A 288,358-nucleotide genomic window follows, 5' to 3' on the forward strand; every position below is an offset into this window, starting at 1 on the left:
AGATATAACACAAATCAAGCTTCAGTACTATCAAGCAAAAAGCTGATGGAAATCAGAATCAGTCATCCAGATATTTTCCAGGAGGCCTAATATGCATGGAAAATGTCAAGTCACTGAAATAATTTGCAGAAGCTTAGTTCCATGATGATTCTGTTTGATAAGAATGGCTATTAATGCTACCTCAATGAGCCTTTTTATGCCCTGCCTGACTTATGGGTGATTTCCATAAAAATCACTGAAGTGAAAATGATAAACTAGCAGGAGGAAGAGATATTTCCCTAAAACCAGCTGTGTCTGTGTTATGGTTTTGGACATGCTCAGTTGACTTATTTCTCCATTACATTTAGCACATTGACCCTGGTTTTCCGGCTATCACTATCAGCCTCTTAGCCTTCTAATTATGCTGACAAAGAACCTGAATACTGATTAATATCAGAATAGGCAATTGAAGATTGCACTGTAGGATGTGGTGTTAAGAGGAAGAAATGTTGCATAATTTTTATTCCTGTAATAATTTATTCCTGTAATAATTTGGGGGAATTCACCTGATATTTTGACCTTGCACTAATTAAAAAAACAAACACCACGTCTGATTCACTAAGGATATCCAAAACATGTTCCAGCCTGCCTCTGTTTTCCGCTCTTATGTTTCAAGCTCCATGCTGAGACCAAGGAGTAAAAATTACTTCATCATTCTGAGTTTCAACTGGTCCTGTGGTGCAAAACCAACAAATTATTTAGATGCTTCTTCCTCAGTTCATATAACTTCCTGCAAGAAGTTAATATGAAAATATTTTAAAATCCCAATGCCCTATTAGAGGAATCTGAAAAGCCATTACATGATATTTTCCCTCTAGAGACGAGAATCCAAGAAGGTAAGAAGTCTTTAAGATGAAAGAATGAACTGCGTACAAACTCCACAGAGCTACAGTGTTTATGCATGTCTGTATGTGCACACAAATGTTTAAAGAACTAATTTACTGTGGTGAGACTTACTATATCACAGCTAAACCATACGTTTGTTCAGGCAATGGAGCCATTTAGATAATTCTTTCACATGCAGGAGTTTAGCTACAGAGATGAAATCAATGCAACAGAGCCCTTTGCTTTATAGGCCTTTTCTTACTTCTTAGGTTCTTGTCTAGGGAGATTCTCAGTCATCCAGGCCATGGTTGTCCCAATGGTGCTTTTTCAAAAGGCAACTGGACTTTCTTTGTTTTTTTTTTCTTGAAAACATTTCATTTCTCATCTAAGAAGCTTTTCATTTTTTTACTGAAGAAGCTTCTTGGATGAGAAGCAAAACATCTTCAAGGAAAAACAAAGAAAATCCAGTTGCCTTTGAAAAAGCACCACTGGGACAGTTCTTAGATTCTTCTTAGGAAACATTTAACAATTGAGGAGTGCCCACAGGGGGTGATAAAATCTAGCTAGTAAACACCTAGTAGCATATATGATCTTAGAACAAAGGTAATTGAATCGAAATTCTGTGGAACTGACTTCTCTTCCCTGAACATTTTTCTTACAGTAGAAGCTTACAAATCAGACAGAAATTAATCCCACACTCTCTCGAAAAGAGGAGGGGGGAGAGAGGGAGGGAGGAGAATTTAATAGCTTCCTCTTCCTGTGTAATTTGTGCAGGTGCAGTCTGAGCTTCATAGAGTGCAACAGTGTTATTTCAAAAAATATAAAAAAGAAATGAAAAATGATTTTTCCCCCTTCTCATTATTTTCTGATTTCTAATGAGGAAAGTTATCAGGAAGAGTCCGAGATGGATTCCCTTATTACATTTTAAATTGGCAATGTGAAATAGATGAACCTTTCTTCCCATCAAGAATTTAAAAAACAAAGACATACCTTTCAACATTCATTTCACTTGGTAGTTCTCTGGTATTATTAAACAGAAAGATTGTTTAGATTTCTTCATCATTTAAAAAACAAAGATTTGGCTAGTATACAATGAAAACCACAAACATTTCCATGTTTACTGGAGAGCATGCTAATAAATGGAATAAAAATAATGGAACAATCAATTAAAAGCCAGATAATTGATCCATTAAAAATTATACATCTCCCCATGGCACAATATATTTGTCAGAGTAATCAGGTCTGCTAATTAATTATTGAGAAACCATGATTTTTATGATTTTTTTAATGTATGGATAAAACAATCAAGACAATCCCTTTGCTCCTTTTTATATGCATATGTGCTATACTATTGGCACTTACATCATTATTCCTGCTAGTAGTATCAGCATATACATTTGGTAGTTAATCTAAAGCAAAGCATAACCTCATATAGAACGACAGGAGGGAGAACATTTATAGATCTAACAAAGCATCTTTTTTATTTTTATGAAAAAATATAAAATTCTATATGTTTACATTACAAAAACATAGACAAAAATGCACAATGGGCATTAAAAAGGGGAAAAGCAAGTACATATAATAATATCGCATTTACTATGGATTCCAGTATCAATTACAAAATGATTCTAGAAATGGAATTAGTGAGAAGATCCTCTTGGCAACAAGTTAATTAATTATCAAAAAGTTACTTGCACATTACTAATCAAGTGTTTTGCATATAAAAATTGGAACTCTAAAATTTCCTGCCATTTAACCTCTCCAGGTTGTATTCAATACTATTTTACCACTACCTTATAACTATTGTAGTTTTTTTATTATTCAGGGGAAAAACAATTAAAAGGTCACTCTTAAGAAACCATGTGCAAAGGATATGTAAAGGCCTTGTTAATTAAAAAAAATTTACAAAGGAAAACATATTCCAGATCTTTGAGCATTGCATAAGTATGCAACAGTGCAATCTAGAAAAAGGCAGCAGGTTGAAATTTGTCTAAACTGAAGATTTCAAGGACCTTATAATCTTGCTCTGCTTAGTAAACATTTCCTTTTGCTGTTTAAATCTGGCAGAATTATAGCAAAAATAGAATATCACAATGATTATATTCTTATTAATATGGCTTGTTTAGGTAAATAACTTTGGGCAGGACAGATATGAAAGGTCCACGTTTCTCCTAATTTAGGAATGCCTAAACACCAGTGATTGTCCCTCCAATCTCCAACAGTCTTTCTGTTATAATTCATGGCAAGATTGCACTATACTTTATTGAAGGTTTACTTTTGGAAATATCAAACATTTCCATTCCATAGGGTAGTGTTATGCCTAAAATGTAACAAATCCATAGCCCAGATAATATGATACAAACAGGGAAATTATCTCTCCCATTTTTTCTTTTTCTGAAAAAAAATCTTGCTATTATTTACAAGAAAAATTATCTAACCCAATTTAGCTATTTATCTAAACCATACCTTATCAGCATTGCCACAAGCTGGAAGGAAACTATGATTCCCCTCCCCCCAAATAAACATTCATCCTAATGTCTTTTTTTCAGACTTTCAATTTCCCTTTTGAAAAAGTCAGAAGCATATGTTGGAAGTAAAATCAGGTTTCCCTTCCAAGTTTTCTATTTCCAACCTTTGAGAGAACAAAATGATCAGTTCTGTGACTTGTGGGATGTGTTCCTGGGATCTAGAGATCCACAGATTAAGTATATTCAGTTTACCTAACAGATTATCTTGGTTGATAATCAATTTCAATTTACACTCATACAAATTTTTCTTTTTAAAAAAATACCCTTCTGAGGGCTCCTGGTGCTTTATTCCTTTTTTTATTTTTGCCTATATCACTAAAAGAGAACAGCATTGCAGAATTCTTGAGTGTAAAAGGAATTGAATCTCTATCAGGTCATGAACCTCAGTAAAGACTTTTTCTAACTAAGTTCCTTTGAGATAGATAGACTGTTAGATTTCCAGTGCAAATATTTTTTCTATGCAGTTAAGACTGACATATTTTTTGTTGGAAGTGAAGGATCAATATTTAATTCTAGTTCAAGCAAGTTCAGACTGTTGAATGAAAATGCCTACCTGAAGGTAATCCTATAAAAACAAAAAGCAATAGGATCTTCATCAAGATGCATTTCTGGATATCAACCCATCAGTGGTAGGATTTGAATGCACACCTGACAGCTTTATACATAAATCCTAAAAGCAAAGAAGGCTGAGCAACTTCATGTTGTAGAGGAGAAAAAGGCAAATGAGTATTATGACCCCATAGTATTAAACCCTAAAACTTTAAAGATTGAACTTTAGCAGCATTTTCCTTGCTTACAAATACCACAAAATAGTTTAATTCAATCAGTAAAAATATTGGAATGATGAAAATGATTCATTAGTCCTATTTTTCAAGCTGATGCTGCTTCCGTCTTCTTTCCCTGACAGGGAAGAACTGATTCTTCTCACAGCAGCTCTGATGGTAGGATGTCTGTATGCAGGAACAAGCAGGCATTGCCCTTAAATCCATATTTACTTTTGCGTTTTGAAAAACTGTCTTTACTCAATTTACTACAGTGAGGGATTGATTCAGTCAAATATTCACAGTCCATTTCCCTTATCCCAAAGTCTTGTATATGAATTCCAGAGACAAAATGGAACATACAAAGAGAAAAGGAGTAAGGAAGGGGGAAACCGAGAAAAAAAATCCATATCTGGATGGTTATATAATTTATAGGACTATAATCCCAGAGCAGATTTACAAAATTCAAACTACAATTTAAATGTTCCTGAGTTAAGCAGTGGCTTGAGATGTGTTATGAAGAAGAGACTTAGAAAGTGACCTCTATGTGCTATTTCCCAGACAAAATTCTCAGGATGTTTCTGAACTTGGCAGATTTTTTTTTGTGTAGAAACAATTCCAAAGAAATCTACAACAATGTGGGTACTGTACTAGGACACCTACATCTTTCTTTGCATGTCATGAAGATCTCGTCTGGGCAAACAGATAAACATATGGGAGAACCAGGCTTGAACCAGGCTAAGAGTTCAAACTTAGGGTGATAATATTTTATATAATCTATACCCTTAATAAAATGATTAAAATAATGATTAAAATTTATTTTAAAATAAAATATAGTCATGGCTTTGTGGACTTCCAGGCATAGCTCAGTTATTGTTATCTGCATTCTAAAATTTGTAGCAGAAAAACCATTCCATCAAATGATATGCTGCTGTGTGAACTTTCTGATACAGGTATCTTAATAGTAACAGCCATAATATTCAAGTTTCCTTATAATGTATCAAAGACTCAATTTGTGAAATATTAAGCATCATGTTTCTGTTTTTAAATATTATCTGACTGCAAAAAACTTTATTTAATTCAAGTCAATAGGATATAATTTTTGAAGGATGGTGTCCATTTTCAGTTGTTCATTAGGTGTACATTATAAGTAGTCAAAGGTCAAAAGTACATGCATCAAAGAAATAGGATTGTATTTCCATTGACAGAATAATGTCCATTTTAATGATACTCATTTAAATTTGTTAATGACTGGCTGAAAGACTGCTAAGAACTGATGCACTATAACTCATTAACTTGAAGGAAGAAAAGAAGGGTAATATCTCGGTAGGCAAAATCAGAACTAAGGACAATTAGGAAACATATGATAATAGGACGGGCCAGCATTTTGTAGAGAAAGCCTCAATTCTCCACCATTAACAAGACACATGGAATAAAAAAGGCTACTTATATCATCTCTAGATAGAAGAGTCTTGTAATGCAAGAAAAACATCCACTGTTCCTCCTGCCTGACATTTTCATTTTGTGAGGGTTATGCTACAAACAATTGCAGCCACGAAGGTACAAATAATCTTTAGTAGATCTCTTGAAACTTCCAATAATGTTATTTATTACCTGAAAAAGAGTTGTAGCCTAAATTGTTTTGTGTCTACCTTCCCCCACCCCATTTTTTCTCTAGTAGCCCACCATCTAACAAAATGTAATGTGAAAGGCATCTGACAAGCATTCCTTGTTTGCTGAGTTCTTGATCATAAAAGCAGCCCTCATCCTTTATCTCCCCCAATCATGTTTTTAAACGAGCTTGGCATTTTGCCAAGTGCTGGCAGCTATAGGAAAGAAAAGGTAATCTTCCCACAGGCATTTGATTTGTTATTAGGGTTCCTCCATTTCAAGTTGTGACCATCTATGTGCCTTTCATCTATATATCTCTTTGAACATCAATTGGCAATTCTTTTAAAAAAATTCCCCCATGAAGAAATCTTCCTTCATCTTGAGATAGATTTGGAATGGAAGACATTTTCCTACTATCCTCTAGACACTTATTTCAAAAATTCATAACTGCTCTTAATTTTTCTATTTCTTTTAAGAGATGCGATAATGTTTGAAATAATATAGAAGCAAGTTTTGGCTCAAGCTTTCAGTCCTTCTAACTTCTAGTTCAAATAAAAGGTCAGTATCAGCTTTTGAAGTATTATTTCACCACACATTATTAACTTGTGCCTTTCTGTACTCTTCCAGTAAATTGGACAAAGCAGTGGGGAAAAGGTAGGGGTTTTTAGGAAAAAATGATGAATGTGGCACCATAAAAAGGACTATTACTCATACTTTGAATGTTCTTTTTCCTCCTTCTGGAAAAAACTGGGATAATATCTGATTATTCTGAATTAAAATTGGTACAATCAAACTGTGAACTTATTTTTCAATTAATATGTTGATTACATACATTCAATTTGCAGTTACTGTCACTGATTATAATGATGCTCCCACATTACATGACCTAGGATTTGAAATATAAAATGATGCATGATTTGATGTATGACTCCATCTTTGAATTTGTGGTTAATATGGGTTAATGTGAGGGATTAGCTGTTTAGGTACCTCTCAGGGCAGTATCATCCTCAAAGTTTCTATTCAGCACTGCATTTAGTCAGTGAATCAAATCTGGAACAATTTCTGTCACTGGAACACTTGTGAGGTTGACCATCACACAAATAAATTTACTGACCAAAAGAATAGAACAAGTTTGCCTTACAAAGGCAAATCATATACGTTTATATCTTTTATTAGCCAATTCATGCAAATTGATCAGTAATAAATTACTGAACATAACACTGAATCCAGAGGGGAAGGAACCAATGCTTCATAATTATATCCATTAAAAAATTATTGAATATTTTAATCTTTTAAAAGGAAGTAGTATAGGGTAAATTGTGAATACAATACGTTAGGAAAGATCTGTGGCATTTGCTTAAAATAATTAAAATGCAAAGAATAAGTTTCCTGGAGCTACAAAAACTACTGTATAAATTTTATGCTTAAAAGTTGCACATTTGAGTTACTGTGCACACTGATGATTTCAGGAGGGACAGGAAACAAAGTAGGGTCTTTTGTCCACCAGTAATTTCCTAGAAATCTTATGAAGCTACTTCTGGCTTTTATGCTCTCTCTTGCACTAGAAATTATTCAAACATTTTCAAGCATAATAAATATTAACTATTCTCCCTCAAGAAACATGGGTTACTTTCCCAATAATGACTTATATTGCCTTCCAGATGCATCCATTATTTTATTTATTTATTTGATTTATATGCTGCCCATGTCATCTGGACATCATTGGATCTCATTGGAGTGACTTATTAGAATCATGGACTCATTGGAATCATGGACTGATCACATTAATGAAGGCTGTGTGATGTAGAAGTGACCAATGAGGAAATGGCTACAGATTCCTCAGGAAGCTGAGTTCTGAAGTCAGTATTTAATATTCTGCTAATTTCCAATATATCTTTGCTGTAATAAAACAGCATTAAAACACAAATAATTAATGTGAAAAATACAATGTTCTGCAAATACAAGCAATTGTATTTTCAGATATTGTATTAAAGATGGGCTAATCTCATATCAACAAAAACAAATTAAAGTATACACATACATACATATATATATACACGCACACATACACACCTGAATGTTCATCAAGGAATGCGTATATAATAATATCTATAGCTTAGTTGCTGTACAGCAGCAGCATTTTAAAAAATATACAAAACAAGAAATAGTTTTGTCAAGAGATAATCTAATATTGCGCTTCATTATTCTTCCATCAATGCTTGAAGCAAACCTCAGGAAACTCTACCTTTTAGTACAAATTATCAAATGAGTAGAAAATATTCCTATTCCTAGTCCTTAGAAATATTAATATTAATAGTTATCATTGTCAGTTTTTTTAAAAAGGTCTATGTTGTTTATTTTTTATTGTTGAAGCAGGCTAACTTAATTATAACCATGTATACAGCATATATCTATTTCCGCTGTTCATAGATATTAATTTTACTTCAAAATGAAGCCACAAAGAAGTAGAGTGTAACACTGATTATAAATTTATGACTGAGACCAATGTTCCTCTGTTGCATTATAAAAACCACAGCTTTCTGTGTCATTTTAAATAAATGTCAGGTGTAAATTTTAAATGTGCAAGGTTGCTCACTTTTAAAAAGTGATAGTCATTTTAAAAAAAATTACAGTGGCACCATCCCATTTACCAGCTGGACCTTCATTTCTTGAAGGCTGTTCATTATCTTCTTCTGGTGCCCAACAAGTGTGATTCCAAGATGCCTCAAATCCCTGTATGAAGAAAGCATATGTTGATTCTAAAGGCTGATACCCTGGGATGTTGGATGAACTTGATCAACCCATATGTTGATCTGTTTTGAATATCCATGTTTTCAAATTATATCACTTAAATCAGTTCATTAAATTATAAGCATTGTTTTAAAATCTGTCTTTTCTCCTTTAACTATCAGAGGATGCCAGGATTTCTTGCTATTTCTGAGGCAATATCAAATGGGAAAGCTTTTCTTGAACTGAAGAAATGTGAGAAAATGATTATGGAAAAGAGAGATTAAATTATTTTTCTACTAAGCCATTTATCCTCATCCCACCCTGAAAAATCAAATGAAAATATTTTTGCTGTTAAGAAATATTTATAGTCACACAGACAGATATAAACAATCCAGTAAAAAAATAGTTTTTAATTCTCTTTGTTTTTTCCCTGTGTAGAAAAGAAGGATGAAATGGGCCATCACTGCCCATTTTAGTGTAGTTTCTGGTGCTACTCTTCCCCAGGGAATAGAACAGTGATCCTTCCTATAGGTAATCGAGTTATGATAGTTCACTTAGTGACTGTTCAAAGTTACAACATCCCCACAAAAAATACTTTGACCTGGTCCCAAACTTATGTACTTTGCAGCATCACAGTGGTTGTTCGCACTTAAACAACTGCAACATGCTCTTTTGATGCCATGCTGAAAGCCCTACACTGCCCACACTTGCCTTCTGTGCAGCCTTGGGTGTTGGAGTCTTGGTCTAGCTAGGCAGAGAAGCCCTGAGTTGGTGTCTCCCCTTCCCTGCTGAGCCCCAGTCTCTCTCACAAGTGATACGGCCCTGCCCTGCCACTTGTTGGAGGGCCAAAACTGTCTGTCTTTCACAAATTGCATCATCGTTGAGCTGGAGAGCTTGGTGCGACAGTCCCCTGCTTCCCTCACTTGCTCTTCTTAAGAAGAACATCTTGAGTTACAAAGATAAAGATGGAGCTGAAAAACAGGTTTGTTGCAATTTTAAAGGAGTGCTTTTGACAAGCAAGGGGAGCAGGGCCGTGGTATACCAAGCTCCAAGCGGTACAATGTATGAAATTCAGGCAGGTTCAGCACCAGCAAGTGGCAGGGCATGCCCCACCCACTTATGAGAAAGGTTGGGGTTCAGCAGTGAAGGGGAGTAACCAGCTTCTCTGCCTGGATGGACAAGGGCTTTGGCACCCAAGGCTGCATAGAAAGTGAGTGTGGGCAGCGTGGGACTCCGAAATGTGGTGCCAAAAGTAAGTTAGTGGTTGATGACTGGGTGGAGAGGAAAAGCCCAAGAAGCTTGAGAACCCAAGGGGTGGGAAGAAGAGCATGGGATCTCTCAGTGGGTTACGGGAGGCCTTGGGTGTCAGAAGCACTAGTCCCCCCATGGCCTTCCCCACTCTGAGAGACTCATGCACTTAATGACCCACACATACAATTAGCAAATGTGTGAGTGATAGCGGGGAGTTTCCAAGTTCATTTTACATGATTCATTCTATTTTATTCATAACTTGTATAAGAAGAACAAGGCATGCATAGGTATTCCTATTTTCTTTTCCTGTGCCTTGAGGAATTGGATTGCTTATTTCAACAGATAGATTAACTGCACCTACTCCATCAAAGCCTACATTTGCTTAATTTAGGAGACACATAAAAATATAATCTAGTCAAAAAAGCAGGACGGGTAGCATTTCAAGATAAAGGAAATGTTGGAAACTGCAGCGTCTGAGGAAGCATGCAAATTTTTGTGAGTGTCAGGTTTTGGTTTGTAGCTCCCTCCCTGGTTATTTAAACCATATAATTTAGACAGAATAGTAGTCTTATTGTTATAGGGCAGATTTTTATGGAAAAAAGATCATATCCCTGGGGCTGGCCAATTACATGCATGGGCTAGTATTGACTGAAAAAGACAAACATAATTTCTAGGACTTCTTCATTTATTCTTCTGAGAATTTTATAAGGAAGATATGAATTGCATATATAGAAACTATAATAGTATTAGAACTATTTTTAGTGGGAAATCAGTACCACTGAAGTATTTTCTTTAGATAATTTTCTTTTCAGCTTGTTATTGTAAAAGTTATTATTTCATTGCATGTATGTATGCTTGGTATATGTCTGAAAAATAACGCTTGCCTTCTACAGAATGAAGAAAATAATCTGTCCATCTATTACTCATTTGCAATCTCTACTTTGATTGAAGAGTGGCATATAGCTTTTTAAATACACGTTTGTGTATATGTGTGTATCTAGATGTGTACACACTGTCACATACATACATCCACATATATTGCTTCTTCATAACAACCATAATTGATAGTATCAAGGCCAGCTAAAAATTGCCCAGCAGTATCTTTTAGTTATCTGACAACCAAAAAAGACTAGCTAAACAGAGTATGAACATCAGAGCAGAATTAAAAGGGAGAGATTTGAAGTGGAAAACTTGTGGATATATGTATTGTTAATCCAACTTTTTCCTTCTTTTCCTGAATGTTATCATTTATTGACATTCTAGTGTAGAGATATTAAAAAGAGTATTATAGATTGCTTAAGGAATACTTAATCTATCATAGAAATAGGTTTTGAACACATTTAATATTAACACTATATACACTTAAATAATGTGAAAAGTAATATAATCCCATTAAATCAATGGATATCCTGCCTCATTTACCAGAGTTACTAATTGTGTTTACTGAAACATATTCTGTTTGAGTTACCACTACAGAACCATATTTTGCTTGAATAAGGCTCAAAAAGTGCAGATTCTGTTTCTTTCCCCAGGAAAATTTATTGTATTTTATTGTCATACTGTTGACACTATGGTCAAGTCCTGGTACAAAAAAATGGTAAAGAAAACTGATGTTGCTTCACATCATTATTATACTTTTAAAAGGTAGTCAGTGTGACTAAAAACTATACATACTTAAAAATGTTTATTTTCATAACTTGTAATCTGCACTTCAAGCATATTCGAAAAGCATGGAGGTCTTGTACCTGAAAGGATAGCCTTTGATATGTTCAGGAATGCACAGAGTATATGAGACGGCTTAGTTAGTTAAGTTTTCAGTTCTTGTGAGAAGACATAAAGCGTTCATCTGCTCTTGTTGTTTATCCTTTCCAAAAGAAGCATGGCATGATAATTGATTTTCAAATATATACATGTCAGCAGATGAAGAATAAGGTTAAAAAGCAAGAGCCGGTGAATTCCTGATATTTTTTTTCATAAAGGGACTTTGTTTTTATTAAAAACAAACATTTATTTTAAAAGAAAAATAAAACAATTACAATGTAACACAACACAGCACTCACACATATTTGTAAATTTTCAGAGCCGTCCACTGGATGAAAAGCAACAAGGTATCCTGAGATTGAGTATGTATCTTTCAAAAGGGAGATATGATGAAGTCCACCTTTTGTTGTTAGCCATTAAAGTCCAGTCAAGTATGCAATTTAAGAGGCCAGTTTCATTACTTAGCTATTCTTGAGGGTTGTTCTGGCACTCAAAATCATCAGAAATTGTCCATAAAGTTAGAAATAGTTGCTCTTTTTTCTTTGAGAACAGGACGAGAATCCAGATGGAAGTAGGGGTAGAAAACAGGATCCATCTCTTGCTAGAATTAGAACTACATGGCAACAATAATATTGGAACATACTGGTTGTCAGGTCATTGAAAGAGGATCTGGAACAGAGCACAGGACTTGGGACAACTGCTATGGGATCCATTTAAAAAAAAGTTACTTTTGAGAATGTGCCTTTGAAAAAGACCTTGCTAGCTAGCAAGCTTATTAATGATAATTGAAAGAAAGCCACCAAGATTTTCAGATTGAGGATAATTTAAAACAACTCCAAAAAATCATTGTGTATTTCTTTGAAGGAATCTTAAGTTTGCCATTCACACTTAAGAGTTTGCCACTCAAGTGCCATACAAGCTTAAAAATCTTGGCATTATCTTTCTCACTTAAATTGAATAGCTTGCCTTCACCAAGACTGAGATCTTCATTTCTAATAATTAGACTATTATTCTATGTAAGCTTCTTGCCCGGGCTCAAATTTCAAGATAAAAGTCCTGGGAAACCAGCACAACCAAATAATGAATTTTAAACAATGGTGAATGGCGAAATCTATTTTCAAGTTCTGAGTTTTGATTTTATTTGAACTCCCCAAGTCCCAGCTCTGGAACAATATGAATACTCAATCCTAGTAAGTATGTTACAACATATATAAATTGATACATTTTCCATGTTTCTTTCTTCTTCTAAATAGTTAACCACAACCTTTTGTTTTCTGGGAAACTGAAAGTTACTTTGGGTTTAGAATAAAGATGCATATTTTCCATCCAAACATGTTCTCAGGATTTCAGTTCTCAGCTGTTATAAATAATTTGAAACTTTTAAAGGCCCCATGCTTTTTCTTGAAGCTTCATGTATCCTTAACAACATTCAGAGTAAATTGTTACAATTTCATTTGTTCTAGGAAATATTTGAGAAATTCAACAACAGATTCAGTTTAACAGGATGATTTCAAATGGAGGTTAATCAACCATTTGGAAGGTTTTTTTTTGGTTTTTTTAAACTGGATCTTCATTGTAACCAAGGATTTAGAGTTAATGGCCTATTGGCTTAATGTACTTTTCCAACTCTATGATTCTATGACAAATAGATCTATATAACCTATTGGTTTCTTCATAGAAACTGACTAATTCAGAAGATGTTGCAATTATATGAAATGAAACAATTACTCATTTATTAATAAGATTGAGTTTGTATTGTAAATTTGTTTTGTTGCAATAGTTGGGGGGCTTGTTTGCAAATTTACATTTACAATAAAGATTGACTTATCAATTGATAGAAAGTAATGTATTTTTCAGAGTATAAGATGCACCGGAGTATAAAATGCACAAGGATTTCAAAGAGGCAAATTTAAAAAAAAGTTTTTGCACTCTGCAGATCTGCCAAAAATGCCCCCCCCTTTTTTGAAAAAGGGGCCTGTTTTCATAAAAAAAAGGGCATGCTTAGCCTTTAGGAGGCTTGTAGAGTGCTCCTGGTGGCTGGGTGGTGGTGGTGGTGGTCTTTCAGTATCTATACATAAAAATGTGTTTTACACATACACATATGGATCAAAAAGTATAAAAATACAAAAATATAGAAACTATATTAATCAAGTAGTTGAATGTTTGTCTGTATCAAATAATCCAATCAGGCTTCAAATACATACTCATAGCCAATTTACTTGTAAAATATAAACTGTGATTCAGAAGGTATATAAATGAGCTTTGATTTCTCTGTTTTATCTTATATTTTAATGTTTCAAGTGGATCTCATGGATTTTCCCAGCAATAAAAATTAAAGCATATTTTAAAAATTGAAATACAAGAATTATAGCTGATGAATTCTAAAAGTGAAAATATTTATACGATAGGAATAATGGATGGAACAAATTAAAGATAGTTAGTAATAATAAATCATCTAGGAATATTTTCATGGTTTGTTTTTAAAGTGGATGGATGGTTGGATTAATATAAGATACCAGATATTCTGAACTGCTACACAATCTGACGAGGTAAAAAAATCTTTTACAATGAACTAGTCTTCAAAATGAATAAAAGGAGGAAGACATTGCTTTCAAATCTTTCCAAAATTAAAAGTATCATAGAGTTGGAATGGGACATTTTGGCCATTAGGTCCAATCCTATTCACAATGTAGGAATCAATTGTCAGAAATATACACATTTTTACACAAAAGTTGAGCAAGAAGTGCATGCCTTTGGTCATCTTTGACTTTGGCATCCAAGAAGCTTAACCAAAAGTGGGTCCTGGTTTATATATGCAGCAGGCTGCTGAAATAGAAGAGTCTATAATATTTCAAGTGGAAGAGGGTAACTTTGGTGACTATAAAACTGGATCAAGAAGATGTAAAGCATCCCTTTTCTGTGAAATGCTTATACTCCATTTTCAGGGAACTTAAGACAGGAACATTAAAAATGTGAACCTTTATGGCAGTCCGAAGAAGGATCATCTGAATGCTTTATCATTTAGGAGTTTGTCAGAACCAGAACTTTAATGTAAGGTAGCATAACAAATCCCTTTCATTCTTATGGCTTTATGGACAGAAGAGTTTGAGATGGATTAGCAGAATGATGCAAACTCAATATTTTATCCATGAAGTTTCCAAACAATATTTGTTTTATTATATAACTAGCGTAGAAAATAAATAAAGAAAAAATGTTTTTCAGTAAATTCTGGGATATTTATGGTGAGTCTATAGAAACAGATGATACGAATATGGAAAAAGAGAAATCTGGAATCTTCTTTCTATAACTACTCAGCCCAACCCAGTCCAAATCTTATCTTAATTTTCTGCTTGAGTGACATCAACAATATAATTTCTATTAGAACACATCTATACAGTACAAATGTATTCAGTAAGAATTCTGAAATTATAGTTTTGTTGAGTACATCAAAAACTTCTTTCTAAAGATCCTAAGGCCTGCACACTGAAAACTATAGGTCTCAGAATTCTGGGATTTGTAAACACAATTTCAAAGGCACTGGGTTGGAGAAAAGCAGAATGTGGAAGAAATAAACCTTCAGCCTCTATAACACATAATCTACAGCTTAATGATATATTTTGTTAAATATTCATTTAAACAGTTACCTTTTCTGCATGATTCTTACTCTGATCTCATAGAAAATTATACTTGTATGAACTCCTTTACAATCATTATGTATGTATGTATGTATGTATGTATGTATGTATGTATGTATGTATGTATATGTGTGTGTGTGTATGTGTATACACACACACACACACACACGTATATATATATACACACACACATGCCATGGAACCTGAAATCAACTGGATTAAATCTTAAATAAAGTATTAAAACATGAGGATGAAAACTTCATTAAAAACAGCAGAGAACATTATTTGACATGTTTAACTCAATTAAGGGATAGTATATTCCATCTAGTTTTAAGCACTTCTACTTGTAAATCTATTTTTTTAAAAGCCAAAATCCCTTTAAAATTTGATAAATGTTGTGTACTTGTGTTAATTTGTACAATATGACAAGTAAAAAAATGAAATTATTTCTGGGGCATAATGTTTTAAAAATAATATTTTATATAATCAAAGGGGAAATATGACATCCACAATCAAAAGTATAATAAATGCTAAATAAATTAATAATTAGTATAATAATTGCTAAGGCACAAATTAATGTCCATATTATTTAACATAAGTGCAAATACCCAATTATTTATATTTCATCAGATTGAAACAGAAAGATACTTGTAAACATACAGGACATACCTGAATTAAATTATTATGCAGATTGATACATATATAACAGACAAAAGAATATCAGGGAAATCTAAATTTATAACACCAGTGCAGGATTTCTGAAAATTCAACCTATTTTTTCTTATTTCCTTTTCACAGTTAAGACATTTTCTACAAGTAGATTCTGTTTCTATGTTTGATGCTTTATAAACCCTAGCAGTACTATATCTTAATTGTTAAAATTGACTACTGTTATTAGACATAAAGTCAGAACTGGATCTGAGATTATCCAATAAAATAGACTCTAGAAACAAATGGAAAATATTGAGAAAGCTGATGCGGGATCAGGGAAGATGAAGTATTCAAGCACAGCCAGGGAGCTATGACACATTCATCATATTCCACAGTTTAAAATATAAGCAGGGAGATGTTTTGTGTCCTAATTTTCATTCTGCTGCTGAGAAGAAGTCCTCTGATGTTAAATCAAACAAATAAATAAATAAAGCAAACCATATACTTTTAACTGAACAGCAGATTGTTGAAGATCTCCCGTAGAGCCAGGATTAATTTGCATCCTTGAGCAGTAAGAAGAGAGAATGTTGTGCTTAAAAGGGTTGTGTGTGCAGACCAACAATACAATGCAAATCATTTTTTTTAACAAGCAACCTAACATAGATGACATTTACAAGCTTTTTTTTTTAGTTTGGAAGCCAGAGAAGCCAGAGGAAATGAAAGCATTTATTAAATTTCATTATAATTGTAGGGAGGTGGGGGAAAGGAACACTTTCACAATTTATTTTTTTGTAAAAACAAACAAACAAAGAAACCAATAAACCAACCGTGAGTTCCTTTTCCTACACCTCATTGTTATTTTGGCAATCTTTTAAAAGAAAGGATTCCATATCTTGCTATGCATCAGTCAAGACCTCTGACCTTCCTGCATTTTAATCAAGGTTTTGTCAGTTTGGAGCAGGGCAAAAATGTAATCTTCCTGCTACTGTCATTCTCAAATGAAAATCAGGAATGTTCTTCTGGTTTTGAACTCTTCTGTCAGCGATGCTCATTGCAATAGGTTTTCCTATTGGACTCTTTTCTGATTTCAGAGAGATCGCAAGAGGAAACGAGGCTTTATTTTTTAAGTCTGGAATGTGTCAAGTCTCTGAGTTAGGTAGAGATATGTGAAAGCCTCTTCACTTGCAGAGGACTACCTATATTTCTGTGTCCTTGTAAAGGAGAAATATATCCCATCTTAACATAAGCTTGCCTCATATCATTGCACAAAGACATAGGAAATATTCATTCTGCTCACATTTTAATCTGAATTTATGTAGTCTGAATTTCCTAAATCAAGACATAGACTGGAACTTATATAAGCTGAAATTTCTCCGTTATAATGTAAGTTAAAAATATACAAAAATGTGTATGTTACAAAAATGCAATAAGTTTGAAAAATATCTTTAAATATAAATATATATGTACACACACACATACATACATATACAATTTTTCAAAATGTTAAAAGAAAAATCACTTGGAAAAAAATTAAGATTGGAAAATATGATAACGTGAGTGAAAGAGTCACAATAACTCTATTGAGCAGTGTAGCAAACCTAGAGAAAATAATAGTGATTGGATCTGCTCCAAAATTATTAGATTTTCTGCACAGGAACCTGTTGCCATATCCTGGATAATAGTGAAGTGGGATTATTCCTCTGCAATTTTTTCTGAGATGTTTGCAGTCAAGACTTTTTTTCCCTTGAAAATCCTTACACCATGTACAGTTAGGATGAAAGTACCTTTATTATATGAAAAGCAGGACACACCTTATGCCAAAATTGGCATGCTGTTGAAATGATCAAAGTCACATGATCAATTATTAGTGCAAAGTTGCTAATGATATCTTTTCAACAATTGTGATACCTACAAATCAATGTTATGCTATCATTTATATAGGATATAAATGTTTTTTCCCTAGAATCAAGTTGCAATTTAAAAAAAAATCTTAAATGCTTCCAGTTGTTTTCTACCTTTACTCTTAACTGACTTCCAACCCAAAGTGCTCTCCCTTATATCAGTGGAAATGATCAGGAATTCTACTCACTCCAGTGTCACCTGAGCCACAGCATCCATGGAACTGTATCCATTTTCCATGAAAATCTCTGTATACCGTCCCATTTTGATGGCTTCCAGCCATTCACCTACAGATCTGTAGACACCATTTCCAAGTGGGCTGTGTTCCCCTAATAAATTTGAAATTCTAAAAGAGAAACCAAGGTATACATTAACATAATCTTTAAAAAAAGTTGGGTGTACATGGAGGAAGATCAGCAAAAAGAGTTGTCTAGTAACCCTGCAAGTGCCCAATATTAGTTTTTGTTCCTAATTGTATCAAAGCTTTACTTTATAGACAGCTATATAAATATTCTACAGGTTGATTTTAAGAGGCATCATTTCCTTTTCCTGATTTTTAAACCCACATTTTAAAAATCTAATTTATTTATTTAAATTTATTGACTACTTTTTAAAAAAGCCTAGAGCATAAAAATAACAAGAAATATTAAGTCAACAGGCAGCCCAGAGTAAAATACTCTGCTACAAAAACCCACAAAACAAAGAAAGGTGACAAATATAAACTCCAGGCTTAGGGCATTTTTATTATTTCATATCTTTAATTTATTTTTTGGGGGGGGAGGTAGTGGTATTCTTTCTCAAAAGAATTAACCCATTAACATTATAATATGGTGATAGTGTAACATTAGCAGCTGAATTTCATAACTGGCTAAGATACAGACAACATGAAAAGTGAGTGGTGTGATTTACTCACAATCTTCCCAATTTAGCCTATCAAAAACTTTGCAAAGGGACAGTGAGGATCTATTAAACAGGCAGAGAACTAAATCAGTCTTACATTCATAATTTATATAAGGAGTTTTTTGGTTTTTATATTTTGTGTGTTTCTTTTCAAAGCTGTGGAAGCAGATGCTACTACATTGAGTCTACTGCCATTGATCCTATAATCTTCTAGAATTCTTAAAATTCAGAAAGTTTATAAATGTAATAAATAAATAAAATAAAATAATACAGTGCATTCTATTTGATGGTTACAGTTGATGCTGATACTGACATAAATTGTTATGAATTTCTAATCTCATTTATTTAAATAATATCATCACTTTGGATTTGTGGCCAGAATTGTCAATTTTCTAAAGAACTTATACTAACTGGCAAAATTCGGGTGATAAAATTCATTGGAGAACAATTATTAGATGATACAGCCAAAGAAAGAAAGAAAGAAAGAAAATATCATAGAGAATATATGTATATCCTGCACATTAAAAATATTTTGCCTTTAAAAAAAAAGCTTAGAAACAGGTGTGGTAGATTTTTTCACTTGGTATTTTTTCAATTATTGTCAAAATATATTACAATAAATGTTTTTCCCCTTATAAATTATAGGGATTGGATTTTCAATTACTCTTAAAATAGGCCAATTTTGTACATATGCCACATTTGAAAAAGTAAAAACAATAAATTCTTTTGTCCCAAAGGTGCTTTTCCAACAGGAAAAGAAAGAAGAAAAGAAAAATCAGAAAGTCCAGTTGCCTCTTGGAAAAGCACCTTTGGGACAACCATGATCTGAATGACTGAGAATCTCCATAGACAATAGATTCTTTTAAATAAATTTGTTTTCAAAAAGCTAAATACACTTTTTAAAAGTAGTGAAATATTTATCTGTTTAGTTTAACTTTCATTTCATTTTCAAGGCAGAAAAAATGCTGTTGAAATTTGCCTTATTACTGCCTTGAGATCCTAGGAGCCTATAACTAGTTCAGGTTTTCTAAATTCTCCATTTCTGTTTCAGAACAATACAACATGAATCAACTAAGGGGTAGCTACTTGTATACCACCTCTTTCCAAATTAGAAAAATAGTTTGTATTTTGACAATAATCAAAAACGGAGAGACCTAGCATCAATGATAGAAATATAACATGGCATGAATTTGATTTTATACCTGCTTGATGTGTTCACCAACGTTTTCAGGCTACTGGGATTCCGAATGAGCTTTTCCAGTATGCAGACTATTTCATCAAATTTGGGCCTGCTATTTCGGTCCTTCTGCCAGCAATCTAACATTAGCTGATAGAGAGCAGCTGGGCAGTCCATGGGACTTGGCAAACGATAACCTTCTTCAACAGCCTTAATCACCTAAGGAAAAAACCAATCAAACTCCCGAATGTTCTTCTTTAATAAAAATTATTGTAATCAAAATTCTCCTGAAAATATACAGGGATTTCTATTGTTAAAACATTCAGACCATTTTTCTGCTGATAACTCTACAAAAATAATGATATGAAAGCTATCTATTTGGAAAACTATCCATATTATTTACAATTTCATGCAAGGAGGATAGAATATATTTTTTATTATATTCTTGACTCCTGATCATGAATAGGGCTACTAGAATCCAGCAAAACAGAAAAAAGTTGACACAGCCAGCCCTGGCATTGGTCATATCAAGAACTACAAAATTTTTAGCTCAGTTTCGGATAAATAAGACTTCCCAAACCATTGACATTTTGTAAATAAATTTATGGAATTGAAATGCTCACAACTATACATTACATTAAAGAGTAGTGGCCATAACTTCCAGTAGTGACCATAACTTCCAGTTGTTTTTTAAGTGTGAGGGAATGTAATTAAAATTGCATAATGGCAGAAAACTTTTCTACAAGAAAGAAAAATTGATCACAATCATTACCACATGTTGGGGAGCATGTGCATGCACAGGGGAAAAATGCATGGGCAGCGCCTGTGCATGTGGGACAGTGAGGTGGGGCGCATGTGCAGAGTGTGCATGCGCATTGCATTTTGAAGGTTTGGGCACGCGTTCTCATGCTTTGGACACTCAGTCCGGAAAAGGTTAGCCATCACTGGTATAAGGTCTCCTGCTAAACTAATGAGAGGTTTAGTTACTTATGAAAAATAATCAGAGGCTGTATGAATCTTAACTGGCTTAACTGGAAGCTCTTTTACTAATTAATAATTCACTCAGAATAATGACTAAAATTGGAATTTGAACACTATCACTAATTCATACTACCCATTTGTTAATATCTAATCTGATTGTGGTGATGAAGAAACATGCAATTATAGTTATGATACAAAATGATGACAAATCTAATACACAGTTATACAGAATGTATGTATTGCCCTCATTCATGTAAATCTAGGCAGCGCAACACTGTTAACTCCCTTTTCCCGGAAGAATCTCTATGATTAGCAATATGCATGGTCCCTAAAGATTAAGCTGTGGGAGTCTGTCAATTTTTCTTAACTGAGTAATAAAAAAGTATTTATTCCATGGCAGTCCTTCATCCCTAAAAATAATACTGATGGACCTTGAATTAAGAAGTATTCATGGGATGATAGTATCTCTTCCAAGGGAATTTGTCTTGGCCTTATTGTTTTACTTTATTGCAAATTGGAATGCAATACTGAAATGGAAGGCTTGGCAACAAAAGAGATTAAAATGACAAAGTGTTTTCCATTTAAAAAAAATACAGCTGTTGCTTTGCTGGGCTAGCTCAGATGTGTGAAATCTTCATAAATATTTGCAACTTCCTGCATATTGATCTCCTATGTAGTCAACCTGTGAGTTTCTAAAATATATATTCAAATAATATGTGATCACTGTATGCATATTATTTACCATCTAATTAGTTAAAAAGTAAATTCCAATAGAGATATGGATGAGTAAACATCTCCCCAAGGTCTATATCTATGGATATCAAGACATTGCATGTGAAGTAAATGTACTGTGAAAGACCAAACAGACAAAGACAGTCAGGGTCTGAGGCAGTGACGTGCAGTCAGGGGAGGCAGGGCCTCACCACTGTCATCATGAACAGAAAAAAAAAAATTAAAAGGAAAAGTGCTGAGGTAGTTGCTGCCAGAGTCACAGTGGATGACTCTGCTTAGTGCTTAACTGTTTAAAAAAGCCTCTAAAAAAAGTGCCCTCTGCAGGAAGAGGCGAGAGAACCACGTGCCTCATGTAGTCTATCTTTATGATCACTTGAGCAGAATTAAGCAAGGGTTAGAAGGCGAAAAATTCCTTACATAGATGAGGCACGTGGTTCTCTCGCCTCCTCCTGCAGAGGGCACTTTTTTAGAGGCTTTTTTAAAACAGTTAAGCAGAGTCATCCATTGGAGACTCTGGCAGCAGCTAATCCAGCCTGACCTTGCCTTTTTCTTTTTACCTTTTTTACATTTTCACCATGGCAGACAAGAGAAGAGTTGAAATCCTCTGTGAAACAGCTGGAAAAGGTATGTGGGTCGGAGGGATGGGGGAGGAATTCAAAATTATTGTAATTTGTAAGTAATTGTAATTTGTATTATTATAAGTGTGTGTGTGTGTGTGTGTGTGTGTTTTATCCGCCTCTGCTGGCACACGGGCTGGCACTTTATTTTTTATTTTTTAAAGCCCTGCTGCCACGCCGGCCATAGAGTGGGATGGGGCCCACTCTATGGCCGGCGCAGTGCCGGGACTTTAAAGCCATGCCACCGCCCCGGGATTTTAAAGCCATGCTGCCTCACCCGCCATAGAGCGGGACGTGTCCCGCTCTATGGCTGGCACAGCGCTGGGAAGCGCCAGCACTGAAAGACACAGGGTGGAAAACATAGGTTGGCTTTTGCCCGCTTGCCTCACCAGCCATAAACCTCACTGCACGACGCTGGTCTGAGGACACTACAATTCTAAATACAAAGGATTGAGATTAAAAATAAACTGAACAAAACAAACAAACAAACAAACATTCTGTCTCCACAGTTATTATTCCCAGGAAAAATAAAATATTGTATAAATAAAAACTGCTCAAAAACATTATACACTCCATGTCAGATTTGATAAGTATCTGAATCCGGGGTGGATTCCTGCCACAAATCTACAGTGCCATTTAGAACCGGTTCCAGCTCCCGCCTCCCACCCATCTGCACATCATCAAGATGAAGAGCGAGAGGAGGAATTCTGGAAGTTGAAGTCCACAAGTCTTAAAGCTATCAAGTTTGAACACACCTGGGTTTTTTTTTCTAAAGAGTTAGGAGTGCAAGGGACTTGTAACTTGACATCTTTAAGACTTGCACACTTCAATGCCAGAGTTCCTGAGCCAACATGACTGGAGGAGGAATTCTGGGAGTTGAAGTCCACAAGTCTTAAAGCTGTCAAGTTGAACACCCCTGGGTTTTTTTTTTCTAAAGGGTTAGGGATGCAAGGGTCTTGTAACTTGACAGCTTTAAGACTTGCGTGCTTCAAATGCCAGTTTCTGAACCAACATTTTGGTTGCTAAGCAAGAGCGTTGTTAAGTGAATTTCTCCACATTTTACAAATTGGCCATGCCCACCCAGTCACATGACTGCCAAGCCACTCCCACTCAGTCACATGACTGCCAAGCTACTCCCACCCATTCACATGGCCAGCAAGCCACTCCCATAAAGCAGGCCAACCCTATAGAAGAGGTTCTAAAAAATTTTGAAACCCACCACTAATCTGAATGAAATGGTCTTTGGATGACTCCTTATCCAGCAGCAAGATTTTGAAGTTGTCCTGCAGCAACAACAACAGCAGCAGCAAGACTATAAGAACTTTTCCAACTTCAACACCACAATTATTCAAGGTGTTGGTTATTACCTTTAAAGCCCTACATGGCTTAGGACCAGCGTACCTGCGAGACCACCTACTGTCACATACCTCCCAACGGCCGATAAGATCACACAGATTGGGCCTCCTTCAGATGCCATCAGCCGGACAGTGTCGGCTGGCGGGACCCCGGAGGAGAGCCTTCTCTGTGGCTGCTCCGATCCTTTGGAATCAGCTACCCCCAGAGGTCTGGACCTTACCCACTCTCATGGCCTTCAGGAAAGCTGTTAAAACCTGGCTGTTCCGGCGGGCCTGGGGCTGTTGACCTTATTGTTAAGGTCCAGCCCCGATTAGAACAAATGCGTGTTGTGAATTTTAAACTATTCTTTTTATTTTTATTTTCTTTTTTCTCCCTTCTTTGTAAGCCGCCCGGAGTCCTTCGGGATTGGGCGGCCCATAAATTAAATAAATAAATAAATAAATAAATAAATAAATAAATAAATAAATAAATAAATATTCTCAAAAGAGCACCATTCCAGGAAAGGGTTAGAAATATTAAATAGTAGAATCAACTATCCAAGCTTGGTCAGAGTGTTGGGAACAGATCTTTGTTTTTCTACAGGGAGATACCAGTAGTGCGTCAAGGCAGTTCCCTGTGGGTTCAAGTAGTGATGACAGCCCAGATTTGGATTGGGAGCTGTTCCATATTCTGTACTACTAAGGCCTGTCTACTTGCATTATGATTTGATTCTGACAGCTGATGCTCCAAGCCAGTTTTGGTCACGTTTTGTTTGATAGCCCAGTGGTTCAGAATATGTTAATCTTATGTTTACCACTCAGAATTTCAAATTGAAACAACCCCAAAATCAGCTGCTGTGCCTGACACAAGAACCTTATCTTTTCATTCATTAGTCTTACTTCTCTTCTCTATTTCACTCATTTGAACATTCCATACTATTCTCAGAATGGACTCTTTGGACATTACTTGTAACTGTATATTTAGGCCTTTAAAATTAAAAAAAGAAAATAATTAATATGTGTGACATCCTGATTTGAAGGTTTTCACAAAGAGAAGGAAAAGGAAATATTTACATCTTGATTGGTCATCTCCCAGTAGGGTCTCTCTCCATAGGACACTACTTCCCACATCACAATCCCATAGCTCCAGACATCACTAGCAGACGTAAATTTGCGGAAAGCTATAGCTTCAGGAGCTGTCCATCGGATTGGGATTTTCCCTCCCTAGAAATAATATATATATATTATATTTAATTAGGTTCAAATAATTCAGTTAAGTTTTCTTGATGTGTCAACAATTTTCTAGAGAAAATGAGTAGACAAGCATTTTCTAAAGTTTGGAAGATCTCCTTCTACATTATTACATCCTTTGCATACCTTCAGATATATTAATTGTGGTAGTAAAGGCCTACCGTATTTTTTTGGAGTATAAGATGCACCTTTTTGCCTCAGAAAAGAGGCTGAAAATCTGGGTGTGTCTTATACACTGAATACCATATTTTCTGCCTCCTGAAGCCCCGCTTCTTCATCAAAATGGCCGCGCATCGCCTTATGGAGGCTTTTAGAGAGCTCCTGGGGGCTGGGGAGGGCAGAAATGAGTGAAAAACAGCCAATTTTCTGCCCCTCCAGCCCCTAGCAGCACTCTATAAGCTTCCTAAAGGCTATGCATGCAATTTTTTTGGACAAAAACCGGGCTGTTTTTTGCTCATTTTTGCCCCCCCCCATCCCCCTAGGAGCACTCTGCAAGCCCCTCAAAGGTTATTCATGGCTTTAAAAAAACGGGCTCATTTTCGCAAAAAATAGGCCATTTTGGGGAGGTTTGCACAGTGCAAAAACTTTTTTTTTCTTTCAGAACGCTCTTTAGAGTGATTGATGAGAATTATATTGATCAAGTACTGTGCCAGCAGAAACAAAGTCTTAGGTGCTGCAGATTGTCAGCAATTTCCTTCTCCAGCACATGGATTAATAAACCTGGAAACCTCCCCCCCTCTCTCCACACACACACACACACACACCACACACACACACACACGTACCTACCTACTTTCTCTCTCTCTTTCTCTACATACCTACCCACCTACTCTCTCTCTCCCTACCTATCTACTGTATTTCTCTCTCTCTACCCCTCTACCTACCTACTCTCTCTCTCCCTACCTATCTACTGTATTTCTCTCTCTCTCTATTTCTCTCTCTCTACCTCTCTACCTACCTACTCTCTTTCTACCTACCTATCTACTGTATTTCTCCCATCTACCTAACTACTCACTCTTCCTTACCTACCTACTGTATTTCTCTCTCTTGCTCTCTATCCCTCTATCTACCTACCTACTTTTTTAAAAAAAAATGCCTCTTTAAAACCTTGGTGTGTCTTATACTCTGAAAAATACGGTTTTTGAATTTAATTTGTATAACAAGATGCAGTTGGGTCATAATAGTTGGTGAAGGAAAATACAAACAAGCATGCAGTCAACACAGTTCCCGGGTTGTTACATTTAAAAAATACACACAAAACATCTCATATCACAGACTTGAGGTCAAAGTGTACCATGGGCCTGCAAACAAAATCTGTCATGATATCCAAATTCTGAATTCAAATTGTAAGGAAAAAAGGATATGTTAAAGTTCAAGCTCATAATTATTTCTGTGTATGCTCAGTCTAGAAAGAAATATTGGCACATAATTCAACTATTGTTTAATAAGACATGATAAAAATAGGAAAATATTAACAAATGGCTGCTCTCAGTGAGAACATAAATCATGGCTGAGAATTTATTTACTGACATTCATTGATGAGATGGTATCAGATACAGTACTGGGACATCACCCTATTGTTCCTATTCTAAGTGGATTTTTTTTTAACCTTTAAATTTTAAGTAGCATTAGACCTTAATCAGTCTCATTCATAGACAGCAATTGATAAGTTTGTGCATTGAAAGACAATTTATTTAGCATATAGTATTCAATGCACTAAATAGAATATATGGATAACTAGTAAAATATATAAAAGGAACACATGATACTGTGGTACATGTATGATGAAAATATATAGTCAATTTTGTAACGTATATGGAATTCAAGAAGTTATATACAAATTACAGGTCACATTTTGAAATACATTGGTCCTCCAACTAACAAACACTGTACTTAATTGGATAAATAGTGTAGATATTAATATATAAGAGACAATGCTCAGCATAAAGGTCTATAGAATCATATCTATATATTATGATTGCTAGAAGGCATGATAGAAAGACAGGCAATAGTTTATATGGGCGCTAATTAATGCAAATTACTCACGCAATGGAGCTATTCTTGTTGTGAAGATTTTACAAAACCTAATATGTTCTTGCTGATCTATATTTTGTTTCTGTATTTATCCTAGAATATACTTCTGTTTGACAAAGCTATGAGATTGGTTGTTGGTAGCTCTGATTCAGGACCATTCTCCAAACTTTAGAGCAACCAACACCTACACAAATTGACTGAAGTATTCCCCAAGTTAGTCGCCCTACTTTGCTTCTGCAATAAATAAATACATGTTCACAAGAAACTTACTCTTGTTGTGTAAGCAGCTTCAGGATCATCTTCAAGAATTCGAGAAAGTCCAAAATCTGACACTTTACACATTAAATTACTATTGATTAGGATATTTCTGGCAGCCAAGTCTCTATGTACATATCCCATGTCAGACAAATACTTCATCCCAGATGCTATTCCTCGGAGCATACCAACCAATTGAATTACAGTAAAGTGTCCATCATTCTTCTGTAAAAAGTACAGAATTACAAGTAGAGAATATAAAAGCAAAGTTTAATTTACTATAAATAACCAGGAAGTTTTGAAGTAAATATGTGAATGAGAAAAATCCTGTACTGCTATGTTCCATAATAAATATGTTGAAATTTAAAACTGTTCAAGATTGCTTTTACTAAATTAAACAACTCCCGTGGAGTTCTGTTTCCACCGGCACTTCAGAACTAGGTTCCATATTGTGAACCAGCATTGTCAATAACAGGCTTGAAAACTGAGACTGCAATTAAAGAAAATAATTGATAAAAAAGACAATTAACTCTGACTGAATGACTGCTAATGATTGTTAGATGCCAATATCATGTAGTCATAAACATTTTCTGTACTATAGCACTTCAGTTTCTTCCCTTATATATGTCAACATACTATATAGAACTGGGATGGCAAACCTATGGCATGCGTGCCACAGGTGGCACATGGAGCCATTTGTCAGGGAGCGCAAGGCGTTGCCCTATCAGCTGGCCAGCACGCATGGACGCACTGGCCAGCTGACTTCAGCCTTTTTTAAAGGCATTTTTTGCCCTCCCCAGGCTCCAGAGGCTTTATAGGAGCCTGGGGAGGGCGAAAAGAGCCTTCCCGCCCACCCCCAAGACCCTCCGGAGGCTTCAAAAGCTTTCCTGAAGGAGGGGCGGGGGAGGCTGTTTTTGCCCTCCCCAGACTTCTATAAAGCCTCTGGTGCCTGGGGTGGGTGAAAAAAGCATGCAAAAGGGGGGGAGCACCTCTCATGTACAAATGCACACAGGGGGTAGTCGCACGTTGCATTATGAGTGTGGCATGACTATGCATGACCCCCCCCCCCCTGCGCTCCCCTCTTATGGCACGCGAGCCAAAAAAAGTTTCACCATCGCTGGTATAGAAGATATTACTGAATGTAAAAAACCAGGGCTATCACTGGGGGAAAAAAAACATCTTAGAAGGCAATACTGAATTACTCAATTGCTAAGAAAACTGCATAATGATCACATCCACAAAATCAGTAGGATTTGAGGTTAACCTGAAAAATATTTTTGTTTAAGAAACCACATTTCTTCAGAAATAAGAATTGTGAAATGGGAGATTAATACCTGACATGCATATACATTTAAAGCTCACCTTTAAAAATGTATCCAAGGATCCATTTTCCATATATTCAGTTACAATCATGACTGGTTTACCTGGATAAAGTAGATTAAAAGCCCATCATCTATAGCTACTGGATGGCAAAAACTCACAGAACTATAATACAGGCAGTCCCTGTATTATCAATTGAAATGGTTAGAAATCAGGATGGCCATTAAGTTAACTTTCTCACTTAATAACCCCCTATCCCTGCTCTCCACACTATAATCATTAAATAAATGTGTGGTTCATGAAGTGGAACACTGGATGCCTCAGGAATGGAGATTCCCTTGTAAACCTGGTGTAGGCACAAGTACACCTGGCCTCCCGGGCTCTTCCTCATCTCTCTGAGATACTCCATGCTCCTCCCTCTTCCCATTCCTTGAGGTCCTCACAGGACACATTTTGAAGATGTCCAGAATTCAGGAGGTTGGGATAGGGAAGGAGAATAGGCTGTTCCATTGCTGGGCCACATGGCACAATCCCACAAGCAAACTGAGAGCTTTACCAGCGTTATTTTTCACTCTGTTTTTTCCCCCCTTGCTAATGTTAGTCATAGTTCTATCAGTGTTAGCTTCACTAGTGTTAGTGAAGTTAGAAAAAAAAGAGGCTATGTTAAGGCTATTCTTAGGTAAGGTGACCAGATTTTCAGATTGGTAAAGAGGGACACCATTGACCGGGGGCAGGGGCTTGATTAAAAATGTTATATTTTGTCAAAAGATCACACAAGGCGATTATATGACTCCAGGACACTGAAAGCATCATAAATATGAATCTGTTGCCAAACATCAAAATTTTGATCACGTGACCATGAGGATGCTTCAATGGTCGTTAAGTGTGAAAAATGGTCGCTAAGTGTGAAAAATGGTCATCAGTCCCTTTTTTCAATGCCATTGTAACTTTGGTCACTAAATGAACTGTTTGAAAGCTAAAGCTAGCTTGCATTACGCTAGCTTACATTTTCAAGAGAGAGAAGCTAAACTCCTTATTAGAATTGAAATAGAAATGAGTAGAGTAGAGTAGAGTACAGTAGAGTAGAGTAGAATAGAATAGTTTATTAGCCAAGTGTGATTGGACACACAAGGAATTTGTCTTCGGTGTACATAAAAAAAATAGAATACATTCATCAAGAATCATAAGCTACAACACTTAGTGATAGTCTCTCTCTCTCTCTCTCTCTCTCTCTCTCTCTCTCTCTCTCTCTCCTTCTCTGGATTCAATGGGGTTCAGAAAATCCCCCCTCCCCACACACTCCCTCTTTCTCTCTCTCTCTCTCTTCCCTCCTCTGGATTCAATGGGGTTTAGGAAATCCTCCCTCCTCACACACTCCCTCTTTCTCTCTCTCTCTGTCTCTCTTTCCTCTGGATTCAATGGGTTTTAGGAAATCCCCCCTCCTCACACACTCCCTCTTTCTCTCTCTCTTCCCTCCTCTGGATTCAATCGGGTTTAGGAAATCCCCCCTCCTCACACACTCCCTCTTTCTCTCTCTCTTCCCTCCTCTGGATTCAATGGGGTTTAGGAAATCCCCCCTCCTCACACACTCCCTCTCTCTCTCTCTCTTCCCTCCTCTGGAGTCAATGGGGTTTAGGAAATCCCCCCTCCTCACACACTCCTTCAGCCTCTTTCTCCCCTCTTTCTGGATTTGCTCCAAAGTTTTTAAAATTACCTCTTCTGTAGAGACCAGGTTATCAGCCACGTGAGACACATGCTGTGTTTCTATCAGTAATCCCCTCCTCAAACAACAACACAGAGAAGCAGCAGTCCAAGGCGGGGGAGGGGAGGGGCTGAGCTTGGACAGCCTTGGAGGCAGCTGCTAGCTAGCTCCGAGAGAGGAAGAGAGAGGGAGGCAGGGAGGGGCTGCTCAAAGCAACAGAAAAAGAAAAAATCTGTGAGGGAAGTCCGCAGTCTCCACATGGAGTAAGTCTTCTCCTCCCTCAGCCATTGGCAACAGCTCCCAGGGACGCACGGGTGGGAATGAGCTCGTCTCGAAGAAGAATATACACTCCCAGTTGCTAGGAGAGCCTCGGAGGCTGGAGGCTTTTTCGCAACTTTAAAAAAAATCGGGAGTTTTTAAAAAAAAAACAGGATGCAGGAAAAATTGTGAAATAGCGTGACTATCCCGCCAAAAGCAGGCCATCTGGTCACCTTATTCTTAGGTCTACAAGCTTTAGCTTTGCGGGCATAACACAAGCAAAGCTAATGATGGCAAAGCTATGGCTAGCATTAGCAAGGAAAAGAAACCTTGAGAACTGTGCCAGCATTATTTTTAGCTAAGAAAACGATGTTTGCTTGTGCTTGTGCCATGTGACTCAGCAAAAGAACATCCTGTTCCTCTTCCCCTATCCTGATTTCCTAGGCTCTGGAGACTTTGAAAGTTATATGAGTTATTGTTGACTAAGGCAGGACCCCATGAGTTGACAAAGCAGGCAGGGGAGGATAGGAAGCATAGGCAGGGAGTGCATTGAATGCCCTATAGTCATTCGTAAACTTGAATGACCCTGTGGGCACTATAGTAGCTGTAATTTAAAACTGAGCCATAAATATTTTAGGGGATGTCTGCTGTAATTTCAAATGTTCACTAAATGATCCATCCTAAGTAAAGGACTATCTGTATGTATAAAAATATACTTGCAAACATATGTATGACACCCATACTCATTTGGAAAGTGTAATTTGCTGCTATTTCCTAATGACATTTTTTTTTCAATCCACATTTATCCCACTATAACAATAAATCCCTGACTTACCAGATTTTAGTTTTATTCGGTTTTGGCTACAATAGACAAAATTTGCTTATGTAGCAAATGCTTCGGTGCAATTGTAAAGTCTCACTTATCATTTATGCATGCAAAAATATATAAAACAAGCCACGCATAAAATTCCATTTAATTTAACTGACATTCTATTAAAACCTATTTTCCCCATTTGCCTAATAAATTGATGGTTTAAATGGTTGTATCTAAACTGTCCATTTTAACTCACACCTGCAAATACTTTTTTGTAATTCATATATTTACTAATAGACGAGTTAATACGAAAACATCACATTCTCTCTCTATAAGTACAATAAGTAATAAAAAGTAATTTGAAATGTATATACCCACAACATTTTAGAAACAAAAGATATCAAAATTTCTTCACAAAAAGAAAAATAAATGTTCATGTACGCATGTACGCAATCAATGCAACCAATAATGCACATTGAGATGTCATATTCTGCCTTTAAAGTAACATTTCTGTCACTTTAGTATATATAACATTAAAAAGCACTTGAGGTGATTGTAATTAAAAAATAGCACATAGAAAGAAGGAATGAAGTTTGAAATGGGCTTTATACATTCTCAATCTGCTCAGTTCAAAGAACTGCTGAATTACCTTCCAGGAGTCAATCCACACAATTTCATTGTTAGCAATTTATGTCAGACCTAAGTATGCTACTTTTGACCTCGATCTGTAGTTCCAATAGTTGCCACCACCACCACTACATGCAGTCATGTGACTGCTTTTTGGGTTCTTGGCAACTGTACTGCATTTATGGTCGTTTGTAGCGTGCTGTAATCAGGTGACCATGTGTTATGACTTTTTACTGAAAATTGTCATTTACATCATTTTCTAGCAAAAAAGTCCCATAGTGAACAATGGGTTCACATAATGGCTGCCACAAAAAAGACTGAAAAATCTGCAATAGTCACATGATGACCCACTTAATAATTATCAGGACTTATGGCTATAATTGCAGGTTCAATTATAGTAAGTCAAAGACTATCTATATTAAAATTGTGTAGGTCTAGGACATTACAAGTTTAAATAACTATCTGATGAAATTTATAAGCAATACCTTTTTCCATATTTTTAGAATAATTTACAAAAGTGCTTTAGAATATGAAACATCTGCCTGCAGCTTTTAAAAACATTTGCATCTTTCCTGGGATTTCACAGATGTCCTTTTTTGCTGTCATTTTATTCTAGGAAATTATATGATTATCTTTGCATCTCCACACAGACAATGAAATCCTTTGGAATCAAGATTGAGCTCCTTGCCAACAAGAACAAATATCTTTTTCTAATCTTATTTGGTTAATATTTTTGACCATACAACTCTAATGATAATTATCTCCAATTACTACATGTAACCATTGTTTAGTTTGGCAAGAATAACTGATCTATCAATATTATTTGTGCTCTCAAGATTCTTTGCTTTTTCCAAATTTTGATTTATGACTGTGGGTTAGATAAAATTTTTTACCGGTTTTTCATCTCATCCTCACACTCCTGTTTAGTTGCTTTGGCTGGAAGCCAGCTTCTTGTGCAGCCATGTTGCCATGCTGCCGCCCCTACTTTGATTCAGAGGACAATCTCTGACCTGCGAGAAACCTGTTGCCTCTCCATAGGTCTGATGCCCCCCCCCCCTCCAGGAGGGGTCTGATCTAAAAAGATCTCAGAATTGGTTTGTCAGACAGGGTTCATGTGATACTCTACAGAGCTCACATCCCCCACGTCTGTCCAGCTGGAGAACTTCCGGTTGACTTCATTTTCACAACTATCTTAAAAGGATTCAGTTGAACCACATGCTGTTAGAAATGGGAGGTTCAAGATGAATTTTGTTTTTAGCAGCCACCACCAAGTATTTATTAGGTTGTTTAATTCACCACCAGACCCTTATTATGAAGTCAAGGTTACAAATTTCTGCTATTTCTACTTGCTTTCCTATTGAAATTCAGATTTTCTAGAAAATTTTCAATCAGTGAAAAAGACAGATTAACAGATCAACACAGTTGGAAGGGACCTTGCAGGTCATCTAGTCCAACCCCCTGCCCAAGCAAGAGACCCACACCATTTCTGACAAATGGCAGTACAATCTCTTCTTGAAAGTCTCCAGTGATGAAGCTCTCTCAACTTCCAAAGGCAAGCTGTTCCATTGGTTGATTGTTCTCACTGTCAGAAAAGTTATTCTTATTTTTAGGTTGAATCCCTCCTTGATTCGTTTTCATCCATTTGTGATTACTAAACACATTGTGCTGAAGCTCATATTTCTTAAGGCCAACATTGTAACCTGACATAGCATGTACCTCTGCTGCTGTATGATATCATTGGATGTAAGATTAAGACCAGGAAAATATTCAGTGCAATGTATAAGAATCTAAGGGAAGTTATATAATATGTTAAGAAAAACATCATATTGTGTGTTTTTTGGAGGCAATATTATATTTCTTACAATTTCTTATTTCTTTCCATCCTAAGCTTTCTGTTTAAGAACAGAGAAGGAGGCTGCTATTTGGATAAAAAACAGAACACTCCCTGGCCAGATCCTAACCTAAAAATAAAGGAGGGAGGAATGCATGCATGGATTAGTCTTTGCATAAAAAAACCAATATTTTATTCTGACTTCCAAGTCAGTTTGATTATCCTCAAGCAATACAATATGAATAATGCTTGAGAAGACATAATGAATGATTCAATGACTTACTAACTTGTTCATTATAGATATTACAGTTAGATATAGTAACATTATTGGAATTTAATGCCATCAAGATATTACTTTATATAGTTTGTAAAGCAAAGATAATGAAACATTCATTAGCATTAGGTACATACTCTTTGTTACCACGCCTTCCAGGTGTATAATGTTGGCATGATCAAACTGCCCCATTATGCTTGCTTCTCCCAAGAAATCCCGCCTTTGTTTCTCAGTGTAGCCCACTTTCAGGGTTTTAATGGCCACTGGCAACTCACATTTCCCAGGAAGTTTCATGCGCCCACTGCATACTTCACCAAATTCACCTACAAAAAAATCGCCCCTCAATTAAAAGAATTAAAACTAAAATGTGATAATGCCTGATGACTTTTGCACATAAATCTAAAATATTTATTAATATTTCAGGATTTTTTTTCAAAGAGAAGGACTGATACTCATTGACTGCATTTTTATTCCAAGTCAACCATAATTTTTGAAGATGACTGAGCTCCAAGAAACGATCCAAGTTATCCAAGGAACTTTGTCATTAAATGAAGACTTGAGTCAGATTTCTATTTATGAATAGGAACACTATTGCTCCTGACAGATGATCACATTTTTATTTTATTTTAAATTAATATTGTTTAATCATCATCATACATAAAGCTCTTTAGTGAATCATTTTATCTACAGGAAACTTAATTTTGCTTTCATAAATAATTTTACTAGTGACGGATATAAAATATAATTTATTTTCAATTCATTTATTGGAAATCTATTTGCATTGAATATTTGTTAATGCAGTCCAACAATCATCCTAATACATGTAAAGAGAGATGAACAGCAATTAGATTTTCTTACCAGCTCCAATAACTCTCTCAATTGATATGTATGACACTTCTATTTCTTTGGCAAATTCATGAACAGCTTGATTAGGGTCTTCATAGGTATGTGGATCAATATAGGTCTTTACTCCTGGTAGTTTAACTGTGTATAAAATTACTTATTACATTTTTCTTTACAATATGCAAGGAAATTAAAATGAAACAGTAACTTTCAAAAGCATAATATATGAGTATTTCATATCACTGTCAGAAAGGAATATTTCTGAGTACCACCACAAACCCATTACTTAAAAAAAACAGATGGTCTAAAAAATTTAATCAATAATTTAAGTCAATTGAGTTTAAAGCGAATTAGATGACTGAAATATATTACAATTAATTAGGCCATTCTATTTTATTAGGGAATGTTTTTCATAAAAACTACAGGTATCAGGTTGTACTTAAGAAAAACATTTGTTTTCTCCTCCTTTTTTATTTATAGAGGGACCTATTGACTTTGGAGATAAACCCTACTATACTTCTTGATTCAGAAATTGGTTATTAGTCTTCCATGTACTGAAAAAAATCTGTAATACATTAACATATATTTCAAATATATATTTCAGTAATAACTTAAATTGTAATAAATTATAAATTGATATCAAGCCATAAATTGGAATTATTATTTGCAGTATATCTGTAATAATAGAAATAAATCTACTTATTAGATACTTACCGTATTTCCCCGAAAATACGACAGGGTCTTATTTTCTTTTTACTTACAAAATATGGTCTTGGGGCTTATTATAGGAGAGAGCTTATTGTTTTGTCATTGCCGGGCAGTTGCTCCCTTGTGAACTGGCTCCCGAAGAGCCAGGCACAGCCTCAGGGGCAAAGCAGCCATGAAGTGACCAAGCTCACGAGCAACCCCCCGGCAAACCCACTCTCCAGCCGGGCAGAGCACCATTCACTGACCTAGGGGGTATCCCTAAGGCTCCAAGACATGTGGTGCTCTGCTCGCTCCCCAGCTCCCACAGTTTGGCACATTAGGGATACCCCTTAGGTCAGTGCATGGAGCTCTGCCTGGCTGGAGAAGGGGGCTGCACAAGCGCCTGTTCCGCCCCAAGCAGGCATGCCTCCTAGCCTCAACATGTCTGGGCCCAGCTCTCCTTGCAGCAGCAGCAGCTGCCACCACGCTCCAAGCATAAAGTCTTCTCTGTTTCCAAACTCCAAAACTCGGCTGCCGAGTCTTCCAGCAGCAGCCACTCTAGGAGTGTGCTCTATGGTTGTGGGCTGGCTGCTAGAAGACTCTCTGTCCGCTTACAGGGAGTTCCAGCAGCCAGCCCACAACCATAGAGCGCACTCCTAGAATGGCCGCTGCTGGAAGACTCGGCAGCCGAGTTTTGGAGTTTGGAACCGGAGAAGACGTTATGCTTGGAGTGCCACGGCGGCTGCTGCAGGGATAGCTGGGCCCGGACATGTTGAGGCTAGAAGGCATGCCTGCTGGGGGCGGAACAGGCACTCATGCAACCCCCTTCTCCAGCCAGGCAGAGCTCCATGCACTGACCTAGGGGGTATCCCTAATGTGCCAAGCCGCAGGAGTTGGGGAGCAGGCAGAGCGCCACATGGCTTGATGCTTTAGGGATACCCCCTAGGTCAGTGAATAGTGCTCTGCCGGCTGGAGAAGGGGGTTGCACATCAGCGTGGTCACCTCATAGCTGCTTCACCCCTGAGCTGTGCCTGGCTCTTCGGTAGCCAGTTTGTAAGGGAACAGCCGCCAGGCAACTCCCCCCTCGGCCAGGCAGAATGCCACTCCCCAACCTAGCGGTATCCCGAAGGCACCAAGCAATGTGAGCGCCTTTCTCTCCCGGCTCCTGTGGCTTGGCACCTTCAGGATACCGCTATGTCGGTGAGCGGTGCTCTGCCTCGCCGTGGGGGAGGGGTGTCCAGGGGGTTTATTTTCAGGGGTGGGCTTATATTTTTGCCCACATGAAAAATGTGGCAAGGCTTTAGTTTCAGGACAGATCGTATTTTCGGGGAAACACGGTAGGTAATGGGACAGATTTTTATCAGCAGTTCAGTATTTTTTGTACCCATTTGAGAAAGACAAACAATACAGAAAAAAGAACCCAACAAATCAAACACACCAGGAGTTCTGAAGAATGGGGATATGATGCTGGTTCTCTCTCCATTCCTACACTGGAGCATGTGAAGCAGAGATTTACTATACTGGATGCTCAGGATATCTATTCTTCTGCCATCTCCATAAATTGTGTCACATAAATATTAAGCTGTATACTGTGCATTGTAAAGACCAGCAACAAAGCAAAACAAAACAGCTTTTGCAAGATTGTTATTTAGCACACTCAATGAATTTTACTTACTATGGCCATTATGAAAGTGCATTTTTTCTTCTTCAGGATCTTGTTTAGCTTTGCTATAGCCACACCGCCTGTTATGAAAAACTTATCATTAAAAAAATGTAAGGAGAAAAAAATATACATATGTACATGCATAAATATATCTATATAGACTATAGCACAGAAATATGCCATTATTACTTTAATAAATAGAGCAGTAATGGTAGCTATGAAATGAAATGCATAGAAAGTTCACTTAAAAGTTCGTAAGAAGAGAGTTGTAGAAATTAGCACTTCAGAGTACAGTGATAAAAGTATTTCCTCACTAAAACAAAGGTTTCATTAAACTTTATATTGCAGGATCCAATCTGGGTCAGTCACCGGGACCAGATGTTTTGTCTTCCGAGCTTTTGCACTAGTGCTGGAGTCCATTTTCAGGGAACTTCTCTGTAGCAAAGTGTGTGCTATTCTGTGTGTGGTATTTATTTATATGGTGCCTGTTGTATGTGGCTTTTTAGATGCTGATGGGAGTGTGTTGAACATTACATTGTCATAGATCTGGCTGGCCAGGAAACATGTTCTAAAGTGTCTGGCTAGATAAAAGTTGGAGGGACAGAGAAGGATTGAAAGGTACAAGAATATTTTTTTTTCTTCTTACCTTCCGCTGAGAAGGAAACCAATTACAATAGCCAAAAGAATCACTCCCACAGTAACAGATACAGCAATTATAGGGATCTGACGCTGATCGCTAGATGCAACTACTGCTGAGAGGAGAAACAAAAAGGGATATGATGATTAGAATTGCTGCCAAGACTCAGAGGGGCTTCAACTTAGAAGCTAATGGAGAAAGATTCAACTCCAGATTCTTTAATATAGACTTAAAGAAAATATGATGATCAAACACAGCCCTGTACTCCTGGGAGAACATGTAGCTACTTTAAGGAGTTTTTAATAGGGCAGATATATAAGCATTCTCACACATTACAAAGAATGCTTTGTCTATCAAATTAAAAGCACTTACAACTCCAATATTTAGTTATTAATATTTAATTCTGTTTATCTGTTATACAGATCATCCACAAATTTAATTCCAAGTTATTTACAACTGAAGTTACAACTGCACTGAAAAAATAGCCTACGACTAGTCTTGATCTTATGTCTGTAATAGCGTCCCCATAACCATGTGATTAAAATTTGGGCATTTGGTAACTGACATGTATTTATAATGTTTGCAGTATCCTGGGATCATGTGATTGCCACTTGCGATCTTCTCAGCTGGCTTCCAATAAGGAAAGTCAATAAGGGAAGTCAAGTTCATTTAACAACTTCAGTGATTTGCTTAACAACCATGATAAAAAAAGATAATAAAATCAGGTGAAACTCACTTAATAACTAAATAACTGCTTTGCAGTAGAAATTCTGGGCTTAGTTGTGGTTAGTCAAGGACGGCCTGTATTGAGTTTATTGACAGCACTGAACTTGTGAAAGATATTGTGATGACATTTCATTATATTTTTTCCTTTTGAGTCTCAAATGAGACTGAATGGAAAACTCGCCAATTTGAAAAAAAACCTTTTCCAAAAAATCAGCTGAAATCATTTCTCAGTCTCGTCCTCAGATGTATTGATTTATAATTCCTACAATACCCAACCATCCAAGTAGACACTATATTTCAATGCATCTGACAATATGAGTCTGGGAAGATTTTTCTCTTGAAGTGTATAATTATTTTCTAGATTTAGTGATATGTACAATACTAGATTATGCCACATTCCAAAAAGTAGAAAGGGCAAGACAAAAACTACATGCTACTTAATGTAATGTTAATATAAATATGGTTATACCCAGGATATTTAATTGTGTTTCAAAATTCTATCACTATAAGATGTACAAGATGGCATGGAAGATTCATAGCACATTGAATGCAAGAGTATATGAAGAATCCCAGGTTGCTCAACCCTAATTTAGGGTACAGTTAATATATAGGGAATTAATCCCTGAAACTTCAAAATCTGAAATAATTTCAAAAGTTTCAAATACATTTAGATCTGTTTTCTTCACTTATATAGTAAATCAAGATAGGATATTGTTAGTATTTGGATAGAAAATCACCAGGAAATATTTTAGCTGTAGGTTATAGCATTTAAAAAAATTCTGAAGAAGACAACTGCAAACTGCTTCCAGATCGGTACCAGGGAAATTACAGGGATGCTTCCATGAAATCAACAACTTATCTTATTTTTATTCCAATTAAGATCATCTCACAAAATGGATCTTTATGCCTCCGAAACATGAGGCAGAAAAAGAAAAGACAAAAACAGGAGAAAAAAGTTCAAGTACTAACTTCTAGTTCTAATTAGAATTAGAATTCTAATCCCAAACAGGTGTATTAGAAACACTTCAGAACAGGAAAAAGAAAATGGAGCTAGTTTCCAGAAAAGCTATTTGAGAGATCATCCACAATATTTTCTTTTGGATTTTCTTATACCATATTTTTTGGAGTATAAGACGCATCTTTTTCATCAAAAAAGAGGCTGAAAATCTGAGTGCGTCTTATACAGCATTTTTGCCTCCTGAAGCCCCACCCCTTCACCAAAATGGCTGTACATACCCTTATGGAGGCTTGCAGAGAGCTCCTGGAGGCTGGGGAGTGCAGAAATGAGCGAAAATCAGGCCGTTTTTTGCCCCCCCCCCAGCCCCAGCAGCATTCTGTAAGCCTCCATAAGGCTATGTATGCAACTTTTTTGACAAAAAGTATTTTTGTCAAATGTTTTCGTTTTTGCAAAAAACAGGCCATTTTTGCTCATTTTTGCCCCCCCTCTGCAAGCCCCCCCCCAAGGCTATTCATGCCTTGTTTTGAAAAGAAAAAGGGCCAGTTTTCATGAAAAATGGGCCATTGGGGGAGGTTTGCAGAGTGCAAAAACTTTTTTTTCCATTTGGAAAGCTCTTTTAATTGATTGAGGAGAATTACATTGATCAAGTGCTGTGCCAGCAGAAACACCTACCCATCTACTGTATCTCTCTCTCTCTCTCTCTCTCTCTCTCTCTCTCTCTCTCTCTCTCTCTCTCTCTCTCTCTCTCTCTCTCTCTCCATCTACCTACCTACCTATCTCTCTCTCCCTACCTACCATATATATGTATGTATATATGTATGTATGTATGTATGTATGTGTATGCGTGTATGTATATATATATGTGTGTGTGTGTTATATTTGTGCTGATAAATAAATAAAGGGAGACTAGTATAGATCTATTTCAAGCTATTTAGCTCTCATCAGCTAGCCATATCCTTACTGGGATTCGAACCTGTGCTATATTTGGGGCATACCAGGGGTTGTGACACTATACACACACACACACACACACACACACACACACACATCCTATCTATCTATCTATCTATCTATCTATCTATCTATCTATCTATCTATCTATCTTCTATCTATCTATCTGCTGGTCTTGTTGTATTCGGGTCTTTTCCTGTGAAAGATTGAGATTGTCTTGACAACGTTTCGACAAGGTCTCACTCACCATCTTTAGGCTGGGTTTTGGGCTTAAAGCCTGGTCGGAGCTGCTGTCTTTCTATAAATCTTGGTGGGGGGGTGGAGGTGGAGTGCTGACGTTGTTTCAGTAAGTGGAATGATTGGTTGTGTGGTTGTATCATGATTGGTAGATTGGAGCTGATTGGTGCTGGCTGTGTGTCCATTGTTGTTTCGTGTTGTAACAGCCTGGGTGGTGGGTGGAGTTCGTTTGTTGATTAGAGCTGGTTTCCAGATGTCTGGTAGGCGGGAGATATCTTCACATTTATTCATATTGTGGGGGTGTTTCTCTATTTGATAGCTTCCATAATTATTCTCTTGTTGAAGTGTTCAATTTTGGAGATTAACCTGGTTCCTTCAAAATTAATTTCATGTTCTGTAGCTTTAAGGTGCTGGAAAACGGAGGAAGTTTTTTTTAAAAATTTTTCTTACTGCGTTCTGCGATGCGTGCATTTATTCTCCTGTTCGTTTGTCCTATGTATGTTGCAGGGCAGATTTTGCATGGTATTTCGTAGACTCTTTGGTTTTCTAGCCGGATTTTGTCTTTGGGGTTTCTTAAAATGTTGGCTATTTTTTTGGTCAGTGTTGAAGGCTGTCTTGATATTGTGTTTGTGGAGAATTTTGCTGATTTTATTTGTGGTGCCTTTGATGTAAGGGAGGAGGGCCATGCCGTTGTCCTGTTCTGTGTCTCGTTTTTTGGGGGAGTCTCCCTTTCGATTACATTGGTAATTGTTTTTCTTTGGAATCCATTGGAGATACGTTTGTGAGAGTGTCTAATTCCATTTTCAGATGGTTTTTGTCGGATAGGCGTTTGGTTCTGGAGATGAGGGTCTTGGCTACAGAGTTGATCTGTTCAGGGTGGTGATGTGATTGTGCGTTTAAGTAGCGGTTGGTGTGTGTTTTTTTCAGATAGATGGTGTGTCCTAAGGAGACATTGGGTTTTTTTATAGATTAGGATGTCCAGAAAGGAAAGTTGGTTATTTGCTTCTATTTCCATGGTGAATTGAATTTTGGGGTGTAGGCTGTTGAGATGTGTGAGGAAGTTGTCCAGTTTTTCTTTCCTGTGTGGCCAAATCACGAAAGTGTCATCAACATATCTAAGTCAGAGTTTGGGTTTATGTTCAGATTTATCTAAGGCGTTAGTTTCAAAATGTTCCACGTATAAGTTTGCGATGATGGGTAAGAGGGATGATCCCATGGGTGCTCCTTCTATCTGTTTGTCCATTATGGATAAAGTATGTGTTGGTTAGGCAGTGGTTGGTCAGGTCCAGGATGTGTTTAGGGGGGTTGTGTTGGTTCTGGGTAGCTGTCAAGGCTTTTATAGGCACTTGGGTGAAGAGGGATATGACATCGAAACTCACGAGTAGGTTGCTGGTTTGTAGGTTTTGTTTCTTTATTGTTTCTATGAAGTGGAGTGAGTTTTATACGTGTGAGGTGATGGATTCTGTGTAGGGTTGGAGTTGTTTGGCGAGGAATTTGGCAAGATTCTGTAGAGGTGAACCTATGGAATTGACTATGGGTCTGAGTGGTGTTCCTTCTTTGTATATCTTGGGGAGGCCATAGAGTGTGGGGCATCTGGAAGATTTCTCTCTGAGGATGACTCTTTGCTGGATCTCTTCACTGATGGGAGAGGCTTTTATTTTGGATTTGGTGGCTTTTTCCAAGTAGGTGATGGGATCTGTGTTTAGAGGTTTGTAAGCGGGGTCTTGGAGTAGGTTGGATAGTTTGGCTTGGTAGATCCAAGTGTAATTTGCAAATGGATGACTTCCCCTTCTATTTTCTCATCTAAGTCATTTATGAAGATATTGAAAAGTACTGGGCCTAAGACGTAACCTTATTGTACCGCACTGCTTAATTCCCTCCATGTAGATATAGTACCATTAAGGGCTACTCATTGAGTATATATCTCAGCCAGTTAAAAATCTATCTGGTGATGATGCTGTCTATCTCACAATTTTCTAGTTTATCAAGAAATAGTTTGTGGTCTACTTTCTTGAATGCGTTACTGAAATCTAAGACTACTATATCCAGAGCATTTCACTGGTCTACTAATTTAGACACTTTGTCAAAGAATGAAATAATATTGGTTTGCCAAGGTCTGTTTTGAACAAACTCATGCTGGTTTCAAGTTATAACTTTGTTTCTAGATGTTCACAGATCTGTTTACTCATTTGTATATTCAATGCAACATCATTTCCATATATTCTTGTGGCCTATCATTTTTAAATCCATCTTCAGATCTGCCTCAGTTTTGTCTAGTAAAACTTGTTTCTTTTCTATAACATATTTTAGACATAGTCTATCTATAAAGGCAAATACTGTTAACTTCTGGTCCATTTCCACAAATATCAACCTGTATTCTGTATTAGTTAAAGTTAAATGTTTTTCTCCTTTAAATGTACTCTTTATGTAATCTGCTACCCTTTAGTGGCCAAAATTCAAAGTCCCATTTTAGGTTTTTTTAAAAAAGAATTAAAAATAACAGTATTTTCCCCACAGGAAGAATTTTTATAATTAATTTCAACATCTAAATTAAAATCCATTTGTACCCTTTGTGCATTTAGTTTCCAAAATAAATATTTTAATCACCCTTTTGCTCTTTACTCCCCACTCCATCCTCAATTTTTTAAAGTCTTTAAATACTGATTTACAACTTATTTTCACTAAGGATTGAAGGAAATTAATCTGGCATTTTAAAATTTGGCCATTCAAAAGGTTCCTAATAGCTGAAAACCTGTGAAGAACCAATTTCCAAATGTGATTAGTAAAGGAAGTATGCTAACCCTGTGTCCATATAGCCAGTGACTGTATTTTGGACTAAAATTGGTATCCCTCATACCCCACCAGACAAAGCTGTACTGCAATCTCCTTGTGAGGACCAACTATTTGGAGCACTTATGGACAATTCCAAGTCCTCTCTTTGTCTAGAAAGGAATCACAAAGAGTCAGTTAGCATGTGTATTGGCTCTTTATTCTGCAGTGGTCATCAGCTCCACTCTCAGCAGAGCAATTTTCAATTTGTCATCTCTTCCCTAGAAGTCAAGGAAATTAATTTTTACTTACTTTGGCAAATGTGGGTACCCGGATTTATTATATTTTATTTTTATGGTGACTAATGTTCTTATTCAGTATTTCATTTTTATTGCTAGTTGAATAACACATTAATATTATATTAATCTAATATTAATATTACTACATATATATATATATATATATATATATATATATATATATATATATATATATATATATATATATATATATATATATATATATATAACATTAATTACCTAAATATTTATTATATTAATTATAATTATTATGATAAATCAAAATATAATATAATCAGCCCAACTCACATTGCTGTGCTGCTTTGCTCACTCATAACTAACTGTGGTTTAATGAATTTATTAATATTCTCCAGCAATTCCCATCCCAAAAACTTAGAACTTTCCCAATTAAGTCCAGCCACGAGTAGGCCAAGATTAGTTCACAAAGCAATGACCCAATAGTTCACAAAGCAACTGAAAGTTGCTCAAACAAAATAACTCCATCATACAAACTTAAATCCACACACAAGAGAGCTCCTAAGGCAAGAAAAGTAGAGAGTTTCCAAGGCACAAATTAATTCCAAATATGGTGTCAATTCAGAGTGAAGCAGGAAACATGACACACTGCTAGAAAACACATTGTTCCCAGCAACGCCTCTGTCTGTCTGCTATGATAAATAGCTAGATTTCTGGTGCCTCTAGATGAGTGGGGCTTTCTCCTCTTGAGTAGTCTGGCTGATCTCCACTGCCCGTCTTTCTCTGCCCTATTGGTTTTCATATTAGGTACAGAAGGCAGTTCCTCTTTGCTTGCTCTGCTACTGTAAACTTTCTCCAGCTGAAGCCTCCTCCAAATCTCTTCATGGCAACCATTCAGAGTCATCAATCAACTCAGTTCCTGATGTTCCAGGAATGGGTTCATCCTCCCCTGAGCTCACATCTGAGGAGGAATCTGGGGAGTTGTCCAGGGGAGACATCATAATCACATAGTGCTTTTGTGGGGAAAATAGGAAGAAGATGTTCTGGCTATGCCACCTTGAGTTATTTGTAAAAATAATATAGGCAGGATACAAAGAAATCAATCACAGCTTGAATGTGGTAGAAAAATGTGAGATAGATAGCATCACCACCAGGTGAATTGGCTGGCTGACCAAACACATTCAATGTGTAGTCCTCAAGGGAACCACATTTATATGGAGAGAAGTAAGCAGTGGAATACCAAAGGTTCTATCTTAGGCCCAGTACTCCTTAATCTCTTCAACATCCTCAATCTAATAATTTAGATGAGAGGATAGAAGGGGAACTCATTAAATTTGCAGACAACACCAAGTAGCAATAGCCCACCACTTAGAAGATAGGCTGAAGATCCAGAAGGAACTTGATAGATTTGAACACTGGAACCTATCCAACAATATACAATTCAGTGGTGAGAAAAGCAACATTTTACATTTCGGCAAAAAATAAAAATAAAGCCAACTACAGAATAAGTGGTACCTGGCTCAACAGCAAGAACTATGAGAGGGATATATGTGTCATAGTAGAAAACCACAAAGATGAGTCAGTAGTGTACTGCAGCTGCCATAAAAGCCAATGCAGTGTAGCCTGCATCAAAAGAGGATTGTATCAAGTATGAACCTACTTGAAAATACTGTAAACTTTTGGTTGCCGTGATATAAAAGAATATTCAAACCAAAGAAAGAATACAGGAAGAGCAACAAAGATGTTTAGGGAACTGGAAGTAAAGCATATGATGAACAGTTGTGAGAACTGGGTGCCTAGTCTAATAAAATGAAGGATTAGAAAAATAATGGATGGAAGCTTATCAAAGAGAGCCAACCTAGAATTAAGGAGAAAGTTCCTGTCAGTGGGAACATTTAATTGTTGGAATGGCTTGCCTTCCGAAGTTGTATGTGTGCCATCACTGCAGGTTATGAAAAAGATATTGGTCAGCGATTTGTCTATAATGTAGAGAGTCTCCTGCTTGGGCAGGCAAGAACTTCAAGGTTTCTACCAACTGATTATTATGTAATTCTATTGATTCTGTAATTCTGTAAAACCAATTAAGGTAATTTTAGGAGAGGAGGCCCTGTAACAATCACTGATACCATATCACTTTCAAATTGGGTTATTGTAAATTGGTTTGTTTGGTCTGCTTTTGAAAACCATCTGGAAATTTTCGTTTGGTTCAAGATGTGATAGCTTGTTTGTTGTCACATTCTATATAGCTGGCAATATCAAAGAAGTCAGTAGAAGACAGATTTCAGGAACATAGCTTGGAAGTTAATCTGAGTAAATAGAGAATATGGAATAGTGTAAGCAAAATTTCTTGGCTTCAATTATACTGAATTAATTAAGGAGGGTTTTGAATTTATTTTGATCATATTTCTCAGCAAATGGACTGACATATTTCTTCCGATATAATCTTTCAAATGTCTCATTCCCAACTCATTTGCTGTTATTTGCATATAGTTTCAACAGAATAATATTTGAATTATAATAGTTTCTAAGTACAATTCAAAGTGTAATTTCTGATTTATAAAGAAAGAATCATAGAGCTAGAAGGGACTTGGAATGTTCTAGTCTAACCTCCTACCCATGATAGGAGATCTTACATCATTCTGGACAAATTGTTGTTCAGTCTTTTCTTGAAAATCTCCACCTGAGAGGAGGAGCTGACGTTGCGACGACACAACATGCGATCTTGGAGCATCAAGATCGCAGTCGATATTTCTGCTGCTGAATGGTCCTTTTGGACCTAAACTATCCCGTAGAGAAGGTGAAAGAGAAGAGTATGTCCTGCTGATCTCAGGGACACCACAAAGTCCCTGATTGATCCAGGAGAAGCTCTTATTTCCAATGACAGAAACACAGCCATTGAAGCTGCTGAATTTGGGTCAGCTCCAGAACAGAAAGAAAGCGAAAAGAGAGTCGAATTGGTGAGGAAATTTTATAAATAGAAAAGAGACTACCCCCCAAAAAAATCAAAGCTAAATTAAAATTGAAGACAGAAGAGAGCAAGCGGTGAAATTAAGCTACATTAAACTTAGTGTATTATCTTTTTAAAATTTTTCTTTTTATGGATGGAATTTTTGCAAATGTTCCCTATTTTTTAAACTGAATGGATTAGTTTTTCTTCTTTTACTTTTTATTCTTTTTTATACCTATGGATTAAAAAAATTTTTTTACAATGCTTGATTGGATGGTTTTCTCCTTCCATTTAAGAATTTTTTTCTTTAAGTTTGGAACATAAAGAAGATATAAAGAGGAATATAAAAAAGGCTGTAACAACAGAGGGAAAAGAAGTAACACTGCCACTTAGAGCCTGGAGGCTTGGAAACATTGTTTTTTTCTTTTTTCTCTTTTATCATTTGACACTTCAAGGCTTTTCAGCTTGTTTACTGATAGTGATAGTAGGAAGAGCACAGGTTGTTTACACAGGTGTTCTTTGGCAGTTCTATCAGCAGCTGGATTGGAGGGAAGACAAAGCCTTGACTTGAAAGATTATAATGAACTTGCTTGAAATTTAACAAAAAGCCTTGAATGCTATAGTGACAGTGTTTACAAGTTGGAAGAATGGCGCAACAGGAAAATAATTTTTAACATTGCAAATGATTATGTTTGAAATTCAAAAAAATATTAGTAGTAATAGAGAAAATTGAGAAGAGATTGGAGAATATAGAACACAAAACAGAAAAAATTGATGGAAAAATTGAGGATGTTTATCAAATGAAGAAAGTGGAGGATAGAGTTCTAAAAAATTGAAGAAAAAATGAGCAAAGAGATAAGAAAATTATGGATACTGACAGCAAACTGACTATGGTTGGAAATCGGAAGAGCAGAATATGGAAAGGGGAGATAGATGTACTGGAACTCTACCCCAGATTTCAAAGTATAGAAGAAAAAAAGAGAAAAATTGATGGAGGTAAGAAGAGAAATCTTGACAGAAGCACCAGTGATAACCAAAGACAAGCTGATGGAAGGAGCAGATGGAGGGTTTCAAGTTTTCATAAGATACAAAATGAACAAGTTGCGAAGAGAAGTCCATACAAGACTTATCAAGAAAGTGATCAGAATACTAATGCTACAAATGGCAAGAGACGTAAGACTGCACTATTACTGGAAAGATACATATTGATGTAATGAAAGCATATAATAAAAATTAAGTTAAACTTAGTTAAATTTAGAGTATTATGTATAAAATGAAGTGATAATAGTTATAGTCAAATAAATCATTAATAATGATAATAATGCATATATATATATATATATATATATATATATATATATATATATATATATATATATATATATGTTTGATAATATGAAATTTTATATAAACTACAAATGGAGATTATGAGAGGTTTAAAAGCTTTGTTATTAAATATAACCAATTTTTATTTAGAACATGTTATAAAGATGTAATGTTATTGGATGATTTTAGGAGGATCTAATGGAATGCTATTATATAATTTTACTTTAAATTTAAAATATTTAAAATATTTCATATAAAAGGATGTAAAATCAATCATAGTCAAATGAAGGTTGATGTACAATAATAGTTATATATATATATATATATATATATATATATATATATATATATATATATATATATATATGTGTGTGTGTGTGTGTGTGTGTGTGTGTGTGTGTGTGTGTGTGTGTGTGTGTGTGTGTGTTTTATGTGTGCTGATAAATAAATAAAGGATGGAAGCAGTTAGCTTCCTCCCATAATTGGGGCTTACCAGGGGTTGTGACTGACTGACTGACTGACTGACTGACTGACTGACTGACTCTCTCTCTCTCTCTCTCTCTCTCTCTCTCTCCCCTCTCTCTCTCTCTCTCATATATAATATGATTTAAAAATTTGTGATTTGATATGAATTCTAAGTGATGACTATGGAAGGGATGCACATAAATTTTGTAACCAACTTACACACTTTCTATAATTTGTAATGGAAGATGGTTTTATGTTTTTTGTTCTGTCCATTTGTGTTTGTTTAAATTTTTGTTTAATTTTTTTTTAAAAAAAACCACAGTTCCATAAGGCAAGATGCTCCATTGTTTAACTGTTGTCATTGAGAGGGTTTCTTCTTAATTCCAGGTGGGATCTCTGTTTAATAATGCTCAAGACTTCCAAGATCCTTCTCAATCATGAATCTATCCTCTAAAGTATTAACAATTCCTTCCAACTTGGCGTTGTCTGCAAATTTAATGAACTCTATTTCTGTCCCCTCATCTAGATTATGTATGAAGATGTTAAAGAGCTCTGGCCCCAAAACAGTACAAGGTACCTCACTGCATGTTTCTCTTCATGTGAATGTTCCATGAATGACTACATGCTGAGTGTAGTTGGTCAGCCAACTTTGAATCCATCTGGTGGTGGTACTGTCTATCCAACACTTTCCATCTTATCAAGAAGTATGTTGTCGACCACTTTGTCAAATGCCTTACTGAGGTCCAAGTATAGTATATCAAAACATTTCCTTGATCCATTAATTTAGTCACTTTATCAAAGAAAGTTTGGTCTGGTATGATCCATTTTTAACAACCCATACTGGCTTCTAGTAATTGCCTTGTTCATTTCTAGATGACAAATTTGCTGGTTGATTTCTTTTCCAAGATTTTCTCAGATATTGATTCAAACTGACTGGTCTGTAGTTTCATGGTCTCTGAAACCTTTAAAATCATTATTATAAGTATTCATCATAAGAAAAGGTGCCTTGTCAGGTTTTTAGCTATGAGCCTGTAGGCAACCTTTTCAAAAGCAGCCCTGTTATTTTGTCATCAAGGTTTAGATGGAACTCATTATTAACACTTACAGATTCATTAGTGAAGATGCTGCTTTTCTATTGAGATTTGAGGTATAAGGTTTATTTTATTATACCACTGTTAATTGTTTAGCTTGTTTTAAAGTTTTATTTTTTAAAAAATGTCTAGGATAGTATGATACTATGTGTCATAATATATGATAATATGATATTATGTGTCAGAATGGTCAAACAATTGCCAACTCCAAATCTCAACCAACAAATGTTCTGCCTTATTGGCAGAAAAAAATCAGAACACAAAATACAAGCGGGGAGAATATGGCCTCGTATATGACCTTATGAGTACTCTAAGGTCAAGGACCTTAGAGTACTCATCTCAAATGATCTAAGTACCAGAGCTCAGTGTAACAGCATTGCCAAAAAGGCATTAAAATTGTTATCCTAATCTTGCATAACTTCTTCTCTGGTAATATTGAATTGCAAACTGGGGCATACAAAACTTTTGCTAGACCAATTCTTGAATACATCTCATCTGTCTGGAACATGCATTGCATATCAGACACAAATACAATTGAACGAGTCGAGAGATATTTCACGACAAGAGTCCTCCACTCCTCTGCTCGCAACAGAATACATTATGCTACCAGACTTGAAATTTTGGGTTTAGACAATTTAGAACTTTGCCATCTTTGATCCGACCTAAGCATAATACATAAATTTATCTGCTATAATGTCCTACCTGTCAATGAATACGTCAGCTTCAACCACAACAACACACAAACTCACAATAGATACAAACTTATGGTAAACTGTTCCAAACTTGCTCTGTACTCTGCCCACTCACACAACTCTCCCTCCAGTGAGTAGAGGTCCCATTTTCATACACCCTTGACAGTGTTAAGCTCTGCTTAACAGCAGAGAATGTGAAGTGGAACACACTCAGTCATTGCCTTCCCACTGCCTACCACACCTATTCTGCCCCTGAATAACCCTGGAGGTCTGAAAATGGAACATGCCTGGCTTCCACCACCTGTCCCACCTCCCAACACCACCCTAAAAAGCCTGAACATCACCACTGCTCTCAAATGGCCCAAACACAGCCATCGCTCCTGAGTAACCTGTGGCAGTGCTGGCAATGGTGTGTGTGTAAAAATGGGACCCACATGTCCTTTACCATCTCTCAACCTCCCATCCCCCCCACTGCCACCACCCCTGCATGGCTTAACACTACTGCCATCACTGAATGGCCTGAACTCTGATTGGCCTGGAGTTCTGCGCAATGGTAGCAATGATGCAGTGGTGAATTATTTGAAAATGGGAAGCGCTCAGTCACTACTTGCTCACTTACTTAGCTGGTTCACTTATTCAGCTGACTCTGGTAGGAAGGCCCTTGCTGCTGCTGCTGCCACTGCCACTGCTCTGCACTCTACCCACCCGCTCTGTCTACTTCTCCCTCTGGTTGCCCATGACCAGTTTACCCCATGGCAAATTGATTGGGTTGACTTATCCTGTGATGACTTGAGCTGGCTGTGTTGAGCTGGCCATGCTGAGTTCTCCCACTCCACTCAAGTTTTAGTTTCTGAATTCTAAAATATAGACATGTTGTTTAATGACTCTCTTTTCAACCACAAGTACAGTCTAACGACATGGAGAAAGTCTATTACATGGCATGTTTGATACCTTCACAACATTTTTAATATTACAAGTTTGACTGCTTAGCAATGAGGAGGATTTACTATTTTCAGATACAAATTCTAATATTAATAGCAATTGAATAAATACACAGAGCATTTTCTGATGATTTGGGTGAAAAGAGAGTGTTCTATTGTTCCACTCGAGCAGTAGTTTAAATGATGCACAATTGCATGACTTTTATAAGCTTCCACAGCATTGTGGAATTGTCTGTAATTGAACTGAAGTTCTCAGAAAAGAATTCATTTATTCTACAAATTTAATTCAATTGTTGCATGCATTAAATAGTAAGGGTCTTTATATATGCTTTATATTTGTTCTGTATAACTAAAATACAAAACGACATCATGGAACACAACTGACACTAAAAATTGTAAGTTACACTACACATCCTCCCTATCTCACTGTATAATGGCTACTATTGGTGCAATGCTAAAAGGCCATCATTTATGACATTAGTACTAAATGCACATCATTATGAATCAAGACACAGAAATATATATTAAGAATACTGCATTGACGGGTCAGAGTATACAAAAACACAATTGCTTTTTGTAGTAGCTGTTTTCTTAATATATAGCTTTGCATTAAAAATAAAACAATGAGTCATTTTTTATAAATGACATTTTTTACTTCTCTTATGTTATTTATTAATGTGTTTTGTTGTATTTTTTCTTCATTTAAGAATTTTAAACTACTGAAAGAATGTTCTTATTCAATAGATTAAAATATAGTAAATATATGAAATTAAACAGAATCAAAAATAAAGAATATATAAGTGCCATCTCCTCTAACAATGTTAGAACGCAATGGACTTTCTCTCCAGGAACTAAAGTTGGAAATCCTCCTCAACCTTTTAAATAGAAACATGAAAGAAATCTGTAATCCCATTTTGCTGAGATTAAGTAACAAGGACCATAAATCAACTTCTGAAACACTGAGGAAACATACAAGCTTTCTCTTGTCTCCTTACAAAAACAAGATGTCATTTATAGACTCATGAAGATGGAATTCATATTCCATGTAATTCCAACTCGGAGCTCCTTGGTATTTGCAGGGATTTTCTAGAGAATAGGAAGTGATGCTGCAGTATAAAAATGGTTGTACTTTCCATGCACAGTTTGTGCAATGGTACAGTCTGGTATTGTGATTATTGCATATTTCATTGTTTAATGCCATGCTTCATGAGAAATACATTCATCTTAACAGTGCCCTGAATATTTTTGGCAATACCATCTTTATAAAATTGACAACATGACATATTTTAGAAATGGCAGCAATTTTCTAGCATTTCAAATTGAACTTTTTACAGCCCTGCCTGGAATAATCAGGGATTAAACCTGAAACTTTTTTTCCTGCAGGCAATTTGATGATGAATTGGGGATTAATAAAAGGTGACATCTTCTATTTCTACCTTACAAAATGGTTATCTGCCTATTCTAGTGACAGAGCAATCAAGCAATGCAGATAAATCACAAAAGGTAGGAAGGGTCATAATCCACCCAGAAGGAAGTAAAAGGAAGATTCACATTCTTGCTTACTTTATAGAATATGTACATTACAAATGTCTCCTGTTCTTAATAAATTGCACTGCTACTATTATTTATTTAATCCCCTCATTCCATTTGGTTATCAGGAGAATAGGTAATAACATTAAGGTAATATGATTTGAAAAACTGGCATAACTGACAATTGGTGAGTCACCGTCCTCTTTTTTCCCCCCAAGCTGTATTGGTGGAACAATATTTATAAATGTTTTTATGTCTAAAAATTCACATTTTTAAAAGAAATTCCTGAATTTGAATTATTATAAACTTTTGGGCTTTACCTCCTATTGCTTCTCACATAAAGAACCTACTGCCCAATTTATTGTCCCCCCAAAAATCAAGATTGTTTCAATATACACATAGACATATAGCAGCTATTTTAGATTTCATCATTCCAGAGGAGGTCAATACATACCTGCAGTCACTAAGTTTTTTGAAGCCAGCCCCCTAGTCTTATTACTATATGGTCCACAACTTGGACCACTTTTTTATATGCAAAGTGTGTGCAATGTTTTCATTCCTATCTATGGAGGACTCAAATTACACTTGTCATAAGTGTAAGCTGGGTAAATTACTTGAGAAAAAAGTGAATGGCAAGCCCCTAAAATTCCAGATACTTCCACAATCAACATTGTGAGTTTCAATGTGAACATGATGAACATGATCCAGAAGTCTGTATCTGAGCAGAACACAGTGAAGAAGATGAAAAGGGCAAGGGTAATGGCAGCATATTACACTACAAACAGAAAAAACAGAGAAGGCAACTCCTGCTCTCTCTGAAACTGAGAAATTGATTTCATATCCTCCCCCAGGAAGGAAGCATGGAGACATCTGAAGAAAATTCTTTGTTAAATGTATCAGTGATAAGAAGTAAAATAGCTTAGATTTCACTACTTAAAGGAACAGAATCAACCAGACAAATTCTTAAGGAAAATATATTGCCTTCTAGGTGCAAAGATTAAAGATGAGAGAGAGAGAATCACTATTCCTTTCTCCTTTTTCATGTTGGGACAAATGACACGGAGATTCTGAAAATATTTTAATGGATTATGAACAACTAGGGAGGATAGCCAAAGAGTTAGAAGCACAGATTGTGAACTCATTTATATTTCCAGATCAATATCCAGTGAGGGAGCAGAAGATTTTAGAAGTAAATCATTGGCTCTATGGATTAACTCTTATTTATAGAGATGAAATAGTGGAGGTAGTGGAAGTTATAGGAACTTTGAGAAGAGTAACCATGTCTTACTTGAATTTATCATAATGCAGGACAATGTCAGACGAATGTTTTGGATTTTAAGGGAGATGATGTAAACAAAATGAGAGACTAGGAAGGGATCTGTTCCAGTGGTGAAATTCATTTTTTTTACTACCGGTTCTGTGGGTGTGGTTTGGTGGGCGTGGCAGGGGAAGGATACTGCAAAATCTCCATTCCCACCTCACTCTGGGGCCAATCAGAAGTGGTATATGACGGTTTTCTGAACTACTCAAAATTTCCACTATGGGTTCTCCAGAACCTGTCAGAACTTGTTGAATTTCACACCTTGTCTGTTCTCTGTGCCAAAAGCCTTTTGCCTCTGTCTTCTTGGCCAAAAACTTTTGCAAAGGAGACAGAAGCTCTCGGACATGTGAATCAACATTCCTTAAGGTCCATCACCTTTGCAAAAAATGTTGGTAGAGAACGGAAGACTTTGGGGGCACAATCTCATGCCCCTACAGGCCTCCGTTCTCCATGCCAAAAGCCTTTTGCAAAGAGGATGGAAGCCTTTGGGTGTGTGATCTTGCACTCCTTCAGGCCTCTGCCCCTTTGCAAAAGTTTTTGGTGTGGAGAATGGAAGCCTTTGGGGCACAATCTCATGCCTCTGCATTCTATACATCAAAACCTTTTTCAGAGGGGATAGAAGGGTATATAAAAAGACAGCCACTTTTCTGCCACGTGATCCTGACTCTGCAGATCTTCTAAAGGTGAGGAATTGCTGATGGGATGCGGACGAGCTGTGACTATGTAATTGTGTCGTAAGTATTTTTGGGGTGGTAATTTCTTAACTATAAACAGTCACTGTTATAACTTGAGAACTAACTGTATAATAAAGTGGAAACAGGCATTTAACTAGAGCAGAATACAAACAAATAGCTAAAATCTACAAAGATGGAATCAGGAAGACTAAGGCTCAGAATGAACTAAAATAACAACAAAAAAGGTTTCTTTTAATATATAAGGGGCAAGAAGAATATCAAGGAAATGGTCGGTCCATTAATGAGAGAAGATGGTAAGAATGCGAGAAGTGCAGCAGGGAGTAAGCGGAACTGCGTAACCCTTCTTTGCATCTATTTTTATGCAAAAGGAAGAGTTCTTAAAAAAGTAGGAAATCTATGCACATTTTAATGGAAGCTGAAAATTTGGATATTATATATTTGGAAGAAACTATCCATTCTGTCTGTTTAGATAGTCAATGAAATATGATTTGACACTTCGAAGTTGGGAGATTATTTAGAAGAAATCCATGTATAATCTTTCTGAACTCAAGAATCTTGGCCATCTTGCAACTAAGAAATTAGAGGTATGCACAAAATGAAAAATATGTTTATTTTCTGCCTAGGGGTTCCAGATGGGCCATGATTGCAGTACCTTCTTCCTTTCACTATTATTTCTCCCATCCTTGAATTTAAACCCAGCATAAGCCTACTGGCCTTCTCACTTCTTTCACTGATCCTTCCAGGATCTTCCCCACCTTTCCCTTCTTTACTGCCCTGTTCTATGCACTATACATTGCACTGTTCACTTCTGGCTCTGTCTTTTTCCCTGTTGCCTCCCACCCCAGAACATCTGTGCCTAGACGAAGTATGTTGTGGATCAACACATAGAACAAAGGTGTATATTCTGATATATTTTTTCTGACATGTACATTCCCCCCCCCCCATTTAACTATGGGATTCCTGAATTTTGTATTCTACATACATACACGACTAATGACCATAATTGAGCCCAACATTTTTCTGTAGCTAAGAAGAGAATTATTAAATGAGTTTTACTCCATTTTACAACCTCTCTTGCCACAAATGTTAAGTGAATCACGGCAGTTGTTAATAACATGATTATTAGGGGATTCTGGCTTGCCCATTGACTTTGCTTGTCAGAGGTTTGCAAAAGTGATCAAATGACTCTGGAAAATTGTAACCAGAGATGCGTTACTGCCTGTTCAGCCAAACTGGTAGTGGAATTCAGGCCTGGATTGGAGAATTGGCAGCGCCCCAGGCCTATCACGCCCCCAAATTGGTTCCCTTGCTGCTGCTGCTTGCCCACTGCAATTTTGGATTTTAGTGACTGCACATGTGCAGTTCACTGTAAATTGTTCTGTGCATGCACACAGAACAATTTATATTGAAGAGTGCGCACACGCAGGTTGCATGCGGGTTGTGAACCAGCAGTAATGCTAGCAGCAACCCACTCCTGATTGTAACCCTCATAAATATGAATGTGTTGCCAAGCATCTGAATTTTGATCATGTGGCCATGGGGATGCTGCAATGGTTGTAAGTGTGAAAAGTGGTCACAGGTCACTTTTTTCAGTGCCTCTGTAAGTTCAAATGGTCATTAAATGAATGTTTGTAAGTCAAGGACTACCTATACAGAATCTTTTTCACAGGCATTCCAAGTATGACATAGCCTTCAAGGATTTCCACAGCAGCCCTGCTATTCATTGTGTATGGCCAGGTATGGGCCCTACACTTGAGTGCCATCCATTTTCAGTGCTTAGTCATAAGATAGCAAGCGTTATTTCTAAATCAAGAGCTAAAGAACTTAATGTAACTGACATGAACCATCTTGAATGACTGATTAAACAAAAATGCAGGCAAATAAATAACTAAATAAACAGTTTAGCAAAATCAGAAAGGAAAAAAATGATATAAAATAATGCAATATCCTCATTTCATATTATGTGGCATTTGAAATTATCTCCAATTTTAAAAACAGTTTTCAGGATGATGCAAGAATCATATTATAGAGACAACTAAGTCTTGGAGTACTATGAAGGTTGACCAAATTCATTTTTTTAAAAAAAAAAATCATGGCCATTTTTCACTATTTAGCAAACCACTATTCAAGAGATAGCATAATCCTATCACACTGAATATAAGATTTTGTACTTGAACATTGAAACCATTATCTCTAGTTCTAAACTGTCATATAACTGTCATGTTAGTAGCATAAGATACTTTTGAATTTTTTTCTCTTTATTGCATTATTAATTTTGAAAATTTCAAGAATATTATTTAAGGGGAGAAATGTTACAATCCATTTAACTACTGTATATAAAACATGCTCACTATTGTCAAAGTTTTTCTCATTCTTCATGCCTCATTGTTGACAATTATTACAAAAACAGAGCTCTGTGGAAAAGGCTCTGTTGCTGAGAAAGGGGAAGGACTAGAAAAGCACAAGAAGATGGGGTGGCAATATGTATACCTCTGGGAGATCTGAAAGAACAGGTTAGTAATAGAATATCATGGGCAGGGGTGAAATCCACTTACCTTTGCTACCGGTTCAGTAGCAAAGGACTCCCACGCATGTGCAGAGGGTCAAAAATGGACGTGATGACGTCCGAGTGGGTGTGAGGTTTCTTTTTTTTTTTTACTACCAGTTTGGGTGAACCAGTAGCATTTTTACTACCAGTTCGGTCGAACTGGGAGAACCAGTCCAAACTTGTACATTTCATCTCTGATCACAGGGAAGATCTATCTATATGATCACGAAGAGTCAAAAACTCCTGAATGGCACATCTAAGGATTCCTTAGATGAAGTAATAATAAAGAGGTCCTCTTTATTATTGTAACCTATTTTTAAAAATAAATTAATTTTGTAGAACAGTGACCAAACTTCTCACCTGCCTTTATCTTTTACCTATTTAAGATTTTGATCTTGGGTGGTATCTGCACTCATGTGCTAAGATTAATAATTATATTTCTATGCCACCACTATCCTCCCTATACTATGCTTTGGTATACAGTTGCAAGAAAAAGTATGTAAACCCCTTGGGATTATGTGGCGTTTTGCATGAATTGATCATAAAATGTGCTCTGAACTTCATCTAAATCACAACAATAGAAAAATACAGTCTACACAAACATCAGATGTTGCCATGGTTTCACTGCACACAACACGTAAACATTCACAGTGCAGGGAGGAAAAATTATGTGAGCCCCTAGCCTAATGACCTCTCCAAGAGCTAACTGAGGCCAGGAGTGAGCCAACCTTGACTCCAATCAGTGTGATGATATTGGATGTGTTGCTGGTAGCTGTTCTGCCCTTTAAAAACACACACCTGTTGTGGGTTTGCTGGTTTCAAAAAGCACTGTTTGATATGAACCATGCCTCGCAGAAAAGAGCTCTCAGAAGACCTACGATCAAGAATTGTTGACTTGCATGAAGCTGGAAAGGGTTACAAAAGTGTTGTGACTCAGCAGAAGCTTGCTGTGAGTTGTGTCGGGATGCAGGAATAATGAGCAGCTGTTGCTCGTTAGGGTCATCTTCTGCAGATAAAAGACGGATGGTGCCATGCCTTCGTGGCAGAAGTCAACGTCGTTCATTGTTTGTGGTTCATCGTGGTTTGTTCATGAGTTCAGTTTCGTGATTTAAAGAGGCACTTGGATAAGTGATTTGCTTTCTGTCAACCTCGTTTGCTGTAAGAGTTTTTGTTTTGCATTTGCTGTGTAACTTTTTGCCAGAGACTTTATCTACGTTTATTTTGGGTTCGCAGCCAGCTTGAGCCAGGACTGATAAAGACATTCTTTTACAAGCCTTGTCTGACTGTCGATGGTGTAATAGCGAACAAGGGGGTCAGAACACAAAAGTATCTCCAAAAGCCTTGATGTTCATGTGTCCACAGTAAGAAAGACTGTCTACAAATGGAGAAAGGTTAGCACTGTTGCTACTCTCCTAGGTGTGGTCGTCCTGTAAAAAAAACCGCAAGAGCACAGTGCAGAATGCTTCATGAGGTAAAGAAGAATCCTAGAGTGTCAGCTAAAGACCTACAGAAATCTCTGGCACATGCTAACATTTTTGTTGACACATCTATAATAAGGAAAACATTAAACAAGAATGGAGTACAAGGCAGGACACCATGGAGGAAGCCATTACTGTCCAAAAAAAATATTGCAGCACGTTTGAAGTTTGCAAAAGAGCACCTGGATGTTCCACAGCACTACTGGCAAAATATACTGTGGACAGATGAAACCAAAATTGAGTTGTTTGGGAAAAACACACAACACTATGTGTGGAGAAAAAAAGGCACAGCACACCAACATCAAAACCTCATCCCCACTGTAAAACATAGTGGAGGGAGCATCATGGTTTGGGGCTGCTTTGCTGCCTCAGGCCTCGACAGATGGTTGTCATTGATGGGAAAATGAATTCCAGAGTTTATCAAGACATTTTGCAGGAAAATGTAAGATCTGTCTGCCAACTGAAGCTCAGCAGAGGATAGGTGATACAACAGAACAATGACCCAAAGCATACAAGTAAGTCAACATAAAAATGGCTTCAACAGCACAGAATACGCCCTCTGGAGTGGCCCAGTCAGAGTCCTGACCTCAACCTGATTGAAATGCTGTGGCATGACCTTAAGAGAGCGATTCACACCAGACATCCCAAGAATATTGCTACACTGAAACAGTTTTGTGAAAAGGAGTGGTCCAAAATTATTCCAGATCGTTGTGCAGGTCTGATCTGCAACTACAGAAAATGTTTGGTTGAGGTTATTGCTGCCAAAGGAGGGTCAACCAGTTATTAAGTCCAATGGTTCACATACTTTTTCCTCCCTGCACTGTGAATGTTTACATGTTATGTGCAATTAAACCATGGCAACATCTAATGTTTGTGTAGTATTATTTTCAGCAGACTGTGTTTTTCTATTGTTGTGATTTAGATGAAGTTCAGAGCACATTTTATGACCAATTCGTGCAAAACTCCACGTAATCCCAAGGGGTTCACATACAACTGTATATCATACACCACATTATCACCAGACCAAAAAAAATGTCTGTTGGGACTTGACAAGTCTACACTCATGTTTCGCCATGTTAAGTATGGAAAAGCCCAAGTTGCTTTTGTCCTCAATTGTACAGAATACTCAGACCTTATTCATGGCTTACGCTTTTTTCAGCTTTGGGATCAACCTATTAATATAATAATGATAATTTTGGATGATCTTTTATAGTCAGCAAGTTTTATATACTACATTTTTGATAATCAGCAAGTTTTGTATATGGCATAGTTTTGAAGGAATTAGATTACTTAACTCATGTCACTGATAAGTCTGAAGAAAATTAAGGCTGGTGGCCTAAAGTGGGAAGACTATGGTAAGGTTAAAATGATCCTGCAAAAATATTGATCAGCTGATGATTTTCTCAAAACCACAAATAAAGACCTAGGTAGTCAGTAATGAAAATGACTTACACACTGGGCTCGTTTTAAACTCAAATCTTCGACTGAAGCCACCATAACCTGCTGAGGTGCGAGCACGAATCTGGAAAACGTATGCTGAAGCTGGTTTCAAGCCATCTGCTGTAATTCTTGTCTGCTTGGATTTGATGATGGTATAACTGGTCTCCTGATCCTTTTTTGGTGCAGCAACATACATGAACACACATATATAAAAGAATACATTTCATAAATAGCAAGTACAACCCTTGGGTCTGAATCTTGCTAATATTTTTGTCTATGATGATATAATTCATCACTTAGGAATTGGGTTTGGGTTTACATCCTTTCCTTTCTTAACTATTAAAGTTGATATAGATTTATATCTGCATCTAAGTTTAAGTTAATAATAATAACCTTGTATTGAATTTTACAACCTAGCTTCAGATTCTATTAACCTAATCTAGCATTCATTTTGATTCACATGCAATACATTTTAATAGTAAAAAAAGAGAAACTTATGTGGAAAAAGGAACTTATAGCTTGTTCCATGGCTCTGCAAATAAGGGAACTCAAACTCTCCTGCATAGTTTATGTATCAAAAGGAACACACAAAACTCAGTTTTATGTTTCCTGTTAAACTTATTATTAAAGGGATGTGTGTGCCTTTTCATATTCACAGCATGAGAACTAGTCATGTAATAGTTTTAATGAAAAATATTACTGTAAAACTACTTTTAATGCAGATATAACATGGAACTTTTAAAAGGTAGAGACCTATCTGATGAAACCAATTTTATTTCCAATTTTATATTATTTATTATAAGAATTTTAATGAGATTTGAATCTAACTTCTTTTAAATGAAGCACTATGATAAAATTTGTCATTAAATTTTAATACATCATCATTATATTTGAGTTTTGTAAAAAGTAATAACTTCAGGATACCAAATATAACACTAAGCATAATAAAGTTTAATAATGTAGTATACTTAAATATTTTAAGTAATTGCATTTATCTTTAAAACATATTATATGTTTAAACAAAAATTTCTTTACAAAATAATAAGTAATTGATCAAATTATTACTTCTAAATGAATGTTCAAATCAAATTTCCTATGGTTATCTCTCAATTTCATCATGATGTTCAGATTTGCATTTTTACATACTTTAAAATCCTATAAAAGCTGCCCATTCTAAGTTTACCGTTGTAATTCCAAGATAAAAAATAGCTGAGGTGGCACAGTGGTTAAATGCAGCACTGACTTCAGTTTACTTCAGCTGACTGCAGTTCTGCAGTTCGGCTGTTCAAATCTCACCGGCTCAGGGTTGACTCAGCCTTCCATCCTTCTGAGGTGGGTAAAATGAGGACCCGGATTGTTGTTGGGGGCAATATGCTGACTCTGTAAACTGCTTAGAGAGGGCTGAAAGCCCTATGAAGTGGTATATAAGTCTAACTGCTATTGCTATATGTAAAAAAAATGCTCCCCTATGAGAGTCAGGTTTAATTTTGTGGGTTCCAAAGCCTGGTATTATGTCATTACTTTCTGATTATCCCCCCCCCCCTTTAGATTTGGTTTTACTGGTTGATTTTAAATCAACAAGTCTAACAAGAGTTTACAGCAAGCTCATTAGTTTTATTTTAGAGAACATCTAAAAAAAGTTTTCTAGCTCAAAAGTTGCGAAACCAATTTCCAAACCAATATAAGCCTAGTATGCAAACCCACATTTCATGGATTTTTCTCAAATAGGCAGATGCCATTTCCAAATCTGAATTTTCATTAAACCTTTGCTTTGACAACCTTGGATGCACTACCCTCCATAGTTCTATTTGGAAGGCATAAAAATATTTCTCTTCAGCAGTGTTTATGCCCATGTGAGGATGGCTCTATGGAATTTGTATGCCGCCTGCAGGATCTCAGAAAACATATATAGATCCTATTTTAAAGAACTGCTCTAGTAGAGAGCACAACTCTTATCTGCCATTCCTTTTATTCACTCAGCACTATGATATATCTTTCCATGATATCTGATTTTGTCCCTTTATTTTTTTCTATTAATTCTACCTAAGCCTGAATATTAGTGGCAATTTGGTGATCGCCACTGATATTCGCATTATTGCTATTATGTTTATTGTTATATAATTTTATTGTATTTTCTACTTGCTTTTTAGTCTTATTAAGAGAATGTGTTTAGTATTATTTAAGGGAATGTATTTCTGTACAATGTTTTCTGGACTAAAGCTGTAGTAAATGTTTCTTATTATCAGATCAAATTGGAAAAGAAATTTTGTGGCCACGTTCCCATTTCTGACACACTTTGTCTTCACATTATCCAGTTATCACTAAAGCGATAGGAAACCTTTCCTCATCACTATTCTTTTGGCACAACGACAATGAGATGATTCTAGAAGATGCAACGATGATCTACCTGTCAAGACAAACTGCATTGTTTTGAATCAAATTGTTGAGTTTGAATTGGATTTAATGGTTTGTATACCTCTTTCAAGAAAGTTTTGAAATATTTTTCCCCAGTCAGTAGATATAATTGGCACAAAAGCACTGTATTTTGGTGAACAGTATAAAATGTCCCTGCTTGTTAATAGTTAATAGGCAGCAATTTATAAAACTGTCTTTACTTGTTCTTTTCAGCTGCATGTGCTATTAGTGATGTTTTTGTGTACTATGAACCAATGGGCAACTAGGTGGGCTTAACTTAATATTTGCTTTAGGAAATTTGGGAATTACAGCTGTCATGTGGGACACAGTTTAGGAATCTATAAAGCAAAGCCGCATCATTTTCAATCAAACTGAAATTTGGAATTGTTAGTTGGGAAAGTAAAAACACTCAGAGTTGCATAGAGCACCGAAAGCTGCTTTTGTGGATTTTCTCTTTGTATTATCCTGGCATTTTGAAACTTAAACATTTAACCAAAAGAGTTCCCAAAATAATAAAAATGGAAAATGAGCATAATTAAAAAAAGAACTATGAAGTCAGCAATTCTTAGTTTGAAGCTTCTTTGCCAACAAAACACTACTAGCATTTTTCTTTACTAAGGCACCCTGCTATTTCATTATGTGGTACTGCTTTATTTTACAGGGATTTTAGTCATTTTTGTTAACTATTTTAAATGTACATGACTTTTTGGCAATATTGTCATGCTCATCTAATCTCAGTAATTGAACTCCAATTCTTGGAGGATGCCCCTTTGAAGTATGGTGACTTTTGAGTATTTGTAGTGTACATCATCTTTATTTTATCCAATATGATTGAAAATGAAACTAATAGGAAAACTAAAATGTTTTTTGTTTGAGACAAATAATGTATTAATGAAAATATGTCTATGCATGCATAAACATAAATGTTAAAGATTCATAATCCAATACAATATTTAGCAGTAACTTAAAATAAGAAATGATGTCAATACTTTTTAACAGAAATTATTCCAAAAGGACAGAAAAGTAAAGAAATCAAAATCCATATGATGTTGGAAACAGACTATCACACCTTTTCAAAATATTTGATTTCGTATTCCAGAATGATGCCATTGGGTCGATCTGGTTCCTGCCAGGAGAATGAAATGCTATTTTTGGTGACTTTCCCTTTTTTCACATTCGTGATTGGAGATGGTGCTGTCATATGAAACAAAAGAAGAAATCAAAAAGAAAATCAAAACTATTGTTTGATCAAATGGGAAATAAAAGCAATTATTTTGAAAAGTTTTAAAAACTTGTAAACCTGGATCATCTTTCTGTTGTAGATTGTTTCTTATTTCTGAGCAAAAATAACTGTAAGTTAAGAGTTGGATAACTATCATCACTTACAGGAGACTTAATAATTCCCACTCTTAACTAAAGTGTGGTTGGTTTCCTAATAAGAGCAACTTTTGTAGATCAGATCTAGGTCAATTCTCTGTCTCTGCCCACCAAGACCAATTTAAATTCCAGTAATTTTATTAATCAAAACTGAGGGTGAGTAGCTTTCAAAGAATCAAATAATTTAAGAAATGAATTTTACTATTTTAGGTAGCAGCTATACATTTTTTATTACAGGGTTTCTTTATTCCTTTTAGTGATAGTGAGTTTAGAGGGCATGAGGTAATCAGAAAATATCATTACAAGAAAAATCTGAAATTTCCGGTCTTGGGTTCTTTAAAATGCGTGTTCTATGGCCATGGTGGTGAACCTATGGAAAGCGTGCCAGAGGTGGTATGCAGAGCCCTCTCTGTAGGCATGCATGCCATTGCCCCAGCCGAGCTCCATCGTGTTTCTCCATCGCATTTCCAGGAAACAAAAGGTTGTGGGACTAAAAAAAAATCACTCAATTAATTCCAACTTCTTGCGAAAGAAAAAGATCTCATGAAGTTGGAATTGGTTGAGTGAACTCTTTCATATTTGAACATATTCAAAGCTATGAAGTACCACGTTTTCCATAATGTAAAAGTTTTTGCGTACATTTCAAGTTTGCACACTTCCACTTATCACTCCTTTGCTCATCTTTCAAATCGTGAGGAAATGGAAGTTCATTTTTTAAATGCAATGGGGTAACTTGAGAAACTGGAATTAAGGAAACTCATAGCATCTTCAAATGAAGATGACCAAACTGGTATCTGTAATAGCATTTTTAGAAAATGAATGTATCTTGCAAAAAAAAATGTGAACAATACGAAACTGTGATTTCTCATTAAATCTAAATCAGACGCTATATCAAATATTTTTGCCATAATTTTAATAACTGATTCTTAAGTATGACAAGATACAAAGTATTTATTCTAGTAGAAGAAAAGAAATAATTGATAGATTTTAATTTAATGGTTTTTATTAAACATAATTTCAGTTGACTTTTCTACAGTTGATTTTGTTATTAATTTTATTTATTTATTTATTTAATTTATATGCCACTCACCTCCCAAATAATGTGATCCCTAATTCCTATTTTGTAGAAGTGAAACAGTTTTAGAAAAGTATGATACAGAATACAACAGCTAAAGCAAAAGAGTAGAATGAAAAACCTTGGATGTGACAAGGATCAACAAATTAACATTGTTATTAAAGGTTTAATAATCTTGATTTTAGCTATATTTGATCATTAAAAGTCTATGGTTCTTTCCAAGCTTTTTAACTATCATGTGGTTTTGTTTTCACTAATCTAAATTTTTAATGATCTAAATTGCTTACATGTTTAGTGGAGATAATGCTGGATGTAGAAAATGGAATGACATTAAAAGGAAAGAGTAACTATACACCTTGAGTACTTCAGAAGGGTAGAAATTATACCCTTTTGCCATCTTTCTAAAAAGACATGTTATATACTATAACTGCAAGATAAGGACCAATTAAGTAAGTACAATTGATTTTTGTGGTTTTGGTATGCAATGATAGCTACTTTGCATCTCCTATACATTTAAATTACAAAATTCTGAATAAAATCTAAACCTTTTAGCTTTCCTTGTCAAACAAAATGTAATACAATCTTTGCAGTCAAACAAAGTCTGCAACCATTCCATTTAAAAGCATGAAATGGAAGCCATGCAACCTGATCACAGGAAAAAAATATAGCTATGAAAGTTACATTTTAAAGGTCATTGGTTCTTACATGGACAATATTCCATGAATTAAAGGAACTAAAAAAACCAAATTAATGAACTAATTTTCTTGAATTATGTACTTGATATATTTCCTTTTCTTCAACAGGGTTCTAGAATAACATGCAAAATATTAAAATTGCACTTCACATATTAAAATCAGTATAATAAAACAAGAACATTAAATCATCACAATAGAAAGGAGTAGCATCATTGATGAAATTAAAAAATATATAAGAATAGTATAGAAGCTTAAAAGGATTAAAACACTTTAAGCACCTTCATCTATTATTGAAAGATCTCACTCGCCATCTTCAGGCTGGATTTTGGGCTTAAAAAGTGTTCGGAGCTGTGGTCTTTCTATAAATCTTGATGGGGGTGTGAAGTGCTGGCTTTGTTTCAGTAAGGGGAATGATTGGTCGTGTGGTTGTATGATGATTGGTAGATTGCTGCTGATTGGTGCTGGCTGTGTATCTGTTGGTTTCGTGTTGACAGACAGTCTGAAGATGGCGAATGAGACCTCGCAGAAACATTACCAAGACAATCTCAATCTTACATGGGAAAAGACCAGAATACAACAAGACCAGCATACCTACACCCGTGAAAATCTACGAAAACACACACACACACACACACACACACACACAGTATACATACAGTATATACATATATACTATATATGTATGTATGTATGTATGTATGCATATATGCATGTATGCATGCATGTATGCGTGTATGTGTGTATACACACACAAACACAAACACACGCACATACATACAATTAATGTCCCACATTAAGATGCTATCGCTGAGTAAATCTTTGCCTCTTGTGTCAGTTATAATTTCTCCAATTATAGCAGGAGCAATCTCTGTTGAAAACGTTAATATACAGGCAGCCATTTAAAAAGCTCAGCAGTCCTTTGGCTATTACAGTGCTTATTTAAAGTTTAAAAGTTTATGCTAAATTGAGTCTGGAAATGAGCTATGAGTCAATGTAGTCAATAAAATAAAAACATAACATTAGTGTTTGCATCACCACTGCATTTTGAATTAGCTTCAATTTCTAGTTTAGCATTGCATTGCAACACAAAACACAAACAAGTCTCTTATAGCATTTTTAATAACTAAATAGAGAAGTACAGGCTTGACAACACAATATAGTGGATTCACAGTTGGCTCAAAGATTGCACTCAAAAAATAGCTATAAATGTATCAAATCTACTAGAGAGACATCTCCAGTGGGTTGCCACTAGGCTTTGCTCTGGGCCTAGTGCTCTGGGCCTAGTGATAAGGATGAGATATTAGAATGCTTATCAAACTTGCAGGGAATGCCTAGCATGGAGAATATTTCTAAGAATACACACAAACACACACACACACACACACACACACACACACAACTACGCACACACTCTAATATTTCTAAGAATACACACACACACACACACACACACACACACACACCCTCAATCAGACTAAAATAATGTGTGGCAACAAATGGGCATTGGCTTACCTGAGACGCCCTTTCTCAGGACAGGGGGAGACAGCATCCATGCATTGGTAATACTCATACACTCACCAGTAGGACTGAGTCTGATATCTTTAAAACATGCCTTCTCCTTCAGCCATACCCAGCTTTTTGACGAAGACGATAACAGACTGACATGTGAAACTCTAAATTGAACAATGCAATCTCTCCAACTGAAACCAGACCGGGCAAATGAAAAGAACATTAGGACGGGCTAGATGCTGTCTTCACCTGTCATAAGAAAGGGTGTCTCAGATAAGTCAACGCCCATTCTCCATGGTTGGTGGAGACAGCATCCATGGGACATACCAAAGCTGTCCCCTCATGATGGGTGGGATGAAGATGACTGGGCCGGATGAAGCCGAATCTCTGCAACCCATTGTAGCATTCACCTTCCAAATATAACCTCGGTTCACGCATACTGATCAATTTTGTAATGCCGAATGAAGGGAGAAGGTGAAGTCTATGTGGAAGCTCTGCACATCTCCTCCAGAGAGGCCTTGGTAGCTGAGGCCACTGAAATCGCTGTGCTTCGTGTGGAATGGGCAGTGATATGAGCTGGAGGATTCTGTGATTGCACAGAATAAGCTTTTGTGATACATGCCTGGATCCAGCGTCCCAGGGTTGTTGATGAGGCTTTGCATCCTAACGACTCTGGACGGAAAGCGGTAAATAACGCTTCCGTACATCGGAAAGGGGAGGTTTGCCTGGGCGCCTGGATGGTCTCAATGACTGCTGGGGACAGACCCTTCGATGTCATGGTGCACTGCTCAGCTGCCAAGCAGTCAATTTGAAGCAAGGTACCTTCCCGTTGTCCCTGCTGGCGAAGAGATTGACTATGGTTTGGCCAAAGCGTCTGACCAGTGATCGGAACAAGTGAGGATGGAGAGCCCATTCCGATTGGTACAGGTGAGTTCGACTGAGCCAATTAGCTGTGGTGTTGGCTTTGTCGGAGATGTGTTCGGCCCGGATTGATAATAGATTTATCTCTGCCCAGCAACCCAGGTGAATGGTTTCCTGCATTAGAAGCTTGGATCGTGTCCCCCCATGGCGATTCACATGGGCCTTGGCAGTGATATTGTCCGTTAGGACTACGACATGCCTGTTGACAACCACTTCCTGTAGGTGGAGGAGGCCCACTGAATTGCTCGAAGCTCTAACCAATCAATGGTGCGGCGCTGTTCCATCTGAGACCAAAGTCCCTGGGCCTCTTCTGATCTCAGGTGTGCACCCCACCCTGACAGCCTGGCCTCGGTGGTGATCGTGACCCTTGGGGGTTCTCGGAATAATGATCCTCATTGTAGAACTGTAGAATCCCACCACACTAGGGATTTTAGGACTTCTGGGGGAATGCGAATCAACTTGGTCGAGGAACTGGTGTCATCTATATGATGCGGCAGCAGGAGCCATTGTAGAGGCCTGCTGTGGAGTCTGGCCCATGGGATGATGGTGAAGCAAGACACTATTTTGCCCAGGAGCTGAGATCAGCTCAGCTGGGCTCGATGATGTGCTCTGACCTACCTGTCTAGGTCTCGAAAACTGATCTGATGTTCCCTGGAAAGACCCTGCATTGGACTGTATCTATGACTTCCCCTGGATGGAGCAGCCGTGTTGTTGGTGTCATATGGCTCTTCCCCAAGTTGATAGAGAAGCCATATTCCCTCAGGTTCTGGAGTGTTACCTCCAGATTTCGCGAGCCTATCTGGCGGACCTGGACAACAGGAGGATGTCATCCAGGTAGCACAAGATTCTGATTGGGTGGGTTCTCAGATGAGCTGCGATTGTCGACAGGATCTTGGTAAATACCTCTGGGCTGAGGATAAGCCAAAGAGGAGAGCCTGATAAGGAAGATGTCTTCCCCGATAGCAGAACCGCAGGAACTGCTGGTGGTTCGGGTGAATTGAGACATGGAGGTGGGCCTCTGTAAGATCCACCGAGGTCAGGTAGGGCATCTCTCCAGGTGCCCTCCAAGATTATCAGGAGAGAGTGCATCTTGAACTGTCAGTAGACAATGTGACAGTTCAAGACTTTCAGGTCCAGAATTGTTCTCCAACCCCCTGAGGCCTTGGGGACAATGAACAGAAAGGATGATTGGAACCTGTTCCTCTATATGGTTGCTTAGGCTGATAACGCTGTCCTCCCTTGCCTGACCTGTCCTGATGCTGACCCTGTCTATTGGAATAGTGGTGAGCTGAACAGGAGAACCCATATCCCCCATCCCCGCCTCAAAAGGGCGGCCTATGCTGGTAGGGAGAGGACCTAGGTTCTGACTTGTGAAAATCTGACTCAAGAGCAGTATATGTGAGAAGGATTTGGGTGTACTAGTGAATCAGAAGCTCAATATGCCACAACAGCTGCAAAGTCAACACCTTCTTGAGGTGCATTAAAATGTTTGTACAGTCCATATCGCAGGAAGTACTATGCCTATATGTGCTATCCCGCCTTAGCCAGCCTTAATATCAAGTATTGCATTCAGTTCTGTACACTAGTTTTTTTTAAAAAAATAAAATAAACTAGAACAGGTCCAGAAAATAGCTACCAAAATCATGAAAGGACTCAAAGTGAAGTCATATGAATAACAATTGAAATGTTTAACTTGAAGAAGAGAAGGTTGAAAGATATACATAGCTTTTTCAAAAATATCAGTAGAGGATACATTACAGATTTATTCTCACTTGCTCCAGTGGCTCTAATGGCAGGAAACAGAATTGCCTCAAACTGTAAGATGGACGACAAATAAATTAAATCAAAATAAATAAATAAAACAATAAACAATGTAAATATATATATTAGACATTAGGAAATAAGAAGTAAGAGTTCTCCATCAATTATCATATAGGATGGTTTCTTATTGTAACTAGAGGTTTTCAAACAGAGGATAGTCATCAATTGGGAATAGTGTAATAAGAAACTGGTTCAGTTCCAATGCCTGCTTCTGCAAACTAATATAAATTAAAACATGAATATAGGCTAATATCTGTATTCTTCTGACTTTTACAATGTAAGTTAAAGTATTACAGAATGTCTATGAAAATGTACATATTTGGAATAAAGTGAAGAAAGTGCATAGGAGTGATGAGCATAAGATGTATATTAATTTTGGGTGAGCTTTTTAAAACAATCATGATGGGGTTTGATAAAGAAATGGAATGGAGAAATGATAAACTGAGCCAAATAAGAATTAAGATATTTGTCCGCTGGTATGAATAGAAAGGTAGAACATGGAGTAACAGGCTTGGAAGGAATCTTGAAGTCTTCTAGTCCAACCTCCTGCTAAAAGAGGAGATCCTATACCATCCTGGACAAATGATTGTTCTATCTCTTCTTGAAAACCTCTAGTGATTGAACATCTACAACTTGTGGAGGCAAGCGGTTTCATTGATCAATTGTTCTTACTCTCAGGAAATTTGTTCTTAATTTTAGGTTGGATCTTTCTTTGATAATCTTTCACCTTGTTCTTGTTCTATTCCAGTCTTCAGTTGTTTCTTCCCTTACATAGACATACACAATGGGCCAAATATGTCTGCCATAAAGTGTACAGTTTAAGATCAGACCCAAATTGTAGAATGTCATTTGAAATTAACTGTAATATCACCCACTCCTGCCACAGCTCTTGCTTGGGCAAGGTTTGGCTTTATTTTCCTCCTATGGCTGGTGGCAGAGGGGAAGGCCAGCTCCTCAACTCCAGCAATGCTGTGTGCCAAGTCCCAATCTGGAACTCTCCATACCTGGGGGTGGTGGCAGTGGTGGTGGGCACAGTCTGTTGTTTTCATTGGCGAGAGGGGAGTTTTAGTATGCGGTTTGAGTGTGCTGGTGGCTGGTGCTGAGGCTTCCCCGAACTCCCGCGGAGTTTTAGCACGCAGCGTGGGCATACTGGTAGCTGGGTGCCCTGGAACTCCCACAGAGTTTTAGTGCGCAACTTGGGCATGTTGCAGCTGGTGGCAGCGGCGGGGCATCCATGAACTCTCTGGGAGTTTGGCTAAGATATGGTTCATATTCAAACTATCTTGCAAATGTTATTTAATGTAAGTCAGGTATCACCCGTCTGTTTTTTGCTCAATTTACCCCCACAGCCCCCAGGAGCACTCTATAAGCTTCCTAAAGCAGTGGTGGGCAACCTTTTTGGCGTGGTGTGTCAAAAATCGGCAAAAAATCGAGCATAACTCGCGTTGTGTGTCACTTCGACAAAAACATAATTTTGCGCAATTTATAGTTTAAACTACAAAAATATATAATTGCAATATAATTGTATTTAATAAACCAAAAACAAATTATTTAACATAGCTGCTTAGTAACTTCTTTGTTCATCAGTCGATTTCGTATGTTGCCCTTGATATTATTATCAGTATCACTTACCAACGGTCCTGCTTAGCAACCAAAATGTTGGCTCAGAAACTCTGGCATTGAAGCGTGCAAGTCTTAAAGCTGTCAAGTTACAAGAACCTTGCACCCCTAACCCTTTAGGAAAAAAACCCCAGGGGTCTTCAAACCTGACAGCTTTAAGCCTTGTGGACTTCAACTCTTCAACTAAAAGAGAGACTGATAAATATTAAAAAAAATAAAACCAAAAAGCAGCTACTGCAGTGGCTTAGAATTTTACTCAATTACTGTTGAGCCCATGGAAAGTTCTGCAGCCCCAGGAGCAAAGGAAGGGGGACGGAGAGAGAGAGATTGGCTGTTTGGGGTGCTTGAAACCACCTGGCCCTCCCCAAAGGAAACCCTCATTTGCAGGATGAGCCTCGACTGGCTCTGCCCAGCGGGGTTACCCCAAGCGCCATTGGGCAGCGACGGATGCTTATCCTTTTTCCTTCGGCTGCTTCAGCTGGGACTTCAGACACCCCAAGGGAGGGACTTTATCGGGCCTCCCCCTCCCCACCCTTTGAATGAAGGTGTGATATGGCTCCTCCATCCCTGCTCTTTAACCCAGCCAGAATTACAGGAAGGCTGCCCCCGTTCTGCTTTCCGGGGTGGATCTTAGCCGAGGGACACCAAGACCCCAGAATGGGTGGGGGGTGGGGGAAGAGCTTCTTGACGGAGGCCACGATCGACTTTTGGAAGTTGTGTTTTCGTAAAATAAGATTAACCTTTGGATGTGTTTGTTCCGCTCGGCCAGCGGCGTTTTCTCCCACTTAATCCTGGCGGATCCTGATATCTGAGCTGGAAAACTGCAACCCCCCGGAAATGATGACGCCCCGCTGAGTAGCTGGGACTTGCAGAAAAAGGCTGCAGAGAGAGAAGCGTTCGATCCGTAATCCGTCTGTGGGGGGCGCTGGGGACAGGCCGGGCCCCTTCTTCCCACCTCTATCCCCCCCACTCTTGAGGGACAAGCCCTTTCCCCTGTCCCAACGGTGGAATTTGAGGCTACCTCTGCTTTCCCTCTCCCTCCCTCAGTTGTGCAGCAGCGGCAGCGGCAGCTCTCAGCCTGGGCGGCAGCGTCACAAAGGCTGTGGAAGGAGGGGGAGGAGGAGGGAACCAAAGAGAGATTTTACCGAGTCTGCGCCCCACAGCCAGGACCGTCCTGGCGCCTCAAGCCGCGTTTCTTCCTGCAAAGCCCTTCTGGCGTCAAGCGGAACTCTCGGGTTGCCCGAATGGCTTTGCAGGAAGAAACGCGGCTTGAGGCACAAGGACGATCCTGGCTGTGGGGCGCAGACCCGGTAAAAGCCTCTCTTTGGTTGGTTCCCTCCTCCTCCTCCTCCTCCTTCCACAGCCTGCGTGACGCTGCCGCCCAGGCTGAGAGCTGCCACTGAAACAAGTTTGGGGAGCATGTGCGTGTCACCCGAAATGGCTACGCGTGTCAGCACTGACACGCGTGTCATAGGTTCGCCATCACTGACCTTGAATCTGCTGCATACGACTGGAACTCAATCAGCTACTGTAGCGTATAATTGTATTGATGACATATACTATATACTGGTTTGAAATCTAACTTTAGATTGCTAGGAAGGAGTCAGTCTTCTAGACAACTTTTTCAGAAATGCTACCCTTATAAGCTGTGGATAGCCAGGGCAGGTAGACAGTTTTAAAACACGAATGAGTCATTTGTGGAATAGATTTTCATAATTAAAAAAACTCAGTCTAAAGGGAGAATAACTAGAAGAGAGGCAAATCATAACTCATTAGACAATATTTCACCATAGCTACAGAATGGCCAACCTCAATATTTCAAAATTGCTTAAGAACCATATGTGTTGTAGCAATGAATCAATTGAGAATTTTAACTTCCAAAATACTGTGTACTTCCAAAATTGTGTTTGACTTATCCGTGGATGGGTTTATCAAGAAATATACAGATTTTTCTGAAGTACTCATATACAATCGCAGATAAGCTGACCCACAAATTTTTAACCAAAATACTATGAAAAATGTGCCACTTGCAGATAAGTCAGTTGCAAAGGTTTAAAATGGAATCTGGTTCTGGAAAACAATATTTATTGATACAAAATGTGAAGTCCTAAAATTCATTAGAATATATTGAAAAACATGTTAAACTTTTGAGGTATGGCTTATCTATGGGTGGCACACTTTCATGGTATTCTTAAGAAATGTTTACAGAAGTCAATATTCACAGAATCATAGAATCATAAGACTGGAAGAGACACCTTGTAGATTTTGTAATCCAACTCCCTGCCCAGTGCAGAAGTCATTGCTCCATCCTGAATAAATGATTGTGCAATCTTTTCTTAAAAATCTTCAGCGATGGAACACTCACAACGTCAGAAGGCAAATTGTTCTATTGATTAATTATTCTATCAGAAAATTTCTTATTAGTTACAGGTTGGATCATCCTCTGATGTGTTCCATCCATTGCTTCTTGTCCCATCCCCCGATGCTTTGGCTAATAAATTAATTCCCCTCTTCACTGTGACAGACATTCAGTTCTATTTATGCTAGTTCTACCATCAGCATTGGAGTAGGGCTAATAAAAACTGACCTTACTCAAATAGTGGCAACATCCACATTCAATTTGATTTGGATAGTTCAGGAAAAAGCCTTTATTAGCTGGGTCAAGTACTAATCTAAATACAGAAGGTTTTGCTTCTTTTTTATTAGTAAAACAAAAGGATATAAAAGTGAAGTTGTCAGCCAGGGACTATAAAGTGAAGGTTCAAATCTCTCTCTACAGATAGTGGAGTTCCGAGCAATTTTTCTCACTCATTCTCATTTGAATATTCTTCGCAACATTGCTATTATGAGAACCCTCTTAAATCTCCACAGTTGTAGTATAATTTTTAATTAAAATCTATGAAAAATAACTTGTACAGCTTTGACTGTGTACAGATCATGATTTAAGAATCTATTTTTGAAAGATTGCTGACCAAAACATATTAATATTGCAGCAACAGAAATAAAACACTATAAAAGAAAAACAATCCAAATTAAGAACTAATCTACAAACTAGATTTATTCTGGTCATTATTGTCTAGTATATCATTATTTATTCTAGTTATTATTGTTATCATATAATAACCAGTAATTAATAATAATTAAGGAACACAGTGGTTCATGTCATTAGGTCTCTAGTCAGAAGTTAGCAAGCCTACGTTCGAGATCCGAGTGATGCTGCATAGCAGGGTTGAGCTCCTGTCATTCACTCCAGCTCCTTGACAGGGATATGAAAGAATCACACAGGTATGGTGATGTCGCCAGCTAATCCTTTGAACTTGGAAGCACTTTAAACAATGCCTCTAACAGGATGGGATTAATGAATGGGATGGGGTTATTAATAAATAATAAAGTGATATTAATTTTAATTTCACAAATTCAAGAGAAGATGATTAAAGCAGATATGACTTTCTATTGTTGATTTCCTAATGCCAATGTTTCTCTCTTTTCCCACAATGATGTAATATACATATATACAGTATATAGCATTTTTCAGTACATTTGGAATTAGTTACAGGAAGAGATAGAAAAAGTGAAGACTATTTTAACTTTTTAAAAATACATTTATGAATGGGTTTATTAATTGGCTATCTGAAAATATATCAACAAGAATCAGCGTAAGATAACCAGTAGATTGTTTAAACTTCAAAGATATAACATACCTTTATCAACACATAAATACATAATCTGTTTTCCTGAAAATAAGATCTCCCCGGATAATAAGTCAAATCCGGCTTTTGATCACATATGCTAAAATAAGCTCTCCCCAAAAAATAAACCTTCCCTGAAAATATTGCAACATAGCAACAGCCATGAGGTGACCACGCTTGCTGCCTCCTGCACCTCAAAAATAATAAGATCTCCACGAAAATAAGGCCAAGTAGTTATTTCGGGGGTCAAAAGAAAACCCCGTCTTTTTTGGGGGAAAACATGGTATATGCTGAAATACATATGCATAATTGAAGTCCAAAAGGAGCAGAATAACTTTTTATTATCAATTCAAGTTCTTCCTTTAATGGGTATACATACTATATTTCTCTAGATTACTAAGCATTGTTTAAATCTTGGTAACCAACGAACAGAAACCAATTAACAACAGGTAATTATAAATAAAACTATAAAGTATTCATCTGATCCATAATTCATTGGTAACAGACATCCTACCATCTGGAGTGGGGATTAATGTGCAACTCAAGCATCGGATGTCTTGTGATGAAGACAAGGCATGCAAAAATGGATATCAATGTTGTAAATAATTTTCTGTGCTTTCTTATTTCTGATGTCTCTTATATATGAGTAATGTTGACATACAGAACATGTAAGCAATATAAACAATGCATTTATAATCTGGAAATTTTGATACTTTTAAATATTATAGAAAGTATTTTCATCAAGTCCATTATACAATAAATACACATTACCCTATGATTTGAGCCATTAGAAGGAGAGTGGGGACAAACAAGCAAACTCTCAGAAGTGATATACAGGTAGTCCTCAAGGTATGAATCTAATGGAGCTTGCCCATCATCAAATGAGTCAGACTTAATTTTACAAATTTTAAAAATCAAATTCATAAATTAATTGATTAATTGATTGCTGCCCTTGTTAAATGAATGTCTTGTTAAATGAATGAAGATATGACTTACTATTTCTTCTTATTCATTAATTGATTGCTGCCCTCCTTAACTGAACTGAGGGGTTTTCCTGTGGCCGCCTATCAGCTGTTTCTGGTTCAGTCTTCTGCTAAGGCTCGCAGAGCTCTCCAATTGCAGTTGCTTTTTTAAAAAAACCCATTTGCTGCTGGTCAACTCAAGCTTCTTTAGACAGCTGCCCAGAGGCGGGGGGGGGGGGGGTTGGGCAGTAATTTACAGAACTCTCCTATTGCAGTTGCTTTAAAAAAAAAATCATTTGCCACTAATTAGTCTCCAACCAGGCACAGAGGGAAATGGGGAAGGGATTTACAGAACTCTCAGTTTGCAAACAGTAACAGAGATGGAAGGGACTTGGAGGTAATCTAGTCTAACCCACTGCTCTCACAAGATAGTATTTCTGATAAATGCCTATCCAGTCTCTTCTTAAAAGCTTCTAGTGACGCGGCACCAACAACTTCTGGAACTGCTAAAATTAAAATTTAAAACCTACAAACTACAGTAATATACAGTGTTAGATCGGCGCAAAGTAGCAGACGAGAGGTGCAAGTGAACTTCAGCACTTTTTTATTAGTAAGGCAAGGTAAAACGCTCTGCTGGCTGGGCTGCCGGAGCTCGCCCTTTAAGGAGGTCCGGCAGACCCGCCGGTCAATAACAGCGGTTTAAACTTCCTGCGGCTTGGGCGACCAATCCGCGGTGAGCATGCAAATTCAATAATGTATATCCATATGTATTGTGGCTGGGTAGGAGCCTTTGGAGCTGCTATCAGTGAGTGGTTTCAGGATGCTCCCGGGAGAAGATAACAAGCAGCTGGGGCTCGTTAAGGCTCTCCTCCTGTGGATAAAAGACTGATGGTGCCACGCCTTAGTTGCAGAAGTCAATGTCGTTTGTTTGTTTGTGAGTTCAGTTCCGTAACTGTTCGAATTCGTGTTCGTGATTCAAAGAGGCACTTGGATAAGTGATTTGCTTTCTGTAAACCTGGTTTGCTGTAAGAGTTTTGTTTTTGCATTTGCTGTGTAACTTTTTGCCAGAGACTTTATCTATGTTTATTTTGGGCTCGCAGCCAGCTTGAGCCGGGACTGATAAAGATATTTCCTTTGAAGTTCTGTCTGGCTGTTGTTTGTGAACAAGCAAGGAGTGGGGTCAGAACAGTATGTAACACCTCTTCCCCCCTATGCAGCTCACTTGTTCCTGGGATCTCGGCTGATGCAGTTGAGCCTGTTGCTCCTCTGGCTGCCTGGGAGGGAACCTTCTGGAACTCCTCGGCCTGCGAGTTGCTGATGCAGTTGAGCCTGTTGCTCCTTCGGCTCCCAGGACTCCCATCTCTCTGCTGGATGTCTTCGACCCCAGATAAGTGGTTGTGGCTTGGGTTGGATGGCAGCTCACTTTGGTGCTCGCTTGGTCGGGCTGGCTCGCACTCGTCTGTTTCTCGGCCAGCAGTTGAACATGCTCCTCATGGCAGAGACCTTGGTTGTTCAGGGGATTGTTCCAAGCTGGCGGATGTGGCCCAATCGCCCTGGTTTCTTAGTTCGGTGTCCCCCAGGCAGTGTCGGAGCTGGTCTATGTGTCTTCTCCAGGTCCTTCCGTCCTCTAGCTCCACTCAGTATGACTTTGGCCCGGTGATGGCCACGACTTGTCCTGCCAGCCAGGTCGGATACCCAGCATAGTTGTGGGTGAACACTCGGTCATTTATGTTGAATGCTCAGGTTGACAGAGCTGAGTCCAGGGGGGTTTCTGGGAGGTAAACTGGGTGCTACCGGTTGAGCCGGGACCTCAGTCTTCTTCCCATCAACAGTTCGGCTGGGCTTTTGGCGGTGGTTGAGTGGGGTGTGATGTGTTGGGCAAGGAGGAACTGGTCGACCTTCTCCTGCCAGTTGCTGGGTCCCATCTGGGTGAGGGTTTACTTGGTTAATCTCACCATCCACTCGGCCTGCCCGTTGCTAGCTGGGTTGAATGGTGCGATGAGTACATGCTGGATCCCTTGTTCTGTGAGGAACGTTTCCAGATCTTGGCTGTCAGTTTCGAGCCGTTGTTGGACACCAGGATGTCTGATAGGCCATGGGTGACGAAGAGTCATCGGAGGACTCGGATGGTGGCTTCTGTCATGGTGGTTGGCATGATGACAACCTCCAGCCATTTGGAGTAGGTCTCCACAATGATCAGTAATGTCTGCCTCTCCACTGGCCCCGTGAAATCCATATGTATGTTTGACCATGGGCCCTTGGCTGCCTCCCATTCTTGAGTGGGTGCCTGTGGTGGGTCTGGTTGGGTTTCCTGGCAAGATCTGCAAGCGACCACTCACGCGGTAATGTCCTTGTCCATATTGGCCCAACAAATGTAGTTCAGGGCTAGTGCCTTCATCCTCACTATTCCCGGGTGTCCCATGTGCAGAGCGTCCATGACTCACCTCTGTAGCTTTTATGGTATGATGACCCTCTCTCCCCACAGCAAGCAGCCCTCAATAGTAGACAGTTTGATTTGCTTACAACTTGGTAGCTCTGGAACTCTTCACCCAGCTTCTCCTGTGGCCACCCCCTCAATACCCAGTTCAGAATTTTGCAGCTTCTGGTCTTTCTGGGTGTGCTTGGCAATGTCTCTGGCAGTAACCAGGCTGGCTGGGTCAATGTCGATCAGCAGTATTTGGGCGGTGGGAGTGGGGTCTTCCACAAGTTCCGGCACTGGGCAGGGGCTGAGGGCATCTGTGTGGCTGATGTCTTTCCCTGGCCAGTGGACCAGCTTGTAGTCGTATTCTGTGAGGAAGATCGTTCATCTGGTCATCCTTGGGGATATGTATGGAGGGTCTATTGGTCATTGGCAAGGACTCCCAGTAGGGGCTTATAGTTGGTGATGAGCTCGAACCGCCTTCCATACCCATACTTGTGGAACCGCTTGATTCCTGCCACCGCAACCATAGCTTCCTTATCGATCTGGCTATAGCTGTGCTCGGCTGGTGACAAGGTCTTGAAGTAGTAGGCTACTGGGGCTTCCGATCCATCTGACAGGCGGTGGCTGAGTACAGCTCCAACTCCGAAGGGGGAAGCATCGCAGGTTATCAGGACAGGCAGTGTGTGGTTGAATTGGATGAGGATGCTGTCGGAGGAGAGAAGTTCTTTTACTTCTGTGAAGGCCCGGTCTTCCTTCTGCCCCCAGGTCCACGGCGTCGTGTTCCCCAGGAGCTTGTGAAGCGGTTCAGCAATGGTAGCCTTCTGTTGTAAAAAAAATACTATAAAAGTTGAACAGTCTTAAGAAGACTTGCAGCTCTGTCTTGTTTTTTGGGGTGGGAGCGTTCTTAATGGCTTTCTGTTGGTGGGGTGGCTTGCTGTTGGTGGGGTGAATGCCCAACCCATCTATCAGGTAGCCTAGGAATTCTATCTGCCTTATGCTGATCTTGCATTTGTCTGTTAGCTTTAAGTCCTTTTAGAAGAACCTCCCTAATGTCTCGCATACACACTCCATCAACTGCTCTATGGAGTCCCCCGAGATGAATACGTCATCAAAGTATGGCACTACCCCCAGGATTCCTTGCAGTAGCCGCTCCATTAGCGATTGAAAAAGTCCTGGGGCTACACTGACCCCAAACTGCAGCCTGGTACATTTGAATGCCCACCTTATGAGTCACTATGGTTTGTGCTTCAGTGGTGGCTTCATCCACTGGCAACTGCTGGTATTCTTGGGCTAGCTCCAGTTTGGCAAAGAGAGGTCTCTCATGTCCAAGATGAACCAGTCTTTCATCATTTCTTCTGGGTTTATGAATTCGCACCTGGTGGCCATTTCCCTGAAGCTGGCAACAAAATCATTTACTGTCACTCCCTCCCGTTGGCACTGGTGGTAGAATTTGTTATGGCTAACCATGAGAGCAGTGGATGGCACATAGTGATCCTCTAGAGCTTGTTGTAGGGTCATCCATGAGACAGATTCCAAATCTGCTGGGGCAATCAGGGTCTGTGTCATCTTTTAGATCTTGTTGCCACAGTACATTAGGTACAACGTTCGCTTTCTGTTGTCCGGCCAGTCCTGGTAGTTGTTGGTTTCCAGGAACATTCTGAATCGTACCATATATGTGTACCAGTCCTTCGTTTGCGGGTCAAAAATTGCTGGTGCTGGGGATGCCTGCAATGCCATCTTGTGCTGGTGGTTTCAGGGTTCTTTGTCCTTGGTGCAAGATGGCTGTGCTTGCGATGAGGAGTTCTCAGATCCCTTTGTCCTTCGATGCCAGTGTTAGATCGGCGCAAGTAGCAGGTGAGAGGCGCGAGTGAAGTTCAGCACTTTTTTATTAGTAAGGCAAGGTAACAAGCTCTGCCGGCTGGGTAGCTGGAGCTTGCCCTTTAAGGAGCTCCAGCAGACCCACCGGCCAATGACAGCGGTTTCAACTTCCTGCAGCTTGGGCGACCAATCCATGGTGAGCATGCAAATTCAATGACATATGTCCGTACGTAACATACACTAATTTCCAAAATAAAAGCAAGGAAACACAAGATTATAGAATGCTTCTTGTAGATGCTGTCTAGATTTCAAGGCAAATGCAAGCAAACTTTATCTTTACAAAATACTGTACTTACAAACATAATAGTTTGCAATGTACAGTACTATAAAAAGCAGAACAGTTCCTAAAGTGCTTACAAATAAACAGTACCATAGAATAACAAAAAAGAATATTTTAAAAGACTTACAGTATTTTACTGTACTTACAGAATTTTACACTTCTAGCATTCAATTCTAGCACAAATTCTCAAGCCCACACAACAGCAAAACAAACAAAGAAACAAAAAAATGTGGTGCCATACCCAGCTGCAAAAATCACCGGATCTTGTTTGACCATGTGACCAGGGACCAAAATAAAAAAGAATCCTACCACAGACAAGTCAAAGAGTTAGTCTGCAGTAGTGACTGAATCCAAGTCACATGGCTACAAAGGCTTCTTTTTTATCACAGTTTTGAATTTCTAACGTAAGTACCCTTTCTGAATAAATTTATTCTTGTGAAAATTCGCTAAATGAACGTTCAAACCTGAGGGATTAGCTATATTAGTTCCTAAGATTGATGTGTCAGCTGTCCCATGCCAGCTCATTCTATTTCCTTACCATCATGTTTGTACTGCAATTTGTAGAGAACAACAAAATGTGGAGGATAAAATAGATAGTGCCAACTATTCAGATCAACTTTGCCTATAATGGAGGAATCTGAATACCAATTAGGGTACTTAGAATCCCATAATTAGTTTCATTATCTCATACAAGCTTCACTTTCCTCTACTGTCATACAACTAACCATTTAAAAAGAGCCTTTCAATAAAAGCAGTTTATGATATAAAGCATAATTTTTTATTTAAGTTCAATAAACGTATCAGATCTAAATAACTGCAAAAACAAAACCATTTGGACAATTTTGTAATATGTAACTTTAGTCTTAACTCAGCTAAAGTGCAATTAACATTACTGAACATTAATTAATTTTATACTGCATCTTGCAAGATTGCGTTATATTACCTTCAGGCATCTTTGTTTTTTTGCTTGTGTTTTGGAAACCTCTCCTTCTGAAATTATTGAAATGCTTACTATTATAGCTTTAAGATTGTAGGAAAAGTTATGTAAAATTCCTTAGAATATATATTACCGTAAAGAAACAAGTACTACACAGTCTGTGGTTTTTGCTTGGTATATTTTTCTTTGTACACAAATGCCTGAATAAAAACAACAATGTATCTTTTCCCAACACAATGAGGCTGCATATCAGCTAAAAACTGCAAAGAATATATGTATTACATTTTAGCAGAGGTAATTCTATAAAATCATAAAGAGGAGTTCAAAGGCCTATCAGGTTAATGGTTTTCAGATGTCTGTGGTTTTAAAGGATTTAGAACTGACCCTGGATACAGGGAAAAAATGAGCAAGCTGTGAGCTGTTCAGGAAGTATCTGCAAAAGAGATTATAGAGTCCTGACAAGAGGGAAGCATGAGAAAGAAACTCAAAATAACCCCACCTTGATTTTGTATAGTATACAATGGGACATACATGCTCATTAATAAACAAAAATTGTCCAAATAGCTTAATGAACCAATAGTAAAAATAACATTCAAAATGTTAAAGGCAAAGTGCCAGGATAAATTCAACTGCCAGGATGATGTGCCAACGGGCTTTTATGTTAGCTTTTGGGCACTGCAGAGCATGAAAAGAAAGGGAGGAAAAATGCATTTCCATGTTTTACTTATATTGCTATAATATCTCTTTTTCCCTCTTATTCACTCATTTTCAGAACCAAAAAGCAATAAAAGAAAGCTTTTGTGAGAGATCACAAGAAGTCTACATGCCTCCAATCCATTATGTTCTGAGCAGATTATTTCCATAGCAGCCAAAACCTGCTAGTAAAACATATGCCTGTAATTTCAAGTGCAGAAAGTGGGAGTTCATGTTTTAAATTCATTTGGAGGGATAACTTGAAATGAAGACATAGCATTCCTTTTCCAAATAAAACACTGGAGTCTATTGCATAATTTTGCTTGCAATTCATTGCTTAGATTGGAATAACTAGCTAAGGATTTTATATTATTTTTTATCCTAAGAGAAGTAAGTAGCACAAAATCTTTTGAAGTGAGAATCACTATGAGTTCCATACAAGGGCAGCTGTCACTGAAAATAGTATGCATTCTTCCTCCACCTACTGCTCCTCCTACTCTTCCTTATGAATAGGGATAGCTGCAGCACTCTATTTTACCAATGTCATTATGTAGACATTTACTGAGAAAGTGCAGTAAAATTAATGTTGACACTGCACATCCTTTACATGTGGCCACAAAAAAGCCAGAATTTATCTTCACTGGGGAATTAGACCACTTCTTTCTCCTTCCTTTCTCCACTAAGTATGACAGGCTTAGTGTCTTCTTGAGATATGACCAGTACTGAATGATGGATATTACCATGGGCATCCAATTCCATAGATAGATAGAATAAAGGTTCCTTGCAGAGATCAGCATCCTAAGGATCTCATGTTTTTAATACTAACTCTTCTGAATGCAAAGACAGACTAGAAATAATACAGACAATGTGTATAGTGCATAGTGCATGACCAGGTGATACAATATCACTTATTCTTTTCTCAGTCTGCCTTGAAGAAGTATTTTGCAAACTACACTGGGCAAAATCAATGGTGTCTATTTAATTTACTTTGGATTTGCATGGTATTGTTCTCTTCTCACAAGTTCCAGAAGAGCTACAAAGATACATACAAGAACTGCACGAAGCAGGAGAACCATTTGGCTTAAAAATAAACCTGAAAAAGAGCCAGGTTATGTTTAATAAATTCACCAAAGGAAAAAAATATATATCTGGAGAAGAACTAGATATAGTAGACCACTACATATACGTTGGCAACAGATCTCAATGGAAGGTGATACAATAAAGAAAATTGAAAAGTGTGTTAAATGTGTTTGGCTAAGCATAATTTTTAAAAACAAGCTCCCCCAATGCCTGAAGAGAAAGTTTTTGATCAGAGTTACCTGCTTTAACATATGCTAGTGAAACATGGAAACTAACCTCACAATCAATACAAAAATTATGAATGGCACAAAGAGCCATGGAAAGATACATTTTTGGCATTACAAGACAAGATAGAAAGGCCTGTACATGGATTGGAGAATAAACAAAAGTATACAATATCATCAAGAGAGTGAAATAATTGAAATAGAAATGGGCTGGCACAAACAAGCAGAACTGATGGCAGATGGATCAAAGCAGTTATAGAATGGATCCCACTTAATAAAAAGCATCCATGAAAGAGACTCAAAACATCAGCAAGTATTGTGCCCCAATGGGCAAAAGAAAGCTCAGAACTGTATAGGTTGGAAACATGTGGAAGGAGCCTTTATCCTGCAGTGGATGGACAATGGCTAAAATGATGGTGACGATGATGATAATGCATGTGCACTGAAATTTTAGAAATCAGAGGTATGGGCAGGAATGAGATTGAGTCATCTTTCCCTCCTAATAAGAATAAGGATTTAGAAGACAAAACACATGATTTAAGGTGCAAGACACCAATTTTTGCTTATATCAAATTGCAGAAATGCAGATTTAGTAACCATTTGCACTGCGTGCAAAGACCAGTTGACCGACGCACATGTGGGTGCCGGAAACCCAAAGACCAGATGGCTGGCACGCACATGACAGTTTGGGCACTCGGTGCTGAAAAGGTTCGTTATTACTCATTCAAACAAATGGCAGTCCAATCTCTTCTTAAAAACCTCCACTGTTGGAGCACCCGCTTCTGGAGGCAAGCCGTTCCATTTATTTATTCTCACTATTAGGAAATTTCTCCTTAGTTCTAGGTTACTTCTCTCCTTTATTAATTTCCATCCATTGCTTCATGTCCTGCCTTCAGCTTTGAAAAATAAGTTGACCCCATCTTCTTTATGGCAGCCCCTTAAGATAATGAAACACTGCTATCAATCCTAGTCCTTCTTTTCATTAAACTAGACATACCCAATTCCTGCCACTATTTTTCATGTGTTTTATGTGCCTCCAATCCCCTAATCACCTTTGTTGTTCTTCTCTGCACTCTTTCGAGAATCTCAACATAATATATTTTTTTATATTGTGGTGACCAAAACTGAATGCAATATTCCAAATGTTGTCTTACAAGACATTACAACATAGCATTAACATTTTATGTAATCTTGATTCTATCCGTCTACTAATGCTGTCTAGGAATATGCTAGTTTTTTTGCCAGGTGTAGCACACTGCTGGCTCCTATGTAAGTGACTGTCCACCATCTTGCAGTTATTACTATTGAGCCAGGTACCACTGATTTTATATGTATGCATTTGTTTTTTCTTGCCTAAAAGTAGAATCTTACTTTTCTCACCACTGAATTTCATTTTCTTAGTTAGGGCCCAGTATTTCAATTGAATTAGTTATGACTGAGGATAGATGCTATCCATGAATTCCAGAAAGAACTTGCTTAGAAAGGTAGTATATAAATCTATTAATGGAACAGCTTTGATATAATACAAAGTACTGTTTACATTTTGACACATGTAATATGTCATTTTACTAACGTTTTCAAACCATTCCTTGTTTCAAAGTTCTTCAAGCATTACAATATGAGGCAGGGTGGTTCCCCGCCGCCCTACCCCCCCCCCAATCTTAATCCTTTGACAAAGAACAGAATAAAGCTGGATCACTTCCAAGACCATTAACAGGGGAAAATGTTTCTCCAGAAAGATAGTTTGAATAGGTCCTTTCAGATTATAGTAAACATTATAAACAAAGTAGTTTTGAATTCCAGCATTTTATAACAGAGAACTCTGTAAATATATAATATTATATTCAAAAGCAATAGACACCCATATAATACTGCTGCTCTTCAAATAGCATTGGTTGCAATTTGCATTGGTGGGCTTCGAGGTGCAATTTAAGGTGCTGGTCATCATTTTTAGTGCTCATCATCAGACAGGGCCACGTTATTTGAAGGATCTACTATCTTCTATTTTTTCTGCATGTGCAATAAGATCAGTCAGAGTGTCAGCTCTGCCAGGCACAGCATGATGCCTCACAAGCATCCTGCCCGTAAAGGCTAGAAAGTATGTGTGTGTGGGATAAATGAGCAATAAAACTGTGTTTGTACATGATGGGGCTCTAAAGATACTCTTAAAGCAGATTTGGAGGAAGACACAAGGATGAATGTACAATGCAAGATGGTTTAGTTTGCCGGGGGGGTGGGGGGAGCTAAATTGTACATCCTGCAGAGCCAACGATTAATGGTTCTACAAAATAGCCATGATTCAAAGGTTTTGGGATACTTCAGCTTTGTAAAAAACCTGCACCTAGTCAAGTGCCAGGATTTTGTAACTATCCCTAAATTGCCTCAGACCACTCCATCGACTGCACCACTAAAAGAGTGTATCACCCAACTAAGAATATCTCACCAGTGATAAGGAAAAGTTTGGATGAAGCTAGGGAAGCAAATAAGAAGCAAGCCAATAAAAAACACATGAAGCCTAGGAACTTTAAAGTGGGACATAAGGATTGTCTATCTGTCTGTCTATCAATCTAATTCTTACAATCTAGATAACCGTCCAAAAAATTGGGATCAAAGTATGTTGGACTTTTCCCCATAAAAAGGATTATTAACCCAACGACTATAGAACTTGTACCAAAAAGGCTCAGATGCATACACTCTGTATTTCATTGCAGCATATTGAAAGCAGAGATCACATATTCCCTACACCCTTTGTCACAACCACCTCCTGATCCCATTATGATTGAGGGAGAGCAATACTTTGAAGTCGGAGATTTTTGGACTCCTGTAGACATTGGGCAAATACCAGTACTTGGCAGCTTGGTAAGATTTTCCTTCCTCAGAGACTGTATGGGTTGATTCCTAACACATTAAGGCCTCCAGATTGCTTTAAAAATTCCATAAGCATTATATAAGATAAGCCTTATTGTACTGTCTTCTAATTGGAGAATTTTTGTGTCTCTCTTCCTCTTCTCTTTTTTCCCCTCTGTGGGACTGATGTCTCTATCAAGGGGAGCAGAATATCAGATCTGCTAGGTGCAGCTTGATACCTCACAGGCATCCTGCCATCAAAGGCTAGAAAGGGGAAAGTATGATAAATGGGCAATAAAGCTGTGTGTGTATGTGACGGGAAATAGGGAAGAGGGAATGGCAGATGATGAAGGCCAGAGAAGCTCAGCAGCAGTTTGCACTAGAATACAAGGCCAGGCACCTGAGAAAGAATGTCAATTACCTCAAAATATTTCAATGTTCTCAAAACATCTTAGCATGTTCTGACTGGATGAAGATAGATTGGTCTCAGGGAGGGGGAAGGTTGGGATGATGGGAAACTTTTTGTATCTTTTGAGTGTTTGAAATCTAGACTGATCTTACTGCAGCCAACATATCTTTAATAAAAGAACCTTTTGCTTCACCCCAATGGAGTCAAGGGTCTTTCTTTCCTAAGGCAACAGATTGGGGCAGATCTGACACAGAGTATATGTACTCAAGATCCCCCCAATAAAACAATGACTTTTATTAAGATGTAGGAAGTGTGACTTTTCTGACCTGACACTCCTCAGAGATTGTATGTTTCTCACTCTAATGTAGTTCCAGAAACCTTGGCAAATTTAGCTTTTTCCCCAGATCTTGGGCAAAGTACCAGGTAAGCTCCTGGCCGCTACAAACGTCATTTTGTTTTATTGTTAAGCTATGTGTGCCTATGACTTTTTTTTAATGTTCATGCTTTAGCCATCCTTCCATCTTTCTGAAGATAGTTGGTATAAAACAAAGAAACTCACGGGGTAATGGTACAACATTCTAGACAAAAGAGAATACAAGGCATTTACTTAGGTTTATTTCCATCACTATTCTATTTCTTCATTGTGTTTACTTTCAGCCACTGCTAAGCCTTGATAAAATAAAATTGTGAACAAGTTTTAAAGCAGTGATGAAAAAGATAACACAAAACTAGACAGACAACCACCTTTCCCCCTCCCCCATACTACATGTCACAACTTGAGTAATGGCTGGTGGGGGGGGGGAAATCAAAGGATTTAATATTTGTTGAATGGTTTGAAAGTATCATTTATTTTTCTCATGACTGTCATACCAAGGGGAAATTCTATAATTACTCAATAGTTATATTGACTATTGAGGTCCAATCGCTTATTCAAAGAACATGCTGGCAATTAAATAGAATGAAATTTAACTACAGATTTTTATGACCTTTAATAAAAGATATTGATGATACTACAGATTCTGTTCATGGCATATTATTCAACAAAATGCTCTTCATTTGAAATTGATTTCTTCAAATGTGATTGAACCAAGAAAAACAATTTCATGACTATGTTTTGAAAATGCTAAATCTGTTATTTTGTTTTCCAATTATATTTCTCATCAAGTATCATATTTTACAAGAAACGTGCAATGGTATAAAATTATAGAGCAAAGAAAAGGCAAGCATGCATTTTAGTAGTTTGTACAAGACTCTGTGAGATATCTTTTATTACATCATATGCAAACATTTCCTATTAGGGGCACTCTGCTTGGTTTCTGTTTTCTTATCTCACATAAAGATATTTTGCTTGTCAGAATATATGTTTTCACCTACAGAATAGAAACAACACATTTCTTATAATAGTAACCACAATAAAAATAAAATGACAACAAATTTAAACTAATGTCCTTTATATTTTGACAATAACTGATAGTGATATTCTATGGAAGAAGTACACTAACAGAACTAAACATATTTAATGTTTTTCCTTTCAAATACTAGTTGTAAAGAGATTATCTGCTATATTAATGGCTCTTGGCAAACATGTATATTTCACCATCCTTCTATTACAAGTAGTAACAATTGAATCTTTTATATTTTATGAGAATTTGATGGTGAAGATCTATTTTGTATAACTCCTGCATGGTTCATTATTAACATGAGAAGAAACAATTTTATTATGTTGTTTAGTAATGCATGTTCTTTAATCCAAGTTGAAGAAGTGACCAAAATGCTCTTTACTGAAAGCAAATTATTATTTCAAGCAAATTATTATTTCTTTTTATGCACCTTCTAACCTGGAAAAGAATTATAGCCTATGCCCTCTCAGGAGCCTAGTTATCTGTGTGAACTTGCACTTACCTGCCTGGTTTGTGGTTACATTGACTGAAACAAAGTGCCGTGTTGCTGGATTCTGGCCGGACACACCATTCACTGCCTCAATTTCAAAGGTATAATTTGTGTGAGAAAGCAGGTCTACCATCATCACAGAGGTGTTTTTCAGGTTGTTTTGATGTGGAAGGTACCTGACATGACTGCCACATGCCTCACAGAGCCCAGAGTGCCAGTTGCACTTCTTGCATGCAATATAATAAGACACATCTTTCCTTCCACCAGAATCAGCAGGAGGAATCCATTCCAGAAAGACACTAGTCTCGTTAACATTTGAGATGGCACTCCGAGGTGCAGAGGGGGGTCCTGGTATGTAAAGTGAGAAAAATAAAGTAAGAATCAGATTCAAATCCCAAGTTCCTAGCTAATATTTTCAAAGATAAAAGAATTATAAATCAAATCTTCAGACAGGACTGGAGCTATGAGCCATTGGATCCCAATCTGGGAATGCATTAGCATCCAACACTTTCCCATCTCTTCTCAGAGATCAAGACAAGACTTCCAAGCAAGATAATAGCCTCCCAACAGTCTAGCAATTCTTTTTGTAAAATGTGTTTTTATTTTCCATTTTCATACAGTCATATATATATACTGTACATAACCGGGGCCATACAACATTAAACAATAAACACAGCAATTCCTCTTGGCAACACTACCCCCCAAAATAGGAATCCAATATACCTCTTCGACCCTCCATACACCTCTTTCTTTCGCCCCCGTCCAACTTTCCATCTTCCCCCCATCATTCCCCTCTACCCTACTTCCCCTCCCCCTCTACCACTCCTCTCTCCCAGTCCACTCCCTTCCTTCCTTCTCACCCTCCCTCCAATCCTCTCTCCCGCCCTCTCTACCCCTCTTTCTTCTATCCCGCTACTCCTCCCTTTGGTGTATTTCTACTATATGTCAATATATTCAGCTTGTCCTATTTTTACAGTGAAAATAAAGAGAAACAGTATACATGTGAAATCGCATTGCATTGAAATCTAACACATACTATTTATCCCCCCTCCCCCCCAACACTCCAAGTCTAGCAATTCTTTTAGAACAAGTGTATTTTAACAATGTATATTAAACTTACAAAGCAAGAAAATCCCTTAACAATGAACACATAAATTCAAAACTTCCTTCCCCACACAAAAATAACCCTGTCCTCTGTTCTCCTAAATATCTTCCTTTTTAAGAAGACTTCTGGTTTTCTACTTACTCTTTTAGAATTATTATAAGTGTATCAGAACTGTTTTTTTAATTGTGAGAATGCTACAGTTAATTTTCTGTATAAATTGCACTACAATTTCCCTGAATGTTCATATATTTTGATCTACAAACACTTGTTGAAAGAAATTATCTTATAAGGTATCACAAAATAATAGTACATTGTGAGGGTAAATTCGAATAAATTAAACAAGGGCCCAAATTTCCTTGTGTTTTCTAATTATCAATCTATCAAATTCATCTAGAAACAAATGGGTGCCTGGAATTTTAAGTTGTAGCTAAAATAATATAAACAAAGTAAAGGAACACATGCTCGCCACAGAAGTTAACAAATGCTAAGAAGACTGTTAGCATTAAGCACTCGGATCCAGGTTAGCTTTGATAATGGTGATGTTAAAATAACTTGTTATAATTCCAAATTCTAAAAATTTCTTTATTTATATTGAAGATTCTGTTATGCATGATCAATCATTTATACATCATTCATTAAATATATATATATATATATATATATATATATATATATATATATATATATATATATATATATATATATATATATATATATATATATATATATAAGAATTATCCCAGTAATGTTAATTGTATCAATAATGTTGGCTGCTATGACAAATTGCATATTTATATATTCATTTGTTTGTTATTTTACAAATAACTTAAAGCAGTGATATATCCAACATATGTTCTTCATTCTATTTTCCCCACAACAATCGTTAAATGAGCTGGGCTGAGAGAGAATAACAAACCCAATGCCAACCAGCTGGCTTTTATGGCCAAAGCTAAAACTCACTCTCCTGGTTTCTACCCTGATGCCTCAACTACTAGACCAAATGGACTAATATAACTATGAAAATGATCTGCGTAATTCTATAAACAGGGATGAAACTCCTGTCCTCTTTCAAGTCTTTATTCCTGACTTCCGGTCACTAATAAATCATCTGTTAATCAATCAAATTTTACTTCAATGTAAGTGTGTCTTGGTCTCTTATTTTAAAGTTGTTTTAAGATAAATGTTTTTCCTTCAGCATACACAAAAAAATAAGCACTAATCTTCTTTAAAATCAAACTGAATTCTTTAATTATTATCTCTTTCCTGAAAAAAAGATGTGAAAAACTACAATGATGCTCAAAAAAGCTCAGTACTATTTCATATTTTCACTGTTTGTTCATAGAAACAAATTGACATGAGGTGTACAATATTCAGCTGGGAACCACAACGAAACTAAGTTCCCTGGAATGTATAACTGTATTGTTAATCACATATTCCTTACATTCCCACATAATATTGAAGGAGAACTTTAAAGCATGTTCATATTTATTTTGTTGTATAAAAGTATCTGAGCATACAAGGTAAAAACATGTGAACAGTCACTGCTATTGGGCAGAAATAGTACAGGAACATCATGCCCTTTTAAATCTGTTTACTAGGCCTAGGTTTTTATTTCTCCTGTTCTATGTCATTTGTCACTGACTTATGTATAATTTTATTTATATTCACATACATTTACATTCACATGAATTTATACAGATATTCTTCATATGCAGAATTTTAATACCTAAGTATTTAAGTAATTACTTTGTCCTTTGTTTTTATTACCTAGAGTCTATTCTTGCCTCCATTGTATTGTAGTAAAAGTTGGATGCTTAATATTGCTTTTCAATATCTATATTCCTCCACTTAATAAGAATAATGTGATTAACAAGATTTGGGACAGCATAGAAGATTTTATTCTTGGCTGTTCAGCCAAATTCCCCAAAGCTGCAATAATTATAGGGGGGGGGACTTAAACGTTAGGATGGGTCCAAATGATCAAGCATTATATAAGCAGTTTAAGTTTCACTATGATGAAAATGCAACAGATGAATCTTTGCATGGCAGACAATTTAAAGACGCTAAAGCTAATCGGGCAGGCTTATGTGTAAGACAAATGACTGAACGTTTTGATCTTTGTATCCTTAACGGGTCCCCATGGGGCGATTTCCCAGCAGAATATACTTACCGGGGAGCAGGAAGAAAATCCACAGTTGACTACTGGATAATATCATATGACCTCCTGAAGTTCTTACAGAAGATAGAGGTAGACTCGCGATTGGAAAGTGATCATAATACAATACTCCTTACTCTCACATTGCACCAGAATTCTCTAAGGGCAGGCACAGCTACCTACCCAGATTAGAGACTCAAAATACCCAGGTAAAAATTAAATGGAACGAGAAAAACGCTAAGGAAGTTACCAAATGGATGTTAGCCCCGGAAACCATAGAGTTACGTACATCTCTACTTAGAAATAACTGTGGGGGATTTTACCTAGAGGGGTTTGAATCCTTAATTTTAAACTTGAATTCAGTTCTCAGTAACAGATCATTAGCTCACCCCAAAATGCTAGTTTCAAAAAACAAAAAATGGTTTCATAGAGATTGCGTTCAACTAAAAAAGATATATAATGAGGAATACAAGAAAAGTAAAAGTGCCCTCTCCGAGGAGCACACTTACTACTTAAAGCAGCTGAAAGCACAATATAAGAACCTTCTAAAAGAAAAGAAAAGTGTGGCCCTGAAGGAGTCTTGGCATAGTCTAATTACGGCAGTCAGGACAAAAAATACATCCCTTTTTTGGTACATCACCAGGGGATTGGGAAAACCTTCCCTACTTCCAACAAATCAGGTTCCAATTCATGCCTGGGAAGAGTATTTTAGGGAGCTTTATACAGATCCTGACTATGTAACCAAGGAGAGCCAAGCTAGTTTGGGCCACACTACTCACTGGCCCCCTGTTACACCAGAAGAGATATCCCGGTTGATTGGAGCCCTAAAGGCTAATAATGCACCCAGAGCTGATAATGTCCTGCCAGAAATAATTAAAAAGAACGCCAGTTGGTAGGCTCCACTTTTAGCATCACTATTTACATTTATAGACAATACAGGCCATATGCCTAGAGATTGGGGAGTAGCAATTATTATACCAATTTATAAAAAGGGAATAGAAATGACCCAGGCAACTAGGTGGGCAAGGATAATTGACGCGAAAATACAGCCTCTCATTATCAAGACAACCCCTGCCTTCTCGAGGTGCCCACCGTTTCCAACAGAAGGGGCTCTGTCGACTCTTGGGCCCGGCGAGCTCAAGTAGTACTTAGCCTAGAATCATGGATCCCGTTCCGGGATGCATGCGACTCTACAGCGAAGGGATTGGCGATGCCGTACCGACGCTAAAGACTTAAGTCAAAAGTCAGGCAACTACAGATCCATTAGTCTTCTAAGCATTATTAGTAAACTGTATGCCAAACACCTAAATTATAAACTTCAAGATTGGCTAATTTCAGGGGGGATAATCAAAGACGAACAAGCCAGTTTTAGAGAAGGAAGATCGTTGGTGGATCATATCTTAGTACTCCACCATTTAGTACAAAAATACACACATAAAAAAAAAATTCCTCTGTTTTTGTGACCTTCCTGGATTTTAAATAGGCCTTTGATTCAATATCCAGGATCACCCTCTGGGAGAAGTTAAAACGCACCACTATCGATAAACGCCTCCTCTTCATCATACAAAAATTGTACGCCAATTCCACCCTGAAAGTGAGGTGCAATCCCCAAGGGAGTTTAACCGGCTCAGTAAGGTACAAAAAGGGGGACAGCAGGGTTGCATCCTGTCCCCCTCCCTCTTCAACTTCTATATTAATCCCCTGATTGATCTTTTACAGAACCCTGATTTCCATCCTCCTAACCTAGCACAATGCAAAGTGCCAATTCTCATATGCTGATGACGCCACTATCATTTCACAAACCCCCATAGGACTGAAGAGAGCAATTAGGGCAACACTCGGCTATTGCAGGCAAAACAAGCTGGTCCTTAACTTCGATAAATCAAAATTTTTAATTTTGCTAAAAGACCAAGCCAATACTCATGGAAATTGGAAGGATATAGTTAGAACATTTAGATACCTTGGTGTGGTTTTCCACTCACTAGGGACATGGAAGGCACACCTGGATCACATATCGCAAGTAGCCATTAGGTCCTCAAATGCAATCAAACATTTCTTTTATACAGGTGGAGGTCAGTTAGTACCTACTGCCTTAAAACTTTTTGAGGCCAAAACATTGGCACAAATTCTTTACAGGGCACAAACAGGAATCCTTGCAAAGAGAAACTTGTTAGAAACCATTCAAACAAAATTCCTGCAAGCCATCTTAGCTGCTCCCAATGGAACTCCAAATGCCCAGTTAAGAATTGAGACAGGCATGCCTCAAATTCAAGTAAGAGCCTGGAAGATGATGATCATTTATTGGCTTAAAATGCATTTCTTTCCAGAGGGACTGTCCCCACTAGTTTGACTGACAATTTCCCTTCCCCTGGAAACAAGCAATTGATCACAAGCTGGGCTCTTATGGGCTCTCACCATTATTCTTAATGTCCCTAGGCTTTGAGCAAGCAAAGCAAGTAGTAATCAATAGAATGAGAGACATGGAGTTCCAAGAAGAACTAAATAGGTTGCCTCTCCACATTAGGGACAGAATCAAACAGGGTGTGTGGGAATCGGCAAGATATCTAAATGACCTGATCTCTCCAAAACAAAGAATAGCTTTCTTTAGAGCCAGATTTAACATTCTTCCTTCAGCACTCCTCCAGGGCAGATATAAGAGAACACCTATAGTCGAATGCGTTTGTATATGTGGTAAAGGAGAAGTGGAAGATAATTCACATGTACTATTACACTGCGAGCTATACAGAGCTTGTAGGTCTGCATATATTCTCCCTTATTAGAGAGATTGCCAGGGAGGGCAGACAATTTTTATCTAGCCTTTCTCCTCCAGGACACTAACCTGGTTACCACGTATGCAGTGGCAAAGTTCTGTGCTGCTGCAATGTCCATAAGAAAAAAATTGGCTACAGTAGAGTACCAGCTTGTACCAATTATCTGGACATACCTTTAACAATCTTTGGACCATGATGTTATTATCCACTTTTAAAGTCAATACTTTTTAATTATCTTTTAATGTTAGCATTTTTTAATATAGTGTAAAAACAAATGTATATTGCTGGTCTTTGACCGTAATAAAGATCTTACTTACTTATTGAATGCTTAATGTTTTTTTCCAGACATTATGTTTTTAAAGAACTTAACTGTTTAATTTGTTAACCATTGACTGTAATAAGGACTATCTATCATTGGTAAATAGGGGTAGAACAATTAAATTATAATAGCAAAGAGGTAGCTTGGAGATGACTGGAGGTGAAAAAGTTTTTTTTCTTGTTTCTCCCCTTTCTTTTTAAAATACTCTCCCCCTTTAAAACTTTTTTCACCGAGGAAATATAGAAACTGCAATCCACAAATTGTGGCTCATTATCCTGTTTTGAGTTAGAGGCCATGCACAAAGGCAGAAGGTGGGAAAAATATTACTTTGCCAAGGTCGGTTTGCAAATGGCTGCTTCATGTGGCCCAGTAAGAACAGCCCACATTCTGAGTTCTGCAGATCTCCATAAGATAAGCAAGGCATTGTATGGGGTGGAGATGGCTGTGGGGACCCCAAGGAAAAGATGTAGAGTATGTGAGTATCTCAGCAGGTGTGGGAGGCCCTGAGAGGCCCAAGGCAGGCACCCTTGAGGCACTCCATTCATATTTAATGACCCCCACATTCACCCCTACTTTCATTTACTGTATGCATTGGAGTGATCCAAGATGAAGACTCTTCCACTTAACGAGTTTCAATTAACATCCTTCCGCCTTATGATCAAAATAGGTGGGTTCCACTACTGTTGTAAGATGAGGATTACATGCAGCTACCAGCGTCAAGAAAATATCGGGAATCACACTGAAATCCTGATTTTCAGTGATAGAACCAAAGAATTTTTTAAAAAAATTAAAGAAGATATAGAACAGATGTGTCCAACTTGTGGTCCACGGGCTACATCTATGTGGTCTTGAACTAGTAATGCATCCAGGATAATAAAAATATCTATATAAAAAAACCATCTCAAGACAATTCATGGATTAGACAACTATGATGTAGAGGATGAAAGTGGAAAACAAACTGCCAAAGACCAAGAAACTAAATAAAGGAATCCAAATGTTAAAACAAATGGTGCAAATTACCAAGAAATTAAAAGAAATCAAACCAAGAAAGTTAAAGATATCAGGAACGAACATCACCCAAAATTTCAAAGATTTGTTAGAAAAAGTAAGAAACAATATTACAACAATATTTGTAAAGACACTGGATTCAGAATGGGGAAAAACAAAATTTTCCAAAATATGTCCTAATTTAGAAGGTGATTTCAAGCTTAAATAGGTATGCTAAAATTACTGGTTCTAAAAAGATCAAAGAAGCAAATAGTGTATTGAAATTTAGCATAGTGGTGATATCAACATTCTTAACAGATATTACTTACTTACAAGAACGTGTAATATTAAGATGAAGTTAGACTAATACTTAATTCATTACCAAATCAGAAGATTACAGAGATTAATGGAATATCTATAGAATTATGTCAAACAACAGAAGAATATATAGCAGTTCTAATTAAACTATGCCTGAAAAACTGGGCAACAATTCAGTTAAAGTTCAACTTCAGTTGAAAAAGGTTTATATACCAACACCAAAGAAAGGAGACTTAATGGAGTATACAAATTATTGTATAATATACTTAATTTCACATGCCAGCAAAATAAAGCTTAAGATCATCCAAGACAGACTAAAACCATGCAGGGAGAAGAAATGTTAGATTGAGCTGGTTTTAGTGTAGCTATGGAACACCGACATTATTGCTGATGTATGCAAACTAAAGAACAACAAGAAATCACTAATCAGTAATCAGTTCTCAGTAATTGCTTTTTGTTGTGTCAAGCTATCAAGCTGTGGAGCATCCTAAGAAAAATGACAATTCCAGGAAATCTGGAATGAGACATCTATATACAAACCAGGAAGTCACAATCTGGAAAAAAATATGGTGAAACAGACTTATTCTCACTGCTAGCAAAGCAGTGGGATCAGCTTATGTACTTTTTACTATTTTTGGAATATGAATGGTGGGGGGGGGGCATGGGTGGATTGAAAAATGGTTTTAAAATTGGAGGAGAAAATAACAATAATCTCCATTATTCTGATTTCATTACTTTGATAGCAAAAATAATCTACAAAATATAATAATGAACATCAAGCAACATAATGAAAAGATGGGATTAAAATTAATGAAGGGCAACAACAACAGGTATAACACCCAGCCTTATTTTTAACAAGGAATATATTGAAGCAGTGGAAAGCTTCTGCCTTTTAGGATCAACTGTTTACAGTAAAGTAACCAAACAACAAGAAATACAAGTATTATCTGTCTGTCTGTCATATTTAGAGACTGCCAGTCTCCATCAGAGTAGACCTCACTTGCTGACTGTTTATGGAACTATGGGAACTATGTGTAAAGTAAATTATATATTGTATATTATTTTGATAATAAACAATATGCTATTGTATATTAATTTTAATAATATGTAAGAGAAAACTACTTCATTTTATATCACTGTGTGGGTTCTGTGGTGGATGGCTTTTTTAAGACTGATGGATGAGCTTTCTCTTACATTAGTTATCAAGTAGCTATTTTAATTCTGTTGATTTAAATTAAGAAAGATATATGTGCCTATCAGTTTTGGAATTAACTCTACATAATGTCACTAGTATTGTAACTTTGGACATACATTTAATATTTCCATGTTTTTATTTACATTTAATCGATCTGGTGTTCTGCTATGTTGGGTCTGCATTATTTTCTATGCTTATAATAAAATTTAATAAAACTTCTAGTGTGGTATATGATATTAGGAAAATAGAAATTCCTAAGTGCACAGCAATCATAAACCATAGAAGGTATCAAGATTTCTCACTACATATTAAAGTAATAGTGACCAAAAGGTGTGTATGACATTGTTTTACTAGCCATAGATTTGTATTCCTCTTCTGTAATGTTCCTTAATTAGAAGTGATGGGAGAACTACTGTTTTAGAGAAAAGATATGGTGTAGTTGAAATAAGAGAACTCCAAAGCAGTCTACTCTGATGAAGACAGCAGGATGCTAATGATTGAATTAGAGACAAGAGAAAAACCAATATTATTAATAGTCATATATGCACCAAATCAGAGACAAGAGGAATTCTATAAGAAATTACACAACAAAATAAATGCGTTAGAATTGGGGATTATAATGCTATAGTGGATAAAAAATGGAAGAAAAAAGAAAAATAAAACAAAAAAAATACGTTATCCAAATCCTTTTTTGAGATGGCAATAGAATATAAACTACATGATATTTTGAGGGAAAGGCACAAAACAAGAAAACAATATACCTTTTATTCGAACCTCCACCAGTCCCTATCAAGAATTGACATGGCTTGGATTTCATCTGGTCTATGTAATCAATTAGACGAAATTGAAATAGAAGCAAATGAGTGGGCAGATCATAATCCAATAAAATTAAGATGGAAGGGTAAGGTGGTCAGATTTCAGATTGGTAAAGAGGGACACCATTGACCCGGGGGGGGGGGGCTTGATAAAAAATTTTATATTTTGTCAAAAGGTCCAGGACACTGAAACCATCATAAATACGAATCTGTTGCCAAACATCAAAATTTTGATCACGTGACCATGAGAATGCTGCAATGACCACTAAGTGTGAAAAATGGTTGCAACAGTTGCTAAGTATGAAAAATGGTCATCAGTCACTTTTTTCAATGTCATTGTAACTTTGGTCACTAAACGTTTTCCCCCTCCTTGAGACACCTCACTCGAAGGAACGAGGCGACAGGATTGAACCTTCTGGCTAGCAAGAAAGAACTTTTTGGCTTACCTGCAGAGATGCGACGCGGGCAGATAGAGGAAGTGCGCCGCTTCCCGGGAGGGCAATAGTTGTTCTGGGGTCTGGGATGAGGGGGACATCGTTCAGTACCTATCCACTCTTCCTCGCCAGCGGAGGTGCTGCAGGAGAGTTGCCAACTGTGCTGACACGTGCATTACAAGGGAAATGAATATAACAAAAAGGCCAAGGAGTTTGCTTGCATTGGCAGCAAAAGTGAAAGTTGTTCGTAGTGGGAGGAGCTCGCAGCCTGGGGGCTGCTGATATCTTGCGCAGAAGGGGTAGGGGAGACGGGGGGACCCGATCTAGGAATGAGCTGTCAGCCTGACAAAATGCAACCCCTTCTTTTTCCTTCCTCCTTCCATCCTTCCTTCTTCCTTCCTTCATTCCTCTTGCTTATCTACCTTCACTTTATCCGTCTTCTGCTCTTTCCCTCTCTTCCTTCCTTTCTCCTTCCATCCTGTCTTCTTTCCTCACTCACTCCCTTCCTCCTTTTCTCTTCCTTCCTCCTTCCATTCTTTCAGCTTCCTTTCTTTTGCCTATCTACCTTCTCTGTCTTTCTGCTCTTTCCATCTCTCTCTTCCCCTTCGCTTCTGTTCCTTCCTCCTTCCATCCTTTCACCTTCCCTCCTTCCTATTTCTTCCTTCTTCCTTCCTTCGGCCTATCTACCTTCACCTTCTCTGTCTTTCTGCTCTTTCCCTGTCTTCCCCTTTCCTCCCTTTCCTTTCTAGTTCCATCTTTTCTTCTTTCCTCTCTCCCTCCCTTTTTCTTTCTTCCTTCCTCCTTCCTCTTGCCTATCAACTTCATCCTCTTTGTCTTTCTGCTCTTTCCCTCTCTCCCCCTTCTCTTCCTACCATCTTCCCTCTTTTCTCCCTCCCTTCTTCTTTTTCTTCCTTTCTTCTTCCATCTTCCTCCTTCTCCTTCCTCCTTCTTCCTTCTATTCTTTTTCCTTCCTTCCATCTTTCCTCCTTCCATCTTCTCTCCCCTCCCTTCTTTTCCTTCCCCCCTCCCTCCTTCCTTCCCACTCTCTCCTTGGGAGGGGACAAAAAATCCAAGGGCTAACGGGGTTGGGGGGGCAGCAGAGACCAAATAAAGTCAGAAAATCTCATCAAAACTTTCCTATTTGTTGGATCGCATTGCTGCGAACTTATAAACCAAATCAGGGGAACATTTTGCAACTGAGGGTGCTGCAAGGAAAGGGGAGAGGGAGGCAGCTCTGCCGTTTCCCCAGTTTTGCAAGGAATGAGAAATGGTGTTTTAATCCGAAGCAAAGGATGACTGAAATCGGAACCGCAGATAGGGAAAGAAAGATCCTTGTAGTACAAAACCCACTTTTGCATGGTTGTGAGAACATAGGTAAAACAAAACAAAAAAGCACAGTGTCCCTCGACCCTCTGAATGGGACTCAGCGTGACTCCGATTCGAATAGAAGGACACGGAGCCGGGCGGGGAGATAAGCACCTTCATTTGCATTCTCTGCAACCATGATGCTTTGTGAGGAACATTCCCCGGGCTCCCCATGAATTTTTGCAGATTTTTCCTTTTGTGCTTAAAAAAAAAGAACGGGACTTCTTTAAAATGCCACAGAATGAGCTGTCAGCCTGACAAAATGCAACCCCTTCCTTCGTCCTCCTCCTCCTCCGTCACTAACAGCTGGGGGCTCAGAAATCAGAGCAAAAAGCCAGTCCTCCATCTCTTCCCTCTTCCTGGATTCACTCCAAAGTTTTAAATCCCCCTTCTGTGCATAAACACTCCTTCAGCCTCCTTCCCTCCCTCTCCCTCTCTCTCTCTGTTTGTCTCTCACTCTCTGTGTGGCTCTTTGCCTCTATCTCCCTCCCTCCATCTGTCTCTCTCTCTGTCATTCTCTCTGTGTGTCTGTCTCTCTCTGTCTCTCTCTCTGTCTCTCCTCCCTCCCTGTTTGTGTGTGTGTGTGTGTGTGGATCCCTGCCCCCGTGGATGGACTCCGGACTAGCAGAGCCTCCTCTTCCTCCTTTTTAACCAGGCAATCTTCGGCTGCTGCACAATACCAAGGGCACGCGCTGCCTGGTTTGCTGAATCTGGCGTGGCTTCAGAGAAAGAAGGCATGCAAGAAAGCCCCCCCATCCCCGCTGCCTGAACGTTTGAATGAAGGAGGCTGCAGGCTCCTTTGTCCTCAGCTATGCGATTTTTCTTTCATTCTCTGCTGCCCGAATGAGTGAATGAGGCAGGGGGAGAATGAAAGAAGATTGCGTCACTTCTGTCTCCCCCCCGTTGCTCAGAAAAGCAACTCCGGGAAGGTCCTTTGGTGGCGGCAGGCGTCCTAGAACCTGCCTGCTAGCAAAGGACCTTCCCAGAGTTGCTTTTCTGAGCAACGGGGAGACAGAAGGGACAAAATACCAGCTGGCTGGGACAGGTATACAGGGCTGGGGGCGGGGCAGGCTTACTTCCAGGTCCGGTCACAAAAATCAGGACTTTTTAAGAATGCCCCGGGATGCGGGACAAATTGTGCGAAATCATGACTGTCCCGCCAAAATCGGGACGTCTGGTCACCTTATGGAAAGGTCAAGAAGAAGAAAAAGATGGATGATGAATTCAAATATTGTAGAATATAATAACTCAAATGCTGAAGAAAGAATTAAAATTATATTTTAGAATAAATAAAAAAAGAAGACACCTCAATTCAAAATCTCTGGGACACTATGAAACCATATACAAGAAGCCTCACGATTGCCTACATTGCGAGAAAAACTAGAAAACAAAAAGAGCAACAAGAATGTATGCAAAAACCAAAAGGTTCAGGCATTTTGGATAAAAATATGGTGGATTATACAAAATATTCTTTAAAAAGGATAAAGTTTACTCCTCACTTATTCTTGTTAGGTATAATTACTGACTGTACAGTGGTAGAGGTTAACCTGATTTTGCATTTAATAAAGGCAGCAAGACTGTTGGTGGCGCAATACTGGAAGAAGGAAGATTTGCCTACAACCCAAGAATGGACATTGAAAGTCACAAATTTAGCTGAGATGGCTAAAATATCGGCATATCTTAAAGACCATTCAAATGAGAGATATAAACGAGACTGGAAAAAATGGATCGATTATATTCAAAATAAATATGGGACTAAGAAATTCCAGATAGCCTATGTTTAAGATTAGGAATGATTTAAATTGTCTAAAGTTAGTTTAGCAAGGAGGAGCTAAGCTCAACGCAAAGATGTTATTAACTTCTTACTTTTATTTTTTATCAATATATCTTAGACTGTGGTTGTTAAATATCTATGCCGTGTACGGGTTCTGGGAAGTTGGGGGGGGGGTAGGTTGTGGGGGCTCAGGGGGAGGGTGGGGGGGAAGTATATTAGGCTTGATTTTAAAGCAATATGATTGCACATGTATATTGTCCTCTCTTATAACATGATATTGTCTATGTAATAATTTACATGTGATTATATGTTATGGAAATGGTTAATATATATATATATATATATATATATATATATATATATAGATAGATAGATAGATAGATAGATAGAGAGAGAGAGAGAGAGAGAGAGAGAGAGAGAGAGAGAGAGAGAGAGAGAGAGAGAGAGAGAGAGAGAGAGAGAGAGAATGAGAATGTATGCAAAAAGAACTCATGGAAGCCAAGGCTGAACTACAGAAAGACCCAAAGAATAAAATTAAAAAAGAAAAAAGAGAGATGATAAAACATAAGATCAACTTAATAACTCAAATTTGCACAGAAAATTAAAGTGGCCAGACAAAATTACTTTGAACAAGCCAACAGCCTGGACGATGGCTGGCATACATTGAAGGATGAAAGAGAAAAAAGGATGATGAGAGAAGAATTCAATACAAAGGGGAAGAAAAGAAGCATTTTATTTACAAAAATGATAGAAAAACCTTATAACAGTTAGACAGCCAAAGTTCTGATGAACAGAGAACAGAGAAGATCGAAATAAAAAAGGGAGTCAGACAGGGATGCCCCCTCTCTCCTTTGCTGTTTATATTAACCCTGGAAATTTTATTAAATGAAATTAGGAAGGACCAGGGAATAAAAGGTTTGAGACTCAAAAATGAATAATATAAGGCCCGAGCTTATGCTGATGACTTAGTATTTGTTATAGAAGATCCATTAGAATCCAGTCTGAAATTAATTAAAAAATTAGAAGAATATGGTGGTGGCAGGATTAAAAATCAATAAAGGCAAAACAAAAATGATAACCAAGAATATGACGAAAAAGCAGGAAGAGGAACTGGAATTACCAACTAAAATGCAAATAACTAAGAAAGTAAAATACTCAGCAAAATGTTCCACAATTAAGGATGATAATTATAATAAACTAATGATTTTAGTGGTTTGGTTTTATTCAAATAATGACACAAATAAAGATTTAGAAAGCTGGAAAAATATTCAGCTATCACTAATAGGATGTATAGCCAAAATGAATATTTTACCAAGAATCTTATTCTTGTTGCAAGCTGCACCTATTAACCCGGGTAAAACTTTCTTTCAAGAATTAAACAAAATAACCGCTAGGTTCATTTGGCAAGGACGAAAAGCAAGGATTAAACTAAAGTCAATGCAAGATAGCAAGGAGAGGGGAGGTTTAGCATTACCAAATTGGGAATTATACACATTAGCAGTAACAATAACATGGGTGAAAGATTGGATAGAGCTAAAAAATAAAAGAATTTTGACCTTAGAAGGCCATGATTTGCAAGCAGGTTGGCATACATTCCTATGAGATAATAAAAATAAAACGCACAAATACTTTCAAAAACATTTAATTGCAAAACTGGCTAAAAATAATAATCCACTATGTGAAAATCCCGAATTGGCTATTACCTACAGAAAGGACGATCCATCCAAATTTTATAGATATGAATAAAATGCTAAGATACAGAGACATAATTGACGTACAAGGAAATTTAAAAACAATTGAAGAATTGGCAGAACAAAACATGAAAGTTGACTGGCTAATTTACTTGCAAATCAAAACTTAACACAATAATGATACTAAAATATATGACATTGAAACAGAACCACACAAATTGGATAAAATAATTCACAGCTCAGATAGAAATATGATAGGGAGAATATATAAATCTCTCCTGAAGCATAAAATGGAAGAGGAAATCGTGAAAGAACAAATGATAAAATGGGCACAGAACTTTGGCTATAATATTGAATTAGATAAATGGGAAAAATTGGGGGGAACAAACTTAAAAATGACACTATCAGTTGCATATAAGGAAAATCAGTACAAAATGTTTTACAGATGGCATTTGGCACCAACAAGGTTAGCTAAAATCTCAACAAATACCTCCCCAAAATGCTGGAAATGTGAATCAATACATGGAACATACTACCACTTATGGTGGACCTGTGAGGAGGCTGAAAAAATTTGGAAAAGGATCAAAAAGTGGCTAGAAGTAATAACAGGTGTTAAAATAGAATAGAAACCTGAAGTTTTTTTTTAATTAATTTTTTAATTTTTAAATAATGACTGTGAAATATAAAAAAGAAATTCAATATTTAATATTACATATAATTACGGCGGCAAAGATTGCCTTTGCCCAGAAATGGAAAAAACAAATTAATTCCAAGCAAAGATGAAATAATAAGAAAGGTTATGGACTGTGCTGAAATGGACAAATTAACAAAAGAAATCCAGGTATAGGTGGATGGAGGAAAGAAACAAGGATCAATGAAGGAAGACAACAAAGCCCAAAAATAGTAATTAAGGAGAATTAACCCATACATATGTATCCAAGTGGTTTAAATTTACTAGAGGTAATCAGCCAATATAGCAGACAGAGGAGTAAGATAAGAGGATTAAAAATGGTGAAATGCAAATGAAATATAATAGAAGGGAAACAATATAAGGTGAATGATATCGATTGCTATTAGAAAGAACAGGAAGTTCCTGTTCGTATTGTATTGTGTAAATGTGGTGTATGTCTAAGTTTTGTGTGTGTATTTTACATATTTGTAAATAAAATCTAAAAACTTTTTTTTAAAAAAGAGAATTCCAACACCAGCTCTGAAAAGGTGAAGGAAGAGGGTCTTTTCTGCTGCTGCCCCTGCTTTGTGGAACATTTTGTCCTCAGTGGTGAGAAAAGCGCCCAGTATCTTGGCCTTCCATAAGGAATCAAAACTTTACTATGTACCTTTGCCTGGGGGACACAGGGCCCTATGTAGGGCTAATTGGTGCTATGAGAATTCCCCCACACACACCTGTATTAACAATTCTTAATCTCCCCGTTGTGGATTTCTTTTTCTGTTGCAATGTTATATATTTTTTTACACTTTTAAATTTTTAATCTTAAATTATTTGGTTTTTAATGTTTTATTATATTGATTAAATTGTACACTATCCAGAGCCCCTCTGAAAAAGCCAGGCAGTAAAGAAGTTTGTTATATAAATAAATAAATAAATAACATAAATCAGGGACAATAGATGTTCAATCCTCTACTGTTCTTCCTCCAATGTCCCTTTCCCCACTAATGCGTAATTTTTCCAAAATGCTTGATGCAAGTTTTATTTACTATATCTTCACATTATTAACAATTCAACTTTATTTGGAAAACAGATATAGTAGAGGCAACAGTTTATAATGAATGATGCATCAACTCATCTACATCTATCCTTCTACATGGCCAGTTATCGTGTTGATTTCATGTATTTTACACTGCGTAGTTGACTGAAAGTAGATTATAGATACATGAAATTATTTGGTTCAATGAATATTCACTTTATAGATACCTATAATGAAAAATATGCTACATCAGTAGATTAAATCGTTCCTTTAAAGTAGTAGCCAAATTAGTGAAAATAGGATTTTATTAGCTGAACTGGAACTTTATGGATCATGACAAGAAATCCCTAAATATCACAAGATGGTAAATGGATGAGAGGCAAAAATGGTTATTACCTTTATCCTACATGTGAATTTTCAAAGCCACTGATTTGCTGATTTAGTAGAAAACATTCTACTAAATTCAAATGAGTATGAATTCAAAGTATCACACCCATTTTGAATGAGATAATATGGCAGATTAATTTCAGCTTCTGAAATTATTACACCCCACCCCAACCAATTCTGCATATTAAGACAACTTGTTTTTCACTATCCCTTCATATCACTGATGATTTCAATTCTCAGTATTCAAAGCATGTATTTCATATGCCAATACCCACCTTACAAGTTATATTTTGCAGGAAAAGATTAAGTCTCCTAGCTGAAGATTGACTGTCGGCAGACATATCCATACTGTTTTCTTAGAAAGAATACAGAAATTGGTTTTTCAATTTGCAATGTTAGTGTACGGTTGGTGTTTTCTGATGATCTCTCTTACATAAGTACTAATAAGGTCAGATCCTGTTAACTTTTTAAAGATTTTATGTATTTCAAGAACTTTTCAGTTCGCTTTCTGAACTTACTCATGTTTCTTTTTTGACTGCTCATACACATGAAGCCTATCTCTTTCTTACATTCTTCTGCACCTAGATATGTTAATATAATGGACATTAGGACAGTGATTAATGATGAATCATGCATATTGGCCTAATTAATGGATCAATTTTTTTTTATCCAGAAGATAATTCCATGTTATGTAATAGAAGGTGATTAGATGCTGTAGTACAAATATTGTAACACAGCCATCATAAAACAGATGTAATCTGGATATTGTGAAAAATGCTAATCACTTTTCAATTTTTTGGATTAGATCAAGTGTAGTAATGTTGAGCATTAGGGGGACTGTTGACTCAACATGCATAGAAAAGTCAAATAATATTTCTTTTATCTGAAAATTTGGATCAAAAACAAAAAACCTTAGGCTCATTCTCCCTTTTTGCAGAGTCTTAAAAATCATGCTGCTGACTTTCAGCAGCAAACTACTATGAAAGAGAATGGTTTCCCAACATTTTTTATTTTAGTAATGTCACTATTCACTGCTTAAACCTCTATAGTTTTTCACTTTGTTGCTTTAAAACAGGGGTGTCAAACCCTTGACATCACGTGATGTATTGCAACTTTCCCCCCTTCACTAAACTGGGTATGGGTGAGGCCAGTGTGTGACGCATCTGGTCCGCGGGCTCCGATTTTGACAGCTCTGCTGTAAAATAATGAAAGTTTGTTTCTTTGTTTCTTTATGAACAGGGTGAAAAATACAATAGACTTGTCAGGGAGAAAAGAAAAAAAAATCCAATTTGATCAATTCCAGAATTGCAAATGATCTATTTTTCATTCAGTTCACTCAGCAATAGTTTCACAGGCTACTCTATTAGGAAAGAGAAACTGCTACAAAAACACAAAGGATCAGTAAAATACTCAAGGAATTACAAAGATTACACTGTAGAGGTTAGATTAAACATTTTAATTTGCATGGCCACCAAAAGTAATTTGGTAATTTGGACTGAGGAAATATTACTTTCATTTCCTTCAAATTGTCTTTAATACTATCTTTCTTGGTTTCTTTTACTTAAACCAATGGATTTTCATCTGATAATTGTTGTTGATTATATCTATAAACAGGAATCACACAGATTATCCTAATTAATTAAATGATAATATGGGCAAATGAGACTGAGGAAATTACCTTAAGCAATTGCCAAAAATATAAATGAATCTTCAGCAAGGTTTCTGATTTGTTTTGGTAATTTGTTCAGCAGCACTGAGCATCATAATTCTAATATGAATATAAACATTAGAGAGTATTCACATTTGGTTTACAGGTTCGCACCAGTTCGATGGAACTGGTAGTGGAAATGGCGACTGGGTCACCGAACCAGTAGCGACGGCATGCTCGCCACGGCCCTAAACCGGTTCCCCCTGTTGCTGCAACATCTTTTTTTTTGGAGGGGGGACATTTTTAATGTTCTGTGTATGCACAGATCTATTTATAGGCAACTGTACGTGTGAGCGCACCGAATGAACAGTAATGTTGGCAGAAACCCACCCCTATATATACTGTATGTATATTTATATAGTACTTTTCTATTTCTTTAAATAAGCAGAATGGCTTGCAATAATTAAGAAAATAGAGAATAGAAAGCTTATATTAAGATGAACACTTGATTCTCACAGTTTTAAAATGCATTTTAGTCTCCCTTAAAAATTTTCCCCAGATTATCCCACTGATAACATTTAATTCATGTAAGGTTTGGAAATAAATTATTATGCATACAAAACAGAACAGAAAATATTCAGTCAAGCTTGCAGAAATATGTAGAGGTTTTATTTGCTTCTGTTCACTTCAGAGATTTGTTGAGGTTTTCAATATGAGCAGAATTACCTACACTTTACACACAGTTGTACTTATTGCTATTTGTTTGCTTCCTGGACATTCAGTTTATACTTTTTTTTCTTACAGACATTACATAGCAATTCCCACAATGCAATTCGGGCAATTTATGTACGACAAACTGCGACATTATTGGTAAATGGAGAAGAGGCGGGTGATATTGAGATTGGTAAAGGCACAAGACAAGGATGCCCGTTATGCCCCCTACTGTTTATCCTCACATTAGAACCCCTTCTTAGAATAGTGAGGAGTGACACACAAATTAAAGAGTTACGAGCTAAAGCTCAGGAATTTAAGGTCCAGGCTTTCGCCGATGACCTTGTTTTTATCCTGGAGGATCCTATGGCTTCTGGGATACAACTTTTACGTAAAATAGAGGAGTACGGTAGGATAGCGGGGCTACGTATAAACAAAGAGAAGACAAAACTGTTAATTAAGAATATGACTCTGAACCAGAAAAGGGAAGAACAAAGCCTGTTAGGGATTAACATGGCCCATAAAATATAATACTTGGGAATTTGGCTCACGGAGAGATGTTCCTTTATCAAGGTAGATAACTATATGAAATTGCTACAGCAGGTATCTAAACATATGACTAATTGGAGTGGTAAACAACTGTCTTTGATGGGCAGGATTGCGACAGTCAAGACATATGTATTACCAAAATTTTTGTTTCTGTTTCTAACGGCACCAACTAAATTGGACAATTTTTTTTTAAAAATCTTTGGAGACAATAGTGGCTCGATTTATATGGCAAGGCAAGAAAGCATGAATTAAAGCCCAAATATTGCAAAAATGTAGAGAACTGGGAGGCTTCGGAGTACCCAACTGGGAAGCATATTATAATGCAGCAATTATGACATGGGTGAAGGATTGGGTGATGTTGAGTAGAAGGCGCCTATTGGCTATAGAGGGACATGACCTCCCTCAGGGATGGCATGCTTTCCTCTGGCAAGAAAGAGACACCCCCCATAGGTACTTCATGGGACATTATATTCGGAAGATTTTGATGGGGGTCTGGGAAAAGATGAGGAAAAAATACTATCTTAGGGTTCCGTGCTGGTTGGCACCATTAGAGGCCTTAACGCATCCCAGTGTATTTAATTGGACAAGAAACATAAAATATAAAGACATCATGACAGAAGATGGAAACATGAAAACAAGGATGGAATTAGAGCAACAGGGCAGGAATCTGGAATGGTGGGAATATTTACAGGTTAGAAACAGGTTTAAAAGCGATAAGGTACGGTTTGGGATCTACCCAAACCCTCAGGGGCTAGATAAGATTTTGTTTGGTGGAGACAAGAAAATGTTATCGAAGATTTACCAATTTTTGACCTGCCAAGATGCTAATGAAGAGATGGATAAAAGCCGTCTAATAGCATGGGAGAGAAACTTTGGCTATGAAATTGAAATGGGCAAATGGTGGGATCTATAGAGTAAGACCATTAAACTTACAATATCTACAGCATTCAAACAAAACATATACAAGATGGTTTATAGGTGGCACTTCCCCTCAACGAGGTTAGCCAAGATGTTCCCTGGGTTATCTCCATTGTGTTGGAAATGTGGAAGAAAGGATGGCACATTCTACCATATTTGGTGGTCCTGTACTGAGGCCACGAAATACTGGAAAAGGATTAAAAAATGGCTAAAAGAGGTTACCGGGGCAAACATGGAATGGAGACCCAAGAACCTTCTACTAAGCATTAAACCAGAAAACATGAGCAGTTCAATATGGCATTTGAGTCTACATATAATTGTGGCCGCAAGAATAACTTATGCACAATTTTGGAAATCCACTACCATACCGTCGGAAGATGCTATGATTAAAAAGATCTATGAATGTGCAGAAATAGACAGAATGACGGGTTGGCTGAGGGACAAAGGAGAAACGGAACATTACCTTAGCTGGAACTTATGGTATATGTGGGCGACAAGGAGAACAGCAGGGACTTAAAATGGGGAAAGTTAAAAGTGAACATGGGTATTGTAATAGATCCCTGAATTTTGTAATGAGAAGATGTGGCTTAGAGACCTAACAATGAGGAAGGAAAGAAAAAAGTTGGGCTGTGAATGACTGTCACCTCGGGGGTGGGGGGGGTGGGGGGTTGTATGTTTAAAATTGTATTTGTATTTGTATGTTTTACTCTTAAAAAATGTATAACTAATAAAGATTACTTTAAAAAAAAACAGAACAGAAAATATTCAGTCAAGCTTGCAGAAATATGTAGAGGTTTTATTTGCTTCTGTTCACTTCAGAGATTTGTTGAGATTTTCAATATGAGCAGAATTACATACACTTTACACACAGTTGTACTTATTGCTATTTGTTTGCTTCCTGGACATTCAGTTTATATTTTTTTTTCTTACAGACATTACATAGCAATTCCCACCAGCAATTCCCACCATAAAATAATGAAGGCATATTTTCGGTCATGATTTAATAGAAATGCTATAATGGTACAATTTACGTATCATGCCAAACTCAAAAGAAGCAAGTCATAATACAACTTAGTACAGGTAGTCCTTGACTTTTGAGCCCAAAATTTTAATTTGTTAAGTGAATTTTGCCCATTTTAAGACCTTGATTGCCACAATTGTTAAATGAATAAATGCAGTTATTAAAATTAGTCACATGGTTGTTAAGTGAACCTGGCTCCTCCACTGACTTTGCTTGTCAGAAGATCACAAAAGCTGCCCATATGACCCGGGACACTGCAACTGGCATAAACATGAGTTAGTTGCCAAGAATTTGAAATGATCATAAAAAATTTTTTTAGTGCCGTTGCAATTTTGAATGGTCTTTAAATGAAGTTAGTCAAGGACTACATGTGTTACAGAAGTTTTTTTCCCATGTGTGCCTAGCTATTTGTAAATTTAAATTGTTCAAAGACAATGAACAATTTCCTGCAGTTACTGTATAACAAAAACAGGTATCTGAGGTTCAAAATACTTTCTGAATCAGTTTCAAAGTACATACAGCCGTGTGAAATACAAATCAGCATACCAAAACATGAACAAGCAAACAAAAATGGCCACTGAGTCTCCTTCCAAAAGATGAGGTTTAGGTACTGAAATCTACCATTTCAAAAATGGACTGAATTGAAAGTAGATGGAGATTTAAATATAATGTCCGTGGTCTTTCTTTCAGAAGATATGAAATAATCTATCCAACTTTTTAAAAAACTAATTTAAGGTCAAAATCAATAAAATAATGAAGTCCTATTTGTAATTTTGTCCCTCATTCGCATATAAAAGCAGATGAAGATGATAATGTGTAAAGGCAAAGAAATATTTCAGTTGAACTTGTTTCCTGGTAAGGACTTGCATATAGCCACACAATTTTCATGACAACAATGAAGACGTTCTTTGCCACTGTCTTTTTAAATGTTCAGCCTAGCCTATAGCCAGTGGTGACAATATATGCATATAAAAAGGGTGAAGTTTTGATCATAATGCTGTGTCTACCATGTTGGAGATTCAGACCCCTTAAAAACACCTTGGATGCTCCTGGTGATTTCCCATTCAAATACTAACAAGTTTCAACTCTGCTTAACTTCCTTGAGATCATCCAAAATCAGCTTACTGTTGCCACCTGTTTTGGCCATCTAATTTTACCTTGAAAAGCGAACCTACTTTTCTTCCTATCATTTATTTTTCATTAGTCTTCATGCAAAATTTTAAGTTCAAAATTAAGAAAGAAGGCTCTGGGATGGTAACGGTCTTCCCTGAATAAACCCAGCGAATCACTTCCAGTTAAATGGCTCAAATAACATTTTATAACTCTGTATAGTAAAAACAATTACTCACTTGTACAAGCCATAGTGAGTGGATCAGATTCCTTTCGGAAATAATTCTCTTCACAAATACAGGATGTTGATGCTTCTTCACGTGTGAAACTGTGTGGAGGGCATTTGGTGCATCCTTGACTTTGGGATGAATTCTTAAAGAAACCCAGCTGGCATGCTGCAAGAGAAGAGTCAATAGTTAGGAGATATTGCTTTCTTGTGAACATTAGCACACATTTCTATAATGAAATCTTCAGGAACAAGCTCTGATTGAAAAGAAAAAGTACATCGAAATACTTTAGTGAGTAATGAAAATGGGCTTCCTATCTATTTTGATAGATTCATTCTTTGTCAATTTTGAAAAGGTAGACTGAATTATAGTTAAAATATACAACTATGTGGAATTATTTGGTAATACTTAGAAAGCAGGATGGATGGCTAGATGGATTGATATATTCAAATAAACCTGAATTATGAGAGGAGACAGATTTCATAAGATGTAGTATTCTTAAAATGTTGCAAGGTTTGGATTATTTTTATTTTTGTATTTCATTTTATTTTTTATTTTATTTTTGGAGAGTGGCATTATATGAAATTACACTTAATCCCCCCCATCCCCATATCCAATTCAACCCCGTGGAGTTTCTTTTATAAGTAATAGCAGATCTCCCTTTAGATTCTGCTCAATTTCTATTAGAAATGAGGCGGATTTCTTTATTTGCAATAAATCCTGGGTTTCCCCCCCTTTTTTTTAAAGGAAGGAAAATGACAGATCTTCTCCCCCCCCTCCCGCCGCCCCCCCTCGCCAAAAGGAGACCAGAGAAAAGCAACCAGATCGAAAGGAAAGGAGATATGATCATGTTTGGAAGAGCCTCCTCCTTGCCGCGCTGCCGCCGCTGGAAAGCCCCCCCCCCCATCTAAGGCCGCCAGACGGCTGTTGCAAAAATGTCACGGCGGCGCGCGCACGGGCAGGAGGGGAGGGAGCCTCGCCCCTCATCGGGTGCTGCGAACGAGCCGAGCAGAGCGAAGGAAACCACTGCCCTCTAAAGGCCACATCGGGAACGACACTTCAGAGAAATAAAAACTTTTTTTTAACGGTGTCCTTTTTAAAATTGATGATTCGGCGTCTTTTTTTTCTTTTGGAAAATCGGGACTTTTTGAACACTCCGCGGGACATGGGACAAATTTTGGAAAATCGTGACTGTCCCGCCAAAAGCGGGACATCTGATCACCTTAGCCTAGAGGATCTGCAAACAGACATTTCATATCTGATTGCTTCCTTAAAGTATGTTGAAAGCCAGATATGTCCAATTGTCTTCACAATTTAGTATCTCTATAGTCAAGCTACTTCAGATTTCAGTCTTCAAACCATCAGGAGGAGTGGAAAGAGAAAATGAGCATTGACTTATTTTCAGAGAACAAGCAAATAACACCAGAAAAGAGGTGTGGATGATGGATTTTAAAACAGAATTCAATCCAATCCATTTTCTGCTTGAACTAAGCAAATATAATGTGAACTAGCAAACATGGCCCAGTTTGGATAAATGTTGGGCCTATGAATTTTGGGTGACATACAATTATATATTGCTACATGTCCTCTAAAAACAGTAGCAATATATATTGAAACCACCACCAACAGTATAAACAACAGTAAATAAGTACCACTATTTTAAGGCGGTGGGGGAGGCACCCACAGAGACAGAAATTATTCTTGTAGGAACTTGTTTGGACACTGATACTTTCTGAGACCCAAAAGTGGATATAAATTAAAAGTTTATATAGCCTGAAAGTGCATTCATAATTGAATTTCTATTTTTGCACTGTTCATGAATCACCCAAGCTTTATGGTTCTTGGCATGAAATGCAGGATTATTTACCCCAAAGCTATCTCTAAACATTGACTTATACAGAGAGCTGTTTTATATTACATTTCAATATCCAAAGGGATGGAGGTGGCAGGCAGGAGAATCCTTATCATACTTCATATATGAAAGCTATAACTAAATCCACTTGTATCCAGAATGAAAGCAATACATAAACTCCTATTGCAGCTTGTCTACAAAGAACAGGCTCTTTATCTTAAATTTATTGAGTTAAAATAGGTAAAATTATTATAACATAAAATATATGATATGGTGCTATTTTATGCAAACTAACAATTCAGGATTCTTTTATAAATTTTGATAAAAAGTGCAATTTGATGATGACATTGGCAGCATGATATGCATGATATCCAATTAATTTCCAAAGGGAAGAGAAACAAAAGTTAACCTCTAAACATTTCAAAGTTTGAAAATAAATAACTTAAAATGCATTAGTAACTTGGTTGTTCAGTAAGTTAGTAATCTGGTTTTTAAGCGAATCTTGCTTCTCCATTGACTTTGCTTGTCAGAAGGTTGCAAAAAATGATCACATGACCCTGAGATACTACAAGAGTCATAGGTATGAGCCAGTTGCCAAGTATCTGAATTTTGATCATGTAAGGAGATGCTACAAAGATTGTAACTGTGAAAAATGGTAATAAGTAACATTTTTTTCAGTGATGTTGTAACTATGAATGGTCACTAAATGAACTGTTGTAAGTTGAGGATTACCTGTACTTCAAATGATCTTGATTCTATCTCTCTGTTAATGCAGCCTAGAAGTGTATTGGCTTTTTGGCAGCTACAGCACACTGCTGGTTCATATTTGAGTGATTGTCCACTAGCACTCCAAGATTCCTCCCACAGTTATTGCTATTGAGTGATGTTCCACTTCTTCTGTGCCTGTATATTTGGTTTTTCTTGCCTAAGTATAAAACCTTACTTTTCTAGGTTGAAATTCATTTTGTTAGGTAAGGCCCAGTGTTCAAGTCTGTCAGTATCCTTGACAGATGTGCTAGAGGCCTCCGTGCTGGAGTGAACTCACTGTAACACTCGTCTCCTGAACACTGCTTCAGCGGATGCGAACTTGTCTAATTTATAATTTCATACGAAGACAGAGGCCGAGGCCCAAGTAGCTGCCCTGCAGATCTCCTCAATTGAAGCTTGCATCCCCTAGGCTATGGTGGTAGCTGCACTCCATGTGGAATGAGCTGTTATTTGACATGGCAATGGCTTGGCCCGGTGTTCATAGGGTAGGGTGATACAAGCTCTGAGCCAGCGACTGATGGTTGAAGAGATGACTTTGCGACACATCGAGGCTGGCTGGAAGGAGATGAAGAGTGCTTCAGATCTCCTAAAAGAGGCTGTCATCTTGATGTATCTTTTCAGATCCCTTTGGTCATCCAGAGTATGCCAACATCGTTCCCTGGGATGTTATGGCTTCAGGCAAAAGTCTGGCAATATGACCTCCTGGGCCTGATGGAACCAGGAGTTGATTTTTGGGATAGATGAAGGATCTAGTTGGAGGATGACCCTGTCATGGTGAATGATGCATAAGTCCTCCCTGACTAATACGGCCGTTAGCTCCGAGATCCGCCTAGCCGACATAACTAGACTGTTTCAAACATTAGATGTCTGAGACTAGAGGTGTGGATTGGTTTGAACAGAGTGCAGGTAAGGGCTGGGAGTACGGTGGAAAGCTCCCAAGATGGGAAGCAATGGATGAAGGGGGGGGTGGAGATTGGTGGCCTCTTTCGGAAAGCTACACACCTTGGGATGCTGGCTGAGAGAAATGTGAGAGTCCTTGGAAAGGATTGTTGCTAGCGCAACCACCTGGTGTCTGAGAGTGTTGGGTGCCAACCCCTTGTCGAGGCCTTCCTACAAAGAGTCCAGCACCTGCGGTATGGATGTGCAACGGGGTCAATGTGCTTGCTGGAACACCAACGAGAAAAGCTAGACCAGGTGATGCCATAGATTCTGATGGTGGAGTCTCATCTGGAAGCCTGTATGGTCCAGAAAACCACATTGGAAAGGTTATCCCATCTCAGGAGGTTCCTCTCAAGTTCCAGGTGGTCAACTGGATCCACTGAGGCTCCAGATGGAGGAAGACCCCCTGATTGAGAGAGACCCAGCCCTGAGGAATTCTCCAGGGCTTGGCAATGGAAAGGCTGACGAGATTGGCAAACTAGAGCCGTCTGTGTCAATGTGGGGCCACAAGGATGACTTCAATTTGTTCCGCTATGATCTTCCTGATCACTCTGGGCAAGAAGGGCAGTGGCAGAAATGTGTACAGGAGCCCTGGGGGCCATTGGCAATGAAGGGCATTGATCCCCTCCGGTTGAAGTGTGGGGAACCTGGAAAAGAACCTGGGTAGGTGAGCATTCTCCAGGCATGCAAAGAGGTCGACTATCGGGGGACTGAACCACATCAATATTTGAAGAAATAAGTCTGGATGCAGTCTCCATACTGACTGATCGATGGTGGTCCGGCTCAGAAAATTCACTTGAACGTTGACAACCCCGGAGATGTGCTCTGCCGTGATGGAGTTGAGGTGACATTCTGCCCACCTGCCCAGGCTCTCAGCCTCCGCCATGACAAATCTGGAACAGGTGCCTCCCTGCCAATTCACATCCGCCTTGGTTGCAACGTTGTCTGTTAGGGTCAAGACATGGTGGTATTGTATCTCTGACCTGAACCATCGCAGAGAGAGGTGGATTGCCCTCAGCTCCAACCAATTGATGCTGTGGGATGACTCCTGCATGGACCACCTGCCTTGTTGCGAAGATGTGTGCCCCACCCAAATAGGCTGACATTTGTTGTGATGGTGAGATGGGCCGGCTCCTTGAAGAGGCTGCCTCTTGTCACGGCCAGAGATTGTCACCAATATAGTGATCTGAGAACCTCTGTGGTACCTGAACTCTGGCAAGGGAGTTGCTGGCATTGGCCCTCTGTAGTGGGAGCAGGAACCACTAAAGCTCTCAAGTGCAGGCGTGCCAAGGCACTATGTTGAGGCAGGATATCATCTTGCTGAATAATTAAGACAAGATGACTACAGTCATCTGACGTGAGGTCAGGACCTGCTGAGTCATCAACTGGATGCTGTTTATCCACTCCTCGGATAGAAACACCTGGCAAGACCGGGTATCTATCACCGCCTCCAGATGAAGCAGTCTGGTGGTGGGGAACAGGTGATTCTTCTCCATGTTGAAAGATTATGTAAAGCCTGCTGGTGGGAGGATGATTGAATCAGGATACCATCCAGGTAACATTGAAGTCTTATGGGGTGTGACTAGAGAGATGCTGCTACCCCCAACAGCAACTTGGTGAAGATCCTGGTTGCCGATGACAGGTTGAATGGCAGGGCTCTGTACTGATAATGGAGTCCTGTTAAGCAGTACCTCAGGAATCTTCTTTGCAACTGTTGGTTTGGAACTTGTAGGTATGCTTCCTTCAGATCTATGGATGTTAGGAGGTCTCCCTGCCTGTAGCCAAGGATTGGCTGAAGTGACTGCATGTTGAAGCGCCTGTAGGCCAGATGGATGTTTAGCTGCTTCAAGTCCAAAATTGCCCTCCAGGCCCCTCAAGTTTGGGAACTAGGAACAGGATGGAGTAGAAACCTCTGCCCTCCTGGTCTATGAGAACCCTTTCGATGGGCCTTATCTCAAGAAGATGGTGTATCTCGCCTTCCATGAGGCCCCTCTTCGTCAGGCAGGAGGGAGTGGGGCAAGGGATAAAGCATGGGGGGAAATGAACTCCAGGGTGAGGCCCTGCCTCACTGTCTGGAGGACCCACTGGTCATTGGAGATCGACTCCCACTGGCTGGCGAATAGCTGAAGACACCTGCCTATGGGAGGGATCAAATGGTGGCCACTTGTTGCAGCAAAAGGGTCTGGAATTGGACTCTCCTCGAAATGGCTACCTAGAGAAATTACTCTGCTTGTTCCTATCCTGAAATGGCTGCTGGTCTTGGGAACAATCAGAGCCTTGGATATAGGGACGGTAAAAAGAGGACGTGGAAGGTGCCAGATTTGGCACGCCTGAGGCGCTTGCCTGGAAAAATAGGACGTTCACCTACGATCTGCCTTCTTGGGGACAGAGGGGAGGACCTTGTTTTCCATAAGGACTGGGTCCAAGGAATCCCCAAATAAGTTCCCGGCCTTGAAGGGAGATGCTGCTAACTTCCTTTTTGACCTCATGTCCGCATTCCAGTGGTGAAGCCACAAGAAGCGTTGTGTGGTAACGTTAGAGGCCAAGGTCCTGGACACAAACTTGGCAGCACTGAGTGTGGCATCCACTGAATACTTAACTGCTGCTATTATCTTATTTATGTCCTGGCGAGGATAGTTTGGCCTGGAGCTTGCGAAGCCATAGTATGGAGGCCCTATTAAAGAAGGATGCAGACATGGATGCCTTAATGGCCCACACTGCAGCCTAGTGGGTCTTGTGGCAGTACTGATCAGTATTTTCAAAGGCAGAAAATAATGAAACTATATAATTTGCAATATTTTCAAAATTCTTTTTAGCACACAATAATTAACTTCACTGTTTTTGAAGTGCCATGATATATTCCTTGAGAATAGAATAGAATAGAATAGGACCTTGGATGTCTTCTAGTTCAATTCCCTGCTTAGGCAGGAAGCCTTGTATCAGGGGTTTCAAACTCAAATTTCATTGAGGACTGCATCAGGATTGTGGTTGCCCTTCGGAGGAGAGGGGTTTGGGGCCAGAGTTGGCATAGCCTGGTAGTCGCAGCTGACTGAGTGGGTGGGCATGGCCAGCTGGACATTGCTCACATCAAGCTGGGGCCTCAACCGGATGAGCCTCATCAACCTACTCAGGCTTTGTGTGGGCCCCCGGACAGCAGTGTGGGTTTCCAGGAGCCCTGGGCTGCAGTTGCCCAGCCCTTAAGCTCCTGGGGTACCAGGACCCTGCAGCCTGGCCCTGCTTCCCCAAAGATGCTTGGTTGCGCTTGGCTTCTCAAGGCTGCTGCTGCTGTGTTTGCTCTCCTTGCTTGGGCTGGACTTCCTGGGATGGGAGAATGAGAAGCAGTGGGGCTCCTGCTGGAGGGGGCTGCTCTTGGTGGTGCCATAGTCGCGAGGCGAGGCAAGGTGAGGCAGATGGTGAAGTGGGAGTGGCTGCAAGGCCCCAAGGTGCATGGGTGCAGGGCATATGGGGCTGGGCTTGAAGAGGGAAGAGTGGGGAGAGGAATCTCAAGTGGAGGAACACGATTTGGCCCACTGGGTGGTCATGCAGCCACCTGCCCCATCCCAGCCACAGCAGCCATGGGCAAGCAAAAACAAACAGTTGGAGTGGGTAGGGGACTGCCCGGCACATCCAGCAGGCTGATCACATGTCTCCCCCCATGCCTCAGCCTCTGCCTGCTGCTGGGAGGCCTAGTCCAGCAGTCACAGCACTTGGGCCCACCTGCGTTGTGTGGATTGTAGAGCCCCAAGGCGCAAATGTGGGCTACAACTGCTGCTGAACACTGTCTGTGCATGTACCAGGGTCAGCCAGTCCCCCCCCCCAGAACCGCCCTGCCGGCCAAATCTGAGCTCATAGCGGGCCGAATCCGGCCCATCGGCTTTGTGTTTGACATATCTGCCCTATGTCATTTCAGATAAATAGTTGTTCAGTCCCTTTTTAAAAGCCTCCAGTGTTGGAGCATTCACAACTTCTGGAGGCAAGTTGTTCCGTTGGTCAATTGTTTTAATTGTCAGGAAAATTCTTAATTCTAGGTTGTTTCTCTCCTTCATTAGTTTCCATCATTGCTTCGTGTCCTGCCCTTGGGTACTTTGAGAATAGTCCAACTCCCTCTTCTTTGTGGCAACCCTTGAGATATTGGAACATTGCTAGCATCCTGTAATGAATGCTACAAAATAACATGCTGTCAGATCTGAAGCAGCAGAATGACTTCGTTTCTAATCATACAATGGTTCAGGTGATCATACAATTATAATTAATATGTATGCTTGTATCTAATTGTAAATTATAAAATGAATAATAAAATCAGTTGCTGGAATTGGGTATCTCTAGTTTAATGAAAAGAAGAACTAGATCTGACAGTATGTTATTTTGTGGCATTTTTTACAGGATGCTAGTTAAATCTGTCAAGGAGTCAAAGAAGCAATTTATGTGTTCAATTTAGTGCATTCCTTTGCTTACTTCAGGCTCCTTTGATTTCATCAGAAAGATGCGAATAGAATGCAAAATGGAATGTCTTTCCAAAGCAACTTGAAAAATAGCATGTAGGAACACAGCTCCCACAATATTCTTTATAATATGCAGACACTCTATGTCAACACTCACTTATGGCTAACTTTCATTAGTTAAAATCAATTGATTTTTTTATAATACTCAACACTTTTTATAATATCCAATATTAAAATTAAGATGAGACCTAATTAAATGATAACATAAAACAAATAATTGAAGGTTAAAAGGGAACTATTTTAAGATTACAGCTGTAATTAACTGCAGAAGAATAGAAATAAAAATAGAGAAATTAAATACAATAAATATTATTTGCTAATCTGATGATTTATGCTACTCCAGCATTAAAACAGATAAAATTTCAAAATAGGCATGTTGTTGGTCTTTTAGTGCAACCTTCTAAGCAATGGGATTAAACGCACTCTCTGAAACGTTATTTCCAACATTTCTAATTGCGGATGGAGTGACTGGATCTTTAAAGAATAAGAAGTTACTAGTTGACTAAAATTCAATCATAAGGATTCAGGAATGATATATTGCCAATATATCTAGAAAATCTCAGTGAAGAATCATAGGGCTGGAAGGGACTTTGGAGGTGTTTTAGTCCAACTGCTAGCCAAGACAGGAAACCTTACTGCCTGGACAAATGGCTGTCCAATCTTTTCTGAAAACTTTCAGTGATGGAGTACCCACAATTCCAAGAGGCAAACTGTTCAATTAATTAACTGTTCTAACTGTCAGGAAATTTCTCCTTAAACTAGATTTCTAATTAACAAGTTTTCATCTATTCCTTCTTTGGAGAATAAGTCAATCCCCTCTTTTCTGTGATAGTCTCTCAATTATTGGAAGACAGCTATGCAATCATCCCAAGCCTTCTCTTCCTTAGGCTAGGCATACCTAGTTTCCTTAATTGTTCATCATACAATTTAATCTCCAAAGTCCTTATCATTTTGTTGCTCTACTCTGCAGTTTTTCTAGGGTCTTTTTTGTTTTGTGATTATCAAAACTGGATGCTGTATTCAAAGTGTGGCCTCACTAGTGCAGTACAGAACAATAGTATTATTTCCTCTGATCCTGATGCTATTTCTCTGTAGGATGCAGGCTAGAACTGCATTGGGGTTTTTTTGGCAGCTCCAGCACATTGCTAGTTTATACTTAAACAAGACACCAAGATCCCTCTCACAGTTACTGCTGTTGAGCCCGGTATGTCAATTCTAAACCTGTGCATTTAGTTTTACCTGCCTAAGTGTAGAACCTTACTTTTCTTACTACTGAACTGCATCTTCTTGAATAGGGCCCAATGCTCAAATCTACCAAGACTCTTCTGAATCTTGAATCTATCTTTCAGACATTTCTCAATCCCCAGCCCCAGCCCCAGTTTAGCTTGTTGTCTGCAAATTTGATGTATTCCCCTTCTAAAGCCTCATCCAAATCATTTATGAAAATGTTGAAGAGCACTGGGCCCAAGAAAAATGCTGAAGTATATTACTACATGTTTCCTCCATGTAGATATAGTTCCATTGAGGACAACATGCTGAGCACAGTGATTAGACAACTGTGAATTCATCTAGTGGGGATTTTTCTATCCCACACTGTTCTATCATACCAAAATGTGGACTATGATCTACTTTGTCAAAAGCATTTCTGAAATTAAACTATGTCCACAGCTTTTCCCTGATCCACTAATTTAGTCACTTTGTCAAAGAAGAAGGTTTGTCTGGCATGATTTCAGTGGTTCCGAGATATCATCTGTCAATTTCTTCAGAACCCTGGGATGTAAACCATGTGGTTCTTGTGACACGAATTCACCTAAGTAGGTAGGTTTTACCAATTTCTTACCTATTTTGGCAGGAGACTGAGCTGCTGTTGAAGAAAATATGTTTTTATTTGGATATCACTTCTGGAGTTTGTGCTTGTGAAGAAAAAAGAAAAAAACTTTGACTTTGGTTTTGTTGATCAGGAAGATTTGCTGTTGTGGGAATAGCTAGTTATACGGTAATGTGTAAAAACAAAAAAATTAGGTTGGAGTATTTACATCTTGTACTGTACCAAGAAGAGTTGGAAGTAAATGCCCTTTTTCTTTCTTTTTCTCTTTCCCCTTGTATCTCACACAGTTTTCCCCATTCCCCTTCTTCCCTTAATTTCCTGTTTTTTCTTCTCTTCTTTGTATTTATATAGTAAAACAAAATCTTTTTTAAAAAGTCTTCTAGCTCCTTTTGCGTGTGTGTGTGCAAATAAAGTGTGGGTGGAGGTTCATTTTCTAAGCTTGTGGGTTGGTTTTCGAACATTTCATTAGCAGGCTAGGTAACACCTTCAGAAGAATTTAGGGGATGCCAGTGTCAGAGAAAGAGCCTCTACCCTCATCCTACACACAGGCTACAGATTTCACCACTATCATATATATGTGCATCTTCAAGTTAGTGTTGAGTCCTGCCAATTTAGACTAATCCCTGATATTTTCTTGGTAATATATTTCAGAAGTGATTAGTGCTGAGTGAGAGGGACTAGTCCAAAGTCACTTAAGTGGCTTGTGTGCATGGTGAGAATAGAAATAACAGTATCTAAATTTGTACCCTGATCCCTTAACTACTATACCAGCCTGGCTCTCTCTAGCATCCCCTTGTCCTTCAATTAGTTTCTGTAACAAGGAGTAACCTGTCAAAGGCACTGTGAAACGATTGGTCTACAAACGTAACTATGCTAATGTTAAATCTGTTTTTAGATATGTTTACTGAAATCTAAAGTCTGCACTTGTTATCATTAATTTTTATGCTCATAATATGTGCCTTCTAAAGATTTAACCTAAATTAATGGTATCTTGCTGTATTTCTTAAGGTCCCTTTGGTTAATGGAAAGAGAATAAAGTCAAGTATAATTTGTGCCAAGAGGACTTAGACATTTCATGCTTCAGCTCAATCAGTACCTATTTAACGCATGTCTCTGACTAAACTGCCATTGATCTATGAAAGAAGCATCTCACTAAATTTCCCCAAATAGACACACACACTATAGACCCAAAATGGCTCAAAATGACCCAATTCACCAAATAGACTTTGCCCATAAAGCAATATAATAACCTACATAAAAGAAGGGTTTGGGGGATATTTTTGTTGCTTATTTCCTCTGTGTTATACCTAGGGAGAGACACAACAGTATAGTTATTAAAAAAACTTAGAACTACTATAAAACTATTTCCTGGGTTTTCTCTTGTTCCCCTGAAAGTAATTTCCTTTTGTATCTTGTTTGTGACTATAAGCACAGCAGCAATGTCTGATCTTCATGAAAGACACTAGGAGCCCTATTTTTTGGCAGCAGAATAGAGCAAGATATGCTCAGAACAAATAATAGAAAATTTTGTGGACTATGTGAAATGGAACTCTTTCAGCTATAGTAATTGGTTTATTCTGAATTCAATTCTTTGGCAAGAAAGGATAATCTTAGTGATTTTCTCTGCTAATTTTATCCCCTGGCAACTTTCTGACGATAGGCTGGTCCTCAAATATCAAAACTTTTCTTTCAAGACTCGGAACAGATAACAAGGAATACAACAGATGTGTGGTGTAATATGAAAGAGATGGGAGGGGAGAGAGAGAATGAGGGAGGGAGGGAGAAGAGTGTTGAATTGTGGGAGCAACTTTGAGACAAACAGTTGAAAAATATTCTAAGCTTGAAATGTTCTAAAGTTGAAACAATAATTTTGAGTATTCTGTATTGGCATCTTCCAATATATTATACCAAGCAACTCAGGACCAAACTGATTGTTTTGAATGTTCTCATGTCCAGTTACACATTTCTTTTCATATAAATTCCTCTTGGCCAATGATGGTGAACCTATTTTGGCTTGCATGCCAAAAGCAGGGGGGGGAGCGCAGGGGGGGTCATGCACTGGTGTGCCACTCATGCTTTCCCCCTCTGCTGTGCACATGCAAGTGCGACCACCACTCCCGCTGCTTTTGGCACTCTTTTTTTGCCCTCCCCAGGCTCCAGAGGCTTTCTAGGAGCCTGAGGAGGGCAAAAACAGCCTCCCCGCCACCCTCCCCAGGCCCTCCGGAGGCTTCAGGAGCTTCCCTGGAGCCTCCAGAGCATGAAAAACTGGCCCTACAGGCAAACCAGAAAGACCGATGGGTAACCTGAATGGTCATTCTCTAGGTGCTGCAGAGTGTCCAAGCATGGGTTAACTTCAGCTTGCTGCCCAAGGAACTGGGCTTTAAAACTGGTTGTAGCTCCGCCTCTTGGTTGCCTCAGAGGCTCAGTTTCAAAAAACGAAGAAGACCAAATAGTCCACAACTCGAACCAGTCTAAGTCCAAGTCCAAGACATAAGGTGAAAGAAACACACCTTGCGGCCCCACCTCAAGGGTGGGTTTGGACACTCCGCAGCACCTAGAGAACGACCATTCAGGTAAGCCAATGGTCTTTCTCCTAGGCCAGTGATGGCGAACCTATGACACGCGTGTCAGTGCTGACACGCGTAGCCATTTGGGGTGACACGCACAGGATTTCATGCGATTCATCCTCGGCTCCTGCACGGCCGCCGAGGATGAAAGAATCTGTGCTGGAGGAACGGGAGGGGGACGTGTGATCTCCCCTGCCCACACTCACTTACTGTATCGCCGCCGCCCCTTTCGGAGCGCAGGGGCTGCTGGTAAGGCGTGTGTGCCGTGCGCACACACGTCATCACCGCGGCGAGGGAGGACCCGCAGGAGAGGAGCGCGGGAACAGTGCGCGCCTCTCTCCAGTCAGGCCGGCACAGAGAGTCTACTCCTGGGACTGTCGGTTACGACCGCACCACAGCAGGGAACAGCGGAGTGCCAACGGGAACTGTGAGCGCCATTAGCAGCAACTATAAATTGCGCAAAATTATGTTTTTGTCGAAGTGACACACAACGCGAGTTATGCTCGATTTTTTGCCGATTTTTGACACACCACGCCAAAAAGGTTGCCCATCACTGTCCTAGGCGCTGCTTGGAGTGTCCAAGCATGGGACATGCCAAAGCTATGTCGAAGTCAGGAGGGAAGAAGAAGAACTGTCCGGGGCCGCGGCACTCGCCACGATTCTCTGTAAGACTCTCCTCCCAAAGGATGCCTCAGCGGAGGCGAATGTATCAAGTTTGTAGTTTCGGATGAATGGAGACCACATAGCACGGCAAATTTCCTTAAACGGTGCTTGAGTAGCCTAAGTGGCCGACGTTGCTGTGCTCCTTGTAGAATGGGCGATAATACAAGGAGGAACCGGTCTGGCCTGAGTCTTGTAAGTCATCTTGATGCTTGCTCTGAGCCAGCGTCCAATGGTGGAGGACGTGACCTTCTTTCCCATGGAAGCAGATTGGAATGAAACAAATAATGCTTCCGACTTATGGAAAGGAGCGGTCCGCTTCATGTATATGCGCACTGCCCCCCGCACGTCCAACTTGTGCCACGTCACTTCTCTCTGGTTCCTGGGATGAGGACAGAAGTCCAGAAGTATCACCTCTTGTGCCCTGTGGAAAATGGTGTTAATCTTCGGAATGAAGGCAGGATCCAACCATAAGATGACTCTATCGGAGTGGAAGATGCAGAGGTCACCTCTGACTGACAAGGCGGCCAACTCCGATATCCTGCGAGTCAAGGTGATGGTGACCAGGAAGGCAGTTTTAAGGGTGAGGTGGCAAAGACCCACCATCCGCAACAGCTCAAAGGGGGGTCAGCAAGCGCCTGTAGAACAACAGTCAAGTCTCAGGTAGGGTACCTATGGATGGGAGGCGGACAGATGTTGGACGCCCCTTTTAGGAAGCCCCGAACCTGGGGATGTCTGGAAAGTGGTAGCTGAGAGTCAGTGGACAGAATGGTGCCCAGGGCAGCCACTGTCTACAGAGAGTGTTGGGCGCAAGGCCCTTGTCCAAACCGTCCTGCAGAAATTCGAGGACCTGTGGGATGGTCGCGGATGAAGCCACTATCTGACGGTTGAGGCACCCAGGTCGCTTCATAAATTCTGATGATGGAAGGTCGTCTAGAAGCTTGAATAATCTGGATGACTCTGTTGGAAAAACAGTGAAGCCTCAGGAGGTCCCCCTCAAGTGCCAGATGGCCAACTGCAGCCACTGGGGCTCTGGTGTTGGACGGCCCCCTGGCTGAGGGAGATTTGCTCCTGAGGTATGCGTCATGGCCGGGATACCGACAGGCTGACCAGGTCGGCGAACCAAGTCCTCCTCGGCCAATGAGGAGCTACCAGCAGCACCTCCGCCCCCTCTTCCAGTATCTTCCGGATGACCTGCAGGATCAGAGGAATAGGAGGGAAGGCATACAATCGACCTAGAAGCCAGCGGGATCATAAAGCGCCTGTGCCCTCCACCCTGGGGCAGTAGAATCTGGTGAAAAACTGGGGGAGGTGCGTGTTGGCTGGCGAGGTGAACAGGTCGACCACTGGTGGCTGAACCTTCGGGACAGCTGGCAGAACAGTCTCGGATGCAGCTGCCATTCTGAGTTCTGGATGGTGGTCCTGCTTAGCCAGTCCGCCGTCACATTGAATACGCCGGAGATGTGGTCTGCTTGAATTGAGGCCAGATGTTTCTCCGCCCAGCGACCCAGGGCCTCCGTTTCTGACATCAGAGCCAGGGACCGCGTGCCCCCTGATGATTGATGTAAGCTTTGGCGGCTATGTTGTCCGTCAGAATCAGTACATCGCGGCCCCTGACCTGGTCGAGGAAATGGCGCAAGGCGAGTTTGGCCGCCGGAAGCTCTAGCCAGTTGATGTTGTGGGTGAGCTCCACCTGCGACCATCTGCCCTGGACTACTGAGGTCCCTAGATAAGCGCCCCAGCTGAAGAGATTGGCATCTGTAGTGATTATCAGGCACTCCGGTTCCCTGAAGTGAGGAGAGCCTCCGACAGCCACCACTTGAGGGATCGGAGCACCTTCGGGGGGACCCATATCACGTGTCTGGAGTTGCTGGCCTTCTTCCTCTGGAGAGGGAGCAGAAACCACTGCAGTTCTCGCATGTGCAACCATGCCCATGGGACCACCGAAATGCACGACACCAGCTTCCCCATCAGCTGCGAGAGAGAGCCAATCGACGCTGACCTGATCAAGCGGATGATCCTCACCAGGGTCCAGATGCTGTCCACACTCTCCTGAGTAAGGAAGACTTGGCAAGTCTCGGAGTCGATGATCGTTCCAAGGTACTGGATTCTGCAGGTCAGGGTCAGGTGACTTTTGGCGAGGTTGACTGAGAACCCGTGGAGCTGCAGGACCTTGATGGTGGTGTTCAAGTCTGCCCGGGCCTGCCCCCCCCCCTGGACAATGAGTGGATAAGGATGTCGTCCAGGTAGCATTCCAATCTCATGGGAAGAGACCGGAGCCGTGGAGCCACAGTGTGGATATTGGTGAATGTCCGCGGGGCCGACGAGAGTCCGAAGGGGAGAGCCTTGTACTGGTAATGGTGATCGGCGAACTGGAACCTCAAGAACTTGCAATGCGCTGGGTGGATCGGAACATGCAGGTACGCTTCTTTCAGGTCAATCGACGTCAGCAGATCGCCCCGTCTGACGCAGCCCAGGATAGTCTGGAGGGACTGCATTTTGAAGCGCTTGTACACTAGATGTTTGTTCAGCTTCTTGAGGTCCAGAATCGCCCTCACCCCCCCCCCCCGATGACTTGGGGACCAGGAAGAGGATGGAATAAAAACCCCTGCCTTCTTGACCCCTAGCGACTCCTCTATGGCCGCTATCTCCTGGAGGTGTTCAATCTCCGCCCTCATCAGTTGGAGCTTGTGGGCGGACCTGGGGATGGGGCAACAGAGGAAGGTTCTCGAGGGAAGGGACAGGAATTCCAGGGTCAGCCCGTGGCGGACCGTGTTCCTGACCCAACTGTCCATCGTGGTCTCCTCCCACTGGGCGGCATGGAGCTGGAGATGGCTGCCTATGGGGGGAACCCTGTGACGGTCACTTGGATTTCCGAAAGGGTTTGTTGGAATAACCCCCTCAGAATGGCTTGCGGAACTCTTGCTGCCTGCCTCTGTCCCTAAACGAGGACCTATCCTGGGAGCGATCCTGTGGAGGAACATAGGCGTGACCGGGGCCGCCTGAGGAAGTTGTCACCTACAAAGCCCTTCATGGTATTGGATCTGGGTACTTGAGAGACTGCCTACTGCCAATCACCTCCACTCGACCAATTAGATCCCATAGATTAGGCCTCCTCTGAGTTCCATCAGCCGGTCAGTGTCGACTGGCAACCACGCGGAGGAGAGCCTTCTCGGTGGCAGCTCCGACCCTATGGAACGAACTCCCCGTGGAGATTCGTACCCTCACCACCCTCCAGACCTTCCGCATAGCCCTTAAAACCTGGCTGTCCCGACAGGCCTGGGGCTAAAGACCTCAACCCCACCCGAATTGTATGAATGATGTGCTTTTAATGATGTATTGTCTTATGTGTTTAATTTGGTTTGTCCTCCCTTCCCTTTGAACTGTGAGCCACCCTGAGTCCCCCCAGGGAAAAGGGCAGCATACAAATAAAGCACCTATACCTATACCTATACCTAAGTGGAGGGATCGCTGTTTCGAAAGGAATTCTTATGAAAGGGCTGACCCTTACGTTCCTGCTTCTTAGTGACTGGAGGGAGCACTTTGCGTTTATTCTTGGACTCAGTCAGGGTCCCCAAAGAGCTTTCCCCCTTTGAAGGGAGCGGAAGCCACCTTCCATTTCGCCTTCATGTCAGCCTGCCAGTGGCGAAGCCACAGCAGGCACCTCAAGGTGACGTTCAAGGCCAGGGCCCTAGATGAAAATTTAGTGGCCGTGAGAGAGGTGTCAGCGGCATACTCCACAGCGGCAATAATCATATTGACGTCCTGCCTAGTCCTGGAGTCTCCTGCCGGAAACCCTGCTAGCAACTTTCGAAGCCAGAACAGGACTGCCCTGCCAAAATAGGAAGAGGACGCGGAAGCGCGCATGGCCCAGGCGGTAGCCAAGTGGGTCTTGTGAGCCGCAGATTCTGCCCTCTTGTCCTCCGCCTTAAGCCCTTCCAGCAATTCCGCAGGAAGGGAGGAGGGAGAGGTGAGGGACATGATGGGGTCGTCCACCTGAGGAAGCTTCAGGAGCTCCTCCAGTGAGGCATCCATAGTGTACAGCTTCCTGTCCATTCCACTGAGGTTGGCCATGGACCCTGGTTGGGCCCATTGCCGCTGAATTACATCTAGGAACAATTGAGGGGCTGGAACTAAGTCCAGAGGTGGAGGCACCTCCTTAAATAAGCCTGCTCCAGGATCCTGGGGCCCTATGGTTACTCCAGTGGCTTGCTCAGATGCAGTTTTGGCCATGGGGGCTGGAAGGCCCATCTGGGGCCTGGCTGCCTGGGCCTTGGTGAGAATGGCCCTAAACATAGCGGGGTTGAAGAGGCCTGAACTGGTGGTCTGCTCAGGGGTGAGGTTCTCATCATCCGAGAGAACCGGAACCTCTATCTTGGCCTCCTCCAAGTCTGAGACTTTGCTAAGGCCCGTTGGGGCAGGAGAGGACGCCATAGCCTCAGAGCTTTTGGGGCATGCAGTATGGCTCACAAAAAGTTTGGGCGCCACAGAGGGCAACTTAGCTGCTAACTGCAACATGCCATCAGAAATACCCCGTGATATGGCATGAGCCACAACCTCCTCCACGGCCTTAGATAGCATGCCCTCCTGACCCTGAGGCGGAGGGGGCTCCAATTCAGAAGGAGCCAAGGATTCCTCCTCAGCCCCTGAATCTAAGTCTGCCAGGGAGTCCACAGCCATAGAATGAGTTGGTGACCCCAGAGATGCCCTAGGAGGATTGGGGGGAAACCAATCGTTGCCTGGGCCTAAGGGTGATTCCCCTTGCTGGAAGTCACTTCTGGGAGACCTACCTCCGGATTCACTTGGAGTGGGGCCCAGGGGATTCTTGCGCTGTGCAGCCTGGGCCTTCTGGAATTGTTTATCCAGGGCCTTCTGGCAGTGCACCGCCATCCTTTCTTCGGCCTTAGAGGCCATCCCTGCTTTGGGCTGATTCTCCCTGGGGGAAATGCCCACCCCAACACCCTTGGCCATTGGATTGGGCCTACTTCGCTTGCTGGGTGTAGGCCTGGTCAGGCTGCCTCCTTGCTTCTCTTCGTTGCTATGCTGAGGGCTTATCTGCTTCTCCATGCTGCCAGCAATCAGAAGGAACAGGCCTGATGAAGGATGGGCCTGGGCCTCACGTTGGACCTTGAGAGGTATTAGGCCCTGAACGACAGATGAGGCCTTAGTGGAGCTGGCTGCTGGATCACCCTTGCGCCTGCAGATCCTCTTGAGGCAGGTAGGAAGGCTGGTTAGGCCCAAGTTCCCCGCGGCCGCTGGTCTGAGAAAGAGGAGGGCAAGAGCTTGCCTGGCCACCCAGTGCAAGGCTCTAGGCTTAGGGCGGCCCTCCGCAGCTATCTGATGAGGTGGGACAGGCTGCGCGGCAAGGCAGGAGCCCAGAAACGGAACGCGCCAAATTCAGTTATCCAAAATGGTGCCTGTTCGCGCACGCACGCAATTGGAGCAGCGACGGGGCTTCGGGGAGCCTAGCGCTCCTCGTAAGGGGATCCCTGGCTACCTAGCTCGCCCCTCAGGCTCTAGGGCTGCTTCTCAGAGCACCCCGACCTTAGAATTCGCCCAGAACAGCGCCTGGGCTGTCAGCGCTCCAGAGAGCCTGTCCCAGTGTTGCGGAGGCAAACGGAGCGATCGGAGGCTTGATAACAACAGAAAAAAAACTGCAAACCAAACGCTAAGCTAAATACTAAGCTAAAAACGAAGAAATAAAATAAAAGGAGCTACACTAAGGATTAGGGGTCCAGCTTGCTGCTCAAGGACTGGAGCCCCAGAAATACATCCTATAGGGCGACTGAGTTTTTTGAAACTGAGCCTCTGAGGCAACCAAGAGGCGGAGCTACAATCAATTTTAAAACTCAGTTCCTTGGGCAGCAAGCTGAAGTTAACCCATGCTTGGACACTTCAGGCAGTGCCAAGGAGAAGTTCAGGAATGGATTTTCAGTTTGCTCGTATGGCCGTTTTTCACCCTCCAGAGCCTTCAGGAGGTTTCTTTGAAGGCTCCGGAGGGCGAAAAACAGGCTTATGGCCAAACTGGAAGTCATGTGCTCTGCCAAATGGCTCTGTGTGCTACCTGTGGCATGTGTGCCATAGATTCGCCATCATGTCTCTAGGCCACTCAGTCATGCACCATTGCAACAACATACAAATTATATTCAATTAACAAATAAATAAATTCAAATATGGGGGTTTGTTTGTTATGAATTTTGTAGGATATATTGAAGTAATTCATTATTGCAGTATTGTTGTAACATTGTTGAGGAGTCTCAAACTCAAAGCCCACAGGCCACATCAGGTCAACAGTGTGCTTAGATCTGGTCTGCAGGGCTGCCTAGGAAACAGCAAAGGAGTGGCCCATGATGCCCCTGCATGGCCCTCCCAACCTTTGTTTTTGGTTGCAAAAGCCTCCTACAGCCTTCTACCAGTGAAAATGGAGCTCGGGAAGTAGTTCAGGCTCCATTTTCACTGGCAGAGGTGTGCAGGAGGCTGTCACAGCCAAAAACTGAGCCCATACTCTGGCAGATTGGAAAATGACAAGCTGTATTTTACTATTTTAAATCATTTGTACACTGTCTTAATCATAAATTCTAGACAGTAGAATCATAAGAAGGCCACCATTAAAGCAGATAAGACAGACTATTTGCACTAAAATGGGCATCCGAACCTATAAGCATTTTGAATAGATAAAAATAGAAGGTTGAGACAAGGTGCCAATTTGCAGTTGTACAAGAGAAGAATGCTTTGAGAAATGCTGTACAGCCTGGATTGAATGGGCAAGCAGCCAACAGACTTATTCTGAATAGGTAGCCAATGAAACAGAACTGAAGTCTATTACACATTGCATTGAGCATATGTAGAAAACATTTCTTCAGAAATTCACAACATATGGAAAATGTTACAGGACCTGTAGTTCTTCTAAAGTCCACTAAATATAAAAGGCAACCCCACACCTTATATCAAGGTAATAAAACCTCCAAAAAGTATTTACATTTGTGAAACAAGTGATAATTATTGTCTTAGGAACATGAAAGTGTAAAAATATTTTTGGAAGGAATGAAATATCTAGCTGGGGAACTATTCTTTAAAAAATAAGAAAGCGGACTCAATTTATATCTCTTATCTCCTGTTTACAACACTGTTCTTTCAGTAGTTCCAAAAAGGTTCCACACCCACTTGCACTGTTCAGTTGACCCTGAGAGCACACTGTCAGGCATGCCACCTTCAATATCCAAGGAAGAAAAACCTCAACTCCATTTTAATAAAGATAAAGTAATTTTACTAGATATGAAGTGAAAGCAACAAAAAGGAAAGCAAGATCTGAGCCAGAAAGGCGGGAACATATACATATCAAACATTTATCCAGCACCCTCCCCACAATTCCCCAACCCAGTGTCCAATCTGCAACTTCCTAAGGTGTCATATGGGGTGCATCTTCAAACAGCCTCATCAAGTTGGTATGTGAAATGGTTGTCCTTGACCAAGTCCAAACATTAGCCATCAGCATGTACAGAAGGTGGTGAGAACAAGATTCCTCCAGTACAATATAATTTCCTTCCCCAATACCATGCACCCACCCTCCCTGTATCTATGGCAGCCAATAGTAAGCAAGTGTAACAGAGGCTGACACACACATAAACTCCCAAGTGGCGTCAACAACTCTCACAAAAGTGACCAAATGACTGCAAGAGTATAAATATTTCTATCCTCCACCATTCAGTCAGAACTGAAGAAGCTTCTTGGATGAGAAATGAAAAAGTCTTCCACAAAAAAAACAAAGTCCAGCTGCCTTTTGAAAAAGCATCTTCCAATTCTGTTATTCTGTAAATAGTATGATGCGAAACACAAGACAAGACTTACAATAGTTAGTTCTCAGAAGAAAGCTATAAATGTGAAGTTATATTTTGATAGTTCTGTTTAACAAAGACTTGTGAATAGACCTTTCTCTTAAGCATACAAAGCATCACAAATCGGGAATGATTTACTGTCATAAACTGTATGTTTTCAAGGCCAAAAGCTAAAGACTAAAACAAGTCCCATGATGTTTACAAAGGAATGTTTCTGAGAAAAAGAAATAGTGACGAAACAAGGGATTATGTTATTGCTGTGATGTTTGGAAGAAAATAATTACAGGCAACTCCTTGAGCATGTACTTTTGGGGAAGAAAAGGTTATTTCTGCACAAAAAAACATAACTGGAAATCTCTAACAAATGGGCTGTACAAGTACATAAATTATTTATGTTTAACACAAAGACCATAAACAAAATAATGTATGATTTCATGCACATTTCAACTCATAAAAATTGACCCAGGTTTTACAAGTTTTCATGTCTGGTCCTAGTTATATGTTATACATTTCCAGCAAAGCCTTTTCTCTTAAAAATCTGTTTATAGGGAAGAAGGGGAGAAAGTATTTAACATAGGCCATGACAGTAATCTCAGTCACCATCTCTGCTGCTGCTGCAAACTGTCAGTGGAACAATTCTTAGTGAAGTACATAAAACTCAGTCTAATACTATTTTGCTCTACACATTATCCTCTGGAGTTAACACAGCTACACTTATTTATTATATTGTTAACATACAAGTATTCTGATTCATATTATAAAACCTAATTGCTCATGGCTAATTTCAAATGTCATTATAATAAGTTGTTTCCCAATGCCAAACACTTGTTCCCATTAAAAAAAATGCAGATGCTTTCACAGAAAGAGGCAAAGTGAGAATGAAGGGGAAAAAATCCTTAAATGGTTGAATACAGGTGAATACATTTTGTTACAGAAACTTAAAACAGCCTCATTTAGTGAAATGAAAAGGCTACAATTCAAGTTTGTAACACATTCTGGAATTCACTATGCTTACATGGAAATGTATCAAATGTATGCAACTTTGCAGACAGATCAGACAAGAATTTCACTGAATGAGTTCTCTCCATGGGCTATGACTAGAGACAGAGAATTGGTACAAAGTAAACTGCCTTTATCAGGCAGGCACATTCCTTCTCCACTTGAGAATCTCAAGTCAGCATAAACTTAAAAAGAAAATGACAACCAAAATTACCATTATAAATATAATAAAATGGCAACAATTAAATCCAAAAAAATAATAAGTAGGAAACCTTCAAACCTTGTGTTTCCCGGAGCAAATTCAAGAGCAATGGTAGGCAATTCTGGACTTCATATCCACCAATCATAATAGAATGTGATTTCTGATCTTCCTCGGCAGTTAAATATATAATTCTAATCAAAATGCTCTAAGATTACATCATAATTCCCTTCTTTTTATAAACTATTTTTTTCGATTTATGAAAAACCATGTCACAAAATATTTTCTGTTTTATTCATTAAGTTTATAAAGACTTTCCCGTCATTGATTAATGTTAGTAACAACCTTTCTGAAATAAAAAAAAGTCAGTATGGCCATCTTAGGAAGTTCAGTCAATGTTACCAACCATTCCTCCATAGCGGGTAGTATCAATTTTTGACATTTACATGCCTATAATAATGTTGCCATAATAATTATATACTGAAATAATCTTCCATTATTTCCCACTGCATATCCATCAGTCCTAAGGGAAGCTTCTGGCTTCAATTGAATATTATTTTTTAAAATCTTCTGAATCAATGTGTGTATTTCAATCTAATAGTTTTGATGTTTTTAAAAAGAAAATGGAAAGATGTAAATCAAGTTGATGACAACGTGGAAGTTTTGGAAAGTAAGATAGAAATTATAAACTCAGAGACAAAGAAATATTATTGCAAAAAAAGGAAATTTGGGTGAAATAAAAAAGGGTTGCTTTGGTTTGTACAGGTAACCCCCGTGTTATGAGCATTCCCTTAGAGAATGTTCAAAGTTATGCAATCAGAGCCCCTTAGCGTTTCTGAACTATGAATATTGCAGCACCACGGCAGTTGTTTGCCCTTACAACCAACCACAGAAACTCTGCAACATTCATCCTGAACATTGCTAGCCAAAATAGAGCTTCCGAGGGAGCCCTCCAATGCTCTCTTTGGCCCTCCAGAGGCCTAGACTGACACATTGCAGGCCAAAATGGAGTCTCCATGGACCGGATCAGACCTTCCAAGGGTCCGTTCGGCCCTCCAAAAAAGTATTTACATTCCCACACTCTGCTTGCTTTGCTAGCATCCTGGATTCTACTTACTCCTCTTCACCCTATTTTCCCAAGTACTGTACTTACTTTTCAAAGAGTTCCATAAGAAGCTGACCCATGTGGCAGAGAAGCCAGTCTTTTATTCAGAAGCCCGTGAAGCTGTAAGAATGTGAGATGTAAGGAAAACAGCTTTTCCCATATAAATAAAAGACTGGCTTCTCTGCCATGAGGGCTTGCAGGCTTAGTTTGGGCCCAGTCTGGCCAGTGTTAAGCAGCTTCCTGCTTGCTGCTGACTGACTAGTTTGAATGAGCAGCTTTAGGGATTGGGGCATGGTAGCCGATCAACAAAGAGCTTGCAGTTCAGCTTAATGAGACGAAGGAAGCAAGTTCATCATTGATAGGCTGCTGCTGCTGAAGCTGCCCTGAAGCAGAGGCTGGTGTGGCCCTGCCCAGGCATTTTCTGCTACCAGGCCCCAAACCGAAGTCTTTTACTCGGAAGCTGGCGAAAATGTTTCCCTTAGATTTCACGTTCTTACAGCTTCGCCATCTGCTGAATAAAACATTTTGGCTTTGGTGATGGCCTCCACTTTGCCGGGAGAAGGGACTTCCTGCGGAATCCCAGGAAGTCAACGGAGGAAACTCCAAGTTGGCATTTGGAGTGCTTCAGGTGGAGACCTGAGGCGCGGAACCTGGATAAGACAGTTCGTAGGGTGGAGATGAGTCCTGATTGGTCCGGAGCGGCAATCAGGACATCATCAAAGTATGGCATCACGCCAGGGATGCCATGGAGACCGGAGGCAACGCTGATGCTGAATTGTAGGCGCTTACAACAAAACGCGCCCCGGTGCGTGACTATGGTCTGGGTGGTGTCAGTGGCGTCGTCCATGGGCAGTTGCTGATATGCTTGGGCCAGGTCCAATTTGGCAAAGATCTTGCCCTGGCCCAAGAAATGCAGCATATGCTGTATGACAGGCATGGAGTATGGGTGGGCCTGCAGCGCCTTGTTGACAGTATTTTTGTAATCAGCGCAGACCCTCAGGAAGTCATCAGACTTCAGTGGAAGGACATTAGGGGTCTCCCAAGGGGCATGATCCACTGGCTCTAGAATGCTCTGGGAGATGAGCTTGTCCAATTCAGCATCGACTTTAGCTCGCAGCGCCAGGGGCACCCTGCAAGCTTTGAGTTGAATGGGCACCACCAGGGGATCTAAACTCAGGGAGATGGAGTGCCATTATAACGGCCCAGGGCATCACTGAAGACGTCAGTGAATTCTGCGACTAGCAGGTCCAGATCGGAGGCCAGCCTGAAGGAATTGACCCTGGCGATGGAGAGGCCGAAGGCACGGAACCAGTCCAGCCCCAGGAGAGAGGTCAAAGGATTTCGGACCACAATGAGGGGCAAGGGACTCTGGAACCACCCATACTGGACCAGCAAGGTGAGGCAACCCAGGACAGGAATGAAAGTCCCCTGATAGTCCCTGAGGTGGCAAGGGGCAGAAGAAAGTCAGTCCCGCCTGAAGCAAGGAAAGAGCTGTCTCAGCGTGTCCCAGGAGATGATGGATCGTGAGGAGCCTTTGTCCAGCTCCATGGTGCAGGGTCGGCCGGCTAGTAAGACGCAGAGGTGCATCTTACCCCGGCCCACTGTAGTAGTCGACGCGGAGTCCAGCAGCCATTCAGGAAAGAGCCCCTCGGGTTCCAAAATGGCGTAGCACCCTTGGCGGGAAGATGCTGGAACGGAGGCAGGCCGGCGGCTGGCGGGAGCTCTGGCAGGCTGTTGCGCTGAGGCAGGGGAGCGGCACACCGTGGCAATGTGCCCCTTCTTTCCACACTGGTGGCAGAGGGCGGCCCGGAATCGGCAGGACGAACGGAAATGGCGGCCACCGCAACTGAGGCAGGCCCCAGCATCTTTGAAGGAGAGACCTGAGGCGATCCACAGAGAGGTCGAAGTCGGACCAAGGTTCTTCCGGGCCCAACTGGCAGTGGATTGAAGCAGGTGGAAGAGAAGCCATGACCGAAGGAGGGAAACGGCGAAGATCCGGCGTGGACTAGCCGGCCATTTCATACGCTCGCGCCTTATCAACGGTGATCTTCATCAAGAGCTCCAAGCGGGAGAGGATGCGGTGGTGGAGGTTTATATCTTGGAGACCGTATATAAACTGCTCCAAGAGCGCATCATCCAAGTCCAAGAACTCGCAGTCGATGACAGCGGTGCGAAGTGCCGCCACATACTGGCTTATGGACTGGCCCTCCCGTTGGATACAGCAATGGAAGTGTTGGCGCCTGGCGTAACGGAAGGGAGCTGGCGTGACAGGAAAATGTTAAACAGAATCGAGTGGGAAGGCGAAGGAGCTGACAAGGCACGGATGGTGGCAAACATTTCTGCTCCTCAATAATGGAGGAAAACGTCTCGCTTTCGCCCCTCAGGAATAGCAATAGCAATAGCAATAGCAGTAGACTTATATACCGCTTCATAGGGCTTTCAGCCCTCTCTAAGCAGTTTACAGAGAGTCAGCATATTGCCCCCAACAATCTGGGTCCTCATTTTACCCACCTCGGAAGGATGGAAGGCTGAGTCAACCCTGAGCCGGTGAGATTTGAACCGCTGAACTGCTGATCTAGCAGTAGCCTGCAGTGCTGCATTTAACCACTGCGCCACCTCGGCTCATTTTCATAAAGGTTCTGTCAATAGACTGTTGACTTTGTATATGAAAACCGGTAGCTCTGGGAAACTGGAATGGGATAGCATCCCTGACAAAAATATTACAAATATGCAAGGAAAACTCCAAAGGCTTTCTTTGACTTAATGGACAATTTGGCTCTTCTTGATGTATAGAGATATAAAAATGGTGAGTCAAAAGAATACACCTATAATTATTCACTTCAAAGAAACAGAAACAGCACAATAGTTTCATCTTTCCTAAAAGTTGTCTTTTTAAAAAAATATTTATTTAATAAAATTATATGCAGCCCAATCCAACCATATGTTTGATACATCAACTATATGTTGGTCCTAAGTCCAGATAAATGGGGAGGGTTGGGGAAAGCATTGTTAAGCTACTCTGTAAAAAATCTTACCAGAACATTTTATGGCAATAACTCAACATGACTCAGATATGGATACCAACAGTGGATCCTTCAGGCCTGGATGATAGTCAGTACTGGAGAAGAGCAAGAGCTAGATTTAGTAGACAGGGTTTTTATGATGTTGTTGGAGGAAAGCCTTTGGGAAACCCAACACAGTGACCATGACAAAAAAAAGTTGCCTATACTGTACAAAGTTATATCAAATTGGAATGTTAGAGGCATGTCCCTTGGGAAACTCGGAATTGTAAAAAGAGAAATGATTAGAGTGAACATAGACATCCTTGGCCTCAGTGAGCTACACTGCATAGGCAGTAATCAATTTAAATCAAAAGAGTTTATGGTGTATTTTTCTAGAAACAATATCAGATGAAATGGAGTTGCATTTTGTATAAACAAACAAATGACTAAATGTTTTGAGAATCACAGAGCAATCACGTAATATCTATCCAAATTCAAAACATACCACTCAACATAATCATACTACAAATCTACACGTCAACTATAGATATAAATGATGATGAAATTTTACAATGAGTTTCAATGTGCTTTCAAGCAAATACTAAAATAAAAGATATTGTATATTATGGATGATTTCAATGCAAAGGTAGGCTAGGGAGAAGTTTCAAAAACAGTAGACAAGTTTGGATCATCAGATAACTTGATCAATGATGTTCTGTAGTCTCTGTTGAATGATCATCAACAGAATCTTGCTTGCATGAGAATTGCAAAATTGCAAAAGGATCTTTATATGTGCATTATCAATTACAGAAAAATGGTTGATTTTATAGAATATAATATGGGCAGCTTTGCATGATCTTGGTGTCTCAACTCACCTGATCAGATTCATCAGATTACTGTACGCTTGTCAGGAGGCAACACCAAAAACACTTTTTGGTGATGCAAATTGGTTCAGATTCAGTAAGGAAATTAGATGGGATGTATTTTATAGGCTTTTTTGTTCACTCTGTATACTGAAGTGATCAAGCAGAAATTGGATCTATAACTGCCTGATATTAAAGTGAAGTCTGGCAGAAGAACCATAAATAATTTGAGGTATGCAGAGGTATGCAGATGATGCAACATTGGCTGAAAATAAGGAAAATAAGGAAGGCTGGGGGAAAAAAATCTGGAAAATCAAGGATGAAAGTGAAAAAAACAGGATTGAAAAAAATAGGATTGAGTCTTAACATAGGAAAACAAAATAATGACAACTGCAGATGGACATTAGATGTTTAAAACCAACGAAGAGGAAATTCAATGGCAATTCTACTCCTGAAATCAAACAAAGGATAACCTTAGGCCACACTGTAATGGTTAACATGAATAAGATCTGGAAAAGCAGAGATACTGATATAAATACAAAAAGCAGGCTAGTTAGAGCAATAGTCTTCCTTATGATGTATGGGTATGAGATTTGGATACTAAGAATGGATAGTTGAAGAAGAATTGATGGCTTTGATCTGTGGTGCTGGCATAAATTATTGCAAATATCATGGCTAGCCAGAGTAACTCTCAGAGAGTTATTAAATTGTATAAATCCAGACACATCAATAGTTGGCTTACATTTAACTGATTTTCCACTAGGACTCCAAGATCCCTCATGCAGTTACACCTGTTGAGCTGAGTTAGATCTAATCTGTACATGTACATTTCATTTTTCTTGCCTAAATGTAGAAACTTACTTTTCTCATCACTGAATGTCATTTTATTAGATAGGGACCAGTGTTCAAGTCTGTCGAGATCCATCTGGATCTTGACCCTATTTTCTGGGGTATTGATTATTCCTGCCAGTTTAGTGTCATCTTCAAATTTGAGGAGTTTTGTTTCTATTCCCTATTCATCATTCTTTCTATTCCCTTACTTTCAGTCCTCTAATAGTTCCCTGGTGCTCCAGAATCTTTGAAAGATATGGTACAATGGTTCCGAGATCACGTCTGTCAACTCTATGAGAACTCTGGGGTGTAATACATCAGAGCCTTAACTTTCCTGATTTCATATTTGTAGATTTGAGCTATTTGTTGGTATTCTGCCTTAGTTATCTGTCTCTCTTTCCATTTTTTATATTATCCTTTTTGCCTTTTAGTTTATCAAAGAGTTCTTTGTGCAATCATTTTTTCTTAGATTTCTTATTTTTCTTTTTCAGTAGTATTGTGCTGGACTTGGCTTTTATAATCATATTTTTCAGTTTCCCAAAATTCTTCAGTTGTTTTTCCCTTTAAGATTTTCATCCATGGAATCCTTTCTAAGCTCTCTCTAAGTTTGTTGAAATCAGCTGTTTTAAAATCTAAGGTATTAGTTTAATTATGTTTCTTCAGTCTGCATTACCATATTTTTGGAGTATAGGACGCACTTTTTTCCCTCAAGAGTCTGAAAATCTGGGTGCGTCTTATACGCTGAATACAGCATTTTTTGCCTCCCAAAACCCTGCCAAAATGACTGTGCATAGCCTTTAAGAGCCTTGCAGCGTGTTCCTGGGGGCTGAGGAGGGCAGAAATGAGCGGAAAATGGGCTGTTTTTTTCTCAATTTTGCCCCACAGCCCCCAGGAGTGCTTTATAAGCCTCCTAAAGGCTATGCATGGCTTTTTTTTTAACCAAAAAGGGCCCATTTTTGTGAAAAGGCTGTTTTTTGCTTGTTGCCCCCCCACACCCGGAGCACTCTACAAGCCTCCTAAAGGCTATTCGTGCCTTTAAAAAAGGGGGGGGGCTGTTTTTGTGAAAAATGGGCCATTTTGGGGAGGTCTGCAGAGTGCAAAAACTTTTTTTAAAAAATTGCTTCTTCAAAACCTTGGGGTGTTTTATATTCTGGTGCGTCTTATACTCTGAAAAATACAGGTATGTTGAATTCTAATATGACATGGTCTTTTTTCCCTGAAGTTCCTGCAACTTCAACCTCTTCTATCATTTCTTCTCTGCAGTACAATTTTACAAAGTCTTACTATGGCCACACTTGGTAGTACCACATCCAGTTTCGGTTACCACAATAGTAAAAAGATATTGAGATTCTGGAAAGATTACAGAGAAGAGCAAAGATTTAGAGGTTCTAGAGGTTAAAGCATATGAAGAACAGTTGCAGGAATTTGGGTATGGGTAGGCTAGTGAAAAGAAAGACTAGGGGAGATATGATAACAATGTTCTAGAATTTAAGCAGTTGCCTTCAAAAGTATGGGTCCCATCACTGGAGGCTTTTAAGAAGAAACTGTACAGTCATTTATCTGAAATGTTATTGATTGTCCTGCTTGAGCAGGGGGTTGGATTAAATAACCTTAGTTGATTAGTCCCCCATTTCTACTGCGGTGTGTTTTCTACATACATTTGTTAATCTTCTCTTTTGCTAGGTCTGTTTCTTTTGAACAGTTTATATCCTTTCAGAATCACCCTTTTAACTATTTCAATGCTTATACTTACTTTAGCTCTTTCAATATTATACTTATCTTCTTCTTAGCAGTTGATCACAATCAATGAAATGATTACTATTTATTGACTATAACCAAGATCTATCAAAAATAAAACAGAATCTGTTTCATTTCACGTTTGCAAGATGAAAAATTTTGAGTGATGCCTTGTCAACACAATGAGAGAGAAAAAATATATCTAAGCAAAAGAAGTTTATGAACTGTCTGTCACCTATATAACATCAATCTGCTACTAAAGAAAAACTGGCATTAAAACAAAGAGTGTCAAAATGCAAAATATATATGTACAAACCTATCAACTATCATTCTTGAGAGCTATTTCTTGCAATACCTGGGCAATTAGCTATGTTTTACTCTTTTTGTAATGCTTACTTGAGTTGTTTAAGTTAATTCAATAGAACCAAGGTCACTGCTTGAAAGGACTGAAGCTGACAAAAGAGGAACCAGAGATTCTATATAAATACTGGGATATATGTTACAAGGATATGAAAAGATCAGCCAGGAGTCTATTTACTCTAAAAAGGAAGGGAGAAAAAGACCTAGTATTTAAAATCTGGAGCAGATATACATATATAGCTTGATATATATGTGGATATATTCCACACTGAAATCTGCACATATATGATGTTCCTTATCTGCAATGAAGCAATTTATTGCATATGAGGATCTGTTGCTATAAACAAATTACAAAATACAACATTAAATTTTTGGAGTGTTTGCTATTTGTTGATTTTCTTGTTGTGAAGTCTGACATCTGTCTACTCCTACATCCAATACTATGAGAAATAAACTATCCCTCTAGATTTTATTAACAAACTGATTGAAAAAAAACTCCTCTGTGTGAGAATGTTTTGATATGTGAGAAGGACTCACATGCACTTCTAATGAGAAAATGGATGGTGAAATTAATAGAGTTGGCGGACAGAGTTATTTAACTTTGTTTCTATTTAGAAATCGTTCCTGGATATATTTTTTTGCTTTCCTTTTCTTTTTGCCTGCTCTCCTGAATGTTGCTTTTTTCCCCACTTGTCCTTCTTAGTTTTAAATTCTCCTTACTTTGGCAAGAGTTGTATTTTATACTTTATTGACATTTAATAAAGTTTTTTGGGGAAAAAAAGAAAGAAATAAAGCTATCCCTCAATCTAAAATTAAACCATGATTATAGAGATGGTGAGCCTTTTTTTACGGTGTGCCAAAATTGCGCATGCACGCTATCGCCCGCCTGCACATGCCCACACCAATTCAGTCCTTCCGCCCACCTGCGCATACACACATGACATCCCCCGTGTATGTGAACATGATTCCTCCCCAGGCTCCAGAGGTTTTGCTGAAGCCTGGGGAATGCGAAAACAGCTTCCCCGGAGGCCCTATGGAAGCTGGAAACGAATCGTTTCTGAACTTTCGATTGGCCTGTTGGGATCATTTTTTGCCCTCTAGAGGCTGGAGAAGGTGAAAAACTGGCCCAACGGGCCAATCAAAAGTTTGGAAATGATCTGTTTCTGGCTTCTGGAGGGCCTCTGGGAGGTTGGGGGAGGCTGTTTTCACTCTCCCAAGCTTCAGGAAAGCCTCCAGAGCTGGGGAGGATGAAAAACAGCCCCAAAGGGCCAACCAAAAGTTCATCCAGAACTTCCAGTTGGCCCATTGCGGCCGTTTTCTGCCCTCCCCAGCCTCCGGAGGCTTTCCTGAAGCCTGGGTAGGACAAAAAATGACCAACAGGCCAATCGGAAGTTCATTCATGAACTTCCAGTTGGCCCGTTGGGACTGTTTTTTCCCCTCCCCAGCCTCCAGAGGCTTTCCTGAAGCCTGGGGAGAGTGAAAACGGCCTCCCCCAGCCCTCCGGAAGGGCAAAAATCAGCTGACCTGTGCGCACATGTGCCCCAGAGCTGATGGCTGATGTACCAGCAAATATGGCTATGGGTGCCACAGGTTCGTGGTTATAGCTATAGAGCCTCTTCTAAATTCCTCTTAACCATGGGTCAAGTCATCACTGCGTTGTTTTCATATCAGGACCAAATTACAGATAGTCCTTGACTTATTATCACAATTAAGCCCAAAATTTATGTTGCTAAGCAAGACATTTGTTAAGTGAGTTTTGCCTCATTTTATGAACTTTATTCCCACAATTGTTAAGTGAATCTGGTTTCTCCACTCACTTTGCTTGTTAGAAAATCACAAAAGGTAATCACATGACCCCAGGACTCTGCCACATCCTAAATATGAATCAACTGCCAAGCATTTTAATTATTATCACATGACCATAGATATGTTACAACAATCATAAGTGTGAAAACCGGTAATAAGTCACCTTTTTTCAATACCATTGTAAGTTTGAACAGTCACTAAAAGAATTGTTGTACGTTGAAGACTACCTATACAAGCCAGTTGGACAAATTAATCCAAATAACCAACCAACTAGTCCTACAAGTAAAATAGCATGTCTCAACCAGAAAGTATCTATTTCTTGTATAATTCAAACAGACTGTATAATCCCCAAAGTTTAATTCCTGCTTAGACTTGACATTTATCCACAGGTCAATCTCAAATAAAAGGAGTTTGATGACAAAGGAAACTGCAAGCTCCCTTTTGATACAAAGCATCTCAGGTCTGGACAAATGTGCTAATTTTGCAGTTCCTTAATTTTGAACCAGTCACTATAAAATGTATTTCTCCTACTTTGAGTTTGAATGGTTGAAGTATGGTACTGACTTTAAGATGTTAGCTGAAGATATAGGCTTAAATGATAGAGGGTTCATTAATTAGTTAAAGAAGAGCTATCTGATTACATAGTCATTTGTTAGGGCGCTCCAGAGAATTTATCTGCCTTAACTGAAGTCTTGTCTGAGTATTAGTGAGAGATTAAATTAGTAGACCAGGGAAATGCTGTGGACATAGTATACCTAGACTTCAGCAAGGCATTCAACGAAGTATACCACAACCTACTTCTTGATTAGCTAAAAACATATGGGATAGACAACATCATCATCAGATGGATTTGAAACTGGCTGACAAACCATACTCTATGAATAGTACTGCAGGCCACTTCTGCTGACTGCCAGCTGCCTGCAATTGGGCAATTTGAAATCCAGTGAGGGAACAAAGAATTTTAGAAATGAACTATTGGCTAATGAAAAACAAAGAAAACTTCAGATGCATTATCTATATGAAGTACTAGAACATGAGGGCAAGTATGAAGTAGTTGCCATCACCAAAATCTGATAGGATGAAACTCACGACTGGAATGTATTGATGGAAAGATACAAATTGTTTAAAAGAAACAGATCTAACGAGGAGAGTTGCATTATATGTAAGTGATCACTACATCTCTACAGAAATGCACAAAACCAAGAATGAAAGCCTCCTAGAATGCACATGGATTAATATAAAAGAAAAAAGAATGATTTATATTGAAGTATAGTAGAAGCCACCCACCAAGCAAAATAAATAGATGAGCATTTTGCTAATGTTAAAAATTTGAACGTAGGAAACACACCACAATATTAATGGAGGACTTCAACTATCCTAGGACATCAATTGGGAGACAAACTATGCACCAAGGGGGAGATGAAACAGGTTCCTGATCAACCTAGCCTAGCTGACAACTTTGTCACCCCAAAGGTAGAGGAGAGGAGAGGAGGAAATGCATTATAGCATGCCAAACACTTTAAGGTAGTGGTTCCCAACATGGGCCCCACGCCCCCCAGGGGGGCAATTTGATTTTTAATGGGGGAAATTTGAACCTTTTTTAAACCAAGTTAATGGCCATTTAGGCTTCCTCTGCATGAGTTCACTTTTGGAGTAAAGTAAGAATTATATGTCGGGGGGAGGGGCATCAGGGTTTTAGAGCTGCTTAGGTGGGGAATGGCCAAAAAAAAAGTTGGGAACCACTGTTCTAAGGAAACAATCGGCAGAAAACTTCTATTGGACAATTCCTCACATCTTTGCCTTATACTGTTTTTAATTGCTGAACTCCAAACTCAGTTGCTAAAATTCAATGCATTTACTATATATAAATGATATAATCTAGAACAATTGAAACAATTTTGTAAACAGTCAATCTGAAAAGGTATATTAAAAGAACATACACATATAATTTATCTAAAAATGAATCAACAGGAGAAATTTCCCTAACTTTATTTAGATCTAGACTATGTAATTTATAAAATAAAATAACGATATAGAAGTAAGAAAAACTATTAGTGAAAGACGAGCTTAATGGGAAAAAAACAGAGATTGTGCATAACAAAATATCAAGATTGTATAGCCTTAATAGTCTTTGCAATAAGAGGGAGACAAAAAAAGCATGGTCAATTTTTCAAGGTTCTACAATTATAGCCTATAACTGGGATGGCGAACCTATGGCACCTGGAGCCATTTGTCAGGGCATGCGCATGCTGGCCAGCTGAGTTCACCCTTTTTTCAAGGCATTTTTCGCCCTCCCCAGGCTCCAGAGGCTTTATAGGAGCCTGGGGAGGGCGAAAAGAGCCTCCCTCGCCCTTCCCCCTCCGGAGGCTTCATGAGTGTAAAAAACTGGCCCCCAGAGTGTAAAAAACTGGCCCTATGGGCAAACCGCCAAACAGGAATTTTTGGAACTGACTTCTGGTTTGCTTGGAGGGTCATTTTAATTACTCCAGAGTGCTCCCTGAAGCCTTCAGGGTGCTCAAAACGACCCTCTGATCAAACCGCTTCTGGTTTGCTTGGAGGGTCATTTTAACTGCTCTGAAGGCTTCAGGGAAGCCTCCTGAAGGTCCCTGAAGTCTTCGGAGCACTTAAAATGACCCTCCGAGCAAACTGGAAGTGACTTCCGGTTTCCTCGGAGGGTGCTCTGGAGGCTTAGGGAGGTCGTGTGCAGGCATGCCGCACCAATAATGTAATGTGCAATCCCCCCAGTACGCATGCGTACACTACAGGCGCTCCCCCCATTTTTGTGTGCTTTTTTCGCCCTCCCTGGGCTCCAGAGGCTTTATAGGAGCCTGGGGCAAGTGAAAACAGCCTCCCCACATCTCAGCAGTCAAAATAGCCCTCCGAGCAAACCAGAAGTCACTTCCGGTTTGCTTGGAGGGTCATAAAGCTTCTGGAGCCTGGGGAGAGTGAAAAAAGCACGCAAAAAATGGGGGGAGGGTCTGTTGCACGCGCATGCGCACTGGGGGATCACGCATTGTATTATGGGTGCAGCACACCCGCATACGACACCCCCCCTGCGCTCCCCCCACTTACGGCACGCGAGCCAAAAAAGGTTCGCTATCGCTGGCCTATAGAGTAATAGAGTTCTAAGGTTTCTTGTGGTTTTCTAATCAGAGCTACCTCGGATGGCTGGCATTAACATCTAAAAAAACATAAGGAATGCATCAATATATCTAATTTATTTTTAGGAAAAAAGTGATAGTTTTCAGATCACACACTATATGGAAATCAGCAAATCTTTACTTAATAACTTTAACTGGAACTAGAATTTCTATCATTCAACAATGTGATCATTAGGCAAAAGATCATATAACCAAACTGTTCAGCACTCTTGGTTGTGGTTGTTAGGCCAGAACCATGCAATTGTTAGGTGAAGACCTCATACTTCTCCTGCCCCACCCTACCCTGCTCACTTTGTAATCCCATATATTCTGCTTGAATTTTCTGAACTGACAAAGTTTAGAAGGGAAGTTTATATTAAACAAGGAAGTTTAATATAGCTAACAATAATTTAAGTATTCTTAAATACTGCTGTCAAAAGGACTAATTAAAAAAGAAAATTATTGTATCTAGATATTAAAATCTTCAGCTTTGCCTAGGAATAATTTGTCTTAACTAAGAAAAAAGTTCTGCTGAAAAGTTGATGACATGAACTAATCAAAATAATTTTCTCTTTCTTTGTGTTCTGAGTTCAAACTTGGCAAATAACACAGGTCAGCAAAAAAAAAAATTTTTCGAGAGCTGTTTTGGTTATTCCACGTAATCTTTATGGTTTTTTTGGTGCACTGAATCCGAAAATGCCTTCCATTTTGTCATAGGACATCACGTTTCCTGACAATTTAGGTAACTATGTTAAATAAGGCAATACCTCAAAATAAATGGAAATAGACTTATAAAATTAAAGTTTTATTACAATATTTTCATGAAAATCCTTTTTTGAACTGAAATGAGCTCACCTACACACACTAAACTCGATTCTTCTTCCTCTTGGTGCATTTACGCTTGTGAGTAGCATCTGGAATGTCTCTCTGAAGCATCCAACAATAGTCTGCCATCATTGTAATGCTTCATTTTCCCTGTTATCTCCTTTCCATCTCTTTTAATGTCTTGGTGGAATCGTTCACCTTGTTCCTCACTCACAGTTCCCAAATTTTCAGGAAAGTAGTCAAGGAGGGACTGGAGGAAATACACTTTCAAACTCATCAGGCAACCTAAAGCTTGAAATGCTTTCAGCATTCTTCCAACGATCTTTTTGTAGTGAGGATCTTTGTTATTGCCTAAAAATTTCTGTACGACTTCTTTAAATGCAATCCACCCTTCTTTTTGAGGATCTGTCATGGTATTGAGAAATTCTTGATCAACTATAAGCCTTCTAATGTCTGGTCCAATGAACATATCTTCCTTCAATTTTGCCTCCGACGGGCATGGAAACTTGGTGACCAAGTATTTGAAGCATTCTCCATCTCTTGGAAGTGATTTTACGAATTGCTTCATCAATCTAATTTTATGTGGAGAGGTGGTAGAAGAACTTTATGGGAAGGTACCAAAATTTCTCAGAGGACATTATTTTCACCGCCTGTTAGCACCCTCGCTGCCAACTCTTTTTGGTCCAGTGATTTTGTCAGTCTCGATTGTCTAATAGACACAGAAAACAAGGGTATTTGGTATACCCAGCTTGTTGCCTGAGCAGCATGCACAAGACCTTCAAGTCCCCACACACTTGCCAACCATGGTCTTCATATTTAAGTTTATAAAGAACCAATTCCAAGTTCTCGTAGGTTTCCTTCAAGTGTATGGCATAACCTACAGGTATGGAAGCGTAAAAACCATTGTGGAGTAAAGCTGCTTTGAGACTTCTTTTTGAAGAATCTATAAAAAGACGCCATTGCTCTGAATCATATTGGATTTTAAATTGACCCATCAGACGTTCAATGCAATAAACCAACTTGTCTTCCTGGATAAAGTAAGGAACGAACTCCTTTTCACAGTGTCTGAACCATTAAAATGACACACTGTTTGCACACTTTATGAGGCGCCCAAACTTTATCTTGATCTCCAATTTTTAGTCCAAAGTCTGTAATATTCTGCTGTTGCTTCAACACTATATATTCACCACAGATGAAACAGAAACTGTCTGGTGAATTAATACACTTTCGCAGAACCATAACCTAATGGTTGAAGAATGACAAGCTAACATGAATTGTGATGAAAAGGTCTGAACAGCTTAGAACCAAGAACCTGATGATGATTCATGCACAAATGTGGCATGCAGGAGAGAGCAGCTCTGTGTCTGTCACAGTGCTGGCCACAGTGCTGGCCACGCCCCCTGCACTGACTGGAGATGCTGCTATCTGCCCTGTGTCTCCCTCCCACTGGATTCTTCAGGAAAGATTAACCCCTTCTACCATTAGAAGCACAGACTTAAAACTTGCTTTGTTTATGTATATATTGCTGACAATTAGATTTACACTGCTATATTTTTTTTACATAACTCGGACAAACCCTTTAAGTTTTTTTTGGCATTTTATATCTTAAATGCACATATGAATTAATTAATAGTAATTTGGACTTTAAATTTGGTTAAAAACCCATAATATAAAAAATACCAAAAAAAATTTAAAAAATGATTAATTTGAAGATCACTTTGCATGTTGTGGCAAATCATGATGTCTAGGAGTTTTTTCAATATTTTAATTGTTTTCAGCACACCAAAATATATGGAAATTAGATGAAAATAATCAAACAGCTTTTTAGTCACAGACCTCTGTAATGTATCTGCTTATTAACAACTTTTATTATAGCCGTTTTCCTTGAAAGGGTGTTGAAAAAATACCTTTCCTGTTTCCTTCTGCTTTAGCTTCTTGTTCTCTAGTTAAGCTTCATAGATCAATAATGCTTCAGATTTCAGACAAGCAGTAACATCCCTCTTTTTATTTAAAAAATATTATATATTATGCATAACCCAATAAAATTTAATGTACTGACAAAATTTTGTTACGGGGAATAAAAAAATCAATAAGGCAAACTGAGGCCAAAGAGAACAAGCATTACTACACTAAGTGATACATTTTACATATACAGTGAATATAAAAAGTCTATAAACCTCCGTGTCAGCTTTTTCAGATGTAAAAAATCAGGCCAACATAAATCATTTCAGAATAGCAGAATAACTAAACTATTCTCCAAGACACCTTAGGGTAGAACAAGACGCAATGGGTGGAAACTAATCAAGGAGAGAAGCAACTTAGAACTGAAGAGAAATTTCCTGACAGAACAATTAATCAGTGGAACAGCTTGCCTCCAGAAATTGTGAACTGGAAATCTTTAAGAAGATGTTGGATAGCCATTTGTCTGAAATGGTATAGGGTTTCCTGCCTAGGCAGGGAGTTGGACTAGAAGACCTCCAAGGTCCCTTCCAACTCTGCTATTGTATTATATTGTATTATGAGAATATTTTCTACTTTTAATATAACATGTCAACTATACAATTCAATTGAAAACCAATCTAAAATATTTTAGTGGTGTGTACACTCTTCGTATACTCCATAACCGTGATGGCGAATCTGTGGAACGCTGATCCATTTGTTAGGGCATGCAAGGCGTTGCCCTGTCGGCTCCAGCGCGCATGTGAGCGCTGGTAAGCTGACTTTGGCCTTCTTTTGAGGCAGTTTTTTGCCCTCCGGAGGCTTCCTTGAAGTGACTTCTGGTTTGTCCATAAGGCCATTTTTCACCCTCCGGAGCCTTCAGGGAAGTCTCCTGAAGGCTCTGGAGGAGGAAAATCGGCCTTACAAACAAACTGGAAGTCACCATTCCTGAACTTCCGAATTCCCCGAAGGTCCATTTTTCACCCACCAAAGGCTTCAGGGAAGCTCTTGAAGCCTCTGGAGGGCCTCCATGGGGGTGGGGAGATGTTTTTGCCGTCCCCAGGCTCCTAGAAAGCCTCTGGAGCCTGGGGGGGTGAAAAACCCATGCCAAAAGAGGGGGGTGCTGGTCGAGTGCCAATACGCGTGGGGGCGCACACATAGCATTATGGATGTGGCATGTCCACACATGACCCCCCCCTGTGCTCCCCCTGCTTTTGGCCCAGGAGACAAAAAGGTTAGCCATCACTGCTCTATAATATTAATGAATTCTACAGTGGCAATAACATGGATTGATTTTGTTTATGTGCATCAAGTGGTTTTTGACTCCTAGGAACTACATAGAGCTTATTTCATAACGATCTATCCTTAACTTCTTATTTCAAGTCTCCCCAAAGTGCATTTATCCAATAAAAACCTGGAACTATCAAACTAATATGAAAATCTTTCAATGATAGTATCAAGAAAACAATGGATAAAACTGTTATTGGTTTTATTGTTCCTGTTTCAAATTAGATGATTTTTTTAAAACAGGATTATATGTAATCCTAAGAAAGCCAGTGAGCCATTTTCCTTTTACCAAATAATACAGAATTTCTGTAACCAAACTTGAGTGCAAATTCCTGATATGCTGATTCACTATCTCTTATTAACTTACAAAGCATTTGCACAATGTATTAAGAGGAAATTGCTGCAATAAACATCTTGAGTTATTTATTAAAAAATAATAAATAAACACAGGTGTCTCTGCTGGCTCCAACCTTCTTCTTCAGCTCCTTTGAATGCCCAACCCCTCCAGGGTTTCCCCACAGCCCTCAAGGGCCAACCAAGCCCAGCTCTTCCCAAATCTTTTGTGTGAGTTGTCCCATTCCACCTGGTGTTGCCTCTTTTGCTGGATCTTTCATTGTTAGGAGCCACTCTTCAATTTCATCTCCTTGCAGTATGTTATTAAATTGCATGGCAACAAGGCCCCTCCCTCTCCACAGCTACTTTTTAAATAGGCACTGCAATCAGGAAGATTCAGAGTCTGTAGGAATCTGACTACATGGTGCACCAACCGTCTCCCCACCAAAGTACTATTTGTTTATCTACTTGCATAAAACATGCTTTTGAATTGCTAGGTGGATAGAAGCTGAGGCAAGTGACGGGCATTCACACCGACATGCAATGCTAGGACTCGAATTGCTACACCATCTCCACCATCATTAAGCCACCAAGTGCCACCAAGCCTATATGTTAGAGAAAGCTATAAAAAAAAACAGATAACAGGAAAAAATACACTCATTTTGGGGCATCAAGTTAGGCAATTTTAACCTTCTAAAATTAATATTTTAATAAAAGTAGATGTAGCAAATTATAAAATTGATCCGATGAACAGCTTTTGCTTCAAATGTCTTAGGATCAAATTAATATCACATTAGCAAGTACTATCTTTATGATGATACACAGATCAAATAATAATAAGCAAAGCCTTTTTTACCACGTCAGAGGTGGTATTCTGCCAGTTTGCCCCAGTTCAGTCGAACCAATAGTGGCGGTGGCGGGTGGCTCCACCCACCTGCCCAGATGTCATCATGGACACTCTGTGCATGTGCAAAAGCATCGCAAGCAAAGCGAGCACCCACGCGCTCCCAGTTCTGAATTGTTAGCAAAGGTAAGAGGATTTCATGCTTGGAACACTTATATAATTGGCACTCTCCATATAATTTGAAACCTATTTTTCTATATTCAGAACAAAAGAGCTTTATTTATTTTATTTATTTATTAAACACATTTATATGCCGCCCAATCCCGAAGGATTATCTTCTATAATTTGACTGAGATCTCTCTATTCTTGGGAACCTGGGTTGTTTTAGATCTAGAATAGCAATAGCTATTAGCAACAGCAATAGCTTAGATTTTTATATCACTTCATAGTCTTTACAGTCCTCTCTAAGCAGTTTACAAAGTCAGCACATTGCCCACAACAATTTGGATCCTCATTTTACCCACTTCCGAAGGATGAAAAGCTGAATCAACCCTGAGCCAGTGAGAATCAAACGACTGGCAGTCACCAGAATTAGCCTGCAATTACTGCATTCTAAACACTGTGCCACCACAATGCTAAACTTTAACTATCAATTCGTTCAATGGCAGTTAAGATAGGAAGACAGAACCTCACTAGGCTGGCAGCTAAAATGTTATGCTAGAATTTGGAGTCTATAGCATTTCCATAATCAAAATTCTATTCTATTCCTTTTGCTGAACTGAAAATATTTCTTCTATAGGGATGCAACAGACAACAATGCAGCAAATTGGATGAGGATGTTATGGAAAATGCATAATTAAAGTTAATTAAGAACTTCAGGTCATGATGTTTAAAAATAACGCACTGTTCTTCCCATCGTTTCCATTTAAATCGGAAAAATGCATCCAAGGTATTAATGACAACTAATGTTTCCATTGGTACTATTTCTAGATATAGTACTTTCCATGCACAGCATTTTTCCATCAATGTTTTTCCAAGCTATGCAATTAAATCCCAGCAGAATAAATTAAAACAGACTTTTTTAAACATCTAACTTGACCTCTTTTTGTACAATACCTTAGGGTGTAATCTTCCTTCTATTACTAATATTGGTAGATTCTGGGCTTTAGATTACTATAATTCAATCAAAATGTAATCATTTAAAGCAGTGTCTCCCAAAGTTGGATAAAATACTCAAAATTGGGTAAAAGTGGTTTTTCTTTGGTTAATAACACAAAAACCCATTACTGAATCACAACAGGGACATTTAAATAAGGATTTCTAATAGGTTTTTTTTTGGGGGGGGGGTTAATAAAGAAAAAAGTTTGGAAAGCACTGATATAAAGAATTTGTGTTTTTATCTGTGTATACATTTAGAGAGACATCCAACCACACCAGAGTACTAACAAAGAGATCAGAGATTGTTTCAGAAGTTCAGAAGTTCCAAACAGCATTAAAAGAGCCAAGGTGGCGCAGTGGTTAAATGCAGCACTGCAGGCTACTGCTAGATCAGCAGGTCAGCGGTTCAAATCTCACCGGCTCAGGGTTGACTCAGCCTTCCATCCTTCCGAGGTGGGTAAAATGAGGACCCAGATTGTTGGGGGCAATATGCTGACTCTCTGTAAACCTCTTAGAGAGGCCTGAAAGGCCTATGAAGCGGTATATAAGTCTACTGCTATTGCTATTGCTATTAAAATACAATATAAGGTTATGACTTTAACTCTTCTGGCCACTGATTTTCTTCCATTATAAGACCAACAATCAATTTTGCTAAATATTTTGAAGCAGCATCTTTCCTATAAAACTTTAAAACTTCAACTAGTCTAAAGAATTAAGGCTTTTTTAAAAACAGTATTTGTTAAAATATTGGAGCGGCTTAGAGTACTGATTAATATCCTGCCTTAGAAACTCTTAGGTGACTTAGAAATAATATAAAACAGTAAAAAAAACAACATTCAGCGTTAAAAATTAAAACCAACCAAGTACTAGTTAAAAAAAAAGACCAATGAATAAAGGAGAATAAGACAGAATCTTCTCCTAATCTACTACCTATCTCTAAAATGGGACACACCCATTAAGGCCTCAAGTCAGTTGACACAGCCAGATTTTCAGGCCTCTTCAGAAGGCAAAGAAAGTGGAGACAGATCTTCCTCGAGGGGTTCCAAAGGATGGGAGCCAAGGCAAGAAAGGCTCTTCTTCTGGATCCTGTCAGTCTAAATTCTTTGGCCAATGGGAACCCATAGCAAATTCATTCTGTCAGAACAAATGGGACAGGCAGATAGCCTGGACCCATGTCATAAAGGGCTTTAAAGTTAAAATATAATATTTGTTATGGCGCAAACCTTTTTAGATCGAAGATTCAAATCTTTTAAAGATATAATAGCCAAGACTGTTTCAATTCCATAAATGGAACACCCAAATCAAAATGCTACCTATGAAATTATGATCAAAATCCATAACACATGATGATGTTCTCCCCACAAGCACACTTCAGTGAGGATTGTATTATCACTATTACCGTTCAATAGAGATTGGATTATTACAGTATTATAGATCTTAGTCTCAGTGCAACATGTCCCCATACCTTGCTTCACTTCTATCCCCAAACCATAAAAATAGGCAGTAGTTTTTTCCTTGTATGAAACTGAATAAAAGGCTTCATGTTTAACTATTATACTTAATCCAGTTTTTGAAACAAATTTTATTACATTTCCACTGTATTTGTTTTCTCATATTAAAGTTCAGGAATCATGGAATAATAAATTTGCTCCTATGGACACTAGCTTTGGTGGAGGTATAGACATAGAAATGTGAGCAATTATTATCTTTCAAATATATAAATTGAGAGTTTATATACGGCAATACTTTATTTTAATAGGTGTGTTTGTTTTATTTTAAATTCAGATGCTGTCTCCTTAAGACAGTGGGTATACAATATATAAAATTATACAAGGCTTTGGACTACAGATAGTCCTCGACATGCCTGCCTATTTTGATCACATGCTGTGACCACTGTTAAATGAAATGTTTCACTTTGAACTTCCCTGAGGCTGGTGATTGGAGCTGTTTTCTACAAGGGGGGAGTCAGAGAGACAAAGGCAGGGGCCCTTTAACTCCACTTCATTTGAACTTTCCTGAGGCTGGTGATTGGAGCTGCTGGCTACAAGGGAGGAGTCAGAGAGACGAAGAGGACTAGGTAGTAGCCCACACGCCTAAAGGTGTGTGAATCAGATATCTATAGACCAAAATAGCAATAATACATTCTGGATTAATGCGCTTGAGATTGTGATTTTATTTTATTTCAAAATGACCATCTTAGTTCAATGTAATAGCTGTTTTGCACCTGTCTTTCGCAGTACTCTTTTCAAATTTGGATACTGTCCCCTTTGTAAACAAATTATTAGTCTACATAGACAGATTACCTATCTAAAATCCCTAATCTGTGCTCTCCAAGCAGAAATTAGGTGCCCAATTCAGCCATTCCACACTATGGAGATGCCACACTATCAGCTTCCTCTGCCACAAAGATCCTGCAGGAGAAAAGCAGTCTGGACAACCGTGGGATCTGGCAGGGTGAGAGCTGTAAACCATAAAAACAAAGCTTTTGCTGTGACCCAGCATAACAGATATAGTGCCCTTGCTGACCTTAAAGGGGACACTAAAGAGACAGGTCAAGGTAGTTGTGATAATGATGATTCAAATAAGCAGGGGATTGTGGTCCAAAATGAAGAACTTTCTTCAGAAAGGCGAAATGGGGAACCAGGTATCACATATCAGTTGCACAAGAAGATCAAAGTATGTAAAAAGAGAAGTCACCTTCCAGTTGATAATTCAATCATAAGGGATGTAAATTTAGGAAAGGATATGAAGGTTTTAAAAGAGGTCAGGTGTCTGCCAGGTGCTACTGCCAGCAGAGACAAGAGGCGTATTGTTAAGATAGTCAAGAATGCAAGTAAGGACTGTGACGTTGATGCTATTATACATCTTGGCACAAATAATCTGTCCCAAAAAGATGTACTTTCTGTGAAGAATGATTTCCAGAGCTTGGGGTATGAACTTAGCAGTGTAAGTTGTAGGCTTATCTTTTCAGAAGTTTTACCAGTGTATAAGGAACAAAAAGGGAAGGGCCAGCGTGTAGCAGAGTTTAATGTGTAGCTAAAGGAGTGGTGTAAAAGGGAAGGCTTTGGTTTTATTAGTCATGATGCCTGCAGCAGGTCCAATGAAAAACTGTACAAAAGAGATGGTTTGCACCCATCCAAGAAAGGGACTGAGTTACTTGGAATTAAATTCACAGATTTTCTGGATAAACATTTAAACTGAACAGCGGGGACAGAGAATTAATTGATACAGAATATTTCTGTCCCCAGCAGAAATCATAGGATTATCAGTGCATGTAACATAGATGTTTGTGCGGGTAAGATTATCTCTCCTGCTGTCAAGCAAAACCAAGCATTTAATAGTGAGTGCCATACCATGTGCATGAATCATACTAGTGGCAAGAAAATAGAGGCAGTCAGGCATAACACAGGTTATGTAGACAGTAATCACAGGGTCAATGAAAATGGACTCAAATGTCTATATACCAATGCACAGAGTATGAGGAATAAACAGGGTGAATTAGAAATTCAAGTAAATGAGGGCAGATACGATATTGTTGCCGTTACAGAAACTTGGTGGGATGAAACCCACAAGTGGAACATACAGCTAGAAGGATATAAATTATTTAAAAGAAATAGACCAACTAAAAGAGGAGGTGGAGTTGCACTATATATAAGAAATAACTACATCTCTACAGAAATAGAGCACAACAATGATGAGAACTATCTTGAATGCATTTGAGTCAATATTAAAGGTTGGCGGGGAAACGATATTGCCATAGGTCTATACTACAGGCCACCCAACCAAGCAGAGGAAGTAGATGAACTTTTTGCTAGTCAGCTAACAAAGGTATGTAGGAAGCACACCACAATAGTAATGGGGGATTTTAACTACCCTGACATCACTGGGAAACAAATTCTGCACCAAGTGGAAGATCCAAAGTATTGAATATCAGGGGATATTCTGGAAGGGCCGGCAACAGCCTATTCTGCGCCCTGATTGGCTGGACGCAGCATAGCCTGTTGCTAGCCAGTTACCAGCCCCTGATTGGTTGGTCAATTCTGACAGTTGCTCTGGTTTTGTATAAATACCCTGGCGCGTTACCGGGGAGTTTGAATCGTTGTCATTTATGTTCTGAATAAACAGCTTGTTCTTAACCATGGCTCCTGCGTCTTCCCTCACGATTTAAAACTGGCGACAAGGATGGGATTAGCGATTCCCGCAGAGCCTGGAACAAAAGAGAATGAGCCAGTCGCAGCCACGCGAACGTTGGGGAAAAAACTGGAACAAAAGAGAATGAGCCAGTCGCAGCCACGCAAACGCTGGGGAAAAAACTTTCTTTTCTTTCCCCTCTGTTTCCTCACAACTGGCACAATCCAGTTGAAGGAGCTGCCGCCCAAGGCCAGCTTGCGCTCAGCAGCAGCAGCAGCAGTAGCCACCGCCGTTGGAGCCTGCCTGCGTCTACGCCAACTTGAGCATCACTCAGGCGCGGCCTCCGTCCCGTCCGAGAGGGCTTCCCGCGCTCACCCTCGGCTGGAGCCGCCGCCAATGCTCAAGGACGAGCCACGGATCGCGACGGCTCAACCTCGGCTGGAGCCTGACCGCCGCCTGCCTGCCTGCGAAGCCCTGCCTGCCTCCCGAAGAGCAGCCCGAGGAGCCCAGGAAGGCCAACGCCGCCGCTTCCTCCAAAGAGCACCCAAGGAGCCCCAGGACGGCCCGACGCCGCCGCGTCCTCCGAAGCCTGCACTTCCTCCGAAGCCTCGGCCCCTGCACGCCCGGCTCCGCTCGCACCGCCTCTACACCACCAAAGCCGCTCGCTTGCCTCTCCAACCTAGCGCTTGCCTCTCATGTAATCAAAATCAGTAAGAGCTCGTGAGCATCCTAGCAACCTTAACAGCTTTACTCTGCTGCGGATCTTCTCTTCTCTGGGCTTATATAATAAGTATCTGAATGGCCATTCCTTGTTCCACACCCAGGCCCGACCTACTCCTCTGGAAATTCCATTGAAAGGGCCCAACCTCCTCCTCTCGGTTTTTGCTCGCAACCAGAGAGCCTTCTGAACCGCAACGTTCCGCAGACAACCGATTTCTGTCCTGGGCCGAGTTACAGGCCGCCTGGACTTCTTTGGGCCTTCCCCACCAAGTAGACTCACCAGCACTCCATCTTCGGCAACAACGATGAGGACTACTACGCATGCTCCATTAGGGAAGAATGCGCAGAACTCTATGCTGCGTCCAGCCAATCAGGGCACAGCATAGGCTGTTGCCGGCCCTTCCAGAATATCCCCTGATATTCAATACAACAGGTTCCTAATAAACCAAGCAGACAACTTTGTTCCCCAAAAAGCAGAGAAGAGAACAAAGGGATCGGCCATATTAGACTTAATTCTCAATAACAGAGAGGAAATGATAAAAGGTGTTGAAGCCATAGGAACCCTGGGGGCAAGTGACCATGCAATATTGGAATTCAACATTATGCAAACACAAGTAGTAGAACAAAGTCAAACTTGGCTTTTAAGAGAGCTAATTTCAATAAACGTAGAGAGAGCTTGAGAAAAATTCCATGGATGAGAATCCTCAAGGGGAAAACAACTCAAGAAGCTTTGGAAATTTTGAAAAATTAGATTACAAAAGCTCAGTCTAGCACAATACCAGTGAAGAAGAAAAATAGCAGCTCCCAAAGGAAACCAGCATGGCTGCATAGAGAACTCTCTGACAAATTGAAAGACAAAAAAGTTAAGTATAAAAAGTGGAAAGAGGGGAACATAACTAAGGCAGAATATCAGCAAATAGCCCAAGCTTGTAAAGATGAAGTAAGGAAAGCTAAGGCTCACAATGAAGAAAGGCTTGCCACAAAAGTAAAAAATAACAAAAAAAACTTCTTCTAACATGTTAAAAACAAGAAAAATGTTAAGGAAACAATTGATCCATTGCTGGGAGAAAGTGGCAAGAAGGTGACAAGCAACAGGGAGAAAGCAGAACTATTTAACTCATTTTTTTGCCTCTGTCTCTACACAAAGGGATAAAACAGTCCAACCTATCAAAAACAGCACCACAAAAATCAGATTAAGAACACAAATTGAAATAGGGAAGAAAATGGTAAGTGAGCACCTGTCTATCCTAGATGAATTAAAATCACCAGGATTGGACGGATTACACCCCAGGGTTCTGAAGGAACTGGCAGGTGAGATCTCAGAACCACTGAACTATATCTTTCAGAGATCCTGGAGCACGGGGAACTGCCAGAGGACTGGAAAAAAGCTGATGTGGTTCCCATCTTCAAAAAAGGAGAAAAAATAGATCCAGGAAACTATAGACCTATCAGCCTGACATCAATACCAGCAAAGTTTCTGGAAAAGATAATCAAGCAACAAATTAGCGAATACCTAGAAGTAAACAAAGTAATAGCCAAAAGCCAATATGGGTTTGTAAAAAACAGATCATGGCAGACTAATCTTATTGCATTATTTGACAAAGTGACAAAATTAGTGGACCAGAGGAATGCCGTCGATATAGTTTACTTTGACTTCAGTAAGGCATTTGATAAGGTAGACCATAATTTACTACTAGATAAAGTAGAAGAATGTGGGTTGGACAGCATCCCCACCAGATAGATTCGTAACTGGCTGACCAACCACACTCAACACGTAGTCCTCAATGGAACTGCATCTTCATGGAGGGAAGTATGCAGTGGAGTACCCCACGGGTCAGTGTTAGGCCCAGTACTCTTCAACATCTTCATCAATGATTTGGATGAGGGAATAAATGGGGAACTCATCAAATTTGCAGATGACACCAAGCTGGCAGAAGACAGGCTTAAGATACAGAAAGATTTTGACAAACTTGAACATTGGACACTATCTAATAAAATGAAATTCAATGGTGAAACGAGTAAGGTTCTACATTTAGGCAAGAAAAACAAAATGCACAGGTACAGTATAGGTGGTACCTTGCTCAATAGTAGTGGACAACCAAGTAGAGGGATCTTGAAGTTCTAGTGGACAACCATTTAAAAATGAGTCAGCAGTGTGCAGCAGCTGTCAAAAAAGCCAACACAGTTCTAGACTACATAAAGAGAGGGATAGAATCGAGATCACGTGAAGTGTTAATACCACTTTATAATGCCTTGGTAAGGCCATACTTGGAATACTGCATTCAGTTTTGGTTGCCACGATGTAGAAAAAATGTGATAACTCTAGAAAGAGTGCAGAGAAAAGCAACAAAGACGATTAGGGGACTAGAGACTAAAACATATGAAAAATGGTTGCAGGAACTGGGAATATCTAGTTTAATGAAAAGAAGGACTAGGGGAGACATGATAGCAGTGTTCCATAATCTCAGGGGTTGCCACAAAGAAGAGGGAGTCAAACTATTCTCCAAGGCATCTGAAGGTAGAACAAGAAGCAATTGTTGGAAACTAATCAAGAAGAGAAGCAACTTAGAACTGAGGAGAAATTTCTTGGCACTTAGAACAATTAATCAGTGGAACAGCTTGCCTCCAGAAGTTGTGAATGCCCCAAATACTGGAGGTCTTTAAGAAGATGTTGGATAGTCATTTGTCTGGAATGGTATAGGATTTCCTGTCTAGGCAGGGGGTTGGACTAGAAGACCTCCAAGGCCCCTTCCAACTCTGCTCTTTTATTATATTATTTAGCTATTTCCTCCCAGCCTGCTCTCCCTAATGCAATTGTTAAACAAATATGCAGGTCTTTAAGTGAAGCATGAGATCCCTCAGGGTTAGAGGCCTAGCACAGGCCAAGTCCTGCCTGCCCCCTCATAAGGCACCCCTCACCCCAGAGGCACCCAGTACTCTGCTCTCTGACCATTTGGACCCCAGGCCTTGACCTACTCCCAAGCCGACCACTCAGCTACACAAGAGAGCCTAAAGCCAGTGAGCAGAAACAATAGACACACAGAGGCAGTTAAATAGAGAGATTCTCTGATTATCAGCACTCTAATTGCCTTTAAATGATCTTCTGACTTGGTTGCTTATTTTAGGGAGCGTGCCAAGATAGAATCTAAGGCCTGATTTGGCTATCAGGTCCCACAAACACCACAAACAGAGGCAACATGAAGTTGCCATAAGGTCAGCAGCATCTCATGGAAAGCTGAATCTCACATTGCTTCATGTTGGCTGGATTCCTCTGCAAAAAACCCCAAAAAGATATGTTGGGTCCTGGAGCTAGCCAAGGAGTAAGTTGAATCCTGCAAGTCCCTTGTAATCCTGAAACTGCCTCCCTGTGCTGGTTGCTTCTACTGACAAGTTTTAGGCTTCTTTGCATGGCTAGGTAAATTCAGAGCTGGCTGTGACCTGTGAGCAACCTGGGGTGGCTGGATGGGAAGTAGCCTTGTAAGTAGGCTTGTATTTGCCCTCTATGTACCAGTAACTTCTGACCGGCTTTGGCTCTCTTGTGTGGCTGAGTGGCCAGCTTGGGAGTAGGCTAAGGTCTGTGGGGAACCAGCAGGATGGGTGGGAGATATAGGTGGGGAGGGAACTGCAGCAGTCATAATCTTTGGGTGGGGGGCGGTTGTTGCCAAGGATGCCTTTTGCACTTCTATTTTCTTTATTTCTAGATTGTTATTTTTCTTCCCTGCTTATCTTTTTTATTTCCCATTTTTAAAAATCAATAAAGGTATTTAAAAAATAGACAAATTTCTAGTGGTGGGCTATTCCAGAGGGCTAACTCCAACATAAAAAAACAACATAACAATCATGTTACTAATTGAACAAATGTAGCGATTCACTTAACAACTTTGGCAAAAAAAATCATAAAATGAGGCAAAACTCAATGTATCACTTAACAAGAGAAATTTTGGGGTTAATTTTGGTTGTTAAGTCGAGGACTTCCTGTAGAGAATAGAGAATATAGAATAGCATAATTGTTCTCTTCTTTAGGCTAAACGTAATTCCCTTAGCTTTTCACTGTAAAATTTAGCCTCCAGACACATATTTGTTGATTTTCTCTGCATTCTTTCTAGAGTCTCAAAATCTGTTTGTATTATGGTGACCAGAATTGGGTGCAGTATTCCAAGTATAGCCTCACTAGTTGAATATAAAGTCATTAGTTCAATCATTTCTTATGATCTTGAGATTATCTCTCTGTTGATGTCACCAAGGTTATCTCTCTGTCAGTGTGCATTGGCTTTTTTGGCAGTTGCATATTACTGGCTCATATATAAATGATGGTCTATCAGGGCACCTGAATCCATCATGCAACTACTACTCAACAATTACTAGTTGAGCCAGGTACTATCTATTGTAAAAGCCTGTACATTTGGTTTTTCCAGTCTACATGAAAGTCCTTACTTCTCTCACCACTGAACTATATCTTGTTGGATAGGGTCAAATACTCACGTCTGTCCAGATCCTTCTGAATTTTGAGTTTTCATTCAAAGTGTTGGTGTTGTCTGCACATTTGATGAGCTTCCCCCTTTATCCCCTCATCTAGATCTTTTCTAAAGATGTTGAAGAGCACTGGCCCCAATACAGAATCTTGATATGCCACTGCATGGTTTTCCTCTATATAGATATATTTCTATTGAAGACTACATTCTCAGTGTGGTTGTTCAACCATTTATGCATCCATTTGGTGATAGTTCTGTCTATCAAACTTTCTTGTATCTTACCAAGAAAGTTGTGTTCTACTCTGTCAAAAGCCTTACTGAAATCCAAGTATACGACTGTGTTTCCCGGAAATTATCTTATATTTTTTGCCACCAAAAAGGGCACCAGGTCTTATTTTCAGGGGGAGGGGTGTCATCCACTGACTCACCTCACTTGCGTGCATCATCCCTGGCCTCTTTTTCGCTATCAGAGGCCTTCAGGAACTTCTTCGTCCAGCAAGGCTTGCAAGGCTTTCCTGAAGACTTCTGCAGCTGATAACAGAGCTCTGGATTGATCCAGAACTCTGATATCAGCTACAGAGGCTTTTAGGAAAGCCTTGCCAGCTTCAGAAGAAATGGGCAGAGGTGTGCGAGGCCTGGCTACAACTGTTGGAAGGTAAGTAGTAAGGCAGCTCCACACACCCCATCCCATCCCTAGCTTAAAATTTTTACCTGTGCATCCTGGGTGGAGTCTTAATTAGGGCTTATTTTGGGAGTAGACATATATTGGGCACATGTGTAAAAATCAAGCTAAAACTTAGTTCTGAGTAGATCATATTTTCGGGCAAACACAGTATATACAGAACACAGCACTTCCCTGATCTCCTAATTTAGCCACTTTATCAAAGAAGGCAATAAGGCAATAATTCAGACATTTTTAGGAAGTGCATAAAAAGAGGTTGGATGGCTATCAAAAATGTTGGTCTAGATGAGTTTTAAGGTCACTTCCACTCTGATTCTATGAAAATCTACATCATTTTACAAATAAAAACAGAGCTCTGACAATGAGTAACTAATGATTTTAGCCACAGCAAGTCAACATGCCTGAATATTTTTAGTTTCTATTTTAAAAAGATAATTTATATCAATAATTACTAATACTTCCCTAAATTAGTAACAGTTCATTGGTGGTCAAAATAGAATTGCAAGTTATACTAATTCAAGTGGTTTGTGATGGGAAACAAGCGTAAAATAATTTTTTTCTCTTCATTAAGCAACCACAATGTGATGACTTGCTCTGTGAAAAATTAGAGGTCAATCATATAATGAGATTTGGTCCATGTACTGACTTGAATCATAGAATTTGCCCAGCTTCCTGTTCTAAATACATTGCCAACAAGATGATGGATTGAGCACATCAGTATCACTTAGCAGATTTAGCCAAAACAGATTATAATTGCTGCCATATGTTCATGAGGATTAGCAAGAATTTCAACGCCATTTATTTTAAAAAATTAAAAATCTAACCTGGTAAAAATATTAGAGCTTATATTTTATATCCTCTTTATCACATGTAAATGTTATAAATCAACTTCTGATTTGCATTATTGCTAAGGTTGGTGCATTACTAATATAAACTTTCAATTATTATTGTGTTATGTTTTCAGAGTGAATCTGTGACTGAGGCTTTTTAAGTAGCCTTGTAGGTCAACCACAATCTATTGTAAGATTGTAAATCAATCTCAATCTATTGTATGTAAACCAATCTCAGTCTATTCCCCACAATCAACTCTAATTAAAGATGAATTTGAACTAATACCTTGCTTGCTATTTAAACTTACATATACCAGCCTAAGTGGCAATTCATATGATGTCAATATCCAGTAGTATCATAATTTAGAAGAAAGGTAAGCAATTCAGAAAGCATGAACCTGAACCTGTAATCATCTAATCTATAACTGATCAGATAAACAAATAATTGACATTAATAATGCTTGCTTATTTTTGAGGCACATCTTACCGATCATATTAAGTTATACTTTGCCATTGTTCTTGGTGACATGCCTGGTTCATTAACTAAGCTTATTTGCTAAGAATACCTTAATCACAGATTAAGTTAGCCATAGGCAGTGATGGAATTCAAATAATTTAACAACAGGTTCTCTGCCCTAATGACCAAGAGGGGCTCAGTAGTCATGTGACTGGGTGGGCGTGGCCAACTCAATATCACTCAGGTCGATGGATGCTTCACCTTAGCTGTTACAATGTATTAGCTCTATAAAGTGAAAAAAACCAAAATGATATTTCTTCCAACAACCGGTTCTCCAAACTGCTTAGAAAGTTGACAACCGGTTCTCCCGAATAGATGCGAACTGGTTGAATCCAACCACTGGTAATAGGAGGAAACAAATTTTAATGCAAGCCAGAAGGAAAATGGCATGATATAATAATTTAATGTTTATACAAAAATCAAAGAATACAATGCAAAATGTTAAACATACTTCTTTAAAAAAGCATTGCTGTATAAACTACTATTTTCTTTTGAAATGTCCAGAAGTATCATCTACTTTTTTTTTAGGAAATTTCAAACCAATATTCTTCACATATCCAAAAGAATGCATCTTATGCAAAATGTTGGAGATAGAGACATAATATTAATAGAGCAATAAAGAAAAGTAGATTTATGGTATTATTCTTGGACCAAATAAAATTCTATTATTTTGGACAACTGTTCAAAGAAAATTGTAAAACCATGAATACAAAATGTAGCATGATAAAAATGTTTTCAGAATTATATTGTCTATGGATTAGATAGTTCAAAGATATGCAAGAGCACAGATATGTTACTGAAATTTGGTGCTGTTTATATTCTACAGGAAACCAATAGCCTTGAGTTTCTTGTCAATTTTAGAGAATTTTTCTGCGAATACCTACATTATCTTCACATAAAAAAATGAGTCTTGGCAAAAATCATTTGATTATCAATTGAGTAAATATATGTTTGAACAAAGAAATTCCTACAGTGTTTTATAAATTATAGTATTACGTTTTTTATAATCTGTCCTATTACTTAAAGTATATAGATTATTCACTGGAAACGTAACTGTATCTGTACTCTGTAATTTTACTGTAATAATTTTCTTTATCTTATTTTATTTTATCAATATAGCTTAATTTTATTTCTATTCTAGGATAATCATTATATTATTAGTTCTGGTACTGGTGAACATTGATAGAGGAACATATCACTGACAAAATATGAAAGGTAATTCATCCCCATCAGCATTTTCTTCCTACATAATAAGTTATATAATATTTTATCATGCTTAAAGTTTATACTAATTAAATACTCAGCAGTCTCTATTTATTTATGTGTATTTGGCTATGCAAAGGCAGATCCAATTGTATTTGCTCAGAAGGTAGGAACTATCAGAAGTATAGACTAGACAAAGTTAAAAATATATCCTGGAAGAAAGCAGTAGTAAACTATTTTAATATTGTTGCCAAGATAAAACACAAATGCATTCATACAGTCACCAGGAATTGAGCATAACTCAAAGGAGGCTCCATTTTATATCACCATTCAACAAGGAAGCATAAAACAATTAAAAAACCAGAAAACTATCAAGCTAGAGAATCTAACAGTCCTGTCAAGATGTCAATATTATCAAGTAAACATTAATAAATTTAAGAATATCCTGTATTATAACTTTGATAATTGCTTAATTGTCACTAATGGCATCAGAAACTAATAAGTAGATTGAGTTTATGATTGAATGACTGATTGATTGATCAATCAAATTGATTCCCAAGGCTGACAAAGGGAAAATTCAACCATCTTCCATCCTCCCAACTCTGATGGTCTCTAAAAATTAAAAATTAATTAGTTGCCTTTATAAGTGAACTCTCTAAAATCTCAAAATACAAAGAATAAAGATTTGAGGTGATACAATATATTTGGATGAGGAATAAGCCTTTTGGTGACAAAATATACCATATTTTTTTAACTATAAGACGCACCAGAGTATAAAACGCACCATGATTTTGAAGAGGTAAACTCTAAAAAAAGTTTTTGCACTCTGCAGGCTTCCCAAACCCTCTGCACTCCTGGTTTTTTGCAAAGGGGACCAGGTTTCGGTAGGCCAAAAATGTTGTATTCAGTGTACCAGATTTTTACTCTTTTGGGGGGGGGGAGGAAAGGTGTATCTTATACTCCGAAAAATATGGTAAATGTAAAAAATTGGGAGAGGAACAGAACATTACAGAAACTGACATTTAAAATAGCTAAATTGACTCCTGCATGTTTGCTTGTTTTGCTCATAAGTATAAGAATGCAATTAAAATATGCCCATGTGGGAATGTTATAGTACTATTATTATTTTGTGTCCAAAAGGCCTCTTTCTCATCCAAATATCACCTCAAATCTTTATTCTTCGTATTTTGAGATTTTAGAGGGGTCACTTATCAAGGCTACTAATTAATTTTTAATTTTCAGAGACCAACACAGTTGGGAGTTATGTGTTTTACTAACATCTGTGAAAAAGGTATGCTTACTATCAAGGATATTTAGGAGGATTAAAGAATTATCAGTGCCTCTTAGAAAAGCCAGATTAGTATACATGTAATCCTCAATTTATGACCATAATTTAGGAATGAGTCATAGGTCATTGTGGTCATTAAGCAGTTTACCACAGGATCTGACTCAATCTTTTGACAACCATTGTAACTCTGACTGGTGATTAAGGGACCAATCATTAAGCAACTGTGATTGTGAGTTCTAATTCTGCCTTATCTAAGAAAGCACTGTGAAAAAGCATATTTATATGAGAAACAATTAGGCTGCCATCCTTTATTATAGAATGTTCTCATTCTCTATATGTGTGTTTGTATACATATGAGTGCACACACAGAAACACAGATTAATATTTTTCTTCCAGACAGATCAATAAAACTATTTCTGGCATAAAATCCTTACCCTGGCAGGTGCTGTTCTTCTCCTCATAACCTGCCTTACATATGCATTTTCCAATAGGCACCAGCCATTCCCCTTCAGCACTGCAATGCATCCTTGGGGGTTCATCAGTCATTGAATTGTTCACACATGACCCTAAGACTTCTAGTAGCTGTGAAGAATCAGCTCCAGTGATGGTGTCAGGAAAGATGGCAAGGTTTCGAATCACCAGAGGGCACTTTTTATAATAGACCCGGACAGATACCAGTGCAATGCAGGCACCCACGTCCTGAAAAGCAAGGTAAAAGCCCTTTTTGGTTAGAGGTCCAACATCCCTCACCTCTGTATTTAGCTTCATGACTCTATCTCCAAGATCTAATTCTGTAAAACTCTCATCTGCTGCAATAGTATCAATCTTGATGTATTGGTTTTCTTTCATATTCCTCCCATCTTCATAATTGGATTCAAAGTAATACATATTAAAAGTCTCTTTGCAAGTTCCAAGACCTCCTGGAAGGCTGTTACAGTCTCTAAGGGTAAATTTTAGTTCAATGAAGATCCGAGAAGCTCCTTTGTTAGAGATCCAGCTTGTCAAAAGCCAATTATTCTGAGTCTGTTCCATCACTCTACACACTTGATATGTGTGGATTGGTGCATAATTTTCATCCACCTCACCAATTTCTTCCCACTAGACAAAGAGGGGGAAGGGAGAAAGAAACAGGAAAAAAAATACAATTTTAAAAATCAGATTGCAAATGCCCACAATTCTACATCTGCTATTATAGAATGAGGCAAGTGATAATGAAAAAAAGAAAAATAAAGTAAAAGTACCAAACCTTATCTATACCTTTAAATATTGAAGTAGATTTTTCCCAAGTTGCCCATAGCAGCTAAAAAAAACAGATTTACAATGTTCACCTAAGCTTTGCTTTCCAATTATTGATATATTAGATTTTTGTGATAAGTAACAAGATTGTAAAATAGGACAAAACTCACTTAACAACTATCTTGCTTAGCAACAGGAATGTTAGGGTCAATTGTGGTTATAAGCTGAAAACTATTGTACTGTATATAGAATCTTTTCAAAGCAGAACACCTAGAAATAATTTTGAAAATAGGAAAATAGTTTGCTTTGAAAAGAAAAGGATTCCTAAAAGGGAAAAAAAATGGCATAGCTGAAGTATTTGGTTAGAAGACAAATAAAGAAATTGATCATCAAAGTTTCCCATTTAATGGTAAGCATTTTAAGTGAATTTCTGTACTATAAATACTTCAAAGAAAAAGGTAAAATATTTTTTAATATTTTAAAAATAATAATTTTCCTGGACTAGGTTGCTAGCTTATTCAATTTATGACTGATTGAATAGTTTGTCTCCTATCTATATTTTCTAATAATGACATCAATTATTTCTGTTTCCTAATGTATTTGGTGCAAGTCTAGATTTTCTTAAAGTGTGAATATTAAGGAACCCATAAAACAAACATCCACCGTGAATAGGAATTCATGTTATCACAGGACCAGAGAGGCTACTGCTTTGGTCATAAATATGAAATAAACAATAAGATCTGGACTTGCCTACCTGATTTTCTCCGGAATAAGTAAGCAGTGTTACTTAGAACAATATTCAAATATACTACAATTTGAAGGTTATCTAGTACAGTGTTTTTCAACCAATGTGCCGCGGCACACTAGTGTGCCGTGACATAGTGTAAGGTGTGCCGTGGGAAAAACACTTTATATATAGTCAATATAGGCACAGAGTTAAAAATTTTTAACATTTTCTAATGGTGGTGTGCCTCGTGATTTTTTTCATGAAAAAAGTGTGCCTTTGCACAAAAAAGGTTGAAAAACATTGATCTAGTGCTATTCAAACTGAAGAAACAATCTCTGGGAAACATAATAAAAATAATTTCTATGGTACCAAAAATTGGTACTACTACAATACTAAGGAAAGTATTTTGTCTACAATACTAAGGGAACTATTGTAGATGAAATACATGGCTAAAATGTCAGGATACTGCAGAAGTTCAGACTTGTATGTAGCAGTGGGGAGGAGTGAATAAAAGGAGGGTTTGGGGAGGAAGGGGAAGAGACAGAGGGAGTGCAAGAGAAAGAAGGAGGGGCTTGGCTGTGGGAAAAGGAGAAAAAGGAAAGGGAAGAAAAGGAGCAGGAAGCAGGGAAAGAGGAGGTGAAATCAAGTGGAAAAGGGGGGGTAAGGGGATAGGATAGCAGGGGCGTCTGTGGGCCAAGCCTGAGGGAGAGAAGGGAATAGGAATAGGAATAGGAATACGTTTATTTATAGGCCGCCCTTTTCCCTGAGGGGACTCAGGGTGGCTAACAACTTATATGGGAAGGGGATACATACAGTAACATATAACATAACACGTAATTAAAAGAATAAACAACATTCATTCAGCATTCGGGTGGGGGCGAATCAAATGTTTACCCCCAGGCCTGACGGGATAGCCAGTTCTTGAGGGCTGCGCGGAAGGTCTGAAGGGTGGTGAGGGTACGAATCTCCACGGGGAGATCGTTCCAAAGGGTCGGATATAGGATATAGCAGGGGCTTCTGTGGGGCAACCCTGAGGGAGAGAAGAGTATAGGATAGTAGGGGCTTCTGTGGGCCAAGCCTGAAGAAGAGAAGAGTATAGGATATAGCAGGGGCTTCTGTGGGCCAAGCCTGAGGGAGAGAAGAGTATAGGATATCAGAGGCTTCTGTGGGCCAAGCCTGAGAAAGAGAAGAGTATAGGATATAGCAGGGGCTTCTGTGGGCCAAGCCTGAGAAAGAGAAGAGTATAGGCTATAGCAGGGGCTTCTGTGGGCCAGGCGTGAGGGAGAGAAGAGTATAGAATAGCAGAGGCTTCTGTGGACCAAGCCTGAAGAAGAGAAGAGTATAGGATATCAGAGGCTTCTGTGGGCCAAGCCTGAGAAAGAGAAGAATATAGGATTTCAGAGGCTTCTGTGGGCCAAGCCTGAAGGAGAGAAGAGTATAGGATAGCAGAGGCTTCTGTGGGCCAAGCCTGAGGTAGAGAAGGGAATAGGATAGCAGGGGCTTCTGTGGGCCAAGCCTGAAGAAGAGAAGAGTATAGGATATCAGAGGCTTCTGTGGGCCAAGCCTGAGAAAGAGAAGAATATAGGATTTCAGAGGCTTCTGTGGGCCAAGCCTGAAGGAGAGAAGAGTATAGGATAGCAGAGGCTTCTGTGGGCCAAGCCTGAGGTAGAGAAGGGAATAGGATAGCAGGGGCTTCTGTGGGCCAAGCCTGAAGAAGAGAAGAGTATAGGATATCAGAGGCTTCTGTGGGCCAAGCCTGAGAAAGAGAAGAATATAGGATTTCAGAGGCTTCTGTGGGCCAAGCCTGAAGGAGAGAAGAGTATAGGATAGCAGAGGCTTCTGTGGGCCAAGCCTGAGGTAGAGAAGGGAATAGGATAGCAGGGGCTTCTGTGGGCCAAGCCTGAAGAAGAGAAAAGTATAGGATATAGCAGGGGCTTCTGTGGGCCAAGCCTGAGAAAGAGAAGAGTATAGGCTATAGCAGGGGCTTTTGTGGGCCAGGCCTGAAGAAGAGAAGAGTATAGGATATCAGAGGCTTCTGTGGGCCAAGCCTGAGGGAGAGAAGAGTATAGGATATAGCAGGGGCTTCTGTTTGCCAAGCCTGAGAAAGAGAAGAGTATAGGCTATAGCAGGGGCTTCTGTGGGCCAGGCGTGAGGGAGAGAAGAGTATAGAATAGCAGAGGCTTCTGTGGACCAAGCCTGAAGAAGAGAAGAGTATAGGATATAGCAGGGGCTTCTGTGGGCCAAGCCTGAGAAAGAGAAGAGTATAGGCTATAGCAGGGGCTTCTGTGGGCCAAGCCTGAGGGAGAGAAGAGTATAGGATGTAGCAGGGGCTTCGGTGGGCCAAGCCTGAAGGAGAGAAGAGTATAGGATAGCAGAGGCTTCTGTGGGCCAAGCCTGAGGGAGAGAAGGGAATAGGATAGCAGAGGCTTCTGTGGGCCAAGCCTGAAGGAGAGAAGAGTATAGGATAGCAGGGGCTTCTGTGGGCCAAGCCTGAGGGAGAGAAGAGTATAGGATGTAGCAGGGGCTTCTGTGGGCCAAGCCTGAAGAAGAGAAGAGTATAGGATAGCAGGGGCTTCTGTAGGCCAAGCCTGAGGGAGAGAAGAGTATAGGATATAGCAGGGGCTTCTGTAGGCGAAGCCTGAGGCAGAGAAGAGTATAGGATATAGCAGGGGCTTCTGTGGGCCAGGCCTGAGGCAGAGAAGAGTATAGGATATAGCAGGGGCTTCTGTGTGCCAAGCCTGAGGGAGAGAAGAGTATAGGATATAGCAGGGGCTTCTGTGGGCCAAGCCTGAGGAAGAGAAGAATATAGGATATCAGAGGCTTCTGTGGGCCAAGCCTGAAGAAGAGAAGAATATAGGATAGCAGAGGCTTCTGTGGGCCAAGCCTGAGAAAGAGAAGTCTATAGGATATAGCAGGTGCTTCTGTGGGCCAAGCCTGAGGGAGAGAAGAGTATAGGATATAGCAGGGGCTTCTGTGGGCCAAGCCTGAGGAGAGAAGAATATAGGATAGGAGAGACTTCTGTGAGGCAAGCCTGAGGGGGAGAAGAGTTTGAGTGAAAGGAGGCAAGCAGAGGAAACAACGAAGTAGCAGAGGCTGTGGAAGGAGAGCCCAGCAGGCAGTTCAAGAGAGAGTGAAGATAGAGGAAGAAGCTCCAACCAGCCACCTGAATACTACCCCATCCGTGACCTGCCTGCTGAGAGGAGGCTGACTACCATCCCATCATGTGACCCTGTCAAGTAGAGGTGCATCAGAGAGGAAGCAGGTTGGACTGGCAGCCATACGAAGAGGGCCAGAAGAACCCAGACTCCAGAGGCCCTTACAAGGTTTAGCGCTACATGTACCTATTTGACAAAACAACTTTTTCAATTAAAAAAATCTGGTCCCACTGCTTGAAAAAATATAGACCTTTCCAACATGGCACATTGAACATTAAGAACTCAACTCTATTTTTGAAATCTGAACACATTCTTATTTATATTCACTGTCATACAATTGTACAGCTTTTTAAAAAGCATCATTTTATAATTATTAAGAATCTCTTTCTTACATTTACCAATCACAACATCAGAATAGCATCAGAATATACATTCTGTTCTTTCAGTCTCTCATTATAACCAGATCAATAGCAGCCATTTCCTTTGCTTTTTGCTTTCAGGCAGGGATCATGGCTACCACACACAAAATTTATCTCTTTCATCAAGGGAAAAGACAGACATTTAAAAGCTGGCCATGTAAGTCTGCCCACAATCATAAGAGAAAATTGTAGTTGTAAAGAAAGGAGCTACAGATGTTTCCTTATGATTTCATCTTTCCTTCAGACTTCATCTTTATCTGAACAAATATCTATACAAAAGTGGCAAATATTACTGTCACCAACGTTTTGGTAAAGTCCTTTTTTGGTCTCCTTCCTTGAAGCGAAACATAATAAATGTTGGGGAGATCACAGGTCCAAGAAAACAATCTTATAAAGATGGCAAAAACAGCTGACAGCATATTAAATATGTTTTTGGAAGGATATTCTTCTTCCATAGATCAAGGTACATGCTAATGCTGCAAAAGTCACAATCTAATTAATTAATTATTCAGAAGGAAGTGATTTGCCAGATGCAGACTACAGATAGTTCTCCACTAAAAACAGTTCAATCAGTGACCTTTCAAAGTTACAATGGCACTGAAAAATGAGACCTATGACCATTTTTCACACATAGAACTGATGCAGTATCACCATGATCACCTGATCAAAATTCAGATGCTTGGCAACTTATATTTATGATGGTTAAAAATAAGGTAATACAAATAATAAAGTTTGTATTCTACATTAAAATTAAATATGTTTTTAAGAAGAAGAAAGGAGATACCAATTTATTGAAAAAAGAGGCTGTTTAAGAAAAACATGCTTTTTACTTTGAACACACACTTCTTACTTTGATCACACCTACTTTCTCTCCCATACTCACATGCAGCCTTAAACATTCAACAAGATATGGATGAAGCTCATGATTATACCCATAAGTAATGCAGTTCATCTATATATGATTCTTGTCAGATCTACAGCACATCAAAAATAAATATTTGTCTATATCAACCTAGAGATGAGAATAGATTAATTAAGTAGTTCTCTACCTTTTTTTCACCATTGAATCCCTTCTGTGGCCACAGACTACGACCATAGACCATCAAGATATAATCCACAATTTAAAGCACTAGACTGCATCTAGCATTCATGGACCCTGCAACAACATACACCTCCGGGTCCGCGGACCACAGGTTGAGAACCATTGGATTAGTTTTTTTTAAAAATTCTTAATTTTAAGTTGATTTTCTCAGTTTCCCAATTATCCCAGTCTCAATTTCTGTCATGTTTGCTGCATCAGGTAGACACTATCTCTTCCAAATGCATTTGGAACAAAAAATGTACTTATTTTTTGTGCATTTCTTCAACATCTCTTCTTCCAACTCATGCAACTATTTTACATGTTTTTCTTCCTGAAAATCAAAATCAATGCAAACATTGTCTTTTTTTAATTTTTGTGTACTTTTTGAATTGTTAATGTCATCAAAACTCTGCATAGTAGTTTATAATATGCAAAAAATTGCTGATTTGGAAAGGTCTGTAGCGCCTGAATAGATTTGCATAAAAATTTGGATCAAGTGAATTTCTCCTCCATATGTAGAATGAGAACAAAATGACAATATAACAAAGACAATAATCCAAAAGTTTGAGTACATTTAATTATGCATATCCAAGTTTACTTCAAATAGAACAAAAATAAATAAATAAATAAAGAGGTTTTACAGCTTCAAACTGTCCTTCACTCAAAGATACAAATATTTCATTCTCTTATTACTACAAACCAAAACAAGATAGAAAAACAACCTTTGTGGTATAAACTTTTGCAAATGAAAACAAACAGATATTGATCAAATTGCTTCCTTTCAAATTCAATGAAGTAGAAAAAGGGAGGAAAAAAATAGTAATTCCCAAAAATAAAAAGCTTGAGATAATTTAAGCACATTCACGTCATCATGGATTTTTTTCTAAGTCACCAAATTTAAAATACAATAAATTCTTTTTCTCACAACAATATATTTCAGAATTATTTGCTAAGGAATAAAATTAACATACTTGGTATCATCTAAAGCTTCAATGCTTCACTAAATTTTGTTCTTTTTACTGAGTTCCAGAGTGTTCCCATTATTTCTCTACATCTTCTCTACATTTTCTCTACATTCATTCTGTTGGAAGATTACTCTTAATACTTTTTAATACAAGATTTACTATTTAGTTAATTATTGGAACTTCAAGGGGTGCCAATCTTTTTTTCTGTATTGTCTCATCTTATTCCTGTTCACTCACATGTCATCTGGTACAATATTCTCAGATACGCATTTTTCAAGAATAGACAATAGCAAAATGTACAATGCAGTTGACTTGAAAATCTGCTATTTGCGATGGTGGCAAATCTGCTATTTCACATCATCTCCCTGATTTGCAAAGAGCTTTTTACATAGATATAACAATCACAATTACACTTTTACAGTTTTCTGTTATCGGTATTTCTTTTTTCTGATTTTGGGTTTTCCATTTTCCATTCTATTATCTTATACATATTCTTCTTTGTTTCATACTTTCTCATTATATATACATCTATATACAATATTTCCATCTCTATTGCTTTCTAAGTATATGCCATCTCTTCATTGTGTTTACTATGTTTTTCTCATGCATTGATTTTATATCTCTTTTTGAGCCACTTATACCACCTATTCCATATCTTGTAGTACTGTTTCCACTCTATCTCTTAGTTTCATCATTAGTTTGTCCATTTCCAAGCATTCCAGTGCCTTTTTTATGATTTCTGCATTTGAGGGAATGGTTTTTTGTTTTCAACTTTGGGCAAATGAGATTCTGGCAGCGGTAATTATACAAAGCATTATACATTGGATATTCTTACTAATCTTTTTATTATTATTCCTAGAAGAGACAGTTCAGGGTTCATGTCAATTTTTTGTTCTAACCATATTTGGGAACATTCTGGCCAATCTCGCTGTGGGTAAATGCCACCTATAAAACATTTCATAGATGTTTTCCTTATAGGATGCCAACATTATCAATTTATAATTTTTTCCCCATAATTTTTCCCAGTACTCCAATTCAAAATTGTACCCGAAGTTTTTAGCCTAAATTATCATTGTTTCCTTCCGGTTTCCTCCTCTATTTTGAATTTTAAGACACAATTTTTGTAATCATTTTTTCTTCTGTTCCTGTTACTATTTTGTCAAATTCTTGTTGTTAATTTTGAAATATATAGTATTCTAAATCCTTTTTGTATCTTGTTAGAATTTGTAGATACCAACCTAATTCAATTCCCTGTAATTTTAACTCCTGATTTGTTTTAAATTTTCCTTGCCTATCCAATAACTTCTTATACATCAATATCCTGTTCAAATCTATTACATTGGGGTAGGTCATTGCTTCCATGGTTGATATCTATCTAAGAATTTTTGTGTAGAAATTTCTTTTGATTTTCATCCATATTTCTAATAAGGCCCCTCTTACCTGATGTCTCTGGAAATATTTATGGGCTTTATGCTTTCCCTCCCAGATAAAAGCATGCCAGCCCAGCTGTAAATCATGGCCCTCTATCATCAATATTCTTTTATTTTGAAGTACTATCCATTCCTTGAGCCATGTTACCAATGCTGTCTGGTAGTAAAGCTCCCAATCTTGGAGGACAAATCCTCCTTTGATTCTAGAGTCCTATAGTAATTTTAATTTTATCCTAGCTTTTTTCCCCAACCAATAAATTTTAAAATTATTTTATTTAGTTCCATGAAAACGTTTTTTCTTAATTTTACTGGTACAGTTTAGAATAGAAATAAAATTTACCCTAGGATATTCATTTTTATGGTTGCAATTTTCCAATCAGTGATAATTGTAATTTAGCCCAATTTTCCAAGTCCTTTCATATTTGTTGTAGTAATTTTGAATAATTGTCTTCTTTTATAGCCATTAGTCAAATTCCAAAATATTTTACATTTTTAACTATTTGCATTTCCAGTACTCTAATTCCTCATTTTGCCTTTGTGTAAGATTTTTAGTAATTATCTTCATTTTATTTTTATTTATTTTTAAGCCTGCAACTTTACCAAATTCCTCTACTTCCTGAATTAATATTTTCCCTGTTTCAAGGGGGTCTTCTATTATAAAAACTGTATCATCCGCAAATGCCTATGTTTTGTATTCTTTCTTTTTAATTTTTAACTCTTATTTCCTCTTTTCCCCTAATCTGTGTTAGTAAAACCTCCAATGAAAGGATAAATAGAAGAGGGGATAGTGGGCATCCTTGTCTGACTCCTTTATTTATGGTAGCTTATTCTGTTAGATCTCCATTCACTATTATTTTAGCTGTCTGGTTTGAATATATTGCCTTAATCATTCTAATAATTTTTCCCCAAGTTTCATAATAGCTAATTGTGTAATAAGAAACTGGCAATTTAAATTATCTAAAGCTTTTTGTGCATCTACCAATACTAATGCTAATTGTTTCTCCAGATGTGCTTCATAGTATTCTAATACATTCATTTAAATTCTTGTATTATTTCTTAATTGTCTTTTGGGTAGGCATCCCCTTTGATCTGAATGAATAATTTTATTTAATATTTTTAAGTTTTTCCGCAATAATCATCATAAATATTTTATAGTCAACATTTAACCGCCAGATTGGCCTATAATTTTGGATCAATTGATTGTCTGTTTCTTCTTTGGAATTAATGTTATAAATGCCTCTGATGATGAACTTGGCATTTCGCTTGTTCTGATACTTCATTGTACAATTCTAACATGATTTCCTCACACGTTTCTTGAATTTTTTAATGTATCTCCGTGGAAATTCCATCTGGTCCTGGTGATTTATTGCTTTTTTTGTTGTTGTTGTTTCTTTATTGCTTCCTTCATCTCTGTTAGAGTTATTTTCTCATTTAGCATTTCTCTTGCTTCCTCTGAAATACTTGGTAGATTTCTCTCTTGCAAATAATTTTGAAGTTCTTTTTGAGATGTTTTCCTGACTGTATAGAGTTTGAAAAAAGTTTTGGAATATACTTTTATTCTTCTGTCATATGGAACAAATTCCCATATTTGTCCTGCAATTGCTGTACTAGCTTTTTGATTTTTTATTTCTTCAATTTGTGGGCCAGCCATCTACTTGGTTTATTTGCGAAATAGTTTTGTTTTGCCATTTTTATATTGCATATCATTTCTTCTTGAAGTGTTAGATTGATTTTATATTTCACCAAATCTCTCTCTTCTTTGATTTTGTATTTTGTGGTTCTTTCTGCAACACAGTCTCCAACTCTTTAAGCTCTCCTTATTTTTTCTTATTTCTCCTTGCCGTATATGCTATTGTTATACTCCACACATAGGCTTTTGTGGTATCCCATAGGTTTTGTAGTGTTGTTTAATCTTTCTTGTTTTCCTTGAAGAAAATATCTAATTCCTTATCCATCATTTGTATATATGATTTTTCTTTTACAATTCTCTGATTTAGCGTCCATCTTAATTTTTTCTTCTCACCTTTCCATTTTACCATTAGTGGATTGTGGTCTGCCCATGTATTTGGTAAAATATTCATATCTTCTATGTTATTGATCAATTCATCCATGCCATATCTATTTGTGACCACGAATTATGCGGATGGGAAAAGAAAGTGTACTGTCTTTTCTTTGGATTTATCTGTCTCCATGCACTCCTTAGATGTAATTCTTGCACCATTTCAAAAAAGGTACTAGGTAGTTGTCGCCTTTTCTTTTTATTCTTCTTTGTATTCCTATAATCCATTTTGTTGTGGACCCTATACACTTCGTTCAAATCGTTTTCCACTTCCTGCTTGCTTTTTTGCAGATATTCAGCCAGGAGTTTGGCCATTAACTTTGGAAGATCTTCCTCCTTAATTTCCATTATAAGATAATGGAAGATAAAACATTGATTTCTCTATCTCTAAATTTATAATGGCCTCCTCCATTTCTTTGTTTACCGCTATCATTTTACTTTCTGTTTTATCTAGTTTCCTTTCCATTTGTTCCGTTCTAGCTTCCATTATTTTTATCTTTTGTTCAATTTGTGTTAGCTTTTCCTGCATTGTACCAATTTTATCATCTAGCTTGCGTATCTCTCCATTCACCTCCCACATATCACTCTTAGGTTCTTCATGATTTTTTGTCATTTCCTCCTACATCTTCATCATTGTCTTCTGGATTAATGTTAGGGTTGATTGCATGCTCTGTAGATTTATAGTGGAGCTTGACTTCTCACCTCCTAGCACACTTTCCACTGAACGTGGTCCTGACAGAGTTGCTACCATTGCAGTTGTCCCACCCCCCCTATTTTGGTAACTGTAGTGGTTGTACTTGTCATTTTACTGTTTTTAAAAAAGTTTTTCCACAGTACCATATATCCCTGCTATTTCACCTTTATCTATCATTCTTTTTTTGCCTCTACCTCACTTCCTCAAAATTCTTCTACCTACTTCACTATTATTGATGACCACAATAGAGAGCACCATATATTATAATACAATTTATACAATTGATCAATACAATTAATAATCTAAAAATGGTCTAACAGTTCTGACTATTAACATAAACAGTGATACTAATCTTAATCTAATTGTTATTTAATTATAAGAAATATAAAAATTATAGAAATTGCGTTTACTATGAGTAATACTTATAATACTTATACCGCAGGTTTAATACCTTAAATCTACTTGTAAAAATATAAATAAATAAATATATGTAATGGGTTTTTTTACTTGATTATTAAATTATGTTATTAAAATATCTAGGATATATATATATGTGTGTGTGTGTGTGTGTGTATGTGTGTGTATACACACACACACACACACACATATATAGATACACACATACACACACACACACACACACATATTCTGGTCTTGTTCTATTCGGGTCTTTTCCCATGTAAGATTGAGATTGCCTTGGCAACATTTCGGCGAAGTCTTACTCGCCATGTTCAAGCTGGGTTTTGGGCTTAAAACGTGGTCGTAGCTGCCGTCTTTCTATAAACCTTGGTGGGGTATGTGGAGTGCAGGCTTTGTTTCAGTAAGTGGAAAGATTGGTTGTGTGGTTGTATCATGATTGGTAGATTGGTGCTGATTGGTGCTGGCTGTGTGTCCATTGTTGTTTCATGTTGTAACGGCCTGGGTGGTGGGTGGGGCTGGTTTGTTGACTAGGGCTGGTTTCCAAATGTCTGGTAGGCAGGAGGTATTGTCACGTTTATTCATGTTGTGGGGGTGTTTCTCTATTTCGATAGCTTCCATAATTATTCTCTTGTTGAAATGTTCAGTTTTGGAGATTAACCTGGTTCCGTCAAAATTAATTTCATGTCCTGTAACTTTAATGTGCTGGAAAAGGGGTGACTTTTTTTCTTACTGCATTCTTGTGTTCTGTGATGCATGCCAACACAATCTCAATCTTACATTCTGAGTCTTTGCGTTGTAACCTCCTGAGTTCTGTGATGTAATGTCCTGAGCAGGTGGCTGTGATATAATATCTCGGGCTCTGGTTTGGCTCCAAGTTTGCAGTCTGGCCATGTGTTCACTTTTCACCTCAAATTCAGTAACCCAGCACTCTGGGACAAATCCAAACAACTAGCCCTCTGGATAGCCAAAACAGAAACCTCCTACAAGACAAACAAAAACACCAACAAACTCCACAGACTAGAAAAACAACAGAAGCCCAACCCCCCTCCACAGCAACTCATAAAACAAACAGTACACAACATATCAGACAGAACTCTCACCACAGCTGAAACCAATGTCCTTTCCAGAGGATTCAACTTTGCAGTCACCCCTAAATGAATCCCCACTGAAGACATCATATCCAGAGTTGAAGCTACACTCACCAAAATCACCCAGATGAAGCCAATAAAATCAGACTTGCAGTCACCAACATCCTTTGCTCCAGTAATCCACCCAGAAGCAACTTACAACAAGAAGAACAAAAAGTATTCACCAACTTGAAAGACAACAACATAATCATTCTCCCAGCAGACAAAGGTAACGCTTACAAACCTCTAAACACAGACCTCACTACCTACCTGTAAAAAACCACCAAATCCAAAATAAAAGCCTCCCCCATCAGTGAAGAGATCCAGCAAAGAATCATCCCCAGAGAGAAATCATCCAGATGCCCCAAGCTCTCTAGTCTCCCCAAGATACACAAAGAAGGAACACCACTCAGACCCATAGTCAGCTCTATAGGCTCACCTCTACAGAATCTTGCCAAATTCCTCGCCAAACAATTACATAGAATCCATCACCTCACACGTACAAAACCCACTCCACTTCATAGAAACAATAAAGAAACAAAACTTACAACCCAGCGACTTACTCGTGAGTTTCGATGTCATATCCCTCTTCATCCAAGTGCCTATTAAAGAAGCCTTGACAGCTATCCAAAACAAATACCCCCCCTCTAAGCACATACTAGATCTGACCAACCACTGCCTAACCAACACATAATTCATCCACAATGGACAAAGATACAAACAGATAGAAGGAGCACCTATGGGATCACCCCTCTCACCCGTCATTGCAAACCTATTTTGAAACCAACACTTTATATAAATCTAAACACAAACACAAACTCTGGCTTAGATATGTTGATGATACTTTTGTGATTTGGCCACACGGGAAAGAAAAACTAGACAACTTCTTCACACATCTCAACAGCCTACACCCCAAAATACAACTTACTAAGGAAATAAAAGCTAACAACCAACTTTCCTTTCTGGATGTCCTAATCTACAAAAAACCCAGTGGCTCCCTAGGACACACCATCTACTGGAAAAAAACACACACCAACCGCTACTTAAACGCACAATCCCATCACCACCCTGCACAGATCACCTCCGTTACCAAGACCCTCATCTCCAGAACCAAACGCCTAGCCGACAAAGACCACCTGAAAACTGAATTACACACACTCATGAATATATTAATTTCCAACACATTCCGAAGAAACACAATTACCAACCTAATCCAAAAGGAGACACTCCCCAAGAACCGAGACACAGAAAAGGACAATGGCATCACCCTTCTCCCTTACATCAAAGGCACCACAGATAAAATCAGCAAAATTCTCCACAAACACAATAGGAAGACAGCCTTTGGCACTGACCAAAAAATAGCCAACATCTTAAGAAACCCCAAAGACAAGATCCAGCTAGAAAACCAAGGAGTCTATGAAATAACATGCAAAATCTGCCCAGTCACATACATTGGACAAACTATTAGGAGAATAAATACACGCATCGCAGAACACAAGAACGCAGCCAGAAAAGAAGAAAAAACTTCCTTCCTCTTCCAGCACCTTTAAGCAACAGGACATGAAATTGATTTTGAAAGAACCAAATTAATCTCCAAAACTGAACACTTCAACAAGAGAATAATTATGGAAGCCATCGAAATAGAGAAACTCTCCTACAACATGAATAAACGTGATGATACCGCCCACCTACCAGACATCTGGAAACTAGCCCTAGTCAACAAACGAGTCTCAGCCATGAAAACCGACACCGGACCCAGAAAAACAAGGACACAACCACCAATCACCCTCACCAGACTCAAACCCAAACCCATTCCATAGACCAAATGCAACCACCATCCAGAACCAAACCACGGCGCCATCACCAACTTCTGCACCCCCCTCTGACCTCCCACACAAAGCAAACTGACACATGCCATGAACACATGGCCAGACCACAAACTCGGAGCCAAACCAAAGCCCGGAATGTTACACCACAGCCATCTGCTCAGGACATTACATCACAGAACTCAGGAGGTTACAACGCAAAGGATCAGAATGATACAACGCAGCCAACCCCCCAGGAGGTTGCAGCACAGGACTCAGGGTATCACTACAATAAAGCTCAGGATGTCATCACACAACCCATTATCCAGGTCGTTACAACACAAAAGAACAATAGGCACACAGCCAGTATCACAGCCACACAGGATGTTACGAAAACAGCCGACTAATCTGCAAACATCAACTCCATCAACTAATCAAGATGTTACAACACAGCCAACCAACCCTTACAGCAACCAGCACTCCACAAACACCCCCACCAATATTTATAGAAAGACAGCAGCTCCGATCACGCTTTGGTCACACAAGCATGAAGCCAAAGGTACCAGCCTAAAGATGGCGAGTGGGACCTCGTCGAAATGTCATCAAGATACTCTCAATCTTACATGGGAAAAGACCCAAATATGCCAAGACCTGCATATCTGTACCCGTTAAAATCTACGAATACACACACACACACACACACACACACACACACACATATTCATTCATACACACACACACTCTATATCAGTCTATATAAGTTTGCTTTCACATACGCATTTGTCCACTGGTTATTATCTATAAGTATCTATAAGAATATATATGTCAGAAAGTATAAAATAAAAGGTATTTAAGGTATTCTATATAAAGTTCCAAGTCTAGTTTTAAATGAACAGCTATACAGTAAATAATATCTATACAGGATTTTATATAATTGCATCAGGTTACTTAGATTGCACAGAATTCCGGAAATTTAGAAAACTCTTTTTCGTTGTTCTTACTGTTGCATCAGTTTCTCCTCCGCTAATGTCCAGGATGTTTCCTTCTATCTATTTAGCACAGTCATATCACAATTCTCTCACTTCCCCTGCCAGATCAAATCTCTACTGTCTTCTTCCCAGACAGAAGCTTCTTATAGTTGGTTCTTTCCTTTTTTGTAATCCCCAAAGTTTAATCCCAGTCTAATCACAATCTCAGGTCGTGTTTCTACTGCCTGTGCTAATTTTCCAGAAGCTCAAGCCATCAATACTTCTCCTCCATTCCTTCTCTGAATGTTAACTCCGTTTTCTCAAGGTTCTGCTCCCACCGCTAAAGTGCCACTTTTTTTCTGCCTTGGAGACTCACTCACCCTCCAAGCTATAAATTCACACTTCCTGAGAGTCACACCAGTAACTCCTTGAACTCCACTGATACTTTCAGCTGTTTCCCTCTTCTCGCTTCCTTCTCCATTTAAAGGGCTGTCACGCCTCCGGATCCGGCCATAAAGGCCAGTCTCTCCCATGATGGATTTGAGAGCTTTCTCCTACTATAACAGGGGATCTCACCTCTCCCTGTTATCCTCCGAGCTTCCCCTCTCTGTCACTGATCTCTCTGAGACCTAGCTCTGCCTTTGCAAACCTCTTGGCATGGAAAATCAGGCAGAAAGAACAGAGCCCTGTTCTGCTCTGCACCGGCATGACTCCACCCCAGAAGATCCATAAATCAACATCAAAATGTTTTATTAATCATCTTTTTGTAATCAGTAGTTATTCAGTGCAAATTTACATCTCATTTCCATTGGCCAAATAAATGCAGTATAGCTGTGAAACTTAGATAAGCTTAAACGATTACAAATCCCTGAATAAACAGTGAAGTCTTTCCGTCTGGTATCATGAGCTTCATTAATGACACTGCAAAGGAATTGTGTCAGGATTCCAAGCAATACCTCCAGCAGAAGTAAAACTCCAAGGCAGGCATTCTCCTCAAAGTTCCATTTTATTAGAGATGTCATATTGGCACATCTCTAATTCAGAGGAAAACCTGAATCTTAAAGGTTTCTGGGTTTTCCCTACCCAAATCAAAATCAAAGTTCTTTCCCCTGCACCCACATGTCCATCACATGGTCCAATCATGTTCATGCTGAACTGGAGTTGCTTCCCAGTCATGCCTCTCCAGGTGCAGGCTGTTGTTGTTGTTTATTGTTTATTAGTTTTGTATACCGCCCACTCCCGAAGGACTCCGGGCGGCTCACAATAAAACAGGGAAAGGGGGTAAATAAGATGATACAAACAATATTAAAATACACAACAGTCACAATTGAAGCAGGGCTGGATACTTCAACAGCCCCCAGCCTGCCGGAACAGCCAGGACTTAGTAGCTTTACGGAAGGCCGAGAGGGTAGTTAGGGTCCGGATCTCCACGGGGAGCTCGTTCCAGAGGGCCGGAGCAGCAACAGAAAAGGCTTTCCCCCAGGGGGTCGCCAGCCGACATTGGCTGGTAGATGGAACCCGGAGAAGGCCAAGCCTGTGCGATCGAATCGGTCTTTGGGAGGTAATTGGCAGGAGGCGGTCTCTCAGGTACCCAGGTCCGATGCCATGCAGGGCTTTATAAGTAACGACTAGCACCTTGAAGTAAGTCCGGAGACTGATGGGCAGCCAGTGTAGATCATGGAGAATAGGTGTAACGTGGGTGTACCTAGGTGCACCCACAATCGCTCGCGCGGCTGCATTCTGGACTAGCTGAAGTCTTCAAACACTTTTCAAGGGCAGCCCCATGTAGAGCGTGTTACAGTAATCCAGTCTTGAGGTGACGAGGGCGTGAGTGACTATCTGAAGTGCCTCCCGGTCCAGATAGAGTCGCAATTGGTGCACCAGGCGGACCTGGGCAGAGACCCCCCCCTGGTCACAGCCGACAAATGGTGATCTAAAGTCAGCTGTGGGTCCAGGAGGACTCCCAAATTGCAAACCCTCTCTGAGGGGCATATAAGTTCACCCCCCTCCCAGACTGAGAGATGGAATAATTAGCCAATCTTTGGGAGGGAACATCAATAGCCATTCAGTCTTGTCGGGATTGAGTGCAAGCTTGTTCGTTCCCATCCGGCCCCTACAGCCTCCAGGCACTGGCACATCACTTCTACTGCTTCACTGAGTTGGCACGGGGCGGACAGATACAATTGTGTATCGTCCGCATATTGATGGTATTTAATCTCGTGCCGCTGTATGATCTCACCCAGAAGCTTCATGTAGATGTTAAATAACAGGACCAAGCCTTGCGGCACCCCATAATTGAGGGGCCTAGGGGTCGACCTCTGCCCTCCGAACAACACCGACTGCGACCTGTCCGAGAGGTAGGAGGAGAACCACCGAAGAACGGTGCCTCCCACTCCCACCTCTCGCAACCGTCACAGAAGGATACCATGGTCGATGGTATCGAAGGCCGCTGAGAGGTCAAGGAGCAATAGGATAGAGGACTGACCCCTATCCCTGGCTCGCCAGAGATCATCAATCAGTGTGACCAAAGCAGTTTCCGTGCTGTAGCCAGGCCTGAAACCGGACTGAAAGGGATCCAGATAATCGGTTTCATCCAAGGACTGTCAGAGTTGAGAGGCCACCACTTTCTCAACAACCTTCCCTACAAAGGGGAGGTTGGAGACCGGACGATAGTTGCTCAAAATGGCTGGGTCCAGAGACGGTTTCTTCAGGAGGGGTCTCACCACCGCATTCTTTAGGAGGAGCGGGAAGGATCCCTCCCAGAGAGAGGTGTTAATTATCATCTGGATCCAGCGTGTCACCTCCCTGCTGGTCGAAACCAGCCAGGAAGGGCACGGGTCCAGTATACAAGTGGAGGCGCTCACCGCTCCCATGGCCTTGTCCACTTCCTCAGGTGCGACAGGCTGAACGTCCTTGACTCCCAAGGAAAAAAAATGTTGTTATGGCTCACCCTGTCTCCCCTTCCCATTTCCCACAGCGTACCAATCCACCAATGTGGAAGCCCTGAAGATCTAAAGTAAAAGATGGCCTCCAGGGCCAACACATTGTCTCCATTGCCCACTGCAAGAAAACCGTGAGCTCCTTTAGTTAAGTACATCACCATTTTTGAGATCTAAATGTAAATGAAGTCTTAGAGAAGACGAGACTAAAATGAGCATGTGTTTTTGGTATGCTAATTAAAGTTTGCATATGAATATGGGACGTTCTCTGGTATAAATATATGAATATATAAACATATGAATATGGAACTTTCTCTGGTATAACTCTTCTTGCTTACCCAGAGCATACAATCCAGGGGAGGGAGACTGAACAAGACAAAACTACAATTTTCACCATTATAAACTTTAGATAAAATCAGTTCAATCATCAGTTCAAACAGCTACTAAAAAGTAGTAGAAAATACTTTATTCCTACTGGATCTATAGTAACAACAATCTACTGAATATTTGGATAGGTGATGAGATTTTTTATTTTAGATCAATTATTACACTGAATGAGACTTTATAATTTTTTTCTTAAGGAATGAATACAATTTGTCTGATGCTACCCAGTGGCAGTATTTACAACCACAATATTTATTGACATTTCAAATTGAACCAGTAGCACTTTCAGCTTTGGAAACACTTAATTTGTTAAAATGGTCACTAAATCTTATGCATTTGAATGGGGAAGTAACATGCAACTGAAGAAAACTATTAATTTAACATAGTTTATAGCCATGTATTATTGAACACATAATAAAGGCTTACATTATATATTAATTTTTAGCAAGGTATGCATCAACTCTACTGAGCATACAAACATTCTTGCTAGACTATGAATACATGACAACCTTCCAATATTGCTATAAAAACTCAATCTCTCTCATCATGACTATGCCGGTAGGGAGTGATGGGAGTACAGAGCCAGATGTCTGTCCTACAGGGTGGACCAGACCAAGATAAACTGACATCTAACAGAATTACATTTATTAGAATAGTAACAGAATCCTGCTAGTCTGAATGTGCTTCTCCAATGTTATGTAAAGCATCATTCCCAAACTTACAGAATTCCATTACACTGACTTCATTTTCCCAACTGGAAATTTAAAAGTTGCATCATAGATATAGACAAGTTTGGACATCTACCCTAAATCCTAGATGAAGATAATGGCTGTGTTACAAGATCTTTAGACATATACTGTACTACCCAATTCAACTTTGTAATAGTCATTCAAACTTTTTTTTTAAAAAAACTGCAATACAAACAAACCATAACTGGCTACTGTAGTTGATCTTTCAACAGATATAAACAATAATAAATACTGTCAGTAAAGCAGTCTGCCCTGCTACAAAATCCCAGAGAAATACCCATAGAAAGTAGTTTAATATTTAATTGATGGAACTTAAACATTCCAACTTTAACTGATTACCATCTACATTTTTTTGCATCATACATAGGCAATGTAGATCAGAAGTATCAAACTGGACTTCTTTGAAGGCTGGGTAAGCATTGGAGTTCTCCTCCACAGCCCGGGGGAGAGATAGGCTGGCTGCCTCCTACAGTACCTTGCCAGCTAAAATGGGGCACAGGGAGCTCCACATCCTGTTTTGGCTGGCACAGTTCTGCGGGAGGCTGTCCAGGCCAAAAATGGGGCATGTGGGGGTCGTGCACCCCCTGTGCCCATTTTGCCTGGCAGAGTGCTGTAGGAGGCTGTCCGGGCTGAAAATGGGGCACAGGGCGGCCATATGCAGTCTCCCTCATCCCGTTTTAGCTGCCAGAGACACCATGGGCCAGTCCTTTGCTATTTCCAGGCTGGCACCATGGGCCAGATTTAAGCACCCTGCTGCCCGGGGCTGGCCAACGAGCTTTGTGTTTGACACCTCTGATCTAGATTCTTTGTCTAATTGAAATACTACTACAATTCTGCTTTCCACTATAGTACGAGGAATCCAATAGCACAAAATACTTTGTAGATTTCCCCATTTCTCAGTATTTAGGATTGATACTGGAGTTATGAGAAATTCTACTTATTTGGGTTATCAAATTGAGTAATCTAATCACTTGGAAAGATTTGGTGTTTTTTTGATAAAAGAAAATTGAGTAGAAAGCACAGTCTTTATAACCATAACATAAAAGTCTTTCTAATCATAATATAAAAGAAAGTTCCCGTGATTTTAATTAACTCAACAGAATTTATACTGAGATCATTTTATTCATTTTAAAAATAGAAAACATAAAGCAGGTTTGATAAACCTAAAAGTAATGATAAAATACTGTATATCCCTGTTCAACTCCTTAGTAGGGTTAAACAAAATTTGTTCTGATTGAACTCTGCTAAGTAGGATTTTAGCAAAACTTTCTCAGTCTAGTCGTAATTATAGTGCCCTTTCCCTCTTTGCCATAAGGAATACTGAATCCTCTCACAATCCCTTTGTGATCCAGCATAAGGAGAATACAAGTGTGTACCTTGCTGCCTCCTTTTTTCAACCCTATTTAAGGTTTTAAAGTTAATTAGTTTAGTTTAGTTAATTATAGTCAAATGAAAATGGAGAGATGATGATGGTGACATGTATAAATATTTGAGTTAAAATAAGTTAATATGAATTATGTTTGTTGACTGTGGAAGAGATGCACGAAAGTCTTTTTGTAACCAACTGATACACTCTCTATAGCATGTAAAGAAGGATGATGTATTTGTTTTAAATTTTTAAAAATTTTAAATTATTTTTAAAAAGTTTAGTTAGGCATGCAAAGTTGCAATTCTTAAACACCACACTTTTGTGTAAACAACTGTTTGAAACAAAAACTTCTTTTTGTAATTCTCACTTAAAGAATGGCTGCAAAAGATCAAGCCATCTAAGCACTAGTGAATGTAAGAGTTAAAGAACAAAATAACTATTTAGAATTTCAGTATACAGTTATCAAATAATGGATCCTTTCAATCATAAATTATTGATCATAAAAACAATTAAAATGCTACAGTATGGAAAAATAGAAGTAGTTTTAAATATTAAACATTTTGTGTGTTATATTAGATATTATACATTGTTCTGTCTCTAACTCTTTTGCTTTACCATATCATAGTTTTAAATTATAATATGAACTGTTTAGTTTCTACACTCACCCTAGGGCTCATTTTAGAATACTGCTGTAGCACTAGTTGGTACTGTATTACAGGAGAATAGAGCCTGCCCAAGTTCTTCTTCATGTAACAGAATGCCTTGAGCAGACAACTGAGGGATTCCATTTGAAGCTATTTTTTAGAATGAATTATTGAGTGTATATCCCATCTTTCTGTTTATTCAGCAATCAACTTTATTTTTTACTTTGGATGCAAGACATGATCATGGGTTGCTTTCTTCACTTCAGAGTATAAGCCTGTCTGTTGTACCTTTGTTCTTTTGATCAGACATTCCACTATCAAAATGGGATATTTTCAAAGCATCACTCTGCCTATTAAAAAAAAGTCTGAGGAAAGCAGTGGTGACTGCCAAAAGAGGAAGGTGCCAACAGGCAGGCAGGTAGTAGCAGCAGCTCCATGCATTGCAGTAATCCAGGCAACAGATGACCAAGAATTGAGTCACTGAGCATAGGAAGTCATGAACCAGAAAAGATCTGTCTCACAAACCACAATTGTGCAAAATCTATCCTGGTCCCACATGCCACCTGTTCTTCAAGCAAGAGGCTAGGAGAACCCCTAGGTTTTGAACTGGGTCTGAAGGGGTGGTGCAACCCCATCCAGAACTAAGGATGACAAACACTCAGATCCTGAGACTTCATGCACCTAAAGCCACTCAGTCACAGTTCAGTATAAGTCTGTTGTGTCTCATCCAGCCTCCAGGCATTGCAAGAGGGCAGAGACAGCATCATTTGTGTTGCCATGGGTGGAAATGTAGCTGAGTATCATCACCATATTGATATCTCAACCTATGGTGATGGATGATCTCACCTAATAGCTTCATGAACTATACATGTTCAACAAAAGAGAAGAGAGTACCAAGTCCTAAGAGACACATTGTAAGCAAGTGTTCATGGGCTGGATCTCTCATTCTTTATCAACATCGATTGATACCAACTGCGAGGAGGATGCTGAACCAACACAAAACTGGCTACCCAACCAAAATTCATCAAGTAGCCCAAATTCAGTGAATAATTCTCTATAATGTTCCCTACATTGATTTTATGGCTACAAAATGCAACTTCGGGTTTCCTCAAATTTCATTTTTTCCATCCATTATGAACTTCTCCATATTGCTGCAAATCATAATGTAAAACAAATTAAATTGATGAAATATTCATGTGCAGCTATCATGAAGTCACTAGAATGTATGCTGCATTAAGGAGGATAGAGAAGAAAAACTATCTGCAGCAATTCCTCATGCTTTATTTTAAAAGGAACACAATCCTTATCGTCTCTTGGTTTCATATAATTCTCTGTCCTTCACATCATTTGTAATCACAAAAGTTTCCATAGTAAACACAAAAACACCAAATGGTAATGTTTGTGTACTAATATAATCACACAAATGCCAGCGTTGATTCTGGACTTCTGACACAAGGATATAAGTTCTGGTGTTGATGTGATTATGTCATTTTCCTGCTTTCTAATGACTATAAATCATGCAGCACAGCTGATTGTCACACAACTGATCATCGGAACTTATTTTAGCATTTTTTTATTACTGGTTTTCCCAAACCAGCTAATCGTCGGAACTTTTTTTAGCATTTTTTTACTACTGGTTTGCCTGAACCAGTAGCAAAAATATGTTTAAAAGATTTTTTTTAAAAAAACAGCTGTGCAACCATCAGAACTTTTTAAAAACTTTTTTAGCATTTTTTTTATGCTATTGGTTGAGGCAAAGTGGCCCAAACCAGTAGCATTTCACCCCTGCTCTATTTTGTTAAAATTTACATTACATATATGAATTAATTTCCTCGGCAAGGTTATAAAGATCTGTAATGATAATGTAATCAATCAAGTAAAAAACTATGATTTGCATAAATCTATGAAGGACTTGTCATCCTATCCTCCTCAGACGTCTTCTCTTCAGCCTCCAGTTCCAGATCTGTCAATAAAGCAATTTACACTTCAATGTAATTGTGTCCTGATCTCTGGTTCAATGTTTCCTTGCCCCCCCAAAAAAATCACCTTCAAGGAATGAAAAGGGGGGAAATGAGTCTTTAATTCTTAGTTACTAAGTACGGTAAGTTAAATAAAAGTTTGTGTCTCCAGAGCACAAAATAGAGATAAAAACAGTTCAGACAACAGATGAAATAGCGTGACCCGTCAAAAGGGCAAACGACAAAACTGCGCCCGACTAAACCGCGTCGCTGACATCATCAACGCGGCGACAACAGCCAGCGCGGAGAAAGAAGGGCGCTTTAAATAGCGCATTGAAAGAAAGCCGATTCAACTTAAGGTAAGGGTTAGTTTAGGGTTAGGGTTAGGGTTAGGTTAGGGGTTAGGGTTAGGGTTAGGTTAGGTTAGGTTAAGGGTTAGGGTTAGGTTTAGGGTTAGGTTTAGGGTTAGGTTTAGGGTTAGGGGTTAAGTTTAGGTTTAGGATTTACAGCATGCTTCTGTCTCCGCGCTGTTGTCGCCCTGTTGATGATGTTAGCGACGCGGTTTAGTCGGGCGTGGTTTTGTCGTTCGCCCTTTTGTCGGTGAACCATGAAATAGTCCAATCAATTGTCCCAGCAGAAGTGATTTTTTCTTCTGGGTTCCCACTTGGAATGGCTGATGCTAGGAGAATTGAATTTAATTCTTGGTCCCTAGTCCATATTTACTTCCTAGTAAATCTCAATGAATAAAATGGAATTGAATCCTAAACTTATTTCCTGCCCTAGTCTATATTAAAAGTTAGAGAATGCATGATTGTTGTCTACAGTTAGGAGTGCTGAGCTGATTGTGGAATTTTGCATTTATTAAATTAATTTTATCATAACAAACTAATAAAAATGCTTACATTAATACAATTGTAATATTAATACCACTAATAAAATAATGTGATCTCTATTTTTTTTCATTTCAGAAAGAAATAGAAATTTTAAAAGGCTTAGAAGAATGTTTCATAAACAAGACATTTCCAAATAATTCGATCAGGCTGCTCAAGTTGTCTTCCTTGCAGACATATAGAAAAAAACTGAAGTTCCAATAAAAGCCACCCCTGGTATGTATGCATGTATGTGTATGTATGTATGTATGTATGTATGTATGTATGTATGTATGTACTGTGTGTGTGTGTCTGTAAGAAAAGAAAAAGGTTACAGAACCTGATAAACTGGACATGAGTGTCTGTGTGTGTGTGTTTTCGTAGATTTTCATGGGTGTAGGTATGCTGGTCTTGTTGTATTCGGGTCTTTTCCTGTATAAGATTGAGATTGTCTTGGCAACGTTTCAGCGAGGTCTCACTCACCATCTTCAGGCTGGGTTTTGGGCTTAAAGTGTGCTGTCTTTCTATAAATCTTGGTGCGGGTGTGTGGAGTAATGGCTTTATTCCAGTAAGTAGAATGATTGGTTGTGTGGTTGTATCATGATTGCTGGCTGTGTGTCTATTGTTGTTTCATGTTGTAACGCCCCGGGTGGTGGGTGGGGCTCGTTTGTTGACTAGGGCTGGTTTCTAGATGTCTGGTAGGTGGGAGGTATCATCATGTTTATTCATGTTGTGAGGGTGTTTCTCTATTTCGATAGCTTCCATAATAATTCTCTTGTTGAAGAGTTCTGTTTTGGAGATTAAACTGGTTCCTTCAAAATTATTCCACATTAACCAAAAATTATTCTACATTAATCCAAATTATTCCACATTAACCTGGTTCCTTCCAATCATTCCACTTACTGAAACAAAGCCAGCACTCCACACACCCCACCAAGATTTATAGAAAGATGGCAGCTCCGATCACACTTTAAACCCAAAACCCAGTCTGAAGATGGCGAGTGAGACCTCGCTGAAACATTGCCAAGACAATCTCAGTCTCACACGGGAAAAGACCCGAAATGTTCAGTCACCATGGGCCTTGGTGCTTAACTAGCAACAGGAAACTCCTCAGAGCAAAAAGGTATAAAATATAAATGCAAATTTATAAACACTGCCATCTACTGGCTCAATATTTCTGTAGTTGTTGCAATACAAAATACATCCCAGCATGTATTCCAACACCCCATCCAACTACTCCTTATATTAGTCTGGTTTCAGATCTCAGTTCTATAAATTTGTTTCTTATGTTTTTTCTTTTCTTCTTCTTCCTCCTCCTCTTCTTTTTGCTGTCCTGGCTGTCCACGGAGCTGGTGCTGCCTAATGTGGCCTTGGTCTCTGTGAGGCTAGCACTGGAGCTGTTGGGGTTTTGGCTCTGCTGTAGCTGGACTGGACTGCATGATCAAGGCAGCGACTGTAACTTCTTTTAGCTTCTCCTTCCTGTCTTTGGGTTTTAATGGTACATGACAGCATAGAACAGGTGCTTAGCTGGGATGCTTTTGATGGCTCTCCTGATTGAAACCTCTTGTGGCCTGGTTTCTTCATTTACAACATTTGGATAATCTTTCTCAGTTAATTTCTTTATTATGTCAGGACTTCTGTGCTCAAGTTATCTGTGCCATGTGTGAATGCTGTTTGAATGTTTTTCCTCCTTGGCAGTATTAACCATCTGATTGCAGTTCAGCCATTCATCTGTGATTTTAGCCCTTGAAGGTAAGCTATCCACTTTTGTGATGACACAACTCTCCCCTTTGAAGGTCATTACATTGCATTATTTTGTGGGCTTCTTCAATGACAAAATAATACTTTCAAGAGCAGGGACACATAGAACATTTTTTTACAAATATCTTTCCGGTTATACTCTGGAAAATAGGACAGTGAACAAAACCATCCCCTATTCCTTCTGATTCTATTTTTTGCCCTCTTTCTGTTTTACTCTGGTCAAGGTGAATAAAGAAAATTCCATCATTTGTCATGTGATGTTTGCAAAGGTAAGATGCAACTCTTGGATTGAAAATATCCATTATCTGAAGCAAAATTCCTTCCTTCACACTTTTTGACTTGTAGTTTTTGCATTTTAGCTTTCCAGATTATGCAATCTGCTTTTAAATGACTTTTTTTTCTTGCACACAAAGCATTCATGTATTTCTTGCTCCATGTAACTGTTTTTATTCCTATTTTTCATCTTTAAAGTAGACTATGCGACAGAAGCACTGCCACTATTAATGCTTTCTGTTTTACACTTATATTCATCTATAAGCTTGCCCTTAACATATTCCAATGCTAGCTCATCATCTGGACATGCACCAAGTGCTGTGACAAGTGTTTCATGACTTTCTGGTGCACCACTAAGTAATACTGCTGTGACATGAAAATCTTTTATTTCTTTACCTATGCTTCTCAGCTGTTTAACTATTTCCAAAGTCTGCCTTATATCCTGGCCTTTCATCAGCTTGAGGTATAGCTTTCTAATCAAATACAGTTTATTGTTAAGATAAGCTCTTTCTAATCTTTTTGTAATCTTTCCCACATTTCTTTAACAGTTTCACACTTATTTTTAAATTACAGAATCATTCTTGTCCATATATATTTTCCTTTGCTGGAATGCTTCTATATTATTTTTATCTTTAAATTATTTTCTGGTTCTAATCAAGTAATGGTACAAAATTATAATTCAATGCGAAACAAGTTGTCAAGCATTTAATCAGATTTAATTAACACTTTTAATTCAGCAGGGGAGCAATGATTTGTTATTATTATCCAGACTGCTATAAACCTAGGTAGAGACAACTAAGAAAAGTCAAATTTTGGAAATTTGGGACCTTTTATATAAAGTCTCAGGATAATAATTTATAATAGGACATTTACAGGATGGCTTTAAACTCTCCCCCCTCACCTTTCAGTACATATTCTCAAGAAGTACCATTACAAAACTTCTACAACAATGCAGAAAACTTTGCAAACCTACTAAATCCCATTCCTACTACCCAAATTCGCCAGCAATGATCTTCATTAGTTCTTCCTTCTCAACATTATTTATTAAGGCACTACACTGATCATTAGGGCAAGGATTTCTGTGACATGTCATGTTTTTGTCTAGAACCTTTATTTGCACTTATCAGTAAATTAAAACATCTTTTAGATTAATCTGATGAGAGTTGGACGCCTGTTATTTTGCCTGAAAAATCATATTATAAAGATGACTCTTTTCCAGGTTCAGGGAGAACCCATGATTCCTGAGGTACCTCATTGTAATGTGGAGGTCCCGTAAGGCCTTTTTCCTGGATGACGATTGGATGAGAACATCGTCAGGTAACATTGAAGCCTTATGGGCCTGCGCCTGAGTTGCAACCACTGACAGAACTTTTGTGAAGGTCCTGGGTACTGACGACAGGCCGAATGGAAGGGCCCTGTACTGGTAGTGTTGGCCGGCATAGAAAAACCGGCTCATGCAGCCAAATGACAGAGGCTCTGTTAATGGCCCAGGCTGATGAGTCTTGTGGCAGGCCTTCTCTGCTTTTTTTGTCCTCTGGCTTGAGGCCTTCCAACAAGTCAGCCGGAAGGATTGAATTAGATGTGAGAGCTGCTATAGGGGGGTCTACAGATGGCAGGACCAGGATGTCTTCCAGTGTGGGGTCAACTGAATACAGCTTCTTGCATTCAGCCCGCTGCTGCCTCTCTGCATCCCTAGTCACCACCGCAGAAGGTGCCTTATAGTGATGGCTATTCTGGCTGGCTACCCTGCCCTTCCTTACCCCCTTGTCCCTGCTTGTAGAAGTTCCCTTGCTAGGGGCTTGAGAGGGACCTGGTCTACCATCAGGGGAGTCAGATGGGCCAGGATGCTCCATGGTCTAATGGCACAGACTTCAGACAATACACCAATACAGATAGAGGTCAGGAGATGAAGGAGAGTCTAATGGCTGGTGCTGGATCAGAAGACATGCAGATATTGTGGAAACAGGAACTGCTTGTGGAAAAATATCCAGGGGAGTAAAACTGGGGCTCTGTAATGAGTCCAATGAATCCAGCCACTTGACGGGCGGTGAGAAGGTGGAAAAGCAGACAAGGCTGCAAGACCAGGCAGATAGATCAGGGAGAATCAATGGATAAAAGGCAAAAAATTTACATAAAAATCCTCCTTGTGCCGGTGTATGACCACTAGATGACCAAGATGCCAGCACCACTTGGGGAAACGCTGGGGGGGAAGTGACCCAGCCAGAGACCCAATCAAGGCCAGCTAACACCCTGCGGCTATCTGCAGAAGCGTGGCTGAGCGGGAACACCAATGGGAGAAAAGACATGAATTCAGGCCCTCCCACTCTGGTGCGAGGGAGAAGAAGGAGGTGACAATGGCGGTCACGCAATTTAAAGCGGCCGCGCACGCCCTCCAAAGGGTGAGAAAATCACAAAAAAATGACAATTCCGACTAAAAAAGGGAAACACTGGCAGCTGCCGGAAGCCTTGCCACTCCTGCCATGCTTTAAAGCAAAAGTGGCAGCTCTCCGCTGATGTCCAAAGGCAGCGCGGCAAGCGGAGCACCTATCACCACCACGCCTACCTTCGTGTCTCTAGGAGAAACAGTGAAACAAAAAGGGGAGACAAATGAACTGTTAATTATAAGAAAAACAAATTAAGGAAAAAGAAAAGGAAATACTAGGAGGAGAGTCCAAGCCTAGATAAATTACGCTGGAGCTCACAAATATAAATCCTGAACGGGCAGACTGAGGAAAAATTCTGGCGCCAAGTAACACTAGGAGGCGTGGCCAAGGAAAAAGATTCCTCAGTCCCAGGGCAACCAGACTGATTTAACCTGTTGCTTGGACTCTCCAAGCGGTGCACAGGAAAACAAAGGCTTCTCCCCAAAAACATTTTAATATTCTACAACATTGTGACAGTTTGAAACACAAGAGTTGTTTAGCAATATTTACCTTCACTGAGAACAGGCAATGTCTCCTTCTCAAGAGAGCTTCTTCTTCAACTGCAGGTTCATCAAAGACTCAGTCAGAATTTTGTAAAGATCTCTGTTCAATGAATGTTACTTTGGATATTACCTTAAGGGAATTAGGTAGCGATAGCCTCAGGTTTTGTTTTATTTTTTGCTGATTTGTTTGGCGGGTGGATGGGTCCAATTGAATCTAAAGTAAAATTATATCTCTGCCTGCTATGAAGGAAGGATAAGATCTGCTATTGACAACAATAAGGTATGGGTTTCAATAAATAAAACAAGTAATGTAAATGGAAGATATGTAGCCAATGTTATTATTGGCATTCTGAAATGTTGCAAAGCTGGTGAAGTAGGTTCCACCACAAAAGCGCGTAGGACAAAATCGCGCTCGACAAAAGCGCGCTGTGACGTCATCACAGCGCGACGAAAAAGATCGAAAAAATGTAAAAATAAAGCTAAAACCTTCCCCTAACCCCCCCAAACCTAACCCTAAACCTAACCCTAACCCTAACTCTTAACCTAACCCTAAACCTAACCCTAAACCTAACCGTTAAAGTAACGAAAAACGGAACGGTAACCCTTATCCTAACCCTAACGCTAACGCTAACGCTCTAAAGCTAACCCTAACCCTTACCCTTACCCTAACCCTAACCCTAACCCTAACCCTTACCTTTATGTGAATCGGCTTGCTTTAATTTAATTTTTATTAATTTTTATTTGAATTTTTCGATCTTTTTCGTCGCGCTGTGATGACGTCAAAGGCGCGATTTTGTCGATCGCGCTTTTGTCGTCCGCGCTTTTGACGGGTCACGGGTGAAGTATATTGTCTAACCTGTGAAACTATTAAAAAAAAATAAACAATTCCACTATTGCCAGGTTCTTCGATGATTCTATGAAACTACCCTGGCCAGATGGTGTAAAAAGGGGAAATATCCTTCTCTTTGTAACAGATGCCACTCCACGCATGACTAAAGCAGGCTAGGGACTTAAACATTTTATTATCAAAAAATGATCCATATCACATGCCTTGCACATGGTTTACCCAGAATGACTACAGAGATTTGAAGCAATTAACTTGATGTTCATTAAAGCTCTACTTGAAGTATAAAAGTTCAAAGAAATTGTTCCTACTTTGGCTCTCCCTCCCCAACCTGTTGTGACTTGTTGGGGGACTTGGATGTGGCTATGTATTACTTCACAAATTATGCTTCCTTGCAGAGGATAGTTAAAGATCTCACAATGACATCATTCTTAGTTATATTTCTTCAGAGAAATTTAGAAAACCATAGAAGAATAGGTGAGTAGATTATAAGACTTCCGTCACTTACTTGCTGTAAGCTGATATAAACACTTCTTATATAGTATTAACATCTAATTCAATATTATAACTAGTCCTGAACTAGGTTTCCCTTGCATTTTCACACTGCAATCCAGACATCATAGCTGATATTTTTAGAACTCTTATTATATATACAAACATACTTTTCCCACACATGCTCACATATGCTCACACACACCCAAAATTCAGTTTTCTTACTGTAAAAAATGCCCTTATTTCAAATGATTTCTTAGTTTCAAATAATATAGACACAATGGCCAAAATTATTGATGTGCTCTTCTGTTTTCAAACAGATTCAATCCAGAAAATAAATTTGTGATATTGTGGGTGTGTGGGTGTGACATTGTCCTATTCATTCTGCATTATCATCTCATTCTAATCCATATTCCCTAATTATTAAATACAGTCCCTAGTAACCCAACACTGCCTTTTTGTAAAGACTGTGATTATATAATAATGAAAAAAGGATACAGTGATGAAGGGTATTAAATGGATGGAGCTCCATATGTGGCTAGGATAGAGGATGAACTAATGAGACTTCCTTTACATTCATTTCACTGAACTTGAATCTAATATTTTAAGACTCCATGCAATTGTTCGAGGTCCCTAGAGCAGTTGAGGATGCTAATCATTCCACTTATTAAAACTTGACAGTACTTTCTAATTTAACTACAATAAGGAATAAAAAGGAAGTCATTCTAATTCAACTGCTACCTCAGATAAAGAAATTTTATAGACAATCACAGTTAATTCAAAATAAGCAGTACAAAATAACTGTTGGCATGATCAGTTTTACAACTCCATAAATTAATTAACCTTAGAACTGTTTGGAGCTGAGATCTATAGATAGTCCTCGACTTACCACAATTGAACCCAAAATTTGTATTGTTAAGTGAGTTTTGTCCCATATTATGACTTTTCTTGTCAACTTTCTTGTCACAGTTGTTAAGTGAATCAGTGCAGTTGATAAGTTAGCAACAGGGCTGTTAAAGGAATCTGGCTTCCCCATTGATTTTGCTTGTCAAAAGGTTACAAAAGGTTATCACATGACCTTGGGACATGGCAACTGTCATAAATATCGATCAATTGCCAAACATCTGAATTTTGATCACATGACCACGAGGATGCTGTGAAAAATGCTCATGTTCCTTTTTCAGTGACATTTTAACTTCAAACTGTCACTAAATGAACTGTTGTAAGTCAAGAACTATCTGTAATCTATTGTATTTTGTCAGTAGACATGCAATCTGATGGTCATCAAGTCTTCTGGCCTCCAGAATTTTAATTTATTTTTAAATTACAATAGCTATGCCTACTATATATGCCTTACCCAGAATGTCTGTATGGATATTGAAGGCTAAGCGATTAAACTGGTCTGTTATCCAGTATTTCATTCAGAATTAGAAAAGGCAAATGACAAATTGGACAAAACATCAGAGGAAAAAATTGGAAACGGTGATGAAGTCATAATAAATAAATAATTTTGATATACTCATAAAAACATAAGGGTATGTATCATACTGTACAACTAAAAATTAACATTTCAATTGATTCCTTTAAAAAAGGAAATGCAAAAATAAACATAAACAAACATAGATTAGTATGATAAGTATATATTTAAATGGAGCAGAGTTTGATTAAACTGGTGCTGAAAAGCCCTGGGAAACTGAGAATTCTATATTGTCCTCTGCTTCTGAAAATAAAGGACATTATTCATTGATACACTGCCCCAGAGTCCACTTCAATCCCAAAGGGGAAGCATATAATGGCCAACTTGCTCTAGCTGCTTCAGAGAACATGAAATATATATGAATGTATTATTAACAACAGAAGGAGAGGTAGTTGGTGTCCTAAGTGTACTTACAAGACACTTACCCCATTCTTTGGATACGCAATCCATCCAAGATCTGCCATAACTGATCTTGAATCCAATAAATTCACTAAAAGAGATCAAAGAAAGAATGTTAATTGAGTGTAAAATGGGCACTGTCTCCAATGGCATAACTAACAGGCAAAATATATTTCATATATTATTATTACATATACATACATATAAATACATTATGGATAAATACATATACATACATACATACATACATACATACATACATACATACATACATACATACATACATACATATGTATATGTATTTAGTGTGTGTGTGTGCATATGTGTGTTTGTGTGTGATATAAAAAACTTCTTATACCTTTAATTAGCTAAATGATTATGAAGGACTGGAACATCTAGGTGGGTGATATCACTTATTTTAAAAGTACTTTGCATTGGCGCTGCAGATAATACATTCCACAACAATAAAAGAGAATATTTGTAGTCCAAGTTTGAAATGAGGGATTTCTGGTGGTCTCTGCGCTTGTTTGTTTTCTTGCAGACATTTCATTACACCAATGCTAGTAAGGAGTGCTGTTTGCTGTCAATTTATATGTTTATATGTTTATGTCAGTGGCTTGCCCTGTCAGTATGGGTGGGGATGGTCAAAGAGATTTGGTGTTGGGGCTGTTGGCTTCTTTGGCAGTTTCTTAATTGCGGTATTGTTTAGTTGATTGCTGGTCTGATGTTAACGATGGAGCTAGATAATCTATGCTGATCTTGGTGCTGATTGCTGATGGAGAGGTACTTGGGTCTTTGTGTTCCCTTTTGGGATGGTTGATTGTCTCTTCTGTATAGTCTGCAGACGTTGTTAATGTCTATGTGTCCATTGATGGTTTATTTGTCAGAGTGTCACTCCACAACAAGCTAAAATCCAAACCAGAATCAAAACAGTCATTCTTTCATAATTAAGAATGTTAAGAATGTTAATGACACATCAGATTGAATTAACAAACTAATAGCTAATAGAGATGGCACAAAAAAGTGATTCAAAAATATATTCCTTTTATAACCTGCTTTAATCATGCAGGGATCATTTTGCTTCAGACAATACATGAGAGTATGAAAGGAAGAGAATTAATCATGTGTACCTATACTAGAGATGGTATTCTGCCAGTTCACCCCAAACCGGAAGCCGTGGTGGCAGGCTCCGCCCAGCCACCCAGACATCATCATGGATGCTCTGTGCATGTGCAAAAAGTTTGTGTATACGCACATGTGCCACACACAAGCAAAGCACGCATGCGCACATGAAGTTCTGAACCGGTAGCGAAGGTATGAGAAAACCATTACTGGTCTATACAGCATATATTTATAAATAACAGTGTGTGATACACTTACAACAGAACTGAAGTAAGTTTATACAACCAAAATTAACACCACCACAAACTCAGAATTATACCACACCAGAATTAAATCACTTTAGTAAAAATATTAGCAGGCTAAGGTATCAAATCAAGGCCTACAGAGAAAAGAAAAAGGAATCAAACGAAGAACTGGAAAAAAATAAAGAAATAAATAAAAAATGCTTGCTGGTTCAAAAGTGAGGCAAACAACAAAAATGCCTCTCATTTCCATTCTCCCACCTTCACCCAGAAATATTATTCTTTCCTAATGTTCCAAGAAGAATGTTAAAGAGCCTCATATGTTTGTAAGTTCTGGAAATCAAATGGAGATATACAAAGACCGGTATATGAAATTTAACAAAAATGGCCTACAGTCAATGAAGCTATGATTCCAGGTTGCATCTGGTTTTTAAAAATGAGACACTGCCTTTGAGAATAAGGTCCATAATTTTAGGAGATGCTACAATTTCAGTATATTTTGGGCTGACAATTCTATTTTTAATGAAAATCCTTTTGCAAAATTGTAGATTTGTTGAACAGTATTATTTAAATATGATTTGAGAATTAACTTCAGTAGGAAAAGTGGCTCATTATATATTTCAAGATTCAAATTGATTCAAATTCCTAAAAGGTTATAGAATAAAACTCCCTGGCAGATTGTGCCTTCTGCTGCCAAGCAATGCAGCCAATTAATGAGCAGTTTTAGCTTAAATAGTAATAAACTATTCCAAACTTATAATATTTTTCTTGCAATATCTAAGATCTCTAGTCTAAATAGAAAATATAATTGAAAGATAAATCTATTAAACAAGCTAAGGAAAATTATAGCGCTTTCTTCATTTTTCAACTATGGCAATCTAACAAAACCTAATATTTTCAAAGATATGAGAATTATTTAGATGGTACAACTTTCATTTTGCTGCATCAATAGGAGATATACGGGTTTTGGTTTTTTTACAAATCAACTTTTTCAGAAGAATTATTTTATCCTCAGAACTATTACTCTTTGCATTATGTAAAAGTACTGTATTAACAGAATAACAGTGTTGGAAGGAACTTTGGAGGTCTTCTAGTCCAACCCCTTGCTCAAACAGGAGAGCCTCTACCATTCCAGACAAAAAGCTGTCCAGAATCTTCTTAAAATCCTCCAATGATGGAGCACCCACAACTTTTGTAGGCAAGCCATTCTACTGGTTTATTGTTCTCTTAGTTAGGAAAATTCTCCTTAGTTGTAGGTTGCTTCTCTCCTTGCTTAATTTCCACCCATTGTTTCTTGTTTTGCCTTCTTGTAATTTGGAAAATAGGTTGACACCTTCTTCTTTGTGGCAGCCTCTCATTATTATTATCAGTGTATTATTATGTGGTTAATCTTTGGTGAGATTCACAGCCTTTGGGGCTGGTTGGTAGCTCAACAGCTCAAGTCCTAACCAAGTTCCTAAAAACTGTTAAGGTAATGCCGGAGTATATAAGCTGTACCAAGTAGGATGGTTTTTTGTAGAATATTATTATTATGTTGTTATATTATTATACAATTGTATCACAATGGTCAGTTCTTTCGCTGGATTTGGTATTGATTGCTAGTTGGGCCCCACCCAGGGGCCTAGGAAATTGTAATGTATTTTCATAATATGCATGCAGATCCAAGCAGTGCGGCTTTTTGCATTTGACTGATGGTGATTTTTGTCAATTTTTAACTGTTTTAAATGTAATTCCAGTGCTTTTGGAATAGCACCCAGTGTGCCAATTACCACTGGAATTACCACTGCTGGTTTGTGCCATAGTCGTTGAATTTCGATTTTTAAGTCCTGGTATTTTGTGATTTTTTCATGTTCCTTCTCGGCGACCCTGCTATCACCTGGTATTGCGATGTCTATGATTGTGACCTTATTTTTCTCAACCAGTGTGATGTCTGGTGTATTATGCGCCGGTATTTCGTCCATTTGTATACAGAAATCCCACAAGATCTTGACCATCTGATTTTTGGTGACTTTTCAGGCTTATGTTCCCACCAGTTTGTTGCTATTTTAATATTATAATTTTTACACAAATTCCAATGGATCATTTGTGCTACTGAATTGTGCCGCAATTTATAATCAGTCTGTGTAATTTTTTTTACAGCAACTGAGTATGTGATCAACAGTTTCATCAGCTTCGTTGCAAAGTCTGCATTTGGCATCATCAGAGGATTTTTCGACTTTGGCCTTAATGGCATTTGTGCGGATAGCTTGTTCTTGCGCAGCCAGGATTAGTGACTCTGTTTCTTTAATGTACCTGCTGTTAACCATAACCATGTCTTTTCACTGTCTACTTTATCTTTTATTTTTTCCAGAAATTGGCCATGCAATTATTATTATTATTATTTTTCAATTGTATCACAGCGGCCAGTTGTTTCGCCGGATTTGGCATTGGTTACTAGTCGGGCCCCACCCAGGGGCCTAGGACGTCGTAACGTATTTTCGTAAGATCCAAGCAGTGCGGCTTTTTGCATTTGACTAATGGTGATTTTGTCAATTTTTAACTGTTTTAAATGTAATTCCAGTGCTTTTGGAATAGCACCCAGTGTGCCAATTACCACTGGAATTATCACTGCTGGTTTGTGCCATAGTCGTTGAATTTCGATTTTTAAGTCCTGGTATCTTGCGATTTTTTCATGTTCCTTCTCGGCGACCCTGCTATCACCTGGTATTGCGATGTCTATGATTGTGACCTTATTTTTCTCAACCAGTGTGATGTCTGGTGTATTATGCGCCAGTATTTTGTCTGTTTGTATACGGAAATCCCACAAGATCTTGACCATCTGATTTTCGGTGACTTTTTCAGGCTGATGTTCCCACCAGTTTGTTGCTGTTTTAATATTATAATTTTTGCACAAATTCCAATGGATCATTTGTGCTACTGAATTGTGCCACAATTTATAATCAGTCTGCGTGATTTTTTTACAGCAGCTGAGTATGTGATCAACAGTTTCATCAGCTTCTTTGCAAAGTCTGCATTTGGCATCATCAGAGGATTTTTCGATTTTGGCCTTAATGGCATTTGTGCGGATAGCTTGTTCTTGCGCAGCCAGGATTAGTGACTCTGTTTCTTTCTTTAATGTACCTGTTGTTAACCATAACCAAGTTTGTTCACTGTCCACTTTATCTTTTATTTTTTCCAGAAATTGGCCATGCAGTGCTTTGTTCTGCCAACTCTCCATTCTTGATTTTATCACATCTTTTCTGTATTCTTGTTTCATCTGTTGGGCCTTCAGTAGATTTTTGTTCTTTACTTCGATTAATAGATGTTCTTGACTTATTATTATTATTATTGTTGTTGTTGTTGTTGTACAATTGTATCACAGTGGCCAGTTGTTTCGCCGGATTTGGCATTGGTTACTAGTCAGGCCCCACCCAGGGGCCTAGGACGTCGTAACGTATTTTCGTAATATGCGTGCAGATCCAAGCAGTGCAGCTTTTTGCATTTGACTGATGGTGATTTTGTCAATTTTTAACTGTTTTAAATGTAATTCCAGTGCTTTTGGAATAGCACCCAGTGTGCCAATTACCACTGGAATTACCACTGCTGGTTTGTGCCATAGTCGTTGAATTTCGATTTTTAAGTCCTGGTATCTTGCGATTTTTTCATGTTCCTTCTCGGCGACCCTGCTATCACCTGGTATTGCGATGTCTATGATTGTGACCTTATTTTTCTCAACCAGTGTGATGTCTGGTGTATTATGCGCCAGTATTTTGTCGGTTTGTATACGGAAATCCCACAAGATCTTGACCATCTGATTTTCTGTGACTTTTTCAGGCTGATGTTCCCACCAGTTTGTTGCTGTTTTAATATTATAATTTTTGCACAAATTCCAATGGATCATTTGTGCTACTGAATTGTGCCGCAATTTATAATCAGTCTGCGCGATTTTTTTACAGCAGCTGAGTATGTGATCAACAGTTTCATCAGCTTCTTTGCAAAGTCTGCATTTGGCATCATCAGAGGATTTTTCGATTTTGGCCTTAATGGCATTTGTGCGGATAGCTTGTTCTTGCGCAGCCAGGATTAATGACTCTGTTTCTTTCTTTAATGTGCCTGTTGTTAACCATAACCAAGTTTGTTCACTGTCCACTTTATCTTTTATTTTTTCCAGAAATTGGCCATGCAGTGCTTTGTTCTGCCAAGTCTCCATTCTTGATATTATTATTATTATTATTATTATTATTATTATTATTATTATTATTATTATTATGTTAATCTTTGGTGAGATTCACAGCCTTTGGGCTGGTTGGTAGCTCAACAGCTCGCGTCCTAACCAGGGACCTAGGAACTGTTAAGGTAACGTTGGAGGATATAATCTGTTCCAAGTAGGGTGCTTTTTTATAGAATCAGAATGTTCAAGTCTGATAAATTTAAAATTTCCAAATAACGAGGTAGCCCTTTGGCTACTGCTCCAAGCCCTTTGGGTATTGCTCCAAGGGCTCCAATTACAATCGAGACAATGCACAATTTCTTTTTCCACAGTCGCTCAACTTCAATTTGCAAGTCCTGGTACTTTATGATTTTTTCTTGCTGTTTATCTTCAATTCATGCATCTCCAGGTATTGCAATGTCAATGAACCATACTTTTTTTCTTTTCAACTACTGTTATGTTATGTGTGTTGTAGGCCAAGTGCTTTTGTTTTACCAAACAGCTTCAAATCATCCATGTACACCAAGTGTGAAATTTTCAGTCCTTTCTTTGCAAGTTCGTATCCACAGTTCACCTTCTTCAAAATGGTTGTCAGTGGTAGCATTGAGAGTGTAAAAAATTGGGGTGAAAGGAAATCACCCTGGAAAGTACTTGGTTTAATTTCAACTTCACCCAGTTCTTCTCCATTAGTCATAAGCTTCATTTTCCAGGGGTTCATTGAAGTTTCCATGAATTTTTGTATGTTGCTGCTGATGCCAAAGATTTTCAGGCATTTCTTGATCCAGCTGTAGGGAACTGAATCAAACGCTTTCTTATAATCTATCCAAGCCATGAACAGCTTGGTTCGTCTTTTCTTTGAATTCTTTAGAATTAGCATGTCAATCAGCAGTTGGTCCTTTGTTCCTCTTGAATTTTTGCAGCATCCTTTATGTTCTACAGAAAGCAAGTCATTTCTTTCCAAGTATCCATAAATTTGGTTTGCAAAGATACCAGTAAGGCGCTTGTATGTGGTTGGCAAACAGGTGATTGGCCTATAGTTTCCAGGGTCCTTTCCTTTTTCTTTATCTTTTTGGATCAAAAATGTCCTTCCAGTTGTCATCCATTCATCATAGTCAGGTGTTTTTAAGATCTGGTTCATTTGGGCTGCCAATCTTTCATGCATACTTGTAAGTGCCTTTAGCCGGAAACCATGTAGCTCATCTGGTCCAGGTGCACTCATCTGGTCCAGGTCCACTCTTGACTGCCTTTGCACCATTTCTTTTGTTATTTTCACATCTTCCATTTTATGCACTTTAATAGAATCCTCAACCTGCTTGATCCATGTTGCATTTCTGTTGTGCTTCTCATTGTTTTCCCACAAATTCTTCCAGAATTTCAGAGCTTTCTCTTTATCAGACTTTTCATTTGTTGTTACTCCATCTCCACTTTCTAAGCTCTTATAAAACTGGTGCTGATTTGCTCTGAACTGTGAATTTTCCTTGAACTGAGTTACTCGATTTCATACTGTTTAATCTTTTCAGCAATGGCAACAACCTTCTGCTTCAGCTCTTCAATTACTACCGCAATCTCATTATTCTCCAAATCGTATCTTGTTTCCAGGGAGCTTTTGATCTGCTTGTTCTTTAGCTGACCTTGCCTTAAGTTCTTCAAGTTGCTCAAGTCTCCATGAAATTTTTTGATTTTCAATTCCAACCGAATTTTCCACTTAGGCTTCCCCTTCTTGCCTCTTTGGTTCCTTTGTATTTTCAAACCCAATTCTTCAGTGGTTATGAAGGCTGCTGCATACTTCAGCTGGTTTGTTTCAGCCAATGTAGTCGTTTGAATGGTTTGCACAGCCTCATTGACCTTTTTTAGTACATTTTTCAATTCTTTCCGGTTCACTTGGTTCAGCTTTGGCAAACATGTTCTTTCAGCATCTTCATTTTGATGCTTTATTTTCTCAGATAATTGAGCAATATCTGTTGGTGTTTGTTCTTCAGTGCTTTCTTGTTCTTTATCTTCATCCATTTCAGCATCCTCTTCCTCCCTTTCTTCCTCAGTTTGCTTTTGAGTCTGCAAATAATTCTTGATGTTACTCTTCTTTGTTGGTATACTCAGACCATTAGTTGCTTTCTCTTCGATTCCTGTTAATTTTTCTGTAATGAAAAATTTGTGGCTCAGAATTACACGTTGTTGGTCCATTAGCCTTTGTTCACTGATATCACAGTCCATGTAGTTCACCTTCCAAATCTGAATTAAATTAACTAAATAATAATTATTATTACTACTACTACTACTATTACTACTACTACTACTACTACCACCACCACCACCACCACCACCACCACCACCACCACCACTACCATTGGTATAAGGAAGTCAGCTCTAAAAATATTAGGAAATCAGCTCTAAAAATCTAATCAGAACCTTGATCAAATCAGATATTTGTGCTGTGAACAAAGTAAGAGACTTATATAAAAGCAAAGTTCAAGGACAGTTTTCAGAAGGTAAAACACAACACAATAGACTTTACGTATAGAGCATATGCTCATCATATAGGATTTAGTACACCAGCAAACATATCCTATTCAATTTTATTCCTTGCCAATTGTTTTTCTATTTTTTTCTGTTAATTATTATTACACCTTATCTTCCTATATGATATGCTGACTTGACTTTATAGACAATACCTGCTAGGTATAGACAATACCTAAAAAACAGGAAAATGTTAAGGAAACCATCAGTGGGAGGAGATGGTAAGGTGACAGTAGCAGGAAGAAAATGGAACTGCTTAATTCATTCTTTGTGTCTATCTTTAAGGAAAAACAGACAACCTATCAAAAGCAGTACCATAGAAGACAAAATAGGAATACAAGTCAAAATAGGCAACAAAATGGTAAGATAATACCTATCCAATCTATTTGAGTTTAAATCACCAGGACTAGATGGATTACATCCCAGGGTTCTGAAGGAGCTAACAGACATGACCTCAGAACCAATGAATCATGTCTTTCAAAACTCCTGGAACACAAGGGAACTAAGAGAGAACTGGAGCTGATGTAATTTCAGTATTAAAAAAGGGGGGTGAGAATGGACCCAGGAAACAACAAATCAATCATCCTGACATCAATACTTAGGAAGATCCTGGAAAAGATAATCAAGCAACAGATCTGCGAACATCTAAAAATAAGCAAAGTTGCTAGAACTATTACTAGAAGCCAATCTGGGTTTCTCCACAACAGATCATGTCACACAAACCTTATTGCCTTCTTTGACAAAGTACATTAGTGTACCAGCAATGTGTAGACATAGTATATACTTGGACTTCAGTAAGGCATTTGACAGCATACTTTTGGGAAGGTAGAAAAATGTGGCATAGACAGCATCAGCACCAGATGTTTTTGTAGCTGGCTGACCAACTTTACCTAACATTTAGTCCTAAATGGAAGTATATTCACATGGAAGGGAAGCATGCCGTGAGAAACAGCAAGCTTCTGTCTTAGGCCCAATAATCTTTAACATCTTCATAAATGAATTGGATGAAGGGATAGAAGGGGAACTCACCAAATTTGCAGACAATACTAAGCTGAGGGAAATAACCAACAGAAGAATCTTGACAAACCTGAACATTGCCAATAAAATGCAATTCAGTGGTGAGAAAATAAATGCACAGGTACAAAATATGAGGTACCTGGCTCAACAGCTGTAACTGTGAGAGTGATCTAGGAGTCCTACTAGACAATCACTTAAGCCAGAAGTGTACTGCAGCTACCAAAAAGCCAATGCAATCTTAGGGATAATATTAAGATCATGTATTGCTTCACAATTCATTGATAAGACCACACTTAGAATATAGTACTGTAACAAGTTTGGTCACCATAATTTTAAAAAAAAGATGTTGAGACTCTAGAAAGAGTACAAAAAAGAGTAGCAATGATGATTAGGAGACTGGAGGCTTTCCTAAAGATGCTTTTTCAGGAGGCAACTGGACTTTGTTTTTTCTTTTGAAGACGTTTAGCTTCTCATTCAAGAAGCTTCTTCAGCTCTGATAGTATAGTGGGGAATGGAAGGATTTATATTCCTTGCAGACAGCTGGTAATCTGATTACCAGCCGTATGCAAGGAGAGTCATTGAAGCACTTGGAGGTTTATCCGTGTCCCCAGGATCACATGTATACTGCTCCTAGTTACTCTAGTTTGCAATTTTTTTATCTGGAAATCCATTCCTACTCTCACACCATTCAAAGGTGTTCATCCCAAATTGTATAGCTAAAAGTCTGTAGAGATTCTCAGTCATCTAGGTCATGGTTGTCTCAAAGGTGCTTATTCAGGAGGCAACTGGACTTTATTGTTTTTTTTTCTTTTGAAGACGTTTTGCTTCTCATCCAAGAGGCGTCTTCTGACTGGTTAGTGGATTTATAAAGTTTATAATGAAAGGATTTATACAGATTTCAAAAGAAAAACAAGAAAGTCCAGTTAATTCAGTTAAGCTTTTTTAAAAAAAAATTGCAGTGGTGCATATTGAATAGTGTTCCACAATGTTGTATAACTAACTCAAGCATATCCTGAAGAAAAATTAATTAATATGATTAAATAGAATGTTTTACAGCACAAAATTGCCTCGCATCCATTAATTAAAATATCAAAAGAGTAAAAACCCTAGATTTAGTTTAGCTACATGACTAAATGATATGCTTCCAAAAAAAAAAAAAAACCAGAGACACAAATGGAACACTGCATTTTTACAACTTTTAAAAACTGTATTCTCTCTTACACTTTTCCAATAGAATCAGTTCTTGAGACAGAATGTTAGTCATACAGAAGCCTTCTCTTTATAATCATCTTTTTATAACCATACTCCAAATTATATGTTATCTCTGCACTTAATTGAAGCATGACCAATGTTTTATTCAAAGCAAATAGCTTAGTCCTTCCAAAATTCACTAAAAAATAATGGATATTATGAACTACTTACATCCAAATTTAACCTATACAGCTTACAAACAACAACAGTCCATATGGGAATAATATTTCACTTGATTTCAAAATACTAACATGTTCTAAGTAGACATATTGCTATCAAGCCTAAATACCAGCATTTGTTCTAAATATGCTTGATATATTGATCAGAGTAAGTATTTCTAAAATGAAAAATTTGTAAATAAATACTTCTGGGGGGGGGGGTGTTATATCCCAAGAAAAGACTGAAAAATACAGACCTGCCTGAGGCTCACCTAATGCATTACTTCTTCCAGGAAAAAATAAAATTGTCATGTGTGTTCTGGTTAAGACATGTTAAGAAATCCATCTAGCATTGCAGTAACTCTCATACTTAGTAGTATAGTAAACAATTTAGCCAGTCAAATACTTTTTAAATTGTTCTACTTTAATGCATTGATAATAAAAATAGCCATGCATTCCTAGGGAGAAAAAAAAACACTGACTGCTACATATTGGTTAATAATAAAAGGAATGACTTAACAGCGGTTTTGTCTCAATAGAGATATAAAAAGGAGTAATTGAGACCTCTATAGAAATATATCAAAGTACTAAATAAATAAAAATAAAGATCTAAGAGTGATAATTTTTTAGGGTTTTCCAACTCAAACTCTCCTGAGAAACTTTAAGAGGAAAATAATATAAATTTTTCTTGAAGAAAATATTTCCTTTAGGCCTAAGCACACTGTTTACCCTTGATATGAAGTTTTTTCAGGAAATGTAAGTAGTTTGCCTTTTGTAAATGTGTCAATAAAGGAAACTTGCCCCTTCTTTTTCCAGAAGAATGTAGGGGAAGAATGGAGGCATTATTTCAGTTATAGTCAAACAGGCAACAAGTGGTCAAAATCAAATACTGCACCTGTTAACAGTAGTGTCCCCCAAGGCAGCGTTTTAAGACCAACACTATTTATACTTTACATAAATGATTTTTGGGATCATATTATAAGCAACTGCGTTCTCTTTGCTGACGATGTAAAACTATTTAACACCACCGACAATGCTGCTACCATTCAAAAAGACCTTGACTATGTGTCAGAATGGTCAAACAATTGGCAACTTCAAATCTCAACCAACAAATGCTCTATCTTATACATTGGCAAAAATAATCAGAACATAAAATACAAGCTGGGTGGACACAACCTTGTAGACGACCCTTACTCTGTCAAGGATCTTGGAGCACTCATATCTAATGATCTAATTGCCAGAGCCCACTGTAATAACATTGCCAAAAAGGCTTTAAGAGTTGTTAACCTAATCTTGTGTAGCATCTTCTCTGGTAATAGTACTGCTAACTAGAGCATACAAAACATTTGTTAGACCACTTCTTGAATACAGCTCATCTGTCTGGAACCTGCACTGCATATTGGACATAAATACAATCGAGTGAGTCCAAAGATACTTCACAAGAAGAGTCCTCCACTCCTCTGCTCGCAACAGAATACCTTTTGCCACCAGACTTAAAATTTTGGGCTTAGACAACTTAGAACTATGCCACCTTTGGTCTGACCTAAGCGTAGTACATAAAATTATCTGCTACAATGTCCTTCCTGTCAATGATTATGTCAACTTCAACCATAACAATACATGAGCACACAATAGATACAAACTTAAGGCAAACCGCTCCAAACTCGACTGCAGAAAATATGGCTTCTGCAACAGAGTGGTCAATGCCTAGAATGCACTACCTGACTATGCTTTCTTCCCCAAACTGCCAAAACTTTAACCTTAGACTGTCTACTGTCGACCCCACCCCATTCCTAAGAGATCTGTAAGGGGCGTGCATAAGCGCACCAATATGCCTACCATCCCTGTCCTAATATTTCTTTTTATTTGTATTCATTTCATGTATCCAAAACTATGTTTATACATATATATGTTGTCTAACATGTTTGATGAAACAAACAAACAAACAAACCAACAAACAAATAAATTTCTGTTCCATATGCTAGTTTCTCCTTACTATTGATCTTAATTTCAAAATTCTATTAAAAAGAATTTCTTTATAGCAAATCAGGAACAAGTTAATATGCTCTATTCAAGGAGCCAATGCCAAATAACTAGCATATACCACATCTGAATCCTTTCCTTTATCTATTTTCCTAGATAATTTTGGAGAGCAAATGAGAATTGGCTTCTCCGTCTTTGAAGGAAAAATTGAAACAATATGCTGCTAACGAACTGCAACGTAAGAACCTAGTACACTTCTACAACAATCTTCATTTTCCATATGAATGCACATTCACATGCACATATGCAGCAAAATGCACATGAAACATCTATAATTGTCACAATAGCAAAATCCATAGCCAAAAGGCAAAAATCCAGTGTTATCCCAAAAAAATCAAACTATCCACATCAGGTCACTTAGTTCTACCAAGATATTTAAGCCCATTTCTCATTACAAGGAAAACTTCTCTCTTCTCATAAATCTTTATTGATTTTGTTTCATAGATATTACTTGGTTCCCTGGTGTTCTTCCCTATTGTGTTAAGTAATTTTGCAAAGCCATAAATTAAACCATTCCTGAAATCAAGTGACAGTCCTACTGAACTGGAAATAAAAATATATAAGGCAGACTACTGTCTTTAAGAAACCAGAACACTCTGATATGAAACATATATCATATTTTTCGGAGTATAAGACATACGGGAGTATAAGATGCACCAAGATTTTGAAGAGGTAAACTTTAAAAAAAAAGTTTTTGCACTCTGTAGACCTCCCAAAAAAGGCCAGTTTTTTTGCGAAAACAGGCTGGTCTTTTTTCAAAAAAAGGGCATGCATAACCTTTAGGAGGCTTATAGAATGCTCCTGAGGGCTGGGGGCAGCAAAATTGAGCAAAAAATGGTCCATTTCTCGCTAATTTCTGCCCTCTCCAGCCCCCGGGAGCACTTTGGGAGCCTCCTAAAAGCAATGCACAGCCATTTTGGGGAAGGGGGCAGGGTTTCAGTAGGCAAAAAATGCTGTTTTCAGTGTATAAGATGCACCCAGATTTTTGGCCTCTTTTTGAGGGAAAAAGGTGCATCTTATACTCTGAAAAATATAGTACTTTATTAATTGATGACATAAAAGATGACAAAAATTAAAATGAACCTACTTAAAACCTAAGGAAAACCAGCTATTGGAAGAAGGAGATGCTCCTGGCCAACGTAATGGTGACCAGAAAAGCAAACTTAAGGGATAGCAATCTGAGGTGCACCATCCAAAACAGTTCAAAGGGAGCCCCTGTCAAAGCCCTGAGAATTAGGGGCAGATCCCAAGTAGGAAATCTATGCACCGGGGGAGGTCTGACGTTTGCCGCCCCCTTCAGAAACCATTTTATCAGAGGGAGATGTGAGAGAGGGAAGCGATCATCCCCCCCGAGGACCGAGGATAATGCCGCCACCTGATGGCATAAGGTGTTGTGTAAGAGGTCCCTGTCTAACTCCTTTTGAGGGAAGTCCAGTATCTGAGCCACCAAAGCCTCGATTGGAGAGATATTGAGGGGCCTGCATCATTTGATGAATGTCAACCATGTGGACTTGTAGATCCAGGTGGTCGACAGTCATCTGGAGGCTTCTATAGTCACAATGGACCCTGGAGGACAAGTTAGCGTTCCTCAGGAGGTGCAATTCAAGTGCCAGGTGGTCAAGTGGAGCCACTGGGACTCTGGGTGGATTGGCACAAGGCAAGTGGGAGAAGAATCTCAGCAGTTGAGAGTTCACTGGAGTAGCAAACAAGTCCACCAGTGGGGTGCCACATTGGAGACAGATCATCTGGAATAACTTGGGTTGGAGTTGCCACTTGCAGTGGTCTATTGTCGCATGGCTCAGCCAGTCAACCTGGTGGTTGGCTGAGCCCAAGATGTGCTCTGAGATCACTGATGCTAAGTGTCTCTCTGCCCAGGATCCGAGCTTTAGGGCCTCTAGCCAGGGGTTCAGGGAGGGGTGCCCTCCTGATGGTTTATGTGTATTTTTGTAGCTATATTGTGTGTCAGAAGGAGCATGTGACGTTCTTTGATTGAATCTTTGAAGTGCTGGAGGGCCAGGCGAGTTGCCTTCAGCTCCAGCCAGTTTATATTGTGGCGCAGGTCTGAGATCATCCAACAACCCTGCGCCAGCTTGGAGTTCATCAGGGCCCCCCAACCAAACAAGCTTGTGTCTGTGGTAACCCATTCCGGCTCCCAGAACATGCAATCCCATTGCAGAGCCAGCGAAAGCTCCCACCATACTACTGCTCCCACCATACTACTGCTGACAGAGGGATGGACCGCAGGGAGTTGCTCATGCGTTTCCACTGGTACGGAATGAGAGCCCACTGGAGTGTCCGAGAGTGAAGATGGGCCCAGGGTACTAGCCCTATGCACGACACCATCTTGTCGAGTAACTGAGTTAAGGTCAGGATGGAAACTGACCGACATGCACACTCGGTTTGCTAGAGATTGAAGGATGACCAGAAGTTCTGGGGAGAGGTGTACCACCCTGGCTACTGAATCTATCATCGCCCCCAGGTGAAGGATCTGCATGGAAGGGGAGAAGTGACTTTTGGGGAAATTGACAGAGAACCCCACGGATTGGAGAGTCTGAACGGTCAGGAGAAGGTCCAAGACTACCAGAGCAAGTGACTGGGCCTGAACTAACATGTCATCGAGATAACATTGGAGTCTCACCAGGGTAGAACGAAGGTGAGCTGCCAATACTGCCAGGACCTTCGTGAATATGCGTGGGGCCAAGGCCAGTCCGAAGGGGAGAGCCCGGTACTGGTAATGGAGAGCCTTGTGGGAGAAATTTGCAGTGGGCTGGCAGAATCAAGATGTGAAGATAGGCCTCTGTGAGGTCCACGGAGGCCAGGAAATCCCCCCCCCCGACAGATTCCCTGGAGAATGGATCTGAGGGATGACATTTTGAATGGTCTGTAAACTAGGTATCGATTCATACGATTGAGGTCCAGGCCCCCCTGAGCTCTTCGGGACCACAAACAGGTTGGAGTAATGGCTCAACCAGTGATCCTTCAATGGAACTGGTTCCACTGCCTGAATGTCTAGCAGATGACAAATGGCCAGATTCATCAGGTCTCACCATTCTGGGTCCTGGGAGGGAGGAAATGTCCTGAAGAAGGGTGGGGGGGGGAGAAATTCCAGCCATAGGCTGTTCCTGAAGATGGACCTGACCCAGGCATCCGAAGTTATCTGATCCCACTGATCCGCGAATTGTTCCAGATGGCCACTTATGGGGAGATTTGGGTTGGAGTCATTTCCCCTTGCGGAAGGGACAACAGCCCCCTCATCCCCCACAAAATGGCTGCCCTGGTACCTGGGAGCCAATGGGGAATGGTGGAATATTAAAGAAATTACCTTAGTCTATGGACCCATCAGGATTTCACTATACCCACGTGTAAACCCTCCCTCGATTCTACTGGAAAACAGGAAAATGTAGTACTTAAGATGAGTTAATTACTATGCATTATATATAATAATTATATATTATTAATATAAAAGTGTGTCGCAAATATATTTGATTCATTTTTCAGAAGGTGGAAAAAAATTGGGAATCAGCAGGTAAAATGTTAAATTGCACTTTTTCCTTTGTAGCTGCCTGTTCACTGCACCATCCATAACTCAGGTGTACAAACTTTCAAGATAGAAGTAACCTGAACTTCTTAACTGAACAATATAAGATGACTGATATAAAGCAGTTGCTCTCTGCAGCAGGAGTAAGTTCAATAAATCTTCACAGAAGGAGGAAATATTCTGGGGAACAACAGTTTCACTATTTTACAAGTGACACACCTGCCTTCTCAAACATTTTTTTTAAAAAGAAGGCAATTATAGTGTGCTATTTTTCCTGCTTAAACACCTTGATTTAATCTAGCCTAATAATCAAACTCTTCATAGCTAAATAGGAAGGGCCATAAGGAAATATTTCTCTATTATAAATAGATGCATCTACAATGGAAAAAAACTCTTTGCCAGAAGTTGAGATAATTCAATACCTTTAACATGCAATTTTTCTTCAAAAACACATCATGATATCATATTTATCACCAAATAAGATACAATGACATGGGGAGTAGAGTGACTTAAATTCTTCAGTAACTCTAAAACAGTTGTCTTGATTAGTTTAACATAAAAATTCATATTAATGAGTACAACCAAAACAATCATATATTTGCATTGTATAACATCTTCAAGTCTTTGCAGCGTTTTGAAACAACACAGAAGAGGTGAAAAAATTATTCATTGTATTAATGCAGAAAATTGTTTCTACACCACTTATGTATAAGATATAAAATATATTCAGTCCATTCCATGGAAATTGGCAGATTATGTAACCAAATATATTCATAGCATATTACTTAAAATCAAAAACTTAATTTAAAACTTTAAAGTTTTAACTTAGAAGTAACAGCACAGCTTCCATATTTTCTCAACTTATGGCAGTTGCTACAAAAATACAACAGAATACATTATAAATAAAGGGGATGAACTCAGGATTCAGTAAACCAGGCTATATTTTCCAAGAAGCAAATAAAAGGATGCTGAGTAAATCAAATATTATGTTATTGGCAGCAAAACCAATGAATAAGTCCTTGCTGATTGCATACTCCCAAATAATGTCTGTTATTAATGCACAAAATATTATTTAAGAGTCATTTAGTGTATCAATTTAACCTTCTAGATTAGGCTAACTGAGGGTGTTATAAATGGGCATTATCATTTCTGTCTTGCCAGGGCAAAGGATTCAGTTGGGAACTTGGGATGAATTCCAAACTGCAGAACCCAAGATTCATATATTAGTAATAATAACTATGATTGATTGATCAGTTAATTAATTAGTGAAGCTATTCATGAAAACATTGCCAAATGAATGTTCAACTCTAATGAAAAGAAATGAAAAATCTCATAGCTAGAGATTAAAACATGAATTCAGATGGAATTACAAACTCTATCCATACTTTTAAGCCCGATTCAGGACAGATTCCGAAAAGGCAATTAATGTACAGTAAATGTATCTCAAAATTCAGTTACATTGCTTAACTATACATTTAGAAAAACAGCAAAAACTTCAGAAAATATTAATTCCTTCCAGTATAAGTTCTATGTGGAAAATACATGTATCCAACAGAAGTGAACATACCATGGTTAAGATGTGGAGTCCACGGTACTGAGCTTGTTTGTTGGCTTGCTTGCAGATATTTCATTAGCTAACTAGGTAACATCATGAGTGCTATGATGACAAGCACTGATCATGTTACCTGGTTGGGTAATGAAATGTCGGCAAGCAAACAAACAAGCTCAGAGAATAGCAAGGATTCTGTAAATACATGTGTCAAGGTTCCAACTAATGAACCCAAGCAAATCAGAATTCTGAGACTAGGACCCTCCTCAAAGCTCTTCTTTACTGAGTAAAGTTTAATGGTGGTAGAGCACTGCTTATATGTTAGCCCTATCTAAAATGACCCTCTAAATATTTAGGGTTGCAGTATTAGTCCAATAATGACCCTTTCCGTATAATATGCAGCTTCTAAGCAATCTGCTTATTGTAGAGATGGAAGGCCTGAGTTGTTGCTGGATTTGGTAGAACAATGGCATTAGAAATGGTAGATATGTGGTATTAAAAATAAATTATAGTACAATTTTGAAGAGCTTTTTAAATAAATATTAGTAGTTTGCACAATGAAATAATGTCACCAAAAATCCATTACCTATCATTTGTAAAAGTCATCTTTGATTGTCTTTTGTTTAATATATGCATGTTAGTGAAATATTCATTTCACTATTTCACATTTATATCAATGTAAGGCTATTAGGTGAACTAAAACCAAATTTGTCATTGGAAACACTAATAGTGAAGCTGAAGTTTAAATATTAAATTTGCATTACAAGAAGGAAAAAAACAATTGGTAAAACCCTGATATTTGGAAAAAAAATGAAAGTAACAGGAAACAGGTTTAGAATGGCTTTTGAATATTTGAATCTTATTGGAAAGCTTTGGGAGGGTCTCAAAGAAGCTGTGCCTACAAAGTGACTTAACATTATTTCTGAATTAGAACAGTTCTGCAAGGGAAAGGGGACAGATCCTAAAGGAAGCAGAGAATGAAAAGGAGAACAAAAGAAACCGGAAAACTTTGGAAGCTGTCAATTCTGCCAAAGCAAATATTACCAGCTACTGGCTAAAGACGTTTTCAAATGTGGTTATCAGTTTATTATTCAGGCTTATACATTGCTTCAATCATTACTGATTCAACGTATCATATCCTTCATTTTAGTAACCAGCTTTAAAAATTCAATAGCAAAACATAATAATAGAAGCCAAATCACATAATGCTGAGAAATAATCACACCAACATTGTAAAAACCAACACTTCCACTGTTCTTAACTTTTCACCTTGTAGAAATATAATCAGTTTTTTGTTCAGCTACAGAATTACTAAAACATGTAAGTCATTGAAACATATAAGTTCAGTTTCTGATTTATCGAAACATACACTGGTCCTAAACTTTTGTATGGAACTGCAAAGTAGCATTAACCAAGAGGATCTTAAGTCATGTCAGCAAAAAAATAATAGACTGAAGTACGATCATAAGGAATGATAGCCTGCCACTAACTGGATCTTCTGACTTTTACATATGTTCTCATACTCTTCCCTTCTGTATCTGGTGATTATTTGACCTAGGCTGTTTGAAATACCCTTTGCAGCTTTTCATTTTATGAAGTATTACAAGACCCAATTCTCAGAAACTCACAAGCAAATATCAGGTCAGACCATTATCAAAAGAAGAAACATTCTTCCCACCAATTAAAATAACTGTCAGCCTGTTACACTCCAGTGACGGGGAAGAGAAAGGTACTAGAAATATCTGTTTATAAGTTGTTTCCCTTTATAGTCAAAATACTCTTCATGTACACACCATGCATAAACCACATCATTCACCCAAGGAAAATTTAAAAAGAAATAGTTAAAATTCCACAGCACTTTGTAGAAAACTCTACAGTTTGCCCATGGCACCAACTAAACATTTAGGGGACAACTTTAAGGACAGTGGCATGGCACAGTTTTCAACAGAGCAGGACTGAAGTTCCTGCTCTCCCTGACAGTATCCACACCTAGACCAAATTCATTCTATACCAGTAGGGGCTTTGTTGCCTATATTATACAACTGAAGTGACTTTTCTTTACCACTAGTCACATTACTCTCCCCTAAATGTAGCTCTGTTGGGGAGATATTTACTGGCTGGTTAGCTAAAATTATTCCTGCTGAACCAAACGGTCTGGGAAATGAGGCCATCCAGAATTATAGAATGCTATGCATCAATGGAGAAGAAGGTTGGTTACTGAGTATGTGGTAAAAGTAAGCCTTGCATAAGAATAATTGGATACTCTGCAGATGGTTTAACACTGAGCCTTTCTATCTTTAAAATAAATGAAGCCTTCAAAGATACACTGTATTATATACTGTATTCAAAAATTGAAGAAAAAGGGCGTTGGTACTTACCTGATACGCCTCTTCTCATAGTGGGGGGGGGGGAGTATCCAGGATGGGTTGACTTTATCCTCTTGTTGATTGGACTGAGTCATCAGAGCTCTTGGTATAAGCCCCCGGTCCACCAGGCTCCACCCAGTTTATAGATGAAGAACTCTATCCGACTCATTGAACCATCCACTCCAGACCTTGTTAAGGTTTCTACTTTTTATTGAATCCTACTTTGATCATGTTATCACAACCTAAAACATAGTAAACGTTACCTTATCATGACAGGGGGGTCTGGATACTCCCTCCCCCACTGTAAGAGGCGTATCAGGTAAGTAGGTTAGGTTAAGGTTAAGTTTATTTATAGACCGCCCTTTTCCCTGAGGGGACTCAGGGCGGCTTACAACTTATATAGGAAGGGGAAACATACAAAAACATATAGGACAATACATAATTAAAAGAGTAAAGCAACATTCATTCAACATTTGGGCGGGGATGGAATATAATCTTTAACCCCAGGCCTGACGGGATAGCCAGGTCTTGAGGGCTGTGCGGAAGGTCTGGAGGGTGGTGAGGGTATGAATCTCCACGGGGAGATCATTCCAAAGGGTCGGAGCTGCTACTGAAAAGGCTCTCCTCCGCGTAGTTGCCAGTCGACACTGACTGGCAGATGGAACTCGGAGGAGGCCCAATCTATGCGATCTAATGGGTCGTGAGGAAGTAATTGGCAGGAGGCGGTCTCTCAAGTACCTAGATCCACTACCAAATTAACAAAGCCCTTTCTCCATAGTGAGGGGGAGGAGTATCCAGGATGGGACATACCAAAGCCAAACGTCCCTAGGGTGGGTAATAAGTTGAAGACCCCTGGCCAAACTAAGCCTGGTGAGATGTATCCCCTGCCCTGTGGACAGCCTGTAGTACCCTACGCTCAAACGAAGCCTCCACCGAGGCAAAGGTGTCCAGCTTGTAGTTCCTCACGAAGGGTGAGGAAGAAGACCCTGCGGCTGTCCTACATGTCTCCATCAATGAGGCCTGTGTAGCCCAGGATGCCGAGGTGACTGCACTTCGTGTGGAATGTGCTGTGATGGGGCTTGGTGCCTGCATGCCCTGGGATTGGTAGGCTGTAGCGATGCAGATCCTCACCACCTGCCTATTGTGGTGGAAGTCACCTTTTTACCCAGAGACCCCGGTTGGTAGGAGACCAACCAGGCCTCGGACTTTCTATTTGGTCAGGTTCTTCTGAGGTAAATCCTCAGAGCCCTCCTTATGTCTAGGATGTGCCATTTCCACTCTAGGGGGTGAGCAGGGTCCGGACAGAAATTGGGCACACCCAGTTCCTGTAATTTGTGGAAACATGAACCCACCTTAGGTATGAAGGAAGGGTCCAGCCGCAACACCTCTCTGTCCTGGTGAAAGATGCAGAGGTCGCCCTCCACAGACAGGGCCTGCAGCTGTGATGTCTGCCTGGCAGATTGATGGCCACTAGAAACACCACCTTAAGGGTTAACAACTTTAGAGACATTGTTCGCAATGGTTCAAATGGAGCCCCCTTAATGCGTCCAGCACTTTATGCAAAACCCAGGAAGGGCACCTATGTATCGTGGGTGGTGTGAAGTTGGATGGCCCCTTCAGAAACTGCTTTGCCAAAGGTTGTTGACAGAGTGCCGGTGCTCTACCACATAGAAGCACTGAGGAAATGGCCAAGACTTGTCTCCTAAATGTGTTAGGGTCTGACCCCTAGTCCAAGCCTGCCTGAAGAAATTTGAGCACTAAGGGCTCTATCCCCTTGATGGAAAGTCTTTCCTCCTTCAGGATGCTCCGCTCAACCGCCAAGTGGTCAATTGGAGCCATTGGGGTTCCAGGTGTTTCAGTGACCCCTGCCTGAGGGAGATCCTATCCTGAGGAATCTTCCGCGCTCTGTCCCCCAATAGCGACTGAAGGTCTGCCAACCATGGCCTCCTGGGCCAATAGGGGGCAATCAGTATCACCTCCGCCCCCTCCCAAAGAATTTGGGAAATCAGGGGCAAGGGTGGGTAAGCGTAGAGTAGTCCTCGACGCCAAGGGCCTAGGAGGGCATCCGCCCCTTCTGACCCCTGGCTATGGTACCTGGTGTAAACCTTGGGAGCTGGGTGTTGTGGGGGGTGGCAAATAGCTCGACTTCCGGGTGGCCAAAGTGGTCCATCACCTCTCTGAAGATCACTGGGTGCAATCTCCACTCCGAGTTGTCCACTTCTGCCCGGCTGAGCCAATTGGCTCTGATGTTGTCCATCCCCGCTATATGTTCTGCCCTTAAGGAGATAACATTCCTTTCGGCCCACTGACCCGACCTTTTGGCCTCCTGCATGAGGGTCTTTGACTTGGTCCCCCCCTGTCTGTTTAAGTGGGCCTGGATGCAATATTGTCTGTGGGGGCTGGAATGTGTCTGTCCTTGACAAGTGGTGAAATTTTTCTAGGGTCAAGCGAACTGCCCTGCATTCCAACCAGCTGATATTGTGAGTCAGTTCTGTCTGGTTCCACTGTCCCTGCACTATCTGGTCTTGTAGGTGGGCGCCCCCCCGAACAGGCTGTCACTCGGTCTGGCGTTCTGAAGAATTCGCCCTTGGTTATCGCCAGGGACGTCCACCAGATCAGTGAGCGTGGAACTTCTGCCGGGAGGAGAACCCTGGCCTGGGAGCAGCTCCTGTGCCTTCGCTGGAATGGCAAGGGAACCATTGTAGGTCTCTGATGTAGAGATGGGACCAAGGGATAATGCCAATGGCTGAGACCATGGTGCCTAACCATCTAGACCACGTGGCTAAAGGCACCCTGTCTCCCTTGATTACCTGGATGACTAATTGTCTTAGCGAGCACTGTTTTTAGGGTGACAGGATGACCTTACCTGCCATTGAGTCTATCAGAGCCCCTAGGTGAATGAGCCTAGTAGAAGGGTAGAGTTGGCTTTTAACAGGATTCCCCGAGAACACGTGCTTCCTCAGGATTGGCAAGGTGATATCTAGATCCCCTAATGCCCCTTCAAAGGAGGATGACTGTATGAGCAGGTCATCTAGGTAGCCTAGAATCCTAACTGGAATCTGCCTCCGGCTCGCTGCTAAGGCAGCCATTACCTTGGTGAATTCTCGCGGGGAGGAATACCGGCCGAAGGGCAAGGCTTGGTTTCTCAGGTTCTGTCCCAGGTAGCAGAACCTGAGAAACCTCCTGTGATCCCTAATGATAGGAATGTGTAAATAGGCCTCTGTGGAGTCTATAAAAGTGAGGAAGTCTTCCTGTCTTATTCCCTCCAAGATGGAGTGGAGGGAATGCATTTTGAACCTCCTGTAACGATTGAAGCGGTCCCGCCACTTCAGATCCAGAATTGCCCTCCATCCCCCTGATGCCTTGGGGATTACAAAAGGGATGGTGTCCTCTGCTGTCTAGAGGTACTGGCTGGATGGCTCTATGTCCAGCAGGAGTTGTATAGCCTTCTGCATCAGTAATCTCCGTGCCAGGTTATTTGAAACCGGGCAGCTCCAGAAAAACCCCAGGGGTTTAGACAGGAGCTCCAGAGCCAGGCTGTGCCTCATGGTGTTCTGAACCTATTTATCTGATGAGGCATGGTCACAGCAATTGGCGAAGTATGCCAACTGCTCCCCTATGGGGGGTGACTCAGTTCTGGCCTTAGTTTTTGCGGAAGGGGCACCCCCCGCTACATTCTCCGCTCCCTCGGAAGGGCCACTTCTGCTGCCTGCCCCTCTGCTGCCTATCTTGGCATCTCTGCCTGCCAGAAGAGCCTCCTGGTAATGCCTGGCACCTGAGTACCCTGCCTCTGAACCCCTGAATGGATCCTGACCCCAGAAGGGGGACCCGAAGTCTTGTCCCTGGGAACAGGGCCATCTGGAGTAAGGCGCCGTCCTGAACTGTGTCCTTTTAGTGGCTGTAGGGAGCCCCTTCCTCTAGTCCTTATTCTCGACCAGATAGGGGTCCAGAGCGGGTCCAAAAAGGACATCTCCTGTGAAAGGAGTGGATGCCAGGTGCCACCTGTGGTGAATCTCCGCCTGCCACTGTCTCAGCCACAACAGCCTGTGAGATGCAACAGTGGAGCAATTGCCCTGGAGGCAAACCTGGCTGCAGACAATGAGGCATCCGCCACAGATTGGATGACCACCCCCAGCTTATTGATGTCCTGGTGCGCTCTGACCTCGGTAATGGGGATGCATTGTTGCAGCTCCTGCAGCCAGAGCAGAGGAGACCTGTTGAACAATGAGGCGGTGGTGGCGGCCTTCACCGCCCAGGCAGCTGCCTGATGCCCTCTTTGGAGGGTGAGGTCCGCCTTCCTGTCTTCCAATGTCAGAGCCTGCTCAGGTTCCCCTGGCAAAGTCGGGGGTGTATGCAGTGCCAATGCTGGGGCACCCCTGGTGGGTGGGATAGCACCCCCTCCATGTCTTGATCCACATTGTAGAAGGCCTTGTCTGTGGATGTGAGCGTGGGGCCCAGCGTAGGGGTGGCCCCTTGGCACTTGACCGATTCAAGAAAGGCCCTGGGCGTTGGCACTGTGTCGGTCTCAATGGCCTGCTTCTCAAATATGGTTTCCGCAGAAAACCCCTGCTGCTAAGGTGGTGCCTCTGCTGCTCTGTTCCCAAGCCTGACAGCTACTTAACCCTTGAAAAGGAGGGATTTATATAACAAAGGCTGGAACAACCCGGTGAAGGTCAGCTTAGAAGGGGGCAAGCCTATGTCATTGGATAGTTCATCCTTCCTGATTTCCCCCTCCTCACAATCCAGCTCACTCTCCTCCCGTGATAAGGCTGAGGAGCTAAAGCAGTCCTCCCCCTGGGTTTCTGATGACTCAGTCCAATCAACGAGAGGATAAAGTCCTGGATACTCCTCCCCCTCACTATGGAGAATGCTGTATATTTTGCAGGGTTAATAACAGTAATGATTTGAGTATGCTTAGAGAAAAGTACTCATTTTACACATCTGTGGGGGTAACAGGTTAATACCCTGTTAATTTTTAATTCCTGACAACATCCAAGGTTACAACATTATCCCTTTGTGGATAGCTAAATATAATTTAACAAGACGCCCTTGCCCTCAGGAGACAGGTTTTCCTAAAGCATATGGAAAATGATGAATGCTTCTATCTATGTAATGGAAAATACGGTTCACCTTTTTACAACTTATCACTTCCCTCAAGTACCTCTTGAGAAATCTTAAATGAAGCTTTGCCTCATGGGAAGATGAAAAAATACACTTTGTCACAAAGTTGTAAAATGACTTTACAAAACTAAGTTCACCTCAGAGTAATTTAAAATTCCTAAAACAATGACTATTTTCTCTGACAGGCAAGATTTACTGAGTGAGGAATAATGACATGGAGCAATAGTAAATTTCCTATTTAGACATGATGACAATTATTTTCCTTTTATCCCAGCATCAATTTTATGACAGGTGACACATTCTACAATTAAGAATAAAGAACACCTTTACTTTAGCTACTTCATTTATCATGTTAAATGTCAGATTATCTAAGTGAAATTTCATTTACAAATATACATATATCAAGTTACTTTGACATCAACACAATGTATTACACATCATCAATAATTATATGTGCAATAATTCTTTTTGTTTAATTTCTTAAATTATATGTGTTTCTAAGAATTAAATACTAAGTTTGTTATAATTATTATACTAATAATTTAGAATTGTCACTTAAAAATAATTCCCCTACCATTTAAGTTGGTTCTAAAAAAGACAATGTGACATTGGACATTTTCATTAGAATTATAAACTGTAGTTAGTCTAATGAGGATTGGAAACATAACCAGGAACATCTTAAGATATTCATAAAATCTTTTTTAAAAATGTAAAGATATCAGCAAAGAAAATTCTTAGGCAGGATCCCATGAGTTTTGATGCTATTTAAAGTTATGTAAACCCATACCATTTCATAGACAAAACATGTCTTCTTACAGTTGCACTGAGCACACAACTGTAAGCAAGGGCTTGGCATCACCTGAAGGTTTCTGGTGAAGATGTATCCCATATTGCTCATGTGGTAATGTTCTACTGTTAATAACTATGCACTAATGTTCTACTGTTAATACCTATGCACTAAAGAACTAAGCACTGAAAAACTATTTCTCTGATATATATAGGGAACTTTCCTATTCACCTGAAACTATTTGTAATTCAATGTGTTTGCATTCTAGAGAGATACAAAATTCAATCTACTAGACAAATCCAAGAAACAAAAAATATTGTTTTATACTAAATCAGGCCACTGATCATCTACTTTACATCTTTCTATACTGCCAAGTTATACCTCTCCAGAATTTTAGACTAAAATTGGAAATTGTTTGCATATCAAGAATGAACAAAGGAACATTTTATTCCTTTTAATAATAAATACAAAGACTAAGATTCAAATGCCAGTGTATAACAAAAAATAATAATAATTAGCAGATGCAAACACCACATAGTAAAAAATCATAACCCAACCCAAAATCCAACTTGTACATGAAGCTATGACATAACAAGTGTATCACTCTGCTCTGAGAACCTAAGAGAAATTAGCATATATATATATGTGTGTGTGTGTGCGTGCGCGCACGTGTGTGTGTGTGTGTTATATTTGTGCTAATAAATTATATATATATATATATATATATATATATATATATATATATATATATATATATATATATATATAATATTATATTTGTGCTGATAAATTATATATATATACAAGGAAGTTTGTAAAAGTCATTAATATATTTTTCAGTTCTACTAAGCTGCAGAAACTTCAACTACATTCTGGAAACCTACACTATTGGCACAACTGTTAAATGCCCAAAAGAAAAAGGGCACCACTGACTCTTACTTGGATGAATGAGACCTGATTCTCTGTAGGGTGAATCACTTCACTCATAAGGTGAGTCAGAATTATACAAACATAACAGGCCAAGCTGTCCTGCTGTGCAAAGTGCTAATCAGATAATACTTGTTTACAAATACACTTCCAAATAGTGCAAGTGGCCATTGGTAAATAAACTAAAGCTTCGTCTAAATTTCATTCTAAATTTTATTTATGCCTTACAAAGCACAGAATCCCAAAATAGCAAGGAATCAAAAACTATGTATCAAATTAATTCATCAGGTATTTCTCAACTTTCTCTTCCCTCTTCCAAATTTTACTATGGTATTCTAAAACAATGGTCTGCTCAATTCCACAAAATCATTCCTGCAGCCTGAATATTTTATTGACTTTGTAGGATGTGACCTGAATTACTGTCATTTTGCCTCCCTAATTAAATCTTAAAATGGTGTAAATGAAAAGGCTATGAATTTTGGCCCAGCAAATCAGAGTGCTTCTCAGTGACAAAACATGTATGAACATGCAGAAATTTCAGCTTATAATACATTAGTTGTGAAACTTGACTAAAACAGAACATTTTAAAGAGGAATTGCTAATAAAAATGATTCCCCAAGAAAAAAGAATTAAACTTTCCATCCAAGCAGAAAAAGATGTTTAAGACTCTTTTCTAGACCCAACATCATGCTGTAACAGCAGGCGAGTTTTTGATAATATAACATATAATTAGTGTTTGGGACTATGATCAATAACTATTATTACTACAATTGGTATCACACATTTTTCCAGCAACTCCAGCAGGCTTAGATAGCAGTATCTCTTCATCCCCCACCCCCACCCACCCCCCACCCCCGAAGTAACCCTGCAACACCTGGTTGGGCTAAAAAAGAACAAGTGGCCAAATTCACACAGAGTGTTCATGCCCAGGATGAACTAGAACTTGTCAATACCTTAACCATTATACAAACTGGTACTCACTACGGCAAAAAAAGTATTGTTTTTCAAAACAATGTCCTTTTAAACAAGCATTGCTACCTACCTAGAACTATAGTTAATAAAATATCATAAAGATACGGCCTAATTTTTTTGGCAAAACTCTCATTTGAAATAATGGAAATCAGGATAAATCATAATTCATTCTAATCATTTTTAATCTATCTGAGGGAAATATTTAAATACTGAAATACTGAACAGTCCCAAAATAAAGTAAGTGTGGATTAAGAGTCTCTGCCCTGAAAAATTTAGTCTGAAGTGTGTCAGATAAATGCAAATTTTCTCAACAGTTAAAATGGTAGTACTCAAACACAGAAATAATTTTAATTACATGGATAAATATGGACCCTGAAGTTCAGTGTAATAATTGGGAACCTATTTTGATTTTAGTAGGAAGACAAGGACAGCTTGACACCTGCTCTGTTCTGCTTTTGGGACTCAACTGAAAGTCTGCTCCCAAATGTTTCCAGTGCTCTGGACTGCTGTACAGATTGGTTTTATAGCAGTAATACTCCTCTTTTCATTGTTTGCACAAAACATCATGGTAAAAAAGACAGTCTGGGAGAACAAAAGAACTTACCTTCAGATCAGAATGGTCTGTATGGTCAAAACACTTTAGTTGCCTAAACCAATCATCCTAAAGCAATCTGCTGGAGTGATATGAAAAACCAAGATTCTTAATTTTACCACTAGTTATCATTGCCTCAAACAAAGCAATTCTGGGATAAGCTTTTCCAAGTTACTTAGCCTAGTGAGCCCTGTATTTCTAAGAAAGCAACCATGTTCATGGTAATGGACATGAAATTCATTATGAACACCCCATCCTTTTGCGCAACTTCCTTTCAATTTACTTATGTGGAAGGCAAATATGTTTCTTGTAATGCTGTATTCCCAATCAGAAACTTACTTATGATTTTTAAATTATACACTATCCAGAAGAATACAACTCTTGCTATTTCCAGAATAGAGTAAAGCTTTGGGTGAGACCCCCGACCAAACTGGGCAGTCTTTAAACATGCCTGTCAGAAGTCATTAACAATTCAAGTGATTCTGAAATATTAAAAAGATCACATCTTGCTTTTAAGTTCTGCTAGTCAACATATGTTCATTATTCTTCCCAACAATAAACCAACTAAAAAGCTATGGTATCAATTAGATTGTAGCCAGCACTGACAGACAAGAGAATAACATTGATACATCCAGAATAACTTCTTGTTTGCTAGCAAATCTTAAAAATAAAAGTGCTTGAGAATGATGTAACCTGAAATGCAGCCCAACAGGATACAGAATGAAAAAAGTAACTAGGCATGGAAGAACATAAATACCTAAGCTATGGGTTTACAATCCTTCAGTTTTCATATCATTGTTTCCTATTAGTATTGATATTACTTATCAGATTTATATCCTTTCTTTCCATACAAAAAAGGTTATTCAATTATAATTTGGATGCTTTAGCAACCTCAGAGGTACCTGGAAATTTAGGATTTTTAATGCTGAAGGGAAACCAACAATCCAAAATTATAGGGAACAAAAAATAAAATGAAAATTAGCCTTAGTGATATATCCAAATTGTGAAATGAAGAATTCAGATGTACAATTTTGATGAACCATTGCATCCAACTGCTAATAAATTTAAAATTATCAGAAAATGTGCTGAGTTTATTGAACCTCTCAATGTTTTATAACTATTGGATTATTTTTCCCATTCTGGCATAACGAATTTGAAGGCTCTTCAATACATATAATGTTGTCTTGTCCTCAGTTTGGTTTTAAGTTATTACATAGGTCAATATGTGACCTTAAATTGAAGTATATTTCAAAAACACTAATTCTGTCATTTTATAAAGAGCTTTGCTCTATTAAGCCTGGGGCAAAGCCAAGAGAATAAATGAAACAAACCATCTTCTGATTTTAAGGAGTAGATTCAGAGTATGAATCTGTATATTGGTAAAGACTTTGTAATCTATTTTTAAAAAAAATAGATATCATCTCAATTTAATAAGCTCAAAAACTGATTTAATTTGATGTATGTTCTTGGAGATAATATATGGCTCTCATTTTTTTCTTAATTTGATTTTAAACTCTTTTTGGTTATGGTTTATTTATCCTAATCACCACAATATATCTAGGTGTTTCCCCTCCCCAATCTATAGCCACCATTTATCTGTCTCTCAATTTTAGATTATTTTGTTTTCACAATTAATAAAATGTATTTTAAGTTAAAGTCTAAAAAAATTCCTAACTATAATGATCCAGAAATGTGCTTAAAATTCATATCGTCAAGAGGCCCCTCCTTATTGTATGCAAAGCTTTCTTGGAGTTCTTATCAATGTATCACAATCTTAGGAAAGATATTCATTTCCCTGAAAAATCTTTTACTTTTTAGAGAACCAAAATCCACACTAAATGTGCCTCTTCTATTATGAGGCTTACAGCCTATATAAAAATCCATAAAAGAAGGCCACATGAAAGCTGAAAAAAGTATCAATTCTGCTACAACCATTTTGATGACAGAAGCTGAAGCCAGACTGATAAAAGGTCAATGACTCATGCCTGGGACCCTCACCAACCCAACTGGACCCACTGCAGTCCTATTTGTCAGGGTTCCTTTCCTTTGGTAAGCATACCACCCTTTCCTAGACACAGTTATTGGAGGTGAAGAATAAACTCTTATTCATTCATGATCACTCCAAGCAAATATCCTCCAAAACTCCTCAGTCAGGGCACAAGGTGTTAGCAACTTTGTTTGGAAGCTTTGTTCCAGAATGTTACCCTGAACTGCAGCAATAGAAGAAAAGCTCTTTCTGACCTCAGAAATAAGGCATAAAGCATGGATAAGGTTTCACTGAATAAATGTCATGAAGCAAGAGAAGCCAGTCCCTTCTATAGCGTTTACAATTCTTTCGAACCGAATGACAAGGAGGAGACACAATTAAAACGTCATTTTAATGCCCTGGGCACCTGCTCCTTAAAGGGCAAAAGGCACCCGAAGCACTATTTGAAAAGGATCTGAGAGAGAGAAAGGACGAAGTTAATTCCCTTGTAAATCCGCATCATTGCAACTAGACACACAGCCCGAAGGGCAGAAAAAACATCCCTAAGCATGTGTAGAGCGCATTTCATTTGGCCAAGGCCCCCTCCGCTTAACACCCATTTGGGGAACGGTTCCCGGATCGAAGTGGGATTCCATTTCAGATACGCTTAAACCTTACACATATTTCCCCATCCTCACAAATATAAAGGTAAAGGGCACAAACTAGCAGCAGCGGGGATTCCACCTTCCCTACTCAGATGCCGCGAACTGGCCGCCGCAACCACACAACATTCCACCCGGGCGGTTCAAGACGCCTCGGATGCAGGGCAATGAAAACAGCAAGGAAAGGTCGGGTGACTCTGCGGCATATCGCCCCTGCCTCTTGCGCGCGCGCACGTATACACCCATGCACACAAAGCCTCCTTATCTCGCTTCAGACGTGTGCTCTCACCTTCGCTCGCTACCGTGCCACCCAGCCCGCTCCTGAGCGCCCCTCCGGGCAGCAGCAGTAGAGGGAACAGCAACAGCAACGGCGGCGAAGACGGGCGGCAGGCGCCGAGCATCCTCGCTAGCCACTCGGCTTGCTCCACTCTTGGGACCCACTTGGCAAGCAGCCCGCAGCCCCTCCGTCTGCTTTGGCCGGGCTGCCCTGCCCAAGTCTCTGTGGAAACGCGGCTGGTCTTCCTTGCTGGTGGTTGCTGCTCTTACTGCTTCTTCTCTACGGGATGGGGCAGCACCTCTCCTTCCACTGGCCTGAGTTCCTCAAATGCCAAAAACCGAGCTGAAGACCCAGCGGCGCGCGGGGGGGGGGGGAGATGCGCAGAGCTCCTTCCACAACAGTCCCGCTGCGGCCAACTACCGCCACCTCTTCCTCGCCTCGACGCGCAGACACCACCAACGGTGGGAGGAGCTAAGGTCAAATAAGCCCCGCCCAACTCCTGCTTTCGGTTCACCTCCGTGCCTCGTAAATCATCGCTGCTAAAAAGGTAGCGCTAGGAGCGGGAAAGCGACGGAACGATAGAACATCACTTGGATTAAAATAAAAAGAGTTACATCGTTAAGCAATTATCTAACCCTTTAAGGTGATATTTACAGCGTCTCACATACTTCTTTTCTTGTAATCCTGTCTCCTTTCTTGTAAATAGGTCACTCCACCCTACCCCCCCCAAAATGCGACAAGGAATCGAAGTTGAGTAAGAGGGCTTTGTTTAAAGCCACCTAATGTGTTAATAGCAGAGAAAAGAAAAATTAAGAGCATAGATTGAAAAGCTCTCTAGTTCAGCCTCACTTTGATAGAATAACTCCAATCTCAACCAATAAATGCTCTGTCTTATACATTGGCAAAAAAAATTCTGAACACCAAATACAAGCTGGGCAGATATGACCTCGTAGATGACCCTCACTCTGTCAAGGACCTTGGAGTACTCCTCTCAAATGATCTAAGCCCCAGAGCTCACTGTAACAGCATTGCCAAAAAGGCAATGTCAACCTAATCTTGCAAAGCTTCTTCTCTGGTAATATTGTACTGCAAACTAGGACATACAAAACCTTTGGTAGACCAATTCTCTAATACAGCTTGTCTGCCTGGAATCTGCACTGATATTGGATATTAATACAATTGAGAGAATCCAGAGGTATTTCACGAAGAGTACTTCACTCCTCTACTCACAACAGAATATCCTATGCCACGAGGCTTGAAATTTTGGGCTTGGAGAACCTAGAACTACGCCGCCTATGGTCTGACCTAAGCGTAGTACACAAAATTATCTGCTACAATGTCCTACTCATCAATGACTACTTCAGCTTTAACCACAATAACAGACAAGCAAACAATAGATATAAATTCAGGGTAAACCACTCCAAACTCGATTGCAGAAAATACAACTTCAGCCACAGCCTGGAATACACTACCTAACTCTGTTGTTACTTTCCCAAACCCCCATAATTTTAACCTAAGACTGTCTACTATTGATCTCACCCAAATCCTAAGAGATCTGTAAGGGGCGTTCATAAGCATGCCTACTGTCCCTGTACTACTATCTCCATTTACTCATACCAATTTACTGTGTTCTTATTTATGTTTATACTTATACCTGTTACCTTTTACATGTTTGATTAAATAAATAAATAAATAAATCTGTCCAATGACAGTCAAAAAGGCCATGAGAGCTCTAGTTTCTGCTGAAATCTTGAACATCTGGTAGTTAAAGGCATGCTGATTTCCAATCAAGAACTTTGTGGCCTTCTCTAAATCCCTGATCAATTGTCTTTTCAAATTCTCTATCTATCTATAGTTGTGTGATTTTCCAGGGGAATCTTATCCAAGTGCCAATCATGTCTGCCTTTTTCAAGACCAGCAAAAGTCAGCTAGATGTTGCTGCTCTTGGTCATTGCTTTATATATAATGAACAGCACAAAAAATAATGATCACTTAATTCTTTTTTTATCATTAATCAATTCCTGCCTAATTATTGGATCTTTTTATTTATCTTACATGAAAAGCCCTCAAAATTGTAAGTAATACATCTACTAGGCTTGTTCCATAGTTGTTTTGAGTTCTCATTTGCTTTCTTTGATGGGGTGGGTCTAAATGTAAATATGCACTATTTATAAGTAAGAATCAGTACTTGCATGTTTATAAGTTGATGAGTCCAATGCATTCTGGCAGAAGGCCCCTTAAATATTCTAGCCTCTAATTGCTTCCATTTGTAATAGAAATAAACTTTAATTCCACTTGTCAAGTTTAATTTTAATCTGATCCAGGTTAATGCAGTTACTGTTGTTGTTTATATTGTTAAATTGTTAACAATTGTTAATGTTTTGCTTTTGCATTTTTGTTTTCTATCAATGCATTTATTTTCTACAAAATTCAAAGGCAATCATTTCTTACAAAAACTAGCATTCGCAATAGCATATGAAATTTGACAACAAACATTGGATTATGTTTGGAAGAATCATTTATAAATACTTCCAGATATGAATGATCAAGATCAGAGAATTTGAACTTGTCAAAAGTCATACAAGTTACTGGAGAAGAGAAAAACATATATTTCAACTAGAATGTTCAAAAAAAGCTATGACACATTAATGTTGTAAAGGTAGGACAAATATGAAAATTAAGTTGATGCACAATTGTCTAAGGTATTCTATCCATTATATTTTTCAATAGTTCCTCATTAAATCAGCATAAAACATCACATAAGATGCCACAGAGTTTAGTCCTAAGCCCTGAACATCAATATTTTTATTAATAATGAGTATTATGTTAATAAGAAAGGTCAGTAGAACATTGCTTAATTAAATAATTAATAATTGTCCTTTATGAAAAGGACAAATCTTGAGTTAGAATTTTGTCTAAGAATCAGTAAAAAAAAAAACCTGCACATTTAGGCTGATTGGAATGCTCCACCAATAACAACTAATACTCTTTATAAAGAATAATAAGATGCAATTAAACCTTTGGAACTGCATTAGAAAAATGATCGTTTGTTCTTGTTTCTGCTTCTGTTTTCACACAATAGGTAGATATTGAAACAAATGTTTAAACATCCTTCCCCCCCCCTCCTCATAGCAGTGGCCCCAATCTTTTGGCCACCAGGGACCAGTTCTGTGGAAAAAGGTTGGAGGGGGCATGGTTTGGGGTGGTGCTTGCATCCCACTGATGGGGCTTCACTTGTTTGCACAGCCTGGTTGCTGGCATGCCATGGACCAGAGGTTGGGGACCCCGGAATTATAGAACAATCTTCAAGAGTGTGCTGCCATTTCATTTACTGCTTTTTCATATATGGTGGCTGAACATACAGTTCAGTAGAGGATTTTCAATTTTTTTACTACTGGTTCACTTGGGCGGGTGGGCACCGCCACTATCGGTTCGCCCGATCCTGGCCAAACTGGCAGAAACCCACCTCTGATACAGTTCCTCTCTTTCTCACGCCCATTTTTTCATTTCTGAAATATAGTTGAAATAAAAGCTTTTTCACATTTATTTGTGAAACAGCTGAGAAGTATTCAATTTCCACACAGCCTGTTTGGTATGCATAAGTTCAGAATTGTCTTCTAAATTATTTTCCCTCTATTTTTCTTTTAAGTCTTTCCTATGCATATATGGTTTACATTCTTCTGCTTCCAACTAATTTAAACCACTTCCCATTTAGTCCAATGGCTTTATTCTCATCTAAATGGAAAAACACTATCTTACTGATTAATTGCATGGTTGGGTTGCATAAAATTTTCTACATACAGATTTCCTGCTATATATGAATGCTATTCTTTATCATGACTGTATTATAGTGATTTGTATAAGTTCTTAGTAAGGCTAAGGCTTTCTTCATGAGATTATTATGGGGAAAAACATCCCCGGCTCTGATATATGTGTTAATTCCAAATCAGATGATTCAGCATGGTTTTTAACTCTTGAGATAATACTGAGATATTCAACACACATTGTCTTCTATTCAAAATCTTTCATGAAGCATTATGTATGATATTCTTTGAGATTTCCTCCTAGGAGAATCTTATGAGTTTCATCCTTAACAGGCTTTCAAAAAAAAAAAAAAAACCCGCTTGAAGATCTTTCATGTTATACAGGAGGAGGGTGTTGTATGATTTAACAATGGGATTGCCAGCATGGATTTAAAATTCTATATGTATTTGGGGGAGGGTGTCTTAAATGTTTTGACAGTAAGAACAATTAATCAATGGAAAAGATTGCCTCCTGGAGCATAACCATTTGACTATATTTCTGCCTTTAGCAGGGGTTGGACCAGAAGATATCTATGATCCCTTACAGCCCTATGAAGCCATGGTTCTATATTAATAAAACATACAAGCTTTCAGGAACAAACCCATCAGGACAAGATTCAGCAGTCCATCTGCATTTAAGACAAAGGTTACTCTTTTGAGGACAGAAAAGTCCACATTTTGGACAGAGAAGACCAATGGTTGGAGAGGTCAAAGAGGCCATCTATGTCCAAATTGAACAGAGGGGGAAGAATATGACATCTATCTCCAGTTTACCACATAGTCCTTTCAACAGTTCCAAGAAGGCTCCAAACCCATTTGCACTACTCAGGTGATCCTGAGGACACAGATAAACCATTTGATTCCAACAACTCTCTAAAAGAATTGAATTGAATTGAATTGAATTTATTGCACTTATATGCCGCCCTTTTCCCTGGAGGGGACTCAGGGCGGCTCACAATCCAAGTCAGGGAAGGGGATGCAGATAAGGGATAAAAAGACAAACAAAACAATACACAATTTAAAAGCACACAACAACCATACCATTTGAGGGGGGGGGCAAAAGCTCTTTAGCCCCAGGCCTGTCGGAATGCAAATGGCCAGTTGTCTACAAGGAATATACATTATTTTTATATTCTATTCCCCACCATCCAATCAGAGCTGAAGAAACTTCTTGGATGAGAAGCAAAATGTCTTCAAAAGAAACAACAAGAAAGTCCAATTGCCTCTTGAAAAAAGCACCTTTGGGATAGGCTGCTTGTAAATTTTACACCATAGTATATTTTTAAGCATGTTTGACATTTCAAGGATATTAAAAAGGGTATATTCCAGATCTTTATTTAACATTTTCTTCCTTCTGGCTTCTTTAACACTATCTTTAACATTGACACTATCACATCATACTGCTAGAGTTTCAAGAATAAATTTTAATGTTAATCTTTCCTTTTATCACCAATGAAAACATGCACATCACACATACATACATCCACAAATCCTTTTAAGGAAAATTACTTATCCTTTCATTGTATACTGCAATTTACTGCTGTACTGTAATTTACTACTACTAATATTTACTATTAAAGCAATTATTAAATCATAATGTCTAAGAGGACTTATTTCAGAAATTGCATCATGTTACTTTTCAAATATTTCTGGTACTCCGGAACTCCTGACAATCTAAATTCCAAGAAATCCTCAAATTGAACATTATGGTGTTTGATGAAAAGTCAGAATTAGGAGAATAATTCCTGCCTCATATAGTGCTTTCAGAATAAATGTTAAATAAGCTAAAATATACTTATAAATACTAAAAATATAATTATAGTAAATATAGCAAGTACTTATCATTCCTCTTTACAAGTTTACCTGATTAAATGCAAAAAGGTAAGCTAGTTTGGCTTCTATGAAAAAGCTGCTGAAAAAGCCTTGCGAAAACCAACAGCTAGTTAGTAAGAGTGGAATCTTAAGAAGTTGTGAAACAGACAACATTTAATGGTAAAATTCAGTCCAAATTTCCTCTCTCTATATTCCACATGTTAAATAAACAAGGGGAAATACACATTCTTTCTCACAGCTTTGTCAACCTGAAGCCATGTTCCACTCTGGCTTCATAATCCATGTATAAGTTTCACTTGATAACAATGAATTATTTTTGATATTCTTATTTTTCTAAGCACATTAAAAAACTTGACATGATCAACAAAATAAAGATTTTTCTATAATCCATCTATGTGGTGGTGCAGTGTAGTTAGTATGCATTATAGCAATAGCAGTTAGACTTACATACCACTTCACAGTGCTTTATAGTCCTTGCTAAGTGGTTTACAATGTTAGCATATTGATCCCAACATTCTGGGCCTTCATTTTACCAACCTCAGAAGGATGGAAGGCTGAGTCCACCTTGAGCTGCTCAGAATTGAATTCCTGGAGTGAGCAGTGAGTTAGCCCTGGAGTTCTGCATTCTAACCACTGCACCACCATGGCCTGGAATTCAGTCCTGACTGGCTCAATGAGGACTCAGCCTTCCATCCTTCATGAGGTCAGTAAAATGAGGACCCAGATTGTTGGGGCAATATGCTGACATTAGAAACTGCTCAGATTGCCTTAAACCACCAGGCAGAAGTATGTAAGAGCTATTGCTATACTTCTGTTTGGTTTTCTTAATTATCCAGCAATAAGGTATCTTATTTCATGGCATTTTCTAAAACCAACTTGAATATATGGGATCTTTCTTTCCCCATACAACTAAAGTCCTCATTGGATGATCCTAAATATTATTTTGCTAGTATGTGAAATTAAGGATATTTTGCAATTCTTTGCACAATTTGTTCAGCATACTTTCTTTGGTATTGGTATATAGATTCAACTCTTTGAACTCTTTTGCTTTACCAAACAGCTTCAAATCATCCATGTACACCAAGTGTGAAATTTTCAGTCCTTTCTTTGCAAGTTCGTATCCATAGTTCATCTTCTTGAAAATGATTGTCAGTGGTAGCATTGAGAGTATAGATGAAGGGGTGAAAGGAAACGCCCTGGAAAATGCCTCGTTTAATTTCAACTTCACCCAGTACTTCTTCATTAGCTATAAGCTTCGTTTTCCAGAGGTTCATTGAAGTTTCCATGAATTTTTGTATGTTGTTGCTGATTTCAAAGATTTTCAGGCATTTCTTGATCCAGCTGCAGAGAACTGAATCAAATGCTTTCTTATAGTCTATCCAAGCCATGAAGAGGTTGGTTTGTCTTTTCTTTGAATTCTTTAGGATTAGATTGTCAATCAGCAGTTGGTCCTTTGTTCCTCTTGAATTTTTGCAGCATCCTTTCTGTTCTACAGGAAGCAAGTTATTTCTTTCCAAGTGTCCATAAATTTGGTTTGCAATGGTACCAGTAAGGAGCTTGTATGTTGTTGGTAAACAGGTGATTGGCCTATTATTATTATTATTATTATTATTATTATTATTATTATTATTATTATTATTATTATACAATTGTATCACAGCGGCCAGTTGTTTCGCCGGATTTGGCATTGGTTACTAGTCGGGCCCCACCCAGGGGCCTAGGACATCGTAATGTATTTTTGTTATTATTATTATTATTATTATTATTATTATTATTATTATTATTATTATCATCATCATCATCATCATCATCATCACCACCACCACCACCACCACCACCATCATCATCATCATCATCATCATCATCATCATCATCATCATCATCATTAAAATAATAATACTTGCCATTGGGTAAGAGTCCTAAGAGCTGTTAATGCAAGGTGTAGAGTTTCCTACCTTGAAAAAAAACAATCATCCAGCCAAAAAAAACCTATGTAATTCTAAGGGTGCATGTTCATTGTTGGCTTCCTAGCCAAGGTCAATTCCTGGTCTCTAACTTGATTCCTTAACCACTACACTAAGCCACTCTTCAAATGATCTTTAGATTTTTTTTCATAAACTGAAATGATCTTAGATTATTGCTCTTTGCCTGATTTTGAATATTGTGGTTAGAGATGCACAATCATTTAGAATTATACTCAATCTTACATTCCATAGATCAAAACAGCTGTATTCAATTTGCCTGTCTAAATTTTTAATTATTTGCTAAAAAGGAAATTGGAAAACATTCTGGGAACACTCTCCCTTTGGAAACCAAGCTTGTTCAACTTGCCAATAGCTCTATATCCAAACAGAAAGCATTTATTCTGCCAGCATGTTATTCAGCCATATTTATAGTCAATTTACATGATGAGCAGAATCAATGGTACTTTTTTGAACAACAATTTTTCAAGCAAAAGATAGGGACTGCATTGTGGGAAAATTCCAGAAGCATAACTAATCAACTTAAATTGTTGGTATGAAGAAAACCAGCACTTGAAATTTTCAAGCTATACAAATTTGAAGGTTTAAAACTTAATGCCTTTTTTCTTCTACCCATGCGTCAAAGGAAGCTGAAGGATCTTTGTTTTATGGCAGAAGCACTGGTGATCGTTTTGCAATGTTATTTTCATGGACAGCCTGGTTTCATTTCCTTTGATACTAATCATAATTAGTCTAGTCTTCAACCTGGGTACTGTAGGAAAGCTGGCATCAGGAGGATGCTCTTGTTGTTTTGGGAATCCTCATTATCTTTTTTTGTTGTTGTTGTTAATTAAAGTGGCTGAATGTGGCAATACAAAATTTATTAATGCAGAGGTGAAACAGTTATCTGACACTGGCAAAGCTGACTGCAGCCACCTGTCATAATTTCAGTGGTTTAAATGTAAGGTCCACATTAACCATATAGAAAGCTAATTAATAAGATTGTGCAATGCATTTGAAATGACACTTCCCAAATTACATTTGGCATGAATGAACTGACCATCCTCAAAGACTGGGGAACCTACATCCACAGAAGGCTGTCTGGACATATGTAGGCTTGGAATTGTGAAGCAAAATAACAGACATGGACATGCATTAAGAAACTCTGGGAAAACCTTTGAAGCAGCTAGGCTGATTCTTCTTGAAAAGAACAAGACTGCCACAATGATTTGAGGAGGAATCTTTGATTGTACCAATAAGGTTGCCTCTTTGGGATCATTTGCACAGCCCTACAATTATTTTTATAGACGATGAAACATACATTGCTAGTAATTTCTCTAGGTTTTTTTTTAACAGCAGGCTTTTGAAATTAGAGAAATTCAAAATCTAGCCAAAGTATTAATTTTACATACATACATACATACATACATACATACATACATACACACACACACACACACACACACACACACACACATTCAAGAAGGTTAGAGATGATTTCTGACTGTATTAATATCTGTTCTCATGTTGAATCAGCCTGAGAATGATCTCCGTGTTTATAGATTTTTGCTTAGTATGTTTTGTATTTACAGTCATATGAAAAAGTAATAAACCCACTTTCAGTTTCATGATTTTATGTATCAGGACATAGTAAAATTCATTTGGTACTTAGCAGTTCTTAAAATTAGGTAAATACAATCTCAGATGAACAGCAGCACATGACATATTACACTGTGTCATCATTTATTTTACAGAAAGAAAGCCAAAATTGAGAAGCCAAGTGTGAAAAACTAAGAACTAAGAACAACTTCTGATTTCCATAACTTGTAGAACCAACTTTAGTGTTAGAAACTTGGCTTAGGCCCTTGCGGGTATTCTGTCATCAAAGGAAAAGAGAGAGAGGAAACAAATGGGCAATTTGCTGTATACCTTTCTGGCAGGAAATTGGGAGTGGGGAATTGAGGAAGAGGAAGAACAGAGGAAGAACGGAGCCATTTGGAATCTGGTTTGTGCTGGCACATTGGCATCTACAAGATCATTTGCCTTCTGTGTGGAATTTCAGCAGCCTAAGCACCTCAGAATTTCTCATAACATTACAGTGATGCTGGATTGGCTACATTCAAATGGACCACGGGATGAAGGCTTGGGTAAATAAGGGGTTTCAGTTTTGTATTGGCACATGGGTATTTTAGATTTTGCTTGATTCTACTGCAATCAGCATCTCTTAATAAAAATATCTTTTCATTTCAAATGGGAATGAGAGTTTTGCTTCTCTAAAGGATCAGACTGGGACAAGGTCTGACATTTAGCAGCATTAACTTGAACTACCTTATTTTTCAGAGCATAAGACGCACCTACCTTTTTTGAGGAGTAAAACAAGAAAGAAATCTGCCTTTCCCTCCCAGCATCCATCTAGTATTCCTCTGGCCAGTTTGCCATAGCCCGTTCAGTGCTGCCGTGGCCCATTTGATGCTGCGGCCCATTCACCGTGACCCATTCACTACTGCTGCGGCCTTTTCGCTGCCACCACAGCCCATTCACCACCACCCATTTTCTGCTGCCTGTTTGCCACCACCACACCCCATTCACTGTGCCCTGTTTGCCACCACTGCAGCCCATTCAGCACAGCCCATTTGCCATGGCTTGTTTGCCACCTCTACGGCCCATTTGCCATGGCCCATTTGCTGCCGCCTATTTGCCACAGCCCATTTGTCACCACTGCGCACTGTTGCCACAGCCTGTTCTCTGTCACCACAGACTGTTCAGTATGGCATGTTTGCCATCGTCGATCTCTGCCACCTGGAACCAGCCAAAAATGTGACGTGCAGAAGCCAGAAATGGGACATGCAGAGGCAGAAAATGTGATACACAGAGGCCAAAAACAACCGAAGGGTGGGGGCTAGCGGGGCTTTGGCAACATTTGGTGTATAAGACTCACCTCAATTTTCACTCAGTTTTAGGGGAAGGAAATGCATCTTATACTCCGAAAAGGATGATAATAATTTTCCACAGAAATTCTGCTACACCATTTCAATCAGGTTAAAGTTTAGACTTTCACTGGGCCATTGCAATATCTTGAGTGTTTTCTTTTTCAGCCATTCTGTTGTAGATTTGCTCGTATGCTTGGGATCATTGTCCTGTTGCATGACCCAATGTTGACTAAGCTTTAACTGTTGGAAAGATACCCTTATATGTGTCTCTTGTATATGTACTCATCTATCAAAAGGCCGGTGTTCCAAAAGTCTTTGTCATTTGTTCAAATGCAACTTTTCAAACCAAAGCTGTGTTGCTATGTTGTTTTTAGAGAGAAGAGGACTTCTCCTGGCAACCTTTACAAACAAACCATAATTGTTTAGTCTTTTTCTAATTGTACTGTCATGAACTTCAAATTTAACATGCTAAGTGGGGCCTATAGAGTTTGAGATGTAACTCTTGGATTTATTTATTTATTTATTTTTGCAATTTCTCTGAACATTGCTGGGCCTGACCTAAGGTGAATTTGCTGGATATCTATTTTAAAGAACTGCTAAGGACCAGATTATTTTTACTATGTCTTGATATATAAAACCATGGAACTGAAAGAGAGTGTACTTACTTTTTTACATGATCATATATAATCACCCATCTCATATCAAATTCTGAGCGGTCCTACATTTTCAAAGAAAACATAAGAAGCTCTTAAATGACAGATCGATCAATGATGGAAAATCTTTTGGACTTGGCATATGAAAAGTTTAGTAAATGCCTAACTTCTCTGCTGGCATGTCACCCCTCCCACCCACTCCTCCAAATGAAAGAGAAATAATTCTCTATCTCCTATCATCTAGGCCCAGGGTGTCAAACTCAAGGCCCATGGCCAGATCTGGCCTGTGCTGCTGGGGGGCAGGGAGGCCAAAAATGGGCCACGCGGAGACCGTGGGGGCCTCCAAATGGCCCATTTTTTGGCTGGCAGAGTGCTGCAGGAGGATTGGATTACAATTATGTGACCTCAAGTAAGTGCTTGATCTGGATAGAAAGCAAGCAACATCCTGTGCTAATACTACAGTTTAATGCCAGATTTTACATACTGTAGGTCTATTCAATCTACAATCAACAGTCTATAATTGACAGCCATTTCTATTTACTATCCTGGAAATTTACCTCTGCTGTTAGATCTTGTATTATCATTTTATTTATGCTATTGTATTTTTATTATTAGTTGAATAATAAAAATGCAATAATATAAATAGCTTTTCTGTGTTGAAAAGCAATTTACTATTAAATAGGGTATAAATTTAGAAATAAAAAGTTTAGTGAAGTATGAAGAATAAGTAATAAATGTTTGCCAGTAATATACTCTCTGTATACATGTGACTGCATATCCTCTGATCCATCCAACATCATAATAAAGTTTGCAGACAACACAACGGTGCTGGGTGTCATAACTGGAGGGGACAAATCAGCATACAGGGAAGAAGTCCAGAAAGTATCCGCATGGTGCTCAAGAAACAACTTACATCTAAATACTAGTAAGAAAAAGGAGATGGTGCTAGATTTCCAGAAGTACAGAGAAGAACCTGCCCCACTGAATATCGAGGGGGCTGTGTGGAGAGGGTTTCCTCTTTTAAATTATTGCGAGTGCTTATTAGTCAAGATCTTACCTGGAAAAACAACACGTCCCTTGTGATTGGAAAGGCCCAACAGAGACTTCATTTCCTTAGAGTCCTGCAAAAAAATCAGGTGGAACAATGGCTGATGAACTCCACCATAGAAAGTGTCCTCACGTATTGCATTACAATATGGTATGCTGGTTTAACAGCTGAAGACAGGAAGACACTATATAGAGAGTGATCAATTTGGCACAAGAAACCATTGGTTGCCCTCTGACACCACTGGATGACATTGCCAGATCTCGCTGCTTTAGCAGAATAAGGAGAATACTCAGAGATGATTCACACCCTGGTCAGTGTCTCTTTGCAATTCTACCATCGGGCAGAAAACATCAAAGTAGGGCCAGCCAAACAAATAGGTTTAAAAATAGTTTCTATCCTTGGCCTGTTAGACTTTTAAATACAACCACAATCACTCCATGTACACACGGAAAAGTATGACCAGTTTTTTCTTTTTCTTTCTTTTTTTCTTTCCGCTATAATTTTGTCCGGTGTGGCTAAAACCAATTTTGTTGTATTTATTTTGTACAGTGGTAATAAAGATTACACTAATATCTGGTAGAAGAGATAAGAAAATGGTCATAGTTAAGAACCGTGGAAGGAAAGAAGAGAAGGGGGTAAAACACATCTTGAGCCTATATAAAATGCCCACCATGGCCATGCCTACTCCAGCTAAGCCCACCTGTGGCCAGTTTTTACCATGGATGTTTTTCCCGTCCTGAGGAAGGATCTGTCTTTTTAATATTTATTTAAAGTGAGGCACTGCAGCCACACCTGGGATGGAGAGGTAAAGCAGTATCATCAGCATACTGATAATATCTCACCCGATAGTGTAGGATAATCTCAGCCAGCAGTTTCACTTAGACATTTAAAAGTAGCAAGAAAAGGACCAAGTCAATACAATACAATAGCAGAGTTGGAAGGGACCTTGGAGATCTTCTAGTCCAACTCCCTGCCTAGGCAGGAAACCCTATACCATTTCAGACAAATGGCTATCCAACATCTTCTTAAAGACTTCCAGTGTTGGGGCATTCACAACTTCTGGAGGCAAGCTGTTCCACTGATTAATTGTTCTAACTGTCAGGAAATTTCTCCTCAGTTCTAAGTTGCTTCTCTTCTTGATTAGTTTCCACCCATTGCTTCTTGTTCTACCCTCAGGTGCTTTGGAGAATAGCTTAACCCCCTCTTCTTTGTGGCAACCCTTGAGATATTGGAAGACTGCTATCATGTCTCCCCTATTTCTTCTTTTCATTAAACTAGACATACCCAGTTCCTGCAACCGTTCTTCATATGTTTTAGCCTCCAGTCCCCTAATCATCTTTGTTGCTCTTCTCTGCACTATTTCTAGACTCTTCACCACTTTTTTACATCGTGACGACCAAAACTGAATGCAGTCTTCCAAGTATGGCCTTACCAAGGCATTATAAAGTGGTATTAACACTTCACGTGATATTGATTCTATCCTTCTGTTTATGCAGCCTAGAACTGTGTTGGCTTTTTTTTGGCAGCTGCTGCACACTGCTGGCTCATATTTAAATGGTTGCCCACTAGGACTCCACGATCCCTCTCACAGTTACCACTATTGAGCAAGGTGCCACCTATACTGTACTTGTGCATTTTGTTTTTCTTGCCTAAATGTAGAACTTTACTCTTTTCACCATTGAATTTCATTTTGTTAGATAATGTCCAATGTTCAGGTTTGTCAAGATTCTTCTGTATCTTAAGCCTGTCTTCTGGAGTGTTGGCTATTCCTGCCAGCTTGGTGTCATTTGTAAATTTGATGAGTTCTCCATTTATTCCCTCATCCAAATCATTGATGAAGATGTTGAAGAGTACTGGGCCCAAAACAGAACCTTGGGGTACTCCACTGCATACCTTCCTCCATGTAGATGCCGTCCATTGAGGACTACACATTGAATGCGGTTGGTCAGACAGTTATGAATCCATCTGGTGGTGATGCTGTCTATACCCACCTGTGGTATTCCACAAAGGATTGGTCATATTTTGGACATCTTGCTCCCTAATAACATTGATTGTGACTGGTCTTGAGAAAGACGGAAAGAGACCGAAATTTCTAGAAATCGATGAACTCTTTAAACCTTTTCATATTGATTTTTATGTCCAAGACAATTGCCAAGATGCACCAGCTACTGCATACACATAAACTTCATACACTCAAGATTTGGGAGTGTGCTGGCTCCCAAACAATGGAGTGTATTTCCTAGAATACATTGAATATTGTTCTGCATTTTACAACAGTAGTAATATGGAAGCTTTTTCATTATTGAGCCAAGTATTATCATTGAGCCAAGAAATTTCTGTCTGTCTTAAAATATTTGAAACACTGGATTTTGTTTATAAGAAAGTTATATCTCTGTTATGAGAAAACAACATATCTTAGGAAACATGGCAGTTAGCTTATTTTAGAGGGGAGGGGAAGTTATTAACTGATAGTGAGTATTGCTAATAGTTATGAATATCATGTTATATTGGACAATCCATATCACTTAGAGGAATTAATTGCTTTAATTCTCTAATTGATTTATAATCAGAGTCTCCTGCAGAGGACATAACTGCATTCCCCCATCCCCCAAATTGAGAATTCCCAAGTCCATTGGATTCCAGATGAAGCATCTGGCAAATGATCCTTGCAATGAGAAAGAAAGGACATTGCAGAAATCCATGAAATACAAGGGTATTGGGCTTGTTTGACTTATTTTCAAAAGAGTTTCAAATCAAAAAGATGTATGCATAAGGTAAGGAGTAATTGTGCATTTTAGAAAACATATATGTTTGCTGTACAAGCATTTATTTGGATTGCAGTATTTTCTTAGTGTGGTGAATCCTGAACAATTCAGCTTTTGTATTTACAATGATGTGAACTCAGAAAACAAACAGTAATTATAAATGGGATAAGTTTTTTGTAGATTTTTATTAATATTTGTAGGCCGCCCTTTTCCCTGAGGGGACTCAGGGCGGCTCACATAAAATCGGGGAAGGGGAATACAGACATTAAGATAAGACATGTAATAAAATAGTAAACAACATACATTCATCATTCGGGAGGGGAACTATCCTTGTCCCCAGGCCTGACGGGCGAGCCAGTTCTTCAAGGCTATGCGGAAGGCCTGGACGGTGGAGAGGGTGCGAATCTCTACGGGGAGCTCGTTCCAAAGGGTCGGGGCTACTACTGAGAAGGCCCTCCTCCTTGTAGTTGCCAGCCGACACTGGCTGGCCGATGGAATACGGAGGAGGCCTAATCTATGTGATCTTATTGGTCGCAGGGATGTAATTGGCAGAAGGCGGTCTCTCAAGTATCCAGATCCACTGCCATGTAGGGCTTTATGGGTGACTAATAGCACCTTGAAGCGCATCCGGAGATCGACAGGTAGCCAGCGCAGCTCGCGGAGGATAGGTGTTATGCGGGTGAACCGAGGTGCACCCACAATCACTCGCGCGGCCGCATTCTGTACTAGCTGAAGTCGCCGGATGCGACTTCAGCTAGTACAGAAGTTTAAGAAAATATTAAACTTTATATTCCAAATAGCAAATGTGAAACATACACTTAATTGAAAATAATAAATAGTATTGACTTGAATTGTCTATCACTGGGAATTAAGAATCCTAGAACTTCTCTTTGACAGTTAAACTCATGGTTTCTTTGCAGAGTGTATAAGATTGATGTATATCATTCAAATAGCTTTTGCTTAAATAAACATATGTATTTTATATTTTTGTCTAAAACAATTTATTACAGCAAACATTAGTTTGTTTAAAAAACAAATATTTTTAAAAATGTTGTTATGAACTATGAAATTTGGATTTTCTCTGCTACATCTACTAGTAAGGCAACACTAATTCTCTTGGTTTCTGTGAAGCACTAATGCAATTTTACCTCTTGGTACATTTATTGGAGTTTGGTATAAGAAAACACATTTCTTTACCCAATAGCATATGTATTAATATAATTATTATTAAATTATAAGCCTTTACCTGATGTAAAAGAGGATGTTCAAGAGTTTATTGATAGTGTGTGTGTCTCTCTGTGTGTGTTAACATACTACCTAAACATTATAGCTTGGTTTTCTTCCGATACACTTGTTAGGAGACAGTTTTTCACCATAACAAAGGGGCATACATTTATTCCTCTGCTTGGAACATAAAAAGATTGTATCCAAGAATAAATCATACCCTTAATGTTGTGTGAAATTGTCCACAAAAATAAAATAAGGCTTACCATTTACAGAATATACAGGCAATCTGTTTTAGACAAACTTCTCTATTTAATCTTAGACTTGTGTGGCATGCTAAGAGTTGGGTTTTTAAATGACCAAAGACAAAAAGAGTCAAAGCAAAGAATGGCAGCCTTCCAAGTAGTAATTTTGGGTCATTATTCAATTTTAATCAATTTGCACTCAATTTATGCAATTTATTTGGTTAATTTAATTCTGCAAGTCCAGTAGCAGGAACAGGCAAAACTGAAAATTTGAAATCAGCAGTAATGCAGTGATGGCAATAAGAAAAGTTCTAAGAAGCAGGATAACAGAAAAGGTTTAAGTTGATTACAAAGCTGAAATTAGTATATTCATCTGAGTAAGTGCCCTTACATTAGTCTGAAGTTTAAAAATATGTTTTTACTTATTTTACTTAAAGCAATTTAACCTTACCAAGAGGTTGAAAGAAATACATAGCTGATGGATAAAAATGAATGGTGAGCAATTTGTCAAAACATATTGGAAGTAACTGCATCACCTTTAAGCATCAATAGTGCTATTAATTTTCAAGATCTCATCTCAAACAATAACTGTCTTTGTTTCTCTGGCACAGAAAAGGGATACAGCCCTTCTCTGTGATTCACTAGTGGCTCTGCTGTCACTCAGCCATGCAGCCACGCAGGTATGCAGTACAGGTAATCCCCGGGTTGAGAGTTCCCTTAGTGAGTGTTCGAAGTTACATGATGTGCCCCCAAGCATTTGCGAACAAGTCCTTAAACTATGAATCTTGCAGCACCACAGGGGTTGTTCACTCTTACAAACAACTGCCAAGACAGAGGTTCTGAGAGATCCACCTCTCCAATGTTCCATTCGGGCCTCCAGAAGCCTCTCCCGGCACATTGAAATGGAACTTCTGAGGGGCAGACTATTTTTTAAAATATTGCAATTAGTGACATTTGCAGACATATTAACTCTTTGTATATACATTCCCGCCACATGTCTGACAGTTAGGCATTGGAATATAACACCAACTATATTTTAAAGTGGTATTTGCTTTTTTTTTTTACAGAATCTCATTGACTAGAATGTAATTATAGCATGTTCACTGTGAGAAGGAAGTTAATGAAATATTGTGGACAGAATGTTGAATTAGACTGAAAGGTCATGGTTTCTTATTTAAGAATGCATTTTTTTTACAGTAAAGAGAAAAGTAAGTCACATCAAAAGTCATTAGACAGATAATTATTAACTGTGATAAAAAACATTTTTTATTTACTACAAAGAAATTAGTCCAAATGTTACTTGGTAAAATAACTATGTCTTTATTTTCACAGAATGGCTTCCATATATAAGCTAACCAAAAAAAGCAAACCTGCATTTTTATTCTCTACTACTTAACATGAAACATTATTGATTCTGGAGATATAATTTCCTTACATAGAGTTGACTTCCAATATATAATAGATTATATAGAATATTTCAATTGCTACAAAAAGGTTTATAACTATTAATACTAAATAAAGCAAAAAGAATCCTATAGTTATTCTATTTTTATTTATTTTATGTATTTGTTTTGTCAAGTGTGTATAAAATAATAGATATAAATTATACAAGATTATGAATACATGAATATATGAAATGGATATGAATAAATGGGGTTGTTAGGACAGGGAGGGTAGGCACATTGGTGCACTTATGGCTAAAGTGACCAGATTTTGACATTGGTAAAGCGGGACACCATTGACAGGGGGAGGGGGGTTCTTGATTAACAATTTGGTCTATATGGTCTGGTCACCTTGCCCTTGGGGGGGAGGCGGTTCACTTGGTCATCATCTGGGACCGCCGCCTGCACCGCTGCACCAGCCAGTGCTTGATCATGATGTTCCAGGGGATCTGCGGGGGAGGAGGAAGAAAGAGAGAGGGGTCAGAGGTGTCCCCCGCCACTGCCACCTTGTCGTCGTCCTTGGGCTTCTCATCCTGCGCTGGCAGCGGCTCGACCTCCTGGGCGGCCCCCATGCTCCGACCAGTGTCCCCAGTCGTGCTTCTCTAATGTCACCGATGCGCCGCGGACAGACCCGGAAGTGGCACCCATTGCCCAGCAACAGCGGAGTCTTAGCCCCCACCTCCTGGGGGATTCCCCAGCCACAGAGCCCCCCCCCCGAAGAAGAGGAAGGGGCCTGGGTGACCCCTGACAGGAGGATGCTTGATGTTGGGGGACCCCCCCATAGATTCCCCTCCCCCTGAAAGAACTCCATATCCCCCCAGGAAGGAGGGTGAGGGGCGCATTTGGCCTCCCTGGGGGGTTTCAGTTTGGGTGACTTCAGGGCTTGGCCCTCAAGGGGGCTCTTGGGCCTGGAAGGGAAGGATTGACGGCCTCTTGGTTCCCCAGCGGCTGCCGTGGGTGCTGATATAGGTAGTCCTCCGCTTATGACCACAATTAAGCAAGATAGTTGTTACGTAAGTCTTTGGCGCTCCCGCTAAGACCCCCGGAATGCGCATCATTGTTCAGTCCTGGTTGCTCCCTGCTTGCAAAGGCACTCCCTGGCTGCTTCTGCTCAGCCTGCTCTCACTAGAACTCACCAGAAAGAGCCAGTGGCCACCGAGGCAAAGGGTGAGAGGAGCGCCATTCTCTGCCTCTCCCGTTTGTCTCCGAGTGATGTCCCATGCCACCACCAAGATTCCTGGGTTCAGTCCCAGCAAAGGCTGATAAAGAATGCAGCCCAGGTTTGTCATGTGGCGCCAGTACAGGAAAGGAGATCTTGCGGCAGTCAATAGTGGCATCTTCTGTCCCAAGGCCTTCCTGCTCCGCTCTCACAGCCAAACTAGGGGAGGTGCAACTGCTCAGCAAAAAGGGGCCCCTCCTGCTTCCAGGCCGATCTGCCGCAGCACAGAAAGAGCAGCCTTCGCATTCTTTCCGCCAACTCGCTCGTGGCATCTCCTCTGAGCAGCTGGGCTCAAACTGCCTTTGCTTGTTTGCACCTTTGCTGGTTGACGGGTCCACTGCGAAGTTCCACGGGCGGAGACTCAGACTGCTGCTCAGCAGTGAAAGGCCCCGGGGCTCCAACCCAGAGGGCTTGCTGTCCCTCTAGACCTGACGAACGCACCCCTAGCTGCATGCGCTAAGCTGCCTTCCCTCAGCTCACCACCAGGGCTGCATGCCTGGAAAGCCCCTTTTTTTCCTTTGGTGCCGGCCAGTCTGGCTTCCTCCCAGCTCAGGGGCAAAACAGAAGTTGGCGGAGCTGAGAAGACCCATTCCTTGCCCTAGCTCCATCGGGACTCGACGGCTCTTTCCCCTGGCACAGTCTCAATCAGCAGAAATGGCATCGGAATCAGACTGCGACTACACACACCCTTCCAGGTTCCCTTGAGGTCTGTGCCCCTCCCCTCCAGGAAATCCAGGAAGGAACAGTCGCTACTTCTCTAGCCGAAGTATTTCCTGGAGCTCTATCGTACTGGGTCATCTTTTCCTATAAAAGGAAGTAAAAGGGGTGGTCTGTTTTCTTGCTTTCACATTTTAATATTTTCAATGAAAGTACTGAGACATAGAGAGGGGTTAGACAGAGTATCTTTTGTCTTGCCTCGGTTAGGATTTCTTAAGCAAATCCACTGCGCTTTCAACATGAAGCCAAAATCGGGACTTTTTTGAAACTCCGTGGGATGCAGCCAAATTGTTCAAAAGCGGGACTGTCCCACCACAGGGGGGACATCTGGTCACCTTAGCTTATGCACACCCCTTATTTTGTAATATTTTAGAATATATTGAAGTCTGCCTTTAAGTGTCTGGATCCAAAACATGGCCTGAAAATCTGAAACATTTGTTATACCCTTTGGAGAAGTGTGACACAATGACTGAAAGAAAAAAAATGTAAGCCTATATATACATTTCTCTGCTGAGCTCATTTTTGCATAGGGATGAACAGACTCATGTTGAGAGTTGCCTAATATCAACTAAGACTACTTATCTGCTTAGTTACAGAGCATTGTCGATTCAGCTGGTTCATGCTGCCAAAATCTTAGTCTTCTGACTGGTTTCAGGCATCTCTCCAGCTGAGAAAGTTCTTTCATATCATCTGCTTGACATGTTTACTTCAGAAATTAGGAACCTTTGGTTCTTTGCAACTGCTTCTCTCTGATATTCATTCTTATTAAATTGATAGTTCAATAGAACCAGCAAAGATTAGATCAGGAAACTCTATAAACAAAGCATGAGTTGTGTCATAGGGGTATATTCCCTCTCAAAAATATTATTTTGGTCACATTAACACAGAATCTTTATAATAATTTCTAATATGTCACTTCCCCTTATAAACATACACAGGTCCATTTATATAAAATATAGAAAAGAGGTAAGTAATAAAAAGCAAAGAAAATTAAATTTATGAAATATAAGAAATATAAATAACTTGATCTTATGCACACTTAATTTTCATTCTACTTTCCCATATTTTTCTATCCTTGAAAACTGTATTATATTGATATATTTTCTCAGGTTCTTTGAATTTCTCATCTTTCTCTAGAAGTTGTCATACACTCCATTCATCCAAAATTTTCTTTGTCTTCCCCTTTCTCTCAATCTTTCAACAGCTATTTCTACAAGTTAAAATTGCTCTATATGCTTTAGCTCCATAATAAATATTCTAAGAAGATTGACATATTTCTTCATTTGTTCTAAGTTTTTTTGTGGGGAAGGATTGCCCTTTTTGAATAATTTGCAAATTTTCACTAAAATTTCTTTATCAAACATAACTGTTGTTTCTTTTTTTCTTTCCTAGCATTTTCACACAAATGCAGGATCTGCTTTTTTTTTACTCAATCAAGTGTTGATCTATTGGCTGCAACCAGCGGTGGGATTCACTTACCTTTCCTACCGGTTCGCAAATGTGAGCACACATCAGTGTATGCACACCGCCTTCTGTGCATGCACAGAAGGTCACGCATTACATTGGGGCGGATGGGCGAAGCCTCCTGCAGCCGCCACTACCACTTTGCCCAAACCAGAGAGAACTAACTGAAAACCACCTCTAGTTGTAACAAAGGAATTGACCAACTGATTTGTTGCCTGAGCCTGACATTACAAGCTAAGACAAACTAAATGGTCCAACGTCATCTGGCTCGCTTTGAAGCCTAAAGTGGAACCAGAACTCAGAATCTCCTGGTTTCTAATCTCATGCCTTGACCATCAGACCACGTTAGCTGTCCTTTATCAAACATAACTAAGTTTCTATATTAGAGATTAAATTAATTTTCAGATGACTGCTCCTTATTGCTACAAATGTAGTCTAATATTTGCTGAAACCCATAACACAGCAAAAACTACACACAAAAGTAAATATACATTTTCATTCTCAACCAGCACATTTCTAATATCATGACAAGTATTCTTAACATTTATTCATACATCTATTGAACAACCAAGTGGATGTTAAACATTCTTGTTTTACTTCTGCTCAAGGTTGAACCATTACTAAGCATTCCATTTATTGTCAAGGATGATTTATTTACATAATTTACTGTTTTTAGTACTTTCAGCAGCCAATTTTCAATTTCATTATTGTGCAAATAAAATTTTTATTATATGTATTCTCTAAATGAAGAAGCATATGAGAGGGGGGAGAGCAAGTGCTATAGTGCCTGTAAGCCTCACCTTGTCCCTGACAGTTTGTCAATTGGATGGTATGTCAGTATTTTAAGGAAGAGTGTTAGTGATGGGGGATGGAATGGTTTTCAGGGAAGGCAGAGGAGGGCAGTCTATTTCAGTGGTGTCCGGTAATGGGAGATACAGGAGGCGGGGAGACAGGCATGGTGAATGCGACCTTGGTGTTTAGTACCAGTCTTGTGTTTCCCCCTTGCACTCACCTCATTTACCTGATCAGCAGATCTGTGGTGGCCCTGGTCTTAGGCTGCTGCTTTTAAATGTCAGATCAACCTGCAATAAGGCTAGCCTTATTGCTAAGGCTGATCTGGCTTGTATAACTGACATCTGACTGGGCCCAGAGGGAGATGTTCCCCTCTTAGAAATGTGCCCAATGGTTTATCAAGCATGGCACCAGTCTAGACCCCAAAGCTGAGGAGGGTATGTGGTTGTTGTTATCAGGGAATCTCGAGCAGCCTCATGGGGCACTTCTCCACATGTGCCCAGCTCTGAGACCTTTTTCTCAAGGGATCAGTGGGATTGCTGCTGCTGTACCAGCCTCCCTGCTGCATGGTAGCTTCCCTACCTGGACTCCTGGACCTCCCTGTAGGGCTGGCATTGAGGTTCCAGGCTTATAGTTCTGAGGGACTTTAACCTGCCATTCTGGGGGTGGGATCAGAGGTAGCCAGAGATTTCATGGAAACCATTAAATTTTCCATGGGCCGGTCACCCTGTCATGTTGGATACAGTCTGGTGAGTTTCTTGAGACCTCTACCTACCCCCCTGCATGGAGGCAGGACCTTTTAGATTGGTCTGCCCCCATCAACTAATGGACCCTGATGGGTTCCAGAAGAAACTGCTGTTGTGCAATCCAGCCAAGCTCTTAGTCATGTTTGGAACAGGAAGATGACTGCGGCTCTGGATGGGATTGTGCCCATGTGATGTCTCCTCATCCTAGACCTCCCTGCCCTCTGTGGTATACAGAGGAATTGAGAGGGATAAAACAGATGAAGAGATGTCTAGAGTACCGCTGGCGAAAGACAAGGGATGAACTCAATCGAACATGGGTAAGAGATGCTATTAAGGTCTATATCATGGTGATTCTAGCGGTGAAGTGTAAATACTTCTCAGCACTAATTCAGTCTCTTCCTGGGGAAGGAGGAAATTGAGGTCTACCTGAAGGGGTGCTTTGAGTAATTTGTGGATTTTCTGGAAGACAAAATCCACTAGCATGGTTGCCGGTCTGATGGAAACCCTTGAGGAAGTTTCTTACCCTCTTATCTGGGAATAGTTTGACCCTATTGCTCCTGAGGAAGTGGACAGGATCCTAGGGAATATGCATGCAAGCACCTTGTTTTAGACGCATATCTAAAGTCAGGAGAAGGCTCTGATGAGGGCTCTGTGTCAGAGGCAGAGATGGAGCTGTCTGACAGTTATCAGCTGCCTTTGAAATCATACATCAGTGAGACAAACAAACAGCTGGAGTCTGTTCTCAGTATGCGCATGCACAGAGTTGCCAGACGAAGGGAACAGCTAAGGAGCAAGGACCAACTTGGGAGTAATGTCACAGGTGGACAATAAATGGCCCCTCCCATAGGGAATAAAAGAGGATCAAAAGGGGAGTGGAGTTTGCAGGAGACAATTAGTTCACTTAATTGGTTTGTGACTCTCAGAGGCTCCTTGCCAAATTTTGAAGATATTGACCTGGCAGTTCTCCAAGCCAGATAAGGTCTGTGACTGTATATTCATCCTTGAAAGATTTTGTTGGATGTGAATGAGAGGAATTCACAGTAACTTAATAAAAATAGTTTTTTGTCAGGACAAGGAGTTTGCTTCATGGTTTGGGAAGCCTAGGTCAGAACGCCTCTTGGCTTGTGAAAGCTTCCCAGGAGATGACAGGCAGGTGCATTCTGGAGATGATTAATGCTCCAGAAGGGAGCACTTTAAAGAGGCTTTATTCTTAAGAAGTCGTACTGGATTCCACTCTGTTGGTTAGTTTTTTACCTATCTCCAATCTTCCCTTTTGGGGGAAGGTAGTTGAGAAGGTGGTTATGCGGCAGCTCCAGAGGTTTATGGATGAAATGGATTATCTAGACCACTTTTAGTCAGGACTCAGGCCTGGATATGGGATAGAAACGGCATTGGTTGTATTTTTGGGTAATCTCTGATGGGAGTGGGATGGAGGTAGTGCATCCATCCTTGCTCTACTTGACCTCTTGGTGGCTTTCAATACCATCAACAATAGTATTCTGCTGGACCAGCTTCAAAAGATGGGAGTGGGAGGTCCTGTGCTACCCTGGTTCACTTTCTTCCTCTGTAGCTGCTCTCTGTCAGTGTTGATAGGAGGGGAAAGATCCAGCTCTTGCCCACTGCTTTGTGGGGGTTCCACAAAGTTTGGTACTCTCTCCACTCCTGTTCAACATTTATATGAAGCCATTGGGTGAGATCCAGCATCACCATGGACAGAGGTATCATCACTATTCTGATGATACTCAGCTGTATGTCTCAGCCTGTGGTGAGTTAAGCGATGCAGTGTCCTCCCTCTCACGGTGCCTGGAGGCTGTTTGGAGCTAGATGGGGAGCAACAGGTTGAAACTGAGTGGCTCTGGATTTGGGGTTCTTTGGCCCATGGAAATTGCCCGTTTGGTCTTGGATGGGGTGACATTACCCCAAACAGACCCTGTGTTTAATTGGGGGGTTGCAGTCATGGCTAGGAGGCCAACTGTGTGTTGGTTTTTTCAGACCTCGATGTGCACATATATCACTTCTCCTGCAGAAGATGCATTGATTACCAATTTGCTTCTGGGTACAATTCAAGGTGCTAGTTATCACCTTAAAAGCCCTTCATGACTTTGGACCAGGTTATCTGAGGGACCATCTCTTGCCGGTCACAACTATTTGACCCACCAGAGCGAAGAGGAAATGAATGTTGCAGGTTCTATTCCCTAAGGAGATACACCTGGTGGGACCCAGAAGAAGGGCCTTCTTTAAGGTGGCTCCCTCCCTCTGGAACATCATTCCCCCAGAGATTAGAATGGTCCCCACTCTAACACTCTTCCAGAAGGTGCTGAAGACATGGTTTTGCCAGTAGGCTTGGGGAACCCAGAGTGCGATGGAGCCCATTGGATGGCTGGTCTGATGTGTTGTCACTGGTGTGGGATGTGGGGTGTGGGGAATATTATTTTATTAATTTATCATTTGATTATTTTATTGTATTAAAATAAAAGAAAATAATCAAATGTTGTTTTTATACCCCTGTAAGCCACCTTGAGTCATCATGTGTGAATTGGCAGCAATATAAATTTTAAAATAAACAAGCAAGCAAACAAACAAATTTTTGTTTCTCACATTCATATATTTCTCTTGGCCCTTTGGAGAAGAAGAATCTGTTTTGCGGACTGTAGTCCAACACAAAGCTACACTGCACTATGCTGCAGAACAATTCGCCACAGTACCAGAATTATGCTAATATGAAATAAATGTTGGGATAGAATCATTAAAGAAAGGATGCAAAAGGAGGGACAAGAAATGTAAATGAAAAAAAAATATTTTTAAAATTGTTTTACATAATTAAATTAAACTGAATTGTTTAATTGTCCCATGGCAAATTGTCCCATTCTAAGTCTTCATCTGCCAGGGAGTTTTAAATTACCACTCCCTCTATCTGAGTACACAGATCCTTAATTTAAAATGCATATATCTAGAACTTAAAATGTGTTCCAAGAAATAATCAAAAGCATTCAATTCTATAAGCCTATGCTGTTAATTGCTAAAATAATGCTTGGTGAAGTTTAATCATGGAGAAATACAGGTTTAGGTTTATTGGGATTTATATGCCGCCCTTTTCCCTGAGGGGACTCAGGGAATGTTCCAAATTCTTCAAAACACACACACACACACACACACACACACACACACAAACACACACAGCAGCTGGTTATTCAAAAAATTTTATACTGCACTGCAGCTGGTAGTAGTTTAATTATTAATTCTAAATCTGTCACTGGAATCTCTTCTTTCAGAAATTACATCAGAAAATTAGGAAAGAACAAAATCCTATAACCTCATACATTTAAAAAATTTACCTAATAAACGTAAGCAAGTAGAAATATCAAGTGTGTTTATGAATCATCAGACTTAAAACAAGACTTTTCTGGCATGTATCCCATGCCTGAAAGAATATAATTAATCTTCTCATTTTCAGAAACCAGTAAGAAAATAGTAGTTTAGACTACACTTATGATATCAGATTGTTTCAATGAAAAATTCTGGAAAGCAGGTGAAACATGATTTAGAGGATATTGGGATGAAATTGATATGTTCTTACCATCAACTACTCAGAATCAAACACAACTGACAATATAATAATAAATTTAAAAAAGCAAGACCAAATGATGTTTATACTTATGAAGCATAAGCTTTTGTCTCATGGGAAAAGAAGAATCAAAATTTTGAATATAAAAAATGCAAAATGAGTTAAGAAACTCTTTAAAAAAATATGTAATATATATTAAGAATTACAAATAGAAATAATAAAATCTAATAAAAATAAAAAAATATGGAAAAGAGATAAAGAAAAAGTAATTTCCCCCTTCATTCCCAGCAAGTAAAGCAACTTCAGTATCTTATCATAGTCTCTTAATATAACATATACATAGCTATGGAGATTCTCAGTCATCCAGGTCATGGTTGTCCCAAAGGTGTTTTTTCAAAAGACAACTTTGTTTTTCCTTAAAGACATTTCGCTTCTCATCCAAGAAGCTTCTTCAGTTCTGTTCAGTTCAGTTCTTCAGTCAAAACAAAACCCCAAAACTTCATTATTTGTTGTTATCAGCAAAACCCTAATAAGGGAAAACAGATAGCCAATTTTCTATTTTAACTTTAACTAAAAAGACAATCATGCATTCCTTCCCAATCTTAATTTTTGACCTTATCAAATATAGTCCCAAATCTTATTTTCTATTCAACTTTTTTTAACCCCAAAATCTTTCAGAAGTGTCGGTACCAATGGTGGGATTCAAAAATTTTTTACTATCATTTCTGTGGGCATGGCATTGCTTAGTGGGCAGGGCAGAGGAAGGATATTGTAAAATCTCCATTCCCACCCCACTTCAGGGGAAGGTTACTGCAAAATCCCCATTTCCTCCCCATCAGCTGGGACTCGGGAGGCAGAGAATAGATAGAGGTGCGGCCAGTCAGAGGGGGTATTTATAAATTCTCTGAACTACTCAAAAGTTTCGCTTCCGGTTCTCCAGAACTGGTCAGAACCTGCTGAATACTACTATTGTGGAGCAAATAAATAATTGCGTTAAAGTGATAGTTTAGAATTACTGTAATTATGTATAAAAGATGCAAAATTATGGCAAGTTTGTCTTAATCTATGTCATTGGTGCCTTCTAGGTTATTGTTTCCTATGTAAAAGAGTTGGAATCCATAGTTTGGTAAAAGCTGTTTGTTAGATGATAGTGAATTGCAATTAATGGAAAATGTAAGTTTAGGGAAAAGTTCTGAATTAATATGACACAGGAAAATGTTATTCTTTTAGATGGTATAAAAAGCTGGATGGGAAGGTAATAATACAGAAAAATAAAGGCACCACTATAACTTGAGAACGATTTGAAATAGTGATTACTTGGTGGTATTTACCAATTCTCCAAACTACTTAAAATTTCCACTACCGGTTCTCCACAACAGACCTCTGGTCTGTATATCCAATCTTTTTTTTTTTTTAAATCACTTCTCATAAAGTCAGGAAAGACTTATCTGGTGGATCGAGTAAGAAAAAATTATTCAAATCACTTTTCTGGTTTATTAATTGTACATGTCTTTTAAGCAGTGAGGTTTCCCTCAGTTTGGTTTGCATATGAGGAACATCTTTCTCCATATTTTTCTCTTTGCTTCACACATTTAAATCAACATTCCAATTAATTTCAAACATATCTCTTTCAACTTGTTCTTCTTCTGTAAACTTTATTGACACAGAATGTCATATTAAGTAATTTTGAAGACAAAATTAAACATTCATCAAATATTTTTGCTGTTCTTTGATGAGGTGAATTTTTTGTTCTTTAGCTCCCTCTAGTGTTATTATGTTTCTCTCTTTTAAAAAAAACCCTAACAATTGACATTTCCCACAGGAAATATTATTTGAATTAATTCAAAACCATAATACATTAATTGAGTCCATCTCAACCCTTACGTTTCTAAAACCCATATTCCAAGCACCATTTTACTCTTTAATACAAAAACAATATTTTCCCAAAACTTATAATCTATCTTGAGCCATGGTGGCGCAGTGGTTAGAATGCAGTACTGCAGGCTACTTCTGCTGACTGCCGGCTACCTGCAATTTGGCAGTTCGAATCTCACCAGGCTCAAGGTTGAGTCAGCCTTCCAACCTTCTGAGGTAAAATGAGGTCCCAGATTGTTTTGGGCAATATACTGACTCTATAAACTGCTTAGAGAGTAAGGCATTGTGAAGCGGTATATAAGTCTAAGTGCTATTGCTATCTTCAAAGACAAGGCAATTCACCCAATCAATACACTAACCTTGAATGTTGAAAATGTCTTAATATTTTTATTAGCTTTAAAAATAATGGAAAAAGTAATTGAAATCAGATTTGATGAAGCTTCATGTCCTTAAAAGACTGTATTACAACTCTGTGCTTGATTGTATCCTTAACTTCCAGCCCCCTAACTCATAAGCCAACTGAAAATAATAATTCCTGCTGTCACCTCATGAGGAGTTGCTGTTTGGAGTCTCATGGGTTATTTTAATGCTCTGTCCTTCCTCCAGAGAGATTTCAGTGGTCCGGTTCTAGTGTCAGTTTTCCTCAGAAATGCAATTCTGCTGCAAACGGGAGGTCAATTTGCCATAGTGCTCACTGGAAGCTCCAAAGCTAAAGAATTCATGAAAAATTATGCAAAAGAGTTTACACCCGAATTATATTATGGTCTTATGACTTCTAAAATAAAACCTAATCTTATTTATGTACTGGATAGTGTTTAATTACTGGTAATTGATATCATCAAAAATATGAGAAAAAACAAGCTAAAGTTTGGTTTATAGACTGAAAAGTTACCAACAATCCTTACAAGATAATAGAAAAGAATTAGAGAGATATTAGGGGAAACACTGGCAATCTAACTGCAGGACTGACAAAGTAATAAATAGCTGCTTCATTGTCTTGTTAATTATTCTTTTTTTGGCCTCCAGCATTTGAACTTCAATGATATATTGCCTATGAACTTGGTATTTTTATTGTTGTAGTGCTGCTCACAATGACAAACAACTCCTGGCCAATGAAGCAGAGCTCTCTCTTTCTCATTCTGCTGTAGGTATTTTAAAAATGTCATTTAGTATCATAAATTCTTTCAGAGCTTACCAGCCCACAAAAACTGAACTACCTATGTGATTTACAGAGCACTGTTACAGGCAGGAACCTATTGCCCTCATTTTATTTTCATTTCATACAGTTCCCCTGTAGCTTACTTCATTTTATTCTCAGAGAATATTAATTCAGCGACAGCACAATTTCCTTCCAGATCATGGAAAGGCCAGGAAAGCAAAAAAAGATATTCTATCAGATTTATCCAATAGTGGTAACTGATATGGCAAACCTCTGGTGCTTGTCAGGAGAAGAGGCCATTCTGAGAATGATCTCAGCTCTAGAGCAGGATATTTATAAGGTTATGGCTAAAATGGAGATTCAATTTTATGGCAGAGTTCTGCATGGAAAATGTTCTTTTGGATGGCAACCTAAGGCCTTCAAAACCAATTTATATAAAAATTAACTTCGTTCTATTCTGAGCAACTTTCCTAGCCACATCTTCCTCACTCATATACTTCTCGAGGCAATGTCTGTAAAAGGGAAGCCAGCATGATTTCCTTCTGTCTGCAAATATTTAGATACCAGTTTTTCATCTTGGAATTCTGCTGGTTCATTTAAAAAATGCTTGAAAAAGAGGGTGCTCGGGCCCTATTATTTTCTTATGTAAACCGAAGTTGTTCTGCATCGGTTTTATATTCTGAAGTCAGGCTGATATATCAGAAGTAAGAGGTACTGTGTTGATTATTATCACTGTAAAGACTGGTGCTGGCAAGATGTGGATCAACAATTCTCAGACAAAATTGTTAGATAACAGTTAATAGCTATCTCTCATTTTCAAGGTCAAGAAGAGAATAGCCATATCGACTTTAAAAGATAGTTTTAAAAAATCTAGAATAAACTCTGAAGGGATCAGAAAAAGAAATGGCTTGATTCCTCATTCTACAAGAAGCAAACCTTCCATATATGTATCACTTCTATTTCATCTGGAATAATGAAGGATAATGAGCCTATGAGCATCTATTATTGGTACATTTTTGAATACATAATTCTAGAAAGTCATAATTATTGCCATGCTTGGTATAGACATGTGATAGCAAAATCTGTCTTCTCACTTCAGTATTAAGTTTAAGCAAAGACTGCAGATCTTCTGCAACTGTCAGCCACATGCCCAAAGCCTTAGTCTAATTTCCAAACCAAGTTTTAATCAACCGGGAGACCAATGTCCTCAAGGTCTATGACAATTCGAAATGGCGAACTCGTCCCAGCAAACTCACTATGGTCAGTTTGTCACAGCTTACTTGCTGCAAGAGTTACACTAATATCAAAGAAATGTTAAATGTTAAAATAGAATAATTTAAAAAAGGATACAAAAGGAGATACAGAATGAAATGGGAATGACGAAAATTAAAATAATTTCTTATTTATTTTAAATAATTACATTGAATTGTTAAATTGCCCCCTGATGAGTTGGCCCACGGCAGGTTGGCTATGCCAAATTGTCCCACAGCGAGTTGACCATAGAGAGTTGTCCCATTCTGATGTTCTCAAATTAGCCAAGCCTCGAGAGTAGATGGAAGACTTATCTGGGACTTGTTAACTCAAAAGATTTAGTTGAATGACAGAACAGCGAGGAAGATTGTATAAGAGATAAAGAGGAGGGAATCCAATGTCTTCAGATAAAATTATTGTACAAATACTGAACAGTTGTCTCCCAGCATGAACGTTAGAAAAGAAATAAACAAATTTCCACCGACTTGAAAAGTACCAGATGTTTTATAGCAGTCAGATCTTCTGAGTATATACAGCTTCTATCTCGGCTGCAATGTAACAACTTATGCAATCAAGTCTATGAAAAAACCTGTTCTCAAACAGAAGGTTAAATGTTTGGACAATTGAGATTAACTGGTATTGCTTTGCTTGCTTGAAGTCTGACAAATATTTCTCTGTGGTCACTCCAGGAGAAATCTATCGTACCTACCTCAACCTACTGACTGCTCAACATTGTTGCAATTATATTTCAAAAAGTATATGTAGCATACATAGGATGTAATCATATACTTATTCTATATCTATCCATTAGGGTTCTGTGTATATGCATGTTAGCTTATGTTGGCTCTTCTACTGCAAGTTAATATTCTAATCAAATGTAATAATTTTGTAGTTTCTAGAGCCCTTATCAGTTTAAGAAATTGGTCTGCAATTATAACACAAGTGAAATTAAAAGTAAGATATTGTAAATTTTTAGTGGTTACAAAATCTGAAAATACATCATTTACCATTCAATTTTCTTAGTAAGGATAGAAATGCATATAATCAGAGCATATTATACATAAATAGTTGATTCTTACTAAATTGGAAAAAACCAAAATAGACATTAAGGTGGCATCCAGATTGAATACAGACTACTTTGAACTCATTATTATCATTTTTTGGTAGAATCTTCTTGGGGTATTCACACATTTCAGGACTAGAATACACAGTCTCTCAGTTTCTAGCTTGATGCCTTAACTATTACAACTCTCTCTCTCTTTCTCTCTTGCTTTTTAACAAATCATTTTTAAAAAAATCTGTTTTCAAGTGTTGCCATGATGATCTTATCTTATTAACATGATCTCTCTCTCTCTCCCTCCCTCCCTCCCTGCCTGCCTGCCTCCTCCCTCCCCCCACTCTCCTATATATCATATTGTAGAATTTTGAGGACTAGTACTTTACCATTGTGTCAGATATTATTAAATATCTCGGCGTGAGGTAAAACAGAACGGTTTATTGGAACAGTTAACAGTAACAGCAATTTCAGAACGCGGACAGCGCCAGCCCTACTGACAGCTCTTTATATACCCGAGCTGTCAGTTGGCTGGCCAATGGGTGGCTAGTGATTTTCCCGCCAGCCGGCAGGCGCGCCCCAACCAATCAGGTCTCGACTGCTCCGGCCCCGCCTGTCGGCTGCATCAGGAGGACGCAACACCCCTTCCCCCCAGATAGCGCATGTGTAGTCCCATAAGTATGCAGGCTTTCTGCGCACGCGCTGCGATCTTCTCAGACTGGGAGTGTCCGCCGAAGAAGGAGGAGGTGTTCTGCTTCTGTGACGTAGCCCCTGGGCAGGCCCTGGCCTGGAATCGGATGGTTGTAGAAAATAGCAATAGCAATAGCAATAGCAGTAGACTTATATACCGCTTCATAGGGCTTTCAGCCCTCTCTAAGTGGTTTACAGAGAGTCAGCATATTGCCCCCAACAATCTGGGTCCTCATTTTACCCACCTCGGAAGGATGGAAGGCTGAGTCAACCCTGAGCCGGTGAGATTTGAACCGCTGAACTGCTGATCTAGCAGTAGCCTGCAGTGCTGCATTTAACCACTGCGCCACCTCGGCTCTTTTTTTTTTTTCTATGTACAATCCTTGTTTTATTTTTTTTATTTTTTTTATCATCAAAGATTCTTTTATTACATTTTCATTTTCCTTTATACAATCACTTAAATACTGTGCAGTTAAAAAAAAGAAGCAATAAACAACTCATAACACTACTATCCTACATACACCCTTCCTTCTACCCCTCCAACTTTCATTTCTCCCTTCCAACAATCCCCTCTTCTACTTCCCCTCCCCCTCAGCCATTCCTTTCTCCCCTTCCCACCATCTCACCCTCCTTACATTCCCTTCTCACTCCCTCTTAATTCCCCCCTCTTCTTTCCCTCTACACCTCGCTTCGGTGTATTTCTAGTATTCATTGGTCTATTTGTTTTGTACTAAAACAAAAGAAAAATAAAAGGAAAAGAAAGAAGAAAAGAAAAAAAAGAAAAAAAAAGCAACAGTATCCAAGTGCATTCATTGTTCTGAAAATTGAGTCTATATTTCCACCCTCCCACCCACCCACCCCCTGAACCCCCTCCCTGACCCTCTTCCGACTTCCCAGGTCCCATTCCCGGCATCGTTCTTTATCAAGCAAAGTCTGGAGTATATTGAAACCAAATAGATTAAAAGTTACAAAAAAATAAAAATAAAATAAAGAACAAAAAAGAAAAGAATAATAAAAAGGGGGGGGAACCCCCCCCCCAAGAAAGAGAAGTCAATATACTCTCTAACATTAAACTCAGCTTCTCATTATTTTTAAAATCTTAAACAATGTCTTTACCTGCTTCCGCATATAAATTCTATACCTCCCATCCTGCCTTTACCCGTGTCCGCATATATATTTTATCCTCATCCATTGCTCCTCTCATATTTACTCCACCCTCGTGTAGACTCTCCAGATAATCTTTCTTAACCTTGTATTCAAATAACAATTTATACAAAAATCAGCTTACATTCTGGATCAAGGTAATCTAATTGAACTTTCACTACCCTTCCATCTACCCCACGCCACCCGACTCCATTCATCCCAAACCACAATCCAAGAAAACTATGATCTCCGCTCTCCTCGCCCCAAAGAATAGATCATGCGCAGTTTAAATTAAGATTCAAACAAGTCTTATATAAGTCCCATACAATATATGTCCAAATTCAGCACCGCTTCTTTCAGTCTCAATATCTCTTCATCGGTATACAGCTTTGTCATTTTATACCAGACAGGAGTCCTGAAATTTTATTCAAATTAAAAATTTAAGAAGTATTTTAAAGGCATAGCTGGATCTTTATTCTTTACTCTTCTGCCCTTCCGGAAGGGGAAAGCAACACCCTCCGCCTTGTAGCCACGTGTCCCGCTGCTTATCTTCTCCTTTTCCTTGTCTTTCTCCAAGTCTGGGTGAATCAGGAAGTTCCGCCTTCAGAGTTTTGTAGTGAAAATCTCGGGCTTCGCAAACAGTATTGAGACGATATTTTTGGTTCTCAAATGTGACTGTGATACCAGATGGCACTTCCCATTTATATTGTATCTGAGAATCTCTGAGTTTTTCAGTTAAGAAAGTGTAGTCTCTCCTTGCTCTTAATATTTGAGATGGTATTTCTTTAAAAACAATCAAGTCCTGTCCATCGATTCGCAGCCTGTTATTGTAGAACTTCTGTATTATCGCATTTCTGGATTCTCTTGTGGTGAAATATATAATTATGTCCCTCGGAAGCTGTCGTTGTTTTGCTACACACGAGTTCTGGCAATAAATTTTTTGAATCTGCCAATCAAAGTTAAATCCCGGACTTCCCACCGAACGTCTGAAAGCCTCAAAAAAGGTCTGTTTCAAATTCTCCTGTTCCTTTTCACGCAATCCTCTGACTCTTATTGCAAATGCAGTCTTATTGTAATTTATCATAACGAGTTGTTTTTGAGCATTTTCAACTTCCTGTTGTAACGTTTGAATTTTAGATGTCAAATTAGAATTAGTTTTTTCCAAAAGTTCCAATTTGTCCTCCATTTCAGAAACATAGTCTGTCATAACAGTCATAACTCTGATCGTATCTTCCCTTGTTTGAGCAATCTTGGCGTCCAGTTTATCATATAAGTCCGATAAAAGTTGTTTAATTTCCTGTCTGAACTCTTTAAGGGTTTCAAAAAGAAATTCTTGCGTTAAGAGATCTCCAGTAGAGGGCGTGGGAGGCAAGGGCAGCAATTTTGTAACAATTTCTTGAGATGTATTATTAAGGAAATGCTTAGACTGCTTCAGTTTGGGAGCCATTATAAAAAACGCACAAATAAACAAAGTCTCTGCTCCCCTCGGTTTTAAATGGGATACTATTTATAGACTTTTAACAGTTAATAAGGAGAAGTCTTCAGGAGAATAGAGCTGATTGAGTGTGTCATATATCAAACGCAGAAGCTATAAAATCGCCATCTTGTAACGCAGCTGGATAAGAAAGCCTTTTACAAAATTGAAGCTGGTATTTTGAATAGTAATAAGAAAAAAATTTACAACTTCAAGTTAATATTTGGTTTTGAAGCCATTTCAAAATTTATCTGCCTGCAGTTAATAAAACTCTATTGCCTGAATATGCAGCTTTAAGTAAAGAGGCTGAGTTCCCCTTTTATTTTGAAGTTTAAGGCTTGGCAAAACTTTCAGTGAGTAAACATTGTAACAAGACCGTTCAGCAGATTCATCACCATTTAACTTCCAGATAAGCAAAGTTAATGAAGGAGTAAAATTCTTGTAGAAATGAAACTAATTAAAAAGCTTCTGCTGGCCTATTGTGAAACCAAAACATATGATAAGCAATCTCTTTTGTTTTGAATTCTTGTGAATTCTTGTGAGAATTAACAAAAAGTGTTCATTATTACCGGAGAAACCAGCCTGCTCGGTGCCATTTTAAAAGCCTCTAAGTAAATAATTTTTCGGAGGAGAAAAAGAAAAGAAGCTAAAATGTTGATAAACAATTATTGTCCACGGAAATGGATTCAGCTCGTGATAAGATTAAATCAAACAAAACTTTGAACTGAGTGGGGGAGACCTACTTTGTCCTGCACAAGGCAGTTTGAAATTCCCAGCACGGACAGCCGTTCTGCCTTGGGCTAGCCCCCCTTTCCCTGCAAGCACAAAAGCTGCAAAAATCGAAGAGCATTTGCCAGCAAAACAATTTCTTCTTTCCTTCTTGCCTGAAGGATAAGAAAACCTGATAAGACGTCAGATGGAAGATCCTCTAAACAGGTACGTAGCCAGGAATTCGGAGGCAGCTGATTTTTTTGCTGCCACCACCAGCAGGCTCCTCCCAGGAAGTCCTGCGCCACCTCGGCTCTTAATGGTAGGCCTCCAGTTGGAGATGGATTTGTTGGTGGGCGGAGACGTTCTGCGGGGACAGCGGCTTGACATGGCATAGCCGCGATTTGGCGCAGCTGGGCAGGATAAGCGGCTGATGGGTGTGCATGCTCCAGCTGCGTCATTCGCGGTATTGCGGTTGCGGCTGGAGACGATTGGCCCCCGGCAGGCGGTGGCTGGGTAGGACTAGCAGCCCTTGGGTATGCAGACCCCGGCTGCTGGAGTTGATCGGGCCCGGCTGTTGAAGTTGACAGACCCGCCGGTGCCCGGCGCCGAAGCTGGTTCACATGGCGCCTCCATATTCTTCCGTCGGCCAGCAGGACCCTGTAAGAGCAGGGTCCTGTTAACTCAGTTATCACCCCGGCCAGCCATTTCGGGTCCCCCACGAAATTCTGTGCAAACACCCCCTTCCCTACCAGAAAGCCCCTAGGGGGTTTGGCCATAGGCGGAGACATGGGAGAAAAGGAGGAGTGCATTCTGTCCAGTGTGGTCTGTAAGCGACGGCCCATGAGGACCTCTGCTGCGCTTTTCCCAGTGGATTGACAGGGGGTGGAGTGCTGGGCTAACAGATAGGTGCAGAGGCGGTGTGGCCAGGGAAGGTGTTGTAGTCTGGAAAGACCACCGCACGTTCAGCCAAGCCGTTGGCAGCGGGGTGGTAAGGAGCCGTAAGGTCTGCCCTTAAATCAAAATGAGTTTATAAGAAGTTAACAGGAAGGGTTCCATTCGTTACTTTTGCTCCATACTGCCAACCCACATGATTGGGCCTTATTCCTATCATTACCTAGTATGATGAGCTAGGAAGAACCACAATGTTGTAGGGGTTAAGGCATGGAGAAATTTCCTCTTCCACAGAAATTTCCTGTCATTCAAGTTATTTCCTCTTAGACCAACTTATCTCACAAGGTTGTTAAATGGAAGTAAGATACTGTAACTACATATGTGGCCTTGAGCAATTCAATGAAAAGATTATAAATCCAATCAATAAACAAGCATCAGCATGGATTGTCCTAACATTTTGAACTACTAATCTATGTTCATTTCCTCACCAATGACGCATGGCATATTCTTGAATTATCCAACCATAATTGTGCCAATATAACACTAATGAGAACAGGATTAATAAATTGCTTTAACAATGGTTGGGGGGAGTAATAAGACACTTAAAGTTGTTAGAAAGGAAATGGAAAAATGACAACATAATCTATCATACTGTAATGATAAATCACATTTTTGGTGCTTTGTAAGAATTAAACTCTCTCCAAATAAAAAGTACATATTTTATTTAAATATTTTTATCAGGAACAAAACATTTACTGTATATACAAAAGTTATTTTGGGCATGCTTTTTGAAATATCTCCTTAGCAATCAGTAGTATTCTAGTTTTTTTTTTTTATGGACACATACATTTTTTCTCAAAACCTTGCTTACTGTACATTCATTTTCTAGCATTATCTGAGAACCTGAGATTATTTAGGGAAAAACCTCTCATAGTGGCAATTTCAAAAGTCAGTGTGGGATAAATGTATTCAGCAATCAAACCTGCTAAGTGATACTGTAAATTCATTAGTGAGTAAAATATAGAAGTTAGCCTGAACTATAAATTCTGAGAAAACAAATTCAGATTCAGCATCCTTATACAATTGATGGTCTTGCCAGTAGAGAGGGGAGAACAGAGCATGTTACAGACAGTAATAAGTGGTCCACAGGAGGCAATTGCAAACAGAATCAATCCAAAGCTGTTCTTAAAATCAAGGATTCAAAACCTTCAGCTGTTTGGAAGCACATTTTCTGAACTATTTTTCTTCTTAATTTCAAATTATTTTTTAAAGCTATCTATAGTTTTATAAAGGTAGATGATTGGGAAATTACATTAACTCTGTACTGCAGGTCATTGCCACTTGTCGGGGTAGAGGATAGAAAATGTTTTGTGGCTTTTCTTCCTAGTCCTACAGAAATGCTTAAACATTTCTCATAAATCTTCATCTGTCTTAATTACTTCATGGAATTTTTTTTTAAATAAGGAAAAAAAAATCCTTAACTGGTAATTTAAAGAAGAAAATCTCATCTGCCTACTATAGATAGCCCCAACTTACAATCACGATTGAGCCTAAAATTCCTGTTGTTGTCAAGTGAGATATTTGTTAAGTGAGCCTTGCCCCATTTGAAGACCTTTCTTATCACAGTTAAGTGAATCATTGCAATTAATAAGTTAGTAATCTGATTGTTAAGAGAATCTGGATTCTCTATTGTCTTTGCTTGTTGGAAGGTTGCAAAACATGACCTTAGGACACAGCAATGGTCATAAGTATGAACCAGTTGCCAAGCATCTGAATTTTGATCATATAATCATGGGAATGCTTCAAAGGTCCTAACTGTGAAAAGTGATCATAAGTCACTTTTTTTCAGTGCTGTTGTAACTAGTTCATTTGAACTAAGTGAACAGGAAGTCAAGATCTACCTGAATTCCATCTACTGCATAATGTTTAAAAGAGCCATGGTGAACGGATGGGCAAATTCTACTGAAATACCCACACACAGATACACACATACAGAGAGAGAGAATGATCTGGAGTCATTATTGAGGAAAGTTATATGATGGAACAGAATTCCAAATTTTGTGAAAGCCTAAGATGTCTTTCTTCGGGGGACATCTGACCCCGTTCAATATAATATAAGAGGATGCATTTCCCTAAAATAGAATAAGAATACACTTTTTCCAGGAATGTGCTGCATCCAAAAAATGCACGATTCCACAACCCACAAACAAGATATAATACAGCTGATAAACTATATAAAAATCATAAACTGCAACCTACTGGGTCAAATTTCCAAACTACCAATCCCACTGTGTCTGATGATTGAAATACATGAGTAATTGCACTGCTCCTTTGAAATGCCACTTTGAAATATATATTACAGTTTGTAAGTACCAGGAAATTGAATCAATAAAAATGTGCTCACAGTGTTGCTTACTGAAGGGATTGTGTGGAGTTCATTTTAAAGGTGGAAATGGAAAATTAAAGATACAATTAGAGAGGGATGAAAAGAAAACTTCCCTTAATTTGAAGTGACTCTGACCTTTCCCACCCTTTAACATGCTTTCTGTATTAATCTGTTTAAGGTGTTCTCATGTAGCAATTCACAGCTGGGACAAACTGAATTACCTTAGTATTGATGGTTGTGGTGCTGCTGCTAAGTAGAACAATTTTTTTTAAAAAACAAAACAAAACTTGAGATAGTCAGAAAGTCACTCATTTATTTGGAAAGCCACTTGAACAGTCATCCAGGGTTCTATGCAGTAAACAAAAATGTTTCTAACAGTCAGAAAATGAGAATTTTCACATATCTGCAGGATTTTATAGAAATTGTGGTAAAGTTCAAATGATTAATCAGAAATTTCCCAATTAGCAAATATGCTTAGAAAAGTAAACAAAAAGACTTGATACAATTTTATACAATCTTGGCTGATCTATTCTGATAAATACACTTTACATTATTTATCTTGTGCAATATAACACAATGCATCTTGTAAAAGTGACAAAGGAAATCTTATTATAGTATTGTATATTGCAATTAAATTTTCTCTGATGGTGAAGGGAGGAAGGACACTAATAGTAATAATTTGTCATATGAATTTTTGGACTTCAGGACTGCATGGCACACTGAGTGCCGATATGCATGAATCAAAGATAAGGCCACATTATATGGACCCTGACTGGGATTAGCAACCTGGTACACCTGCAACCTGGTGCAGTGGAGCTGGCTCATTCTGGCTCATAGTCTCATGGGAAACAATTGTTGAATTTTCTAGAATTTTGCAAGCTAATTAAGAGCAGAACTAAGCCACAACTGCTGGTTGCCAATCAGTTGTTCAACAGCTAACCGTTTGGCTACGTACAAGCAGGGACAATGGACCTATTTATTTATGGATTGGTGGAAGAGCCAGGAAACACCCACCTGGCTAACCAAATCAATCCAGGCAATCCATGAGATGACAGATGTTGCAATCAGAGTTTGTGTGTGTGTGTGTGTGTGTGTGTGTCTTGGATAACTTGGATGTGTATACTGTATATACTATATGATTCTAAACATTATTTTGCTAACATGCAAAATTAAGATTATTGTGTGATAGCTTGCATACATTACTAAATCCACTTTCTTTAGTATTGGTTGTAGATTTTTCTCTTCCTTACTTTGATTATGTTCTTCCTCAATTGTCTTTGGTATAGGGAAAATCTCTTATATGTCTTGCATAATTTGGATGTGGAGGGAGGGAGAAAGGGAGGGGGAGTGAGAGATTCCCTAGTTACAAAAACTTCTGCTACTAGAAGGTGAAGTTAGTTCAACTGCATTAAATCAGGCTGCAGAAATTTAGGAAGTACCACAAGCAATCAAGGAAGAATCAGCAAAGGTTATAATAAAGTAAATTAGAAAAAAATCTACACCAAAGAAAGCAGATTTAGTAGTGTGTGCAAACTATCACACAATATTCTTACTTTTGCATGCTAGCAAAATAAAATAAAATCATTCAAAGGAGATTAAAATCCTGCAAGAAAAAAAGAGAATGTTTAAAGCAGGCTTTAGATAAGCCTGAGAAAAAGATTGGTGATACATGCTAGATAATTGAAAAGGCCAAGCAATAGTGAAAATAAGTAAAGGCCAAAAAAAAAAAAAATGACATTGTCAGGGTTGGAATGTACTTAGAAGAACTGAAATCCAGGAATATCTCATTGACCCAATGATAAATCCACATACTAATCAATGGTCACACAATCACAGTCTGGACAGAATATGACAAAGCAGGCTAGTTCCAAGTCAGCAAATGAGTGAAATTGGGCTATATGCACTCCCTTTATCTATTCAATCTATATGCTGAATATATATTGAGGGGTTCACTGACAAATGCACGCGGACAAAACCGCCGCAACAAAACGGTGACATTGAAAGTGTGCCCACTAAAGCGTGTCAACAAATGTGCGCCGACAAAAGCGTGCCATTGAAAACAACACGAAAACAATGGCAACAACGTTAACAACCCTAACCCTCACCCTAAATCTAACCGTAACCCTAATCCTAACCCAAACCCAAACCCAAACCCAAACCCAAACCCAAACCCAAACCCAAACCCAAACCCAAACCCAAACCCAAACCCAAACCCAAACCCAAACCCAAACCCAAACCCTAACCCTAACCCTAACCCTAATCCTAATCCTAATCCTAATCCTAATCCTAACCTAAAAACCCTAATCGCGCTTTTGTGGGCGCAGTTTTGTCAGCACGCTTTAGTGGGCGCGCTTTCAACATCACCGTTTTGTTGCGGCAGTTTTGTCGGTGCGCATTTGTCGGGCGCACATTTGTCGGGTCACGATATTGAGGAAGGTTGTACAGGAGGATAAATAAATAAAAATAAACAAATAAAAATAAATAAACAACAAACAGACAAAATTAAACAAACAAACAAACAAACAAACAAACAACCTGCATTATGATGGTACTACTCTAATAACTGAATATGGAAATAATCTTTAAACTCTAGTGAAACAGCAGATTGAAAAGAAATGGAACTAGGATTAAATAACAGTAACAATGACAATAAGTATAACAACGAGTCTTACAATTCATAGCGAAGATAATAAAGTAGTGGATAGCTTTTACCTGTTGAAAATCAGTAGTAAAGGAACCAACAGTTAAATGTACCACAGATTAGCATTTGGTAGAAAAGCCATTAAGGCCTTGGAAAAATTCAGACGTATCGAAGGTAACCTGTTCTTTCCATCTATCCATCTTTCATATTTGTCTATATCTATTCTATGTATCCTTTTTAGTATCCAGATTGTGCTATTTATTGCTAATTTGCTTTTTTTTCTTATTGAACTTTTTTTTTAAAAAAGAAAAAAGAAAAATTGATCTTTTTCCATGTAGTGACAGAAGGTGGAAGGGGTCATGTTCCAGTTTACATTCTTCATTAGGAAAAATGCTGAATAAGTGAAAGCGTGCAATTTTACCCTGGCATTTAAAACCATTTTAAAACCAATTTAGTTCCTATTTTCATTTAAAGCAATCTTGGATATTGATTCTTTAAAATCTTCTGTACTTTCAGTACTTTGGATAATCAGACATTCATTAGATCAGATTTGTTAATTTTATTTTTTAAAAACTGTATTTTCAGCCAAAGTAATAAGGAAATGTTTTGAACATTAAAAAAAATCAGAATTTTGATATTTCTGTAGTTTAATGCACAAGACATTTTTATCTATAGTTTACAAATCCCTGATTCTAATTTCAATAAATACCCAATTAATAACATTTAGCATTACTTTGTATATAAACATTATAAAATACAAAATATGCTTGTTTTTGTCGGTGATGGACAAATTGTATCAAAGTTAAGATTAACGTTAAATATCCATAATAAATGGCACTGGGGAAAATAAAGTTAGAGTTTTTAGGGGATTAACAACATCCAGATTTACTGCAAGTATTTATATCCCTTTAACCAAGCAAAAATAATGAATATATATATAGATTTCATAGATTATCACGGGTATAGGTATGCTGGTCTTGTTGTATTCGGGTCTTTTCCCATGTAAGATTGTACATACATACATACATACATACATACATACATACATACATACATACATACATACAATTAAACTAACAATTAAGCTATAATAAGCTTGGCAATCATCAAATGTCTATTTGCTTTAATACCATAGAATTAACCTACACAATTGTCCTTATTCCAATTCCTACTTCAGAGTTGAGTGACAAAGGAGTAAGAAGGACAAGGAGTTTTATTCACATATATAAACTAGAAGCCAGACATCCACAATGTGGAATAAATTTCCAAAGAAGTTAGCTTTTAAAGTAACAATAAAACAAGTTGAAAACTAACTTACTTCCTGTGGCATAACTTTGTATGGTCCACAGGTCACTTCCCCAAAGATATGAAGTATGAAAGTAGGTTTTACACCTGTGGGAGGGGGATATTTTTTCTAGGCTAGCTACTGACATACACATCATCTGCTGGCTGGAGAATTCTGGGAGTTGAAGTCCACAAGTCTTAAAGTTGCCAAGTTTGGGAACCACTGAAATACACATATTAGGTTATAACATTCTCATAATATGCTATAATTGGCAGAAAGCTAAAGCAGCATGAAATTGGCTTTCCTGATTATCAATCCTGTCCTGTATAAGACATTTTTATTTGATTTTCAGTTACCTGATTTCATTCCAAACTAGATGGCAAAGGCTAGCAGATTTTACATATCTTAAGGTTCTCCTTTGAAAAGGAAAAGCAGAATGGGACAATTGAATGTGGCCGCCTTACCAGGCCCATTTCATGCTGGCTTCCCTGCTGCAATTGAGGCACTTTGGGCATTCATCCTCAGCTGGCCCTCAGCCAGAGCTCCTCTCCCACTGGTCCACTGGCAGTCCTCTCCCACCCTCTCATTCCCAGCAGTTCACAAAGGGATACTTGTGTCTGGCCAATTGAATATGCAGGACAATTAACTACACATCCTGGCATCCGGTCCACATGCCAATGGACAGGCCTCTTCCTCCCCATTGGATGAGGCAGAGGGTGCCAGCCAGGTAGGGCAGGTAGCAGCCTCCGGTGCTGTGGAGGCAGGGGGTACAGCAATTGCTGTGCTGGGCAACTGGACTACAGCACCTTCATCAGAGCAGCAGGGCTGCGCAGAGTCGCATGTGAACAAGAAGAGGAGGAAAAAAATGGCCCATGAAGGAGGCAGGCAAGGGCAAGGTCTTTTCCTTTCCAGCCTTTCAAAAGGTGTCCCTCCAATTGGCTGGAAGTTAGTGCCAAACTTCCACCAATGCCACTGCTTGATGCATCCTGCTTGGCCCTACTCTGTACCCAGTGCCTCCCCCTTTTTAAAAATCATTATTATCATCTACATTGATCTGATAATGACAAGTTTAATGACAAGCTGATCTACCTTTGCTGCATGGCCAGATTGGATGGACCCGGGCTGCTCAAACAACCCCAGATCAGGACTACTCGACCGGCTCACTGGCTCACTTCACTGGAGCAACACATCCACTTTCCACCCCCAAAAGTCCCACCTTTGAATTTTGCCTGCCCTGAATTGGAACCTCGTGCCCAAAAAGGAGAAGGGGTAGAGGATTCCCTGAGGGTTGATCTGTGGGGGGGGGAGGGGTGAAGAAGCGCCGTAAGCTCTGCTCTCCACTAAGGAAAAAAAGGAAACTGGAGCAATATAAGTACAGAGAAGGGAAGAATCAGGGTCCTGTACCCCCATGAGCAATGCCCAACCTGAACAATCTATCAGTTAGTGGAAGGGAGGGCAGCCTAATCAATAGTACATATTAACTTTCTGTCAAAGCAGAGTTACTACTTAAATGCACCTATATAGAGACATAAACTCTAATTCCAGCCTCTTTCAATACCTACATGACATGACCTCCCTCCTTGTACACTGAGGTATTCATTCTCTCTTTCGCCAAACTTGAAGGCCTCCATGCATCTATATTATACCCCACCCTTCCTCCAAGTCTGTAGAGTTGAAATTGACTACAGCTTATCTTGTACTATTTCAAAGTAATTCTGGCCAGAGTAGAAGGCTGGGTGCTTGCACAATGTTCATATTGGCTTATGCTTTCTATGGTGATTGGCAAACCATGGTTTTCCTATTTGAATATGCCTTAAACAAAAGACACTTATTGACATAGAATTGGCTATTTTCAAAGCTTTCCCCTCTTGTCAGCAGTGGAAAAGCACTGGCTTGCTTGCTCAGTTACACACAAACTGTTGTTTAAATCAGCCACAATCCATTTTGTCTTAGGCCAGTGGGAGAGGAAAAGTAAAGGCATGGGGAGGGGGAAATGCGCCTCATACCTGTTGCTTGGTCCAGAATTGGTTCTGTTTTTATTTGGTGGGCCTTCCTTCTGCAAAATTTATGCCTTTGGCAGTGAGGGGGAGAGAGAGGGGAGAGAAATATTCCATATTTTTCTAGTTACAAAAACTTTTGGTATTAGAAGGTGAAGCTAGTTCAACATTCTGATTCTTATTAAACCAGAGAAGGCTGCAGAAATTTAGGAAGTACAGTAAGCAGTAAAGTAGGCACACTGGTGAGAAGGCAAAACTTCTTGGTTTCTGCCTGAAGGGTTAGCCACCTGTGTGTATTTTAGATATATAGATATCTATATATCTAGATACAGATTGATTAGAATCACAAAGGATCTTTTAGGAAATGATTATTGTACTGATTTGGTTATACTTCTTAGGCTCAAATGCACAAACTTTCTGACCCCAAGGGGCCCTTCAGAGTCTTTGGATGGGTATCAGAGCTCATATTCCCCAAAATCAGCGGGGCCATGATTTAAAAAAAAGGCATCAGGGTTCAAGTCTTGGTCTCCTTCTCTCATCAGTCTTCTCTATAATAAACATCCCTGAAAAACTTCAGAGGTAGACAGAAAGGCATCTCCATCTTGCTTATGATTGCTGCTATTCCACTCCCTCAGAGGTGTAGTATAATCAATAAGGAGGAGAGCTCAGCAGTTGAATCTCAGTGTGGATGTGTGGGTAGGGAAGAGAATAAAGGGGGCAAGCATGGAACCAGCCCAACCGAAGGGGGATATTGGGGATGGAAGCAGAGTGAGAGCAAATAAAAAAAAAACCATTCCTAATCATAGAAGTAGCCTTCATCTTCTATGCTGGGCAGTGCCCAGAAGACTGGGAATTCCAGAGGCAGTGTGCTACTCAGTGTGGATTCACCACAGCAATTGCCTCTCCCCTGCCTCCCTGGCACTCAAAGTGTCTGATCTGCTATGTAGCCAATTGACTGGGGACAAGTGTCCCTCCAGAAATTTCCAGAAATTAAGAGGTGGAGGAGGAGCGTTGGCAGACCAGTGATGGAGGAGGAATGCCAGAAGAATGCCAGCCTAAGATGGGTCAGCTGTGGTGGGGGCCCAGGTTGAAGTGAGCATGATAAGGTGGCTCCATTCAGTTGTCCTAGACCTGGGAAGAGTGGTAGGAAGCAGGAAAATATTATTTTAACGCCAGAATAGCTAAGGATAAGTGAAAACTATCTTATGATTTAGACAGCATCATGAAGACAGTATCAAGAGGACAGGTCAGGTGGGGGAAAGTACAAAGAATATTAATCTCATGGTTAGGTGCAAGCATAGCCTATGGCTTGAAGGATTAATTATGGCAGGAAAGATCTGCTGAAGGGGGCAGATGACATGACAAGTCAGACCAGACATCTTCTGGTGAATAATACTGAAGGTATCAGTAATATAATATCTAGAGTAAATCCAGCTGGTTGAGGATTTCTTGTTATGATAATAAAAAGGTTAGACCTGCAACATTTTAACATCAGCTGAAATTGTAGCCAGAAATGCCAACTCTGGAAGAGCTCTCTGGGTCTTCACCTCATTGCACAGTATAGAATTTCTAAGAGCCTGGTGAAATGCCAGCTGTCTTGAGAATTCTGCTTGCGTGCATCTTGATTACAGCTTTCACTGCTCTTCTCCAGAGAATTAGAGGACATAAAGATTTAAACAATTTAGAGCTAGATTTCCTGGCTGGTTGTCCTCCTGTAGAAAGAAATGCAATTACAGAGATTATTGGCAGAAGTATTGCAAATGGTACTATGCTCTAAAACATTTTAATAGGTAGTTTTTGTAAGAAAAACTTCTCATTGAAAATCAATGACTAGTTTGCTGTCCTTCCTTTCCCCTGCCCAGGCTTTTGGGGGGAGGGTGGCACTATTTTGGGGGTATTTGCTGTTGATTCTCTTCACTGAATAAAACCTAAATTGATTTATGATTGTGGGATTATTTGGGATTTCTGATTTGATATGCTTTCAGTGATGAAATTTTGATTTAGTTTAATTTTTTTACCTTTTATTATGCACCAATTTGAAATCTTTTTCATATCTGGAAATTCATATATAAATTGATTTTTTTCTTAGTCTGTTAAGTCAAATTTTCTGCTTGGGACAGAAGGGTCAATTATCTTAAATAGCTTACAAGACATTTACAGTTCTTACTTTGTATGGAAAAGGTAATTATTGTTTAACACAATACTCAAGCCATTTTCATTGCTTTATAAGTGTTTAAGCAAACAAATGTATTATATGTGTCTGAGTCCCAGTAGAGAGTACAACCGGTGTCATGTTCTGTCATAGATCCATTAGCAGCATAGTATCTTCTAACTACCAGTTTCAATTAGGATACTTGCAAAGAGAGGAGGGGAAGGGGAGGGGGAGGGGGATAGAAAGTGATCCACTGTTATTCATTAAAAGAGCTACTGTCAGCCCAAAGAAAGAAGCAGCCTACATCTAAAAACCGCTATTGCCCAATCTAACCTATCCCAATGCAGCCCCATTACAACTGAACAATTGATTTCTCCCCCTAGATGAAAATATGCAGACTCACAGCCTCCTCCTCAAAGAAAACTTGCAGACAGCTATAAAAGAGACATCATTAAATATCCCTTTAAAAGTCCCATCATCAAGCACACCTCTGATAAACAGAAAAATACCTGAGATTCCCTCCCCTCAAAATGAAGGTGAGTGTGATAGGAGTCTCTATTCTTAGAGGAACGTCTGCAGTCATCTGCAGATCGGACATTTAATCTAGGGAGATATGTTGTGTCCCTGGAGCAAAAATCAAAATACGTGGCTGAGACTCTCATTAATAATTAGGCCCACAGATCATTACCTTTTCTCCTCCTTCACATAGGGATGAATGACACAACAAAGAATTACAACATTAAGAGATTATGAGCAATTAAACAAAAAAAGTTAAGGAGCTAGGAGAACAAGTAATGTTCTCATTAGTACTTCGAATGAAAGGTCAACTCCAATTGAGATAGAAAAGAATTTTAGAAGTAAACCATTGGCTAAAGAGTTGACATCACCAAGAGAACTTTTGTTTTCTGGACCATGGACTGCATTACCTATATGAAGGACTCTTGGGAAGGAATGGGCTAAACCTCACGAAAACAGGGGTAAATGTACTCGGAAAATAACTGGCTCAAATCATCAGAAGGGCTTTAAACTAAAACTGAGGGGGGGTGTTAACAATCTTTAGAATTTTTAGAACACAAAACAAGTCACAACAAAACAAATCAAACAAAGAGGCAGGGAGTGATGAGGAAAAAAAAAACACCTAGTAGGGCATGCAGGAAACATACCAAGGACAGGCACAAAAGTTTCAAGTGCTCAAAGTAAGGAACAAACAGTGTGAACTAGAAACAATAGTTTATACCATTTCAGAAAAGTGGCTGTCTAGTCTCTTCTTAAAGAATTCCAGTGATAAAGGACTCACAATTTTTGAAGGCAATTGGTTAATTGTTCCACTGGTTAATTGTTCTTGCTGTTAGAAAGTTTCTCTTTAATTCCAGCTTGCTTCTCTCCTTGATTAGTTTTCATCATTGTTTCTTGTCTTGCTTTTGGTGCTTTAGAAAATAGATTGGTCCTATCTTTTTTGTAGCAGCTCCTCAAATAAGGATATATTGCTGTCATGTCACCCCAGTCCTTCTTTTCTCTAGACTGGCCATACCCAATTCCTGCAACTTTTCTTCATATGTTTTTGTCTCCAAACTCTTAATCATCTTAGTTGCTATTCTTTGCACTTTTTCCAAAGTCTCAACATCATTTTTGTAATGTGGTGACAAAAACTGGATGTAGCATTCCAGGTATGATCTTACTAAAGGTTTATAAAGTAGTAATAATACTTCACATGATTTTGAGTCCATGTCTCTGTTTATGCAACCAGGGATTGTATTAGCTTTTTTGGTGGTGGCTGCACAATACAGGCTCATATTTAAATGATCATCTACTAGGATTCCAAGGTTATTATAAATGATATAATAACTAGGATTCCAAACTATATATATATAAACATGAAAACACTCATGCAGGAATCATGAAATCTCCAGAACCGTAAAGCCTACAAACCTGAAATTTGGCACATGTGTTCCTCTTGGCTTCTAGGTGCTCAGTAAAAAAGGATTTTTTGAAATGTCCTTCAGAGCATTATATTTCATATATTATTATTAACACACTCTGATGCTAAGGAGTTAGATGTTCTACTCCCCCTCCCAACCTGAAAACCTGGACGTGGCCAGCGCATTAGCGAGTGATGTATCTGGCCTGCTGGTGGGAGTTTGGAGAGGAGTCTGAGGAAGAGAAGGGGATAGGATAGAGGAGGATTTTGTGGAACAAGCCTGAGGGAGAGAAGCGAATAGGATAGAGAAGGTTTCCATGGAACCAGCCTGAGAGAGAGAAGGGGGTAGGATAGGGGAGGTTTCATTGGGGCCAGGCTGAGGAAGAAAGGGGGATAGGATAGGGTATACTTCTGTGGGGCAAGCCTGAGGAAGAGAAAGGGAGAGAAGAGGTTGATGGTAACTACTCATTAATTTTCAAGCTGTGTCGATTTATCAAGCCCAATCACATAGTTTCACAGTGGAGCACGGTTATTCAGCTAGTATATTATAAACGAATTTGGTACAGCATGGTCCCTGTGTGTATCTTCCTAAGGCAATAAATATATGTCATTGTGTTACTAAGAAAATAAATATATGTTCTGAAAACTAAATATTATATTGAACAGGCATTTATGAAATATATAAGCAAATTCTAGACTCATGGAAGAAAATAGGGACATCTCATTCTAATATTTCAGCTGATTAGCAAGTATCTACCTCATCTATGAGTTAACTACAACCACCATTCCGTATATAGGATATGGGGTGGGTGGGATTCAGGTCATTTATAAAATACTAGCTGAATACCCGTGCTCCGCTGTGAAACTATGTGATTGGGCTTGATAAATCGACACAGCTTGAAAATTAATGAGTAGTTACCATCAACCTCTTCTCTCCCTTTCTCTCCCTCCCTTGGGCATTGAGATTACTTAAACCCTAGCACCAAGCATCACGAGCTGGATTATAAATTCTTATGGAGAAGGATGGAAAAAGACTACATAGTGGCAAATCTCCTCTTCAACACAGTATAAATAGGCTTGTGAATCAATAGAAATTCAGTCTGTTTGATTAACCTCATGGATGTGGCAGGATTCCAGCCCATTGCTTTAATAAAAAATAAAAACCCAATTGTTAAGTCCTTTTGATACTGTCAAAAGCCATGCCGGCTGCAGAACTCCCCTGATTGGCTAAGACACGAGCAGCCTTTCAGTGGGAAAAGACAGCCTCCTGATTGGTTCAGCCGTCTGACAGCTACTATATAAAGAGCTGTCAGATGGCCACTGTTATTGTTGCCGGTTCAGGAGTTGCCATGCACTTTGCACTGTTAGCTGTTACAATAAAGGTTGTTTGTTACTGCAACCTGCCTTGCCTCAGTTCCTGCCTGCCTAGTTCTCCATACAGAGCACCTATATTTCTCCCTAACAAAGGCGCCTTTTATATACACCATCCTCTCATGCACAGAATTGCTAATGGGAACGCCTCCAGAATATAATTTTCTGAAATTCAAATTGTTTATTTATTATGTATATGTCCTCAGCTGCATACTTTTTATATGTTACATGCATAGGCAACCTAGGGAATTGTCTTTATCTATTTCATGCTTTCTTTGGTGGTGGGGGGAGATGCATTCTGCGTACAAGTCCTGTATTCCAATGTAAAGTTCCTTTGGGAGTTCAACCATCCTCAGAGACCACATGCAGCTTTCATTGATTTCAGTGGAGCTTACTCATAGCAGTTTCTAAATTGGGGAGCAGAGGTGTAACAATCTCTCTCTTCATTGATGACCAAAAATAATATCTTCAAAAGCCTTAAAAAAAAAAACATCCTAAAGAAGCACAGAATTGCACCCACAGAAAAGTGAGGGAATAGAGAAAAGAATGAATTTGGAGAGAAGAAAAAACTTCATGGAAAACAAAGTTTTACTTGGATGCAAAGTTTATTCTGGACAGTAGTGTGGTGTCAGCACTCTGTTTTCTTTGTTATGCTAAAGAGAGAGAAGACAAATCACAGTCATTATTTTCAAATATATGATTGCAAAATGATTTAGGTGCAAATATGTTTGGAAGGGTATTTTTTTTCTTTTTTCCACACTTAAATGCTGCATATTTGTAAGGATTTATAAGGATTGTAATCTCTCATCTGTGTTTTATACCTTATATGAACTAAATAATCCTGAGTGATTTGATTAAATAGAATGATCGTTTATTCAAATTTTTGTTCACTTTCTGGCTGTTTACCAGAGGTGGGTTGCTCCCGGTTCAGCCTGGTTTGACCGAACCCATAGAAGAATTCAGGCCTGGGTCACAGAACTGGCAGCGTCCCAAGCCTGCAACACCCCCGAACCAATTCCCTTGTACCGCTGGGCTGCCACCATTTTGGTTTTTAGTGACTGCACATGCTCAGTTCACTGTAAGTTGTTCTGCACATGCCTGAAGAATAATTTACATTGAACCGTGTGCGCATGTGCATTGCACGTGGGTTGCAAACCAGTAATAAAACTGGCAGCAACCCACCCCTGCTGTTTACATAACTACACAGCAAGACTGCAAATTTATGAGCATTATAAACTACTTTATGAGGATTGTAAAACTGTGCCCTAAACAACAATAAGACACTGCAGGCTCTATTCATCTATGATTATCACTCTATTTTATATTGTGGATTACAAATGATAGAGACTGCAGCATTTTTTTTAAAAAAAAAACCTCTTCAATATTATTTAAAAACTATTATTATTCTATCATCATTATTTAAAAACTATTATTATTCTATCATCATTATTTAAAAACTATTATTATTCTATCATCATTTATACTAACTACAAGCTGATATTTACTTTCAGTAAGTAAATGAGATTCAGCTGAGATACTATTTTTTTCTTTTCAGCTGACATTTTATTTTTCTTTCTCTCATTTTTAATATATCTATGTCTTACAAACTATATCTGTTGTAGGTACTTTATCACTGGAGCTTTTTAAAAGAAGATTGGACAGCCATTTCTCCAGAATGGGATTGGATTAGAAGGCCTCCAAGGTACCTTCCAACTCTGTTATTCTAAAAGATTTACATTTAAGAATAGAATTTTTAGTTTAATTTTTTAAAAATCTAAATTGTTGTGAATTTTGAAAATGAAAATTTTTATTTTTAAATGAACTTCTGTAATTTTAATTTTTTTTGAAATTCTGACATAGTTTAGAAATTTTAAATTTTATGCCATAGATGTCCACGCATGTACAGCATCTCATTTAGGCCCCCTTTTTAGACAAAGCACGTATGCATGTATGAACATGGCACTTGCACTCACATTTGTGAATGGGTAGGGAAGGTAAGTGATTATCACTCCTGCATTGAATCATATTATTATATATCCTGGAGTCCTGGGGAATTATCAGAGCACTGAAAAAGGGCTGTGACAAGATGGGATGTGATTCTCATCTTCAAAAAGGAAGAAATGCAGGAAAGTACAGTGTTTCTCTGAAAATACAAAATCTCCTGATAATAAAGCCATGCCCCATTTTTCTGGTGGGCAAAAATGTAAGCCCTCTCCTGCAAATAAGCCCCCTGGACAACCCCCCACCTCTGGCCAGGCAGAGTGCCGCTCACTAACCTAGTGGTATGCCAAAGGTGCCAAGCCGCGGGAACCAGGGGGGAGGCAAAGGTGATCGTGTTGCTTGGCACCTTTGGGATACCACTAGGTTGGTGAGCAGCACTTTGCCCAGCTGAAGAGGGGGGTTGCCGTGTGGCTGCTCTCTTGTGAGTGGGCTCCCAAAGAGCCGGGCACAGCCTCATGGGTGAACGGCTGTGTTGCACTGTCGTAGCAGTGCGGCACAGCAGCCATGAAGCGACCATGCTCACAAGCAGCCACCCAACAAACCCCCTTTCCAGCCAGGCACCGTGCCATTCACTGACCTAGGGGTATTTCCAAGCCACGTGAGCACCTGTTCACCACTGCCCAGCTCCCACGGCTTGATGCCTTCAAAATGCCAGTGAATGGTGCTCTGCACCACCATCCCAGCATGGCTTTTTTGGTGGCTTCCAAACCGAGTCTTCCAGCAGTGGCTGCTCTGGGCGTATACTCTATGGTTTTACACTCTGCCAGCAGTTGGCCCACAACCATAGAGCGTATGCCCAGAGCGACCACTGCCAGAAGACTCAGTTTGGAAGCCGCCAAAAAAGCCATGCTGGGATGATGGTGGCGGCAGCGGAGGTGCCCTGGCTCTGCAGGGAGAGCTCTGCCAGGGCATCGTGAGGCTGGGAGGCATGTGAGCGAGAGCAAAACAGCCACTCAAATAACCCCCCTCTCCAGCCATGCAGAGCGCCATTCACTGGCATTTCAAAGGCGCCATTCCGTAGGAGCTGGGCGACAGCGAACAGGCGCTCATGTAGCTTGGCAATACCCCTAGGTCAGTGAATGGCGCTGTGCCCGGCTGGAAAGGGGGTTTGTCAGGTGGCTGCTCGTGAGCGTGGTCACTTCCTGGCTGCTGTGCTGCGCTGCTGCGACAGCGCAACACAGCTGTTCACTCATGAGGCTGTGTCTGGCTCTTTGGGAGCCCGCTCGCAAGAGAGCAGTCATTTGGTAACTCCAAAACAATAAATCCTTCCCTCATAATAAGGCCCAAGCTATATTTTGTGGGTAAAAAGAAAATAAGACCCTGTCTTATTTTCGGGAAAACATGGTACAAACCAATCAGTATGACAATATTTGGGGAAATCCTGGATTAATGAAGCAACAGATCGGCGAATACCTAGAAGCAAGCAAAGTTATAACCAGAAGCCAAGGTGGGTTTGTTTAAAAAGATCATGTCAAAGAAATTTTATTTTATTCTTTGACGAAATGATTAAATTAATGGACCAGTGAAATGCTATGAACATAGCTTACTTGGATTTCAGAAAGGCACTTGACAAAACCATTTCTCAGTAAGTTAGAAAAATGTGGGATAGACAGCATCACCACCAGATCAATTCTTAGTTGGCTGACAAACTGCACTTAAAATGTAATCCTTAATGCAATTACATCTACTTGGAGGGAAATAAGCAGTGAGGTACCCCAAGGTTCTGTCTTAATCCAGTATTTTTCAATATCTTCATAAATAATGTAGATGAAGGAATAGAAGGGAAACTCATCAAATATGCAGATGACACCAAATTGCCAGGAATAGCCAACACCATATAAGATAGGCTCAAGATCCAGATGGATGTTAGCTTGAACACTGGTCACTATCTAACTAAATGAAATTCAGTATAGAGAAAATTGAGATTTTACACTTAGGTAAGAAAAAAACTAAATGTACAGATACAGATTAGATGAAACTTGGCTCAATAGCAATCACTGCAAGAGGAATCTTGGAGTCCTAATGGACAGTAACTTAAATATGAGTCAGCAGCTGCCAAAAAAACCTATAAAAGCCTGCATCAATAGACGGATAGAATAAAGATCATGAGATGTGATACTACCACTTTATAATGCCTTGGACCACACTTGGACCACACTTGGAATATTGCATCCAGTTTTGATTGCCACAATATAAAAAAGATGTTGAGACCCTGGGAAGAATTCAGAGAACAGCAACAAAGACGTTGCTATGTTCTTTGTATGGAGGCTAAAACATACAAAGAACATATGCAGGAATTTGGCATGTCTACTCTAATGAAAAGAAGGACTAGAGATGATATGATAGAAGTTCTGCAATATTTGAGGGGCTGCCACAAAGAAGAGATGGTTGAAAGTGGGGGACACTGTGTTGTCCTGATTCATTTCCTTCCTCTGAGGTTGTTCTCAGTCAATATTGATTAGGGGCAATATGTCTACCTCTCAGCCCTTGCTTTGTTGTCAAGGGTTTGTCATTTTCTGCGCTATTGTTTGACATCTACACGAAACTGCTGGGAGAGATCATCTGCTACACAGAGTAAGATATCATCAGTGTGCTAATGATAACCAGCTGTACTTGTCTGATCATGGTAAATTATGTGACTACTGTTTCTCAGTGCCTGGAGGCTGTTGAGATCTGAATGGGGAACAAGCTAAAACTGAACCCTGGGAAGATGAAGTGGTTCAGAATTAGGTTCCCTGGTCTCTTCAAGTATTACCATCTTTGGTTGTGGGTGGGATTGTACTACCCTGACTGATCTGGTACTTAATCTGGAAGTTCTCTGGACTCATGACTTCTGTTCAAGAAACAGGTGGCAGTTGTGGCCAGGAGGGCTTTTGCACAACTTTATGTTGTATGTCCATTCCTAGAGTTCTCACAGTCATCCACACCTTGGTCACCTCCTATCTGGACTATTGTAATGAATGCTACAAGGGCTGCCTATGAAGAGTATTTGGAAATGTCAGCTACTTCAGAACGCAGTTGCACAAAAAGTTTTACACAAGGGTAAACTTGCACATGTGTCACTTTTTGTGAGAGCTGCACTGGTTGCCAATCTACTTCTGGGTGAAATTCAAGATGATGGCTAAAGCCCTATAAGGTTTGGAGCCACGTTATTTGAAGGATTGCTTCTCCACTATTACATCTAGATTAAGGATTGTCATCTGGTGGAACCACAAAAAAGGGCATTTTGGGTGGTGGTTCCTTCTTTATGGAATATTACTTTCCTCAAAATACAATTGGCTTTCATCCTGCTCCTTTTCTGAAAAGCACTAAATATGTGGTTTTATCAGATGGCCTGGGGACTACAACTGGAAATTGAGTCAATCAAGTGGAAATTTAAAAGTATTGTTGCTGCCATGAAAGGTGGCATGGGTTTTCTTTATAACACTTTCAGTTATGATGATCTTTTTTAAAAATTAAATGTTGTAAACTCCCTAGAGTCAGGTGGTTAGATACATTTATTCAATAAATAATTCAATGTATAAATATTCAATAAATATTCAGTGTAGGCAGCCTGGAGTCAGGTGGTTAAATACATTTATTCAATAAATAAATAAATAAATAAATAAATAAATAAATAAATAAATAAATAAATAAATAAATAAATAAATAAATAAATAAATAAGTAAGTAAGTAAGTAAGTAAGTAAGTAAGTAAGTAAGTAAGTAAGTAAATAAATAAATAAATAAATCCTTAAGAAACATCATAATTATACATATACATACATATATATTTATATAAATATATTATTTAAATAATTATTAGAATTATTTCCTACAATTATTTTTGCTCCGTCCAGTTATAAGTAGTTATTAATGTAATATACCTTCATAGCCCCTTCTTCAGTGGTGGTATTCAGCAGGTTCTAACCAGTTCTGGAGAACCAGTAACGGAATTTTTGAGTAGTTGGGAGAACAGTTAAATACCACCTCTGACTGGCCCTGCCCCTAGCTGATTGGGAGGAAATGGGGATTTTGCAGTAACCTTACCTGGAGTGGGAAGGGAATGGAGATTTTACAGTTTCCTTCCCCTGCCATGCCCACCTAGCCATGCCCACCTAGCCATGCCACGCCCACCAAGCCACGTCCAGAGAACTGGCTGTAAAAAAATTTGAATCCCACCACTGTTCTTCTTGCATGCAATGTTTTAGATTTCTGCCCAGATTTTTGATCTGGTAGATTATGAGAATTCACTTTATTTTTACTACTGAATTTATTTTCACAGATGTCTGAAGCAGTTTAGATCCTACTTTAGAAGCATT

General features: G+C 39.0%; 1 protein-coding gene across 11 annotated transcripts; it reads right to left on the reverse strand.

Moving 5' to 3' along the window:
• Positions 1-8,280: 8,280 nt before the first annotated feature.
• On the reverse strand, positions 8,281-231,965 carry EPHA5 (EPH receptor A5). Of its 11 annotated transcripts, none has more exons than XM_014062024.2 (17): positions 231,665-231,965; positions 200,386-200,450; positions 167,624-168,287; positions 111,981-112,136; positions 88,775-89,110; positions 63,503-63,627; positions 60,031-60,190; positions 37,638-37,743; positions 37,004-37,071; positions 34,657-34,782; positions 33,936-34,121; positions 28,335-28,396; positions 26,988-27,197; positions 24,507-24,656; positions 19,794-19,987; positions 17,882-18,037; positions 8,281-8,497 (listed from the first exon to the last, which is right to left on the reverse strand). In XM_014062024.2, the coding sequence occupies exons 1-17, from the start codon at positions 231,774-231,776 to the stop codon at positions 8,392-8,394; spliced, it is 2,982 nt and encodes a 993-aa protein (XP_013917499.2). In that variant the 5' UTR covers positions 231,777-231,965; the 3' UTR covers positions 8,281-8,391. The 11 variants fall into 11 exon arrangements, with proteins under 11 accessions (XP_013917499.2, XP_087569346.1, XP_013917500.2 ...); XM_087713220.1 differs by lacking the exon at positions 8,281-8,497 and adding an exon at positions 15,279-17,623; XM_087713219.1 differs by lacking the exon at positions 8,281-8,497 and adding an exon at positions 15,281-16,355.
• Positions 231,966-288,358: the final 56,393 nt, after the last annotated feature.

The sequence above is a fragment of the Thamnophis sirtalis genome, unplaced genomic scaffold, assembly GCF_051295495.1.
Source record: "Thamnophis sirtalis isolate CommonGarterSnake01/CBP01778 unplaced genomic scaffold, rThaSir2_p1.2 scaffold_4, whole genome shotgun sequence".
NCBI classification, from domain to species: Eukaryota; Metazoa; Chordata; class Lepidosauria; order Squamata; family Natricidae; genus Thamnophis; species Thamnophis sirtalis.

Coding starts and splice junctions, on each gene's coding strand:
- EPHA5 (XM_014062024.2), bottom strand. CDS start 231,776: ATGCTCGGCGCCTGCCGCCCGTCTTCGCCGCCGTTGCTGTTGCTGTTC. Junction 34,122..34,656: donor TGAGAGAGTTATTGGAGCTG/GTAAGAAAATCT, acceptor ATTTTTTTGTAG/GTGAATTTGGTGAAGTATGC. Junction 27,198..28,334: donor CCTTGGATACATTTTTAAAG/GTGAGCTTTAAA, acceptor TACTTTTTACAG/AAGAATGATGGACACTTTAC.